Source organism: Pelodiscus sinensis, chromosome 16 (genome assembly GCF_052426305.1).
Source record: "Pelodiscus sinensis isolate ZL-2025 chromosome 16, ASM5242630v1, whole genome shotgun sequence".
NCBI lineage: Eukaryota > Metazoa > Chordata > Testudines > Trionychidae > Pelodiscus > Pelodiscus sinensis.
This window is the reverse complement of record NC_143067.1, coordinates 20,792,522-21,036,314: the sequence shown is the minus strand read 5'-3', so window position 1 is coordinate 21,036,314 and position 243,793 is coordinate 20,792,522. Positions and strand designations below refer to the sequence as shown.

General features: G+C 43.7%; 3 protein-coding genes and 1 long non-coding RNA gene across 10 annotated transcripts; 2 read left to right on the top strand and 2 right to left on the bottom strand.

Moving 5' to 3' along the window:
- Window positions 1-273: 273 nt before the first annotated feature.
- On the bottom strand, window positions 274-115,846 carry SH3RF2 (SH3 domain containing ring finger 2). Of its 3 annotated transcripts, none has more exons than XM_014576271.4 (11): window positions 115,661-115,846; window positions 113,922-114,431; window positions 73,212-73,481; window positions 69,909-70,004; window positions 64,688-65,014; window positions 33,941-34,035; window positions 31,439-31,609; window positions 23,042-23,274; window positions 19,199-19,566; window positions 18,014-18,319; window positions 274-2,146 (listed from the first exon to the last, which is right to left on the bottom strand). In XM_014576271.4, exons 2-10 carry the CDS (start codon window positions 114,300-114,302, stop codon window positions 18,017-18,019), a joined length of 2,244 nt encoding a protein of 747 aa, XP_014431757.2. In that variant the 5' UTR covers window positions 114,303-114,431; window positions 115,661-115,846; the 3' UTR covers window positions 274-2,146; window positions 18,014-18,016. The 3 variants fall into 3 exon arrangements, with proteins under 3 accessions (XP_014431757.2, XP_075756418.1, XP_006128616.2); XM_075900303.2 differs by lacking the exon at window positions 115,661-115,846 and adding an exon at window positions 115,121-115,260; XM_006128554.5 differs by lacking the exon at window positions 115,661-115,846 and adding an exon at window positions 115,053-115,248.
- Window positions 115,847-143,305: 27,459 nt separating this feature from the next.
- On the top strand, window positions 143,306-152,216 carry GRXCR2 (glutaredoxin and cysteine rich domain containing 2). Its single transcript, XM_075900000.2, has 3 exons — window positions 143,306-143,665; window positions 149,194-149,418; window positions 152,037-152,216. Exons 1-3 carry the CDS (start codon window positions 143,306-143,308, stop codon window positions 152,214-152,216), a joined length of 765 nt encoding a protein of 254 aa, XP_075756115.2.
- Window positions 152,217-156,558: 4,342 nt separating this feature from the next.
- PRELID2 (PRELI domain containing 2) lies at window positions 156,559-234,811 on the top strand. 5 transcript variants are annotated; one of them, XR_012896336.2, is made up of 10 exons: window positions 156,608-156,793; window positions 157,262-157,403; window positions 173,037-173,094; window positions 176,030-176,103; window positions 177,723-177,883; window positions 205,539-205,644; window positions 213,256-213,321; window positions 213,859-213,993; window positions 229,115-229,165; window positions 234,297-234,811. XR_012896336.2 is itself a non-coding variant. In XM_006128552.5 (8 exons), exons 1-7 carry the CDS (start codon window positions 156,735-156,737, stop codon window positions 213,310-213,312), a joined length of 597 nt encoding a protein of 198 aa, XP_006128614.1. In that variant the 5' UTR covers window positions 156,608-156,734; the 3' UTR covers window positions 213,313-213,321; window positions 213,859-217,676. The 5 variants fall into 5 exon arrangements, 4 of the variants coding, with proteins under 4 accessions (XP_006128615.1, XP_006128614.1, XP_014431756.1 ...); XM_006128552.5 differs by lacking the exons at window positions 229,115-229,165; window positions 234,297-234,811 and having other exon boundaries at window positions 157,322-157,403; window positions 213,859-217,676; XM_014576270.4 differs by lacking the exons at window positions 229,115-229,165; window positions 234,297-234,811 and having other exon boundaries at window positions 213,859-217,676.
- Window positions 168,546-205,092, bottom strand: LOC149523511 (uncharacterized). The gene is made up of 4 exons (XR_016346955.1): window positions 204,961-205,092; window positions 201,337-201,415; window positions 196,528-196,564; window positions 168,546-168,662 (listed from the first exon to the last, which is right to left on the bottom strand). It is a non-coding gene; the product is annotated as an uncharacterized LOC149523511 (long non-coding RNA).
- Window positions 234,812-243,793: the final 8,982 nt, after the last annotated feature.

The following is a 243,793-nucleotide window of genomic DNA, read 5'->3' as shown; positions in this document are numbered from 1 at the left end:
CAGTTTGGCTAGAGGCAAAGAATAGAGATGGATATACTTCTAAGCAGGTGCCAAAATGGCATTGGGCTGAGGGAGACAGTCATAGTGCTCCTAACTAGAGTCCCAAACTGAAACCACAGTTCCTAAGTAGCTTGGAAAAAGATGGCCAAACTTGGAGTACCTTTGCGAAGTCCCCTGAAAAAGGAATTCACTTGTACAAAAGTAATTCCCCTGTACAAAGTAATTCCTTTCATGAAGGCAACTGGAAAGACTAGACATAGAATTCAGTTCAAATAAAGGAAAATAAACATTGTTTTATTGTTTCATGCAAAAACAGATTTCATGGCAACACAGTCTTCTATAGAATGGAATCATATACATATTTGGAATTGAAAATGTGACCAATATCTATACTCTCCATCTGCTGACCTCCACTATGTTAGGGAACGGTTACACACCAGGGGTAAAGTTGGAATAAGATATGCAACTTGAACTATGTCAATTGCGTAGCTCAAGTCGAAATAGCTTAACTTGGCTTTTGGCGCAATCTACACAGCAGGAAGTCGAAGTTCCTTCAAGTTTCCTTACTCCTCATGAAATGAGGGTTACCACGAGTTGGAGTAAGGAGTCCTCCAACTCAACATTATTTCGAAATAAAGATTTGTAATGTAGACGCGCACTATGTTATTTCAGAATATCAGTTATTCCGAAATAATGCTGCTGTGTAGACAGACCCTAAATGAGCCATTTTTTTTTTGCAGTGTACTCATTCTGAAACCCAGTCTGTCAATTACATTTCCAGTGTATAAGATGCAGTAGTCCATTCAATACAAAGTAACTCTTTATTGGTCTACAAACAACAAACCTAAACATTAGAATTATAAACTTAAACAAGTAAATTTGTAGTAACTTAGAGCATTCCAAAACCATAGCCTTTCAACTGATGTCATCTAAGTGGTTAATACAAAACAAAAGATGAAAATACATTTTGTTTGTCAACTTTTCACTTCCTCTTGAGGAAAGTGAGATAAATCAAAAAAACGTTTAAAAATGAACACATCACTGAACTTATACAACAGTTATTTTTAAAGAACAGACCAAAATCATACATTCTGTCCACCTCCCTAAAGCCCTCCCACCCCATCACAAAATGAGAGAAGAAAATATATTCTACTATTTCTATTAAAAAAAACAAAAACAAAATTGTTTCTATTCTATTCCTTTAGAACAATATGGCTGCAACATTGCATTGTAATGGCAATTCTGTTCAATACAGGAACAACTGAGTGAAATTCTCTGACCTTTGGTAATAGGAGGTCAGATGAGATGATATAATGGTTCCTTTCACTTTCAAATATATGATTTTTTTTTGGTTGAAACTTGGTCTAGATAGACCTATTTTTCCATGTTTATATTTTTAACAAGTTTTACCATTTTATGGTTATCAGGAGCCACACCAAACAGTGGTTTCTGCTGTCAGTAAAATTTAAAAGCTAGCCAGACAAAAACCCAGTCTCATCTTCAAAGTGAAATTCAGAGTAAATGACGTGGGTAGGTTTTCACTGAAGCTTACGGCTAAACTCTTGTTTGCTTATCTGAGCATGATCAGGACTAAGCATGGACCACTTTGGGAGTTCTGAAATGTTACTTTTTTAAAGAGCTGAGATATTGATACAAAACAAATATCTTAAAAAGCCAATGCGTATGAAGAAAAACCCACTTTGCATGGATTTTATTACATTTAAATATTTATGTACACAAATTGTAAGGACTCTATTTACTAAATAGATACATATTATAAATATACAGACAAAATCACTTATTTATGGGCCAAATCCTGCATTACTGCTTTCCTGCATTAGGCACACGTTAAGGAGAAAGATGGGAGCATAAAACCACGATCATGTTCCCAAAATTCTGGGCACTGAGCAGCCCATTGGCTTCTGTAATTTACAACGGCTTTCCATGTGGGAACTGCTGTAGATGGTTTCATCACTGAGAATTGCTGGAGGGCAGTATGCTGTGGACACATCCCTTGCACCTTCACACATGGGAGCTATGTGGAGAGGAAGTGTATCCTTGTAGTATCAGAACACCTTCCTTATATTGGGGGTATTTCCAGGGCAGGAGTGGTTGTTTCAGTAGTTTGCAGTCCCTTTGTGCCATCCTGTAAGAGTAAAGGGGCCACAGTGAATCCAAGAAGCTGGCTTGGTATCTATAGCACAACAATGACACATTTGCCTGTAGTAACATCGCATGTAGTAGTAGTAACATAGGCATGTGGTGTTAATTTGGCCTCCTCATACTCACTCTGCTTCACATCCTTCAACTCTATATATTTGTTGGGTTTTGCATCTAAAAATACTTACTTCAAAGCTAACAAACTAAAAAGATCATAAACTACAGAGCCCCATGTTGAAGTAACTACTCAAAGCAAGGAAAATTCAGAGGTAAGATTGAAAAACATAGGCCGACATGAGTCTTATTTTGCATTATGCTTCTTTCTACTAGTTATTTATCATATGGCAATGTAACCTAAGGGCTATCTCAGAGATGTAGTGAGGGTGTTATGCGCCCAGGGGCAAAAGCAAAATTTGAACCCCTCTCTGCCCCCCCCCCGCTGCCATGCAACAGGGCCCCAGATCTGGCGCACGGCTGAGCCCAACCCTGGGAGGAGTGGGGGAGCTTGTAACGCATCTTCTCCTGCCCTCTCCAGTTTGGGGCAGTCACTATCACGCTGTTGAAAATGGAGGAGGGTGGGGCTTGGCACGTAGAGGTGGGGAAGAGGCTTCAGCAGGCAGTGGTGCATGGAAGAGGAGCAGGCAAGCTGAGGGATGATAGGGGGAGCAGAGGGGCAATTACTCCCCCACACCTCCTTTGCTACGTCAGTGCATGCAAGAGATTAATTTGCCTGTTAAAATAACACTCAGAAAAACTTTTAAATAAAACTAACACACAACACAAGAATCACCCTCGCTTTCCTGAAGGCACTTGAAGCAATGAGTAGACTAAGGCTGAGGTTCTACTGCAAGCGTGGCTTTCTGTCTGCCACAAGGACTTTTTCCTTCAGGCTGCCATGAGATTCTATCCTTAAATAAAGGAGAGAGGTCTCTCTGAGCTGCTCTTCCAATTTTCACACAAGTCATTCAACTGAAGCCATAGATATCAAGATTCAAGGCCAGTCTTGCCTTTGGCAGACTGCCTCGCCAGGTATTCACAATCAGAACGTCTAAACACGTATACGACTTTTAGTTGAGAAAGCCATGTATATCCCTGTCTCTGCTAGGACTGGGAGATGTGGATGACCTATAGAAAACACCAGCATTTTCTTTGGAAAATCCGCAACAAAATGTGGGGGGATCTAACACCTCAGTAATGCCAACTCCTTTAGAATTGAGGCCATGATTATCCAGCACCAGAGGTACGTCTAGACTACATGGCTCCGTCGACGGAGCCATGTAGGTTTGTTGTTTTGGCAAAGGCAACTGAAGCCGCGATTTAAATGATCGCGGCTTCATTTACATTTACATGGCTGCCGCGCTAAGCTGACAAACAACTGATCAGCTGTTTGTCGGCTCTCGCACTAGTCTGGACGTTCCCCCTGTCGACATCAAAGCCCTTTGTTGGCAGCCCCGGTAAACCTCATTCCATGAGGAATAACGGGGCTGCCGACAAAGGGCTTTGATGTCGGCAGGGGAGCGTCCAGACTTGCGCGCGAGCTGACAAACAGCTGATTAGCTGTTTGTCGGCTCAGCGCGGCAGCCATGTAAATGTAAATGAAGCCGCGATCATTTAAATCGCGGCTTCATTTGCCTTTGCCTATGTGTCTAATCTACATGCCTCTGCCGACAGAGGCATGTAGTCTAGACACAGCCCAGCTGAGGTAGAGCAGGCACTGTGTGCACATGTCTGATATATTTTTACCAAACCTGCTACCTGCCCAAGTCGTCAAAGGAGAAAGGAAACAGGGAGGCCAAAAGGAATGGTTTAGAGCAGTGTTTCTCAACCTTTTTTGAAAATAAAGTATCCCTTAAAAAAAAAAAAGTACTGCTTTTTAAAAAAAATAAGTACCCCCAGCACCTACAGTTTTCAGACACACCATTTTTTTTCTACCATTGCAATATATTTGTTTAAATTTCATTGTATCCCCGTCACTCCTTACAAGGTACATTGCCCATGGAGGTCAATGGGGCTTGGCTATTTTGTATGTAAAGGTACTAAAAAATGTATATGTCAATACCATGATGGCAATGCCTCTATTGTGTAATAATACCAAATACTGATTGCCAAATGAGACCACTTCCCAACCTGCTTACAAAGGGCCTGATACAATTTAAATTTTAAGCTAGGATTGAGCCCAAAACAATCTGTTGATATGACACAAAAAGACCCAGATAACATTTAGTCATCCTTCAAACATATAAGGGACCAATCAGTAAAAGCTCCACTGCCTGGTAGAGGTGATTTTTGAAGAAAATTGGAGAAATTTTGAATTTACTTTTTCTGACAGCAGCGCTTTCTTTCACTGAATGTGGGGTCGTCAGCACAGGTTTCACTTTGTGTCAGAATAACTCAGAAATGCATCGTCACAGCTAACTCCATTAAGGTCAAAGCAACGTGGCACCCCAAAGATAGAAGAACAAATCCCTCAAAACTGGAAGTTAAAACATCTCACCTCTTCACAGAGCTCACAAAGGGTCTTGTTCACCCAGAGACACGAATCATGACAACTCGCTCTGGAGAGAGACCATACATCCTGCCTCTCTGTGGATGCACCAAGTGTTTTCACGTGGCATCTTACCATGCTGTTTAAATCGATTGCTTGGATGAGGAAGACTCATAAAGAGTCTGTCCATCATCCACACTAGAGCAACATGGTAATTTCACTGCCGTGGCAACAGACCTGATCTCTCTATGGGCTCTTGTGGAGGAGCAGGGAACCTGCAGCAATCTCTCGGGGAGAGAGGCCAGGGGTGCCTCTACAGCAGTGCTATGTAGCACTTTAAAGACTAACAAGATGGTTTATTAGATTATGAGCTTTTGTGGGCCAGACCCACTTCCTCAGATCAAATAGTGGAAGAAAATAGTCACAACCATATATACCAAAGGATACAATTAAAAAAATGAACACATATGAAAAGGACAAATCACATTACAGAACAGAAGGGGGATGTAAGGGGGGGGGGGAAGGAAGGTGAATGCCAGTGAGTTAATGATATTAGAGGTGGGGAAGGGGAAATGTCTGTGAGTTAATAGTATTAGAGGTGATAATTGGGGAAGCTATCTTTGTAATGGGTAAGATAGTTGGAGTCTTTGTTAATTCCCCTGCGGAGAGTGTCGAATTTTAGCATGAATGCCAGTTCAGAGGATTCCCTTTCAAGTGCAGATTTGAATGTCTTCTGAAGTAGGATGCAGGTTAGCAGGTCATTCAGACAGTGTCCTTTCTGGTTGAAATGACAAGCAACTGTTTTTTCTTTGTGATCCTGTCTAATGTCTGTTTTGTGGGCATTGATTCTTTGGCGAAGTGTCTGAGACGTTTGTCCAATGTACATAGCAGACGGACACTTTCGGCACATGATAGCATAGATTATATTTCTGGAGGTGCAGGAATATGTATTCTTGATCTTATAACTCACTTGGTTAGGCCCAATAATGGTGTCAGCAGAGTGAATATGTGGACAAAGCTGGCAGCGGGGTTTGTTGCAAGGGAAAGTACCAGGGTTGGTATTAGTGTGGTATGTCCTGTGGTTGTTGGTAAGAATCATCTTGAGGTTAGGTGGTTGTCTATAGGAGACTATGGGTCTGTCTCCCAGAGCTTCTTGGAGTTTAGTGTCCTATTCCAGTATAGGCTGTAATCTATTGATAATGTGTTGGACAGGTATAAGTTGGGAGCTGTAGGTGATGACAAGTGGTGTTCTATTGTTGGTTTTCTTGGGTCTGTCTTGTAGTAGATGGTTTCTAAAGATAGCTTCCCCAATTATCACCTCTAATACTATTAACTCACAGACATTTCCCCTTCCCCACCTCTAATATCATTAACTCACTGGCATTCACCTTCCTTCCCCCCCCCCCACATCCCTCTTCTGTTCTGTAATGTAATTTGTCCTTTTCATGTGTGTTCATTTTTTTAAAATTGTATCCTTTGGTATATATGGTTGTGACTATTTTCTTCCATTATTTGATCTGAGGAAGTGGGTCTGGCCCACGAAAGCTCATCATCTAATAAACCATCTTGTTAGTCTTTAAAGTGCTACATAGTCCTGTATTTTGTTTCAGCTACACCAGACTAACACGGCTACATCTCTATCACTATTCTCCAGCAGTGGTTCTCAAACTTTTTGGCTCGTGGACCATGTGTCTCAATGTAAACCTTTCCGTGAACCACCAGTTGCTAATGGAAACCCACCTTTAATTACACAATTATGCCCAAGCCATTTTGCTAGTCCTGGAACTAGGGAGAATGATTTAATTTCAATTATTAATCAGATTAAACATTTTAACGTTCTCATGTTAATTTATCAAATTTCATTTTAAATAAAGTAAAATATTAATTTATGTCCAATACAAAAGATTTTAATGTTTTCTTTACTTATGGCAGGGGTAGGCAACCTTTTTTGGGTCAGGGGCCACTGACCCACAGAAAAATCAGATAGGGACCGCACAAGTAACTCCTAAAACCCCAACCCTCACTCAGGTGGTCCACAACGGAGACATCTCACTCCTCTGGAATTCCAGTCCCAAGGGCAAGGGGAAGGGTCAGGGAGGACTGAGGTTCAGGACTTCCAATAGGCTAGATTTGCTTTTCTGAAGAATTTTATGGACCACCCTAGGTTCTAAAGTGGGGACAAAAATAAGGGGTTCAGGATGTGTGAAAGGGCTGCCAATGAATGGGATAGGGATTGGGTGCAGGATCTGGGAGGGAGGTGGGGGGCAAAAGGGGAGAGGTTGCGAGGGCTGGGTGGGATATAGGGTGCAGGAGCAGGCTGGGTATAGGGTGTCTGGCCAGGCGCAGGGAGCAGGAGCAGATTGGGGGTAGGGTGTCTGGCTAAGAGGGAGGATGCAAGGAGGGGACTTGGGTAGGAGTTGGACCTCTCTGGTCTGGCACCCTCTGGATCTGACTGGTCTCAGATGAGGGATTTTTTGGACTAACAAAGGTAATTTCAGGGCTGCTGGTGCCGCCCTCCCCACTAGGCTTCTTTGCACATCCATCCCCTGCAACCTAGCTGAGCTGCCCCTCCCCCCGCGACTCCCCCAAACCATCCCCCACAATCCAATGGAGTGCAGCACCAATTCCCTGCACCCCCTTGCAGCACAGCTGAGCCCTGTATCCCTGCACCTCCCCCCAAGCCCTGCAAATCTGCTGAGCCCAGTACTGATTTCCTGTCCCTCTGTTGAGTCCAGCCCCGGGCTCCTGGCACCTCCCCTCTCCCACAGCCCAGCTGAGCTCCGCACTCTGCACCTCCCCCCCCCCAGCCCAGGTGAGCTCCCTGCCTGGCCCCTACCCCCTGGACGGGAAAGGAAACAGCAGCATGCAGCAGCTGTTTCTGGGACATTTTCAGTGTTTATGGGGGCACCGGGAAATGAGATTAAAGTTTGCAAATATCCTGGATTTTATGGGGCATATAGTCAGCATAGGCTGTGCACTTCACTCCCTCTGCAGGCTGGTGCCCCCCTAGCATGGCACCTGGGGGCAACTGCCCCTCCCTAGCCCCCCTTTGCTATGCCTCTGGGCTATCTATCCTCCCAGATTTTAAGCCTTTAACCAGGATTTTGTGGATTTAGGTCAGACTTGTTAGTGTTTTAGCATTTTTTTTGGTTAGTTTATGAAAAATTTAAATGGGATCAGGGCAGGACATGAATCACTGGGAAGCAAGTGACCTATTTAAATACCTTGTGACTAAAAATACAGAGTGGATTTGATGTCTAAATGCATTAAAGCAAATTGGTCTTCCTAATGCTAGCTTCAGAAAAAGACCTTGATAATGCAAGGTGAGATATTTGGAGCCAGAGAAGAAGGGTGCGTTACTTGTCATTTGGTCATGATATGTAAATGGACTAGTATGCCCATAAGCTTCAGAGGGGTAGCCGACTTAGTCTGTAACTGGAAAAACTTAAAAAACAATGAATAGTCTAGCAGCACCATGTTAGCCGCTATCACAGCTGTGTATAAATCATGCTAAATGATGAGGAATGTTTGTGAACTTTGTTGCTTGTTCACTTGTTTGTGAACTTTGATGCAAACAGAAGATTCTTCTAGGCTTTTCTCTGAGGACTCTTGGAGATAGATATCCAACAAATGTTTCTTAATGTCCCCCTATATTTACAACACAGCTCTACCTACTACAGAAATTAGTCACTAGTCACAATCTAATTCTTCTTAACATCTGACAGTATTTCTTCCATACATTGTTTTCCTAAATGCTAGCCTGTCTCTCCAGAATCAAGTCGCCTGGGTTGTGTCTGAGGGTGCATCTACACTGCAGCGTTATTCCAGAAAAACGGTCGTTATTCTGAAAAACAATACTTGCATCCACACTGCCATTGAGTTCTTTGAACAGAAAGTTGAAAGAACCGAGGGATTTTTCCGATGGCGGTAAACCTCATTCTACGAGGAAGAAGCCCTTTTTCCGAAAAAGCTTTTCCGGAAAAAGGCATGCGTGGATGCAGAAGAGGGAGTTCTTTTGAAACAAGAGGCCTCCAGGAAAAACACTGGTGCCCTGGTGGCCACTCATGCAGACTAATCACAACTTAAATGCGAGATCAATGTGGACACCATCTTTCGAAAAAGCACATTGCTTTTTCGTTGCGCTTTTGCTGTGTGGACGCTTTCTTTCAAAATAAGCTTTTCCGAAAGATCTCTTCTGGAAAAGCTCCTTTCAAAAGAAGCTTGCAGTCTAGACGTAGCCAGAAAGGAGGAACCAAGCATGAGAGGGCGAGACCAGGGTTTGGTATTGTATACATTATTCTCAGCTTTAACTAGTTAATCACAAGATTTGTGATTAGCCTATGTCGACATTGCACAGTTATTTCAGAATAAACTATTCCAGAATAGTTATTCTGAATAGTTATTCTGAAATAGCTTATTTCGAAATAACATGGCTACGCTGCAGGGAAGCCTCAAAATTAATCTGAGGCAGGCTTCCCTAATGTAGTCATGCTATCTCGATTTAGAGCCCCAGGAGGAATAACTTAGGTTATGTCTAGACTACAAAGAGAAGTCGGAAAAACCACAATTTGTGTATCTTTTTCCACTTTTCTTTCAAAAGAGGCTTTCCCAAAATTTTGAGCCATCCCTTCTTCCTCGTACAGTAAGGTTTACAGGGATGGCAAAAGAACACATCCGCTTTTCCAAAAATTTTTTTGGAAAAACAGATGCGCTCCTTGGATGCGGCATTGCTTTTCCAGGATACGGTATCCCAGAAAAGTGCTGCAGTCAAGATGTGGCCTTAGAATGGCCTAATCTGAACTAGCTACTCCGTGCCACGTGTAGCCGCGCGGCACGGGGTTCGAACTGCCGGCATTTAAAAATGGCGCCGTCCGGCTTCATGCAAATGAAGGCCAGGAAATTCAAATCCCGGGCTTCATTTGCAAGTGCGGTATGCCTACATTACCCTCCTAGTTCGAATTAGGAGGGTAGTGTAGACATACCCAATGTGACTGGTCATCCTCCTGGAGTGTAATTCATTTATAATCTCAACCCATCCATTTTATCAAGTGATTAAAACTCTCCATTAGGTATCCCCATCATGGGACAGATACTATCCTTCTGCAGCCCCCTCCCATCACAAGTGCAACTGTCAAGCTCATACTAGAAGGGCCATGACAGCAACAGAGTCAAGGAAGGGGTTGCATCTAAACTAGCCTTGCAAAATTCTATTTGGGGCAGGTCATGTTTTTGATCAGAAGGCATGTGCAGGAATTTAAATGTTGCTGGTTTTGGAGGGGCATATTTTGTACTTCTGCCACAGTCCTGGGGTTGGAGGAGATGTCAGCTCCTGCCACTGCCCTGGGGCCAGAAGAGGAAGAGGGTCTGTGCCTTTGCTTGCCGTCCTTTGTGTATGCCCCTCTTTTTGATTATTTTCATGATCACTGTTATTGTCCTTGTGGTGACAGGGGAGAGAGCAGAATTTGGGGCTTGGGTTGGTAAATTCTCCTACCAGAATTAGAAGGCTGATTGCACTCAGCCTCACCAGAGAGGCAACAACTATCTCCTGGCTCAGGGCACAGTTGTACTTTTCAAGAGAAACTTGTGCAAGCTATTGTTTAAAATGTTCTGGTCCTCGCCTTTGCTCCCACTTCTCTTTTCTTTTCTCATCAGGAAACATGACTGCAGTTCAAACTCAAGGGGTTAGGTTACGTATTGAAGGACTTCTAGGGCCTTGAGCTGCTAGGCAGGCAATTAGAACAGGGCTGATGAACGATCTGATCTGAATTCTAATTCACTAACTAATCATATAAAATGAGCTGATACAGAGAGCGGAAGAGAAGCCCCATTCACAAACTTGAGAGAGGTTCATTAATGGTCCCCCTATTCCCATTGCACTACTTTATGCACTATCCCAAGGCTCCTTTCCAGACACTTCAGATAATCAAAACACTGTTGGTGGTAGGAGGATCTGTGTGATCAGCCTGCTCTTTTACGTTCAACTTGGTAGATAGCAATATATTTTCATTATCCAAACCCATGATGCTGCAGTGCATCTGGAAAGATATTCTGATGTTGCTAACATTTTTTTTCTTTATACCTTGTATTTTTTTCTGCAAATCTGTGACGAAATTGGAAGGCAATGGTTTTAGCAAGGCTGTAAGTTTTGGTCTTGCTATTTTGATGTGCAAGACCCTGAGTGCTACAGAGACTTCTTGTACATCCTGTGGGGAGAGAAAGGTGACAATAAAAGGCAGAAGTGATAGGCCACAATACCCCATCCAGCAATGTTGGATGAGGGAACTGGTCTGATGTCGATCTTTGGTGTAGGGGGAAGGAAGACTTGCCCAGCTCCATATAACCCCTTCCTCCAAAACCTTCACAACAGCACATAAGAAATAACTAGCATGTCACTACCTATAAAAACCCATTTAAATCTGTACCCAGCGAATCCAAAGTATAACTCTGCTGGAACAACTCCCAGTGTGGAGACACTATTTCAGAATAAAAGTAACTTTTGTTTTGTATTGCAGACTATATTAGGGTATGTCTACACTACCCCGCTAGTTCGAACTAGCGGGGTAATGTAGGCATACCGCACTTGAAATGAAGCCCGGGATTTGAATTTCCCGGGCTTCATTTCCATAAACTGGGCGCCGCCATTTTTAAATCCCTGCTCGTTCGAACCCCGTGCCGCGCGGCTACACGTGGCACGAACTAGGTAGTTCGGACTAGGCTTCCTAGTCCGAACTACCGTTACTCCTCATTCCACCGTTACTCCTCATTTAAAAATGGCAGCGCCCAGTTTATGCAAATGAAGCCCGGGAAATTCAAATCCCGGGCTTCATTTGCAAGTGCGGTATGCCTACATTACCCTCCTAGTTCGAACTAGGAGGGTAGTGTAGACATACCCTTATTGACTTGCAGAGTTATTCCAGAACAGCTACAGCAGAGGAGCCTATTCTGCTAGGGCTATGCTGTCAATCAATTTCCCTGTGCTAACAAGTCCTGGGACAGTTTGGTTCCTGATCTTCTCCTGAGGCAGTGCAACAAGATGCTGTCCCTTGCCAAAGCCATGGCTTTGTCTTGAACCTTAGCAGGGATTTTCTTCTAGCCTGGGCTTCTGGAGTAGGAGAACCTTAGTTCCAGCCTCTTTACCCTTTGATGTTCCAAAAGGCCAAGGTATGCAGCAAAGACCCAACTGTGAAGGCCTAGGTGGCTAAGGATTTATAATATATTTTGCAACATGTTCACAATAACATTCTATACAGAGGTGGGTATTAAGCAGGAAGGTGGGTGTATTTTGTAGCTGGAAGGGGTTGGACAAAGACAACAGAACCAGTCTTTAGAGCTGTCATTTTAAAATACATCCACCCCCACTTTGATCTCCTCACATCAGTATCTCTCTCTATATCTTGGGTATATTTAGGATACCTATCACCATGGCATCAAAGCACTGAAACACCATGTGCAAATCTCTGCCTGAGATATTTCCTGGCCCAAAATAACTACATGCTATTTTACCAAAGTGCCAATTTCTCTGTCAGTATTTTCTTTCTCTGTCACTGCTCAAGACTCAAAGCACGTGTGCGTATGTAAGCAAAATGCTCTCTCCTTTATGATAGTCTGATTTTGCTAGTACTGTCACAATGCAATGGGAACAAGGTCCAATTTCACAAGTGTTTTGATAACGTTAAATATGCGGCCCTTGTTTGAGTGAAAATGCATCATTCTCTACTCAGTATCATATAATGGATAGTTGTATGGCTTTGCAAACTCATGTGTCCACAAGTGATACAAAACCTCATTCATCTCACTGTATCTTATGAGCCATCAATATGTGGAGAGAGGTTTTTTTCCCCCATAAAAGGGAAGCTCCTGAACTGATTCTAATACAGTCTGGATCTGACTAGTGTAAATATGGTTTTGAGGAAGGACTTTAGTTGTAATGGTTTGATTTTGAGAGGTATTGAACAACTGGTATCCATGGGAGCTGCTGATGCTCCACATCTCTGAAAATCAAGCCACCACAAAATTGATTCTACCAATTTTCATGCCTTTGCATGGAGGGCAGGACTTAGGAAAGGAAGAAAGGAATTTAGCTTTACCTTAAGGCTGTGTCCAGACTCAGGGTTTTTTTCGAAAAAAGTAGCCTTTTTTCGAAAAAACTTCACCTGCGTCTAGACTGCAACCACGTTCTTTCGAAATTAAATTGAAAGAACGCGGCTTTTTTTCGATGGCGGTAAACCTCATTTCACGAGGAAGAACGCCTTTTTTCAAAAGTGTTCTTTCGAAAAAAGGCGTTCTTGAATGCCAACAGGGCTTTTTAGAAAGAGAGCATCCAGACTCACTCGCTGCTTTCTTTCGAAAAAGCAGCTTGCTTTTTCAAACGTTCCGCTTGCAGTCTAGACACTCTTTTTCAAAAGAGGCTTGCAGTCTAGACATAGTCCAAGTGCACAGATTTCTAGCTGGGCACCTAACTTCTTGTATCCCCAGAATGAATGGTTTTCTACTATTAATACTTAATCATTCCCATAACCTTTCTGCCTGAATGGAGTCTCTTGGGAAAAAATCTGCCCCAGCTACAGATTAACCTTACAAGGTGACTTTACCTCAACATATGTCTCTGTCTGAAGACACTAGTGAATTAGTGTATTGCTTGCTTTCTGTTCTTCTTCCTTAAATCTCTCTTTGCATGCAGATTGCTCTAAACTACCAGTTGAGTTTCCAACATGACTAATGACTAATGGACTCTCCTTAGTTTTTTGAGGTTGTAAAGTTACAACAATGTAGCCTTCTAAGCCAGGGGTTAATTGCCAGTAATAAGAGAGGATCTTTATTGACGCTGCCTTAGGCTTCCCAATCCATCACATCAGGCTCTGCTGTTGATGAATGTGAGGTGTCAGGAATCATGCTTGAGGCAAAATTGGAATTGACAGTCTCAAGCCTGACTGAGGTTTTTTAGCTGAAATGCCATGAAAGGTATCAGCCATCAGTAATATTCCATATAGAATCATACAGTTCATCTAGTGCATAAGTGTGTATGAGCAACATACATTGATCCCCCTAACCTGAAGTAAATTCTTTCTAGCAGCCACACATCAAACCTCAGACACACTCACCGAGGAACCTACCCTTGCAGTGAACCCCGTAGCCAACTCTGTCCAAACATCTATACAAGTGACACCATCACAGGACCTAACCACATAAGCCACCACATCCGAGGCTCATACAACTGCACGTCCTCTAATGTGATATATGCCAGCCGGTGCCTGCAATGCCCCTCTGTATATTGGCCAAACTGGACAGTCTCTACAACAAAAGATTAATGGACAGAAATCGGATATTTGAAATGGTCACACACATAAACCTGTAGGGGAAGATTTTAACCTACCTGGGCTCTCATTAATGGACTTAAAAGTAGCCGTTCTTCTACAAAATAATTTCACAAGTCAACTACAGAGAGAGAGTGAGGAATTGACTTTCATATGCAAATTTGACACGTCTCACTTGGTTTGAATAAAGACTTGAACTAGTTAACATATTATAACACCAGCTTTCCTCACATTCAACACCTTCTTGACATAGAAAGCTAAGTATGGGACATTTCCAGCTCACTCAATTATCCTCAGCACCAAGACTACAATTGACAGGTATTTTTACCTTTCCTCTCTCTTTTCTTATTCTGAGGTCTCCCCTTTTTTCCACTCAAGATCATCTCACCTGAAGAAGTGGGTTTTGCCCACGAAAACTCATGATACTATACATAGATTTTTGTTAGTCTCTAAGGTGCCACAGTACTACATATTTTTTTTAAAGTTGTTTTTATTGATCCTAGTAGTTCCTGATGTAACAAGCTTTTTAGTCTAAATGGAGTGTCTCCTTGTTGAGTGCCATAGGAGCCTAATCTCTCCATCTTTGTAGAACATAGCTCTCTCTTTCTCTCTCTCTCTCTTTTTTTTACTTCCTCTGATGGACTTGAGAAAATGTTGAGTGAAATTCGTGCGTTGGAGGACAACTGAAATGGCTCACTGGCAAGGAAGCAGGAATTTAACTTCTCATTTAGAAAGAATAGCTGCCTTTGTATATTGTGAAAATCTTATCTTCTCAGGCTGGTGTACCCCTCAGCATTTGCATGTCCAGCCCTTGCAGCCTGGAAGGAGGAAGTTTTTTGCTGCTTAATGGAAGTGAGCAGTTAGGGGGGGTGTGACTTTAAGGTAAATGCTTTAGATCACTGCTGTCAGGCCCACAGGCCACGTACAGTTCAGAGCAACTACACTTTGGGCTCTACAAATGGCCTAGTTAAGACTATCACACTAGGCTTGGTTCTAATGTGTTCATATGAATGGGCTTTTTCCAGAGGCAAAAGTCCCCCATAGCCTCCTCTCTGTTTTGAAATCAAGGTTCCACTTTCTACTATATTTCCACACCTGCAGCATTTTCCAGTAACTCTCTTTGCATAATTAATTCTCCTGGGTAGCTTTGACAACTCAGCACTCTCCCCTCTCCACTCGCACCATAGCTGTTTTAGATGAGTCTTGTGAAGAATCAGCTGCTGAAATCTGTTAGTCCATCATCAGATTTCAGAGTGGCCACAGAAAGCCACCTAGGTTTTCATCAGTATGCTGCAAATCATAAATTGCGGTCAAACATGAGCAGGCAAATCTGCCCACTTTTAGGTATGAACTACTAAAACATAGGATCTTGACCCATGTCTGTTAAACATTTCTGTATCCTGATGCATTTGGTGAAATCTAGTCCTTTTTAGTGCAGATTTTTTTTTACAAGGGGTTATTAATCTTTAGCCCAGTGTCTCTAAAATGTTCCTTAGTCATCAGAGTGACAGTTTTTAGCAAACCAAACAGCTTGATTTTCCGCTCATTTGCACCTTGTGTTGTCCTTAATGTGTGTGCAAATTGAGGGTACATTGCAATTGCTCATTAGGTAGTGCATGTCAGCTAATAGGGCTTAGTATAAGACCTTGTGTGGGTGGGATAGGGGAGCCAGATTGTCTTGCCATGGTGTTTCTTACTCAATTTTTTGAAGCATCTGGTGCAGTCCTAGACAGTATAAAGGACTAGGTGCACCCTAGTTTTCAGCTGGCAACCCCTCTGTCCCTAAGGGTGTCTGTTGCCCTAAAATTCTGCAGACCAATATTTGTATTTAGTATTATTGATTTTAAGTGTTTAGTTTTAGGCAAATTCTATCTTCTTTGTTTTTGTTTGTATAATCCCAAACTTTTATCTCCGAGGGGTTATATCTGTTTTCATCTAAAGCTAGGAATCCTGATTATCGGGCTATAAAAGGGCTGAGGCTCTCAGACACTTCTGGCCACCAGGAGTCTCTAGTTCCACCAGGTGCACTGGGCTGGGGCAGAGGGTACAGATTAAGCAACATGGAATGAGAAAGATTGGGTAGAGTTTAGGGATGTCACCATCACTCTTAACAGGTGATGCTTATCAGTTCTGGTTAACTGGTGGGGGCTGGAGTGGCTCTGCGCCCATTACAGGTAGGGGCCTGCTACAGCCCCAAGGGGCCCATCATGGATAGAAGGAACTCTGGCCCCCAGAGCAGCCCCTGTCCACAACAAGCCCAGGTGTGTCACTAGTGGAAGGGGGAAATACTCCTGTCTGACTGCAGTGGGTGGGTTGGGGGCTGCTCCAGCCCCCCAGACATCCCCATTAATCAATTAAACATCACCTTTAACTGGTTAACCTATTAAATGGGATTTTACATCCTTAGTAGGGGTAGATGCACACCATTCCTGTTGTGGTTCTGTGGCAGGCAAAAAGATCTTGCCCCATCTGGCTAGTTGGAATCACTTGTGTAACTCTGTGTCCTATAATCTATTCTGTAACAGCTGAGGGAGATTTTCAAATAGTTTAAGGCACTAGGTGGCTGTGCTTTTGGAGTGGGAGGGTCTGAGTTTTGCCACTGGTAAGTTTTGAGCAGTTGTGGCACAGGGATAACTGTGGAGTTCTAGTATTTTAATTTCTGTATGCAAAACTGAAAATAAGATGCTATGGTCAAACAGTTGGCTCCAAGAGACTGTGCCAGTGACCGAGAAAGCTTACAGTGACCTATAGAGCTTTGACTGGTTTTGTGCAATCAGCTGAGAATGTTACTTTTTGGTAGTAACATTTGATAGTGTTTTAAATATTGGTCTTTGAATCAGTGCAGCAGTTGTTGTTGGATCTAATGCTCCAGCTGGAAAGGGAATGGATGGCCTTTGTGCTGGCACTAGAAACAAAAGTACACACAAGTATGGAAACCAGCTGTGTCCATTTGCTAAACAACAGTCACAGAGGAAGGATAGACACACCTTCCAGTTCAGCTTTTCATTTCTGTGGCCGCATAGCTAGGCGTGAGAGTGAAAGATCAGCTGAAGGTACATAGGGGATAGGGAGAGAGGAGGAAGAGTATATGTCATGGAGATGTGCAATGCTCCATCATATTTAGAGAAATATTTCATGAACTTTAACATGGACCCAGATTTTTAAAACACAATATTTAAAAAAGGGAAATAGCACTGTTATAGCTGAATCACAGGCATCTAGGTCCTGTGCTGCCTGTACTGTCCGCAAATCAGAAAAAAAACCAAGTAACCAGTAGAAGCAAGATCCAAATGACATGAGTGCAAGGACTCCATGACTGTCATAAATAGCTGCAGCTCAATAGTGATCCAGGGCAGGTTATCTCCCCAGAAAAATATTACTTTTCCTCTTAGGCTCAAAAAACTGAAGCAAAAACTCATCAAAGGGGGACTTGAAAATTCATCCAGGAACTGCCTGAATTTGATTTATGGTTTATTTATCCTGTAGAGCTGGGAAAGGTAATGAACCAGAGTTTTGATCTCTATGGGCTTTCACAGCAGAGAGGAGACCAAAAAAGGTTTAACTATTTCTGATATACACACACGTCTTCCCTCTTCCAGAACTCTGGCTGTAAGATAGCAGAGGACACCAGAGAACACTGGTTCACAGGGTCCACAAACCCATTCCATGCTGGTTTGTGGTGCTTGCATTTACTCATGGTGGCAGTGTGGGCTGTTGGCATTTGATGTGTAGCCATATCCTACAGATATGGCTTGTAGGATGTGGGTCACTGAAAATGAGATGCTACCATAAAATTAGAGGCAGGTGCTGACCCCATCTCAATTTCTCAAAGACCCCCCCCCCCAAGTTACTGGCAGGCCAGCTGCAGATATCATGAGTGTCTGAAGGAGGCCTTGCTCCCCATGGAACTGGGATGTGCTAAGTTCCTGACTGTATCTCTAGCACTTGTAAAGAGAAGCGGGGAGGGGATTAACAGGTTGGTGAGAGGCATGTAAGGAGCTTGTTTTACCACAGAGGAGAAAACCCCATTTGGAAAGGAATTAAATGGAAAAACCTTTCAGTTCTCGGAAAAGCTGCTATAGTTCTTTTTGGTAGGGAAGGTCAGTTGCCCGGCCTGGGCAGAAAGGTCCAGCGATGATGTCTTTGGGTGCAGGGTCCTCCTTAAGTGCATCGGGCTGGAGCTGATTCGGTGTGAATAGAGAGCTAGCACGTCGGGGCCCAGGGCATTTGCTTCTAACTGGGTCATCTCTGGGGCGACTCCCTGCTCAGTCTTGCCGCCTGGATGGTTTGGCGAAGACTGTGAGCTGTGCCGCTTGGACGGAGGCGGGCTGTAGTTCTGGAATCTCACTGTTTTCACTTGCTGAAATGAGACCAGAGTCAAGAGTTACTTCCGCAGAACAGGGCTGGCCCGACTATATTGGTGGACTAAGTGGTCACCTAAGGTATCAGGCTTTAAATGGGGGCCAAATTAGACAGACATTACTTTTTTTCTCTATTTAAGAAAATATGAATGTTGCATTTCTTATAAACAAAAGCACCAAATATTGTACTTGTGAAACTTTGTCAGAAGCTGAGTTATATTATTTATTTCACATTGCAGAGCATAGCTGTGAATGTAAAGACAGTTAAAATGTGTCATTTTGTGAGACTTGAGTGTCTTTTACTGTTACTGTGCAGGAGCCTCCTGGGAAAGTTGTCATCAGGATGGTTTCATTCCTTGAGTAGAGCCATTTCTGCTTATTAGAGAAGTAATTACATGCAAGCAAAGGGAGCCAGCCAGGAGTTTCAGAAATCCTGGCAGGACAAGCCTGAGTTCTAATAGCCAGATTCAAAGCTCCTTACTCATTTCTCATTCAGACCCTCACAGGCTCTTGCCTGGGTTAAGATCTAGGTAAGGATGTGAGGATTTGGCCATAAGGGAGCAGGGGCTTTTGCAGACAAGACTGCACAGTATCTGCGCCTTCTGAATGGTTTCATTCTAACAATAAACTTGGGGTCGGGTTGGGTTGTGGGAGAGGAGGCAAAATCCTGAGAACTTTACTCAGGCATAAATCCCAGCCAATCCCATTGGGAATCCTGGCTGAGTATGAACTCCCTGAAGTAAGGCCCTCTTGAGACCTGAACCATGGTGAATAGTGAGCGGAAGCCTAAGGTCAGTCCAAGCAGGATTTTCCAGACTTTCCAGAGTTGGAGGGTAAAAGTGCACCACACACCTTGCAGTGACTCATCCTAACTCTACCTTTTCAGTGCTGTTCCGGGAGGTATCTGGTTTCACTAGGATGGAGGGAGGAGCTGATGGAGGTGGCTTTGGAGCTGGTTCACTTTTTGCTGGGATTTCTTTGGCATCCAGGATCACCGAGCTACATCTAGAAGGAGGTCTGCTTTCAGCTCCCCTGGGCACAAGCAGCAATGAAGCATCATGGGAGGCACTTGACCTGGCTCCTGGGTCTGCTGTGCCACCTCCGGCAGGGGTGCCATGTGGCTGACAGGAGACATGCTGGTATAGCTGAAGTTGCTGGGGCCGCACTGTGAGAGATGGAGTCCGGCTGAGAGAGCCGACAACTTGAGTGAGAGCTCCAGACTGCACGGGCCTCTGGAGTGATCCATCTGGGGGAGGAAGATCATTTTAAACTCAATAGGAGATGAAGGTTAAAAGAAAATAAATAAATAGACACCAAAGGACAAATATGAAAATGTAAAAAGAAGAATCAGAAAAGAGAAACTCTTGTGGTCCATCCCTTCCACCATCTCATGTAGGCTGCTGAGACCATCCTCTGTCCAAGGCTGGGTTGGACTGAATTCCTTCAGCTCTGCAGTGGCCTCTGCATGTTTGGGGCCTACTATAAATAACAACCGACAAGCAGATATGACTCCTTCTGCTCCCTGCAATTCTACAGTGGCGCCCTAAGCAGACTTTGCAAGTAATGGATCAGGCCTTTTATCTGAGAATCTCAGAGCTTAATGACTTCATTTCCCAGGACTCCTTTGTATTTATACAGCACCTAACACAATGGAGCCTCAGTCTGATTGGGATTGCAGCATGCTGGGGCAAGACAAATATTTAAGTACTATGGTACATCTACACAGCACCCTAAACTCAAAATAAGAGATGCAATTTGCACTACATAAATTGCGTTTCTTATTTTGAATCTATTTTGAATAGCTTATTTTGAAATTTGATACACAGTGCCAAATTTCAAAATAACGTGCTATTTTGAGACATCTCTTAACTCTTGTGGAATGAGGGTTACTGGGATGCCAAAATAGCATGCCCATTATTTCTAAATAACAGGCAGCTTGTGTAGACCTGGGGTAGCCATTTCGGGATACCTCTGTTATCCTGAAATAGCCATGCAGTGTAGACGTACCCATAGAGAAACACCATCGTCATCCATTTTCCAAATGTAAAGAAAAGAGGCACAGAGACAATGTGACTTGCACTAGGCAATGCAATGAGTCTGTGATGGAGTTGGGAATCCCCTGCTCTCATCATTGAGCTATACTTCCCTCGTCTTTGTCAGTTCATGTTGGCAGAACTCAATCCATGGAATTTAAAAATAAAAAAAGTCCCTAATTGTTCTGCCTGGCAATGACTAGGACAGGCTTGACTTTCCTTGATCTGCCTGTATGCCTCAGGATCCTTAAAGACTATTTGAGGCTTTGAGCCATGTTAACACATCAAAACCACACTGAATTTCCATGTCAGATCCTTGCATGAACAGGTGAGGCAATGACACATTTCATGCTGATTTGCCACAAAGTTCTACTGCCCCTCCCCCTGACAAATTGAAACAGGTGGGTAGAACCATAAGGCTCTGATCCTACCTGGTGCTAAGTTATTTCAGCAACATGGTGTGCATTCTTAACTCTCGCTGACTTTACAGATGTGGGCTCTTTTAAAAAAAAAAAAAAATTATTTTATTTTTGCTAGTCAACTACTGATCCTAAGCATGAGCCCTATAACTGAGCCCTCACTAGCTGGCCTCTCTGCTGTGTGACATCTGTTGTTTGCACATTGCAGCCTATTCTGTTTGAAATTTTACTTTCTAGGTCACACGTGCTTTATTCCTTTTGCAATTTCCCTCCTGCTTGAAAGATTGATTTTAAACAACCACTGTGGGAGAATGAGTCCATTAAGGTAAAACAACTTGTAAGAGAAATCCAATTTTGAAACTAAAAAGGTTGATTGTGTTGTTTGCAAATGAACCTCACCCCCTGCCAGTGACTCTAAATAGCGGTTCAAGCTGAAACTATTGAAAAATACATGACTCAGTTGCTCAAATGTAGCTAGAGATTTATTCCAGGGCAGTCAGTGCTGTCTGAAAGAAACCTTGCCAACTTAGTGGAAAGAATGTGGCATGCTGAGCTCTGCATAAGCCCCTAGAAAAGGTCTTTTTATGTGGTGAACCAGGGTATAACAGGAGGAGGGAGAAACGATGGTCTTGAGATTAAAGCCGGACTAAGAACAGGAATTTGATTACCAGCTCTGCTATCAACTTCCCCTATGATGTTATTCACCCTCTGCGTATTTCCCCATCTTTAAAATTAGTGAAATAATACTTTCTCATCTCATGCAGGCTTCCATGAGACCTGGTTTGGTGGTATTAGAGGTGAGCTATTAGTTATACCAATAAATAAACCTTACACTTATACAGCATTTTCATCTTGAAGAAATGTTAATATATCCACTGGCTTGAAATGGAGCCACCTCTGGAGCAGAAGGCTATAATCAACCAATAGATACTTATATAACCAATCTAATATATATATTGACCAATATATAGGTGATAAGGGAAGATTAGGGCAAGGGCATGGGTCAAACAGATACACAGACAAAGAAAGTGACATTTAACCCTATTTGCACCCAAAAATCTGGTAGCGAGATGTGCAAGTGCTGTCAAATATATCCATGTGATTAAGCTTTTTCACAGAATTTCACCTGAAGTTCTAATCAGTTACCAAATCAGAGGCCATGTTGAAGCTCTTAGAAATATCAAAGCTTTAAATTTTCAAGGAGCCAAATTGATTCTTCAGTAACTCTCATTACTCCAGCCCTAGGGCCTCTGTATTTAAGAGCACCTGCAAACATCACCTCCTCCCACTTTAAGCAGCAATGGAGATCAGTTAATTAATAAGGCGGGTCAAGGAGTGGGAAATGACAGTGCTGTTCTAGTCAGTATATGTTAACCAGGCCATTACATCATCTCTCCTGACAGACCTCCCCCTGCCTTCCGCATTCCATCCACCTGCAGGTTTTATACAAGACTAAGCTCTGGCCTACACCTACAAGTTAGGTGAACAGAGCTATGGCCCTCAGGCATTTGAAATATCCATCCCCTGGACTGTCAGAGCTCTGCTGATCCAACCCTGGGCGGAGATGCGGCCAGGTGACAGGAAAGTGCTTCCATTGACCTAGCTACTGTCACTCAGGGAGGCAGAATTCCTACAGCAAGGGGAAAAACTCCTTCCATCACTGCAGGCTGTGTCTATACTACAGGCTGACAACAGCATAGCTACAGCATCATAACTATGCTGCTGTAGTGCCTAGTATGTAGACCAGTGTTTCTCAATGTGGTCTATGAAACCACTTGAGAAACCTGCTCACTGGCTGCTCCGGTGTGTTTGTTTACTGGCTCTGCAGCCACGGAGCCTCATAGCTCCTATTGGCTCCAGTTCGGCATTTGCAGGCAAAGGGAAATGATGTGGGCTGAGCTGTCACTTCCCACAGCTCCCCTTGGCTGCAAACGGTGAACTGGAGCCAATGGGAGAAGTAAGGCCCCATGGCTGTGGAGCCAGTAAATAAACACACCAGAGCAACCAGTCTGCAGGTTTCTCAAAGTGGTTTCACAGACCACTTTGAGAAACACGGGTGTAGACATTGTCCCCATAGGCTTCCATCCCAGCTGGATGAAGTCTATAAAGCTGCCAGCTCTAGGAGCTGTAGCATATTATTTGTTACCAATATTACCTCATTCCTGAGTTGGAGTGTCTCAATTAAAGGCTCCGAGTACCATTTGCCCATGTGGGAATACACACACTGGCCCATCTCCTCCCTGCTAGGCACCCTCTTGCCAGAACTTACTCTTCCTTGTACTGCCACGTCCTCGTCTCAGTGATGTTTGTCCTGAGATGGCTGGCACAGTTAAGTTTCTCAGTGGTGAGGACAGCGCTGTGGGCATGAAGGCCGACTTCAAAGGCCTGCTTTGCCTTGGGCCACTCTCTGAGATGCTCCCCTGGGAAGAGAGTGAGGCAGTGGATAATGTCCATGTGGCATACAGGGAAGGCATTCTGGATTCAGAGAAACTGGATGACTTCCTGCTTGTACAGATGAAAAAAGGGATGGAGAATGCCAGGGAGGAGAGAGAGAGAGAGAGAGAGAGTTCATTAAATATAGCTACAGAGAGGCACAATTCAAATCCAAATCTTCAGTCCTGCAGACAGAATGAAGTTTTTTTTATTTGTTTGGGTTTTGTTTTTAGTTTATAAAGGAAAGGAACATTTGCAAAATTGTAGTCAGATCAGAATGTTTAGTTGTGATCTTTCTCCCCTCCCCCCTACCCACCCCCCATTAAAATGTAGCACGTTGGGAAAAAAAATGGTTATAGATTCCATATAGTTACACTTCCTAGTTCTGTTAGAGCAAGCATTCTCAGCCCTCTTGCTCCCATCAGCACATGCCCACTTTGTGCCTGGGCCTTCTCAGACACAACCTAGAACCCTTTGCAACAGTTCCCATGGTTGCTAAAAGGAAAGGGAGCTTTTAGGTGCCAGTGTTCCACCATAATGCCAGCTGGGGACATGCCAGCGATTGTGGGGTGCTGCAGCATTTTCCCCACTTACTAATGTGTTAGGCAGCACAGAAACCATCAACATCTTGCAGATGCTGTCAGGTGGCTCATGTAAATACTCATCATTAGGTCTGACTCAGCCCATGAAATTGGGGAAGTAAAGCTTTTGTGTTGTACTTAGCTTACCAGGCTCTGAAACTAGCTTGGTGAATTAACCTCTCGCGGTATTCTGGTCTGACTTGCACTTCTCCAAAGGGAAAAGGGACCATTTTCATTTCAGAGGTGTTGTAAAGATTCCATGCAGCAAAAACATGCTGGTTTTGTTCAGTGGCCCATTGTCCTGCACTGAATGAGCTGGTTGAGTGAGTCCACCCGGCTCACGGACATCACACCTTTGGCTCTCCGTACAGCTATCACTGGAAATTACTTAGCAAGCGCAATGGACCTTAATGAAAGGCTGCGGTAGCTTTTACACTGCTTGCCCTTCTGACCCCAGTTACTGAGGTGCTGTTGGAGCCCCATTGGGAGGAGCTGTCATGTCCCATTATTTCTCTCCTTGTCTGCTTTCCTTGGAGAGGGCATGTTGGCTTTTCCTCCTAAATCTGTTAAACTGCCATAAAGGCCTTTGATCTCTCACATCAGTGTGATGCTTAAATAACCCTTCCAAATGCTCTTAATTCAGTGTGAAAGTCGGCCCAGGGTGAAGGCTGCTAACTCCTCAGTGAGAGGAAAGTACAGCTCCTTCTGACTCATCTATGTCCCTTCCCACAGCTTGCTCGGGTGGCGGAAGAATGATTTATGGTTTAATAATGGTGTGGCGATTCGTCAGAATAACCATGTCTGGTTTTTATGATGAACTGTCCAAAGGAGGATACAGAATTGGCGCTTATGGCTGAGGTGAGTTGAGGGGAGCCAGGCTTTGTATTGGATTGTTTGTTTGCTCTGTTTGTCAGAAGGTGGGGCCATGGTGCTTGCGGAGAAATGAGCCAGAGAGACAAAGAATAATCACTGGCTACCTTTAAATCAGGCAGGATGTTTGGAGGGATAATGCTGGGATCAAAGCAGCGGCAGCATCTTCAGTGTGAATTGAGCAATTTAATATGGTGAAGTAAAAGCAAGAAACAAAAAGGGAGCCTGAGTGTATCTGTCAATGTCAGAGATCACGGGGAGGTAATTAGACCACCCTCAGGGGGACACAATCCGAGTTCCCTGGTAAGTGTTCACATAGTCCCGACTGAGGAGCAATTCCATAGGGGAACAGTTGATGGCTCCTTTGTCCAAAATGCAAGCACCCCTTCTCGTCCAGGGGCACTGGTTCAGGAGCAGGTCACAGGGCAGTGAGCCCCCTGCAAACCCTTCCTACTCCAACCTCAAGTTGGAAATGTGTCTGAGGCTTTCCAGGACTTTGAGTCTCTGAGGCAGACTAGCTGCACAAGATGTCATGGGCATAGATTAGCCCAGAACTCAGCTTCTGCTATTGCTAAAGCACAGGCTTCTTGGGCAGGAGGAGAAGCTTCTGTTACTGGCTTCTCTGCCCCAACACTGAAGGCAACAAGGGAACACACACCTAGAGTTGATCTGATCTTCCTACAGCAGTGGTCAGTGGTGAGGTATGTGGTGCCTGGCAGGTTTCTGAGATCGGGCACGGTAGCCTCTTGAAACTGGGAAGTTGGGCAGCCTCGCTCGGATTAAGTCCCCAGACCTGATTTTCCCTGTCAAGTGTGCAGAGTTTTTGAACTAGGCATGATGGGCATGTCTACACAGCAGGGCTAAAGCCGAAATAATCTACGCAACTTGAGCTACATCAATTGTGTCGCTTCAGTCGAAATAGCTTACTTTGGCTTTTGGCACTGTCAACACAGCAAGAAGTCTGAGAGAAGGCGCTCTTCCTCCGACTTCCCTTACTCCTCGTACAATGAGGCTACATCCACACTGCAGGCTTCTTGCGCAAAAGGTCTTGCGCAGGAGTGCATCCACACTGCCATGAGCTTTTGTGCAAGAGATGTGCTTTGGAGCAAGAGCATCCATGGCAGTGTGGACGCTCTCTTGCACAAGAAAGCTCTGGTGGCCATTTTAGCCATAGGGGTTTCTTGCGCAAGAAACCTCTGTTGCCCATCCACACTGTCTTCTTGTGCAAGAGCTCTTGCGCAAGAGGGCTCATTTCTCATGGGGAGAGGAATAACTCTTGCGCAAGAAGCCCTCTGTTCCGATGCTTTACTGGAAATTTACTTGAGCAAAAATGCACGTGCAGTGTAGATGCTCCGCAAGTTTTTGTGCAAGAACATGCGCAAAAAGCCTGTAGTTTAGACGTAGCCTGAGTGTTACAGGGGTCAGAATAAGAAGCCCTCCAGCTTGATATTATTTTGACTTTATGTTGAAATAACTGCTTGTAGTGTAGACGTGAACTATGTTATTTTGGAATAATGTCAGTTATTCCAAAATAATGCTGTAGTGTAGACGAACCCAAAGGGTTTAAGCAGCTGGGAAGGACATGTGAACCTTCTAGGCCTGGCTGCCATATCTGAAAAGCAGGGGCAACAGTTGGGGAAACTCTAGTGGATAGAGGGTCTCATCCCCCCATTGCTCTGCACCAATTATGGTTATTTACATCAGTGTAAAATGCTCCTAGATCAGGATAGGAGAGTTTTACTTTGCTTTGTAGTTGGGTAAGTGACTGTGCACAGTGTAGGTCAATGGAGAATCAAGTCCTGTGTTACACTGCTCAGGGGTGGAGGTAGGGTACAGGAAGTTGTATGGTGTTCAGGAATGAGTATGGGGGGAAAGGGTGGGGGCTAGCTCTGGGAAGCTGCAGGTTGGGTGATGGAAGAGAAATGCTTCCAGTGTAGCTGCTGTACCCATGCTACTCCTGGTTTTAATGGGGGCAGAGCCATTCAGAACCTGCATCTTGAAGGGGATGGCACTTACCTTAGGCAGCCCTAGCCCCATGCCACTCCCAAAAGAGAGTTGGGGTTCAGGATGACAAACAAGGGAGAGAGAGGCGGATGGAGTCAGTAGCGTGGGCCTTGGGGCAGGAAGCAGGGTAGAACCTGGGTCGCCCTTACATTTAAAAGGTGATCTTGAGTGTAAAAAGGTTGGAGACCACTATGCTAGAGCAACCCCATTTGGGGGGAATTAGCACACTGTTAATAAGCTCCAGCCTGCAGTCCAGGCCAGGCAGCAACTGGGTAGTAGCAAGTCTATCAGCCTGGAACCCTCTATTAGCTGAGGGCCATACATAGTTAATAGCTCTGTCTTGCAGTCAGACAGAGCAGTCGGAGCCTGTCTGTCTGAGGCCCCCAATCAGAGCAGGGCACCAATCAGTTAAGGGGTTCTGGCCTAAAGGTAGGCAGAGCAACACAGCAGTCTAAGGGAGATTAGTTCTCTGGTAGGAGAGTCAGCAGGCAGGCACCAGATCAGTGCAAGCCTCCTGGCCTAATGGCGAGGAAGCTGGCAGCCCTGAAAGTGGTGGGGTGTGTGTTAGAGGGATGCAGGTCCACCCTCTCCACTGTGTCCCAGCCCTGGGCCCTAACAGTGACAGAGTGGTCCACCACTGGGTCAGCAGGGACACCTGGCCACAACACGCTGATAGGTTTGCAGTCAGAAACACAGCCGAACCCTGTTCAGCTTCCCTGGGCTCCTTCCTACACTCACAGTCTCGGGGTACTTGGGTTATGGGGTTGTCATTTGTCTTGCTGGGGTAAATGGCTAGTGGCAGTCCCAACAGCTCTGCAGGGTTGCTGGTGTCTGGCAGCTCTGGTAGTTGCTCCAAGTCTCTGGCACTGTAATGGCTTTGATCAGCTTCAAGCTCCAGCAGTGGAGAGAGACATCCTGCTTCTCTGGCAGCTCTCCTCTAACAGAGCTGGCAAGGCTGCCTTTTATAATTCTGGTTCTTGTCCTTCCCCTCTGCGTCCAGCGGGCTGGCTGCCAGTATCCTGGTTCTGCTCACCGGGGGCAGTGACATTTCTCTCTCCATCCATCAGGGAGGGAGACTACACCCCCTCATGATGGGCATCTATCAGCATAGTACCAAGCACTTTGTAATCCTTCCTATATTTATCATCACAACACCTCTCTGGGAGCAAGGAAGTGCTTATTTACTTGTGTTTTAAGGCTGCGGGTACATGCTTCAGTACTTTCTCCAGTCCAATTTTGAATAATCAAAACCAATAGACTCCCTGCTAACCATCCTGCCCATCTCTGATGCTCAAGGTGCATTTTCACATGCATTATTTCATGTTTCTATTCCTTAGGTCAGTCCAAACACTTCCGCTCCCACCTTCACTCCCTTAACGCACTTGGAGTGACAGGGCTGTTGCATTTGTGAAAAGGGATGTGCCACTTTGATGTGATCACATATGAGAGGAAAGTTGGTAGGTTTGGAAATAATCCTCACAGTTCCTCAGCTCGTCATCTCTGCATATAGTTCTACTTTACCCCATCACTGCCTTGCTTGTAAGAGAGAAAAGAAGCTGAAGCAACCCACAATGAATGTTTCAGCAATGGAATCTCCACTTAAGAAAAAAGCCATGATGTTCCTAAAAGATGTTGCCTAGGTACTCATTTGTCCTTGTTTCAGGAGCAACCTAGCTATCTGTGAAAACAGTTTAATCACCTTTTTACTTTGTGTGTTTTGATTGTCTGCTTATCCTGAAGCACTACAGAGGGACTAAGAATGCATATGTGCGGTCTCCCGCAATCTTCCAATGATTACTTTCTCTTGGTTGCTAATGCATATTTATATAACTAGGTCAACACCTTTCAGTGTTTGGTGCAAACTGCTGCTCTGAAGACAATATTTGATTTCAGTAGGGTCTTGAAACAAATATAAAGGGGATTCTTTATCGAGGCCATTGGGTACAGAGAGACACTTGTGGTTCCTGATGGCTCTTCAGTGCCCAAAGTAATCAAGCATGCTGCCTCATGCTACTAACTGGGGTTTCCTTATATCCTGGCATAGACTAAGCAATATTGAAAAGGGTTTCTGAAAACACTACACTGTTGAAATTTCAGATTCAAAAGAGATGAATGAAGGATGTCACCATACTGCTCATCTGTCCATCTCATTTTGATCATACAGCAACTCCTCTGAGAGCACTGATCCATCCTATGAGATTTCATAGGGTATGTTTACACTACAAAGTTAATTCAAAATACAGCTGCTCCCCTAGTTGTGAACAGTCGAGTTATGACCGTTCGCACTTACGACCAAAGCTCCCATGGAGCAGTCGTAAAGGCAGTCCCTGAGTTACGACTGCAACCCGCGCTTATGAACACGGTCGCGTGTAACTCAATGGGGTTTGAGTTACAAACAGATCGAGTTACGGCCAAGTGTTTGGTCCATAACTCATTTGTAACTCGGGGAGAGGCTGTAACAACAATTATTTTGAATTACCTTTAATAGCGTCTACACAGGCAAACTGCTATTTTGAAATTAATTCGAAATAGTGGAGCCCTTATTTCAAATTTGGTAAACCTCATTCTACGAGGAGTAATGCCAAATTCGAAATAGCTATACTTAATTCGAAATAGGGGGCCTCCAGCCCTTCCCAGGGAGCCCTGGTGGCCACTCTGGGCACAACCAAGAAAGCTTACTCTCCTCTCCCCCAGCCCCGGAGACATTAAAGGGGTAGGCCCTGGCAACAGTGCCTGTGCCAGCTCCAAGCCTGCCAGCCCAGAGCTAGCAGTGGCCACAAAACATGAGCCAGCAAGCCACTGGCAGCCAGCCCTCCACTGTTCCCCAGGAGCAGTCTGCCAGCTCGCAGGAGCCTGACAGGGGCTGGAGAAGGCGGTCGCCTTCCTGGTCCAGGATGGAGATCATGGACCTTATTCAGGTTTGAGGGGGATGCTCCCAACGTCCATGATCTCCACACTAGACGCAGGAATGCAACCATCTTTGGCAGGATAGCTGCCAGCCTGACCACCAAAGGCCACATGCAAACCCAGGAGCAGGTTAGCATGAAAGTCAAGTTGGTCTGGCGAGACCCCCAACCCTGAGCCCTGAGCTTCCTCTCCCCCTTCTTCCCCTTGCTTCTCCCTTCCAGCTCCCTCCTCCCAGGTTTCCCCCTCCCCTCTTCCACCCTCTCTCTTCCCCTCTCCCACCTCCTTTCCCCAGTCTCACCAGAGGTTCATCCCCCCCGCCCCAGTTTTGTTCAATAAACCCAGTTTCTATTTTTGAACATACGTGTCTTTTATTTGACATCAGGAAGGGGGACTAGTGAGAGGTTAGTGGAAGGACATGAGGGAGGAATGGGGTCCGAGCCCCTGGTGGGGAGAACCGGGGAGGCTCTCCCTCAGTGTCTCCTGGATCCTGACAGCCCCCTGATGGACCCTCTGGATAGCAGCCTGCAGCAAGTGCAGCTGGGCTGATGGCAACAACCCCCTCGAGATGCACTGGCATGCCCAGGGGCAGCTCTGGCTCCATGTGGCCGAGTGCTGTGGTGTCCCAAGTGCAGGCACTCAGACACTCCAAGATAGGACTGCTTTTCTGTCCTTCATCGAGGTAGACAAGCAAGAGGGGAACCCTGAGAACTGTCTGTCCAGGGTGGGGGTAGGGTCCCTTTAAGCATGGAGCTCAGTTAGACTCTGGCAGCAGCCCCACACACTAAGTCCTAACCTGATGCCTTGCTGGCACTGGTTCCGGTCAGCCTTAACTTTGGTTCAGGGTTCACTCAGTGTGGACATGCTATTTCGAAATAGCAAAATGTGGCAGTCGGTACATAATCTTCAAAGGGAGGTAAAAGCACATACAACACGTGTGGCCAATGGCACAGTACAGAAGGGGATAATGTGAAATGAGATCCTGTTGTTCCAGAGCGGTGGCAGCAGGACATCACTCCATTCATGCACAGTATTGACAGCTTCAATCAGTATTCATAGGAACATCTCACTGCCCTGGAGCCAAGCAATGAGATTCTTGCATTATATCCTCACTATGATGAGCAGGGATCTAGGGGTCATAGTGGGCCACAAACTACAAATGAGTCAACAATGTGACATGATTGCAAAAAAAGCAAACATCATTCTGGGATGCATTAACAGGAGTGTTATGAGGAAGGCATGAGAAGTAATTTTTTCACTCTACTCTGCACTGATTAGGCATCAGCTGGAGTATTATATCCAGTTCTGGGTACCACATTTCAGGAAAGAGGTAGAAAAATTGAAGAAGGTCCAGAGAAGAATAACAAAAATGATTAAAGGCCTAGAAAGCATGAGCTATGAGGGAAGACCAAAATAATTGGTTTGTTTAGTTTGGAAAAGAGAAGACTGGGAGAAGACATGATAACAACTTTCAGAAATCTACAAAAATTAGATTTCCTTAATCTCTGATGATTAAGGAAAAGTTATTCTCCTTAATCTTTGATGATAGGACAAGAAGCAATAGGCTTTAAATGCAATTTGGAAAATTTGGTTTGGATATTAGGAAAAACTTCCTAACTCTCAGGATATTTAAGCGCTGTAATAAATTGGCTATGGAGGCTATGGAATTTCCATCGCTGGAGATACTTAAGAGCAGGTTAGACAGACATCTGTCAGGAATGATCTAGATGATGCTTGGTTCTGCGATGAGGGCAGGGGATTGGACTTGATGACTTCTTAAGGTCCCTTCCAATTTTAGTATTCTATGATTCTATGTCAGATTGCCCAACATATCACCCTCTATAAATATGCTATTTCACGAAAGGAAATCAGACCTGAAAAGGGGGACGACATAGTTGTTGGGGAAGATCCCAACTCTTCCAGTGACCAATGACATCCCCCTGAGCCAGCCTTCTTGGTACTTCCCCAAAACACGAACACCTTCTCCCTTCTGCAAATCCAGCTCCTCCGGCCCATGAGCAGTGTAGGAGTGTAGAGCAACGCACCTGGTGGAACACAGGAAGTTAGAGAAGTGTAAACATGCGCTGTGGAAAGATAGCCACCCAGCATGCTGTAAGGAGAGCAGATTACACAATGATCCTGTTTCTAATCATTCTGGGAGCTGATGCTGTTGGTTCTATGTGAGCAGAAGTTATTGCCTGAAGCGTCTTCATATGGCACTCACATCGTATATCTGGTTGCTGTCATGAATGTGGAGATGCTTTTCAGGGAGGAAACTGCTTATATCTTAAAGCCAGGGAGGATATGAATAAAAGAAAAGCTACCAGGAATGAGAATGAACCAGCTTTTTTTGACCCAGAACTGTCAGTCCCAGATAAAGGGGCCCAGCAAGTATTGAGGTGGGAGAATGCTGTTTTTGTTCTCAGTGATTACTCCGCTGAAACAACCCTTTAGGGACTGAGTTATGCCTCTGCCAAGGCAGAGCAGCTCTAGAGTGCAGGTAAAGTGCACCATCCAAAAGGCTGTGTCATCTCTGAAAGGCACAATGGGATCAGTACATGGTCAGCCACAGGATTTATTTACCTGGGAGCATGTGGTGCTAAACAGAGTGGGGTTATAATCCCACCTGGACACATGCAAAGAGGCTGTGCGTGCCATAGAATCACTGGACAGAGATCCCCATTTGCTTTGTTTCCCCCGACATTTGCTGTCAAGTTGTGGCTGTTTCCTTTACAAGTGTTTGGGGGCTCCCTGCACTGTCCCTTTTGTGCTTAGCAAACCTGCTCAGAGGGCTGTGTTTAAAAGAGAACAGACACAGGTTCCAATTGTGTAATGATACTGCTTGTTCTCAGCAAGGGGCCTCACGAGATAGAATGGCAAAAAGTAAGGCAAACAAAACATCAAAAATCTGCTCCACCTCTTTTCAATTTTACCCTTTTTCTAGGGCCTCCAGCTTTTTATTTGTCTCCAAGGAGACACATTTTATCTAACTGCACTGGGGTTTTTTTCTCCCAAGTGGGATGTGGACCGTTTTCAAATATCAGTCTGAGTAGCAGATGCTACAACAACTATCATCCCCTCAAAACAAAGTATTCTTAAAAAAAGGAGACTGACAAGGACTTTTTGCTAGTTTTTAAAAGCAATTGTTCTCTGTTGTTCATAACAACCCTTTGTAAGTTTGAAATTGAAATGTCTTTCCTTAATACAAGGAAAAATTCTTTTATACATGTGCAAATGGGGCTAAATTCAGGCCTGCTCTAACTCCCCAGTGGTTTATTTTTTAAATTGCAGCACTGCTCTTAAGCAGTAACTTGCACTTAGGCTAGTTTGTTACTATAGGATGTAAGCAATGAACTGTCCAAATTAGGGACCCAATCATGTTCATACTTAAGGATGACTCTAATTCTTCAAATTATTCCACATGTGCTTAATTTCAACCCCTTGAATACTCCAATTTCAGGTCATTAGAATTACTCGTAGATCTAAAGTAAGACATGTAAATCTTTCATGGATCAGAGCCTGCATATATTACTTCATGCATACATACAATTGGCAAATTTATGCATGAGAATAGTGCAAGATCATGCACCTTATTAAAATATGCTTATTTTTGCACGGTCTGGGTCTAGTTTTCAATATAGAATGCCCCATGAGCAGTAGATTGTGTTCAGTCTGATTTGTTCTTTCAGGGTTGATTATCATGAGAGCTAGGCAGCTGATTCTTGTTCAGTTGACAGACAAACAAAACACTGCAATATATTTATTTGCAAATGCTAACTCTACTTGTATTATTCTTTGAATGGTTTGTTTTAAAAATGAATTAACTTTTATATAGTTTCTTAATAATTAAAATTATTCATTAAATGTAAAGAGAATTTCAGTTTATTTTAAAAAATGGGGTTTAAAATGTAGAAATACATCAGTAATTCAATGGGCACTGGAAAGAGAGAAACAGCAGAAAGGTACAAAAAGACTGCATGTTAAGGTTGTAGTAACTGAAATATGATGAGCATAGTAATGTAAAGTGAACAAAAGCACTCAGAATCTCTGAAAAACCCTTGAGTCCTGACAATTCTATGTCTGTTCGTTTTCTTAAGAGTCAGGCTGTGAGTTCAAGAGTTTGACTAGGACTCAGTGATCTGGTGGATAGAAAGCATAAGAAGAACTAGGAGTACAAAGAATACAAGTTTTGAATCCAGTTTTAGCTACTCGTTGGTGTGTGACCAAGGAAAACTCTTAGTGTCCATTCTGCCTTGGCTCAGGCTGGCTAAACCCTCAGAATCCCACTGAAAATTAGACACCATATATCTGATATGGGCTTCCACAGGTCAAGCTTCCCACCACAAAGGAGACAAAGTGTCAATGTTTATACGTACATATTAGCTGATATGTGCTGTTGAAGATGGGGAAGGGTGACGATGGCAGTTGAGTGCCCCAGGGATCCTGGTGCAGTATAATATGAAGCGCTGACCTACAATGAAAAATGGAAACAAAGTAAGTAGAATAAAACGATCTTGAGACTAGGCTCTGTCAGCTGTTGGAATGGAACCCCACTCTGTGGGGAGTATAAAATGTTCCCACAAACACTTGCCATCAAAGCAAGTCAACAAACGTGTTCTGTTGCTTTATTACCCCCATGGCCTTGAATACCACTGAATGGTTTCTGTAGGGCTAAGGTCGGATGAATTCCAGCCCAGTTCAGTAGAGATTGTTACCATCTTTGCAGTGGATTGTTATTTCAGTTCATTTCTTAGTGGACAGGTTAGCTACATTCCACCCCTTGGTGTACACCACAATACATGCCCACTGACAACCTTGCTCATTTACACTGGTGTCAGTAAGAGGATAATAATCCCCTCATACTTTAAAATGGAGGAGTAGGGTTTTGCCTAGTTTTGGAATTCAATACAGCATCACTTTTTATTCAATTTTGAGTGGAGCTAGTTTGCCCTTACCACTACTGCTGTATGGCACAGAAAAATGCCCAGGTAGATACTTTCCTATTTCTGGCAAGATGCTAAGCTATGGGCTTATTAGCAGGGCTACTCTTGTGTTTGTAGAGATTTTCAGAACACCACTTAAACAGGATAAATGTCATCTAACAGCCATGACTTTCAAATGTTATGTCTGAGCATCAAATCTCCTAAAATCTATATCACTGCTGATCACATAACTATGAGAATCGCTTGAGTGAGGCAGAGTTCACTCTTCTTTCTTCTTTTATTTTTCCCCTCTTTCTTTCTTGATTATTCCTGTATTTGGGCAAGTCTTTGATTCACTTACTGGGACTGATTCTCTACTCCAGGCATGAAACCCATAAGGGAAGAGGAGCTGCTAGGGTTTGGCAAAATGTAATTTAAAATCACAAGTATGATAAGAAGGAGAATGTGACATCTGTCAAATGACTGGTACTGTGCAATTATAGTTTAATTTGCTAAATATCAGCCAAGGGCTTGGTGCTGTATATTACACCAATAAGAAGACAGTCATTGCATCAGGAAATTTGCAGCAATAATAATTCATCATTATTACGTATTAATTGTTATCTGAAATTTATAGGGTGCATATCATTCCAAGGGATCAAAATGCATTTCATGCATATACAAAGCTCCATTGACAGGCAGACACTTCTGAGGTGCAAAATGATAACCATGTGGCAAACTAATGCTGTAGAATAGATTGCGAAGTGGAGACTTTCAGAGCTCATAATTCTACAAATGATGCCAATATTTTTGAGGGACACCTCTTTCCAGCTATCTTCCCATGTATCCGTCATTCTAACACCCATTTTACAGTATAGCACGAAAGACATAGCAGCACAGAGTAACTCCCTGAGTACATACCCAGTGGGCTTGTACTGCCTCTTCAGTGCTACCGGTACCTGACCTAGCTATATTAAAGCTAGCACATGTATGTCTATGCAGACTGCAGTTACAGCCTTGATTACAGTGCTGATGTCCTCTCAGTGCAGAGCTAGGCAAGATGTGGCCCTGGAGCTGGATCTGGCCCACCTAACACTTTGATCTGGCCGCTTTCTATTTATTTCCTGCTCCTGGTGCTACCAAATTTCTAGGCGGTGGCTCAGGCAGTAAGATCCTATTTAAATGGCTCACAGCTTCTGTTTGTGGCACTACCCTGGCAGGGGCTGGAGCCATGAGCCCTTTAAATAGCTGCAGCAACCCCAGGCAGCTGCCTGGTAACCTGTTAGCTGTGGGGCTGGGAACTGCAAGCCCTTTGCTGTGTTTTTAATTCACAGCCTCAGGCTCCCTTCTGGGGGAGGCTAGTTCCCAGTTCTGCCTCTTCTGTCCCAGCTGCATCCCTTCATGGGAGGAGATGGCCTGTGACCACATACCATAAATTCATGGCTCCCCTGTGAAAATTATTGCCCACCTCTGCCTTAGTGACTTGCCTACAGACATTCAGAAAGCCTGCACCAGAGCAGGGTTTCTCTGATCCAGATCTAGAACCTTAAACCCTGGACCATCCTTCATCTCCAAACTTAGCCCTGTGTTTTATCAATAAATGGGCCACTGTCTCTTCCCCACAATTCTCCTTGAAGGAAAAAGTCATGGATGAAAGGAATACAAGCCCATTAGTCAGATGGGTTAACCTTTAAAAGCAATTTATGATCTGTTTTCCTCTTTTTTGCAGCTTCTCTGATGTGTCTCTTTGGTGAGCAGAGATGTATTTTTCTTAGCACAAGTCCTGAGTAGTGTTAGGCTCCCTACAGTTTATGGCATTGAAAATATCTCTGGTTCTTCCCTCTGTTTCTATGTACCTTACCTGTCAACATGAGAAATCCTGAGATTGTCATATGCTAAGGAGTGCCGTGGGATTCAACAAGCGTGCTAGAGAGAAGGTCATTAAACTATCGCAGTACTTAGCAGCCCACAGTTTTTCTTGGTGTAAAGCATTTTGTAATCGACATGGGTTAAGGCAGGCATATTCCCACACATCTATTATCTGTAATTCTTGAACTTTCCTCCCTCACACCACCACACAGCAACTAAAAAATGACACACTCTTCCCAGCTATGAATCCCTCAATAGCCGGCTATTAAAGATTATTCAGTAAACAACATAGTAATCCTGTCCTGTCATACATTGCATGGGAGGGTTTTGGATGGTAGAAAATGGGTTTATTAACTGAATAGTTACTATAGCGCGGGGGTGTGGAACCTAAGGCTTGGGGGTCAGATGCGGTCCCTGGGCTTGCCTGGATTCAGCCCCTGAGGCTTGGGACTCCCCCAGCATTGAAGAGCCCACACTGGGACTCCAGCTCCCCATCATCCCATGAGGCTGGAACACCCAAAATCTACAAGCCTGGGCCCGCCTAGGCTCTGGTATGTGAGGGGAGTGTGGGGAGCGTCTTTCTCCTTCTCAGTGAGGGGCCACGTCAGTGAGGGGTTTTTTTCTCTCTCTTTTTTGCAGTCCCTGACTGATTTTTCTCTGGGTCAGCGGTTCCTGACCCAAAAAGGTTCCTCCACAGCTGCTGCCCTGGCTTCTAGACAGCTAGAGATTCCAATCCCGGATATGTTTTATGGGGGCCATATCAAATTCTATGAAATGTTGGCTCCTGTTCATGCTTTGTCCCCAGTCCACTGACTAGACCTGAGTAGGACTTACTATTAGTCTGCTAACTAGGGAAGCCTTGGCCTGGGCATCTCCCCTCCTGGAAACTTCTAGACCAGTGGTGGGCAACCTGCGACCCATGGCCGAATGCAGCCCGTCGGGGTTCTGTGTGTGGCCTAAGAGAAATGTTGTTTACTGTTGCCCATGCGCAGGGTTGCCAGATTCCACTGGTTTCCATCTACATAGGTTTTTTTTCCTACTGATATTACTATAGTGAAATGCATGTAAAGGAAAGGCATGTGAAGTGAGGTGCGTACTGATTGCTACGGGAACTGTGCATTCCCTCTGCATCCAAAGCGCTGCTACAATTCAACGGGCACACCCTGCAAATTCTAGGTACTCAAGCACAGTTAGCAAAATGACCCTATCTCGTGAGATTGTCTTGGTTACAACAATCTTGCAGCCCATTGAAATGAAGGAGGGCCACTCATGTAGCCCACTCACTAGCCTCGCTTGACCATCGCTGTTCTAGACCCGAGGCAGAGCAGTTTAAAACCTGAGCTACAGAAATTGTTTTTGATGATCCAAATTGCATTTGATCTGATGAGAATCTGCTTCTGGAAATATGTCAGGGATATATGTTGGTCATCAACCTTGCTGCACAGTTCTGGTGCCTGGCAACAAATGCTAAAGATGATGAAGTGTTACACCACTACCATCTCCAACAGCCCTAAGCTGGCAAACCAAGGATGAACTGACTCAAGTGGGGCTGCTGCCCATCCTGGATGCCCTGGCCAAGTTGATTGGTCAAGGTACTGATGGCCATCTGACTAAGCATTGTCTGGAGATAGGGTTGAGGTCCCAGTCCCCTTTCACATTCTCAGTACAGAAGCTCAGGCAGATCAGCTGGGGTTGGCCTTGCTGCTGAGAGAGGCTGAGAGAGGCTGTCTTCATGCTTTGGTCTTATGCCTATATTGTGGGGAATTTGGAAATTATAGCTGGAGATGCTCTGCTAGGAATCCAGCTGTGTCTTGAATAGAAAGACTCCAGGTCTCAACTTTAATAAGAGGTCTGTTATACCCTGTGTTCCCCCCCTCACTCCAGGAACTTGCATCTCAGCTATGGAGAGACACCACGCTAGCACCCTCCAACTCCCTCTCTGGTTACAACACCCTACTATTCCAAACTGAGTAGATTTGTGGACTTCAGGGGCCTCCAACAATTTCATGGTCTGAGACTTAGCTCAGGTTCACAGCGTTCCAACTCTGTGCAAGAGCAACTTTGACTTGGTGGAATCCAATGACATATACCTTCTCTCCTCTGCAGGGTCACTCATCAAATAGCACCCTTGGTGGTTACTGTACTCCATTATCACCAGGAGGTTTTACAGTTTGATCTAATCCATGAACCTCATTCCCCTGTCATCCTCAGCATTCCCTGGCTCATCACTCATGATCCATTCATGGGGGCCAAGCACAGTATGCTTCACATCAAGACTCTACTGTGAACTTTGCTTCCCCAAATCATGTTCTAGATAAGAAGCTGCTATGATCTTTGCCACCTACTTGACAAGTCAGGGACCAAAGAAGGAACACTGAAAATGACTGCTGCCATCTCTGCAACTCCTTAATAGCTTCAGGAATCCTGATGACACATCAGGATTACTGTGATGTTTTTTGAAAAAGAGGGCAAATACATTGCCACTCCATTATGACTGTCCAATTGACCTGCAATCCAGTGCTGATGTCCCCTTTGGCCTTATATATTCCCTCACAGAACTTGAACTCCTAATGCACTGGGAGCACTGCTGCAAGAAACTGGAGAAGGAGCTCCAGTAGGGGCACCAGTCTTCTCTGTAGTGAAGAAGGACAACTCCTTATGCCATTGTGTTGATGCTCAAGCTCTGAACAAAGTGTCAGTCTGAAGCTTCTGCCCCTCCCCACTCACTGACAAACTCTTAGAGAGGCTTCACTTGACCAAGACTGGTACTAAGATGGACCTTATTGGGTCCTACAACCTGACCCAAATCTAGGAAGGCAATGAAATGGATATTGGCACTTGATATGGATATTTTGACTATTTAGTTATGCCCTTTGCATCACATAACGTTCTGGTAGTGTTTGAGCATTTCATCAATGAAATCTTCAGGGACACATTGGATTGGTTTGTGATTATTTGATGATATTCTTGGGGTTTTTTTCCTGAAAACCAGGCACTTCATGAATAATTTGTGCCAGTTCTCAACTGACTCCATCCAAACCATCTTTATGCCAAATTGGAGAAATGAGTTTGACAAAGATCAAATTGAGTTCCTTGGATAAATCATTTCTCCCAAAAGGTTAACAGAAGGTATCTGCCATTTCTGGGTAAAATGCCCCCCAAAACACAAGAGGTTTTCAGTGATTTCTAGGATTTTCCAATGTTTATTTTTATAGGTATTTTACCAAAAGATTTCTCTCATCTACTTGCCTTGATAACGGTGCTTCTTCAAATGGGAGTCCACTTCACCTTGTCACCAGAGGCAAAGTTCATATCTCATCATCCAAAAAATATTTTACCTCAGCTTCCATTCTCATGCACCTAGATCCAGTCAAACCTTTATTGTATGCTGAGGCAGATGCTTTGGACTTTCCCATCTGAGCTGTTATGTCACAACATACTTGATCTCCTAACCAACTCCGTTCCGATACCTTTTATTCACAAAAACCAGCACTGAGAGGAATTATGATAGTTGGGACAAAAAGTTATTTGTAATAAAGACAGATTTTGAAATGTAGAGAGACCTGGAAAGAGCTTGGCTCCTGGTTCAGGGCCTTACTGACCACAAGAATCTGAAATAGCTTCAAACTGCCTGTAATCATAAAGTGACCAGAAGATTTGTTGGTTTCTTTGCCAGATTAGATTTTTTGTCATCATCTATCATCCTGGATCACAGACTGGGAAGGCAGATGCTCTGACCATTGAGGGCAAATACACTGAGTCTGGCACAGCCGCCATGGCTACCATATTACACCTGTAAAATTTTTATTCAAGAGATAGCAAATAGGGACTGTGTGTTTCTCATCTCATATGTCAGATTCTATATGCTCTTAATATCTGCCTGGCTCAGGGTTTCATTTGAAGGATGGTCTGCTTTATTATGGAAGATGTCTTTATATCTCAGAGGGCTAGTCCAGACTTGAGTTATTAAAGATCTGCCATGATATGCCAATTGCTGGCCATTTCAGCTACTTCAAAACCTGAGACCTTGTGCTAGGGAATGTCTGGTGACCAAGATTAAGATTTGATGGTAAGAGGTTCATTAATTCCTATGATGTGTACTCTCAGAGCAAGTGCCCATGTGCCAAACCACTCGGCCTTCTTCATACTTTACCTACCCCATATCGACCCTGGTCCTTGATATCCTTGGACTTCATCATTTAGCGACCCTGCTCCTAGGGTTATGCCATCATCCTTGTCAATCTTCTGAGCAAGATGGCATGCTCTATTACTGTTTGCTTGCTTCCAACAGCCCAGGAAACCACCTGCCGTTTTCTAGATCATGTTTCCCAGCTCCATGTGCTGCCAACTGGAGTAGGGTCAAATCAAGGCTCACAAATCACTTTCCAGTTTTAGCATAAACTCTTAGGAAGGGAAATTGGCCTATCAGCTGCAGACCAATGAGCAGACAGAATAAGGGCACCAGATCTTTGAGCAATGCTTCTGTTATTTTCTCAGTTATCATCAAGGTGACGGGGTTGGCCTCTTGCCAAAGGCTGAGTTGGCATACAATGATTCTGCTCATGCAGCCACCAGACATAGCTCATTCTATGCAAATGGTGGTTTCCCACCCTCAGCTTCATTCAGCTGCTCATCCACTTCCTGAGTCACTGACGCAGCATCTAGTTGTCTACCTTCACCTTAATGAATATCTTGAAGCCTCCAAAGAGGCATACATTGGGCTGACTGAACCCAAATTCATCTGTAGGAATAAAGTCTGGCTGTCCTCCAAACACCTAAAACCTAGCTGTTCCTCAGCTAAATGGGACTACTAGTACCCAGGCTCATTTAAGATCATGAAACAAATTAACTCTATAGCATATAGGCTCCAACCACTAGGCAAGACCACCCATGATCTGGTAATTGACAAGTAAGACATTTACATATAAAGAGGAGCTTAACAATTATTACTCTAAGCCACAGCTATTCAAGATGCAGTAACTTATATATGTGATCTGGTTAACAGAACTCTTTGTCTTTGAGGGTATGTCTACACTACCCCGCTAGTTCGAACTAGCGGGGTAATGTAGGCATACCGCACTTGCAAATGAAGCCCGGGATTTGAATTTCCCGGGCTTCATTTGCATAAGCGGGGCGCCGCCATTTTTAAAACCCCGCTCGTTCGAACCCCGTGCAGTGTGGCTACATGGGGCACGAACTAGGTAGTTCGAACTAGACTTCCTAGTTCAAACTACCGTTACTCCTCGTGGAATGAGGAGTAACGGTAGTTCGAACTAGGAAGCCTAGTTCGAACTACCTAGTTCATGCCCCGTGTAGCCGCGCTGCATGGGATTCGAACGAGCGGGGTTTTAAAAATGGCGGCGCCCCGCTTATGCAAATGAAGCCCGGGAAATTCAAATCCCGGGCTTCATTTGCAAGTGCGGTATGCCTACATTACCCTCCTAGTTCGAACTAGGAGGGTAGTGTAGACATACCCTCAGGTAGTAATAAATACTTACTAATTCACCATCAGGCTATTTTCAGTTATAGAAATGTAGCCAAGTGTAGCCAGACACGAACCCCATCTTGTTTCTCTCCCCCAACCCCCGCCAGAGAGCAAGAGAAAGGCAGTCAGCCTTTGATGCCCTGGGAACGCAGGTGTGCTGCCTGTCCCTGACTCTACCATAAACAGAAACCAGACAGTAAATGGGCTAGCTGATGACCCGGGGCCTCCCGTCGTTCTGATGGCTAGTACCAGTAATTGACACGCCTGCACTGTCCCAGAAGAGGAATCTTCGCCCATCATATACCAGAGGTGCCCATTGTCTGCATTTTCCCAGGTGTGAATTATGCTTTGCACCCTTTGTGGGAAACTTGGTGTTCAAAGCCATTTTTCCTAATTGGCCACTTGAGACCAGGAAGAAGCCTATGTGACCCAAGGGGTATAAAGAGGGTTTAGTAGCCCACCCCATTTGAGCTCCAATCATCTACACCTGCTGGCAGGTATTGATTGTCTCCTGAGGTCTGTGGGATGCCCAACCTCACCCTACTTCTTCCCGAGGGATTGAGAGAAAGATGCTGGCCATGCCAAGTCTGGACACAGGGGTGAGAAGAAGGAGTTACTCACCTTGTGCAGTAACGGTTGTTCTTCGAGATGTGTCCCCATGGGTGCTCCACTCTAGGTGCTGGTGCGGCCTCGCGTCTGCGACCGGAGACTTTTTCTAGCTGTTTCTGCCGCGGCGCGCAGGCGCCGTGGCGCCCTCTAGTGTCGTTGGGACTGAAGGGCGCCTGCGCGCGCGCGGCTCCTCCTTTCCTTCTCTACCCGCCAGAGTATCAGGCTCCAAGCAGGGGAAGGAGGGAGGGTAGTGGAGCACCCACGGGGACACATCTCGAAGAACAACTGTTTCTGCACAAGGTGAGTAACTCCTTCTTCTCCTTCGAGTGGTCCCCGTGGGTGCTCCACTCTAAGTGACTACACAGCAGTTGTTGGCTCGCGGAGGTGGGTTTAGAGCCGTGTGGTAGTAACTGTGGATAGCACCGCTTGTCCAACCGCCATAGAAGATGCTATCGAGGTGGAGAGAGCATAGTTTTGAGCAAACGAGTGGTCAGATGACCAGGTAGCTGCGTTGCAAATGTCCTGCAATGGAACATTACGAAGAAAAGCGGTCGTGGAAGCTACCGCTCTAGTGGAATGAGCTGTGATAAGTCCAGGTAAGTCTTTGTTATGTAAGGTATAAGAGGTTTTAATACAGGATGTAATCCATTTAGAGATTCTCTGAGATGAGACTGCTTGTCCCTTAGATGTTTCAGCATATGAGATGAAAAGTCTAGGCGAGGCTCGCCAGGGTCTCGTGCGATCTATGTAAAATGCCAATGCTCGTCGGACGTCAAGAGTGTGCCACACGGTCTGGATCGGTTCCGTGTGCGGTTTCGGAAAGAAGGCAGGTAAGTGTATGGGTTCATTCACATGGAAGGGAGAGGGTACTTTAGGTAGGAACTTAGGGTGGGGTTGGAGTACCACCCTGTCCTGTAAAAATACGGTGTATGGAGGGTCAGCCATTAAGGCTGCAAGCTCAACCACCCTCCTATTGGAGGTAATGGCGACGAGAAAAGCCACTTTCATGGACAGATGAGACAAAGAGCAGGTCGCTAGTGGTTCAAACGGGGGTTTTGTGAGGCTCTTAAGGACATGGTTCAGGTCCGAAATGGGGACTGGTGGCCGAACCAGAGGGAAGGTGTTCTGCAGGCCTCTGAAGAAACGCTTGGTCAGTGGGTCAGCGAGAAAAGAAGTGCCTCGTAGAGAACGGTGAAAAGCCGCTATGGCCGCAGCATAGACCTTGATAGTACTGAGTGCTAGGCCGGAGTGTTTTAGAGAGAGTAAGTAGTCCAATAAGGTATGTATAGGAGCAAGATGTGGTGGGCTTGCATGGGTTTGAGCGTACCATTGGGGGAAACGCGTCCACTTGTACCAGTAGGTTTTCCTGGTGGAGCGTCTCCGACTATTAATTAGTATGTGTCTCACTTGTTCTGAACAGGCCATTTCGGCATCTTGGAGCCATGAAGGAACCAGACGTGGAGCTTCAGCTTGGGGATGTCCGGGTGAAGGGTCCGACCATGGTTTAGTGAGAGGAGGTCGCGATGTGGAGGGAAGGGTTACGGGTCTGTTACCATCATCTTGAGGAGGTAAGGATACCATGTTCATCTGGGCCAAGCAGGTGCCACCAGAATCACCCGTGCCTGGCTCGATCTGATCTTGTCCAGGACTCTGTGTAGGAGTGGGAGAGGGGGAAAGGCGTAGAGGAGGGAGGCGTCCCATGCGATGGAAAAGGTGTTTCCAAGGGAACTTCTGCCCAGGGCTCCCCTGGAGCAGTAGAGGTGGTACTTTCCATTGTTCTCTGTGGTGAAGAGGTCGACTTCCGGTTGGCCCCAGTGAAGGAAGATCGGAGTGAGGGCGTGTCTGTCGATCTCCCACTCGTGCTGGTCCATGAACATGCGACTTAGGGCATCTGCTGTGACGTTGAGTATTCCGGGAAGATATACAGCGGAAGGGGTGACCCCATGTGAGAGGCACCAGGTCCAGAATTTGGCGGCTTCCGAGCATAGGGAAGGGGAACGGGCGCTACCCTGATGGTTGATGTAGTACATGCTGGTGGTATTGTCCGTCATAATGGTGATGGTCTTGTGGGCTATATGGTGAATGAAGTATTGGCATGCATATCTGACTGCCCGTAACTCGAGGAGGTTGATGTGGAGTGTTTGCTCCACAAATGACCATTTGTCTTGGGCTGTGATGCTTCCCAAATGGGCTCCCCATCCCATGAGTGAGGCATCGGTTATAAGCGTGAGAGTGGAAGTTGGATGTTGAAAGGGGACGCCGTGTAGCATGTTTTGAGGAATTGTCCACCAGAGCATGGAATTTATAATGCGTGGTGGGATAGTGACGTACTTGGAGATTTGGTCCCTGAAGGGTCTGTACACCGTAGCGAGCCAGGACTGAAGAGGTCTCATGTGGAGTCTGGCCAAACTGACGACATAAGTCGTGGAGGCCATGTGTCCGAGGATTTTGAGGCAGTGGCGGACAGTGACAGTAGGTACCGCTTGTGTTGCTCGGACAAGGTCACGTATTATCGCAAACCTGTGTTCGGGAAGAGTGGCCCTTGTTGCAATTGTATCGAGGAGGGCGCCTATGAACTCCAGTCTTTGTGTTGGGCGTAAAGTGGATTGTGCGTCATTTACGTGAAACCCGAGACTGAGTAAAAGGGCTACTGTGGTATCTGTCATGGCCTTCGTTTTGTTGAAAGACGCAGCTTTTATGAGGCAATCATCCAGGTATGGGAATATTATGATGCCTTGGCGTCGAAGAAAGGCCATTACTACCGATAGGGTTTTGGAAAATACCCTGGGGGCCGTAGAGAGGCCAAACGGGAGCACCCTGTATTGGTAGTGTTGGGTACCCACTGTAAATCGGAGGAAGCGTCTGTAAGCAGGATGAATTGTAATATGGAAATATGCGTCCTGAAGGTCAAGAGCCGAAAGCCAATCGTGTTGGTCGAGTGCAGGAATGATAGTTGAGAGGGTAACCATCTTGAAACGGTGGTATGCAATGTATTTGTTGAGGCGCCTGAGGTCTAAGATGGGGCGCCAACCTCATGTCTTCTTCTGGGTCAGGAAGTACGTTGAGTAGAATCCCCAGCCTCAGAATTGTGTTGGTACGTGTTCTACTGCGCCCAGTTGAATGAGGTGTGAAACCTCCTGCAGGAGTTCGTGAGAGGGGTCCCTGAAAAGGGATGGGGTAAGAGGGTGGTTGGACGGGGTAGAGGTAAAGAGGATGACGTAGCCCGATTGGACTAGGTTCAAAACCCACTTGTCCGAGGTAATGAGGGACCATTGGTGGAAAAACGCTCGGAGGGGGTGGTGGAACTGAAGGATAGCAGTTGGGAGGGTCGGTGGATTGGCTTCCTGGCTCTCGACCAGGCCTTCAAATCTGCTGCTTGCCAGCTGGGGGATGTGGTGTGGCATGTTGTTGTTGTTGGCGTTGTGGTCTACAACGCTGGGATCTCTGTTTGCGGAAATCATATTTGGGTTGTTGGCGGAACGGTTCTCTCGGTCGTTGGTAAGGCTGGTATCTGGTCCTTCTAAATGGAGGAGTATACATTCCTAGGGTCCTAAGGGTTGTACGGGAGTCCTTCATAGAATGCAACACCTCATCGGTCTTGGTTGCAAATAGGTTGGTCCGATCGAAGGGTAAATCCTCAACCTTTTGTTGGAGGTCCCTAGGTACGCCGGAGGCTTGTAGCCATGACATTCGGCGGAGCACTATCGCCGAGGCCGTGATTCGAGCCGCGGTGTCTGCCACGTCCATAGCGGACTGCAAAGCTGTGCGGGAAATGGTGAGGCCTTCCTGCATAATACTAAGCAGGGTTGGCCGTTTATGCTCTGGAAGATGTAGGAGGAGGTCCTGGAGCTTTGAGTAATTGGCATTATCATAGTCTGCGAGCATAGCAGTGTAATTGGCCTCCCTAAGGAGCAATGTGGACGAAGAATAAACCTTTCGGCCCATAATGTCCACCTTTTTGTGGTCCCTGTCTTGTGGGGTTGTTCTTAGGTTAGGTTGTTTACCCTTGTGACGTACAGAATCCACTACTAGGGAGTTAGGGGGTGGGTGGGTGAAAAGAAAGTCCATCTCCTTTGGAGCGATGAAGTATTTGCGGTCTGCTCTCTTATTTGTTGGAGGGATGGATGCTGGGGTCTGCCAAATATTGTCAGCTGGGTCCATAATGGCCTCATCCATAGGGATGGCAATTCTGGAAGCAGTTGGAGGTTGAAGCGTGCAAAGGAGTCGATATTGTTTGACCTGCACCTCTTGAAGATCTTTTTCCTGCGCTACGGCAACTCTTTTAAACAACTCTTGAAACTTTTTTGTATCGTCTCCCGACGGCGGGGCATCGGTGGTGACCGCTTCGTCTGGGGAGGAGGAGGAATTGTGTAGCGGAGATCTGGTCTCGCCCTCAGAAAGGGAGTCATGGCCGCCTGAAGGAGCTGGAGAATTCGGCTCTGTGGCTGATGTGGTGGCAGGAGGAGAGGCCGGAGGTGGCCTGGAAGCGGTAGAAGAGGGTCGATGGTGAGACCTCTTTGGATGTGAGTTCCACGGTTGCCATTGGGTGGCATATGGCGGGGGTGGATAGGCATACTGGTGTGGATACCACGGATGCGGAGGGGGAGGGTATGCATATTGAACCGCAGGCATTTGCCAGGATGGAGGTCTGTGAGCCGGGCTAGAATGTTGCGACGAGAACCTGCTTCTGGGTTCGGTGCCGATGTCACTAGCTGAACGAGAAGCGGCCGAGGAATGGTGCGATCTCGCTGAGTGGATAGAGGAACCCGGGGACGGCGGTGCCGAAGAGGTGTGGCTCCGCACCAGGGATTGGTACTGGCTTCGGCTTTGGGACGGTGCCGAGCGGTGTGGTCTCGGTGGAGATGAAGGTGCCGACGTGCATCCCGGCACCGAAGTGCTAGGAGGTGGATTATCGGTGCGGGCCTTTTTCGGTGCCGAGCCCGGTGCCGTTTGGTGGTGCTTCGGTGCCAAGCGCTCTCTAGGCGGCGCCATCGGTGCCGAGGACGGCTTAGGTGCCATAGCGGTCGGTGCCGCTGATTTTTGTTTTGGCTCAGAATGAGCTCTCTTGTGCGGTGCCTGCGTCTTAGATCGCGGCGCACCAGAGGTTCCCGGCGTGTCCTCAGTGCTCACCCGCGATGCTGAGGGTGCCGAGGATATAGCTGGAGCTGGAGAGAGTGCGGTTTTTGACACCTCAGAGGAAGAGTGGGTAGGGGTTGGTCTTTTTCCATATCCTTAGTCGGCTGAGGCGGAGATGAGTCCTCTGAGGAGGGACGGAGCGACTTCTCATACAAGAGAGTCGTCAGTCTATTGGCTCTGTCATGGCGCTCCCTCGCTGTCAATTTAGAGCAATGCAGGCACTTTTGCGTCTGGTGTGCCTCCCCAAGACACTTAATACAGGCACAATGTCCGTCAGACGCCGGCATGGCATCCCGACATGTCTCGCAACGTTTGAAGCCCGGCGAGCCGGGCATGAAGGGTTGGGGAACAAGCGGCAAGCCGCAACGAGAGAATTTTTTTTTTTTTTTAAGAACTAGTTGGGGGGGGGAGGGGTTCGAAAACTTGGTTGATGAGGTAACTAGGGGGTAAAACAAAGAATTTAACTGTTTTTTTCCCACAGGAATAAGGCAAAGAGAGGGCTCCGTCTACTGCCGAGGACGGTAGAGAAGGAACTGAGGAGCCGCGTGCGTGCAGGCGCCCTTCAGTCCCAACGACACTAGAAGGCGCCACGGCGCCTGCGTGCCGCGGCAGAAACAGCTATAAAAAGTCTCCGGTCACCGGCACGAGGACGCACCAGCACCTAGAGTGGAGCACCCACAGGGACCACTCGAAGGAGAATATATACCTGCTATGTGTCTATTTTGCATGCATTTAATAAGAGCTCAGAGAACCAAAAGGGTTTCATGGTACCTATAAGTGACTTATTAGTGTAATTTCTGTCCTGTCCTTTGTAGTGGTGTTATCTGTAACACAGCAGTAGCATTTAACAACTAAGTTTACCCTGTAACAATAAAATAGTAACTGTTTAAGCTTTAACCTGACTCCTTCAGTTGCTGTAACAGAACCAAGCACAATTTAAAAGAACTTCAGCCGGTCATAAGGGACTCACTGCCCTGACTGTCGGCTGACACCAAGCTCATCACCTAATAAACCATCTTGTTAGTCTTTAAAGTGCTACATAGTCCTGTTTTTTGTTTTGGCTATTTTCAGTCATTCATAAGCCAAACTTCTTTCTTGTATTTAGCTTTTATTTCCTTCTTATTTTTGTGCACATCTCTACCTTTTCCAAGTACTGTAGCATTTTGTATGTAATTTTTAGCCGTCTCTCACTTGAATAGTAATGGTATGCACAAAACTCCTTTTCCCATAAAGGGGAAAGATGCACCTTTGTGAAGGAAAGGGCTTTTGGGGCAAATTGTATTCTCTCATTGGCATAAGACGTACAAGTACATCTGGAGCTGCCTGCCAATAAAACAGAATTTTGCCTGCTGTTTATAACAGCGTTGGGGGGGGGAGGGGGAGGGGGAAGGGTGTTAAACATATTGACTCTTTAAGAGTGCTCTGTTTAATAGGAGGAAGCAGGAAATGTGGTTGAAACGGTGGAGTCTGGAAATTATTGCTGACCTGTTCATTTCAATCTTGAGGCTTGCTTGAACCCCAAGGTGTTTCAGCCTGGTTACATGTGCTTGCATGAGCTACAGGAGGCTGTATGTATGCTGTAAGCAGGTACCCCATATCCAGCTGTCTGTGTGTGGTTCCTGTGTCAGGATATCAGGGCTGAGGAGATGGAATTTTACAACAGAGTTGATTAATTTTAATTTTCACAAAAGGGACAGGCTGTGGATGGGAGTCATCAAACCAAAAGGCTATATTGCTAATTTTTCTTATCGTGTTTGTCTCAGCTCCAGTGCATTTGGCTAAACCAGACTGTACTTTATTAGCTACTTGCAGATAACTGATGTCATTTGCTTGCCCGGAGAGAAAAACTTTCACTGCATAACACAGCTGATTTATCTGGACCAGTGATGAGGGATGGGAGCAGTCAGGTTAGGGCTTCTCATAAATATACCTCTAATAGGAAGTGAAATTAAGGGAAAGGATTGTACAGATCTATTAAGGATACTTCCACTATCACCTCTTAACAGATACCTAAAAGGCTCTGGGCTTAGTCAGCTACTTAACTGCAGCCATACCTTTGTACATAGGCAAAGAGGATCAGCTCTACCAATCAAGGAAAACCTACACCTACAAATTCAAGCCTGTTGCACTTGTGTGCTGAAGGGTCTCAGAATACAGTTAATGGGGTCAGAGGCTTTCCCTTCTAAGTAGCCAGTTTGATATCATATCAGTTAAGGTTGATAGTGATTTAAAGGTGTTGCCATCTAATACTTATGCGATTAAATGAGTTGGTGGTCTTAGTCTAGCCCTTAATGGAATTGACATAAGAGTTGACTCTAGAGCTGGTTGGGAAATATTCTCTCCTCCCCCCTTGACAAATTTTGACTTTTTTTGGCAAATTTTTTTTAAATCAATTTAGAAATGTTGCAGAGCCTCATGGGAGTTTCCAATTCCATTTTGCTGCAGTGCCTCCTGCACCCATTCTCCTCTGTTACAGTGAGCTCCATTGCCAAATAGCAGTCACTCACCATATAGCAGAGTTTTTCTTGCTGGGAATAGTGCATCATGGGAGGCCTTGGCACTGATGCATCATGGGAGATGTAGTATAGATAGAGAGCCCAGCCCATAGAGAAGAATGGATACATTGGGCAACCAAACTACAATTCTCATCAGGCACCACAATGGTATATCTTAATTGAAATATTTTGTTTTGCTGGCAGAGGTGAAAACTAGATTTTGAGCATTTGATTTTTTTTGATGAAAGAATCTGTATTTTCCTCAGAAAGCAGACACTTTTGGTGAAAAATTTTGTTTAGATGCAAACCCAATTTTCTGTGAGGAAGAAAAACTATTTCAGATTTTTTTTGGACTGGCTGTGGTTGCTAGCTTCAGCAGAGAGACAAAGGATTAAATGGGACAAGGAGAATGAAATCTCTCTCCTTCAAAGGTAGTCCCTTTGTACCTCTATAACACCTTGCTTTGGAGGCTTTCTAAGTGCTTTAAAGCTGCAAAGAGATTAATGAAGTCTCACATCACCCTGAGAGGCAAGGAGATTTTGTTATCTCTCTTGTGCAGATGGGGAGGTCCATTGCACAGAGTGGTGGAGGAGAAGCTAGTATTGTTCTACCTGCATTGGACCTGCTCTGTGCATTTGGGGAGCTGCTCTCTCTTGGGCTGTCAATCCACTGCCTTTCATAGGGAATTCATTTCAGAAAGAATAATACAGAAGGTTGGACTGTGGAGCCTGGGTACACGAAGGCCTCTATTATTTAAGTCATCTGTGCTAGGGATGTAAAATCCCAGTTAACTGATTACGTGTGGGCCCTTCAGCTGTGCAGGGGCTGCTACTGCTGGCACTCCCAGCACCCCTGGCTTTGTGGGGTCTGCTGCTGCCAGCACTCCCAGGCCCCTCTCATGCGGGGCTGGAGTAGCCCTCCACCCAGGGCATGGGCTGCTTTCCCAGTCCCCAGTAAGCATCATCCAGCAAATGTGATGCTTACTGATGAACTAGTTAACTGGTCTCCCATTCACATGCCTAATCTGTACATCTTGTGATTTCTAGAAGATGTTGTCCAGGCTGTTTTTGTGATCCTGTCCTTGTGTGTAACAGCAGTACAGCAAAGCAGCAAACTAAAAAGGTGATTTCACATCTTTTCTCACTCTCCTAATTTCTTCCTATAAAGTTAAGCTTTGTTTTATTTCTTGCCCTCTTTATATTTGCAACACGGCATGCCCCAGAGACAGCGCTCTTGTGCTCTTTGTGGCTGGCATTCAAGCTGGCACAGAATAAGCAGTTTCCTGGCACTTCTTCAAAGTCAGGACACAAGTATTGGAGGGAGGTGATAGGCACCTTCATGAAATAATTTTAATTATAGCTTCCTTTTGCAGCTTTATAAGTTGGTCATAAACATGTAAAACTTGGGATGAAACTAATACCGGTATCAGTTCATCCAAAATAAGAACCACTTGCCAACTGAAATCCAGAAGCCATATTGCGCCATTGATGTGCCCTAGCTTTTCCCAGGAGGGGTAGTGAAAAATTGCTTCTGCGGTTCTGCTAACATGGAGAAGTTAAGTCAGCAGAGAGCATTTGAGCATTTAAGAAATTTGCCAGGCCCTCTGGGCTCATGCTTCTCCTGAGAAGAGGGCCACAGGATCTTTAGTGATGGGAATGATCCAAACTTTCATTTCCCATCTCATCTCAAAGCCAACAGTTCCAGCAATAGTGCCCCTTAGTAACACGCCCAGGGCATTTTTTGAGTTCTGACTTAAGAGAAAGCACTGCTCATTGACTTACCAACTCCATTCCCTGCACTAGTGCATTAGGCTTAATTTTCAGTTCCTCTGATCTGAGAGAGAGGAAGTGTAGGTGAGCTTTAAGTCCTCTTTTCTCTTCTTGTTTTCTGAGGGCCCTGGGGTACTGCCCTGCCCAGCCTCTGGTATAAGAGTCCAGCCATCTCTATTGACCTTCTGTTTTATGACAATTGTTGAGGTTTGGGCATTTGTTTTAGTTCTACATTGGAACGAAAGGAAACTGCTTTGAACGTTTTTTGCAAAACAGAATTGTGTCAAAACATCCATGTTTGGACTGGAAAGATCTGGGTTGTAGCTTTTTTTTTCTCTCCAAACTCCATCTTGGACCTGAGGAACCATCCCGTAGAAACATGTCTAAATTAATATGGTTCCACAAAATATTTTGGTTTTGACAAAATGGCATCTTTTGAGGAAAAATTTAATCAAAAAAAGTTTCCAACTAGCTCTAGGTAGAGAACAGTCTCAGGGCTGTGGCAATCATTTGTGTGCTGCTATCCACGAATGTCCTTTGCTCTCTTGGAAGCAGGGAATAACGGGGTCCTCTGCTGGCCTTCAGCCCACCTTGTCTCTCCAGCTCTTCCTGCCATCCGTCTGCAACAAGCTGTCTACACTGAGCACTGATGTAAAGCCCTTGCATCAGCTGCACGCTGGAAGTCTTCTTAGCAGACTATACTGCCAATTTCCAGCATACACTGAGGCCAGTTTAACGGAAGCTGAAATCTTACATGTTTCCATAACCATTGATATAAAACGTGATGCTAGTTACCACGATTCTTAAGCTTCCTGACTAGTGGTAAAGGGTAGAGGCAGTTTCTAGCTGAGTGCTCCCTGACCTTACTACCAGCAGACTTGCAAAGATGGGCTTGTCTGGAAATGAGCATAGTCACTTAAGAAGAGAGCTCTGGAGTTTCTTGTATCTTTTTGTGGAATTGGAGGGGAAGGACTGAGATCAGGGACTGAGCCATGGCTTGGATTTCACAACATGCTGTGATGCTCGCTGCATGCCTGGGCCCGAGTCTTTCAGAATGGGCCGTGTCTCCGAGAGGGTGAGTGGCTTGGCAAGAGTAAAAGGAAGGGAGAGTGTTGCGTGTGCCAACAATTACAAGCAATGGGAGGGGAGCTGATATGAGTGACAACCTCTCCCAGTTCATTTTCTTGTATGGGCAGAAATGAGTCTGACTGATCTTCCACAGTAAAGGTGCCAAGGAGTCACGTAGAGCAGATTTTGGGTGACTGTAAAGATATTCTGTGGGGATTTCCTAACCTGAGTTATTTTGCTGGTACGTACTGTGTTGTGTCATCTCCTCAAGCCCCCACCTCTGCTTTCAAGACATACATTTTTACTTAAGAGTGGTTGGTATTAGGGCTTGATTCTCTTCTCACAATTCCAACATCATCAAATCTCAGGGAGACACTAAAGCAGGAATGGAAACAGACTGGTTGCTGGAGGATTTTCCTCTTATGCCTTTAATTTGGAGTAGGATTCTCTTCCACCTCCATAATCCATCTGTTTTTTAAGACAGGGAGCAAAGAGTGGTATCTTTTCATGAACAAGACGGCTGACAGCTACCTTCAGGACCATGCTGAGGTTCTAACTGCCTCTGAGTAATAAGTCTAGTGGCCTTTTGATTTAAGCCAAATTTAGCATAAATTCTAGGGGATGGTGCCCTTGAGGGAGAAAAAGATATAATAGGTTATTATTTTCTGATAACTGATTCCTTTTCCTCCTCTACTCTGCCCCATGACAGCGATTGAGACCTTTTCCTCTGTGATCCCCATCTTTGCTAACCCCAGTGCCTGGGAGCTTGGCCAGCGTCTAGCCTTTTTGTCTGAGTTTCAAGACAAACTCACACTTGACTCTTGCCTGAGACAATGTATGAATCTAGGTCATTGCCTCAACGGCCATCATTCGCCAGAGATCATACTCAGGACAATTTGTTCCAGCCCAGGACTGAACAGCTGCCCAGAGAAGAACTGTGAGGAAAGGGCTTAGGGATGCTGACAGGGGCAGTTTCTTTCACTGAAGGGAGAGACGCTGCCTGTTTTGAGGTGTGGTTCCCCATGGCACTGAATGCTCCTGATCTCTTTGTATTTTAATGGACGCCTCAGACACCTGAGCGCAGACTTTCCCTTCCTTCCAGCAAGGGAGTATGTCTGCCATGACGCATCTCTAATGCAGGTGACTAGCCAGTGTGCTTGGGGAATCAGGCTTTCCCCCATTGCCTTTCATATGGTGAATTTTTGCTTCATCTAACTAAACCCATCCATCCTTCCTTCTAGCAGAGAGCCTGTTCCATAAGAATGACCATTCTGGGTCAGACCAAAGGTCCATCCCGCCCAGAATTCCGATTTCCAAGAGCGGCCTATGCCAGCTGCCCCAAGAGGGAATGGACAGAACAGTCCAAGTGACCCATCCAGACCCCCATTCCCAGAATGTTCCCTGCACTCATTGTAGGAGGACAGCTAGAAACTCCTAGTGGGATGAAAGAGGGGGAGGTAATGCTGTTCTATCTATACTACATGTGCAGTCTGTCCTCCTTTTCGGAGCTCCGCTTCCATCCAGGCTCTAACTCATCAGATCACGTTAGCCTCTTTTGGTGCTGTATGCCATGCAGACCTCACCGTCTATTAAAGCCTTTCCTGCCACAAAGCCAGACAACAAACTGACCTTAATGTCAGCATTCTTGCAAATCCCTCTGAGGCTCTTTATTGCTTGCAACAGGCTATCAAGTGACTTTTTCACAGCATATCTAACCCTATCCATGACTCAGCATAATTGGGTGCAGAGACTTGGCAGCGAATTTAACAAGATGGAAATTTATAACTGGGAAGCACACGGCTGTTTCAAGATGACACTTGAGATTAAGCCAAACTGCAAGAGGAAGAAATCTAAGCTATGCACTTACTCTTTTTTCTAGCCCCTGTAAATTCATAAGTTCCAGTAACTTACAGTACAATAGACAGAGCTGATCAAATAATTGATAGGTGAAAAATCTGTGAACAAAAAATCCATTTGTTTTGAACTAAAACTATTTTTGTGTCCCCCTCCCCCATAGGAAAAATTGATATCTGGATGTCAAACATTTGGGGAGAATGAAAGTGACATTTTGAAATGAAACTATGTGTTTCTAAATCAAATGTCAGCAGGGTTAGTTTAGAAAAAGTCAAAACGAGCCATTTTGCCTTTTTGGAAATTGCTTTTCTCACATTTTTTTCGGCCACAATGATTTGCTGAATTGAACAGATTTATGAATAGTTTTAGTCACCCCCAAACTGCATTTCTTGGCAAATTTACTATTTGCCCCCCAAATCTCACCCGTCTGTGACACTGGCTGTCTCAAGGCACTTGACAAATTTGTTCCTTGGGCTCCCTTACAGTGAGTGATCCCAGACCAAAGGTGATGAGAAAAGATGCATAATTTACAAGGATTTTTTTTTTGGGGGGGGGGAGTGTTGAGCTGTAGGTTAGGTCAGTTTAAAGTCACCTTTGACTTTGTTAGACCGAAAGAAGGCTTGTTATAATCTGAAGCAAGCTCATCTTCTCACCCACCACACACTGTCCATGGATTTCTATAGCATCTTTCGTCTAAAGACCTCAAGGTACCTTACAAATCTGAACCAACCCTCAAGCACCCATGCAAGGCAGAACAACATTATTATCCTTATTTTCTAGGGGTATGTCTAGACTACATGGCTCCGTCGACAGAGCCATGTAGATGAGTGTACTAGACATAGCAAAATGAAGCAGCGATTTAAATAATCACCGCTTCATTTACATCAAAATGGCCACCGCGCTGTGATGATCAGCTGATTGTCGGCACAGTGCGGTAGTCTAGACGCTCCACGGTTGACAAGGGAAGCCTTTGTCGACCGCTCCGGTATGCCTTGTGAAAGAAAGAATTGATGAAAGGAACTAACTTGCTTGCAAAGAAGTCTTCTGAAACTGCAAATGAAAGTCTTGACAGATGGATCCTGGCTTGCAGTCAAGCAGAACAAGCCAATGTAACCTTCCAGTTTTCTGCAGGCAACCATCCAAGGCAGAGGTATCACCAGCCTCTAAGACTGCTTTGGGGAAACTGACAGGCTCCCTACTAAGTTAAGAAAGCAAATAACCTAACCTCAGCTCAGGAATGCTTCAAGTCAAGCACTTCCTTAACGCTACCATTTCAGAGAGTTATCCAAGCCTCTCTAAAGTTTAGGGGAGCAAGAGGATTCTCAGCAAGAGTTTGGGTCCGCTCCTAGTGAATACATTTCAGGGCATAGCACCTCTACTGCTACCTGAAAGTTACAGCACAGGGATGGATCTGAACAGCCTCAGATTTGTGCAAAGTTTATATCCAGTCTTGGATTCTGATTTCAGTGTTGGGGGCTTATTATTTATCATATTTTGACATGCTGAAATCCCAAATGAAAAATTTCAGCTGGTTCCTTATGGCCAACTAGGCAAAGTCTCCTGGACCACTAGTGCCTGGGGCTGCCAATACAGAATGGATGAAGGATTCTAAAGAAGTCTATTAGACTTTTCAGTAGGATACAACCCAAGAACATTACAGGAAAGTGGGGCCTGTTTTAATTTAGCTGGACTTAACTTTAGAAGAAGTATCTAGGCTTTCTGTTTGCTGGAGCCCAGCAATTGACATGGCTCCAGTGTTTCTGTTTACTTTGTGAACATTTGCTTGAGGTACTTATGGTTTTATTTCACAGTAACATGCTCAGAGATGACATTGCGACATACAAACTGTTGGTGGTTTTTTGTTGTTATTCTAACTATTAGAATTCAGCTAATTATAATTAAAGTGGATCTTGTAGTTTGGTAAAATGCCAGAGCTAATGGGAGTAAACGTGCACCTTTTGTTATGGGCAGGTTATCATCATATGTGTTACACCAAAGCTGCAGTCAAGACCTGACAATGTCACTTATCTTGAATAGTGCCCTGGAATACAGGGTATTGACAGGGAACATTGCATCAGGCAGTATTCCAGTGCTGGCCTAGTCTCTCCACATTCACGCTTGGGGTCATTCATTGGTCATATTTTCACCAGTCTTTGCTACCCCAGCTCAATTTAGAGTATCTAGTGTTTTCTTTCAAGGTCAGTGTCTAGCAAAAATTGTTCTACAGGAATAGGTTGTCCATGATCACTGACATTTCTAACCATCTGGTTACACTATAGCCTTCCACAGTGATATTCTGGGGCATGGAATTTTCAGAAGCAAAGCTCCTTGTGGACTTCAGCCTCTTGGTCAGTGGAATGTGTCCATGAAGTTGATGTGTTGGATCATGCACCCTTTCTCCTTTTTATTGAAGTCATTCTGCCTCTGATGTTTATGCAATCCCTGAAAGGTAATATAGGCACAGTATGGGGGTCCATTCCACATTTCTGTTATGATCCTACAGGAATCACTGAGTTCAATCAATTTTGTGTATCTGGTTTGCTCGTGACCAGAATGGGGCACTGTACCCTGCAGTGGAATAACACAAGGCGAGTTGCTCATGGTGCTTTAGGGCCAGCTTCCCATTTTGCAGAGGTGCTGGAACAATTTGTTCTAGAGGGGGGTCAGAGAGCCATTGAACCAAACTGTAAACCCAGTATATGATGGAAATCACCTTAAGTCAGGGGGTGCTGCAGAACCCCCCCATTCCGTTAGTTTCAGCACCTATGCCATTTTTTGTTGGCTAGTTTATTAAATGCACAGTTTCTGGAGTTCAGTTTCTTTTTCAGCTTCGTGAAGAGCTCTTACAATGTTAAATACTTACTGAGTCAGGGGAAACAGAGAGGAAAGTTTAAAGTACCATTCTACTGCAAACATGTTTACACTGATGATGTAAACACTGGCTCCTTCTAAACCAACCAATCTGCTTCCTCCATGTATTCAGAGAATTACCAGCTGACTCTAGTGATGGAAATATGCCACATTTGAAGTCAGGAAGAAATTTTCCACCAGCTCAGACTGAGAGAGGCCCTGGGGATTTTTGTCTTGTTCTGTAGCATGGGGTGCAGGTCATTTGGGGTAGGTATACACAGCAGCATTACTTTGGAATAACTTCAGTTATTCCAAAATAACATAGTGCACATTTACACTACAAGACTTTATTTCGAAATAATGTTGAGCCTGAGGACTTCTTACTCCAATTCATGGTAACTCTCATTTCATGAGTGGTAAGGGAAGTCAAAGGAAGTGTGTTTTTCCTTTGACATCCTGTTGTGTAGACCGCGCCAAAAGTCGAATTATGCTATTTCGACTTAACCTACGCAATTGACATAGCTGAAGTTGCTTAGCTTAATTCGACTTTAACCCTGCTGTGTAGACATATCCTCAGTGATTAAACTAAATCCTCTGTAACTTGAAGTTTTAAAATCATGATTTGATGACCTTGGTAATTCAGCCACAAGTTAGGGGTCTATTACAGGAGTGGGTGGTGAAGTTCTGTGGCCTGTAATGTGCCAGAGGTCAGACTAGATGGTTCCTTCTGGCCTTAAAAAGCTATGAGTCTGTTCTATAAAACTTTCAATTTCTATTATAGGCAGGTGGCTTTTATACTATAAAAGTCTCCAGACATTAAAGTCCTTGCTGAGAAGCTCTTTCTTGAACAAGATGACTTTCCTTTTTTTGCAACTATTGAGTGAAGTTAATGCCAGAGATCAGTCAGAAATGAAACAGTGGATCCAGCACTCTGGGTACGTCTAGGCTGGCATCCAGGGAACGCGTTTACTCTTCTGCTTTTTTTTGCGGAAGAGCAAATGTGAGGAATAAGGTCTCCACCGAAGTAGGAGGCTTTTCCGCAAATGGCGGAAAAGCCTCTTCTGGAAATACAATCAGAAAAAGCTACACAAATTGTGGAGTGCAATTTGCATAGCTTTTTCCAATAAAAGAGTGTAATCTAGATCTAGCTTCTAAAACCAACACCATCAACTGGAAGTTTAGATGTGAGTGTAGATGCAGATACAAACTTTGCATCTCAAGCCTGTTCTAAGTAGCAAATGTCACAGCCCCAAACTCTGACAGGAGATAAAGAAACAAAAACAAACAAACAAACAAACAAAATAAAAACAACAAACCACATAGAATCATATACTAGAACTGGAAGGGACCTTGAGAGATCATCAAGTCCAGTCTCCTGCTCTCACAGAAGGACCAAACTCTAGATCATCCTTGATAGATGTCTGTCTAAAATGCTCTTAAATATCTCCAGTGATGGAGATTCTACAACCTTCCTAGGCAATTTATTCCAGCGTTTCACCACCCTGACAGTTGGGAAGTTTTTCTTAATGTCCAACCTAAACCTACATTGCTGCAGTTTAAGCCCATTGCTTCTTGTCCTATCCTCAGAGGCCAAGGAGAACAATTTTCCCCACTCTTCTCTGTGACATCCTTTTAGATACTTGAAAACTGCCAGCATGTCCCATCTCAGTCTTCTCTTTTCTAAACTAAACAAGCCCAATTCTTTCAGTCTTCCCTCATTGCTCATATTTTCAAAGCCTTTAATTATTTTTGTTGCTCTTCTCTGGATCTTCTACAATTTCTCCACATGCTTTCTTGAAATGTGGTTCCCACAACTGGACACAATACTGTAATTGAGGCTTAATCAGTGAAGAGTAGAGCAGAAGAATGACTTCTCATGTCTTGCTCATAACACTCCTGTGAATGCATCCCAGAATCATGTTTGCTTTTTTTTGCAACAGTGTCACACTGTTGACTCAGATTTAGCTTGTGATTCACTATGACTCCTAGATCCCTTTTTGCAGTACTCCTTCCCATTTTGTTTGTGTGAAATGGAATGTTCCTTCCTAAGTGGAGTACTTTGCATTTATTCTTATTAAACTTCAGCCTATTTCTCCAGTTTGTCCACATCATGTTAAGTTATGACGCTATCCTCCAAAGCACTTGAAACCCTTCCTAGCTTGGAATCATTTGTAAACTTAATAAGAACATGAGAACATAAGAACGCCCATACTGGGTCAGACCAAAGGTCCATCCAGCCCAGTACCCTGTCTGCCGACAGTTGCCAATGCCAGGTGCCCCAGAGAGAATGAATCGAACTGGTAATTATCAAGCGATCTCTCTCCTGCCATCCATCTCCACCCTCTGACAAACAGAGGCTAGGGACACCATTCCTACCCATACTGGCTAATAGCCATTTATGGACTTAACCTCCATGAATTTATCTAGTTCTCTTTTATGATAATAAGTGTACTCTTTATGTCATCATCTAAACCGTTGATGAAGATATTGAACAGAACCAGTCCCAAAACAGATCCTGAGGAACCTACTTGTTATGCCCTTCTAGCATGACTGTGAACCATTAATAACTATTCTCTGAGAATGGTTATCCAGCCAGTTATACACCCACCTTATAGTAGCCCCAGCTAAGTTGTATTTGCCTAACTTATTGATAAGAAGGTCATGTGAGATTGTTTCAAATGCCTTACTAAAATCTAGGTATACCAAGTCCACCACTTCTCCCTTATCCACAAGACTTGTTATCCTATCAAAGAAAGATATCAGATTGGTTTGACATGATTTGTTCTTTACAAATGCATGCTGGCTGTTCCCTATCACCTTATTATCTTCCAGATGTTTGCAGATGAATTCCTTAATTACTTGCTCCATTATTTTCCCTGGCACAGAAGTTAAACTGACTGGTCTGTAGTTTCATGGGTTATTCTTATTTCCCTTTTTATAGATTGGTACTCTATTTGCCCTTTTCCAGTTTCTGGAATTTCTCCTGATCTCCATGATTTTTCAAAGATGCTAGCTAAAGGCTCAGATAGCTCCTCTATCAGCTCCTTGAGTATTCTAGGATGCATTTCATCAGGCTGTAGGGAGCTGCAGACATCTAGCTTTTCTAAGTAATTTTTAACTTGTTCTTTTTTAATTTTAACACCTAAACCTACCTCATTTCCACTAGCATTCACTATGTTAGGCATCCCACCATCATCAAACTTCTCGGTGAAGATCGAAACAAAGACGTCATTAAGCACCTCTGCTATTTCAAAGTACCCTGTTATTGTCCCTTTTCACTGAGCAGTGGTCTTGCACTGTCCTTGGTCTTCCTCTTGTTTCTAATATATTTAGCATGTCTGGGGTTACCAGGTAGCTTCAGAAAAAATACTGGACACACTTGATTGGGGGGGATGCGGGGGAGGTGCGAGGACTGGAATCAGGGTTGTCGGGGGGGTGTGTGTCAGGGGCAGCGGGGCTGGCTGGGGAGATCGGGAGGAGGAGAACCGGCTGGCAGGAAGCAGGGCTGGCCAGGAGGGGTCGGGGGGAGTGAGGCTGGCTGGAGGGGGGATTGGGAGGGGAGAGAATCGACCCGGCTGGGAACAGAACTGACCTGGGCACATGCAGATCCCAGGGCGCTGCCTGTCCCGCGCACAGTCCTGGTGAAGCACGAGCGAGTCCAGCTACTGCTCAACCACGTGCTTGCACAGCGCTCAGGAGCACGGACAGAGCTTCTCCTCCTCCCCAAGGCGTCACTCTTATGTCAGACGCAACCAGAGGCTCCCAGTGGTGATCGTGCCCCGCCTCTGAGCCACTCCCCCCGCCCCCACCAGGCTTCCATCAGGCGCCCAGCTGGAAAACCAGATAATACTGGACATTGCACATGTCTGGTATTTTCTGAATTTTTTTACCGGACAGAGGGCCCAAAAACCGGACTGTCCGGTTGAATACCAGACACCTGGCAACTCTAAGCATGTCTTCTTGTTACCCTTTATGTCTCTAGCTAGACTAAGCTCGTTTTGTGCCTTTGCCTTTCTAATCTTGCTCCTGCATATGGGTGGTGTTTCCTAATATTCATCCTTTTTAATTTGACCTAGTTTCCACTTTTTACCTGACTCCTTTTTGATTTTTCGATCATGCAAGATCTCCTAGTTAAACCAAGGCGGTCTTTTGCCATACTTTCTATCTTTCCTACGCAACAGAATAGTTTGCTTTCGGGCCCCTAATAATGTTCCTTTGAAAAACTGCCGATTCTCTTCAGTTGTTTTTCATCTTAGTTTTGCTTCCCATGGGACCTTACCTACCAGCTCTCTGAGTTTTCTAAAATCTGCCTTCCTGAAATCCACATAACCTCCCTCTCAACCTCCCCTTTCCAAAACAAACACCAACCAAACCAACCTACTGGGTATAGAGCCTGACTTAGAAAAAAACAACAACAATTCAGAGCCATTATAAGGCAAAAGGCAGCATACATGCTCTGTGGCTCATGCTATTGACAGTAGTCCACAGTGAGACATTTTTCAGTGAAATGTCATTGGTTTTATAAACTGTGATACAATTTCAATTGAATTATGATCCTCTTGTAGAGCTTTACTTTCTCTCATAGTAAAACAGTATTTAGCATCCAAGATGCTCTGTGAGGTACAGAAAACCTGCTGATTTTTCTTGCATAACCTCTGCACTACCAAGAGCAGGCTTATTGGGAGCTACCTTGAGTAGAATTGTAGACATATAACATGTTAGATTTGGAAGGGACCTTGAGAGACCATCAAGTCCAGTCCCCTGGCCTCACGGCAGGAACAAACACTATCTAGATCATTCCTGATGGATGTCTCACCAACCTGTTCTTAAATATCTCCAGTGATGGAGATTCCACAGCCTCCCTAAGCAATTTATTCTAGTGTTTAACTGCCCTGACAGTTGGGAAGTTTTTCTTAATGTCCAACCTAAACCTACTTTGCTGAAATTTAAGCCCATTGCTTCTTGTCCTATCATCGAGGCCAAGGAGAACAATTTTTCTGCCTGCTCCTTGAATGCCCCTTAGATACTTGAAAACTGCTAGCATGTCCCCACTCAGTCTTCTCTTTTTTCTAGAATAAACAAGCCCAATTCTTTCAGTCTTCCCTCATAACTCATATTTTCAAAGCCTTTAATAATTTTTGTTGCTCTTCTCTGGACCTTCTACAATTTCTCCACATGCTTTCTTGAAATGTGGTGCCCACAACTGGACACAGTACTCCAACTGATCAGAGCAGAGTAGAGCGGAAGAATGACTTCTCCTGTCTTGCTCATAACACTCCTGTGAATGCATCCCAGAATCATGTTTGCTTGTTTTTGCAACAGTCACACTGTTGACTGATATTTAGCTTGTGATTCACTATGACCCCTAGATCCCTTTTTGCAGGACTCCTTCCTAGACAGTCACTTCCCATTCCGTTTGTGTGAAACAGAATGTTCCTTCCTACGTGGAGTACTTTGCATTTATTCTTATTAAACTTCATCCTATTTACCTCAGACTATTTCTCTAGTTTTCTAGAGTATGAAACATGCCATATAAATCTTAGAAACCCCCTTTTCTTTTCAGATAATCAGTAAACAAGCAGGGTAGTGACTTCTGATCAGAGAGTGGGGACCAAGGGACCTTTCACCTCCTTAAAAAGGAGAGGTCTTATTTTGTAAAGTGTATTTTAATAATACCATTGTACCATTACAGTCCAAAATTCAGTCTGCCTTGGGACAATCTTGGAAGGAGACAAAGACTGCAAGGGTAAATTCTTCTTTTGGAAGTAAAGTGATGTAAACAGTAGAGGATATGGCTGAAGGGCAAAGATCAAAGGAAAAAGGGTTCTGGTCTGGATGATTAGATTTCTTCGCTAGATGGCTTCATAACTATCATTGAATAGAGGAGTGTACGTGTGTGAAGCAGGTGGCATTACATGAAATCAAGAGACAAGACAAGCCTCGCTAAGTTGTATTTAGTTGATAGACGAAGCTCATCTTTCAGAGGGCATCACGTTTATTGCTAGTAAAGTCTGAGTTCATTGCTTTGCCACCTCTCTGAACTCCCTGGAAGGTGCTTTTTACAGAACTTACATGTGGCCTGATCTCCTGCTTACTGAGGTCAGTCAAAACTCCCTTTGTTGCAGTATTCGACCCTCAGTAATGATAGATTTCCATGAAGAATGCCAGCTTACAATTCAGAGTTTCCTGCTAGTTTTTAGCTGCTAAGTTACAGGATTTCATGCTTTCTCCAGCTTGTATTCTACAAGAGGGTATATAGGACCTGTCTGGACATCAAGTCAGTGTGGTAAGCCAGGATTTACAGCCTAGCCTGTCCGTGGTGCACTGACTGGCTATCTGGAGCCTGCCACTACATTAAAAGCTCCATTGTGCATTTTCATGTACTCCTGTTTCAAACTCCAGACTCAAACAGGAGTGCATCAAAGGGGAGTTAGTCAAAGCCCACTGCAGAACCATTCGTGTGCAGTATCAGTGTCCAGTGAGTGCACTCTTAGTGATCCTGTTTTACTGTGCTGTGCACTAACCTACCATGCAGACAAGTCTTTAGATGGTGTATTTAAGGAGGATATTTATTTAAAAAATGCCCTGCCCCCCTGGTGCATTGTGGTAAAATTTAAGTTGGGAAATCTTCATTCTTCTTTAGTTAAATTCCCCTACACCTTCAACTAGATATAATAAATCTAAATTAGAGCCAGTTTTCTGAGGTGTTTAGGGCTCTCGGCTTCCATTGATTACAGGGGGAAATGAGATTGCTAGATATCTTATACGTCTGGGTGCTTATTGTGAACTGTGCTCCTTCCTAGAGATGGTTGCATTTCCATGGTGGGAAAAGAGATGTTCTTATGTAGATTGTGGATCATTATGGCAGGAAGTTTAAACCATTGCAGATATAAATCTCTAAAAGCCTTAAAGTGCTATCTAATGCTAATTTGAATTTTGGCTTTTCAAGTTGCTGTCTGCACAGAGGAAAAAAGATTTCCCCCTAGTATTTACTTTTCTGCCTATTGTTTTCTGAGCAAACAATGCATGTGCCCTACAATCACCAACATGGATGGTTTTTATTTACCTGGACAGGGGTGCCATAGGGGAATTCCAATTTCTCACTGCTCTGGGTTGCCACAGTCGGATTACTGGAGCTGATGAGTACTGGTGAGCTGATTTCCAATGTCTGCCTCCCTGTGGGTGAATGGACCATCCTGTTGAGTGTATTCAAGGCAGTTGTGATGGAGAATGGTCTCAGGCTCTTCCTCCTAGGTTCCGACCCCTTTCGGAAGGTTGGTGACTCTGTGCTTTTCACTTTGAGAGAGGCTGTCCGTAAAGGTGATGAATATTTAAATGGGGGGGATTGGTGGCTTTTCTTTGTCTGCAGGAGTTGTCGTGCAGTCATGTTTGGCTGTGACAGAAAGAAGAGTTGTTTAATGGCACCATCTCAGAAGCTAAGCTTTTCATAGACACTAAACCCAGTGAGCATAGACCGACATTTTATACCTCAACCTAACAAGGAGCAGAGCTGAGGGCAGGTCTGCACTAGGGGGCAATGTTGACCTTAGGCCGAGTTGCTGTGGGGTATCGACAGGAGAAACTCTCCTATCAACTTCCCTCATGCTTCTCATTCTGGTGGAGTACTATGGAAAAAGATTGGTGGTTGATCCAGTGGGTCTTCAGTAGACTCTCTAAATCAACTCCTGGGAGATCAAGTTTTTGCAACACCAATCTTCTGGTAAGTGCAGACCTACCCTGAGTTGGGATGTCAGATTACATTATGGTTAATCTTTGCAATTGAGTGGCTCACCTTTGTTATATTTTCAGTGACAAATCCCAGAAGCATAATTTCTAACACAAAACTGACCACCAAGTTAAAATGGATTGAGGGACTGGGGACAGTATATGATTAAGCCTGGATGTCTGGTTCTCTCTCCAGATTGAGTGTCACAGAAAGTTCAGACTTCCTTTTCTGTCAAAACCTGAATCTCACAAAGATGAACATGGAAAGATAAGTGCATCTCAGCTGGCTTCTTTCACTCAGCTCCAGAAGCAAAGGGTATGTTTACACTAGTTCCCTACTTCAATCTAGGGAGGCTAATGAGGGCAACCGAAATTGCAAATGAAGTGCGGGATTTAAATATCCCACACTTCATTAGCATGTTCCTGGCCAGTTGCCATTTTAGAAATTGACTAGCCCGAAGTAACTGCCTGCGTCTACACACGGCAGTGAAACGGGATTCTGAATTAAAGCCCTAAATCAAATAACCTGTTATTCCTCCCGAAATGAAGTCAATTTCTAAAATGGCGACCGGACAGGAACATGCTAATGATATTTAAATCCCGCACTTCATTTGCAATTTTAGTCACACTCATTAGCCTTCCTAGATCGAACTAGGGGGCTAGTGTAGACATACCCATAGTGTGATAAATGGAATACCAAATTACAAGGGACAAATGGACATGTCTTTCTTATTTGCTTTGTGTTGGCAAGATCGTCATTTCACAACAGGGAGTCAAGTCTCTCCAACAGACATTAAGGCATTCGATTGGAGAAGTCCTCACTGAAGGTAGCTTAATGAGAGTGTTGTCCCCATTCAATTAGATGAGTTTAGAACACAATATTCATAGCTTGATCTTACTCCCAATGCAAGAAGTGGGATTTTAGCATTAATTTTAATAGGAGCAGAGCAATGTTTCCTCTATTTTTTTCCCGCCCAGGTGCGGAATGAATTTTATTATAAGCTCTAATAGGGAGGTGGTGTGGCACATTGTATTGGTGCACATAACTAAATTCATGTGGTGAGGGTGGACCAAAGGGGTTTGCAGTATGGGAGAGGAATAGGGGATGGGGAAGATGTTTGGGGTATGGGCTCTGGGGTGTGAGCTGTGGGAGTGGGATCAAGAGTGAGGGGGCACAGGGCTGGGGCAGAGATGGTGAGGGCTCTGGCTGGGGGAGTGAGCACTGAGGCTTGGAATGAGGAGTTTGGGGTGCAGGGAGGTGCTCTGGGGCCATGTCAGGGACAGAGGATTCCCCCCCAGCAATACCTGGGCTGGGGCAGAGAGAGGCACCTCTTCCTACTGCAGCATCTCTAGGGCTGGATAGGTGCTCTGGCCCCTGCAGGTCAAAGGCTGGATTAAGGTCATGGGAGGGGCACTGAGGTAAATCCAGGTCAGGGGCTGTGTTTTGCTCAGGGGAGTGGCACCTGAGCTATGGCAGATCCAGACTGCCTCAGCTGCTGCTGGGTTCAGGATGAGATAGGAGCACCTTGGTTGTGGCAAGTGGGGGCTGCAGCAGAAGCTGGGACTGGGTGCTCCAGTTGTAGCAGTTCTGGGCTGGGGCCAGGTTTGGGCCATCTCTCCCTCAGCAGTGGCTGGTTGGAGGCCAAGCTACTTGGAGCTGGAGCAAGGCTGCTTCTCCTTTGGTCATGGCTAGATTCCCTTTCCATCTGTGTGGCACTAAATAGGCAGCTGTATGGCTATGCAGCTTGCAGGGATCTTAGGGAGTCTGCCCCTCAGTTTGCATAGAGACTAAGGGCATGTCAAGAAATACAGCACTGCAGTGGCGCAGCTGCATCAGTGAAGACTATGTGCTGGAAAGAGCTCTCCTGTCGGCAAAATCAAATCACCTGCAGAAGCTCTCCTGCCGACAGCCCTGTCCACACTAGTGCTTAAGTCAGAGTAACTTATGTCACTCGGTTTGTTAGCACCCTTAGCAACCTAAGCTCTGCTGCCATAAATTGCAGTGTAGAAATAGCGTCTGTTTCAACAGGATTTCTTCAGAACTGCTAAGCACATCAATATTAATAGCAAAAGGCATGTGGTGGCAATTTCCTTACCACAATGGCTGCCAGAGAAATTAATCATGATTTACTGCTGACATTAAAGAATTGCAAAACTTTGAGATTCTCGCCCACTCATCTGAAGCTGTACGCCTAGAACTGAGGATGAAAAAATAATCAATCTAGCATGGAATAAGTAATTGCCCCTACAGTATCATTATTTAAGAGCATAGGTTGTTTTTATATTCCCTCCTCCTCAATCCCAAAGACAATATTAAAGCGAGATTTAAAATAGGTTGTGTGAATATGTATATACATAGACTCATCTTCAAGTACTTACAGAAATAAGTCATAGATTATATTGTTATTTCTGTAAGTAATTAGAAATGAGTCTAAAACTGAAACTATTTATCTGAATTCCACTCACACTAGGTGATTGGTTAAAGTGGAATACAAATCTTATCATTGTCTGTAAAGCCAAAATCAAAAGAAATCTTGTATATCCCAAACTATCCCATATTTACCCTTCTCATAATTAATTTGTAGTTCCCCAGTGGCCATGATTAATTTTTTCCAGCTAATGCTAGATGAAGTAGTTACTTGAGTTAAAATTATTTTATGAAATGAAGACACATTTTACAAGATCTATTAGAACATCAAGTAATATTTTTACTAGTTTCTCTCTATAAAGAATTTGTGGAATAAGTAACAAATGTCTCTGTAATTAATTTAATATTATCTCCATTTGTATCTTGGTAGTTTGATTTGTGTGTGCATTTTACAATTTATAGCCCACGCTAAACTTAGGGATACCATTAATTACCAATTCAGTATTAAACAAAAAATGTTGTGGGTAGGGAAGGACTAAATGGCCAAGGACATTTATAATGCAATACACAACCCTCTCCAAATCTCTGCTTTGAAGTTAGGGCAGTTTGGTAATCACTTAAGGCTGTTACTACCTGATAAATGTGTTGTGCTTTATAGAAAATCGGTTGATCTCAAGATAGTTCCTAGTGGAAATGTATTATTAATAGAGATGATCAAAAAGGGCAAGTCTGTATTTTGTAGGGTTGTCAAGTGATAAAAAAAATTAATTGCAATTAATAGCATGATTAATTGCATTGTTAAACAATAACAGACTATCATTTATTTAAATAGTTTTGGATGTTTTCTACATTTTCAAATATATTGATTTCAATTACAACATAAAATACAAAGTGTACTGTGCTCACTTTATTTTTATCACAAATATTTGCACTGCAAAAAGAAATTGAAAAACAATATTTTTCAGTTCACCTAATACACATACTGTAGTGCAATCTCTTTATCATGAGAGTTAAACTTACAAATGTAGAATCAATATACAAAAAATTACGGCATTCAAAAATAAAACAATGTAGAACTTGTGAAGTACACTTAGTCCTTTTGTTTTTTTCAGTTAATCACTTTCAGGTGACACTGTAAACAAAAAGTGAGCATTATCTCCTGTATATTGTACACAGACTTGTTGTCTGAGTGGATAAAAAATAGGAGTGAGAGGACTTGTAGGCACTAAAGTTTTACATTGTTTTGTTTTTGAGTGCAGTTATGTAACAAAAAAAAATCTACACTTTCATGATATAGAGATTGCAGTTGTATGAGGTGAATTGAAAAATATTTCTTTTATCCTTTTTACAGTGCAAATATTTGTAATAAAAATATAAAGAGAGCATTGTACACCTATTGTGTGCTGTAATAGAAATCACTATATTTGAAAATGTAGAAAAACATTACAAATTTTAATAAATTTCAATTGGTATTTTATTGTTTAACAGTGTGATTAAAATTTTTAGTTGTGATTAATTTTTTTTAGTTAAATGCATGAGTTAACTGTGACTAATTGACAGCCCTACTATTTTGTCAATTTTTTTCCACGATATTTTTGGGAATTTTTGCTTAACAGTTTATTTAAAACAAAATTTTGAAAAACATTTGAAAAATGTCATTTTGGTGGGGAAAAACAACCCTCTTTCATTTTTCCCACTACAAATGATTAGGAGAATCAGAACTTGGATGAATAATTTTGAGAATTTTCACTTTTAAAATATTTTGATCAAAAAAATGAAAAATGTCATTATCTAATGAAAAGGGGTTTCCACCCCCAGCAAAACAGAGTTTCAATATAAATTTTTCAACTAATTGTAATTATTAACATTACAAACCCCATCATAACCCATGACAATACCACCCTTATTCATAGTGTCAGCAAAATGCCAAGGACTGAATAGGCCAAGAAGTCTGAATTACCCCTTCATTGAGAGCTTTGGTCCTTCCCAACCACACTGACAGTGTTTGAGGATATTTCCTTGGCTGCCACTTCCCATTCTTTACTAGCACACTCATTTAAATGAGATGTGACACAAACCAGAGAATTCCTTCTAGCATCACGGGCCACACAAGGAGCTTTGTTGAGCATGGTTGGAGTCAGCTGGTTACTATGGTAATGGACTGAATAAGTTTTCTTGAATGTGTTGCACTTACCTCCACAAACAAGATGGGGAAGATCCCTATTTTATCACCTAACTTGCCTTCTGCCCAGTTCTCATCAACTCTGCTAATCACTGTGATGATATCGCCCTGAAATGCAGAAGTATATTGTTACCAACCTTTCAGTGTGGGATAGGCAGATAGTAGGTGTGAAGATGGATTTGACCTGTCACTGATTCAAGGCAAAATCATTAGGCAGCCTCAGTGGTATGTCCATTGTAGAGAACACAGGTCTTCAGCAAAGGTCTTTGGCACGTGCTTAGCCTTCAATACATGTTTAAGTCTATCTCCATGCTTCGTGTGCATTTATGCTTTGCTAAATAAGGACAATGAAAAAAAGCTTGAAAACCAAGCGAGATTTTTAAAAGGTTTCCTTCATGTGGAAATTCTTTTTTAATTAACTTGCACAAATAAAATGACATTTCATATTTGTACCAAATACAAACCATTAGAAGTTTCCAGGCCACTGGCAGTCTATTGCCAAGAAACTCATATAAGCCAATATTTTAAGGGTTGAAATACCCTAATATTACTGGCCCAGCAGTACTTCAAATACTCTGGAGCAAAACTCATTTTATATTAACTGGTGGCTAAAACCCTTTGGAAAGATCTATTTTCTGTGCAACCCAGAAATGGAATATTATACTTTTAAAATATATTTGTATTTGATTTATTTTAAATACCTGCAGGGAGAAAAAGTCCAAAAAAGCATGAGACCAAACTGACATTTTTCTTTTCTTTGAATTAATTTGAGAAGTCATAGAGTAACATTTGATTCTCGCATTCCAATTGAGAGCGGAATCGTCTTGATTGAATTCCCCTCTGGCCTACATCACTATGCAAAGTGGGTAGATGAGGGTTCCATTACAGTTTGGTAGAACTTTGCCTTCCTTTTGTGCAGGTATAAATGAGTTCACAAAGATGAAGGAGGGAAGAATCAAGCCCTCTTTCTGGGTGTTTCTGTTCATACTAATACAGTGCACTTTGATAGCACTTGTCATCTGGACTGTGACTCTTAAATCATTGCAGTTAAACATCCAGGGCCAGATTGTGGTTCACCCTGCATCACCCATAAAGGTCTCATCACAACTGCAGTGCCTAAGTTCTGCAGACTACCAGCACTCATTGGGGTGCAAATAACCTCAATAGAGGACAAAAGTAGTAGAGAGGAGGTTATGTGGGGTGGGCTGAGCTCAGAATCCCTCTGCTGTGGTTGGGTGCATAAAGGAAGCTTCATAGACCCTTCCCAGCATGAGGGGTGATATTAAAGCAGTTGGTCTCCTTCAGGGAGAACATACCATTGTGAGCTGTTTCACTAGTGCTGCAAGGCACAAAGCTGGGAGCGTGTTATCCCCTCCCCGAAGAAGCATCTGCCTGTTTTATATGTGGGATAACTCTCCGTGTGCTAACAGAGCTGTAGGCGTGGAAATGAGCGCTGTCTCCAAAAAGCAAATAAATAGAATGAGTAAGCAGTGAAACAAAGGCAAATAAAACAAAAAAGAAAACAAAACCAGACGGCATGAAAGAGAGGAAAGTTTAAAAAAATTGTTGGCTCCCCATTTCCCTTGTGTTATTGTTAGCAATATTAGAAACCACACTCTAAAGTGACAATGCAAAGAGAGCAGCAGCAGCAGATGCTTCAGTGAGAACTTGCAGTGTTTCTCTTCTGGTTCTGCCTCATCCCCTTTTGAGATAATGGCTGGTTTGGGGATATTTGAACTTTCTTTTTCTCAGCCTTCCATTCCCCCAGCCCTAATCCATCAAGCCTGCTAACTTTGTGCTTATGCCCCTCTAGAATACTTCTTGTTTCTGTCACTGACTTGCAGCAGCATGAGGGGCTGAACTGTCAAGTGAAAGGAAAAATAGGTGACGTCTCCGTTAGGATATCGGAGCCTGTAGGCATTGGCTTCTTTGCTAGATTTAATGTGTCACCTAATTTTGACTTATTAGGGAGTGTTGACATTGTTGTGAAGAGAGTTACCTTGAAAAATATCTCCTCTAAAAAGAATAAACGCAAGTCCTGTAATTTCAGTAGAATCCCAAGACAGATGGCAAATGTGTGTAGAATCATGCAGGTATCGCTTCACTAATGTAAAGTCCAAAAGGAATGGTTGAAAATGCATAGATGACCTCTGTCCCCCGACTATTAAGCCATTCTCTGTATATTTTACAACTAAGCCTCATTCAAGGCAAACTCACCCAGAGTTTAGAGTACTGCTGCTAATCAATCAGCAGCTAATTGACTAAAGGAGACCTGTCAGAAGTTAAGACAAGAGACTGAATATCAGGCTTCTGGGTTCTGTTTCCACCTCAGTCAAATTTTCACTCATTTTCTGAATATCAAGTGTGTGTCCCAGGGCAGAGCTGTCTTTACCCATACACAGAATATGCAGCTGCATAGGGCACCTGAAAATGTGGGGAACCCACCTCTTTCTATCCCTTCTGTGGCATTGCTTTCTCCAGAGAGGAGCTGGTTAATTTAAAAGTGGAAAAGCCTTCCAGACCTATTAGCAGAACACTGAATCTGTGAAAGAACCATTCAAGTGGTAACGAAGACATTTAACAAGCATTTGCCAACCCCAGGCATGCACTATCCATTTCTGAATTTACTGGATTTACTTCATTCACCTAAAGACGTGGGTTGGGGCCACAAAAGCTCATGATCCCATTTACATGTTTTGTTAGTCTTTAAGGTGCTACTAGACTATTGGTTGTTTTTTAAGTTTTTCTAGTTACAGACTAACATGGCTGCCCCTCTATAACTTTTGAATTTACTATATGTGTTAGTCTACAGGATCTTAGTTTAAAATTTGCTTTAAAACTATTTTATTAGCTGAAGATTATAAATTCACATCTCTAAAAAATCATCATCCCTCCCTTTCTTCCCCCTCCCCGTGCTTCCTGGGCTGCTGTTGGGCATACGGGCATCAGGTTAATAGTACTGTGCAGGGCTCCATAAGTCCTAAGGATGGCCCTGTCCTTGGGGAAGTCCTTTAGGTGGGACTTTCAATCATTGACTTAAATATTTGGTAAGAGATGGGTTTACACTGAGCACTTCTGAAAGCCCCAACCTTTCTACCTTGCTTTATCCATGTGTAAAATGGTGATGATACTTACACTGACTTATTGAACTGATGTGCTGAAAAGTTTAATTCTTGTTTGCCTGGAACTTTGAGATCTTTAGTGAAAGGTGCTATAGACCTGCAAGGTTCTGTGATGCTGACAACAGGACCCATGGTTGAGAAACCACCCAGTTGTTAAAATACCTGCCCCTGAGAGATGGGCAGGCAACCTTACCTTATGAAATGTCAGACAGTCCTTATTTTCATTTTTATCTCTCTCTCTCAGATCAAAGTTGTAAAGTGCTCTGCACAGGGGCGGTGGCAGTGGAAGTTGTTTGATAACCTGCACCGAGCTGCTTGGGAAAACCCCACTGACACCATTCATTTCTCCGAGGTACCATTTTTCATCCAGCTGTCGAAGCAAGACGATGATATCGCCTTTATTGAACCTCAGTTCACCAGGGTTTTGTCCTCTGTAGCTGAACAGGGCTCTGGCCCGAGGAACCTGCAAAGTAAGAGACAAGCATTCACTTTTACTCATGACCTGCTGACACAAAGTTGTGGTCATCGTTATGTTCACTAACATGACTCCTCCCATTTCCATCCTTCACTGATGTCATTTTCTGGAAAAGACAAGGGAAAACTACTGACTTACTTCAGTACAGCTAGCACAGCAGGTTCACTGTTTAGGAATCTGATCTAATGAGCAATTGCTTTTTCTGTCCTCCCTGTGGGGCTTAATTGTCTCCTGCGAGTGTGCGACTCTCTCACAATGTTTTCATAGTAGAAACCCCACATCATTTGGCTTTTTTTTAGTTAGATTTTTTAAATTCAGCATCCTATGCTCTATGATTTTACTGTCGGTTTTAGATTATATTTAGAGCCCTGCAAATCTGTGGATATCTGCTTTATACCCATGGGTGTCTGCATTTGCAGATATTGATGCAAATATCTGTGGCTCATTTTTGCAGCTATGGATGCAAATGTTGTGTCTAAAACCCTGCAAATTTGTGGATATCCACTTTATATCTGTGGGTATCTGCACCTGCGAATTTGGATATCCGCAGATCATTTGTACAGAGATGGATGCAGTTACCAATTGTGCATCTGTGCAGGGCTCTAAATATATTTCATCTGCTCAGCATTTCAGGAGGGTGTGCTTTATATTATTATTGTTTCTTAACTGTTCAATCTGAGTAGGTGGGAGAAACTTACTGAAATCAGAAGAGATGAGAGAACCTTCTCACATTGCAGGGGACAACAGCCTCCTAAGTACAACCACAGAGTTCACTCAAAACAACCATCTTACTGACCTGAATCATATTTTATCTACTCCAAAAATCCAATTTAATACACAGTACAATGGATTTTTTGGATGGTAGAACCATACTCGGAGTCATCTCGGGCCTCACTGCCCTGAGCCTGAGAGCTACTGTTTGAAAGCAGCCTTGCAGATTTTTTCCTAGAAGAAGACAAGTATAGATAAGCCAAAGGCTGCTTCTTGCTATGTAGCTGTTCTAGATGTGCAGCTCATGGTTCAGCAAACAGCGGGAACAAATCTGCATCAGCTCAGAAAATGAGGTGGAGGGTTTGGTTTCCTTATGCTTGTGTTTGTGTTCTGGGCTGGTGGAAATATCTTGAGTGAGCAGCTTTATTAGATAGTGTACAGGGCTTCCCTGCTATTATACATCCATTCTACACTAAAGTCATTGACGTTTGGAAGAACTGATGCGGTCCTCCCATTCCCCTCTCTTAAGTTGCACAAAAAACTCAATAACAAAAACAACAAAAAACCAAACCAATTTGCGCAAATGGAAGTCAGCTGCAGGAAAAAAAATCCCTGCTTTAAGTTGTTTTGCTATAAGTCCAAGTTTTTTGGAATGTATCTTGGGCTTATATCAACGATGGCCTTTACTGTTCTACCACACTCTACATAACACTGGTGAACTTTGGCTTTTGCTTACGTTTACTGCTGTTTGTACCATATGCTTCTGGTTGTAGTGCACAACTAACTAAAAAGTTGGAAGTGCAATAAGTGTTAAGGCTTGTATTCAAACCACAAAGTACCCCGGTGTGGAGAGCCAGCTGACTTAACTAGTGTATAGTCTCTCTAAATAGAGGTCAATTTCAGTCCATGTGCCTTAGTGTTGTAAAAAGTTGCAATATCTATGACAAAGTGCACTGCCAATAGACCTCTGCAGTCTCTAAGCACAGAGGGAAGAGTGTCTTTAGAAGGAACAGCTTTACTGAATGTCTTGGCTCAATAAACATTTATTTAATAACGCTATTTTAATACGCATCTTGGTGCTATTTAACACAGGAATTGTCATGCTGCATGGTCTAGTGGTCATTCCAGTCTTGTATCTAATTTGCAATGGTGGCTGAAATCAGAATGCTTTATAGGTATGTGGGGAAAAAAAACCTATTCTAGACTATTTTGCAATAGCATGCCTATGAGAGAAGCTTCTTTCGAACCTGAGATGGTTAGTAGTTGGTATGCTGTGGTTTTATGAAGGAGGGTTGATATATCTGATAAAGTTTATCCTACCTAGTATAACTGCAGATGTTATTTTTATTATTTTTATAAATTATTAATCCTTTTGTGAATCCTACAGCACTGTTTTCCTCAGTAATATCTTGCATCAGTGGGTTCCACAGGCGATGCATCTTATAAAATATGTTTTCTTTAATACATTTTTATTTGCAATTATGCAGTTCCTAACGGAATATTCTCCGATACCTTCACAGCAATTGTTGTGCCTCTTTCATTAATGGCAGTTCTAGTCTCTGAACTTATGAGAGGGCTGTAGGGGCATCCCAGTTCCCCAAGGGTGAAGACTGAAAAAGTGTATCTCAAAAATATCCCACAGCTGTGGGTCATAGAAACAACATACCATGCTGGCTCAGAGCACTGCAGCCAAGGTCTAAAGTCCAGAGAAAAAAAATCAGAGCTGGATGGGAAACAATTTTCTTTTCCCTGCAAACATTTCGGAGATTTTGAAAGTTGTTCCTACTCCTCACCAGAGGGAAACTGAGATATTTTGAAGATTTTCATTGGGGGCTGAGGAGTAGGTATCTTAGAAGAGCCAATAGCTCAAGAGTTCAGGTGTCCACCTAAGACACATAAGAGCCTGGTTCAAATCCATGCTCTGTCTCATTCAGTGGAGAGACTGGAACGTCACTCTCCCGCATTTCAAGGGTGTTGGTTATTCTAAGGTGGGTCTCTCTCCTTTTGGAGCTGTTTTACTTTGTATAAATAGTTAAATAGTCATGGGGCAGGAAAGAGACTCTATAGCCTAATGTTTAGGGCACTCACTTGGGATGTGGGAAATGCCGGGACTTGAAAAGAGATTCCCCACTCTTACTTGCAAGGACCCCATTCTATCATCCATTCCACAGACAGAAAGAAATCTGAGCTGCTTAGTGTCTGATCAATTGGAATGTTGGAATTGCCAAACAGGATCAGACTAGCCGCCCACTGAGTTTGGCTCCCTGTCTCCACTAGTGGTCAGCACCAAGGGCTACAGAGAAAGGTGCAAAGCCCCCAGGGGAATTTCCACCTTGGGGATACGTATTACAAAATCTAGTTTGTTTCCAGACATGCAGTCATACCAGCACTGGGAAAAATCTGTGCAAGCAGGTTCCACCTCTTATACTCTTCTGCCCCTACCCTCACAGTGGATGGGCACAGCTACCATTCTTACAGGCCCCAGACATAGGAAATGTCACCTTCTAGGGTTTCCATTGTGGGGCGAGAGGAGCCTCAAAGTGGGCATTGAGAAGACATGGTTCATTCCTACTCCTTTGTGTTGATGGCAGAACTAAGAGCAAAAGAAAGGTGCATTGTTGTTCCCTCTCCTTAAAGGAGGTTTTCACAGGTACCTTCCTTCCCCCCTGTTCTATTGTGGCTTCACGATCTCTAGTCCCCACAATTATTCAAAACTGCTAAGCCTATCAGGCACAATAAAGCTCCAGATGTTCAGGATTCCCTTAAAAATGACTGAGTTGTGTAGTTTCCTCCCACATGCTGTAGAACAAAGCTTCTGAGGGCCACATTCCAGAACCATCCTCCCATCCTCTTGGCTCTAGTGTCCAGATCAGAATTAAATGAAACTGCTAATACTAAAGATCACATCCGGAAATGCCTCTTCATCTCTTTTATCTTGTGTCTGCAGCCCTAGATTAACTCTCCCCATTTGTCAGATTTTGCAACTTGATGTAGGGGGAGAAATTGCACATTCAGTGTAAAACAGCTGGTAAATGTGGTTACTTCATTAGAGGTACTTTTTGGAGCTTAATTTGGTTTATTAAAATGGCATTCACTACTGTTAAATGTATTGATATCAGCTGTTCAAAAGCAATCTGCTGCCATGGCTGAGCAGCTAGTTCCATAGAGACTGAATAATTCTCATTGGTATCTAGAAATGGACTTTCTAGGTGAGGAGTACAGCATGTTAACGGGGCAGTGGGGAGACCGGGAGTGGGGAATTTCCATTACTACTGCTCAGGCTGTGCCCGTACTTATGGATAAATTGTGGATTTTAGTCCCTAGGGTAACGTGTGCAGGGCTGTCCTTAGGATTTATGGGGCTCTAGGCAGTACTATTAAACTGGTTCTCCTATGCCCGATGGAGGAGTACAATGATTTTTTAGAGATGTGATTTTATAATCTTCAGCAATACACTTAGGGTACGTCTACACTACAGCGCTAATTCGAACTAACTTAGTTCGAATTAGTTAATTCGAACTAAGCTAATTCGAACTAACGCGTCTAGAACTTAAAACTAGTTCGAATTAGCGTTTTGCTAATTCGAACTAGCATGTCCACATTAAGTGGACCCTGAACCGGGCTTAAGGATGGCTGGAAGCAGTGCCGGCAGGGCATCAGAAGAGGACTTAGAGCGTGGAGATGCTGTCTCAGGCTAGCCGAGGGCTGCGCTTAAAGGGTCCCGACCCCCACCCCGGACAAACAGTTCTCAGGGGTGCCCCACTTGCAAACCAGTCCTGGCTTGGAGTGCCCGGAGTACCCACACTGGGCACATCACACCACTTGGCCATCAGCCCGGCTGCACTTGCCGCAGGCTGCCATCTGGGGAGAAGGGGCAATTGGGGGGCTGCAGGAGAGCTTCCACCCCCAGAAGCCCGCAGAGCCAGCCCAGTCCTCCCCATCGGGGGCTCGTACCCCATTCCTCCCTCACCTCCTTCCACTTACCCCTCCCTAGCCCCTCTTCCTGATGTACAAAATAAAGGACAATTGTGGTCAAAAATGGAATCTGTCTTTATTCCAGCCTGGTCCCGGGAAGAGGGGGGGGGAGGGCTGGGGGGGCATCGGGTGGCTGGCTTGATCCGTGCCAGGTGCAGGGTCTGCTGGCATGGGTGCTGGCAGGCTTGCACCTGGCACGGGCACTGTAGCCAGCCCATGCCCCTTTAAGGGGTCCAGGGCCAGGAGGGAGGCAGTAGAGTTTCCCTGGTGTTGGCCAGAGTGGCCACCAGGGAAACCTGGGGAGGGCTAGCCTCCCACTAGTTCGAATTAAGGGTCTACACAGCCCTTAATTCGAACTAGTAAGTTCGAACTAGGCTTAATCCTCGTGGAATGAGGATTACCTAGTTCGAACTAAGCGCTCCGTTAGTTCGAATTAAGTTCTAACTAACGGAGTGCTAGTGTAGCGCCTATGAAAGTTAGTTCGAACTAACGTCCGTTAGTTTGAACTAACTTTGTAGTGTAGACATACCCTTATAAAATACTTTTAAAACAAATTTTAAACTCAGGTCCTCTCTCCTAACACAGTAAATTCAGAAACTGACAGTGTATGCCTGGTGTTGGCAAATACCTGTTAAATGGCTTCATTACCATGAATGGCTCTTTCACAGGTTCAGTGGTCTTCTAATAGGTCTGGCAGGCTTATTCACTTTTAAGTTAACTAGATTCTCTCCAGAGAAACCAGAGCCACAGAACAGGGACAGAAAGAGGTGAGTGGATGGACATTAACAGGGCTCAACAAACTATGTAATGTACTCGCCAACGATGAGTAGATTACAACCTGGAAGAGCCGGGTTCAGGCGATCTGCACATACGCAGAATGATCTGCGCATGCACAAATTGCTGGACAGCGTGGCTGGCGAGCGGGGCTCGCCACAGTTCAGTGAGCCCAGGACATTAAGACCCAGTGATGCCCCAAATTTTCAGGTGCCCTACACAACTGCATATGGATGAGGATGGCTGTGAGTGTGTCCTAGTAGCTAGGGAACTGCACGAAGAGTGGAAGGACTGGGGTATAATTCCTGACTCTGCCATTGGTTGGCTGGGTGACCTTGGGCAAGTCACTGTCCCTCTGTGTGCCTCAATTTCCCCATTGTAAAATGAGCATAATGACACTGACCTCACTTTGAGATCTATGGATGAAAAGTGCCAGACAAGAGCTAAATATTAGGTCAACTTAGCTTCATGAGCTCTAAATTAAATCAAACTAAACTAAACTCTGCTAGTGTGAATGTAAAAAAAATTGAAGTCCCTGGTTCCTGCTCCCAGATCTTCTCTTGCTTCTAATGCAATACCCAAGGGCTGTGACTAGACTGGCCAGTGTTTCCAGAAAATCAGCCACTTTTTCGGAAAAACTTGCCAGCTGTCTACACTGGCCGCTTGAATTTCCGCAAAAGCACTGACGATCTCATGTAAGTTTGTCAGTGTTCTTGCGGAAATACCATGCTGCTCCCGTTCGGGCAAAAGTCCCTTTTGCGCAAAACTTTTGTGCAAAAGGGCCAGTGTAGACAGCCCAGATTTGTTTTCCGCAAAAAAGCCCCGATCGCGAAAATGGCAATCGGGACTTTTTTGTGAAAAAAGCGCATCTAGATTGACACGGACACTTCTCTGCAAAAAGTGCTTTTGCGGAAAAGAGTCCGTGCCAATCTAGATGCTCTTTTCTGAAAATGCTTTTAACAGAAAACTTTTCCATTAAAAGCATTTCCGGAAAATCATGCCAGTCTAGACGTAGCCAAGATGATTAAATCATCATCATCACCACCACCTTGCTGGAGAGGCAGCACAGGCCTAAATGTCCAGAATTCTGGAGTCTTAGTACATGCTGTGTAACCTTGAGTGCTTCACTTAACATCTGTGTTTAGTTTCCCAATCTGTAATTCAGGAATCTGTGCGTGTGCGTGTGCGTTGCTGTGGAAAGCGCATAGTGTTATTCTCCTTTAAAAGAGGCTATCGCCCCCAAGTCAGGGCTAACTTTTTTTTAAAACAATATTTTTACCTGACAATTGTTCCCTTTTAGATTCTGCTGAAGTGCTCAGTGATTCACAAAATTGCTCTCCCTCCCCCAGCATGGTCTGTCAAAACTGAAGGCTGCAAAAGCTCTTTCCCTCTTGAGAGTTGAGTCTAACAGCTAGTGCTTCCAAAGGGCCAGCTGGGTTCTCTCAGTTCCAAAAGCTGGGATCCTAATTCAGCCAAGTACACAAGCATGGCCTTAAGTCAATGCCCTTTATACTTCGTATCTCCCTTGGTCCTCCTGCCGAGAAGCTTGTATGACTTGGTTGAACTCCATGTTCAATTATCTCCTTGCAAATCTACTACAGTCCATAAGACTCTTTTTGGCACCATCCAGTCAGGGCCATCTTAACTGATACACAAAATACACAGCTGTGTGGGGCACCGTGAAATTTGGGGCATCAAATTGCCCCAAATGTTGTGGTACCCTGGAGAGCTGCATGCTGCATTTCAGTACCGTGGCCAGTCCCATTTCCCACCTGCTACACCCAGTTGCCACTCTCCGGGTTGCAGTGATTGGTACAAGTCTATGGGCTGGAGAAGCAGCCGGCAGCTGTGCTCCCCTGCCCAAACGACACAGCAGAGAGGGAGGACAAGGTCCAGCTCACTCTGGCTGAGCTGCCTTTCCCAAGGCTGCATGTTCCCTCCTTGCCCCTGTTCTGGTGTCCTTGGCTATGTCTGCACTACAGTGATCTATTGGGAAAGGGTCTACACTGGGCCAAATTTTGGAAAAGCCTCCTCTTTCAGAAGAGCCCTTCTTCCTCATGGGAGGGGGAAGACAGGGCTTCCAAAACAGCGAGTCTGCTCTTCCACAAAAAAAGCGGAAGAGCAGATGCAGTTCCTGGATGCGACGGAGTTTTTCTGGGATACGTGTCCCAGAAAACCCCTGTAGTGTAGACATAGCCCCAGATAAGTGGCCCTTTTGCCTCCTTTCCTTCCACAGGAGGAGTGGGGGAGTGTGGGCCCACTGCAGAGCACTCTACAGCAGAGCAGCACCCCAGGGGCCTGGCTGGCTGTGAGAAGTTTGCCAGAGCCAGACCTTTGCTGAGGGCATGGGCTGCAGACTCAGCCTGCCAGGCATTGGCCTAAGTAGAGAGAGGGAGCTCTGTGCTGCTAGCTCCTCTGGATCTGCCTCAGGGATGCAGTTGCTTAGGGTGGGCAGGGAGCAGGGGGCTGCATGGCCAGCCCTGCTCCTCCTGAGTCCTCTGGTCTGTAGGCTCATGCCGCTCGCCTCAGAAGAGCCTCTTTGCTACTTTCTGCAGCTCTGGGTCTGCCCCCCCCCAACTTCTGCCCTCTCAGGGCCCTGTGTGGGGATGCAGGCTGTAGGAGCCCAAGCTGTGTAGGTCACCACAACTGGCAGGTACAGCCCTGCATTCCATGGTTCTGCCTGGAATCCCAGACCCTGGAATCCCAGACTCATCTGCCCAACCCTGGCTAATCCTGGATCCAAGCACTGCGATTTTAGCCCATCTGTAAGGGGAACTGAGCACTACATTTCTCTGTTAATCTAAAGCTAATCAGTGCAAACATGCTGTGGAAAGCCTGGCTGCCTTGCCAACAGGCTTCACTGTATTACAGCAGATGAGCCCAGTACAATCAGCTGTGGTGCTCCAAGTGTGCGATGGCTGCAGCCGCAGGTGTCCCCAATACTTCCGGCCTTTGCTAGAGCTGGCCTGAAACAGAGAGGCACCAGAAACTTCTGTGCTGCCCATGACTGTGTTCCAGGAACATGCAGCCTTGACACCATTTTTCTTTAGTCATTCGCAGGAGGAAATGTATTTGGCATCCATTAAAGAAGGCTCAGTGAGGGCCTGGATCATTAGTGCGGTTTAAACCTCAGGAACTTCATCAAGGCTGCCACCACTTGAGCTGAAACAGTGGTCCCCAAACTGAGAGGCATGGGGGCCAGAGGGCAAAAGGAAGGAGGGCTGGGATTGAGGCCAGCCCACAGGAGGAATGGGAGAGGAAGCATCACCCAGCCCAGCCTGGCCCCAGCTGCAGCTCCACCAGATCTAGCTCTTCCCTCATCCTCAGTTCAGTCCCCAGTTTTGCCTTCAGCACAAACTCTTCTGCTGAGACAACTGTGTGATAATGGGTGGGGAGGCATGGACAAATTCCATTACTGGTAAGGGAGGGACACAACCAGAGTTTGGGCACCACTGAGCAAAAGGGAGGAATTCATTACCTGGCAGCAGTTAACTTTTATGTTCTACACGGACCAGGCATTAGTTCCCAAACTTTTACCTGCGTGACCCCATTTTAAGACTTATTAATTCCCGTGACCACAGACAGCTACAAAACAACTTGCACTTGTGACCTGGCCTGTCTGATGCCCTCAAGGTCACACTGTATAGAGAGTTCCATTTTGTTCTTTAAAATGGCAACCTCCATGCAACATGACTTTGCACCAGTGGTGCATGCAAGGCCACACCACCGGAAGATGCCATTTTGTAAAGTAGTTCAGACATATTCATCACCCCATGTGTCGATGACGGGGGTCACAATCCATAGTTGGGGAATCACTTAGAAAAAGACAAGAGGCACATTTTTTTCCTATGTGTTACACACATGTCCAGCTCTTCAGAGTTGGCACCTTGTCCTATTGACCACAGAGCACTTAGCACATCATCTGCGCTTTTTTGGGAAAAAATGCTCACAACAAACCTCTGCAGAAGGCACTAGAGATACCTAAAGGCTTCATGTTGAAATTTCAAGCTCACGCACTCCAGCCTGGAGTAATTTTTAAAAAGTAAACATGGAAATGCTGCCAGGAAGGTCTTCACTGAAATGAAGTCTGTGCGAGGGCAGCAATGACATGCAGTGCTTGGTTTCAGCGCCTAACTTAAGCACAACATTTGCTTTGATTTCAATCTATTTTAATAATTTAATCCACTTAAGGAAGAGGGACACTTGTTAACTGAAGACTTAACTTTCAAGGTATATTAAAGTGTTCAGAGCCCAAAATGACTCTCAGTCTCTCTTTAGTTATACATGGCTGGATGTATGTAACCTGGAGATCCTATCAGTTCACTTTTTGTGTCAAGATTTGAATGTAAAGGATCTAAAATATCTGAAAAAATAGATTTGTGCAGTGCTCCCATGAGGTTCACTTATTTTATACATGTCATGGTGCTTATCAAAGAGAATACATTTTAATCTGATTGCAGAGGCAGTCAGATGAAGTCAGGATGTATCTACTAATGCAGCTTTAAATGTTAACAATCAGAAAAAAGGATCAAAACTGTCAGCTAGTTTATTCACTGAGGAATGTCATTAGATTTTTCATTGGCACCTCTGTTTAGATACCTTCAAGGTGATGTTTGTATTGATAGCAGCTTATTCCCTTCACACTCTGGAACCCAACTCTTGGTTAGTGTTAGCAGGTGCAATTCCCACTGATCAGCGTCAGTGGTGCTGTATTGAAGAAAGCTCTAGTAACACTTTATGACTGTGGTCCTCTAAGAACCCAAGATGTGGGTCCAACTCATTAATCGACAAGTTAAATCCAAGAAATAGGCCCCTAGAAACACTCAAGATAGTGTAACAGGCTGGCAATGTGTGTGTGAGAGAACCCAGCTCTGTTAGAAGCTGTTGATCCTGCCAGAAAATGGTTAAGCAGGCTCTGCTGACTTGCTGAGTCAGGTGACTCATCACCCCACCCTAGATATGTGGGAGGCAGGAGTGACTCTCTTAGGAGAGAAGATCTAGGGAGTGGGCTGAGCAATCTGGAGGGAGGCACTCCCGGAGCAGCTAAACCTGGGGAGGCTTTTTATATTACCTCATTGTTAATCTTTGCTAACAAAGCCAACCCCCAGGAAGTGGATGAGTTTAGAATTGTCTTACTGTATGCATTGTGATTGTAGATTGGGTTGGGAATGGCACCTGCTCAGTTAGATTTAGAGACTTTCCAGTTGGTGGGGGGAGGAGGGAGAAGATGAGGGGTGTAGCTCAACTATTTGAGTTGCTCACAGTCTAGTTTCTAAAACTAATGCATGTAAAATCCTTCTGAGGCCTCCCATGGGGGAATGAACTGCTTGGCTGTTCACTACCATCAGGCCCGGCCCTAGGGCAAGGCAAGCAAGGCCTTAGGCCCTGTGCTGCTGAATATTCACCATCCACCAACTGGGCCTGAGCCCCCGCTTCCAGTGTCCTGCCTTGGGACCTGCAAACCCTTTGGCCAGGCCTGACTACTATAGCTCTTAATCCATCTCTAGGTATTGTTTCCTACACTAGCTGCTGCTTTTACTTGTGGTCAGTATGCTCTCCCTAACCTTGTCAGTATCACTGCAGCCTCTCTAGCACTCACTCTGTCTGCCCATATATATCAGAATCACACTAGATTCTGCTCATATATATCAGTTTCTATAGAGCTCTTAGTGTAAAAGAATATATATGGGATTGCCCTCCCTGTAACCCAAGCTCATGATGTTCAACTCCTCTTTGTCTTTTCCCAGCCTCACAACTCAGCTCCTGTTAGAGCTTGCTACTTCTCTCTTTGCAGAGTCTCTAAAACACAGTCACCCTTCTCTGTCCAAATAGTTAAACTTTGGCATGTACATCAATGAGTTCTTTTCTCTCTGTCTCCCTAGCCTTCCTAGCTCCCCAGTCTATCCAAAACATTACATGAAAGATCTTTTTGTACTGATGTTCTGATCATGTCTCTCTTCATTGAATTCCTTCTTTAGTTTACTCTCCAGATTAAGATGTTTTTTTCACCTTCACTTTCACTGTCTACAAGTTTGCTTCCACTTTTGTTGCAGACCTACTTTCGTCCTATGCCCCCTCAAACCCAGCCTCTCCCTCCATTCTTCATTCCTTAATGTTCCTTTTTTACCCTTCTGCCACACAAAATTCAGTGCCTTTCCACCACATCACATTTTTCATTATGGCTGGACCAGCCTCCCTTTTATTGTATTGCCTTGTAGCATCCCTGATTCAAGATCCGTTTAGAACTTTTCTTTTGCTTACACTTCCATAAAGCTTTTCTCCAGCTCTCTTGCTCCTGAATGTGATACTAGCTATAAAAACCTTGGGGGCAGAGACTTGCTGTTTCTCATGTTCTGTGGCACACGTATGGCACTATTGACCAAATTAAATGATTGTTGAAGTTAGTTGCAAAACTCTTATAGACTTCTATGGTAAAATAATAATAAACACTGTTACTCAATTGCTTATTAGTTCAGTATCTATAGTACATTCAGCCTTGTCTTTCCACAGCTGGATTTTTCACCTATTCATGGGTTTATGGTTAATAGTGCATCAGGAGACTTGCAGATGAAATGCAATTGCCCTCCATTCAATAAGGTAGTGAAGAATATCTGCATTTTACAGGACCTGGTACTGATCCTGACCACCATGGGTGCAACACGAATGGGAAATAGCTTCCTTCCCTTCCAACTGGCCAGGAATTGAGGATGATAATAATGACCTGTTTCATGTGCAGATTTCAAGGTGAGCCTTGGCTAAGTCACCTCCAGTCTTTATAACTCAGGGTATGTCTACACTTGCAGCCTATTTCGGAATAAGGCTGCAAAGGTAGGCATTTGGAATTGCAAATCAAGCTCAAGATTTAAATATCCCGCGCTTGATTTGCATCTTCCCAGCTGGGCGCCATTTTTTGAAATGTACAAGCCTGGAATAACTGCGCGTGTCTACACACGGCAGTGAAATGGGCGTTCTAAATAAAGCCCTATTTCGAACTACCTGTTATTCCTCCTGCAATGAAGTTTAACAGGTAGTTCAAAATAGGGCTTTATTTCAAACTCCCGTTTCACTGCCGCGTGTAGACGCGGACAGTTATTCCGGGTTTGTAAATTTCAGAAATGGTGCCCGTCCGGGAAGATGCAAATCAAGCGTGGGATATTTAAATCCCAGGCTTGATTTGCAATTCCGAATGCCTACATTTGCAGCCCTATTCTGAAATAGGCTGCAAGTGTAGACATACCCTCACTGAACATAGGGCTAAATGTGAAAGGGCTATGGAAACTCAACCACATGTAGAATACAGCAGCTTCCATCGTTGGCCAGGGGTACCATTTCAGATTTTGGTAGCAGGGTTGCTCCTGTGCATGCCATGATGTGGGGGAGAGAGTGACAACATGGGGAGGCTGACTGAGGACAGCAGCTTCAGCAGTGTTACTGAGCATGCTCAGTACAAGCAAAGCACCAAATGGGGTGGGGTGGGGGGACCAATTCCTTCTACCTCTCCTGTTCCCTCCCCACATCATCTCTATCCAACTAAGGTGCTGGAAAACTCTGTTTTTTTGACAGACAACTTAGCAGTTACCAGGAGCCCTGTATCTAATTCCTATATGAAAGAAAGAAAATTAAATAAATATTAGACCAACTCAGCTCTAACACTAATGTATTCTGACATCTTGTGGCAAGTCACTTAAGGGACACTAGTTAGCCTTAAAATGTTAATGTATATTCTTACTTTGTTACTAAATCTGGGGCGGGGGGAGAGGAAGGGGAAAAGAGAGAGAGAGAGACCCTGTCAGGACTCCTGGGCTCTCTCTCAGCTCTGGAAGGGAAGTGGGGTCTATTGGGTTACAGCAGGGGGAAGATACATTTCAGCTCTATATAAGAAAATCAGAATGGCCATACTGAGTGACACCAAAGTTTCTTCTAGCCCAGTATCCTGTCTTCTGACAGTGGCCAATGCCAGGTGCATCAGGAGGAATAAACAGAAGAGACAATCATCACGATCCATCCCCTGTCACCCATTCCCAGCTTCTGGCAAACAGAAGCTAGGGACACCATCCCTTCCCATTCTGGTTAGTAGCCATTGATGGACCTGACCTCCTTGAATTTAATTAGTTCTTACTGGAACCCTGTTATAGTTTGGGCCTTTCTGACATCTTTTGGCAAAGAGTTCCACAATTTATTTTGTTTGTTTTCCATCTGCTGCCTATAAGGGTATGTCTAGACTACATGGCTCCGTCAACAGAGCCATGTAAACTAGTTTACCCGGCATAGTCAATGAAGCAGGGATTTAAATAATCCCCGCTTCATTAAAATAAACATGGCCACCATGCTGCGCTGATGATCAGCTGATCCGGCACAGCGCAGCAGTCTAGACGCGGATCCGTCGGCTGGGGAAGCCTTTGCTGACAGATCCACATCTAGACTGCCGCATTGTGCCGGATCAGCTGATCATTGGCACAGCGCGGCGGCCATGTTTATTGTCTTTGACTATGCCGAATAAACTATTTTACATGGCTCCGTCAATGGAGCAATGTAGTCTAGACATACCCTTAATGTAATTGGGTCAGCTTCTTGTGTTATGTTAGTGAAGGAATAAATAACATTTCCTTATTCTATATTCTCACACCTTTCATGATTGTTTAGACATCTAATATCCCCCCATACTTTAGTCATTTCTTGTCTAAGCTGAAAAGTCCCAGTCTTGTTCATCTCTCCTAATATGGAAGCTGTTCCTTACCCCTAATTTTTTCGGTTGCCCTTTTTGTACTTTTTCCAAATCCAATTTATCTTTTTTTTAGATGGGGTGATGAGGTCGTCATGCAGTATTCAAGATGTGGGCCTACAATGATTTTATAATATGGTATTTTGTCTTATCTATTCTTTTCCTAATGATTCCCAATATTCAGTTAGCTTTTTATTTTTTAAACTGCCACTGCACATTGAGCAGATGTTTTCAAGGGACTAGCCACAATGATTCCAAGATCTTTCTTGAGTGTTTCCCATCATTTTTGTATCTATAGTTAGGATTATATTTTCCCATGTGCATTACTTTGCACTTCTCAGCAGTGAATTCCATCTACCCTTGTGTTGCCCAATCACCCAGTTTTGTGAGATCTCTTTGTAACTCTTTGCAGTCAGCTTTGGATTAGTCCCTGTTCACCCCTTTTTCAAGAACATTTATAAGGAATTTAACAGCAGTGGTCCAAATGCAGATCCCTGTGTAGCACAACACTTTCCGCCCCCATCCTTTAAGTGGACTATCTGGCAATGTTTTCATGATGATCCTTAAATTACCTGAATAACCAGCCTTTTGTTGTTCTTAGCCACCCTGCCCCTCCCTCTTTTTGTAACAAACTCCCTGCCCCAAAGGCAAAGCTACAAGCAACCCCAACTCTTACATTTAAGAACTGCCTCTAGAGTCAGGGCATGGGCTTTAAGCAGAACTCAAGCTCTCCTCAAATAGAGCCCCGTCCCTGGCTGGACAAAACCTTGAGAGCACATACCAAAGTTCTGCATCTTCCACTGGTTCCACTTCAGGACATAGATCAAGATCTAATCTGAGTCTTTAAGGATCTCTGTAGGGTGGGGGTACAGCAACATCAGAGACTGTGAAGTCATGGCCCACTAGGACAGTTCTGGATCTGTGGGACAATGTAGCACTTTGGGTGACTTTATAGAGCCAGTGATTGGATGTTCTTTGATGAGGGTCCCTCACTATAGGGCAGCCCCACTGAAGGAGGAAAACCTGAACCTGATGGGTTACAGAGAGCACAGCAAGGCTCGCCATTTTGCAAAAGCCTCCATGCAATATCTAAAACCAAAGAACAGTGTCCAGTCACACACTGACAGAAAACAAAGCCTATAGAAACAGGGAGAGGAGAAGAGCAGAGACCTGTATGAGCAAGTTAATTCTATGCTAACTCTCATCACTGCACATGGTTCTAACAATGCAATTCTGGCAGCTCTGGACATACTGAAGATTCAGTTCCTTGCTTGGATTGTAATCAGAGGGCTGTTTCATTGAGGTGCTGATGTTGGTGCTTGGACTGGATCCCATGCTCTGGGGTTCTCCCATCTTTGAGGGAGAACCAAACACGGGCTCCAGTCTGAGCCTGACTGTCTAAACAGCCACATGAGTCCAGTCAGCTGGCATGGGCCAGCCATGGGCTCGTTTGTAATTGCAATGTAGACACATTGACAGCCTGTGCTTGGTTTCTGTCTGCTCTTAGGCCAGGTCTACGCAGGCAGAGAAAGTCAATGCAAGATATGTAATTCCAGCTACATGAATTGTGTAGCTGGTGGTGATGTAGAATCATAGAATCACAGAGCTGGAAGAGCCCCCAGGAGGTCATCAAGTCCAGCCCCTGGCCCAAGGCAGGACCAATCCCAACTAAATCAACCCAGCCAGGACTTTGTCAAGCTGAGACTTAAAAACCTCTAGGTATGGAGAATCCACCACCTCCCTAGGTAACCCATTCCAGTGCTTCACCACCCTCCTAGTGAAATAGTCCAACTTAGACCTCATCTTGCATTGATTTTCTGGGGCAGCCTCACAGCAGGAGGTTGATGGGAGAAATGCTGCAAGGATTACCGGCACCGACGGGGGCACCCTCAGCATTCGATTTAGCGGGTCTTTACTAGAGCATCAGTTCTCCAGTAAGTGGAGACGTGACCTTAGGATCGTATCAGCAGCATCTGAAGAGAAATTTGTTTAGCCTTTTTTGAAGCAGGTTAAGTATAGTTGCAGAAACCAAGTCTCCTGTGTGTCACAATGGGTAACTCCAAATCTCTATCGGGAGGCACTGCTGCCTTGTTTGGACATGCTGAGAACTGCTATTCATTTTCACTATGTCAGTAAGTGGCAGAAAATTTAACCCATATAAATTTTTGGAAATGGTGATACATTTGAAAAATTCCCTACATTCAATATTCCTCTCTCTGCCCCTCCCCCCACATACACACAAAGGATATTGAGCTTTGATACGAAACATGCAGGAACACGCTGCGGGAACACCCTTTTTAATGCTGCGTGTACCTTTCTCATTTATCTAGACGTCTGTCTTCGAGTCAGTATTTTAAAATAAAAAAGGACAAAACATGAGCATGCCTGGAAACATGGGTAGATCTGGTTACTACAGGGACAAATCCTGAGATCTTCACTCAGGAGTATTTATTCCAGTGGGAATTTTTTGAATAATCAGTTCAGGATTAGCTAATTGAGATCAAAGGCAAGACTCCAGTTGATGGAAGTGGATAGATCTGGACCCTTACTAAAAAGCTGAGTTTGTGGAAGGATATGACAATTTCATCTCCATATTATTGTAGTGCCACAGGTGTGCCTGGTGCTTCATACTCATACTGAGCTCTCTCAGGGGGCATCTACACTGCACCCTAAACTCAAAATAAAATATGTAATTTGTATATCGATTTTATTTTGAAATAGGCTATTTTGAAATTTGGCATGTCTACATGGTGCCAAATTTCAAAATAAAGCACTATTTTGAGCCATCCCTTGGAACGAGGTTTACAGGGATGGTGAAATAGCATGTCCGTTATTTTGAAAAATATTTTGGTTTTCTGACAAAGCCCTGTAGTGTAGACGTACCCTCAGGGTTTTGCTAGGATTCATCGCCAGGACAGAATAAGGATGAAGAAATACAGAGAGAAGTTTTTTCAAGATGCCTACACAGTATTGTGTCAATAACAGCAATTCTTTCAAAGTGACTAAATCTTTCACATTTTCCTTCTTGAATGCTTCCAGTCATGACTTGAGGGAGGAGGAGAGGGTTGTGAGGAAGAAGCGGGTAATTAAGTATGAATGTTAAAAGTTTGGGTCACATTTTCAGGGTGCCACACAGGAGCATGAATACCAGGTCTTGCAAGCCTTGCACATTCTTTTTGGGTTGTGCAATCATGGTTTGTGTTTGTATACCCAAGACTTCAGTGCATGTGTATGCATGTTTGTGTGTGTGTTTTCCCAAGTATAATTCAAAACATTTTTTAAATCTACAGCAACCCTGTTGTAGACATTATTGAAGAGAGAATTCCTCCTTTCTTCCCCAAAATAAGCTAGCTAGAGGTTTCCTCCACCACCACCACTCTCTAGGGTTGTTTTTCAGTCTCTTAACTTTGCCTTATGTCCACTCACCTTTTCTATTTTTCTTTCTCTCTGTTAAGCTCCCTCTTCCTGTTTTGCCCAAGTGGAATGTGACCCTTATATTGTACTCATGTTTGAGTGGAAATGTCAAGATCTCAGTGATGGGAGGGCAGAAATGATGGCCAATGAGCTTATTCACCCCTTGTAGTGAGCTAGCCCAGTTATCTGGGGCTAGTAGGCGGTCTTTAAGATAGTCAGTGTCTGGTCCTGATCTATACCCTTATTTTGAGACTTCAGGAGATGGAAATAATGTAGCACTACAAAAATAAAGGTTGAAATTTAAAAGCTCTGTGATTTATCACCACAATAAAATCTCTGGGCAAAATTCTGCTCTCACTTGTACTCAGTGCAACTTGATTGATTCCAGGAGAATTGTACAGGGTGTCAATGGCATCAGAATGTGGCCCTCTGTGCTTTCTGGAATACTGGAGCAGTTGAGAGGAAAGTGGGAGAAATGTTTTTTCTGGCTGAGTTTTGGTTGCTTTTTTTTGTTTTGTGTGGCTCTGGCAATTTTTCAAAACATCCAAATTTCCCACCATAGAAAACGGAGAGGCAAATTAAAATACATATGGAAATGGTTCAAAGTATCTCCTCATAGCTGGGAGAAATATACACTATAATTATGTTAAATGAGCTAGTTATAACTTCCTCATTATTGACTCTGGATTATTATAAGATTGCATGCTCTTATTATTGGAATTAAAAGAAAGGAGGGGGGAAGGAACATTAAAAATGCCAAGAAATAAAGACAAATAACTAATGAAGAACAATGAGACTGAAGAAGACAGATTTCTGGATAAACCAAGTCGCAGGCAATTCCATCAAACACCATTCAAGCAGCATGATCCAACTTGTGGTGCACTTCCAGGTAGATGAACAAAGTAATCAAACTGGCGTGGATACATCAACATGAACACATGGTTGCATTAAATATCACTGCAGCCCACTTCAGAAAGCATTTCCCCTTAATCCCACTTTCAAGGATGTATGTTGCAAATCATTTGGATGGAATCAAGTTAAGGAAGTTGTGGATTTCCCCTTTTTCCCCAACAACTGTATTCCCAGTTGTTGGGAAACAGGGCGACAGCTTTTAAGTAATCATAAAGAAATGAGCTGCACGTTCCTTCTCTCCATCACATTTTCCTTTATTACTGAAGAGTGTTTGCTATCTGCAGGGCCTCTAATCAGTTGCTGATCTTACATGCTTGGACAGGAGACATTCTAGAATGACACACAGTTTTGCAAGAAGTAGTTTAAATACTTGCTGCCCTTCCCTCTGAGTCAATACTGAATCCATCTCACATTGGGGCATGGAGGACCACTGTGGCCCTGAGCTTAATGCCTTTGGGTTGATCTAACTTTCTGCTTTCCTGTTTCCTCCATGGGCCATGACAGAAACGGAATTGCCAGAGAGGGGTGCGCTCCAGCCAAACCCCTTCCCACGCCGCTTTCTTTGGAAATGGGATCAGTGTTGCTAGCAGAGAACTATGCCATAGAAACAAGCTGTGGACCAACGGGGGAGACGCTCTGCATGGGAAACATTCCCCAGAGGCCATTTGATGTCCCTTTACATCACTTTCTTGCTCTGGCAATGTTAATGGGATTCGGTGTGTCAGGGTATCACTTTCTATGTATACATTGTGTTGGAGGAGAGATGGGACAAAGAGGCCTATTGGTACCTTCCCCTGTTTTTTTTAAAAAATACCTCCCATTTGGTGTGTTTTGGTCCATTCTAAAGGGGAGAAATGCTATTCAGTAAGGCTGTGTCTAGACTGTCCAGTTTTTCCGGAAAATCAGCTGCTTTTCCGGAAAAACTTGCCAGCTGTCTACACTGGCCACTTGAATTTCTGCAAAAGCACTGACTTCCTACTGTAAGAAATCAGTGCTTCTTGCGGAAATACTATTCTGCTCCCATTCAGGCAAAAGTCCCTTTTGTGCAAAGCTTTTGCGCAAAAGGGACAGTGTAGACAGCTCAGATTTGTTTTCCGCAAAAAAGCCCCGATTGCAAAAATGGCGATTGGGGCTTTTTTACGGAAAAGCACGTCTAGATTGGCACGGACACCAATCTAGATGCTCTTTTCCAAAAACTTTTCCGTTAATAGCATTTCCAGAAAATCATTCCAATCTAGACACAGCCTAAGTGTGACCCTCAGAGGATGCCTTATGGTACATTCCAGTGTGCAAGTGAGCTTGATTGAAGTAGGAAGTTCACTACAATACTCGCTTCAGTTTGGTGGCAGAATGTTATTAGAGGCCTCGGAGTCCCCCTCTGGAACATTACTGCACTAATTGCTAGACCCACATTCATAGTGTGGAGGAGGATTTTGGCAGACTCAAACATGACTTGGTTCAGGTACATTTGAATTTTCACTCAAGTGACTTTCCCAGTTGCAGTGTTGATAATTGTACATGGGAAATGTCCCGGAATCTCTCTTGTCTGCACCTGTTCGCTCAAATATAGAAGTCCATTCAAATCACGTACTTTCCTCCCAGACTGGCATAGTTTCTCTGGACTAAATAACAAGAGCCTGATTCTTATCTTAGTTTCATGGGTGTAACTTCACTGCCAGAAATTGAGTTATCCCCGAGTCTCTCTAGCACCATGGTCACCAACCAGTAGATCGCGATCTACCGGTAGATCTCAGGGGCTCCAAGAGTAGCTCTTGAGCCCTCTCTGAACTGTGCACCTGCGCAGTACATTTACATTAGATTTCCTCATGTAATGTAGGCGGGGCTTCAAGGAAGGGACGGGGCAGTAGATCTTAGCCTGTTCTGAAACTTAAAAAGTGATCTTGGGTGTAAAAAGGTTGGAGACCACTGGTCTAGCACAATGGAGAGCAGACTCAGGTCTTAAGTATCTCTAAAAATGCTGGCTTCTAACAGGGAGACTCTCAATAGCACTCTGAAAACTGTTCTGTGTACTGGGTGCTGGAAAATCAGGCTGCACTCAGTGTCAGCTAGAAAGACACGGATGACCAGAAATAGAACTGGAACATTGTAAATGAACCGTGAAAAATAACACTAGGCCTAAATGTGCCACCCAAAAGAAGAAGAAGCAGAGATGCTGCGGAGAAGAGGCTTGGCCATTCTTTATTGAACAGACTGGAGCGACAACATAATCGGCTGCACAGATCCAAGCTGTGCTTGCAGCCCTATTCTGCTTCAAGTACCTGATTATTTGGATAGGAGCATGAAGGGATTGAAGGCAATGGCACACAAATGCAGTGCCTGACCTGTTGGTAGACGTTATGGATCTCACTACACTTGGCTCTGGAGCAGTGATTCATTTCTAGGAATGAGGTATTCACTGCTAGGAAAAAGAAACCCAGATCTGGAGATCTTCTGCATTGACTTTTTGTCCACTGGAGGCTTTTGATTTAGGCTGTACTTGTAAATGTCTGTTTAATTCTCTTTGGTGCCATTGCCCCTTGGTGCCATCCTGCACTGCTCTGACATCCGTTATACATGGGCCAAAATCTATAATCTGTATGTTCAGTGTTCAGAAGTGTTTGGATCCAGAGTCTCTGTTCAGATCTATTCCTAATGGAAGTATGTGAAATAGAAGCCCCTCTTGTCTCCTCCAGACTGGCTCTGTGCCTTATGCTCCATCACGTGTCTGAGCAAAGTTTAGTCAAATGTTCAAACCATACTGAGATTTTTGAAAGAACAACATTCCCTGCAAAGCCACAGAGGAATGAAGACAGGATCAGTGTCAACATGTGAAAAGGGGAAGCTGCAACTCTCCCAAACCAGTTGCTTCTCCTTATCATAAAAGCAAATTCTTAGGCCACATCTATGCTAATAGGAAGATTGACGCTGCTCTGAATTAAATGTAGTAGTGACCACAGGTCACTGACATCTGAGGGGTTTTGAGTGGTCTATGTGAAATGAATGGGTCGTCCCTAATAGGCAGGAGGCTCCATCAGTAGACCACCACCACACTTTACAATCTCGAGCCAGGTTGTCCCCCAAAGGTAAGTCAACCCAGTTATGTAACTGCTGGGTGTGAAAAATCCACAATGCGTGTGACAAAGTTAAGCTGGCTCAGCTCCTAGTGTAGATAGCACAGCTCAATAGAAGAATTCTTCTGCAAGCTAGTTACCCCATCTCAGGGAGGTGGATTAACTATGGCAGTGGGAGAACCCCTCTCCTTGCTGTAATAAGTGGCTACACTGAAGCGTTATAGCCGCAATGCTGCCGCTGTACCTCTGTGGCACTTGAAGTGTAGACACAGCCTTGGTTTCCTCCTGCCAACCTTTACTCGTGTAAGCAGTCCTGAGTCACATTAGGAGTCCTATTGACAGCAATTCACAGGAGTTCAAGGTTTTCAGAACCAGGTCTCTTGTTTGCAGTCTCACAAGAGAGCCAATGAGTGGTTCAACTCGGTGAGCTATAGACTCATCTCTAGGAGTGGTATCTGTCGATTACATTTGTGGCACCTGGGCGGGATGGGGTGTGGCAATCTGGGCTCACGCTGTGCATCTTGTATCCATTTCTGCTGGCTAAACAGTTTTCAGTTTTGTCAATCCATCGGCTCGCACCTGTATTAAGTTCCCCTTTAAAACCAAAGGCAAGGGATAACCAGAATAGCTGTGAATAGGATGATCTATTGGACCTTTCTCTTCGGAACGCATCTCATTTTAGCATTATTCCCTTTCCTTTCAGCCTCCATGTCACACATAATCATAGAATCATAGAACACTATAACTGGAAGGGACCTCAAGAGGTCAAGTTCAGTCCCCCGCCCTCATGGCAGGACCAGTACCATCTAGACCATCCCTGATAGATGGCTATCTAACCTGCTCTTAAATATCTCCAGAGATGGAGATTTCACAACCTCCCTAGGCAATTTATTCCAGTGTTTAACCACCCTGACAGTTAAGAAGTTTTTCTTAATGTCCAACCTAAACCTCTCAGCTACGTCTACATTGGCATCCTGGAAAAGGATAGTAGGAATAAGAAATCCTCCGGAAAAGGGCTTATTTTCTGGAGAATCGCGTCTAGACTGGCGCTTTTCTCCAGCTTATCCCCAAGCCGGGAAAAAGCGGCAGCCATGTAAATGCAAATGCCGCAGGGGATATTTAAATCCCCCGTGGATTTGCAATTCCAACTCGTCACATTAGCATCCCTTTTCCGGAAAGGGATGCCAATGTAGACGTAGCCCTCTTGTTGTCGATTAAGCCTATTGCTTCTTGTCCTATCCTCAGAGGCCAAGAAGAACAATTTTTCTCCCTCCACCTTGTGACACCCTTTTAGATACTTGAAAAAGGTATCAGCATGAAGGCTTCTCAATTCCTAATCAGTACACACACTCCCATTCTTTGAGACCAAGGGAGTTTATTATCTCTCACCAGACCTAGTTAATTTTTTTACAGATTCATGAGGCTGACATTGAAGTTTCAGGACTGGCACTATTAGAGGCTTATTATAGATAACTTGCTGGTTTGAGCTGTCTCTCTCCTGGCCTTTGTGTTAAATTCTCTCTCTATTGCACTTCTTTGATGCAAACATTTATTTAGGTCAATGCTACACTCCTGATTTTTGCCAGCATAGCTACATTAGTCAGGGACGTGAAGTGTTGCTATCCCTGACTGATGGTTCTAGTAGTGTAGACAAAAATACACAGGTACCGGCAAAACTGCATTTTTACAGGGACAGCTTGTTCTTTTTGTGGGAGTTTTTTTCCTCACTATTGTTATGGACTTGTTGATGGTCATGCGCATCTTTTTATTTTTCTTACATGGGAGAAGCAAAAGCATGGCACAGACATGGAATGGATTATACATGATCCAGATCATACATAGTCCTTGTACTACATGTATACGGATTCTGGTTATGTGAAGACAGATTATTCTGTTATGCAAATGAAATATCAGATAGAAAGATACATGTGGAATGAGCGCGAAAATTGGAAGCTTGAGCTCTGAAACAAATACCTAATTTAACAATGCTCATTTACAATGATTTTGCTTCCACTAGTCATTATTTTGATATATATTATGGTAGTGCCTAGAGGCCTCAACCAAGATCACAGCCTCATTGTATTAGATGGTGTTGCTGGCACTTGCAGGCATATATCACATTAGAGGATGTGCAGTTGTATGAGCCCTTGATATTGTGGTTAATGTGGTTAGTGTCATTTGTGATAGTGTCTCTCGTATAGATATATGGACAGAGTTGGCAGTGGGGTTTGTGGCAGGGGTAGGTTCCTTGGCAAATGTATCTGAGGTGTGATGTGTGGCTGCTGGAAAGAATGAATCAAACTGGATAATCTGTATGACAAAGGATGAATGGACACAAATCGGACGTCAGAAATGGTAACACATTTAAATTTGTAGGGGAACTTTCTAACCTGCCTCAATCATGGGTTTAAAAGTAGCCATTCTTCTACAAAGGAATTTCATCAGCCAATATAAGGGAAAGGGAGAAGGAGAGGGAGGGGAATTGGTATTCATCTACAAATATGACACTGTTTCCCTGGGGCTTGAACAAAGATAGTGACTGGATGTTGCATTATAAAGCCAGTCTCCCCTGCCTTTAACAATCTTGCATTTTTACATCTAAAGCTATGAAAGAGACACTTTCAGCCCACTTAATTAGCCTAATTAGCAGTGGTCCTACAATTTACAGGTACTTTTTTTTGATGTTGTACATATCTTGGTTTCTGTTATTTCCACTCCAGCTCGTCTGATGAAGTGGGTTTTGCCCATGAAAGCTCATGATACTATATATGTTTGTTAATCTCTAAAGTGTCACAAGACTACTCCTTATTTTTAAAGTTACAGACTAACACAACTACCCCTCTGAGACTTAGTAGCAGATAGTTGCTGTCTTAAAGAAGTTACAATCTGAAAAGAAATGAGACAAAAGATGGGGAAAAGGAAGTTTTGTTTTCTCTCTTTTTATAGATGGGGAGCTGAGTCAGTAACTGATTTGCTGATGGTCATACAGGAAGCCTCTAGCAGACCCGGGAACTTGAATTCAGGTCTTGTGCATCCTCATATAGCGCACACAGAAATGGAAGGCACGTTTTTATTGCTATATTCACTTCCATCCTTCTGAAAAGCCAAGCAATAGAAACCTGCCCTCCATTTCAATAATTAACCTAAATCTCCATTGCTAGCCTCTTTTAACAGTATGTCCTGGAAGTGACAGCATTTTGAAGATGGGAGAAGTGAGTTGTACATCTAGAGAGTTTGTATGATCACATCACAAATTTTCCACAGCTCTTTGGATCCAACAGGTTGAAAAGAACCATTTGAAGGTAAGTTCATTACCATCACAATTCCATTTTTCTTCTTTTTAACAGATCGAACATGAGCCTTGTCACATAGAACAAACCCCTCAAACTTGTCATTTCAATCTCTTCATATAATTATATCCTGTAAATTCAGACAGCTGAGCAGTTTTTGTATTATTTTACCCTCAGGAGAAATGCTAGCATTTTCTCAGCAGCCTGTTTTTACATCGGGGAGACTAAAACCATGTCCTGTGGAAGTACTTTACTCACATTCACCAAATATGCCTTATTGTCTCCTTGCTCATTTTAGACATGAGGTTAACGTTGCTTTGTGGCTACAGTTTAATGATTGAACCATGTTTAGTCCTGGTGAGAGTGGATGCAACTCATGTGGAAGTAGGTGATGTAAGTGATATAGATTTATAACTCTGGTCTGATTTTCTCCTTAGGTGTAAACTGGCTAGAAACCAGGTATAAGGCGGTGTATATACCTGAAGAAAGGTATATAAAAGCATATAATAAGAAGTAAAGTGCATATCAATAATGCTCACTGGGCTAATTTTTAGTCTGTTACATCTGTGCAACTCCAAGGCAGCCAAAAGTGCTTCACCAATGTAGATAAGAGCAGTTCCCTAATTTGCACTTGATACACAACCACACCTGCATTATTTGTAAATTTGGTGTTTTGCTGTTGTGACTATTCATGGCGGAGGGGTGGTGCGTGAAAGAGAAAAATGAATAGAGATAATACTATACCCCTTTTATTATAAAGGATCTCAAAGCATTTTACATCCAGAAATTACATGACTCACTACTGAAATGCACCCATCCTGGGGATGGAACACATGAACTAGTTAACAGTGCCCAGTGATACTACACAATAGTTCAGGATGATGCCATTACTATATCAGGTATTACTGCATCTAAACATTTTAGGGTAGGCAGAATTAAAGTAAAAACAAAGTTATAATTCAGTATTACACTGGAATCTGGCTTCATTTGATGGTTGCAAATTCTTTTGTGCATATAATATTCTATAAGGGGTAGGAAAAGGTGAAGATGGATTAGGGACCAGTCTGAAGAAGTCATCCTACCTTCTTTCCTGGGGAGGTGGAGGAAGGACACTGTGGGAAGGATTTGTCAGCAGTATATACAATCTTGGTCTTGCAGCTTATGGGAGGCACAGTATATTTTCTGCTGGTGGTAGTTTCAAGAAGCCAGTGTGAGCTGAGTCTCTGCATTAAACCTTTGTATAGCTGTTCCATTCATGGTTATTGCTATTGGATTTTTCCCCATCACTGTGTCAGCAATCTGATGATTTTTAAATGATCTGTCATTAATTTTAAATGGCATCAGAAACAAAATGTGCCAGCCTTCAACATGCTCAGGCCAGGTCTATACTAGGGGGCAAAGTCAAACTAAGGTATAATACTCCAGGGTACATGAATAGCATAGCCGGAGTCGAGGTACCTTAGTTCGACTCACTGTGGCATCCCAGATGTGGGGGGTCAATGGGAAAAACTCTTTTATCAACTTCTCTTACTCCTTGTGACTCAGTGGCATACCGGAGTCAACAGGAGCATGATCAGTGGTTGATTTAGCACCTCCTTACTAGACCCGCTAAATCGACTCCCGGGAGATTGATCTCCTCAGCATCAATCTCTCGGTAAGTGAAGACAAGGCCTCAATCACGATTCTTTGTACTTTAGAATCACAGTTTAATCCTCCCTCAGGATTACTATAAATAGCAATGGAAGGTTTTGTATTTTGCTTCTGTTCCTCTGATGTAAAAATATTATTGCTTGTCCCTGTAGCCATCAGTATCCTTAAATTACTAGAGTAGGGCAAATTTGGCCATCAAACCTATTGTCTAGGGCAGGAAAATGTTAGAGGCAGCAGAGCGAGTACTTGAGTGGGTGACTGTGAGCAGGCCCACTGATGGGATGGGGGCAAAGTGGGCAATTCCCCCAGACCCTGGTGATTTTAAAGAGCAAGGGGGGCAATTACCCTGGCTTTGCGCACTCTGGCTGGCTCTGAGTGCTGGTGTTAGGGCGGGACAGGGATGGCGCTGGTGGCTGTCCTAGCCCTTCCCCTTCTGCCTGAGGTCCCACCCCTTCCATTGCCCAGGGTCCCAGCAATTCTGTTGGCTCCCCTGACTGTGGGTTTGTATGGGGTGCACATTTGCTAGTTTACTTCCAGCAGCAGAAGTCACTAGTGAAGGCTGTATGCTAATGCTCCACTAGCAGAAAAACTGGTTACCTGTGTAATCATAAGAATTACAGATGGGAAAGACTTATTGGGTCCTTTTGTCCAGGTCTTTGCCCATGGAAGGTATGAAACCTCATGGCATGAGCTACTCAGAACCTCCACAGAGCAAAAATGTGGCCAAGATGCAAACACTCCAGAGTCTTTGTTTGGAGAGGTAAAGTGGAAAGGGAAATTATCTGAAAGGTATCTGTTCTCTATTGTGAGAATCATTGTACAGAGCCACTCTGTTCATAGGCAGTGCAGTATGTGATTTATTTCTGCAAGTTAATTCAGAGCAGAGTATTGTGAATGATGGCATGTCCTTCTAACCATAAGCCAGGAACTCCAAAAGGGCAGCCATTTTGATGTGAGTGACTTAGGTTTACCAGACCTTACCCCAACAAAAACAGGAAGACCATGATGCGCACTCTTTATATTGGGGTAGTCAATAAGCAGACCACGGACCTAATCTGACTGCCACGTGCTTTTGAACAAAGCCCCAAATCTTTTTTACTTACTTATCATCATTGTTTTTCCAATTCTTTTCTGTGAAGTCTGGATCTCAACTATACCTTAACCAAGAAGTTTGGTCCTTGACAAAAAGTAGTTGACGGCTCCTGTTCTACATGGTCTTTTGGCTGCACGCAGTCTTGACCAGGCCCTCAGTATGTACTGGGACAACCTGGGTGGGAATTTTCATCACAGAATAGGTGCCTAAAGTCTTTGAGTCTAGAGGAGCAGCCTGCATAATCCAGATGACATGTTCATGCCTGATATGGAATCTGAACAAGGGAAGAAAGATGATACTGCTCCTAGACAGGTGGGGCTGCCAAAAAGATGGATAATGTGACAGGGCATTTGCCCTGCACTGACCCTTTAAGGGCAAAACCACCAGCCCTGAGTGAGGGCTGAGAGTGAGGCAGCTGTGCTAATGAGGCCCAGCTGGGGGCTATATAAAAGACTCCTGAAGGGCGAGAGGGAACAAACTGCTGCTTTGGACAGAGAGTAGTAGGGATCTGACTACCAGGGAAGCAGGAAGCCTCTTGAAGATAGAGCAGTGCTGGGGAAGGCAGGCAGGGCTGGGGAGGCTTTGGCCAACCAAGCTCACAGGATGCAGGGCCTGAGGCAAGGCCTAAAGCTACTGGGGCTGCAAAGGGCAGCCATGGTAGGCAAGGGCATCATGTCCACGCCCCTTTGCCACTACTGAGTGGCCACCACAGACTGCAGTTTGCCCAAGGCAGGGGCTAGATGAAGACTGACAGTGGGACACTGAGGCAAGGTGGGTACAGGGGACTTGAGTGTTCCCTGGGAGAAGAACTGGGGGCCCCGGGAAGGGGAGGACCCTGGAGTGCACAGTGGAGTAAACAACCCCCTCCCAGGAGGTGGGGGGGAGCTCAGGGACTGGAGTGGGCACCGCTGGAGGGCAGTGTCCTGAAGAGGATGCCAAGGACACAGAAACACAGGGAGGCAGCCAGTGAGCTAATTCTGAGTGCAACCAGCTGGTGGTGCCAGGGTGATGAGTCTGCTCCGTGACAATAGCCATTGCATGTGGGATGTCAAGCAGCGAATGGAGCCAGCTGGCAAATCACAGTGTCATTCTCAACTCTCTTAGAGGTGAAGAAACCATTCCTATCACTCTGGACCCCGATGATAGTGAGAATGCAGCCTGACACCACTTCCCAGATCGCCTTCAGAAGCCCTTCTCGTTATACTAGATCCCTGCTGTGCCAGTCCGATGTTGGGGAGGGATAGTATGGAGCTATCTCATTCTGCTGCCCTAAGTAGAAGACAGTGTCAATGCTACTCAAAGTGCCTGCTAAGGGAGCATCTTTTGGTGTGAATGCATCATAAATAATAACAACCAAACAAAAGCCAACATTCAACTGCATATGCTACAGTTTTCTTAGCGGAGAGGGGAACTGAAGGAGACCCAGAGAAGAGTTTAAAATTGAAGCAATGAATCAATGTCCTTCCCGTCAAGAACTAACCTCAGACCTCTTGGATCATTTTTTTAGAATAACCCAAGACTCAAGACAAAGCTGACCCATGAATCTGCCTTTTTTCCCCTTTCCTCCAGCCATGAAAATTACAAAATCAATCCATTTGACTTGAACTCTGCGGTTACAAACCCAACAAACCACCAGAGTGGAATATTTGATAGGCGAATAAAGGAGTATAAGACTTTCAGCATCACTGCCTCCCAACTTCAGTATTTCATAGAGCAACATTGCATGCTACTGAAAGCCTGGGTTATTCTATTCTATTCCTGACTTGCCATCTGAGTCTGACTCATTGCCTTGGCAACAAATTAAAACGCTATTACGTGATTTTCTTTCAGGACCTAATTTTCTAAAAGCAGGGAAACCAGCTTCTGAGATTTAGGGCAGGTCATTTTGCTGCTGCTTAGAGCATGGCACCACCCTAATCCAGCCTCTTTTCTTTCTTATTCCTAATTAATTTATAGCAAATCCATGCATGCTCTGTGTTGCTCTCTCATGCATGCCCTGCTCAGCTGTGTTCATGCTATGGGATGGTAAATAGCTGAGAGTCTGCATGGAGCCCGACTTGGCTTGTCTAGTAATTTTTGCTCTCCTGCCAATTGCTTGAGCAAGTGCAGAGTGATTGCAATGGAACAGGGATAAATATCACTGCAGTTACTGAAATATGGGTTCGGGTGTGGGACTTTTTCTCCCTGTCATTTTTTGGTTTACTCTCTACATTAGTAATGTGGTATCTTGCTCATCTGCACCCCGCATAGCTGTATTTCAGTCTTCTAACCAGGTAAATGATTAGTAGGTTCCTAGATCTTCAAGACCAGAAGGGATCATTTAGTCTGACACCCTGCATAACACAGGCCAGAGAATTTCATTCACTTACCCCTGTACTGAGCCAATTAATCTCTACTCACCTTTTTATGTGAATTTATGTGTGTCATTCTTTCTCCTCCTCCAATATAAAATTTTCTTAAGTTCTTACATGACTGCCCTTTTTACTGAGTTCCTAATGCTGCAAAATTCAGAGCTGAAATCCTCCTCTCTGAGGGGCTATGTCTAGACAGGCATGATTTTCCGGAAATGCTTTTAACGGAAAAGCTTTCCGTTAAAAGCATATTCGGAAAAGAGCGTCTAGATTGGCACGGAAGCTTTTCCGCAAAAGCACTTTTTGTGGAAAAGCGTCTGTGGCCAATCTAGATGCGCTTTTGCACAAAAAAGCCCCAATCGCCATTTTCGCCATTTCGATCGGGGCTTTTTTGCGCAAAACAAATCTCAGCTGTCTACACTGGCCCTTTTGCGCAAAAGTTTTGCGCAAAAGGGACTTTTGCCCAAATGGGAGCAGCATAGTATTTCCGCAAAAAGCACTGATTTCTTACAGTAGGAAGTCAGTGCTTTTGCAGAAATTCAAGTGGCCAGTGTAGACAGCTGGCAAGTTTTTCCGGAAAAGCAGCTGATTTTCCAGAAAAACTGGCCAGTCTAGATACAGCCAGGGTGTGTATAGCTATAGTTTTGGTGTTTGCTCACCTCTGATAAAATGACTGAAAGTGTGATATCTGGTAACTACATTTGATGCTGGTAACTACATTTTTCAAAGGCTGGCATGTCTACACTACAGCGCTAATTCGAACTAAGTTAGTTCGAATTAATTAATTCGAACTAAGCTAATTCGAACTAACGCATCCAGACTAAAAAACTAGTTCGAATTAGCGTTTTGCTAATTCGAATTAGCATGTCCACACAGAGTGGACCCTGAACCGGGGTTAAGGATGGCCGGAAGCAGTGTCGGCAGGGCATCAGATGAGGACTTAGAGCGTGGAGCTGCTGTCTCAGGCTAGCTGAGGGCTGTGCTTAAAGGGACCCGACCCCCACCCTAGACAGACAGTTCTCAGGGGTGCCCCACTTGCAAAGCAGTCCTGGCTTGGATTGCCCGGAGTACCCACACTGGGCACATCACAGCACTCGGCCATCAGACCGGCTGCACTTGCCGCAGGCTGCCATCTGGGGAGAGGGGGCAATTGGGGTGCTGCAGGAGAGCTTCCACCCCCAGAAGCCTGCAGAGCCAGACCAGTCCTCCCCATCGGGGGCTCGTACCCCATGCCTCTCTCACCTCCTTCCACTTACCCCTCCCTAGCCCCCCTTCCTGATGTACAAAGTAAAGGACAATTGTGTTAAAAAATAGAATCTCTCTTTATTGAACAAAACTCAGGGGCTACGTCTACATTGGCCCCTTTTCCGGAAGGGGCATGGTAATTTTTGAAATCGCAATAGGGAAATGCGTGGGGGATTTAAATATCCCCCGCGGCATTTAAATAAAAATGTCCGCCGCTTTTTTCCGGCTTTTAGAAAAGCCGGAAAAGAGCGTCTACACTGGCCCCGATCCTCCGGAAAAAGCGCCCTTTTCCGGAGGATCTTATTCCTACTTCCGGAAAAGGGGCCAATGTAGACGTAGCCAGGGAGACTGGGAAAAGGAGGTGGGAGAGGGGAAGAGAGAGGGTGGGAGAGGGGAGGGCGACTACAATGATGAGGGGTTTGGAACAGGTCCCATATGAAGAGAGGCTAAAGAGACTGGGACTTCTCAGCTTAGAAAAGAGGAGATGGAGGGGGGATATGATAGAGGTCTGTAAAAGCACGAGTGGGGTGGAGAGGGTGCATACAGAAAAGTTCTTCATTAGTTCCCATAATAGAAGGACTAGAGGACACCAAAGGAAAGGAATGGATAGCAGGCTTCAACTAATAACAGAAAGTTGTTCTTCACAAAGCAAATAGTTAACCTGTGGAACTCCTTGCTGCAGGAGGCTGTGAAGGCTAGAACTAGAACAGAGTTTAAAGAGAAGTGAGATCAATTCATAGAGGTTAGGTCCATGGAGTGGTATTAGCCAGGGGGTAGGAGTGGTGTCCCTGCCTGAAGTTTGTGGAAGGCTGGAGAGGGATGGCACGAGACAAATGGCTTGGTCACTGTCTTCGGTCCATCCCCTCCAGGGTCCCTAGGGTTGGCCGCTGTCGGCAGACAAGCTATTGGGCTAGATGGACCTTTGGTCTGACCCAGTATGGCCATTGTAAGCTCAGGGCTCAGGGTCGGGGGTCTCAGTGGACCACCTTGATTTTCATGCAAACCTGCTCCTGGGTGGCCAGGCTGGCAGCTCTCCTGCCCTAGACGGCCGCTTTCCTGTGCCTAGTGCGGAGGTTGTGGACGAGGTCTACGATCTCCGCACTGGACCAGGCGGGTGCCCACCTCTTGCAGTCCTGGGCAAGCTCCCGGGAGCCGCCAGCCTGGTCCCGGGAAGAGGGAGAGGGCTGGGGGGCATCGGGTGGGTGGCTCGATCTGTGCCAGGGGCAGGGTCTGCTGGCTGGGTGCTGACAGGCTTGCACCTGGCACGGGCACCGTAGCCAGCCCGTGCCCCTTTAAGGGGTCCAGGGCCTGGAGGGGGGCAGACGAGTTTCCCTGGTGTTGGCCAGAGTGGCCACCAGGGAAAGCTGGGGAGGGCTAGCCTCCCACTAGTTCAAATTAAGGGGCTACACACCCCTTAATTCGAACTAGTAAGTTCGAACTAGGCTTAGTCCTCGTGGAATGAGGTTTACCTAGTTCGAACTAAGCGCTCCGCTAGTTCGAATTAAGTTCGAACTAGCGGAGCGCTAGTGTAGCGCCTATCAAAGTTAATTCGAACTAACGTCCGTTAGTTCGAATTAATTTTGTAGTGTAGACATACCCATAGCTACCTTAATATGTAGCACCCAGTGCTGCCTTCTGAAAGCCTGCTGTATCTTAAGGGTTATCCTCTTTTGCTGTTCATATTGTGTGGCTCCCTGCATTTCAGTGAATTGCTTTCTAATTACAATAGGTACAGGCAGCAATTACTGCACTCAGACCAGCTGCAGGGAGAAGGGGGAGGAGTGCAAGCAATGCTGTGATGCACAGAAAGTGTACAGTGCCAACTGCAGTATTTGTTCTGGCACTGGAGAAATCATTAGCAAACCACAACTAGGATACCAGTGGTGCCAATTCAGATATATTTTGGGAGGGGGAGTAAATTCTGGTTTCTTCCCCACCCCCAGTAGAGACCCCAAGTCTCCCTCAACTGGGAAATCTCCCATTTCTTACCCACACTCTGCAGGATCTGGGGCTACCAGGGCTAAAGTTCCTGAAGGACTCCCCTATGCTCTGCCATTCAGAAATAGATGCCCCATAGGCCAGGTGGCAATTCCACAAACTGACATTTGGCCCAGCTGCCCCTCCATCCGTAGGGTCAGATTAAATATCAGTGGTGCTGAAATCAGCCCCCCTCTAGTAGCAACTGGTGCAGAACCTTGTCGTCAAGGTGGCCAACCGTACCCCTCCCCCCAGCTCAGGAGCCTATGGGACTTTAAGGAAGTTCAAAAGCCTTGTGTGGCAAGGACATTGGCTCCCTGACCTCCCAGCTGATGACACCGTTGGCTATTTTGTGCTGTTCTGGTCACCATAAGCCAAAACCTGACCTGGGGTGATATATAGGAAAGGGGCACAGCATAGGACAGCACTGGGAATGGTGGGAATGGAAGTGGAACTGACTTCATCGCTAGCTGGTACACAATGGGACATGGTATGGCAGCCACCATGGCATGAACAGCCCACCCCCCACATGTGAGTAGCATGTACACCACTGCCGGCAGCAGCTGCTAGCCTCGGAGAGAGTGCTTCTTCATTTTAAAAACCAGCACTGTGTGCCTCACCCTGAGTCAGTGTGTGTTGATAGGCAAGCTCTTGTTCCTAATACATGCTCAGCACCAGTCCACTCCTTTCTCCTCCAAGCACAACCTGACTCTAATCAGTCAGGATTTTGCCTCATATTGTTAGGTCATTACTGAGTCTGGAAAGGAGCAGAATGCCAGGTGAAGAAAGCTTTGAGTAGCAAAATGGGTCAATAACTTGCTTCCTGCTGTACTTCTCTCCTATTTCTGGAATCTTAGGTGCAAATGCAAAGAATGTTTGACATGCAGTTTCAAAAGAGCTGGCAAAGTAAATCCTGTCAATTCAAAAAGGAGCTGGAGATGATTTCAGAAGAGAAGAGAATAGCAAGGCATAGTCACTATATATAGGACCCAGTGTGAAGGTGGCAACGTTGGAGTACGCTGTATTTTTATCTCAATAGAGGAGGTATCTGTCTATCTCCCAGAAAATGCTGTAGGGGGATGTTATCCTCCTGTACATGCACTGAGACAAGAACATACGCCTTAGGCAGATGAGTATTTTCTATGTTTCTAAGGGCAGACTTTCATGCTCTCTGGATATTTTTGTCTGGCTCAGTTTTTTCCCCGTATTTTCCTTGTTCTATAATGTTCAAATAGCAGTTTAGTGGCGTGATTCACTAACAAAGTATCTGTTTCTGGGATAAAGTTTGGTCCTGCTACACTTTCGAGGACTATGGAAGCATTCTGCATAGTGCTACAGACAGAAACTTTTCACTCTTCACACGATGGTCAAAAATGTTTTACTTTGTATCCACACTATAGCTTTCTCTCTTAGCTGAAAAGTTTAAGATACTTGCTTCACAACCACAGGTATCTGCATCCATGGATGTGGATTCAGATACATGTGGCTCATTTCTGCAGATATGGATGCGGATGCAAATTTTGTGTCTAAAACCCATTATATCCTTCGGTATCCAGATGAGAATATCTTGGATCATTTTTCGTGGATGTGGATACAAATTATATCTGTGCAGGGCTTTAACTATGACTATTGTCTCCACTAAAATCCTCACAAAAATGAGATGCTAATTTCACCGAGCTTGATCCAAAGCTCATTCATGATTCAAGATTATTCTTTGTCACAAACTTTAATAGCTTGTTTTTCACAAATCTTAAACTGAGAAGAGTCACCAATTTGAATCATTGTTACAGTTCATTTGAATGCAAACAGTGAGCTAGAAATCAATATGTTTCGAGATTTATCTGCATTTTCTCTGAGGTTCTCTCTACTCTTCATTAAACCGTGGTGGGCTTTTTTTTTTTAATCAAGTTATTTTAAGAACATTATGAAAACTGCTGGAGAGGGTCGGGAATGAGGGAAATCATCTCAGAAGTTCAAACTTGTTCTGCAACTGAAAATACTCAAGAAACCAGGCTGCTGTCTTTCCAGATTCCTTCATCCGAGCTATATAATAATAATAATAATGCTAGGGACATCTAAGACTTGATCCAAAGCCCATGGAATGACTTCCAATGACTTCAATGGGCACAGAAAAAGGCTCCTTCAGTGCCTTCTCACCCAAGGTCTTAAAGTGCATTTAAAATCTCAAATAATTTTGTCTTCACAATGTACTTCTGAGCTAGGTAAGTATCATCATTCTATAGTTTGGAGAACAAAGGCAGCTCAATCCCATTTCCACCGGAGTTAATGGGGGATTTGCCCAAGATCCCACAGGGAGTCTGGGGGACAAGATGGCCTCCAGATTGCTACTTCTATGCTGTTACCAGAAGACACTCTGTCTTCCCAATCTGTCTTAACCAGAAAACCATTTCCCCCTGTCCAGCTATGTTTACTACATGGGCAATATCATTTTTATAGAGGCCTTGAATTATTATAATTTATCTTGGTGATCAGAGGACATAAACTCATGTATTTGTCTTGAATTTTTCAATTCTAATCACATCCGTGATTGTTACCATTTTAGAGTCAGCAACATCTTGTCAGTAAGGGCTAGTTCAGTTAGGGGACTTTCTGTGTGTTATGTGTGTACATGGCCTGGTTCATCACTGCGGTATATATCACAGTGCTATATAAATGCAAGGCTTCTTCCAGGAGGGTCAGCAGCGTTAGTTTGTGTCCCATCCCTAAGCTCCTTTCCCTGAAGCTAGCCTCTGGGATTTTCAGGATCTCTACCAAGCATTTATAAATCTCAACTACCCACCCAGAGAAATAAAAAAGCAAATTGAAAGAGCCAGACGAATACCTAGAAACCATCTACTTCAAGACAGACCCAAGAAAACCAACAATAGAACACCACTTGTCATCACCTACAACCCCCAACTTAAACCTGTCCAACACATTATCAATAAACTACAGCCTATATTGGAACAGGATACCATACTCAAAGAGGCTCTGGGAGACAGACCCATAGTCTCCTATAGACAACCACCTAACCTCAAGATGATTCTTACCAACCACCACAGGACATACCACACTAATACCAACCCTGGTACCTTCCCTTGCAACAAACCCCGTTGCCAGCTTTGTCCACATATTCATTCTGCTGATACCATTATTGGACCTAACCAAGTGAGTTATAAGATCAAGAACACATATTCCTGCGCATCCAGAAATATAATCTATGCTATCATGTGCCGAAAGTGTCCGTCTGCTATGTACATTGGACAAACATCTCAGACACTTCGCCAAAGGATTAATGCCCACAAAACAGATATCAGACAAGATCACAAAGAGAAAACAGTTTCTTGCCACTTTAACCAGAAAGGACACTCTCTAAATGACTTAGCCACCTGCATTCTGCTACAAAGACCTTTTACATCTGCACTTGAAAGGGAATCCTCTGAACTGTCATTCATGTTAAAATTCGACACTTGCCAACAAGGACTTAACAAGACTTTGAACTTTCTCACCCATTACCAAGACAGTTTCCCCAATTATCACCTGTAATACCATTAACTCACAAACATCCCACTCTCCCTACCTTTAATATCAGCAATTCACAGACATTTACCTTCCTTCCTCCCCCTTCCCACCCCCCCGCATCCCCCTTCTGTTCTGCAATGTGATTTGTCCTCTTCATATTTGTTCATTTTTTTTAATTGTATCCTTTGGTATATATGGTTGTGACTACTTTCTTCCACTATTTGATCTGAGGAAGTGGGTCTGGCCCACGAAAGCTCATCATCTAATAAACCATCTTGTTAGTCTTTAAAGTGCTACATTGTCCTGCATTTTGCTTCTATATAAATGGAGCTACCAAAACGTGTAGCATTCTGCAGCATTTCTGAGGATCTCAAAGTGCTTTATAATATTAATTAAGCTTTTCAGCACTCTTATAGTATATGTTGTTATGCCCATTTCCAGATGGTTAGACTAAGGCATGGAGATGTTAAGGGGCTTCCTCAGTAGTACTCAATGAGGCAATGCCAGAGCAACATACAGAACATCACAGTCCTGTTGTCTTGGACTTTTCTCTAGCCAGCAGGGAAGTAGTCTAATCAGCTATTCTAATTCCAAGGATAATTTTATTTTAACTGGTTTTGGTAGCAGCAAATAGCTGAATGACACTAATGAACAATATCAGTAAAAGGTTTTTACTTGTCCTGAGAGCTAAGTAATATCTAAAGCACCCAGAGAGAAAAGAAGAAGATGATCATAAAAGGAATTAAGTTTTTGAATGGGGGCTGGAAGTAAACAGGATAAATTATTAAACTTTCTATCTCAAGGTGCAAATTCAGCCCCTAGTGACAGTAACTGAAAATGACTGCTATTTGATAAGGCTACATCTACACTGCAGCACTATTTTGGGATACAGAGGTATCCCGAAATAGCTACTCTGTGTCTTTTGAGCATGCCCGTTATTTCAAAATATAATGGGCACACTATTCCGACGTCCTGTAAATCTCATTAGAGGAGTGCCGGATATTTCAGAATAGCGATTTATTTCAAAATAAGTGCTATGTAGACAGCACCAAATTTCAAAATTCACTCAAAATAAGCTACACAATTTGCCTAGCTCAAATTGTGTAGCTTATTTTGAGCTCTGGGTGCAGTGTAGATGCACCCTAAATGACTAGCAGCCTCTCTGAAATACATCAGTGATTAATTCCAGCTCCTAGAGGGGATCTATTTTCTATTGGCCATGCCACCAATTGTCATTTCATTGACTGCTTTAATACAGCCAGCAATTAAGGGTTACATGGTGATGGAGGCTGAAATGCCCATGTGATGGTCTTTGGGGTGAAGAACAAAGATGGGGGTATTGTCAAAGAAAATTTATACTTCTATTATCTGATATATTTGTTCTGGGGCTACAGAACTTCACTTCATAGGACAGACTAATTTGTCACTTGCACTACGTTCATTCATAGAGTAATTTAAAGAATGAAGCAATGAAATAAATAGCAGGAGATTGATTTTCTATTGTATTATGCCTTCCAAGCCTTCCACTCTATCAATATTGCAGTTCAGGCCATTTGGGACTCTGCTTGGTGTATTATGGTTAGGACTGGATTTGAGCTACAGCCAGAATTTTCCTGGTCTGGGTGAAATATATTTTGCGGCAGAACAGGTAGGTGTGCAGGAGAACGAGGTGACTGATTTCCTTCATGATGACTGGCTCTGGTTTCTTATCTGGCCGGTGACCTAACAGAATGAAAAATGAGACTACTGGCAGTGATAAGGGCAGTGTGCTCACTTAATAACCCTACTAGGATTACAATAATATCCACCAATAGGCTACCATGTCTGCTAGTGCTCTCCAGTGGGATTTGCAGTTTATCAAATGTCTTCCCTTTCTGCAAATAGTCTGGTTAAGAGCAGCCCTCACCTTTTACGCTTTACGGTCACAGGGAAATGACAAGTAACCAAACCATTGTAAAATTTAATTTGCTACAGCCTCCATTTCCATGCATGATAAATGTAATAATATAATGATAGAGGCAAGTTTTCTAATTCCCTCCTCTGTATGTATGTACATATCTATTACTTATTTATTGTATGAATTTAGGGATGATGAAAGGTTACCACTTGACAATCTAGAACCACTAGACCATAGACTAGATCAAGAACACACAGTGGAAATGCAAGCTTACCCATACTATCCCTTTTATTTATGTCAACCCTGACCTTAAAGAAACATAAAAAACAACAAATGGTCTGGTAGCACTTTATAGACTAACAAAACATAAAGATGGTATCATGAGCTTTTGTGGGCACAGCCCAGTTCTTCAGATGACCTGAGTTTTGAGTTTAGAATGTGCAGACCCAAAATAAATAGGAGACAATGAAGAGGAGGAAAGAAACAGACTTCTACAACTGAGGGAAATTCAGACTCTTGGTTAAGGCTGGATTGGGATGCCATTTAGATTACAGTGCCACATTAATCCATGGGACATCAGATTAAAGACACAACATATTTCTCATACACCACCCAACAGCTGCCAGAGAACAGGAATTCTGGATCACTACCAAGCTGTGCTGGATTTGAACTATGGACAGGTAATAACAGCCATCCGTTCCCTTAAACAACACTGGTCTTTGGTGGCCACATCAGAAGGAGTTCCAGGGCATAAACTTTTGGGGCAGCAATGCCACATTTTCACACACTCAAATGGAAAAATCTGGGCTGCATTTCCAAAGATCATTTTAAAGTGCCACACATGAAAGAAGAGTTTCTAACTCCACAGAGGTTGTGAGATTCAATGGGCTGCATCTACCAAATTATACTTTTTTTAGGGTACAGTTTGGTATACTGTATCCAGTTCTAATTGTATACAGAAATATGCTTGTACTTAAATGTTACACAAACACTATGCACATGCAAGTATGTGGTTATTCAGTGTATATGTACTTGTAAATTCATGTCTCTGACAATCATTCTACTCAAATACCCTCTAACTTCACAACCCTTTGTTTTTGAGTATTATGAAAAGGATTTAGATGAGAATTATATGAAAACTGTTCAAGAATTGAAGAGATGACAGATTAGGGACAGGAACCCAGTGCAGGTAAAATAAAATCTGTTGTCAAACTTTTACCCCAAATTCAGACAGAACCAAATTTATTTAAAAGGTCAAATAACATGAGTTGAATATATAAGATAAAAAATATCAGAAGATAACATGGAGAAAGCCACTTAGGGTTTCTAAAATTAGGCTGGTAAAATCACTGAAGGCGGATGTGGGCAGGGGGCAGAAGACCAGTCTAGTCAATAGATAAAAAGAAAAGACATTTCAACTTTTATCTTTCTTGATTCTGCATTTCCTGAGTTAATTTCAGATGGGAGATATATTTACCAAAATATCCATCTGCAAGTCAGAGCAGAAAATATTTCTGGCCCAACTGAAACAAGCAAGCACCAGAAAACTCATGATAAAAATTGTTTTATTGAAATTTTTGCAACCTGATTTTGAGAAAGACAGTTATTTTTTATAAGCTTGAGATTTAATGTTACTGCAGAGATCAGCTCAAATAGCCAAATATCACAAGGAGACAGCAGGCAGATTTGTAATCCAGTGAACTAGTTGCTTCTATACTAAGTATTTCTGCAGTGCTACTAACAGGAATGTTTTCATGGCTTTTGACACATAATAATGTAACTTTTTCTACCTATGAAGATATTAAGAAACATGGACTCTCCTTACCCCTTCCGTATGGATCCTGGGATTTGGTGCCAGCCTGTACTGATTAAGTTGTAAACCTCTTGGATCTCCCCTGTCTCTCCTGATGGAGGCAGGAGAGGTCAGGACCCGAGATCTTTGGATGGAGCCAAACCTTGTAACATTTTGTCCATATCTGACACTGTCCAGTAAGCGAATTAGAAGCAAGTTGGACGGTAACTCTTCAATGCTGCAGAAGACTAGAGTTCTGCACTCTGGGCACCTCAGCTCATTCTGGGATTTCAGTATCCCCTGTAAACAAGGTTTGCAGAAGGTGTGCTGGCATGGTAGCACCTTGGCCGTGACATCTAGCTTTTCAAAGCACACAGGACATTCCAACAGGTCAAGCAAAGCAAAATCATCCATCTTTAGTGAAGAACTCCAGTCTCACGTGAAGCCAGAAAAGTCCACATGATACATTCACCAGGGCATTGGGTAGCAGTTACTTCAGTACCTTCAAAAATGACACTGAAATCTTGAACTCAGAAAACCATCCTGCACCAAGGAAAAGAGAGGAGGAGGAAATAAAGGAGCAGAACTTGACTGCTACAGTATGAAACCTATCCCACCTACATTGCAAAGCAATGCCTCACGAGCCAATTTGCAAATGTATACTTTGCTCTCGCATCCAAGTTTGAAGTGAGTCATTTGTGATTCAGTACTAGTAAGAAGAATTGTATTCAAGCTCAAGTCTGCTACAGGAGAGACCAAGCTTATGTTCCTATGGGTAGATAAATAACCGTAGCTCGATTGAGTCGACCATATTAATTCTTCATGACTGTGACCCAAAGCAGGGTGACTCAATCAAACGGGAACATTTGTTCTCACATATACTGTAGGAAAACTTTGCCTTAATGCTTTGCAGTCTATTTTAATGTTAATTAGGAATAGTATAACAATACTTAACCATCTCAGGAGAGGAGATCCTCTGATAAATATCCCATAGAGTCGAGAGTAAATATATTAAATCTTAACACAGCAGTTTAGTTACACACAATCCCACATACACCCACGCTGTTTCATTTTTAACATCTTTCCTCATTAGCTTTCTTTCTACTAGTTTTGGCAGCAATTCTGTTAAAAAAAGTCATCCATATACAAACATAATTCTTGTACCTTGATGAGAGACTTCAGTTAAGGAGTTATATGACTCTAGTTAAGGAGCTCTGCAATTTCATCCTCACCTAGTCTTGTTGCTTCAGTTATCCAAAACAGCCTGAGATGAAGTCATTATTCCTCCCACAATGTAAAGTCACTCAACCTGTTTAGCAAATTTTACAATTGTATGTTGTTTTACACTGGAATATGTATACATTCTGGATACAAGTTATAGCTTGTACAGTTTCTTAACATACAGTAAAGTGTGTGTGTGTGTGTGTGTGGGTGTGGGTGTGTGTGTGTGTGTGTGTGTGTGTGTGTGTGTGTGTGAGAGAGAGAGAGAGAGAGAGAGAGAGAGAGAGATACCTAAAAAGATTCTATTTACCAGGAATAATTTCCCCTCTGATGTTGAAACAAAATGTTGTTAACCCTGGCTTGTGCAATTTTAAATAAAAAGATTTTGTAGGATATTTTGCCTAGTAATCTGATCAGTTTATACCAGAACATTTCCCCATGGAGGAGGGAGAGTTATAAACAGCATAACTTTATTTGTTCAGCTTGTGTTTGAAGATATCTGCCCCAAAAGGAAATTAGAGCAGGCTGCTAATTCTTCAAGTACCACTAACCTTGTATTTGTGCCCTTTCCAAGGCAAAATCAGCTCTGCACAGCTTCTCCCTCCTCAAAATGCAGCCCTGTTGAAAACTTCAACATAACAACTATGTATGTTATTCATTGACAGATCAGCTTACATGTCCAGCTCTGTTAACTCTCTCACTGACTGACTGCTATTCAAAAGCAAGATTCAGAAAGACACTCCTGCTCCGTGGTTCTGGTTAGAAGCCAGATCCTCATTCGGTGTTCTGATCTCAGTGGAATTTATTCTGGACTTGCACTGCAGAAATGAGATCAGAATTTGGCTCTTCCTCTTTCTTGCCTATGCAACTGAGCTCGTTTCTGTGAAAAGGCACGGATCTTTGCTCTAAAGTCTCATTTTGCTATAAAACATGTTAATCAAAACAAAGCAAAGAAAAAAGATAGACGCAGTCTCAGAAATAGGCAGCAGTCAAACTTAGCATTATAAGAGCTGAGGTTTGCATACTGGCACAGTTCAATGGTCCAGAGACTAATTCCCCGTTTCTAGCACTGGCAGCAGACCTTCCAATGGTACCTCTTTCTGTTATATTTTATCAGATATGGGAATCCACTTTCTGGTCTGCTCTGGTGATCAGCCTGGATGCTATTAGATATTTGTGGGTCTGTCTGTGAGTCTGTTCAAGAACTCCTTCTGAATGGTAAGAGCTAGGACCACCACATTTGGTATGCAGCTTCCTCTTCTCTTAAACATAAAGCAGGGCCAGGGAGGGCTGGGTTGTACCAGGAGAACCAAAAGCACCAAGAAAGGAACTGTTTTCTATAAAATGGAAAGGTTCAGAGGGATGCAATACTGAGAGTGACCACTGGGGGCAGCGAGTCTGCAGGGGAGAGTTATCCTGCAGAGTGTCCACTGGTGACAGCCCTACCACCAGGGAACTGGCCAACAGGGCTGGGATTCCACCAACTTGCCTGCCAGCACACCAGGTAAGTAGCCCCCCTGCCCCAAAACTTCTATCCCCCCCCAGCCCTTGGCTGCAGCACTGGGGGGGGGGGGGGAGAAAAGGCCCCTGGTGGTTGGAGGGATGGGTAGCTGGGGGGAGAGGGGAAAACTGGGGAGCAAGAAAAGGCCCCAGCGGCCGTAGTAGTTGGAGGGGGGAGGGGAGAGAAAAGGCCAGTGCTGAATGGGACCTCTGTCCTGAGCCCCTTCTCACCCCCCAACGCTCACTATCGCAGCCTTCCCTGCTCTCATCCTCCTGCATCGCCTGCCCACAGTCCCAAGGCCCTGCCCTGACTCCTGTGCCCCGCCGCCAGCCAGCTCCCTGTCCTGAAGGAGCCAGGCAATGCCAGAAAAGTTTTCTAGTATCTTATAATTTACATACAATGGGCTAAAGTCACAAAGGGACCTAGACGACTTAGTCTAACATTTAGGTACCACTGGCATTCACAACCCCCTGCTCATCTGTGGCCTAACCCAGGAGGCCTAATTGCACCTAAATTTTCAGGCTAAAAGTTCCTAGATGCTTATATTTCTGCCTTTGGACCTTGGCCCTGATGCCTCATTCCTTACACCCAGATGCATAAGCCTCATTTGGTTGCACAAAGCAGGGCGAGCTAGGAATGGCATTGGTGGGGCTCAATTCTGTATGCAGGGTCACAGGTCATTTGCCAGATTGCATGCTATTGAAAATCCCTTGGAAGAGGTGGTACCTCACTATATAATTTTAGCCCAGTGGCTAAGACATTCACATAGGATGTGAGAGACCCATGTTCAAATACTTTCTCCCCTTTAAGCAGAGAAGAGAAAGGAACCTGACTTAGGCCAGGTCTATACTAGGTGAGAAGTCCACCTAAGACAGGCAACTCCAGCTACATGAATAGCATCTGGAGTTGACACATCTTAGGTTGAATTTCCACAATGTCTCCACTGCAGGAGGTCAACAGGAGAAACTCTCCCCTCAACTTCCCTTATTCCTCACAACCCTGTGGAGTACTAAGTCAATGGGGTTGCCATCAGCGATTCATTTAGTGGGTCCTTACTATACCCGCTAAATCAAATCCTGGGAGATTGACTTTCGCAGCGTTGATCTTGGGGTAAATGCAGACAAGCCCTTAAAGACCTAACTCACTGAAAGGAGGAGGCTTTGGACATGCCTCTTACCAGGACATCTCTCATTGGCTAGCTTAGGCAGCTCCTAATTTGGTATGCTGTCTTTTGCAAATCCCATTGTTAGGCACCAGTGTTCCCTCTAAACTGCGGGGCAGCACAGCTTCACAGCTGATTAATCAGCCCTACCCAGTAAGTCTGCTCCATGCACAGAGCCCTGAGTCTCTGACTGGGTGATTAATCAACTGGGAAGCTGTGCTGCCGCGCAGCTTAGAGGGAACACTGTTAGGTACCTCTTTCTTCTCATTCATTGTATAGGGAGCCTGGTGCCAGCCTCATGATCTTGAATCCAATTATTTTTCTAGACATCTGAAAGGTGTGAGGCTCTGCGTTGCAATGCTGAAGTCTCTTTGGCTATGTCTAGACTGCAAGCCTCTTTCGAAAGAGGCTTTTTCGAAAGTATCTTTCAAAAAAGCCTCTTTTGAAAAAGCGCATCTAGACTACAGTACGCGGATCGGAAAATCGATCCGCTTTTTCGAAAAAGAGCGTCCTGACTGCTGGACGCTCTTTCGAAATTAAAAGCCACCCAGAACCGCTTCTGCCAGGGCATGGGGGCAGCATTTCCTTCCGGGTGCTGCTGCCTGCCTGCCCTTTGCAGAGACGCGTGGTTAAAGGGACGCCCCTGAACACCCGTTGCTCTGCTTCTGCAGCTGTCTTTGCTGTCCCTCTAGGAGGTAAGCAAGGCATTGCAGTGCTGGTTTGGAGTGCTCAGCTTCCTGGGACACCCCAGCAGGTTTTTTGTGTGGAGGTTTTTCTGTTTTAGACCCATTTTTTTTGGCATGGAGCCAGAGCTGCCCCTGGGCAGGCGATGGCCCCACGCCATCATACTGCAAGTGTTGCTGCATCTACATGACACAGTCATGAGGCTACTTCCCCATCTGGACCCAGACCAGAGGTACGAAGGGATCGTCCGTCAAGCAGCCGCACTGCCCTTGCCTCCAAACTTCTTTGTGGACAGGCGTTTTTGGAGGCTTGACACAAGCTCTGACTGGTGGGACCGGCTTGTTATGCAGCTCTGGGATGACCAAGAGTGGCTACGCAACTTCCGGATGCAAAAGACCACTTTCCAGGAGCTGTGTACCTGGCTCGCCCCTGTTCTGCAACGGCAAGACACCCACCTGCGGCCCGCTATCCCCGTGGAAAAGAGGGTCGCCATTGCCCTCTGGAAGCTGGCAACCCCTGACAGCTACCGCTCCGTGGGACACCAATTTGGAGTGGGCAGGTCTACTGTTGGATACATCTGATGGAGGTAAGTCATTGTCTGGGGACAGTCACAGTTTGGGGTGGGGGGAAGGGAGACTGTCAGGAAGGGCAAAGTGGAGTGTGAGTGGGAGGGAGCTCCTCCACTCACCCTGAATTGTTGGGGGGGAGATCTGAGGAGGGGATTCCCGGGGTGTTTGAGAGGGAAGGTGGGTGGTGGGTTCTCCTCCTAAGAGATAAGGCACCCCTTCTAACATTTTGTTGTCTGTCTCATTCTGCAGGTGGTGAGGGCCATCAATTCAGAGCTGCTCATCGTCTGTCTACCAGATCTGGACAGCGTCATGGCCGGCTTTGCTGCCCTTGGCTTCCCGAATTGTGGAGGAGCGCTCGATGGGACACACATTCCAATTCGTGCACCGCCCCATCAAGCAGCCCAATTCATTAACAGAAAGGGCTACTTTTCTATGGTCCTCCAGGCCCTGGTCGATTATTGTGGCCAGTTTTCTGACATTTGTGTTGGGTGGTCAGGGTGGGCACATGATGCCCGCATCTTCAGGAACTCGTACCTCTACCGGAGGCTTCAGGCAGGAACATTTTTCCCGCATCACAACTTTGCGGTTGGGGATGTGCACATGCCGGTGTGCATAGTGGCTGATGCCGCCTACCCCCTGATGCTGTGGCTGATGAAGCCCTACACCGGCCACCTGGATGCGAGCAAGGAGCAGTTTAATGCTCACCTTAACCGGGCTCGCAACCAGGTGGAATGTGCGTTCGGACGTTTAAAAGGCAGATTCCGGTGCTTGCTCACACGCCTAGACATGGGGGAGAGCAACATCCCTGAGGTGGTGGCCGCGTGTTGCATTCTCCATAACCTGGTGGAGAGGAAAGGGGAGGCCTTCCTACCAGGGTGGGGTACAGGTGCTGATGGTCAGGAGAGGCACTTTGCCCAGCCCCGGACAGCTGCCATCCACCAGGCTCACCGGTCTGCTGTTTGCATACGGGAGGCCCTACAGGAGCAATTCTCAATTGGAGGCCACTGACTCTACTGAGGGGCTTCTGCCTGGGGACTGGGCCCTGGCCCAAAAGAAGCTTCCCTCCACAACCCATCTCCTGACCCTATTTGGAGAAATAATAAACACCAGGGTTTGTCTCAAAATAATAAGTTCTGTTTTATTTTTTTAAATATCACTCACTGGAAAATAGTATAACTGTTGCAAACATAAAAAAGCTTTTGTTCATTTTTTATGTAGAAAATATACTTTCATGCCAAACTATGTACAATAAACATTTTGTTGAACACTTTCCTTGTCATTTAACTGGGATGATGGGGGTGCTTGAAACCTGGAGGGGGGAAGGGGATCAGGTTGCACGGTGCTTGTCTGATCTCAGTCTCCTGCTTGGGCCTCGTGTTCGGGGTCCACCATGGCCACGGGATCGGGTGGTGCACCTGTCGGTTGGCTGGATAACAGCGGGTAGGCGCTCTTGGGACGGGGAGGCCTGGGGGAGAGGAGGGCCAGGGGGAGAGAGGGGCTAGGGAACTGGGGGGGCTGGGGGAGAGGGAGGTCCAAGGGGGGAAAGGGATGCTGCTGTGGAAGGGTGGTTTGGTGGGGCGGGGTCATGGGGTTCTGGAGGAGCAGGACTAGGCACAGGAGCAGGCAAGCCGTAGACCTCTCTGAGAGTGGCACTCAGGGACGTGCGCTGCTGGACCAGCTCCTCCATCAGCCGGTCATGCCACCAATCCTCTGCCTCCGCCCTCTCTCGCAGGATGGTGTTGAGCTCCTGCACGGCCTCCACATGCTGCCTCAGGATGTCCGCATACACACGCCTGTGTCTGCGGCTCCCATGTCCCCGAGATGGAGATGGAGGTGGGGCTGGGGTGCTGCAGCCCTCTTCCACGGCTGGTCTGGCTGTGGAGGAAAAGAGGAAGACACAACCAGTCCTAAAAAACTGGACTATGTAGCACTTAAAATACTAACAGGATGGTTTATTAGGGGATGAGCTTTCGTGGGCCAGACCCACTTCCTCAGATCAGAGTAACACGGCTACATTTCTATCACAATCAGTCATGTGTGCAACAGCTGTCCAAAAGGGCATGCCCTCTCCTTGAGACAAGGGAATCAAACATTCTGAAGGTAACACCGTGTGTGACCTGGGCATCAGCCTGAGCATGACAGGTTTCCCTTGTGCATCACCCACTGTGCACCCACCTACCTCCCCCTCCCCCGGGTGTTACACAACCTCACTGCACTCACCTGCTGCTTCATCTCCGGCGTCAGATGACACCTGGGAGGCCTCTGGGGTCTGTGTGACTGGCTCCAGGGTGAGGGTTGCCGTATCCTCACTGTCCTCCTCTGGCACCATGTCCCCGTCTCCTGACTGCTCTGGGTCCTGCTCTGGCGCGTCCACCACAGGGTCCGCCAAGCCTGACTGCACGAGATGCCGTGGTGTGCGTGCTTCACCACCACCACCCAGGATCTGGTCCAGCTCACTATAGTAAGGGCAGGAGTGGAGGGTTGCCCTAGAATGGGAGCTATCCTCCCTGGCCTTCACATACCCTTGGCGCAGCTCCTTAACTTTGGAGCGCACCTGGTCCTGGGTGCGGGGGTAGTGTCCTTTCTGGGCCAGGAACTATGCCATGCGGCCATAAATGTCCGCATTTCACTGCCGGCTTTTTAGGGCTTGTAAGGCCTCCTCCTCTCCCCAGAGCTCAAGAAGGGTCTTGAGCTCTGGCCCAGACCATGACGGTGCCCGGCATTTGGAGCCCCTGGTTGGGTCCCCAGAAGGCTCTCTAGAAGGGCCAGGAGGGTCTTGGGGCTGGGACATGCTGCACTTCACCAGCCGTGTGCTCTGGCTGCTTTGCTGCCACAAGTGGCTGTGAGGGTGCCTGTCCCTTTAAGAAATGGCTGCAGACAGGAACCAGAGACATGCAAGCCATGCCCCAGATTGTCCACCAGGGCTTCTTCCTGGAGGCCATTATTTTCGAAAAAATGGCCTCCCCACGTCCACACTCACTTATTTTTGACAGATCTCCGTCGAAAAAGGCGTTCTTCCTCGTGCAATGAGGTTTACCGCCGTCGAAAGAAAAGCCGCGTTCTTTCAATTTAATTTCGAAAGAACGCGGCTGCAGTCTAGACGCAGGTGAAGTTTTTTCGAAAAAACCCCTGAGTCTGGACACAGCCTGTGTGACTCTGGCACAGTCAGTGTAATTGCAGAGGGCATTCTTCTTCAGATTAATGGCTATTTACCACCATTCTATCATAAGTCAGTGAGTTCAACACACAGTTTATTGCTTTGATTTAAAAAAAAGCTTATTTATATGACTCTTAATGTTTAAAATTCATAGAGTAAGAGAAAAAGGTAATATTGTGACAATGTGTTCATTTTAAAGGGAATAAAGCATTAAGGATACAATTTCCACATCTTTAAGCCATTGTAGGATAGTTTAAAAACAAAACAGGACATGGATCTATGAACATACTGGTAACATTTTTTTAAGGTTCCCAAATGCATTTTTAATTTAGATTGGGTATTACAGTTGTGGTACATTAAACAGTAATCAATTATTAAAATATTTTTGAGACGTTATCCCAGTGTGATAGACATTAGATTTTATGTGACTAAGTTATTTAGCTCAGCAAATACATTTTACGCTTCAATTAGAGCTCCTTCACTGTAAAATAATGGCCTGTCCCCTGTTGCTGCTATAGATGTGGAAATCCTATTGGAGTCACTGGGAGTAAAAAAGTGGTTAGTAGGGTATGTTTTAGTTATTTCTTGTTGAAGCTTGATTTTATAACTAAAATTGCACAGATTGTTATTTGGAGGGAAAATATGTATTTTTAGGCTCAGATTTACCTGTGCTCTCTTATATGATCTTTATTTGTATTACCACAATCCCAACTAAGACTGGATGAAGAAAATTGGACAGGACAAAGAATCAAGCCAGAAAGTTTTGGAACTAGGGTAGCAAGCTCTGTGCTGGGTATCTCCACAAGTGGGTTGAATGAGAATGAGTCTTCTCTTCACCTCATCCCAAATGCAGTGACTTCAGAGGCGTTCCATGGGAACTTCTGCAGTTTACAGTTACCTTTTCTTGTAACGTTTGGGTTTGGAGTCGTTAGTGACCTTCTTCCATGAGCCAACGGGCCTGTTCTTGCTCCCAGGGAAGTCAATGGGAATATTATCATTAGTAAGAGCAGGACTGGGGCCAAGATGCTGAGGGATCATTTTGCAGATTTACTGCTCTGTACGGTTCTATCCTTGCAAAGTGCTGAGCACCTTTCTCCATCTGTAAATCTCTCTATTTTGATTCAAACAATTGGACTGAAGGTTTCTGAAGTTTTAAAACTAACATAAAAGTAGGGTCTGATCCTATAAGGTGTTGAATACCCACAATTCCTACTTTTTTATGTAGGAGGCAAAGTAGCATGACATCTCACAGGACTGGACACTTTAATATAGCAAGTGTTCTATGTAGTCTACTCAATCGTCTCTTTTAAACTTTTTGGCTTGGAAGACTGTGTAAAGATTGCATTTACATGGGAATGACAGGTTGAACCTCTTAATCTGGCACCCTCAGGACTTGACTGGTTCCAAATCAGAGAATTTTCTGGACCACGGGAGGTCAATATTGTCTAGCAGCATTACCAGCACTTCCACTGGTTGCTGAGCTCTAGAAGACATTTAGTGGTAAATTAGTGTTAAATAAGAGCACAGAACACTGAAAGATAGGACTTATGGCTGTAAGCAAACTTTATGGGACCATGGGAAACTAGACCACAGTCACAAAAAGTGGACATCCAGGTAACTAAAATAATTCCGGATGATGGACCAGAGAGTTCTGAACTACAGAGGTTCAACCTCTATATATTTAGCAAAATGCAGGACAATGTAGCACTTTAAAGACTAACAAGATGGTTTATTAGATGATGAGCTTTCGTGGGCCAGACCCACTTCCTCAGATCAAATAGTGGAAGAAAATAGTCACAACCATATATACCAAAGGATACAATTAAAAAAAAATGAACACATATGAAAAGGACAAATCACATTTCAGAACAGGAGGGGGATGCGGGGGGGAGGGGGGGGAGGAAGGAAGGTAAGTGTCTGTGAATTTAGGCTTTAGGCATGTCATGTAATATCCCTGTGGCTCAGTTCTCAAAATGAGAGATCATTTTTTCTCTTCCCTTTGTCTATTTTGTATATTCACAGAAGCAGGGACTTTATCTTGCTTGAGATTCTTACAAAGGGCTTGTCAATTGCTTAATAGTGCCCTGCTCTCAACTGGAGTCTGTGGGTGCTACCATAACATTATTATTAATAATACTTTGCATTTTATATAATGCTTTTAATCTTCAAAGCTGTTTCTCAAGAGTACTTAATGTTGGTAACATTCCTATGAGATAAGTAAATATTATCCCCATTTTATATCTGGGTGGAAGATATGGATACATTAAGTCTGAGCAAATCAGTGTAAATCTGGGATTAGAACACAAGATTTGACTGGCTTCCAGCACCAAACTAGACCATACTACCTGCTCATTGATTTAGCGATGTTCCTCTCAAAATTATATGTCAGAGCTATAAATCTGTCAACCCTTCCCTCTCTTTTTAAAATTTCCATTTGATAGTTATTCTGTAATTAACAATGCTCCTGGTCTAGCAATGTACTTAGCTCTTGTGGGGCACTGAGTGCCTGTAGCATCCTGTATCAGCTGGAAGAAATGACTGTAGTTATCTCAAAGTCTGGTCTAGTCACTTAGTACCCAGCTGCTCTCTCTGACTGTTTTTCAATTCCTGTGTTGCAATGGGTGCCTTGTACTGCATGAAAAAATATATTCCTAAAGTCAAAGCAAACTTTGTTCTTCTTTAAACTTAATTTTCTCTATTATAAAACTTTTATTTTTGGGAAACTGCATATAGAGCAGGAATTACCGTTCTGCTTCAGTGTAGCTAGAGCTTCAGTAGACAGATTTGCTGTAGCCACAAGTCTTAGCACATAAACTTAACCACAAATCTTAGACATAACCTTTTGTCTTTTCCCCTCTGCCTCTAGTACACTCCTCAGCTGGCTTTCTCAGAAACTAGATCAACTAAACAACAAGCTTCAAAACACACATGTTTTGTCCCCTCTGTGTCTCCAGATGCATCATCGTCAATGAAAGGTTCTGCCCTCCCAGGGAGGAGAGTTAAAAGTCAATTACTGAGGACCGAATGAACATGCTCAGCTTCGTAGTAACTTGTCTTGCCACTCCCCCAAGGAGAAAGAGCTGTTGTTGTCAGTAAGCAGGACAGAGCGTGAAATGAATGGTGCCATTTCTGAGAGCATGGTGTGATTGCAGTGCTGGGTTTCTCCTGGCTGACTTGCAAGGCTTAATGAGCTCAGTCATTGCAGTAGGTGTCACCTTTGTTTTCTCTAGGCTGTCAGCACCATTGGGATGTCAATGCCTCTGTCTACCCTACTGGGGTGTTGTAAAGATAAACTACCACAAGATCCCAAAATGTCCTGAGCCAATCTTATGTGAAGTCTTTCCTTGAAGATCTCAGAAAGATTTCTGCACATCTTGTGAGCGTGTTCCATAACATAGTAACAAGTACACTCATTCACAGCCAAGGAGCTCCATCTTCCCAGTATCCCACTGCTAATGGTGGCAAGCACCAGATGCCTCACAGGAAGGGGCAAAAAACCCATCCTGCATTAAATCGACGTGGGGCAATCTTAAGGATTAGGATGAAATTTAGAATGAGAGTTTGTGCATAAACCCTGAGGCATAAGGCTTATTTCTTCCAAAATTCATCAGCATTTATTATTGTAACTCTGGATATTCTTGTTATCCATATAAATATCCAGGCCTTTTTTGCATCTCCCTGAGTTTTAGGCTTCAATGACATCTTGTGGCAATGAATTCCACAGTTTATCCACAGGGGAGTATACATATTCTTCTATGGAATTTGAATTTGCCACCATTTCATTGATCATTCCAATGTTCTTATGTTATGAGACACAGTTTTACATAATAATACTTGTATGTAGTGTTGTCGTAATCATACTGATGGCTGAAATTAAACCTTTTATGGACCAACTTGTCTCTCTCACCAACAGAAGTTGATCTAATAAAAGATCATGATACTCGGCACTTAAAATATACAGATTACAAAGTGCTGATTAGAACAATGGATATCATCACCTCCATTTTACAGATTTGGAAAATAGGCTGTGTGCCTTTTCAAGGTCATGTAGACAGTTAGCAGCAAAGTCAGGAATAAAACCTAGATCAACTGACCTCTTTGTTCAGCTTTACCTCATTAACAGTTTTACATATAGAGTATATTCATTACTATACATTAAAACCAAAAATTTCATCCAATCTTCATATGCTTGGGTAAGCAGAATTAAAAGAACATGGAGAACTCATATACAATCTGAAATTCCATTCAGTGTACTCACATAGATATGCTGTCAATGGAACACTGGGAGTTTATTAGTGAAAATCCTGTTATTGTAAAACAATAGCACACACAAGTAACATGGTTTTTTTTTTTTTAAGATTTGTACCAAATCAAATCAGATTTTCTGAGGACCACATCTCACTGAGTTGTACAGATTCAGAGACTAATATCTCTGGGCATGTCTACACTAGCTCATTAGTTCGAGCTAGGTAGGGTAATTAGGGCAAGCGGAGTTGCAAATGAAGCTGGGGATTTAAATATCCCGGGTTCATTTGCATGTTCCCCGGGCACCGCCATTTTTAAATCCCCCTTAGTCCGAACTTCGTGCCTGCAGCTACACGCGGCCCAGAGTAGGTAGTTTGAATTAAAGATCCTAATTCAAACTACCATTACTCCTTGTGGAATGAGGAGTAACGGTAGTTCGAATTAGGATCTTTAATTTGATCTACTTACTCCATGCCGTGTGTAGCCGTGGGCACGGAGTTCGGACTAAGGGAGATTTAAAAATGGTGGCGCCTGGGGAACATGCAAATGAACCCGGGATATTTAAATCTCCAGCTTCATTTGCAACTCCGCTTGCCCTAATTACCCTACCTAGCTCAAACTAACGAGTTGGTGTAGACATACCCTCTGTGTCTATTTGACCCTTCATTTCAACTTTCTATTAAAGTTACAGAAATATAAGAATTTCTACTTTTCTTATTTTTAAGAAACAGTTTTTTAAAAAACCTGTTCTGCCATTCCTTCCCTGCCCACTCTTTGTCCTCAATATTGCCTGTGCCATTTTTTACTCAAACTGTCCCAAAAAATTAGCTCTGCAGCTGAGCATAAATGTGGAGGATTTCAGCCCCTAATGGAAATGTCTGAGAAAGAGAAGGAATGGAAATGCTTGAGCATTAACTTAGAGGAGTCTTTCTGACAGTGCTTGCCAATGGTTTGAATAAGTTAAAGTGAGCCTCTGACAATACTATCCTGTCCTTCTAGGGCAGTGACTTGCCACAGTTACAACCCTCAGACCCTCCCAAGCACAAGGACTGCTTCTTATTTGTGCCCTCTGGGCTGTGGCCAACCCAAAGTACTGTATTGGCAATACAGAACTTGCTTGATGATTAGGGGAGCATATGTTGCACTCCCTGCATAAACATGAGCTCCAAAATATCTCTGCATAGCCCTCAAAAGAGGGCTGTAACCAAGGGAGCTCTGTATGGGTGTAATACATATTTAAAGTGTATGTGTCAGAAAAAGGTGTGTGTATGTGTGGGGGGAGAGAGCTGGCAGAGGGCATGTGCATGACAGTGTTTCACTTGGGAATATATAAAAAGCCTGCAGTTATGTTGTGTATTGTAAATGGATGCCACACTCCCCCTCCTCTGGGGAAATCATAGAACTCAGACTCTTTTTTTAGCTTGTGGAGGGCAGGGAGTGGGGGGGTGCCACTTCCAAGCTGCTGCAAATTATAGATCTAACAACTTGTCCTCCTACCCACTCACAAACAGCACACAGACCTGCTATTGTTGTTGTCTCTGAAGGCTGGCAGGCAACCGAAGATCTTACTTGTGTCTCCAAAGTTCAAAACTAATACCTTGGCCAGGAAGCCTGTTGGTGGGATGTCTATATAGGGCATGTCTACACTGGAGAGTTATTTCGAAATAACCCCCCCTTATTCTGAAATAACAAGGTGAGTGTCCATACTACCAAGCCTGTTATTTTTAAATAAGGGCTTGTTATTTCAATATTTTAACTCCTGCTTCTGAGGAGGAATAAGCTTATTTTGAAATAGTTATTTCAGGAGTTATTTCAAAATAATTCCCTACTGTAGATACAGCCTACGTTAGTAGCTCTTGGAAGCTGTCATTGGGGTGAGCTCACTCTTTGCTTCAGTTAGGACAATGCGTCCCTTTGGTCTGAAATGTCCAGCTCAACCACTGGGCATACAACAGACCACAAAGCATGCATGTCTAGTCCATGCATTACATTTGCTATAACAACATGGTAGGACAACATGAAACCACAGTAATGGACACAATAAAGGAACGAGGACAGAAGAGAACAGAAACTGCCAAATCCCACCAAATCTTCCAGATCAGAAACCAATATGTCATTGTTTATTGAATATTGTAATTCTCACAGCCAAACACAAAATGGTCTGCCTGGTTGATTGGGGAGGCTTCATTCCACAGTGAGAGCAATTGAAGAAACATTACAAAATATTAGCAAACATTTGGGCTTTACTTCTTCACCCCTTCGTATAGTGTGATCCTTTCTTCTTGTAATGTTCTGTTCCTGTGAATGTTCATAGAAATAAAATGTTGTCAAAGGTTTTTTGAAGCCCATATCAGGTAAAGCACAAACATATGTGTAACTTCACTCATGATAGTTCCAGTGAAGTCAAAATAGGACTAATTCCTGGAGACTCCAGGACAAACCTAGAGGATTGGCAAACTTCAGGCAGACTTAAATGGCACAGGGAATCTTAGTTAAGCTTCTCACAGTAGTGCATTTCATGCATTGCCTTTCTGTTGTAAAACTAAACACGAAGTCTTGAGACCACTCTGTGGGGACAAGGGTGCAGTGACTTGGGTCTCTACTGGTGACTTCTTCAGAATAACATATAGTTGGAGAAATCAGAATTCGTCCATGTTCTTTAATATAAGAAGTTGCAAGTGTTTAATGTAGCTTGGCAAGTGTGTATTCACTCTAGATTTAATAAAAGCGGTTATGCTATATGTTAAGTAGGCCTGACCAGGAGTTGGATTTTTCATCTTGTGGGAAATTCTAGGATTTCCAATTTTTTTATGATCCAAAACTTACCCAAAACATGACAAAATTTCCTGTGAACAAAATTCCAACTCACCATAATTTTGTTTTAAATGTTTCATTTTAATTAAAATCCAATTAGTGGAAATTTTGATTTTTAAAAAAAAACTGTAATATTTTTAATTAAAAAGTAGCTTGGGAACAAAACCAATCTAAAGGTTTTTATTCTATAAATATCAAAATGCTTGACTTTTTTTCAAAATTGATGATTTTTTAAATTAAAATAGAACCTTTTCAAAAAGTGTCAATTTTAATGAAAATGACATTTTTCAATGAGAAAGAGGTTTCAGAAAAAAACCTGACCAGACTTAACATTAAGCATATATCAGTTGACATTCTCTCTTCCTCTTTCTCTCTCCTGTATTCTTACTCATAATAATGAAATAATTATCTTTTTAATCTATTCAATGGGCATTTGGAATGTAATGTATACCATATGGAGGTCAGTTCAGAAAAGATTGGAATAGGTTGGCATCTGTCCACAAGGGAGTGAATTATTTTAAAATGAAATATAAATAAATACTCCCTTGAGAGAGCATGTTGTGAAATTGTTTAAGTGGAATGAAAGTAGGTTATTGTGCAGCCAACCTGGGCAGAGATTATCTTGATTTTCTTCTGGGTATTTAAAGTAGCATGTCTACACTGCAAAAAATTCATAGCCAGTAGATTCCTATTGTTTCAGAATTGTCATATGATACAAAGATTGGCTTTTTGGGACTTTGCAACATCAGCAGTGGGGAACTCAAAAGCAAATAAAAAGATGACCAATGAATTTTATTTTAAAATGTTTTTAAAGCCAATCTCTTGATTTATTTTTTTTAGGAGCATGACCCTTGTTTTTGAACACTTGGGATGGGTGTTGCTGAATCTCCATTGTCAATTGTAGAAGGCCTATGTCACTCATTTGAGCAGGTCTCATTCCATTCAGTAGAGGGCAGCATGCACACCTTCACCCACCTGGCTCTGTGTGATGGAGCTTCAATATACTGAAACTGCAGCAGTTGCTGTTCCTCACTCTGGGAGGTGGGACAGACTTGACACTTGCCAGCAGGGAGGGTTAGAAGTGGGGACTGGGGTGCAAGAAGCTGGTGTTCCTGGATGGCAAAATGGGGCTTTCCTGAGGGCTGAGGCTTCTGGAAGGGGGATGTAGGTGTAGGACTAATAGGCCAGGGGATAGGCTGGTAGTGTGGAAACCTGTGTTGTGAGCTTTTCTCAGATACCATCTTCATAACTGAAGCACCTGTGTTGGCCCTGGGGTGGGCTTGTACTAATTGTACTAATAATACCCAAAGTTTGGGATTGGAATAGAGGTGAGAGGATTTGTTAGTTTTACTTCTTGTCAGCCTCCAACTTCCCCGTTCTGTTAAGGCCCCATCTCTTTCTCTATATTCTGCCTCCTCTCGCTTTTTTTTTAACCTTTGTGCACTGAAGAATCACAAAGTATCCATCTAGATTTGCTTAACAAAGCCTTAACCTACACAGACTTAACCTTTGTTAGGAAAAGAACGTTTCCACAAAGCAACAGACAGGCGCAGCTGCCTGCTCACCTTCCGCAAGTTCCCCTCAGTAATTCTCTGGGCATGTCTGACCACAGACTTCAATTACCGGATTAAACATATATGCAAAGGAGAGCATTATTTGCAACAATATATCACCTTTTATGGTTGTCACAACAGTTCTTATATTCAGGGCCCAGGCTTCTGTAAAAAGGGAAGATTTGCCATGGAAGGAAGCATGTTTTTAAAGCTAACTGGAAGACTACAGCTCCTGAACACATGGTGGAAAGACTATAAATTGGAGGCTTTGTAATGTGGTAAAGCCCCCTAACTCAACATAGAGGTACAGTTTATAGCACAATGCCAGTTAAACTGATACAAATGCATCATTGTTCTGCTGCATTAAGGTCTGTTCCTAAATGTTTCTTTTAACTTGTTACTTTGTTATGGAAAGTAACAGAGTCTGAGTTCAATTTTCCAACAGTTTAATTCTCACAATTTGTGTCAGTCATTAGAAGGGAGTCCTGGAGAATTGGACACAAATTATCCAATGTCAGTCTAATAAAGAAAGAAGGAATAGAGAGCCACACACAGAGAGATGTTCACATGATTAAAAAACTTATAGTATTTGACAAGATTATAACATGCTTTTCCTAACTGGCATAGACAGGCTACATTTTCTGGGGATCATGTTATAATCATGCCATAAACCCATGTTTAGGGACTAGCCTCTATTATGCCTTGGTCCTTAAAAAAATATCTGCCCCTACCCCCCCCCCCCCCCCGCTGGTAAGGGAAAACTGCCCTAGAACCTTGCTAACAGATTTTATTTTGCTAGCACAGTTTACTCACAGTAGAACATGTCACCAAGAACATGAAAGATTGGAGTATCTGATTGTGAATGAGGGTCTCAGACTGATGCCTGGTTTTGTGGCTGCAGTAACAAGCCAACACAACTGATGTCACTAAACTCTGAATTTCTCTGCCCGATCCCCCTGCCCTTCTGTACCCCAAACTCCTCATCTCCAGCCCTACCCAAAGCTCACACCCCTGATCAAGTCCTTACACCCCTGTACCCTCCCACACCCCAACCAACTAATTCCCAGCCCCACCCGGGAGCCTGCATGATAGTCAAAAGATATAATTATGTGGGGTCACTGGCATGAACATTTTTTTTTCAACTGGGTCATGAGAAAGAAAGTTTGAAAATCACTGGGCTAGAATAAGTCTGTGTCTAGACTACACCTCTCTGTTGACAGAGAGATGTAGATTAGGCACGTCAAAATTGCTAATGAAGCGAGGATTTAAATATCTCGTGCTTCATTAGCATAAATATGGCAACTGCTTTTTTTCAAAATGGAGCTTTTTTGAAAAAAAATGGCAGTCTAGACGCGGATCTTTCGAAAATACAGCCCTTTTATGAAAGATCCTGTAAACCTCATTTTAGGAGGGACAAAGGATCTTTCGAAAAAGGGTTGTATTTTTGAAAGATCCACATCTAGACTGCCGTTTTTTTCTGAAAAAAAGCGGTGTCCATGTTTATGCTAATGAAGTGAGATATTTAAATCCCCGCTTCATTAGCAATTTCAATGTGCCTAATCTACATCTCTCTGTCAACAGAGAGGTGTAGTCTAGACCAGAGCTGGCCCAAGCTGTTTGTGCACCCCAGGCCCCAGGAGCACGGCACCACCCCTGGGTGCCCGGCACATGCGCGGTCCCACTCTGGGCACCCGGCACATGCACAGCTCCACCCCCAGGGCACCAACGCATGCACAGCCCCACCCCCACCCGGTCTGGTAGCCTCGGGCGGTGCCCCATTGTGCAGTAGCCTGGTCAGCCCATAGCTTGGGCCGGCTCTGGTCTAGACGTACCCTAGCTATATATATCCAGCTGGATTAAAGCTAGTGGGGTATGCCTCTCTGGGCTGCAATGACACCTCTCATAGCAACGTAGACATACCCGTCAGTGTCCAACTCCCTGACTGAGGGCTGTGCAAAAACTGAATTGTGAGAGCAAAATTAAAATTAAAATTAAGCTTGACAGGCACACAAAGGGAAGGCAGGTTTTTGTAGCATTGCAGAAAGAGAAAGAGAGAGGCAGAAACACTGTTTGGCTGCTCTAATTAGCTGCCCCCTTCTATTGGAATCAGGGGTTCAGGAGAGAGAGAGAAAAAGCAGAGTTACACAGGCAGGAGAAGAGCCATCATGCTGGAGGGCCAATCAAAGCCCAGGAGTATTCATTCAGTTCATACAGACAGCGGTTTGCAAACTTAGTTTGGTTTTCACAGATGTCCGTTCTCATGCTGAGGGAAAGAAAGGTCTCTTTATAAGGCATTATATTTTTTATCTTTAAAATAAGTCTTGTTAGCCACCTGGCAGGATTCTCCATATGCTAGTATGCTGAACTCGGTAGCTGTTTACCTGTCCTTTCCCTTGCTCCTCCTTGTGTACACTAAAGGAATTTACATGCTCTTAGAAACACCCCAAATAGGACACAACATGTCCTCATCTCTCTGACTGTTTAACTAGCTCTGATGTAGTTTCTGAGTTATGTCGCTTGTCACTTTGAAGTAATTTTCACCAATTTCTATTTCTTGTGGCTGTCTCCGAGGGTATGTCTACACTACCCCGCTAGTTCGCACTTGCGGGGTAATGTATGCATACCGAACGTGCAAATGAAGCCCGGGATTTGAATTTCCCAGGCTTCATTTGCATAAGCCGGCCGGCACCATTTTTAAATGCCGGCTTGTTCGAACCCCGTGCCGCGCGGCTACACGCGGCACGGGCTAGCTAGTTCGAACTAGCAAGCCATTCCGAACTATCTGTACTCCTCGTTCCACGTGGAACGAGGCGTACAGATAGTTCGGAATGGCTTGCTAGTTCGAACTATCTAGCCCGTGCCGCGTGTAGCCGGGCGGCACGGGGTTCGAACAAGCCGGCATTTAAAAATGGCGCCGGCCGGCTTATGCAAATGAAGCCCGGGAAATTCAAATCCCGGGCTTCATTTGCACGTTCGGTATGCATACATTACCCCGCTAGTGCGAACTAGCGTGGTAGTGTAGACATACCCCGATAGTGTCTTGCAGTTCCTATATTGTATGTGCATAACCAAAGTGATGAGCAAGCAAAGATAAGGGGTTAATTTCTGGGTCAGATTCTGTATCTGATTACACCTCTGGCCTTAAATGAGAAAAATGGGAACAGAATGTGGCCCTCTTTCTATGAGACATGAAGAAAATACTAAGGGTTAGGGTGTTTAAGTAAATCAAAGAAAAAGGACCGGCAGCTAGTGATAGTTGTTTAGGGTTTTTTTCCACTGACATTGTGACTCATTAGCTAGGGAGTGAGCATTTCTTAGAAAACGGAATGTATCTTATTAGTAGCTATCGCTATAAAGTAGTAAGAAGTTTTCATAAACACTTGGGAGGAAAAGAGGAGACTAATCATAAAGTGGAAGGGACCTTGAGAAGTCATGTAGTACAGTTCCCTGCACTCACGACAAGACTACGTATCACCTAGATCAGAGGTAGGCAAAATACAGCCCTCAGACTGGATCTGGCCCACCAAACATTTTCCCTTCGCCTGCCATGACACTCTGGACCAGGGCTGGAGGAAAACGTCCTACTGTCCAGTAGGTCACTCATGCAGGCTGCCTGCTTATCACAGCTCCAGCAATGCTCCTGGCAAACGTGTCTCTGTACAATTCTTGTGGTTAAGAACAGTAGATCTCCATGCACTGTTCCTTGTCTGAACACCATTCTCACAGATCCAGTTGGCTGGAAACTGGCCAATGGGAGCTGTGGAGGGGTGATACTTGTGGGCATGAGCTGCATGTGAAGACCCACTGCCTCAACTCTCCCCGAAGTGCACACAGACAATCTTGCCAGAAGCAGCCAGCTGCTTTGAGTGGTGTGGGGACACCATGGCTTACAGGCAGCCTGCTTGCCTCAGTACCCCACCACACTGCCAGGAACCACCTATCCTGGTCCTGCACCTCACATCCCCTTCCGTACCCCAAACCCCTGCCCTAGGGCAGATTCTCCTCCTGGACCCAAACTCCTTCCCAGACCCTGCACCCCTGCTATACCCCTGCCCCAGGTTAGAACTCCCTCTGAGACCCTGCACTCTCTCCTGCACCTCAATCCCTACCTGAAGCACTCTCCTGCACCCAAACTCCACCCCAGACTCCTCACTGCCTCCATTAATATAATAGAAAAATTTAGCCCATGATCACTTATCACAATTCTTGGGTGGCCCCTAGCAATTTTGTTTGCCCACCCCTGATCTAGACCATCACTGACGGGTGTTTGTCTAACCTGTCCTTAAAAATCTCCAATGATGGAGACTCCAAAACCTTCCTAGGCAATTTATTACGGTGGTTAACCACCCTGACAGAAAGTTTTTCCTAATGTTCAACTTAAATCTCCCATATTTCAATTTAAACCCAGAACTGAACGAAATACTTCATTTGAGACCTAATCAGCACAGTAGAGTGGAAGGATTTCTTGTGTCCTGTTTACAGCACTTCTGCTAATATTTCCCAGAATGATTGCTTTTTTTGCAACAGTGCTACACAGTGTCATATTTAACTTGTAGAATAGTGATAGAGATGTAGCCGTGTTAGTCTGGTGTAGCTGAAACAAAATACAGGACTATGTAGCACTTTAAAGACTAACAAGATGGTTTATTAGATGATGAGCTTTCATGGGCCAGACCCACTTCCTCAGATCAAATAATGGAAGAAAATAGTCACAACCATATATACCAAAGGATACAATTAAAAAAAATGAACACACATGAAAAGGACAAATCACATTACAGAACAGAAGGGATATGTGGGGGGGGGGGGGAAGGAAGGTGAATGCCAGTGAGTTAATGATATTAGAGGTGGGGAAGGGGAAATGTCTGTGAGTTAATAGTATTAGAGGTGATAATTGGGGAAGCTATCTTTGTAATGTGTAAGATAGCTGGGGTCTTTGTTAAGTCCCGTGCGGAGAGTGTCGAATTTTAGCATGAATGCCAGTTCAGAGGATTCCCTTTCAAGTGCAGATTTGAATGTCTTCTGAAGTAGGATGCAGGTTAGCAGGTCATTGAGACTGTGTCCTTTCTGGTTGAAATGACAAGCAACTGTTTTAACTTGTGGTCCACTATCACCCTCAGATCCTTTTGCCTGGTATGCCATACTTTCAAAAATCTGAGCAGAAGACACAGATTTAGGAAGCTTTTGTTTGGATATGAGGTGAGCAATGTATATTTTTCTTTGGATGGCCCATGTGAATATCAGCATTACATACAATTGCTATTAGGGCTTTACTTGAGTAGAAAATCTACCTGCGTGCAATTATTGGGGTTTTACTTTTGTGACACTTTGATCATGCAAAAGAAAAGGGCTGTGAGTCCTTTTTGAAGTGCCATTTTCTGCCCATTTTTTCTTGGTTCTCATGTAATTGCTGTTGTTTTGGACCTTTTGCAAGTTAGTCTTGTGAAATTTCACATAACTTTCTGCTTCAGAGTGGGAAACATAGGGACAATGTGTACTGAAGAGTGGTCAGTTTTCTGACTGCAAAAGAGGCAGAGCACCTGCAGCTCCCATTGACTTTGTGGATGCTTAGCACCTCCAAAATCACTCTGCCTACTAGGAATGTTAAAAATTTGATTAATCAACAAATTGAATAGTCGATAGAATTTCCATTGACTATTTGATTAGTTGATAAGGGTGCTTTCACTTTGAAATGTAGGAGGCGCCCGCCCAGCTCTTGCTACATTTCAGGGGATTCTGGGAGGGTGTATGTGTGTGGGGGGGATAGAGCTGTGGGGCATGGGCATGAGGGGGAAGGGTGGTGTTTACCTAGCACTGTGCCTCCTGCTGCTCCCAGGCACTACCCCCTGCTGCTCCCATTGGCTGTGATTCCAGCCAATGAGAGCAGTGGGAAAAACCTCCAGGTGAGCAGTTTCTTGAGCTGCCGTTCCACCAGCCAGGGGAAGGTGGAGCAGCAGTGCATGGAACTACTTCCTTCTCTTGCAAGCCAGATCTGGCCCATGAGGCTTCCCTCTCGCCCCCCAGTAGGAAGCTGGCACTGGCACTGGTGCTCCAACCTTGTGTGTGTGTGTGGGGGGGAGGGTGGAGGGGAAGTGCTGGAGTTCTAGTGAAGGCTTCCTGTTGCGTAGTGGGGGGCATGAGTCCCAAGCAAACAGCCCATCTGCAAGACAAGCGGACCACACTTTGAGAACTGCTGGTCTACATATACTGCAAATCACACATTTGATTCAAACATGGACATACCCAATGACACTGTAAATTGTCTAGAACAAAGGGATGAAGATCTTGGCTGCTACTTTAACAGATAATAAAGAGTAATAATAATTTTTGAATAAATGATTTACTTATGTATAGTTCTGGCTCCTGATGTGTGACTATTTCACGGTCCCATGACACTCTGTAGTAGAGTAAAGCTTGCAGTAATGTTCTTAGCCTAACTGTCCTTTACTTGCACATTGTTGCATTGTACTTTGCACTGTTTTGCTGCCACCCTACTAGTGCAGAAGTGGCTGCATTTCACTGATACTATATTATGTGAGGAGCATATTTGGATGACAGGTATTTTCTGTGTTGAAAAAATTGTTTTCCTGGGGCTACAGCTAAGTGTGCCATGGTGGACATTCCGTAAAGTTGTCTAAAGAAGCAAAGTTTATCTGTCATCTTGCCTCTTTAATCTTGCACTGGGCAAATGTTTTAAAATGAAGACCTAGTCCACACAAAGCCATTGTATTCATGTAGGAAAACCCCAAACCTAACATTACAATTTAGATTCAGCAATCTTACTGCACTGGGAGTATATCCCAGTTGTGATACATTGTGTGAAAATTGTGCAGATTGTTTCACTTACCTAGTATGACAGGACCTCATTCATGGGGCATGTGACAGAGTTCAGGCTCAATCTGAGATTGCTAGTTTCAGCTAGTTTCAGAAAGCCACATTTCTTCTGGTTCATTTTATTTAGCTAAAAAAGGTCTGTACTTTGCCAATTGGACTCATTTTCTTCAATGTGCAGAGTAACACTACTCAGCATGAGTAAGATGTAGTAAAGTCTGGCCCATTGAGTCAGTGGCAAACCTCCCATTGACTAATGGAAGCGGGACTGGAGCCAGAGTGAATGTTTCACTTTATCAACTATTGCTTGATAAATGCAGAAGGATATTTGTGGTGTTAACCTGAAATGGGAAAATATTTTTACAAGGTTTTCCCTGATGCCATATAGAGAAGTAATGTGCTTCATCACTGCATGTAGAAAATGAGTCTCCTTGGCCTAGCATTTTGGCACATGTGCTGGATTTCTGGTTGGAGTCGGAGCCTGTCCATAATAATGGAATCCCCCCATCCTTGGCAACAAAAATGGTTATGAGTTTGAAACGGGTCCCATATGAAGAGAGATTAAAAAGACTTGGACTTTTCAGCTTAGAAAAGAGGAGACTAATGGGGGTATGATAGAGGTCTATAAAATCATGACTGGTGTGGAAAAAGTAAATAAGGAAAAGTTATTTACTTATTCCCATAATATAAGAACTAGGGGTCACCAAATGAAATTAATAGGTAGCAGGTTTAAAACAAACAAAAGGAAGTTTTTCTTCATGCAGTGCACAGTCAACCTGTGGAACTCCTTGCTAGAGGATGTTGTGAAGAGTAGGACTTTAAGAGCGTTCAAAAAAGAGCTAGATAAATTCATGGAGATTAGGTCCATCAATGGCTATTATCCAGGATGGGTAGAAATGGTGTCCTTAGCCTCTGTTTGTCTGGAAATGGATGAAAGGAGAGGGATCACATGATGATTACCTGTTGTGTTCACTCCCTCTTGGGCATCTGGCTTTGGCCACTGTTGGCAGACAGGATACTGGGCTAGATGGACCTTTGGTCTGACCAAGTATAACTGTTCTTATGTTCTAGAAGATAGCTCCCGTACATCTGCTGGACTTGTTCCTTCCTTTGTCAGGTGAGCATTGGGAATTCTGAGATGAGTCATTCCCTAAGTACATGCTCTGGTATTATGAGAGAGTATAAAATTCCTGTAATCAGCACAACATCTCAAGCAAAATGAGCTTTAATGGGTAAAGTGAAATTGTCTTCCCAACAGAGTGAAACAAGTCACCTTTTCTCTTTCTGATCCACTAGGTGTCAGAACAATCACATTATCAAATCGGATAGTCCTCAGGCTCAACAGCCATTGTGGCTTGAATAGTAAGATCAGTGTAAGGAAGTGATATATGCCAGAGATGTCTTTAAAAAGGAAGTAACTTTTCCTCTTGAATTCTCTTCATCCTTGTGGGATCAGAAATGCTGGGGAATTTTCTTTTCACATGTTAAGAATTCAGAAAGAAATATAGATTAGATGCTTTAAAATTTAGTGACTGCTGAGAAAAATTGGTCAGTATCCACCAGGCATAGTGGCAAAGGTGGGAGGTGAAGAAGTCCTGGCATTTGGGGACAATGCTATCTGGGCTAGAGATGGGCAAAAAACAGAGCCATTTATCCAACCCTTCTTCCTTCAAACTTGAGATTTTAGGTAAAATGGGACCTAGATCCAAATAAACCACCATGTATTTGATTGTGCAAAACTAAAAGCATCCCATATTTTACTTATCTCTATTCTGACACCACTAGCTGGAAGCCAATTATCCTGGAGATAAAATGGAATAACATACCATTATTCCAGTGCAAGGATAGATGAATCTACGTAAGTTTCTTAAATACACAGAGCAAATGCCACAAAAAGTTGGCAAAAGGAAACTGCACCCAGTTTGTTCAGCAAAGTATCCAAAGTCCAAGCAGAGCAATAATAATAAATGTTTATAATGTTTGAACAATGACGTATATTTGAAATCTAAGTGTATGATATTAAAATAAGTATAGTGGGTAGTGTTTTCAAAGGTTTTCAAGGAAAATTTTCAGAAGAAGCTAAGTAACTTACAGACTAAAATCTCATTCAAAGTCACTTGTGAGCATTTGGAAATATTATCCACTGCTGGTGAGGGTGTTTGCCACTGTATGTCTCAATTATACTCTGATGGGGTGGATTTCACCTCTTAGAGTAAGCACCTTTCCCCATCTTAGGATAGATTGCACCCTGCTGCAGAAGAACCCAGAGTGGAAGTTGAGTAGAGGAATCACTCTTTGTCTTAGGGTGCAGCTATACTGCACTGTAACTTGAAATAAGATAGGCAATTTGAGCTACGCAAATTGCCTATCTTTTTTTGATGCTATTTCAAAATAGCTTATTTCATCATTTGATGCTGTCTACACCGCATCACATTTTGAAATAACCCGCTATTCCAAAACGTCCCTTACTCTTCGTAGAATGAGGTTTACAGGGACGTTGGAACAGCAAGCTCGAAATAATGGGCTTGCTGTGAAGACACGGGATAGCTATTTCCCAAAATAGTGTTACAGTGTTGATGTAGCCTTACATCTCCTCTTTCAATGATAATTTAAATGATAATTTAAATTTAATGATAATTTAAAATCTCTGTGGCTAAAACTGAGAGCCTTCTATTTCTTCCCAAAAGCATTTCCTCCATTTTCTGCCACAGTTAATACCCCTTCCAGCCTATTTTTAGCCCAGGTATGGGCAATAAGCAGCCCAAAGGCCAGACATGATTCACCAGGGTTAGCCCCTGGTGGGCAACCAGATGCTTTATTTACCTGCACATCCAAAGTGATGAACCCTGGTGAACCACATCCAACCCATGGGCCGCTTATTGCCCACTCCTGCATCTGCCTCTTAACCATTCATTGATTCCTTCCTTTCCTTCTCCCTGCACATCAAGGTTGTGCCCAAACATTAAATTTTCCCCCTCATTTCAGAGATTCAACCTTTTCTCTTCAGCCTAAGAGCTAAAATTCTCATGTATGCATTGATATGGCATCTTCTACCTCCGTTACTCTAAGCTTTTCCTTTCTGGCCTCCTGCTAGCCTCCTTCCCTTCAATCTATGAAGAATATGACTGCTAAAATTAGCTCCCCAAGCACTTCCTGATCTGAACACTCTTATTCCCTCCTTCCCTACTGTGGCAAGTTAAACATTCTTGTTCTTGCTTTCATGCTCCTAGCTAGCTTTGCTGCTTCCTATATATGTGGCCTAGTCTCTTATCACATTACTTTTTATGCCTTCTGCTGGGCCAGTGATGCCAGCCTACATGCCCTAGTTGTCTCATCTCCCATAACCATCCTTAGATCTTTCTTCACAATTTCCCCTGTGCATAGGATAAAATGCCCAGTGTAACAGGGCTGTTTTCCTCATTGCGTTTTTTGGGAACACTTGTATTGATAGAGAGGATGAGGTTCTCCGTTCCTAAAATAATAGGACCAAAGTGTTTGTGTGGTGTATTTAGCTACACAATAAAGACGACTGTGTCATAAATTGGACAGAAACTACATAGTCATTTAAAGGTAATCAGCAGCCATTTTATGTTCAAGTGCAGATTGTTACAGAAGGGACAATTGCAGTGCAGTCAGATACACGTTCTTTACATTTGTTTCCTGATCGCTTAATCTAAAATATAAGACTAAAGTCTCTTTGTAAAGTAAGATTCAAATGAAATTAATGTACCCCCCTGAAGATATTAATATAAGTTGATCTTTGCATATAAAGAAATGGAACAATACTGAGGCAGTTTAAACAGAATGTATTTTAAACATAGGTGGTAATATCTAATTTGAAATAAAAATATATTAGCTTAGAAGTAGCATTATTACAAAGCACATTTATTCTGGGCAGATAGTTTGGATTTTTAATTTTTGTGGAATGAGGAGTAACGGTAGTTCGAACTAGGAAGCCTAGTTCGAACTACCTAGTTCATGCCACGTGTAGCCGTGCAGCACGGGGTTCGAACCAGCCGGGATTTAAAAATGGCGGCGCCTGGCTTATGCAAATGAAGCCCGGGAAATTCAAATCCCGGGCTTCATTTGCAAGTGCGGTATGCCTACATTACCCCGCTAGTTCGAACTAGCGGGGTAGTGTAGACATACCCAGAGTTATCTACCCAGTGTTTCATAAAGTAGTCATTTAAATAAATATAACGAATGTATTGAGAATATGTTGCTTTAAAAAGCTCTATTTTTCAGCCATAAGAAGATAGTACGGGAAGGTTGCAGATAGAAAACTTAGTTGAAGCACCACTCAAGGAAATAACATTTAATTATGAAGGCAGTTTACTGTAATATCAGGGATTCTAAGCAAAAAGGCAGAGATTACAGCTATTGCTCCATATACTTGGTGTAAGTAGATTTTTATAGGATCTTTAAATGCCAGATGACAGTTGCTCTCCTGATGTATTATGCTACTTAGTGTGCATCTTCCTGGACATGAAAGAAAAGTCCAAAATGCACAGCTGGGAATGGAAACAGTAAAACTAATACCCACTTTACCAGAGCAGCAAAGTGCATATAGTATCACTAAGATATAGGCAGAGATCTCTGACAATGCCTAAGCAGTGGAAGGCAAGAAAGAGACTTGAGAAGCTGCTAGCTGCAATTATGGATAAGGGGCACAGTACGTGTCAGGAAATTAAAGGTGCTTCAGTTGGAGACTAAATTAGGATGCCTACCAGACACTGTAGATATTTGCTACAGTTACCAGTGCCTTGCAGTGGGAGCTTCCATGGGGAAAAATAACTGCATCAGAGCAGTAGCAATAGCTGTTTTTCTGCAGTGAAGACCTACAGGAGCTTAGGAGTTGGGCCTGATCCTCCAGTGCCTTGTGTAGTGTAAAATAAGTGCACCAAGTCAGACCCATTGTACAGGAATGAATGACCACACAAAATGCAGGGTAGTGGACAGTCGGGCCTCCTGGGTGTCTTGTGGTGAGGGAGGTATATGAAATTCTACTGTTTCTGGAGATTGCATTTAAAAAATAGATTAGTAAAACCAGCATGGTTAAAAGGCCCAACAAGCCAATCAGAATTACAAAAAGGGATTTAAAGCTAAAGAAAGAGATGATCTTAATTAGATTTCCTCCAAACTGAAGAGAAATGCATTTAGATTAAAATGAAATAGAGCTTTTCATACCCATGGCTTCAGAGCAGGAATGGGAAGGAGAACTATTTACATAAGTGATTTGAGTAGATGCATTGTTTTTTCTGAGAACATACCCTCTTAACTTTCGTCCTTCTCTGAAAAACACTAAAAGCTGCTGGTGTGGCATGTTGGGAATGATTCTAGTGACAATATTCAGAAAGGGTTCCTGTGGCTGTAAGGACTGAGTGTGGGGTGTCCCAGTTTAATTTCATCCTTCCCATGTTAACGCCTGTTTGCCTTTGTAAACCAGCCTATTTATCATTCAAAGGAGCTCAGTGAAACTTACCTTATATTTCACCCCCACAATTACATTCCATTTCATGAGCATCCATCAATATTTAATACAGTGGTGTCAGCTTGACTGTAACACAAGAGGGCCTAATAGGAGCCCTGAATTATACATTGTGTGATAGGGAGAAAATAAAGAGACTTTTCTTGTAACCCCAAAGATCTCCTTGCTGAGTTGATTTCTGGGAGCTGCTGCATGAAATCCATATCAATGGATGAGATTCAGAAGAAATTAAGTCAGAGGTATGAGGCAAGACCCCGCAAAGTGAGGTTCAAAATCTCTTCGGCATACAGTGGCCGGGTTTTAAAGCAGGTCTATGAAGATGGCCAGGAACTGGCACCTCCAGAGGAAGAATCCACTCACCGGTTTCTCCACCACACCTTTGAGTCAGGGGACCATTTCTACAGGGCTGGAGAGACACCAGCATCCAGGTTTTATTCAACAGCCAAACTGACTGCCCAAAGGATCAGTATATTCAAAGAGGGTAGCAAGTACAATCTAACAAGCAACACTCCACTTTTCAGTGACTACCAAGCAAGTGATGATCATCACAGGGTAAGTAATATCCATGTCAGGTTTTTATACTGGCTGCAAATGCAAAGTGGCTTTAAATCGAGTCCACTTTTAGGCTATGGTGTCTGGCTCTTCGCCTGAAGTGTCTCAAATCAAAATGAAATTAATTAATAAAGTCATGCTGTCCAAAGCTTTCACAAATTTGCATTGATCTTTGCACGTTTGGTTTAGCACACAGAAATTATATGTACCAGTTATTCTATTCTATTTCATTCCATATACAGTATAGGTTCCCCACAGCAGCATGTGCACAACTTGCAGTAGTGCTTAAAGAGAAGTCGCTAGTATCTGTTATCTGTGTTATGTGTGATTCCTTTGTCTGTCCTCCTCTTTCAAGAGGGGAAATTCCATGGGTAATACAGTGTTTTGGTATGGTAATATATACATATTCACATGGTAGTGTGTGTTTTATTTATCCAAATATAATTAGGTTCACATTGTAGGTGCAAATGGCAGATGCCATTGATCTAAATTGAAACCCTTTTTAAAAAATGTGGCCCAGTGTATTGAAATAAGTAGAAAATGATTGATAGATTTTTTGGAAGTTTAACAGCTGTGTGGCACATCCTTATTGCATACCCTGTGTTGTATCTTTGCATCAGACCCTACATGTAGTCTGGTATTTTCCAAAGAACTGAAGAGAGTTAGACCTCCACAGCTTATAGAAATTCAAAACTCCCTTAGGGTACTTTAAAAATCCGAGGCTTGCACCAGCTATTTAATTAACATCATTTTGTAGAGTTTAAGGTCAGACTAGCTTCTAGTCTGTCCTCCTGTAAATCACTAGCCATTAGCAACCCAAATGCTCCTACATTAGGCCCAAAGACTTGAGTTAGATTAAAACATTTCAGTCCTAAGGAAACTAAATGGTTGTGTGCCACACAGAGAGAATGGGAGAGACCAAAGTGCCCACGTCAGGGCCTGAGGGCTCTGCAATGTCAGGGTATGTCTACACTTGCCCCCTAGTTTGAACTAGGGAGGCAAATGAAGCATACTGAAGTTGCTAATGAAGCACAGGATTTAAATATTGTGCAATGAGGAGTAACAGTTAATTCGAGGGAAGGGTTTTGGATCAGACTACCATGTCTACACACGGCGAATTAATTTGGGCTACCAGCATTTTAAAATAGCGACCGGCCGCAAATATGCTAATGGAACGTGGGATATTTAAATCCCGTGCTTCATTAGCAACTTCGGTATGCTTCATTTGCCTCCCTAGTTCGAACTAGGGGGCAAGTGTAGATGTACCCTCAGGGAATTGGTTAGATGAGATATGCCCAGATGATCACAGCAGGCAAACAATGTCCCATGCTGCAGAGGAAGACAAAACAAACAAACAAACAAACAAACAAAACAAACAAAAAAAAAACAAGCAAAAAACAAACCCATAAAAAAACCTGTTTATGGATCGCAGGCCATTTAATCAAGGGGAAAATACTTTCCTTAGATGAGAAAGATACCCCAACCAAGGATCTAGAACAGCAATGGACAATAACTGGCCCACGGGCTGGACATGATTTACTAGGGTTAGCCTCTAGCCAGCTGCTGGTGCTTTATTTACTTGCACCTTTGCAGGTACAGTTGGTTTAAGCTTCTGTTCACCATGGATCACCATTCTCGACAAATGGGAGCTGTGGGAAGTGGTGTCCTGGTCCATGCTGCTTCTCACAGCTCCCATTGGCTGGGAACAGCAATCTGCAGCCAATAGGAGTTTCAAGAAGCAGTACCTGTGGAGGCACAGATAAATAAAGTGTGGTGGTCCATCAGGGGCTAACTCTGATGAGCCACATCTGGCTTATTGCCCACCCCGATCTAGAATATCGATACACTGTACAACCACGAAGCACTGGTTTACAGCATTTGTTTCCCATCTCCAACTGTGGCCAATCTCTCATACTCCATAAGAAGCCCAAAACAACCAAACTCCAAACTATATCTGGCCAATGTACATCGAGTGAAAATACCAGGCAGAATGAAGCAATTAATACAGATGCACATGACCCTTTAAATTATCTATCTATCTATCTATGATATGCAGGGATTATGTTAAACTTCTCCCTTTGATTAATTATTTATGTACCTAACTTTCATTACCATTGTCAATCTTATGTAAATATTGTCAGATTCTGATAAGCCTAATCATAATACATAAGGAATCATGCTGTAGTTATACATGTATTATCATAGCTATGTTAAACTAATAAGCATGCTAGGACTGGGTACAGTATTTGATGTTACAAGTAGAGGCCTAAAATTTAAAGTGAATATTTTCTGGGGAGAAAAAAGAATAACCAGAAAAGATGAATGGGACTAGATAACTTGGTGTCTTGCCCATGATACAGAGCCTTTCACTGGTAGGTCACTGATTCAAGTCCAGCTCAGGCTGATAATAACCAGCTGTTACCCAACACTTGTCAGATGGCAGTATCTGGTGGGATTTAACAGTGTGCACTCCTTACTAAAAACTCAGCTGACATCATCGCAAACCCAGTGTAACTAGCATCTAGAAGGACTCAGTGTCCTGAGACAGAGATACCTTGTCACCCCTTTGGGGTAGTCTAGGTACTCTGATAGTGGCTGTAGGGGGAAACTTGTGTTGTGGCCTGTGCTGTTCTGTGACTTTAGATAAATGGGGAATGTCTGACTTCAGAGCTGCCAATCTATTGAACAAGGATTAGAGAACCAATGGGAACAATGTTCTAAGGATATTGAAAGTTGTAAAATGGCTCCCTGGGCACCAGCAGGAATACTCCAGAGAAAAGCCTGTTAACACTCATTGCTAACTAAAGCCTTGAGATGAACACTGTGTTACACCAGAGTGCTTGAAGTATAAAACCACTGGCCTAGTGCATGATTTCCAAATCACCATGAATATTTGAGCAATGGATAGGGTATTGAGAGACTTGGGTACTACCCATTGCAACCGCTATCCTGGTCTGTGTCTTTAGGCAAGTCACCTAGCCTCAGTTTCCCCATCTGTAAGTGGTGGTAGTATTAGTAATCACCCTATCCAAAATGCAGCTGGTATTCTATCAACAACCATTCAATATATAGTTACCATGCTTGCATCCTAAATATGCAGCTTTTAAAATTGCTCAACAAAAGGTAAGGACTTAAGCTAATCTGAAAACGTTTGCTTCTATTGGAAGGGGAGAAGATGGGCCAGGCCATCCAGTGGTGTAAATCCATTGGCCAATTTGCATCAGCTGAAGACTTGGGATAGTATCTCTTAACAATGTGTCATTTCTTATTGCTTCATGTTAAGACACAAATACCTATGTAGAGTGATATGTCAATACAATAAGTAAAATACCAAGATGTGGATTGGAAACTACTGCATGATGCTTGTAGAGGGAGAAGAGGAACTGGGCCAAGTGAGCAAACTTACTGCTTTTGTAGAAGTGCTTGACAGCCCCCAGGCGAGCTTTAAAATCAGTAAAAAGGAATATAAATTCAAGGCACACAGGAACATTTATTTACTCCCTTTCTTTATTGTCAGGTAGAGAATACAACAGACTCTAGATTTAGATGGTTTTGTTTTTCTTCCATCCAAGAATTTCAAAACACTTTACAAACTTTTAATAAATGAAGCTCCTCCTTCCCCAAAGAAGGTAAGTATGTTTATGCTCATTCACAAATAGGAGAAATGAGGAATAGGAAGGCTGATACACAATTTCCAAAGGTGTTGCACACCCACTGGCTCCAATGAAAGCATCAATTTTGACTTCAGTGGGAGCTGCAGGTACTCAGCAGATCTGAGAATGAGGCCTATGGTGACTTAGCTTTAGACACATGAATTTGGAGTAGCGTTTGGAATGGAACCCAGAGCTCTTTGCTCCTAGACTTGTGCTTTAACCACCACACCTTGCCCCTTTTCTAGCACCTTTTGCTATGAAAGGTCAATAATGCACTCAGTCATCAAATGTTTAGGCAAACTTGAGAGCCATTATTCAAACTAATAGCTCATGCAAAATGCAGGACAATGTAGCACTTTAAAGACTAACAAGATGGTTTATTAGATGATGAGCTTTCGTGGGCCAGACCCACTTCCTCAGATCAAATAGTGGAAGAAAGTAGTCACAACCATATATACCAAAGGATACAATTAAAAAAATGAACAAATATGAAAAGGACAAATCACATTGCAGAACAGAAGGGGGATGCGGGGGGGGGGGGGGGAGGAGGGGGAGGAAGGAAGGTAAGTGTCTGTGAATTGCTGATATTAAAGGTAGGGAGAGTGGGATGTTTGTGAGTTAATGGTATTCAGGTGATAATTGGGGAAACTGTCTTGGTAATGGGTGAGATAGTTCAAATTCTTGTTAAGTCCTTGTTGGCAAGTGTCGAATTTTAACATGAATGACAGTTCAGAATACCATTAACTCACAAACATCCCACTCTCCCTACCTTTAATATCAGCAATTCACAGACACTTACCTTCCTTCCTCCCTCTCCCCCCTCCCCCCGCATCCCCCTTCTGTTCTGCAATGTGATTTGTCCTTTTCATATTTGTTCATTTTTTTAATTGTATCCTTTGGTATATATGGTTGTGACTACTTTCTTCCACTATTTGATCTGAGGAAGTGGGTCTGGCCCACGAAAGCTCATCATCTAATAAACCATCTTGTTAGTCTTTAAAGTGCTACATTGTCCTGCATTTTGCTTCAACTACCCCAGACTAACACGGCTACATTTCTATCACTATTCTAATAGCTCATGCACAGCCTTGGGTGTTGGAATTTACATTTAAGAGAGGGAGTATTGGCCAGGACTTGTGTTATTCCTGGTTAAGTTGCTAAGACATTTGCCTTTGTTTGGATGACTGCCCCAAACTCTTGTCTACTCATCTGTATCTTTTAAAGCTGCACAACAGTTAAGAAATGTCAAATCTTCTGGACTCTCCTGAGCTCATTCAGCACTCCCATTTCTGGGCAGAATCAGACAGTGAAGATGTGCTTGGAAAAATCCTGGGGAGATAAATTATTGCAAGCTTCTCAACTGCAAAAAGGCACAGGTCATTTTCTAATGCAGCAATGATTTTCCTCCCTAGTTCTCCCCTGCTGATCCCAAATCAGGGCATTTTTACTTCACTTGGGGCAGAAATGAACAGATGGACTCCAGAATTCTGTCTTGCTCGAAGATGCAATTCATTCATGAGGCTTATAGGGCCTTATCCAAGGTCCACTGAAATCAGTGAAAGACTCCCATTGACTTCTATGGGCTTTGAATCAGACCCAACAGGACCAGATTTTCAAAGGAGTTTAGGACTAGATTTTGAGGTGCCCAGCATCCAGATTTGGGTCACAGTTTTTAACAGAGCTCAGCACCCAATGTGCACTCGGTATGTGGAACTCCTTTTAAAATCTGCAGAGCAAGTTTATTGGGTGAACTGGAGTGAGCATTATGGGCTTTTCCCTCTGGAAATCACCAAGGCAGCAGAATTTGCTGTTGCCTCAGCCGTGTACAGTGTGATGATATTGTACAGCTGAGGCACTAATGTATCTCTTTTACAGCCCTCCCCCATCTTAGACTTTGGCAAGATTGTGATCTTCACTAGTAACTTGAAAATCATCCGTGCGCCAATGGACAAGAAAGAACTGATGAAAAAAATCATCCAGAACGAGGGCGCTGACGACTGTCCCTTCATGTATCAAGATGGGAATGAAGGCGATGGTCATCAAATCAATGGACATGTGGAAGATGCAGAAAACCAACTTTCTCACAACCAGTCCGTGCAGGTAAGGTGGGCTGTGATGCTTCCTCCCCATTCCTGCTGTGTCCTCAGGGCTTTGCGAATTCCCACATCAGCCCCACTTCAAAGCTCACCCATTTGTAGGGGAGCTGACAGCCTCACTGGGGCCTGGGCAAGATGGAATGGGTTTGAAGGGGTGAGACCTGTGGCAGAAGGGGTGGGGCTGGCTGCAGGCAGCCTGCAGCACTGCCCAGACTGAGGCATGCCCCGTCTCCCCAACCCTTAGAGCTGCCTGGGGCACACGGTGCAGTGCTTTGGCAGAAATTTAAATGGCCCAAGGCTTCATCCGCTGCTGCTGCTGCAGTAGCAACATCTGGGAGAGCCAGGCCTCTTTGATTTGCTAGGCCTGGGGCAGTTGCTCCCTTTGTCCCCCCTTCAGCGGGCCTGCCCATCAGCAAGGTCACTAGTTACTTCACCTGAAAGCTGGAATCATTAGCATCAATGTTGTTCCTAGATCAACTGTAGGAGATCACTATATATGCAGCAGGGCATCCCTGACACCCAGAGGATGGGTACTGTAAGTCTGAAGTGCTACTTTGTCCTGAATCTTCTCCCCAGTGAAGTCAGTTGGCCTTCCATTGACTTTTATGGATGCTAGATCAGATCCTTTGTCCCAGTCTCCCAATAGAATAAGAGACCAGGCCTTAGAGTGGATCCTTTCCCCTGAGAAAGCAGAGCACTATGACTACATGACTAAGTCAGCACTGAGGTTGTAATGGAGGTCCTCTAATATCAGCAGAAATATTTCAGATTCAGGTTTTGCATTTTTTTTGCACAGGCCATTCTTTCCTGGCCAAGATTCTGATTAGTCTGACCTCAGTGGGCTCCCAGAATGCAGTGCCGCTGTGCAGTGGCATCCCTGAGACTTACAACTTTTGCAAATCAATAACTGACCTTTTATGCTTGGTGTAGTTTTACATACAGAAATTCTCCAAACACAAAATCTGTTTGTGGCTCAGATGCATTGGCGTACAGGGGAAACCGAATGCTCTGCCTTCTCTGGAAACTTTTAAGGCTTAGGTTTTCCAAAGTGACTCGTGGTTTCAGGTGCCTTAGTTTTTGGATGCTGAAGGTGAGGCATCTAAAAGTGGCTTGATTTTCAGAGGGTGGATGCTCACATTCAGGGTGTCCTTAAGATGTCTCAAAATCATTACCCAAAAGTGCAGACACCGTTCCCCCAGTTAGTAGCACATACAGTAATGCGGAACGTGTTTTGGATACAAACAGATAAGGGGAGACAAATTTTCAGATGTGGCCGTCTAGTTTAGGTATTACCCTCCAAAGCTCTGAATGGGTTTGGGACCTAGTTACTCAGGAGGCTACATCTTTCCCTACATGATACTCTCATAGGGTATGTCTACACTACCCCGCTAGTTCGAACTAGTGGGGTAATGTAGGCATACCGCAATTGCAAATGAAGCCCGGGATTTGAATTTCCCGGGCTTCATTTGCATAAGTGGGGCACCGCCATTTTTAAATCCCCGCTCGTTCGAACCCCGTGCCGCGCGGCTACACGCGGCACGAACTAGGTAGTTCGAACTAGGCTTCCTAGTTCGAACTACCATTACTCCTCGTGGACCCCCTGCATATACGACAGTCCTGCTCCAGCCGACACCACCACCGGCACAGCCCCCAGCTAGCTCTGCTAGCAGCTCGCGCCGAGTCTCCTCCACCCGGCACAGCCCACCGGCCAGCTCTACGAGCAGCTCATGCCACGCCACCTCCATCCAGCACAGCCCCCAATATGCTGGGGACTACAACTCCCAGGAGGCAAAGTGGGCCAGGAAGGGAACCCTCATTTTATCATTGTGCCTATGGGAAATAAGGGTTCAACTTACAATAGTTCGACTTACGATGGTTCTCCAGCAGCCAATTATGTCATAAGTGCGGGGGTTGCCTGTACACCTTAACTTAGGCCCACAAATTCCACCATTTGGGCTGTAATGCTGAGCACAGTAGAGGTCCATGAAAGATGCAAATACCTAAACTTGACATCCTTTTTGCAATGATGCATTTTCCCAGTGAAGGTACTTAATGATTTCTGGGCTCTGCAGAAGCAGGGAATTTTGAGAGGGATTTGAAAGCGAGTGCCTGGCACATGAGGCTGTTGCAGGTGCATGGGACAACATATGGTAGGATGGTGTGTGGGAGAAGGGGGAGAGAAAGAGGAAGGAGATGAAAGAACAGATGAGGCAAGATTCACTGGTGAAGAGAGAGAGGGGAGAGTGGTGATGAGAAATGCCAGCAGAAGCAGATGGAGAGCTATGCCGAGCCTTAAGGGAGAAGGAAAGAAGCTTGAACTTCCTTGCATTCCGCACAACCCATAATTATTATTGATGATAACATCACACTACGCTAGGCATGTCCCACAAACATGAAAGATGCAGTTCTTGCCTTGGAGAGCTGCCTGTAGTCAGAAGACAAGAATGCTAGGCGACGCAAGCAGGAGGGAGAGCAATGTATCAAAGCCTTGAGCTGTTGTACCTATCTGAGCATTTTCCTCTAGATTGGGCTCTTCTGGTGACAGTTCTCTCCTACTTTGTGTGTTACTAATTAGATGTCTGGTGTTAAATAAAGGATATTTGTTTCATTCTTTTGTTTCAGGAAGGAGACACTGAGCACAGTTGCTCTCAGTGTAAAGGATCAGGTTCGGCCCCCTGCTCTTTGTGTCATGGAAGCAAGTTTTCAATGTTGGCTAACAGATTTAAAGAGTCCTACAGGGCACTCCGATGTCCTGCTTGCAATGAAAATGGCCTACAACCTTGCCAGATGTGTGCCCGATAATCATATCTATCATCCCTCTGCTTCCTATGTGTACCCAGATCAATGTTTCAATGAAATTTTAGTATGTTATCTAGTCTTCACGTAGGAAAGCAATCAGTGTACAATAGTAGATTATTAAAAAGTGGCAAGAGTGCATTGTGCACACCCATAAATCTATATGTAAACATCCTCTGTTGATCCACCCCCCATCGTTTGTTTATGCATGTCCCTGTTGCGTCTTCTCATTAAATTAGGTTTCAATCCTGCAAACATACATTGTACTTAACTTGGTACATGAGTAATCCACTGAAGTAAAAAAGACTACGCCTATTTATAAATTAAGCACATGCTTAACTATATAGGACGGGGATTTCATGTTTACTTATTGCATGGTATTGTGGGGCTGCAATGTTTTTCTGGACCCGATAAGTCAGAGGTGGACAACCTACAACTCAAGGGCCACATACCGCCCATCAGGGTTCTCTCTGTGGCTCATGGGACGTATTGTTTACTATTGCCCATGAGCAGGATTGCCAGATTCTGCTGGTTTCTGTCTGCAGATTTTTTTCCTAATGGTATTATTAAAGCGACATGCACGTAAAGTGAGGACATGTGAAGTCTGGTGCATGCTCTTTGCACACAACGTTGACTGTAAGAGCCATGTGTTCCCTCTGCATCCAATCAAAATGCTGCTACCGTTTAATCATCTCACCCTGAAAACGCTAGTTACACAAGCACAGTTAGCACAACTACCCTATCTTGGGAGACCGTCTTGGTTAGGACAGTTAGGACAGTCTTGCAGCCCACTGAGCTGAATAAGGGCCACTCATGTGGCCCATTCACTAGCCTAGGTTGCTTATAGGTGCTCTAGGTGCTCCTGTAACAAAACAATAATACTAATAAATGGCAGAAGTAGCGCTGCTTTAAGCATGTTAGTAACTTGTCAACTTAAAAATGTATAAAAACAATACTGCATGTTGGCAAAGCTTCCTTTTAGATTTAACTTGGTGGATATTTTGAAATGATACTTTATGGTGCAATTCACTCTACCCTGCAGTGGATTTCCTGCAGATTTCAAATATAGTGTTATGATACACAGCAGTTCTTCCATTGCATGATTTAAATAGCAGACTAGAGCCTTTCTGCAGGTCTGAAACCTGATTGAGAAATTACCACAGGGAAATTAAAAATAGAAAAACTGGGGAGTTTTATAGTCTGATCCTGAGAAGTGCTGACCCACAGCTCCCATTGATGTTAATGGGAATTGCCAGTGTTCAGCATTACTCCAGATCAGGCTATTGGTGAACGGGGCTCCTGTTGCTTGGTATTAATCCCATGTTGTAATCTGCAAAATATAAACTCTAATTAGTTTAGTTGAAGCAGTGATGTTAAATAGTTAGCAGGCTACCAATGGCAGCACAGGACACAAGAGCTTCATAAAAAGTGGAGGCAAACAGGGGGAAAGTTTTTTGTTTTCTAAAAGCTTATTACACTTGATATTCTTGAGTAATGTTAATGAAGGTTTAACTTGCATATTACCTCTGAGACTTTGAATTAAGAGGCTTCTTATATCCTCAACATGCTGAGGTTGTAAGCCTAGACAGAGTAATTTATGGTTGAGTTTCTACGCTGGCATGTGTATATTATAAGGTTTCTCTGAGACAGTAGGATTATTAGAAATAATGCTATCCTAGTCCTCAGATCTTCTGATGCTTGTAACTGATATCAAAACCATGCTTTTCAAAAAGTGCATAGTAATATCTCAGATCATTTAGTTTCCTTAACTTGTATTTGAAAGGATGGGGTCCTGATTTGTGCATGAACTACAGAATATATTCCAACATCTGTAATTCTCATTGAGCAGACTTCTGGCCTCAAATTTTGTTGGGTTTACATTTCAAAATGCCTTTCTTGAATTTTGTTGGTTTTATTCACAGTTTCACTAGTGTAAACTAAATAAAATGTGAATTATTTTGCCTTGTAATTGAATACTTATAAAATTAGCTGAAAATGTAAATTTATAAAGTAAATATTTATTATTCTTTCTCATTGGCCAGATTCCTTCTCCAACACTATTATCTGTGCTCCTTGCCAGCTTCTCTTTGTCTCTGCCTCTCTTTGTCAGCTGTCTCCATTTACTGGCATCTTATTTTAACATTTCCATTGTTTGAAACACTGGACCTAATGCTGAGATCTATTCTTTCCTAGTTACTTCAATAAGAACATTGCCTAAATAAAAAGTATGGACTTCAGGATCTATGTCTGTGTGCATTTGTGAGCCAGGTATATGAATGACACATAATATTAAGTACTCTGTTGTACAATTATTTGGGGCTATATAATTTTTTTACCTTTCATATTGATTCAGCTGTTTTGGTTATATATTGCCATGGGTGTCTGAATACATGCACTCTTAATTTACTGAGTAAACACTGGATAATGGTCATCTGACGAAGTCGGTTTTACGCACGAAAGCTCATGATTCCATATATTTTTGTTAGTTTCTAAGGGCATGTCTACACAGTAGGGCAAAAGTCGAATTAGGCTAAGCAACTTTAGCTATATCAAATGCGTAGCTGAAGTTGTAATAGTTTAATTTGAATTTTGGTGCTGTCTACACAGCAGGAAGTTGAAGGAAGAACACTCTTCCTTTGACTTCCCTTACTCCTTGTACATTGCAGGTTACAGGAGTCAGCGTAAGAAGTCCTCCAGCTCCCCATTATTTTGAAATAATGGCTTGCTGTGTAGACGCACTTTGTTATTCCGAAATAACGCTGACGTTATTTCAAAATAATGCTGCTGTGTAGACATACCTTAAGATGGACTACTCACTGAATAATGTGCTTGCTTTTTCTTAGAATGCCACATTTATTAGACATGGTGGGATTATTTAGGTATTTATATTTCCATTGGGTATGGAAGTCCCGTTAGGATACTTGTCCCATTGTATTAGGAACCATATACAGCACCTGTCCTGTCTGGACTGGCTGTTTGGAGATATGGATTCAGATCTTAAATTTCACTGTGATTGTAGCAGTCTTTTCACCTCTCTGAGCTTCTAATTCCCCTCACTCCTTGTGTCCATCTTGTCTACTCTTCTCTCTCATTAGGTACAATGCCTAGCACTTGCTCTGAGAAGGGGGTGGGATAGGAAGGAACTGTCTGTTCATTCAGGGTTTGTACAGTGCCTCGCACAGTGGGACCATGATCCATGACTATGATTCCTAGATGATACAGCAATGCCAAAAATAATAATGATTCATAATAATGGTGCCCTGATTTTGGCAGGAAGCTGTAGACACTATTGTACTACACATAAGAATGACAATGAAGAGAACAAGCCACATAGGAGGGTGGGGTCAGCCCGTGAGGTAATCAAATGTGAAATCTTTATATATGATTTACATTTGCACTATCTTTGTGTAATTATTATAAATGGTTACAATAAGTGCCAGCTGTGTCCCTCTCCTCATGTCCCCATCTAGCCAATATTGCCTTTTGGATTTCTTATGGATGTTGTGCAAGAGATGAGTCCTGGGCAGAAATTTGAAGGCACTGACCTTAAGGTTTACTTTTATGTTTCATGCACAAGGAGAGGCATTAAGGAAGGAGCAGAGATATTTGCATAAGTTGAAAATCAGGTGAATGTGGATGACCCCATAGGCACATTGGAAGAGACTGGGGCTTGTGATAAGCAATTAGAGAGGGGTAGAACTATGATGACCCTGGACAGTAAAGAAAAGAATCTTAAACTTGAAGCAGTGAAACAAGGAAAGCCAGCCAGGGCATTCAAAGAGAGAGAGAGAGAGAGAGAGAGGGAGATGTGGTTATAGTGACAGCCAAGGAAGTGGGTCTGGCCCATGGAAGCTCATCACCTAATAAACCATCTTGTTAGTCTTTAAAGTGCTACATAGTCCTGTATTTTGTTTCAGCAAGACTAGACTAGACTAGACTAAGAGGGCTACATTTCTATTACTAGCCAAGGAAGGTGACTGCAGCAGTTGTGTTCTGTATGTACCACTGGGGGAAGCGGATGTCTGTCTTACAGAGGCTGAAAAGCAAAGGTACATAACAACAAAGACGAGAGATATTAAAGGCCCAGACAAGAATTTTGGCTGCTGGCCCCGCAAGTAGCGGACACATAAAACATGACACGGCAGGAGAAGCAGCAACATTTTGGACCCAGCCGCAGTGAGCAGAACTGAACATGCCCCGCAGCTGCCACCTCTCCGGCTCAGGCCGTGGGACATTCACAAGTGCAGCCTCCCGGGATCTAGTGGCACGGCAGGAATGGGGCAGCGGCCAGTTGCAACCCTGGAGCGAGGGCACCTCTGCCGGGGAGGGGTGGGTGGAAAGGGGGACGGAATGTGACCTGCTGTGCACGCTCCCTGGTGGTCCCCGCCCCCCCACGGAAACTCGAGGAAAGGGGCGTGGTCTGCAGGCAAGCGGGCGGAGCCGGGCCCAAGCACGCTGAGCTATACATGGCTTAGAGCCCGGCCTGCAAGTTGGGGAAGTTTGCCGGCATGGGGGTCACGGTGGATGTGCAGCAGGTTTACAGATACCCCTTCGAGCAGGTGGTGGCCAGCTACCTCCGCAAGGTAACGGGGGCTCGAACTCCCAGCTCAGCGCCCCCCCCCCTTCGCTTCCCAAGCGGCTTAGCCTGAGCTCAGCCCGCGCTCTGAGCCGGTCGGTGCTTCCTTGCAGCGCCGCCACGTTCCCCCCTCCCGCTGCTGCTGCCTCCATTTTGGGGCCCGGTGAGGGGAGCCCGCGAGGGCAGCTGCGGTCAGTGTCATTCGGGAGCCGCTGCGCGTTGGAAGCGGTTGTTCATGCCCCGGGGAGCTGCCTCATTGCTGCGGCGCCCCCTGTTACGCAGAGCTGGGGTGTCTGTAAAGGATGCGGCCTGGGACCCCTCGTTCATCTGCGGGGCGTTCGTGTCGAGACCCCGGCCAGGCGCTCTTATGACTGGGGTGCGCGCGGAGTGTGTGTGTCTGTTTTTCTTCCTTAGTAGCTGCTGAATTTTCACTCTGAAGTGTCTCTGACTTTTTGCCGATTTGACAATGCCTCAGAATTTCCCAAGCTCCTTTCCAGCGCAAATCTTTCTGTTTGCTCTTCTACTCCTCTCGGAGGTGCCTACTGCAAATCCTGTCTCCGGCTTCAGTTAAAGTTCAGTCCACATGCAGGCTGGGAATGTCTCTGTTCCTTGAAAAAGTGAGTTTGCAATAAATGGTAGTCAGTGGTTACCAGGGCATGGATACGGGCCTCTTAAAACTTATATAACCAAACGAGCAGCCAGTGCTGCAAGGGTTTCCCGTGTACCTTTCGGATCACAATAATAAACAGCACGCAGGCTCTTGAATACCCTATCTTCCCTAACTGAGTAGTGTTAGAAGGCAATTAGCAGTGCAAGCTTCTTCCCTCTCCTGCTTTTAAGATGAATCTTTTTTTTTTTTAAAGGAACACTCACTGTCAATGTGCTTCACTTTAAAAAATGAAGAGTTTTTAAATTTTTGATGCTACTACCTCAGCTCTGGAGCTCCTCTATCAATTATTGTAGTTATATGGTCTTAAACATTTAAGAGACAGGAAGATATTATCTCCTGTGCTGCTATGTGAAAGATCCATCCTGTAGGTAGGAAATGCCTTGACTATATAGGGCAGAGATGAGGAACCTAAGGTGTGGGGGCCAGATGTGACCCCCCCCCCCCCCAGCTTGTCTGGATCTGGCCTCCCAGAGGCTTATGGCTTTACCCACACCCTCCCAAACCCAGCATCAGGGCATTTTAGCCCTGCTCCTTCAACCTACTTCCTGGGTAGATCCCTCACTCCCAGTCTGTTCCCCCACACACCTTTCTTGCCCAGATGCACATCTCCACTCTGCCTCTGCATTTTACCATCTTCCCAGATCTACCAACACACTCCAAACCCACACCCCAAGCCTGCTTCCATTCAGTCCCCTCCCACTCACTGAACCCCTCACTTTTGGCTACATCCCAGAACCTAGGGGGACCCACAAAATCTAGCTTGCCCCCCCCCCAGGCACTGGTGTGCAAGGGGAACATGAGGAGTGTCTTTCTGTTTCTCAGTCAGGGGCCACATCAGTGAGGGTGTGTGTGTGTGGGTTTTTTTCCCTCTTCTCACCTGTGTGCAGCCCCTGAATACTATGACTGAAAGATACCAGGAAAATCAATTTTGGTTGTCATTGCCATATACTAATAGATAAAAATATTCAGACAAAAGTGACTTGTAAACTGCCATTGGTCCTTCAACTATTTTCCATGCAGTGTCTTTGTTTGACTCAATGTTCTAGTGTTTTTTGTCCTATGCAGCCTTGTAAATGGAGGGAAGTGGAGACCAGAAGAAACTGTTAATTGTGAGAACTCCTGTAATCAGTAACGGTCTCGATATAATTGTTTCTCAGTTGGATGAAAGCATACTTTTATGCAGACCTTTACTATTGACTTGGCTGTCATTTTGGAGGCCGTACTCTCTCTACAACATTGCCTTACCTTTCACTTTCAGAAGTTGTTTTCTTGAAATCTTACCCACGCATCTAATCTACACTGGATGCTTTAAGGCAGGGGTGTCCAAACTTTTTTCAAAGAGGGCCAGATTTGATGAAGTGAACATGCGTGAGGGCCGACCATTTTGCCTGACATTCTTTGAACCATTAAAATTAAATGCAAATTAACTATTTTATGCAAAGTTTATTGCAAACAGCATACTTTTCATTTCGTCACATGGATGACAAATCTAAACAGGTGTTAAATCACTCTGCCTTTCATATCTGAAGGCCAGATGGGAAAAAAAAATCCAAGAAGCTGAAATATGTCAGGAACATTGTAAAGTACATTACATATTATTGGTAATAAAGGTTGTCTGTCAACTTTTAAGTTCAAAAAATATGAACAGGAACATAACACCAAGTATACATGTTGTGTCCAAATATATTTATAACTGATTTAGACCAATTGACATTAACTGAGATTTTACAATGTATTCATCTCAATACATATGGATTAGTTGGGGGCTATAAAAGATAGATATTGCCAAATTACCTGTGGGGCCGTATTAAACCGGAACACGGGCCGCAATTGGCCCGCGGGCCGGACTTTGGACATGCCTGCTTTAAGGTATAGCAGGTTGGTCCCTGATAAGTAATCAAGTAGGCACATAAGGAAAAGCCTGGGGGGTGGGAAAAATCAAGTCACTTAACCCTCCTCCCCCACATTCAGGGGTATAACTAAGCCAACTTGTGAGACTTAAATCACACAGAAAAGGGGGAGAGTTCATGTAAACATCTGTAAACCCAGCTCCTACATTGACTTTATAACACAGGCTGCATCTCAATGGGTATCATGTTGCTCTGAGGCAGAATGAAGGCAGAGGAACTCTGAACACTTGATTCCATTGCAAGATTGGGCCCTTATATGGATATGCTCAGGGGACATGATTGAATTGTTTAGGCCTAGACTTTGGATTTTCTTAAGACCAAAGGTCAGTAGAAATGGTTCAGGAATAAATAATAGTGACATCATATTTCTTTTGAATATAGATATACTCCTAGAGAACCTGCAAATCTAGTGTTGCAGTTAGTCTTTTCCATCAGATGTGAACCTGATGGCATAATCATTTTGGAAAGAGAAAGCAAACACTAAATATTACTATGGGAAATAGACTTGTACAAGTGAAACTTTAACTGAAAGTGGAGCAGAAATAAAAGTAAATGTCTACTGCTGGCACTGGGCTTGACCACATTGCATCCTAGCAAATTTCTATTCTTTGCATTGCACTCCTATACACACAAACTTAGCCTGGTCCAGTATGGCCATAGGCCTATCTAACTTAGGGGTGGGTAGTAAATTTTGGTTGGGGAGGGGGGCATGCCAAGATTTTGGTAAGTCATAAAGGGCCACACTTTTCTATGGAGGGGTGCAGGGGCTGAGACAGAGTTTGGGTGCGGAAGGAAGCTTCAGGTAGGGGATTGAGAAGCAGGAGAGGGTATAGGATCTGAGGGAGTTCAGGTGAAGGAGGGGGTGGTGATCTGGTGCATGGTCAGGGATGGAAATGGGTGCCGGAGAGGATTCTCGCCTGTGGGGAGGGGTGTTGGAGGTGGTGCATGGTCTGGACATGAGGAGAATGGGAGGGGGGTGCTCTCTTGGGAGCAGGTCTGGCCAATGGGAGCAGTGGGGAAAGCCTCCAGACGGTGTGTCCCTGCTCTGCTGTCCCTCCCTCTTCTGCCCCAGCTGGGGGAGTGGCAGCACATGGAGCCACTTGTTCTGATGGCAAGGCTTGGGGCTTTCTTCCTCCCCTCCCTCCCAAGCAGGAAACCAGCATTGGCATTCCAACCTGGGATGGCGGGGGGGGGGGGGGGAGGGAGGAGGGCAATGTGCAGTTGGAGCTCCAGGATGGACTCCCTGCTGTGGGGGTAGGGGGACTGTGCTTGAGTCATGGCCTGCTTAACAAAGTGGCAATGGACCACAGTTTGAGAATCACTGGCTTGAAGGGAGCCACCAGTCATATTGAGCGGTCTCAGGCTGCAGCAGGTGGAGAGCCTGTCTGAGTTGGAGCCAAGTCAGTATCCTGTCTTGATAGTGGCCAATGCCAGTAGAGGGCATGAACAGAATAAGTAATTAAGTGATCCATTTCCAGCTTCTGGTAAACTGGCTAGGACAAGTTCCTGACTGTGTCTAAGCTCTTATTTTGCCACTTGTCTTCCTTTGAATAAAATAATTTGGAGCTGAATTGTAATCTCTTGTAATATGCTGACCCTGGCTCCAGAGCAGTGCCCACACTTTTTCTGCAACATATACTTTATACATAAATGTGACCGTAACAGTAGAGCAACAGCTGTATAACACAGGGCATCTCCATGATGTCAGTCACGAATAATACTTTTTTTTTTTTTTTTTAAAGCACATCTTCTAGTGACAGGTGTAGAGTAGAGAACATCCTGCAAATTGCTTTCCAAAAATGTAAACTCTTGCTAAAGCCACACATGGGCTCATATTGTTTTGGCCAAATTCAGACCAAAATGTAACTTGCACATCCCTTGGGATTCATCAGAACAGAGCAGCTGCAGACTCAAGAAAAACATGGCCCCTCAGGAGAAATAAAACAAACATGTGTGTACATGTGTTTAAAGCAAAATCTCAGTAATAGCTCCTGTGGTCTAGGACAGTGGTTTGCAAACTTTTTTCTTTTCCTCATGACCCAGTTGAAGAAATGTATGTTGGGTTACAGGCATCAAAATTGGACTAGTGTGGGCTCCAGGATGGGACTGAGAATGAGAACTTGGGGGAATACAAGGGCTGGCTTTGGAGGTTGGAGGGTCAAAGGCAGTGTTCCCTCTAAGCTGCATGGCAGCAGCCCCACCCAGTCAGAGGCTCAGGGCTCCCTTTGTGTAGCTGATTGAGTGGGTGGGGCTGATTAGTCACCCATGAAGCTATGCTGCCATGCAGCTTAGAGGGAACATTGGTCAAGGCTGAGACAGGAGGGGCTTATCTGCCTCACATGGCGCTGCAGGCCATACTGCACCCCAGAAGCAGCAGGTTCCTAGCCTGTGGGAGTGTGGAGTTAGTGCTGGGAATAGCGTGCAGAGTCTTCTCCACCTAGGAGCCCATCCTGTTGCTGATCGCTTCTGGGTCAGAGCACAATCTGTGGTGCCAGAAGTGTCTCCCTTTTTTGAAAGATCCTGAACTAAAAAAAAAGAGGTTTACAGGACCTTTCGAAACTTTTTTGAAAACTGTCTAGACAGCGATTTCAGTTTCAAAATACCCATTTTAGAAAGAACAGGCGGGCACCATTATGCGAATGAAGTGTGGGAAATTCAAATCCCGGCTTCATTTGCAATTTCAATCTGTCTAATTTACATCCCTCTTTCGAAAGTCTAGTCATGCCCTTATTGACTATGTGACTAAGAGCCTATAAAAAAGGTTGTTTTTGTTGTTGTTGTGGCTCAGTACTAAATTGCACTAATTCACTGCAAAGGAAACATACTGTACTCTGAAAGCCAAAAGTTGCTTGTATGGGAATGCTAAAATTTTCAATATTCCACAATCTATTTCTCAAACATTCATAGCAGAATGTTGAACAGCAAATTCAGACAGAAATGCCTATCTCTAACTCTCTTGACACACAACTATGTAGGGAGAACACACATTGCCCTCTGCAAAGTTAGAAAAAAAAATTGTCCTAGTTCCCAAAGTCTTGATCTTTAAGGCTGGCAAGTTCAAATGGACCTGTTTAATAACTCTGTATTTTAGGATGATGCACAGCATTTAACTAATCAGAATAGGATGTGCTTCAAAATTAAGGATGTAAAAGGTTAACCAGTAAGCTTCACCCATTAAAGGTGAGGCTTTACAGGCCCGGTTAGCTGGTAGGCACTGGAGCAGTTAGGGATGTGACTAGTTACGGGCTCAGCGGTAACTGGGTAACCAGTGGGATGGGCCTGGTCTGGCTGGAGCAGTCCCATGGGGGAGAAGATGCTCCGGCCCAGCTGGAGCAACCCTAGCCCCTGTTTAAGTGGTTATACATAATGTTCAATCATTTAATTGATGAAATGGGTTTTTAAATCCCTATTTGGAATATATACAAAGGGTAGAAAAGAGGGGGACAGCCCAGAGGGTCACTTTTAGGTCAAACAACAAGGAAGAAGTCTAGTGCACTTCAAAGACTGACTTTTATTAGGGTATTGGAGCATAAGCTTTCATGAGATGCAACTCACTTCCTCAGATGGTGAAGAAAAAGGAAGGGAGACAGACGAGTGCGACAACAGTGCTAATTAAATAAGGCTGAATGTGGCTTCTTTCCAAAGGCATGTCCACGGAAGGAAATTATTTTGAAATAGTGTGTCCGCCCTACAGGGAAGCCTCAAATTTTCATCTGGGGCAGGCTCCCTTAAGGTGGATGTGCTATCTTGACTTAGAGCTCCAGGAAGCACTGGGAAGTAGTTTATTTCAAAATAGCAGCGGTGGGGCATCTACGCTACCACAATTTTGAAATAACTTGCTTTCCATGAGGAATAATGCTTATTTTGACATAGTTATTTCAAAATAACCAGCCCCTTACTTCAAAATAATGGGCTTGGTAGTGTGGATGCTCTGCTTATTTCGAAATAACTCCCTAGTGTAGGCCGGGGCCAATAGTGATGAGACCGTGTGAGTACCTGAATAAGCAATTACCTATTGTAATGTGAGAACCACTCAATGTGTCTATTTAAACTTATTAGGGCATAAGCTTTTGAGAGAGAAATCTGTTAGTCTTTAAAGTGCCACCGGACTTGGGATGTGAATGGGTAACTGGTTAGAGGGTAACTGGTTACCCGGTTATAATTACTGGGTAATGACTAACTGGTTCCCTGGGAGCAGCTCTGCTGGGCCCTTCGCCAGCTGGCCCTGCACAACTGTGGCTGGGAACCCGGTGGGCTGGGGACCACTCCAGCCCAGCTGGAGCAGCCCTTTGCTTGGAATCTCACTTAGTCAGTTGATTAACCTTAGGCTGACCGAATGTCAATTGATTAATTGATCAGGATTTTACATCCCTACAACGGACTTCTTGTTTTTGGTGAAACAGACTAACACTGCTACTCCCTAAAATTTGTTCACCTATTGGGGTCAGAAGAGAGGCATAGCATTATTTCCTGTTAAGTTTGTGAGGTACAGAAGCATTGCAAATAGAAATAATATTCTGTAATGACGTCTACATTACTTCAGAGAGAAGACCATTGGAAGTAAAGAGTGAGCCTAATTATGGCAGTCAAAGGCATGGAGCAGAAGGTTAAAATAATCCTCTTTTAAATATGACAGTGCAGGGCATTACTTACTTTAATTAGGAACTTGACCCAGTGAAAGAAATAACTATAAGCTTAGCTACCATCGTAAATCCCATAGTACAAGTAGACTGTTTGCTCTCTTTCCTCTAACCCCCCCTTTTTATCCTTTGCAGACTTTTACCATTCTGTTTTTGTGTTGCCTTTAACAGAGATTGTAGAAGTGCAACTAATCTTAATTTACAAAACTATTACAGCTGGGATTTGTCAAAGGGGCTTCGATTCCTAAGGAATTGAATTCCCCTTGACTCCTTGAATGTAGGGAGCCTCCTTCCCATTAGCCCTTGTGAAAACCACAGTGTGCGTTACTGGATTCCAAACATTCATGACCTATAGTGAAGTGTTTCTCAACCTTTTTTATAAAGTACCCTTTTAGGAGGTACTTATAATTTTTTAGAGCCAGGCACCCCCAGGCCTCCTGCTCTAACCAAATGCCCTTCCCCAGAGCCAGGTGCCCTAGCCCCCCTGCTTTAACCCAATGCCCTGCCCCGCCCCTCCCCTCCCCCACAGCCAGGCACCAGTCGAATGGTAACCCTACCTTTGAAGAGCCTGTTGCCGCTGCCCAGCCTGAAGGGAGCAAGTGGCCCTCCAGCATCCGACTTGCCACGTGGGGATGCCACTCCAGCTCGGTACCCCCCCTAGAGTGGCATCCAGGGCAACAGTCCCCTCCTTTCACTACACCACTGATGCGGGGGGTGTCCTTTGGAGCAAAGCTTATTGTGCCACTTCACCGCCTTTTAGCTCCTCTCCACAACGCCATGAAGAATGGGCGATGGGGATGTGTTTTACTGAGCTGCTGGCAGGGGTGGGGATAACGTGCATCTCCAGGTCCAGCCGCCCTTCCTGGGGAGGCTGCTGGAGAGGGAATGAACTAGGAGAGGCAGCCATGGAAGTGATTTATTTTTTTTTATTTCTCTCCCTGCCCAAACCCGCCCCTCCCCCCCCCCCCCAACTTGGAACTGCCCTGGGTCTCACTGAAGCCCACCGCCAACAGCAAACTTTTCCCGTCAGCCGCTGGGGCGCCTGTGCAGAGCAGCTGTCAACATCCGGATTGCGGTTCTGAGCATTCAATTTGACAGGCATGTGCTGCTGCCCTCTCCCTGATCCCCTTTGCAAGGGAAAATCCCAGACACTTTTTGCCAAATTTCACTTGTATTGAAGTACACCCCAGACTTCTCTCATACCCCAAAGGGTATGTGTACCACTGGTTGAGAAACACTGCTATAGTGCATGTATAGACACTGGAATGTGGTATCTTGGGTTAGTCATACAAAGGACCATTAACCTGCCCAAAGTAACTTTGTTGGTTATTTCTCTCTAATATCGTGTACCTCAATGTAAGGCTGTAGGTCTACATGACCAAAAACCGCCCTGGTTCGCAAAAGCAAAAGTCAAGCTTGCTGCTTCTAAAAACCTACCCAATTTGCAGGATTGGATCATGATCATCAGGTGGAATCATTTCTCTTTGATCACTGTATCTTAGAATAAATGACTACGTGTCCTTGCTGCAGACACTTATATATTGTCCTTGCATGGCACATAATATTTTTCTTGTGCAAGGTAATCCCAAAACCCTGGGTCCAAGCTTTGGAATTGGAGTAACACCTAGAAGCATATGGTATGAAGTGGCAGCTCCATTTATGCTTTTGGGCAGTAATATGCACAGTGCACTGCTTCCTGCCAATGGAGAAGTGAAACTATGTACAAATCTGACCATGCTTGCACCTTTCTGATGGGTGCTCTGTGGATAGTTGCTGGGGAGGCATCCATGATGTGCATGGACTCTGCTACATGGCTATCCAAAGTACAGGTTGGACCCGAGTCCCCAATGGAGGGATTTTGCTGGATGAGGGAAGGTTATTTCTGGCCCCTCTCCCATCACCGGTCTCCCAGCCCCACTTCACTCCTACCTGGCCTCCTGGCTAGCCCACCCCTGCCACCAGTCCTGCTGCCCTGCCTTGGCAGCCTGTGGTCCTGCTGCTGGGTCTCCTGGCCACGCTGCAGCAGTCTGCTGTCCAGCTGGAACCTGCTGCTGATCCTGCTGTTGGCTGAGCCAGACTCCTGCAGCAGGGTTTTTGTCCACTGCCCTCCCCCCCTTTGCAACCATCCTGGCTGGGTTCCTGGCCCCAACAGGGCTCTAGCCTCTGGCCCACCATGGATATTGCATGGTCCTGCCGGACCATGGATATTGCCGGTCCAGAGAGTCCCAGGTTAGAGAGGTTCAACCTATAGTGCCAAATGGTCTGTTTTGGATTGTAAGCAATATGGTCATACAACTAACAATTTCCATTGCCATATGGGGCAGCTGCTGAGTTGGCATCTGTGCCCACCTAAGCAAACATTTAGTTCAAGTGTGATGAACAGGGTGTTTAAAATAAACACATCCATATGTAACCAGGTCTATATTGTTAATGATGATCACAGATTAGTTGCTGTGCCAGAGTTTGCTAGACTTTTTTTTTTAAATGATACATTTATTTTTATATATTTGCAAAAACATTTGTGAAGGCTGAGCTGTTTTGGCAACGTCAGTGTTTCATTTCTGTGGGATAAAAAAAAGAGAATCAGTCAGAATATTTTATTTATTTATTTTATTTTTATTTTTGCCAGCCTTTGATGTTGCCATTTTTTTTTATTTGAGCTCTATTTATTTGAACTAGTGTATAAGATGAACTCTTCCTTGCTTTGAAATACTTTTGAAATCAATGTAACCTGCATGGATTTCTCTCTGCACTTACTCCTAGAAGTCTCCTTTCCCAATAAATTACTCCCAGTAAGTAGCAGTGTGATTAGAATATATCCCTTTAACTTATTTTTATGTGCTTTATTCCGTTTACTTTGTTGTTTAGGATCTTTATTTCAATTGCTTTAGAGGAACAGCAAAGCATGTGTGACTTCTTCTGTTTGTTTCTAAATCCATGGTGGACAACCTTTGGGCCATGGGTACCCCGCTGGGATTCTGTGTAGCCAGCAAGACATTTTGTTTACTGTTGCCCATGTGCGGAGTCACCAGTATCTGCTGGTTTCCATCCATATAGTAGAACAAAAATAAAATTGGTATTACTAAAGTGAAACACAGATAAAGCAAGGACACGTGAAGTAAGGAGCGTGCTGATAATGCACAGCATTGACTATGTGCTCCCTCCACATCCAGTCAACATGTTGCTACAGTTCAGTTGACACACCCTACAGATTCTAGGTATGCAAATGCAGTTAAGAAAGCTACCCTATTCAGGGAGAGCATCTTGGCTATGACAATCTTGTAGCCCGCTGAGATGGAGGACCATTCCTGGTCCATTTACTAACCTAGGCTGCCCATCGCTGTTCTAAATGGAAGTCCTATTTGAAAAGAGTGCACATGATTAGTTCTTCTTGTGATTTTGTTTTAAGGCATTGGATTTTGCAGAAGACATCACATAAGTAGTGAGTTATGCAATCATTATGCATTGTTGGCATTCAATAAAATGAGAAATCAATTTTTTTCAATAAAAAAACAGGATAATCACCAGTACAACTAATCATTGGAGATTTTTAAGAGCAGGTTAGACAAACACCTCTTAGGGATGGTCTAGATAATGTGTAGTCCTGCAAGGTATGCAGGGGACTGAACTACATGACCTGTTGAAGTTCCTTCCATTCCTGCAATTGTCCTATTTACTGAAAATAATAAATGAATTTTTAGTTCAAACGTAAAGCCAACATGACATATAATAGTTATCTGGTCCAGAGTGTCTAGTAAGGCCATGGATGTTGCTGGATGAGACCCCTGGCAGGGAGCAGTTGGCCATGGAACCCTGGTGGCCTGCAGGGGCTGGCTTCCCCTGGTCTGGCAAACTCCCTGTCCCGAGGATGCTGGACCAAGGAGTTTCAACCTATAATACTATCTTGTGTATGGCTAAGTTCTACAAACTGGACTCTTAGCTCCTCATGGAGCCCCACTGACACTCAAGAAATAATTAAGTTTGTCTGAAACTGCCTTCTCCATTCCCGGTGTGCATTTGACAGTTTGTGCAAACTCCATTTTACTGTTTCTCTTATCAATTGGGTAGTTTCTCTCCTTATTTCTTTGGGTCTTTCACATAGCAATAGAGATTTAGGCAGTATTTTAAAACAGGAAAACTTGTCTGTGAAACCTTTCAAATTGATAGGGGAACACGAGGGCAATTGTGAAACTACTTTACTTTAAACTCCCTTTGATTTGAAGTCTCATCTTTTTTAATCGGCCACCTTAATGAATTGTTCCTGCATGGAAAAGAAATAATTGATAAGTGTTACTAAAATAGAACAGGGGTCTCTTCCCTCTAGGTCTTGCTCCAGTCACTTGATATTGCTGCATCCATTTACTATCTCTTACTATCATCCATTTACTATCTCTCTCTTTGCTAAGATTTAATTAGATCATTTAAAAATCATCAGCTTCATGTATTGAGAACTACTATAAATGGTGGGGTGAAACAGCAGCAGCCTTGCTACATTTCTTCCTCACCTCATGCTGTCATGAAACTGAGTAGTGATACATACCAATCATCCTGCCTCTGCCAATGTTTTTGTTGCCCGAAATTCACTTCTGTGTCTTCTGCACACTCCCATTCAGGCCTCAATAAAAGTACTGTGGAGTGGGCTGTTTTAGTGTCTTCCTAGAATTGACCACAAGATGGCATCAAATCACTTCATGGGGTTGGTAGAGATAAAGGAAACAGTCATGCTTTATAAGTAAAAAATTTGTGTTGAAATCAAACTTGCAATTGAAGTTGCTGTGCTGCATATGCTACCACAAGAAAAACCAGGCGCTACAAGTCAAGTCATTCAATGGTCCATATGCAGTGCCACTTCTCATCTGTTGCCCTTTCCTCACCACTACTAAATGTTCTCCAAATCCAACTGTTTAGATTTGTTCATCAACCCCTGGTTGTCTGTACTGAGCATGCTCCACATGGGAGATGCAGAGAGGGTGCCGAACTTTCTATAGAATTACTCTTGGCTGCTGCAGGTCATTGGGGTACCAGGCATGGAAAATGGAAGTGAAGAGACTTTCTGCAGTGTGCTCAATGCCTTGCCTGCTAGGTCCAAGCAGTGAGGAGGAAGCAGACATAGTAGAATGTAGAGGACTGAGAAATGCAAGGATGGCAGGGAAGGAGAGGAGTGGGGTTTGGAGGAAGGGAAGCAGGAAAGGAGCTGGTAGGGTTGCTAGGTGTCTGGTTTTGACCAGACAGCCTGGTATTTGAGCTTTCTGTCCAGGAAACAAATTGAGAAAATACCAGACATATAAACGTGTGGTATTTTCTAATTAAGTTTTATTGTTATCATGAGTATCAGTATGTAGTTGGGTACTGCGTGAGCATGTCGACCAGCCAGGCAGTATGCAGCTATGCAGTAGAGAGGAGGGGGGCAGAGCCGGGGTAGGATGGAATCCCTGAGCTTGGACTTGCCCGTGCGCCTCGCTGGGACCGTGCGCAGGACGGGCAGCACCCCGGACTCTGCATGAGCCCGGGTCAGCCCCGCTGGCCAGTTTCCCCCTGATTTTCTGCCCCCTCCTCCCCCCCGGCCAGCCCTGCTCCTTCTGACCCCCTCCCGGCCAGCTCTTCCTCCCTGCCGGCCGGTTCCTTCCCTGCTCCCCTCCTGTCCGGTGTCCCTGTGTCCGGTAATTTTTTTAAGGTAATCTGGTGACCTTAGGAGCTGGTGGTGGATGGGAGTAGAGGAGGTAGGAGGTGTATAGGCACAAAAGGGGAGGGGGAAAGAGCTAGGGGTCAGGACTTAGGAGGAAAGAAATAATAATGTGCCTAAAAGTGGTATAATGGATACGCAGAAGGGGGTTCAATTAAGGTTGTACCTATAATGTTAATACTGGCACTTCTTAATTTAGCAACTATGACTTTCTTTTTTGGCAGCCTTAATATTCCTTTTAATATTTGGGTTTGTTTGGTGGGTTAGAAGCTAAACTATCACTAGAGAGAGCAAGCTGTAGCCGGTCTGTTATTTTGTGGTATTTAGCAATAGCCTGCAACCAGGAGATACTGTTGGGTTTTTTTTTTTAACTGTTGCAGTGACAATGCACAGGCCCCACTTGGTCACTGATGTGCAGGAAAGTTGACTCCAGCACAGTGTTTTCTTTCCATTGCACTCACGCTCAGTGGCAGGAGTGCTCAGGTTAATTAGTTTCTGAGGAGGGCTAGAACCGCCACACCTGCTGTGGTGGGGACCAGTACCTTGGGGCTAGGTAGCTGCCCCACCAAGCCATTTACTGGGCTGAGGAAGTACTCAAATTGATGGTTTTTGTTCTCTACTGCTCTTGAACTTGTAGATCCTGAGGAAATAAAAGCCTTGGAGGAAGAATGTGGTTGGCTTAGAAGTCTATTTTGTTGTGATTGCTATGCTCACTGAACCATTCCATCTGCTTATAGGCTTTTAACACTATTTCTTATAGTCTGCTGTGTAGGAAATTGAGTCTGTTTCTGTTTTAAATACTTGGGTAATAGTCTGCTATTTAGTGAAAGATTTATGTAAATGGCTTTTTGTTTCACACAATTGGGCCTTACACTCTGTAAGTTACGTTGATAATGTAATTATACAACTACTTGTTCCATTTCAAAGCAGCATGTTCCAAAGAACCCTCTGATGTAACTACAAAATAGGAATCTACAGACTTGCACTTCCTTTTTCAGCTCTTACTTTTATTCCCAGCAGCAAAAATAAATGTAGTGGGTACTGTAGGCTAGAGCCAGTTATCCTCTTCTGGAATGTTTTTTACACTTTTTTCCCTCCAGAATTCCTGGTTACAGCATCCTAATTTAAAGTACCACCTGTTAATGGTAATCACTGCATTACCTGACTTCCATTAATCTTAAAATATAACTTCCCCCTCCTCTCACTCTTCATATTTTGTTTAATGCTAACCTTTATCTGATGTTCAATATCTTCTCAATACTAATATGGAATTTGAACTAGCTCAGTTACTTTTGAGCTGTGTTGCATTGCAGTGATTTATCTTTGTTTTGGATTTCAACATCAATTCTTGTGAATGTTGCTTGCTTTTAGCAATAGGTAATATAGTTCTTTTCACCTTCTTAAGCACTCTGCGAAGAGGGAGTCAAAAATGGCTTACTCATCCCTCACCTCTGTTTCTTGACATAAAACATTCCTTATTAGGTACTAGTATGTCATACAGAGTTCATGTATTTCAGACATTTGACACAATTTCTGCATAATTCTTGCACATACTCTTGGCGAGTCAGAGTTAGAATCTCATTTCTTTAACTCTGAAATGCCTTTGCTACTTTAACTAAAGGAGATTTTCCTTAGCTGCCTTAGGCAGTAGTGGTAGTTCTAGCCTCTCCAAGTCACCACCAGGGCAGAGGAAGTCCACTCCCACCAGTACATTACAATATGAAGTGACATCTTTCTCTTTAGAAGAAGACCTCTTGAAGATGTTGCAGGACAGTAAAACCCTTCCTATTTTGTGTTCCAGATGCCATTGGAAACCAGGTTTCCTGCACCTTGCTGTATAATCTTGGGTTTTGCACTGTATTGTAAACATGCGCAGCAACATCTGTAGGTACTGCAGGAAATATAAGGTCCAAATTATCACTGATGTGGATCCTAAGGGATGCATTTGACTTGAAGTTATAGCACTCTGCAAGCTATGGTCAACTAGAACTAAGGATGTTAAATAACAGTTCAGTAGCTAATCGATGGAAATTCCGACTAGTCAATGGGGGGGGGGGGTTTGCCACTGTGGCTCTGCATTTTAAATATCGTAAGAGTTGCCAGGCTCTTACTACATTTAAAGTGCAGAGCCACAGTGGGGTTAGCTCCCGGGGCCAGTGCGAGTCGGCTCTGGGACTGCTATTGGCTCTGCCTCCCCTGCCCCCATGGAGACGGTACTGGCTCCTGCTAAGGATGTTAAAGACTAGTTGACTATCTGATAAGCAAATGCTTATCAGATAGTCAGTCAACTAGTTGGATTTCCTCCCTCCTTTTTCCCCTTCCCCTCTCCCCCCACTGCTTCTATGAGATAGAGGGGGTACTTCAAAGCTGCAGTGCTGCACAGCTGATTCCCGCATCAGCTGTACGGCGTTGCTCCTTTGAAACACCGGATTGGCATTTCAAAGCAGCAGTGCCGTGCAGAGCCTGGGTTCAGCGTGGCATTTCCGCAGTCCCTAGCTAAGAACCATGTGATACTAGTCAATCTTACTGTTTCTGCTTTCAGGGTATTCTCTGTTGGCTCAGGCTTTAAAATCTCTGTTTTTAATAGAAGTGTTCCATAGTGAGAGTGAAGGGGGTGGAGTGAGTGTGTGTGTGTGTGTGTGTGTGTGCTTTTTTGTTCTTGTGGGTTTTCTTTTTTGGAAGGCAAAGCAAACCTCTACTAGGGATGTTAACTAGCAATTCATTTACTAGTTGGGTAGTCAATAGAATTTCCATCGACTACTCGACTAGTTGATAAGCACTTCTGTGTTCAGCCGTTGAAATGTACAAGAGCACCACTGGGGGCTCTTGAGCATTTCAGAGTTGGAACTCCGCGTGGAGCCCAGGGCCAACGGGAAGTCCTGTTGACTCTGGGCTCCACACAGGCACTTCCTCTTTGAAATGCACATAAGCCTCCTCTGGGGACTCTTCTAAATTTCAAAGCTGGCATGCCACATGGAGCCCAGGACTCCCCAGCTGACCCTGGGCTTCGTGCAGCGCTACCGCTTTTAAGTACTCCCCACTTCTCCCCCCCCCCCCCGCTGTCTCTATCTGAGAGGCAGCAAGTGGGGAGAGCAACTAGTCAACTGTCCTGTCCTTTACATCCTGAACCTCTACACCAAATTAAATGTACATTTAAAAATATTTTAAATTCCTCCCCTCAGCAAACATTGAGCTAATCTAAATGGACCCTGCATGCTCTTGACACACTTTTGCTCTTTCTTTATCCATTGAGACCATGAAAATGCTTAGTGTTTTCACAAGTATTATAATTTTCTCTTACCTAAGTGACAACTATAGTGATATTTACACTGCATATTTTTACCTAGTATCCCAGTCCCATGGAGAAACATGTCACGGCTATAAAAACCATGGAGGAGAAAACAGGTAAGCTACAAACTGTTCTGTTAAAATACAGTGCTACTTAAATCCAACCTAACAATGACAACATGAATATTGTGTTTCAGTAATACTGTGGATATAGATCCAGGATCCCACTGTCCTGGAGGCTGTATAAACACAGAACAAAACATAGCTAAACTCTTTGGGACAGAGGCTAACGCGGCATGTTAGAAGCATGACTTGTCTATTCTCCTTCTGCTACTTGCTTTCAGTATATAGGTCCATTCCATTTCTGTAATGACTCCTGTCTGCTCCTCTCAGGACCAGTGAATTTCTTCAAATCAGCTTTAAGTGACCCAAATCAACAAGCATTTGCTTACTTCATTTTCACGCTCTATGTATGAAAGGGAAGTATGGTTATTCCATTTTATAGATGGGGAACCAGAATAACACAAGTTCAGTGAAACTGCCCAATCTCCTAAAAAACAGCACTGATAATGAGAAATTGAATCCAGATTCTACCACAGTTGTTTTAACCACTAAAACTTCTAAAATAGTGGGAAAAATCTAAATTCTGTACAGTTACCAAACATTTATGACACTGCCTAGAAAAGGGATGCTTGCTCAGTAGCAGAATATTGGTAAGACAGATGCCTTTGCTACTATTAATGGGTAGATAGTGGGGTTTTTAAAGGTTTGTAATGTAAAAAAGATTTACTGAGAGGCAATCTGGAAAATTGCTAGTTAAGCACATTGGCTGGTATGTAATGTACGTACACTTGGGAAACTTTATTTTAAATAACGGGGGAATAAGTATCCATGCAAAAAACAGCTTTTCTGCTTATCCGATAGTCAGTCAACTAGTTGATTTTTTTTCCCTTCCCCCTTGCTGCCTCTATCAGATACAGGGGGTACTTCAAAGCGGGGGGAGGAAGAGGAGGGGGAGGAAGGGTTACTTCCAAGTGGCAGCCATCTATGTTTCTGCTCTTGGAAATGTTCAAATTCTATTTTTGGGGGGGGGGGGCGCAGGGGTGAGACGAACTTCTGTACTTTCTTATGGCCCACTCATCCAAGTGTTCTGTCTAATGTTGGTAGAGACCTTTGTCTCCCAGATCAGTGTGGTGACCAATATTCTCTCTATTTTCCAGCAATGTGTGGAATAATTTTTTTGTGCACCAAGGCATATGTGAATGTGCATCACCAGTACACACTTGTGTTACCAGCCATGTGCACTCTGCTGATCAGCTGGGCCCCATTTGAATCTCTCCTGGGTGGCCAAGTGCTCAGCTTACAGGGAAAGTTGGTGATGATTTGCCAGGGAAGAAATCCAAAGGAAGTGTATTCACTTTTTTTTTATGCCATTCTCAGTCAAATGGAAATCCCATAGAGTTCAACTCCAGCCTCACACTGGTGGACCAGTAGTGAGTCTGGTACCTGAGATGTGAAATCCATTTCCTGCTTAGCCACACGTCTCTTATGGGCAAATTGCTTAGTCTCTCTGTGCCTGAATTGCCAATCTGTAAAATATCCATGTCCGTACCTAAGATGTACATAGTGGGTCTTAATTCCAGTATTCTGCTTTGTCAGTATGAATATGGTATCCCCTTGCATAGAAAGAACAGAACCCTGACACTGATACCAGCCAAAGTGTATCTGAGGGCAAAATTATACCTTAGGCACTAAGCAGTCTTTTTCTTGGGGAATACTGGTTTATGTACCATGTAAGCACTTCATATTTAATATTTACCCAATGTACCATCAAAGCCCTTTCACAAGACACCAATTGTACCAGATATTTTTTTTGAGAAAACATTCTTTTGTCACTGAGAGCTCTCTTTAACTGGGCCATCTGCCAGTTGGCTTCTCCTTTTGTAGCATACTGAGGATGTGGTTCATTAAATATTAAAATGCAAAGAGATCCTGAAAGCCAGTCACGTTTTTGGTGATGCTAAATAACTATAATTTGATTTTTTTTAAATGGATAGCTTTGTCCTTATCACTAGGTCCAATTCAATATAAAAATGAGTAGTTGTGCAACAGCTTGCTGTAGACTTCAAATGCAATGAGGGAGGAGAGTATTCTGTGTGCCTGTGGCATGTACTTGAGAATACTGAATGAATGAATGGAGCAAATAGGAAAGTGAAGTTTTGGTCTGGGCATGGACTGACTGCTAAACGCTTCATATAGACTAAGGGCAGGGCTAAACTCAATATAAGCTATGCAACTTGAGCTATGCTAATTGCGTAGATTAAGTCGAAATAGCTTATTTTGACTTTTGGTGTGGTCTACACAGCAATTATTTCGAGAGCGCTCTCTTCCTCCAACTTCCGTTACTCCTCGAACAGTTAGGGTTACGGGAGTCAAAGTAAGCAGTCTTCCAGCTCAGCGTTATTTTGACATTATGTTGAAATAACTGCTTGCGTGTAGATGTCAGTTATTCCAAAGTAACGCTGCTGTGTAGACATAGCCTAAGATACTTGTACTCTGCTCACTCGCAGATAGTCAACAAAATAGCAACACTGAAAATGAACTACTTTACTATGTTCGAAATCCAGCTCTGACTTCAATACTGTCATGCCTGCTTACATGCAGGCTTGAGTTTGGCCATGCATGCAAGGGTTACAAGTATTAGTATAAATGCCAATTTAATGTTTGTAAAATACCATATGTTCTCTGACTGGTAGGGGGTGCTAGAGTGTAGCAATGGCCATGGATACCCTCCTCAGTAGACTGAGCCCAGATTGTTAGCATCTTTCTTGTTTACCACTTAGTCTGACAAAGGAGCAGGAATATTGTGATGGCTTTAAATAATATTAACAAATAAAAAGACAGTGTAATGCATTGCTAGTATGCCAGCCTTCCTGCCTGCAGTTTCATTCTTTTGCTAACTTCTCTAGATACTTCATTTTTATTAACAAAAGGCAACATTTGCCATGCTAGTTCTTTAGTATGTCTTATTTACTTATATTTTTATGATCAGATTTATCCACAGGGATTATTTACAGAAGGAGAATTGCAACATGCCAGAACATAATTCCAGAAATCTTAAGAAAGGTAATTACATGAAATCCAGGTTTAGTTTGGCTTTGGATTATGTTGATTTTTTTTTAAAGTGATAGTTAATAAAAACAAATACCCAACAATAATCCTAATACAAGCTTCTGATGCAATTTGCATGAAAAGACCAGATTTATATAAGTGATAGAGAGGCAGCAGTGTGGAGGGAGAGGGGCAGGGGTGGCTGCCACAGAGCAGTCTCTGAACATGGACTGCCTCCTCCCCCACCCATGCAGCTTGGACCCCCCACGGACAGGAGCTGCTGACACACTGTGCTGCTGTGTCTGATACAAATATTGAATAGTCGTGCAATCAATATTTTGTATAGTTACATGACTATTCAGTTACTAGTGATATCCGATAGTGATTATCCCCATCTGGTGAATGGGAGAATAGATATAGCAAATACTATATAGGTGAGCTCAGGAATCTTTTATTATGTTAGAGTGTTGAGAGAACTCTGTTAAATTTACATGTAGCATGTTGTAGTGGTGTCAGTCCCAGGATATTTGAGAGATGAGGTGTGTGTGAGGCAATATCGTTTATTGGACCAACTACTTCTGTTCTGAGACGTACCTGCAATCTACTGACAGATCTTCCTATGTAGATAGGAGCTGGTCCAATGAAAGATATTGCCTCGCATCACCTTTCAGCTCATGAAATCTATAAAAAAAAGTACAAGATTTTAATAAAATGAAAACTAGTTAGTACACTGTGCACAGAAAATACATATTTCTTTACACTAGCTGTGCACTGATTATATATCCTTCATATATTGCCTCTTGTATAGTAAAAACAATCTGTCAGTACAACTACATTACATCTGTAGTGGTTTTTTTTAAATTTTATGTTTGAAAAGTAAATTTCCATGTACTGAACAGAATGTGAAATGATCCAGGGGTGCGATTCTGATCTTCATTTTGTCCGTTGTGTGCTGCCACTGGGTGGATGGGGGAAGGTGAGGCAAGTGCACAGAGTAAATTAATTCTAAAAGCAATAGGCCTGGCTGAAGAGGAAGTCTTCTGGTGCAGGAATGGAGATGATCCCCTGAAACTCCATGGTAAAGAGCATGACTGGCAGGAAGGGTCTGTTGTGGGTGGAGATATCTCCTAGCTTTGTGGGGATTCTGGGCAGTGTTGGTGCCCAAAAGTGACTAGGAACAGACTGCTGTAACTTAAGTAGCTTCTCAAAGATAAGTTACTAGGCTGCTCTGACCCCTAAAGTAACAGGAGGAAGCAGAGGTAGGAGGTTTGTGTTGCACATCTTCGTTTTAGCTGATTGTGCTTTGTATACACCAGTTTGCAAATGGGCCCTATTAGAATCTATCATTTTAAATAGGCTATAACCCATTAGAAATGAAACATGAGGTTGCGAGATCATTCATTTAGCAGTCAAGGAAATCTAGCTGGGGACTGAGCAATTTTCATAAATCTTGAAACATTTGCATGGCCTTGCCAATATCTGTTAAGGTCAGTGTGTATCATGGACTGTCTGCAGCTGATGTGCCTTCATTCTCAACTATTAATCCTCAATTTTAGTATTTATTTTTATCCTAACTATATGAAAATGGTCTCAAAATACTGAATTTTGAAAGTAACAATCCTTATTCTTGACAGGTTAGTGTTTTAAAAGTGTCTGACATCTACTTAGAGGAAGAATCTTGGCTTAATATGCAAGAAAGAAATATGGTTATGAAGTCTCATTGCCTTACCTGGACACAATATGCATCTCTAAGTGAAGAATCTGTCTTCAGGGAAAGCTTGGAAAATCCAAATTGGTAAGGATTCGTGTCTGCATGTGAATACTGTGTTTGTGTAGAGTTTGTCTGTCTGTCCAAGAACTTCTCCTACATGGATAAGAGCTCAGGTATACAGCTTCCTCTTGTCATAATGTTAAAATAAGGTCAGGGTTTGGTTGTGCCAGGAAAATGGGATGTGTCTAGAATGGGACTGCTTCCCATAAAATCATACAGAAAAGAGACCGAATAACCAAGCAGTTGAAAGTGGCTGGCTGGGGGGGTATACCTTCTCCCCTCCCTGACTGGGACTGCTCCAGTCCTGATTCTTCCCCTCCTTGGGGAAGGGTGTGTGTGCTTGGGGGGGGAGGGGGAAGGCAGGGCTGAAGCTTCTCTCCGCACCCCCTCCCCCATCTAGATTTGTATGAGTACATTGCTGGCTGATCCTTTTTGTTAGAGCACTCTCCCCTCACAGTCTGTCTGCTGCATTCCTCATTCTGCCTGAAGAGCATGAGGCGGGGGAGATTGATCTTGTTTCCTGATAGTGACAGGAAGGGGAAGGACAAGCAGTCTTGGTACAAATCTTGGGGGTGGGGGGGGGGGGGCACAGCTCTGCTCCCCTCATAGGCCCCTCCTTGCACCCTTGACTCTTACACCCTCGTGTCCCTAGCCCTCTGCCAATACATCGTCGTTTTGGTACAGTCCATGTTACTGTTGGAAATCCAGTTCCTTACAAATGTGAGAAGACTGAATTTTTAGGTGTATGTGAGGGGAACCCATGAAAAAATCTTTCTGAGAGAAGAAAAACTGCTTGTGAGTTGGTAAGTATCAGGGTGACCAGGTGTCTGGTTTTGGACTGGAACACCTGGTCATATAGGTATCCTGCTGGCTCCAGTCAGCACTGCTGACGGGGTGGTTGGTTGTTCAGTTAGAGGTGCTGCATAGCAGGTCTGGTAGGGTCCTTGCTAGCCACTGAGCTCTGCCGTGTGACTTCCAGGTCAAACAGGCAGCATGTTCACCTCCTGTGGTGCTCTGCCCCCCACGCACAGGCACAGCTCCTATTGGCTGATTCGAGACCGGGAAGGAGCTAGTGCTACTCAGGAGCACTCAGTAGATGGCTGTTGAGGAGTCTCATGGCACATGCTTCTCTGCTGCCCTGTACTTTCTTTTCACACACAACTTGTGTGGCTGGGCTTGATCTGTGGTGTGTGCCTACTGCAAACCATGGTCTGTCTCCCCATTACCAGCCCATCTCCGTGTGCTGGGAATGGGGCTGCATGCCTATCCCATCATTGCATCCCACCCTGCCTTCCATACTTACTCATCCCAGTCCTGTACCCCTTACAAAACACTCCTACTCATACTCTCCACCTGTCAGATTTGCCACCCCAATACGGCCCTATTCACTGCCATACACTGCTGCGCTCCTATTACGTCTAGACACTGCACATCCTCATGCACCAGCAGCCATCTGCCTCCCTCATCCATCCCACATACCCCTCCTCTCGTCTTCACTGCTTCTCTCACTTCCACCCTGCCTTCATCCTTGGCCTCTTTCCTTCCCCATTCTACAGCATTTTGCTACAGGGCTATACTAAAACTTGCAAGTATCATATTTTTATTTATTGTATATTCTTGGCTTTTATCAAACTTTGCGTGTAAACTGCCCACCTTTTCTTCATTTCATGTAAGGTCCTGCCAACATGACCTGGAGACTGACAAAAACCTCCTGCTGACTGCATTGCTGGGGGAGGGGGCAGCAGTCTTCTAAATCACTTCATTACTGATGATTTGGAAATGATTCTCTGAAGCTTTGTAATTGTTTCATCTGCTTTGCTCTTTAAACTCTGAAACTCATTGTAATCTTTTTAAAACCTTGCAACTTTGTAATTCTTAGCAACTTTGCTTTATAAATTCAGAAAATTACTTTACTTTAAGCTTGGTGACTTTTGAGCCTTGCAACTTTGTAACTCTCAACCACTTTGCTTGTAACTTTTTTCTAAACTGCATTCTCCCCTGAGATCTGAGTGTGAGTGGAGACTATTGTGCAGTGTTTCTTAAACTGTGTTCAAAACAGAGTTCAAAATGGCTGTCCTTAAAGGGGCAAGCACCCCCTCTTTAAATAACTTTTCCCCTGACCCATTTTCCTCCCAGCCTTTTTTTTTTTTCATCAACAAAAAATCCTTGGCGTTCCTCATTTTAAATAAATAAATAAATTATTGTTTGGTGTTCCTTGGTCTTAAAAAGTTTAAGAAACACTGCTATTGTGTGTTTGGGAATAGAAACTGCAAGGCTGAGCACCTGTAGCCAAGTGAGTCATCAGACCAACTAAGGAGACACTGCTGCTCTGCTGGATTAAGGGAAATCTGGGCATGCTCCCTGGTGACGAATCTGGATGAGTCACAGGTGTTGTGCACTCTCCTTTTATTGCCTCTGTACATGGCAGAATTCCCTTCTTTCAGGGAAGCTCCTCTTTCTGCAGCCAGAAATTCTTTCTTTTCTGACCAGCTCCCCAACCATGATCAACAGACAGACCCTCCAGGTGCAAGATGTCTTGGCACCTTCTGTAACCCATCTGCCTGTGTGAGTGTGAGATGGTTCCTCTTTAGTTTCAATCTTTAGTGGCAGCTCTATCCTCTTTAGTTTAACCATACAGTATAGTGCATATAGTGGAGTGTTAATTCCTCAATCAGTAAATCCATGCTAATGTAACCATGGGTGGTCTCCAGTGGGAATTTTTGGGGTAACATCTAATGTCATCATTCATTCCATAAGTACCTCACTATCCTCTGAAATGCTATATTATGTCTCACTTTTGTGAAGCAAGTCATCCTTTCCACTATCCTTTTTTAGCCTTGTCAGAATTTTTGCTCTCCTTTGTCCAGTAGTGAAATCATACAGAAAGACAGGGGTAGAGCATAACTCTAGTCCTCTGTATTCCAAAGTCTTAGATGGCTATTTGTGTTCCTCTTGTACATTTTATGTTGAACCCCCTTTTCTCTACTTTCCACCTTTGCCAATAAATACTAAACTCTAAAAATTAATCTTCTAGATTTGATGCCTATCTAATAGGTGGGAGTCAAATCTATAATTCCACTTGGAAGTGGAGGTTCATATGAGAACTTCAATGCATGTAACTTTCTCTTTATAATAAATACATTTACTTTATATTTTTAAAGGCCATCTAAATCTTCCTACCTGTTCTCCTAAAATAAACACCCATATATAATCCTGAAACAAACCAGTTCATCCATGGTAGAAGCTGAAGGAATAGATTACAGTTTCAGATATCCCAGGAATTGGTATTGGATTCATAAAAATATGAAATTCCTTTTGTCTTGTCCTCTTTACTTCTTGTCCAGTCTTCTAGGACAGAAATGGTAACTCAACATCTCTAATATTGAAATACAAAAGAGGAAAACAGCAGTGGACTATGAAATGGTTATGAATCACTTGATTCAGCCACAGATGTGTGATCAAGTCACCAATGATTGTTAGAATTATCAGGTGATTAAAAATGAATCATGATTGTAGTGTTACACAGTAGAATACAAATTGAAATTTATTAAATATTTTTGAATGTTTTCTACACTTTCAAATATACTGATTTCAGTTACAGCATCAAATACAAAGTGTGTGACCATGAGTTCTGTATTGTATTCTTGAATGTAGAATTGGGTACAGAAAAACCCTGCATTAAAAAATAAAACAAGATAAAACTTTAGAGCTTACAGGTTCACTCAGTTCTACTTTAGCCAATTGCTTATCTCTTAGACCAGGGCAACTCAACACGTGGCCTGTTTGATTGTGGCCCGCAGTGTGATATGGGTTTACGGTGCGGTTTTGGGTTGTGTGTTAGTAGTTAAATTCCTGGAATGTTGTGAAGCCAAAACCAAAAAAGTAGTCAATATAATGGTCTTCTGTTGATATGAGTTTTAGAAATTAAATTTCTAGACTGCTATTGCTCATAAAAGTGCTGTCATATAGATGGAAATCGGGTAAATATTGCATTTTATTAATATCAGTAGAACTGACTTAAATAGGACCTGCGTGTTGTGTACTCTTGTCTTAATTTTTGTATTAATGACTGTCAGTGTGAAAGAAGCAATTTGCATATATATTTGCATGTACAGGCAGTCCCCGGGTTACATGGATCCGACTTACATCAGATCCCTACTTACAAACGGGGTGAGGCAACCCCGCACTAGCTGCTTCCCCCCAGCAGACCAGGGAGACGTGAAGCTAGCGCCCCCCCCCCCCCCCCAGCAGACCAGGGAGACGCAGAGCGGCTTTTCTCAGCAGACACTTCAGCTTGAGAATAAAGGACTGAGGGAAGTGAGGTGTGGGAGAATAAAACTGAGCTCTGGAGAAATGTTTGGCTAGAGTTTCCCCTACAATATGTACCAGTTCCGACTTACATACAAATTCAACTTAAGAACAAACCTACAGTCCCTATCTTGTACGTAACCCGGGGACTGCCTGTATATGCAGCCACATTTAAATTGTGGCCCTCGGCATGTGCTGTGAGTATCATTGTGGCCTCCAGGGTTTCCAAAGTTGAGTAGCCCTGACTTAGACAAACAAATTTGCGGGAGATAATGCTGCCTGCTTCTTGTTTACAATATCACTTGACAGAACAAGCATTCATAGCACTGTTATAGTTGGCATCGCAAGATATTTACACGGTAGATGCACTAAGAGTCACCTGCCCGTTCATGCTTCATCCACCATTCCAGATGACCAGTGTTTCATGGAAGCTGTGGGGCAGCATGTCTTCCTAAGTGATTGATCAGCCCTGCCCAGTCAGAGGCTCAGGGCTCCCTGCCTGGAGCTGACTGACAGGGCAGGGTTGATTAATCACCTGTGAAGCTGAGCTGCAGCAGCTTAGAGGGAACACAGCAGAGAACAGTTTATGCTGATGAAAGGTTCTGCTTGATATCTATCCAAAGTGTGTGGTCTGATGCATGTTCATTTTAATCATCTGTCAGATGCCATCAGTAGAAGGGTGACTTTTTGGTGGCTCCGATTCTGTGGTCTCCTCACTGGAGAGTTGCTCTTCTAAGATTTCTGAAATACACGCTTCACACCTCATAACTCTCAGATTTTGTATGACAGATGCATTCTTTAAACTTTGGGTTGAGTACTGTATCTTTAGAAACACCACATTGACTCTTTCTTTGCATTTTGTCAAATTTGCTGTGTGTTCTTAAACCAAATACTTGCAATGCTGGGTCATCATGAAAGACTATTGTAACATGAAATATGTTAGAATGCAGGTAAAATGGCAAGAGACATACTATTCTCCCCAAGGAGTTTAGTCACAAATTTTGATTAACATTTTTAATTAGTGTCCTCGACATGCAAGCATGTTGTCTGGTAGGTGGCTGAAGCATGAAGGGCGTAACTCTTCAGTGCGTCTGGCACAAACACTTTACAATGCCTGCTATAGAAGTGCCATGCAAATACCTTCTTGCTGTTGGGTGACTTTAATAAGCAAATATTATGATCCATAAGTGAAGCAAGTTAGCTTACATTTAGTGATTAGCTGAACAAGTAATAGGACTGAGTGGACTTGGGGACATCTTGTTTGAGGGCAACTATGTAACAAACCATATTTGTAAGTTGCACATTCATGATAGAGATTGCACTACAGATTACATTTTTATGGTACAAATATTTGTGGAATGTGAGTACTGTGCACTTTGTATTCCCTGTAGCTGAAATTAGTACATTTGGACATGTAGTAAAAATCCCCAAATACTTAATTTCAGTAGGTATTGTCTAATAGTGCAATTAATTGTGATTAATATATTAAACATGTGAAAGAATAAATTGGGAGTTGACCATATTGTCAGGCTACTGTCCAGAGGAGACATTTTAATTAACATTAGATAGTATTATGAGCTTTCATGGGCACAACCCACTTCTTCAGATAACGGAGTCATTCATCTGAAGAAATGGGTTGTGCCCACAAAAGCTCATGATACTATCTACATTTATTGATAGTCTCTAAGGTGGTGCAGGACCATTTGTAGGTTTTTTTTCTTTTCTCCAGTTCTAGACTAACATGACTACCCCTTTGAGACAGAAATCCCTGCACTTTTTCTTTAAGTCTCTTGTCTGCATAAGTCCATTCAGGTGCATTTTTTCCATCATTCAAAGAATGAACAGATCAGAGCTCAGCATTCTGTAAAATAATATGAGACTGTGAAAGGTTGATGAAAAGTTGAGCACATTTTTGGAGGTGATGTATTTTAAATCTCTTAAGAGACCTGCCACTGGAAATAAGTAGGAAAGCAACATGGTGAAAAGTGGTCCTGTTTTTGTAACAAATTATGCATTATGACCTAAAGTGGGAGAGAGTCTGAGAATGAAAATCCACAGAAAGCTCTCGTACTAGTACTTTTTTCCCCAAATACAGAAAATTTTTGAAACTCTCTTTAATGCCTTAAAGTTTAAAGAAGATTGGAATTCCATACCTCAGTCAGTCATCTTCTGCCTATTGAGGCTGGATTGTTTATGTAATCTGCTTTAAAATAGCAAAGACCCTCTTGTATTAAAATAGACAGCAGCCCAAAATGTTGGTGTCCTGCTAACATTCAGTAAATGCTATGTTACTGTATATTTGGGAGTGTAAAGGGTCCACGTGAGCAAGAGGCCATGCTGACTTCCTCTACTGCCCTATCAAAGGACAATTGCAGGGTTGCAGTCTGTAAACAATTTGCCCAGCATGTCTCGGGCCCACAAACAGGACGAGCAACAGTTTATAACTGCCATGCCCTCCATCAGGCAGTTTAACCAGTTAGGGACTCAAGCCTCTCAGTAGGCTGAGAGGCAGTTTATAAGGCCCAGTCTTCAGTTCAGGCAGAGCTGCGGTTTAACAGTTAAGGTCCCAGCCTGGGGCGCAGCCTGGTCAAGCAGTTTATAAGGTTCAGCCCTGGGTCAGGGTGGGGTGGACAGTCAAAAGGGTGGGGTGGACAGTCAAAAGTTTAACAAGAGCAGTTCAATAATAGTTTAAAGCTCTGGCCGGTTCCCAGCTGGGCAGGGGTCGGGTCTCCTCGCTGGCGAAGAGCTGACCAGTGCAGGGGTTTTGCCCCCACAGGGGAGAGCCTGCCACAGGGGAGGGGTGTTGGGGGGACACAGGCCCACCCACTCCACTACATCCGAAACCCAGGGTCCTGACAGTGGTAGCACAGCAGCAATCCTGCCCAAGCTGCAGCATCCTGCCCAACTGACCTCCATCTCCTCAGCTGCCCTGAGGTTGGCTCTCCCTGGGTCACTTCCTAATTCCTGCTGAGGGCCTACCTGGCTTGGGCACTGCTCCTCAGGATCAGCTGGGGAAGGAGGTGCTAGCAGCATATCCATAGGTTCCAGGTCCGGCTCAAGTAGGGGCCCAGGAGGACCGGTTCAGTCATCAGGACCCGGCAAGAGTAACAAAGGTCTCGGCAAATCATCAGGCCGTGGCAGCAGTTTCAGTGGCCCGAACCAGTTGTCGGGGGCCAGCAGGAGTCCTGGAGGCCCAATCCAGTCCTCCCGCTGAGCGCATGTGGTTGGGCCCTTCTCCGTGGGAGCTGGGGCCGAACATCTGGTCTGTTCGGCAGCCAGGCTGTAACTGAGCCTTGAGCTCTTATACTCCTGATCCTGCCTTCCTGCTTCCTGTGATGGGGCTGGGTGAGCCTGGACCTGCCCACCAAGGGGTCTTAGAGGGCCCTTCCTCTTCCAGGTCAGAGGGAGGCCATGTTGCTTGCCTAGACTAATTACAGGGAGGAAGAATTTAATTAAAAAAAGAATAATTAGAATTAAGAAAATATTACTAGATGCCAAAACAGCCATAGCTGAGGAAGGCCATATCAGTTAAAAATATATTGACCTGGCTTAGAGGGAATGTGAAGGTATATATAAACATTTTATAAACAAATGGAACACAGGCTAAATTGATAGTAATTAATATTGCATTGGAAGTTATGAATTGTAGAAAATAGATAAGGGAAGCAAAAGGGCATTAGGAGTAATCTATAGCCAGCATCGTGCAGGACAAAAAGCCCCATAGTGTAGACATAGCCTTAATCAGAAAAAGGTACTCAAATTGCGCTCCACAATTTGCATAGTTTTTCTGATAGATTTTCGGAAGAGTCTTTCCCAAAATTTGGCCCGTCCACATTGGGTCAAATTTTGGGAAAAAAAATCCTCTTTCGGAAGAGTCCTTTTTCCTCATCGTAGGAGGAAGACAGGGCTTCTGAAAGAGTATGTCTTCTCTTCTTCTGCTCTTTTCTTTTCAAGAAGATCAGATGTGTTCCCTGGATGCGGCAGAGTTTTTTCCAGGATACAAAACCCACATTGTCTAGACATAGCCTAAGGAGTTTAAATATATTAGGAACAAAATGCCACTTGACAATGATATTGGGCCATTACTAGATGGAAGTGGCAGAATTATCTGCAATAATGAAGAAAAGTCAGATGTTTAATATTTTCTGTATTTGTGGAAAAATAGATGAGAGAACTTCAGATTATAACACTTTCCATTTCAGTAGTATCAAAGGAGGATGTTAAACAGTGGCTACTAAATTTAGACTTTTTTTTAATTGGTCTAAATAATTCGTGTTCAAGAGTTTTAAAAGTACTGGCTAAGGAGCTCACTGGACCATTAATGTTGGTGTTTTTTTCAATAAGTCTTAGAACACCTGGTGACATTTCAGGAGACTAGAAAAAAAATAATATTTTTCCAATATTTTTAAAAGGTTAAACAAGATGAACCAGGTAATTAACTGCTGGTCAATCTGATATTGATCCCAAACAGTGGCTGATACAGGACTTGACTTACTAAAAAATTAAAGAAGAGTAACAATTTATACCATGCAACATTGGCTTTTGGAAAACAAACCATATCAAACTACCTTGATTTCTTTTTGATGAAATTACAAGTTTGGTTGCTAAAGGTAACAGTGCTGATGCAGTGTACTTCTAGTAATTGTAAACAGGAAACCATCATTGAGGTGAGGGTGTTTCTAGAATGGATCTGCTGAGATCCATTCTTGGTCCTATGCTATTTACACTTTTTTTTTCAGTGACCTGGAAGAAAATGCACAAACTGGGGGGAATCTTAAATAATGAAGAGGGCAGGTGACTACTACAGAGAAATCTGAATTGCTTGGTAAATGGGATGCAAGTAAATAATGTGTGTGTTTAATGCTACTAAATGTATGTATCTAGGAACAAAAAGTGCTTAACAAGAAAGGTCATGCTAACAAGATTGAGTACTTTAACCTGGGAAGCAGTGACTCTGAAATAATTGGTAGGGATTTAAAATCCAGTTTAATTAGTTAACTGCTTAACTGGTAAAATGGGGAGGCAGAGAGGGGAAGAGGAAGGAGGAGTCACTAGCCCAGCTCCACGCAGGGCTGCTGGCCACCTGTTACCTAGTAAGCATTACCCATTATCCACCACAACCTAGGGATGCTAATTGTCCAAGTATGAACTTCTAGTGTTATATTTTAGCCAAAAGGGCTAATGCAATATTGGGACGCATAAACGGGAATCTTGAGTGGGAGTACAGAGATAGAGGTTATTTAATTTGATACTGGTGTAACCATTGTTAGAATACTGTTTCTGGTGCTCACAATTCAAGAAGGATGCTGGAAATTGGAGAGGGTTCGGAGAAGATTCACAAACCTGATGAAAACCTGCTTTGCGGTGATAGACTTGAGTTCAATCTATTTAGCTTAATAAACAGCAGGATAAGCGGTTCACAGCCTAGAAGTACCAACATGGGGAACAAATATTTGAACAAAGTCTAGTGGAGAAAGGTGTAAAACAGATGAACAGCTAGAAATTGAAGCTTGACAAACTCGGTCTGGAAATAAGGTGTAAATTTATACCCTTGAGAATAATTTAAGTATTGGAATAAGTTACCGAGGGCCATGATGAATTCTCCATCAGTGGTAACTTTTAGACCATGATTGGATTTGTTTTTCTGCTGTAGGAATTATTTTGGGGGAAGGTCCTGTGCTATGCAGGAAGTCAGACTAGAACAGGGTGGGGAACCTTTTTTTTTTTTTGGGTTGGAGATCAGTGACCCACCGAAAAATCAGTCTGGGACCACATACAAGTGTGAAACAACAAAAAAAGCCTTAGGTTCCTCATCCCTGGACTAGAAGATCAGCATGGTCACTTCTGCCTTGAGAGACAGCACAGCCAGGAAACAAATACAGGCTATTAATCCTTGTGCTTCTGGTGACAACTTGGTAAGCAGCTGGATTCAGTGAGAAATTTCTCCAATATTAACTGTATTTGGAGGCACTTAATGTATGCTACTGTCAGAGAGTGGATGGGGGGATGGTCTACTGGTTTGTTACAACGTGGGGGTTGTTCATATGTTTCTAAAACAAAGTGGTGTAAGGCTTTGAAATGTTTTGTATTCTGTCTAATCAAGGGCACCTCTTGTCTTGTACACTTTGCAAGGTTCAGACTTCACAACTTTCATTTTTCTTTTGCCCCTCAGTCTCTGCCCACCCTGAATTTTAAAAGATTTTGCCATCAGTTTTTGACAGACTGTTTCAAAAGTGTCCTTGTTACAGAAATGTGGCAGCTTGTGTTTGAAATTACAGCTTTCAGAAGTGCTGCACTGAACTGCTAGATCTTAGTCACTCCCCTAGTTTTATGTTCCATAGAGGGAATTTATCCAGAAATATTGGAAATTCAAGACCACACAAACACTCTGACCTCCTGTCTCTGCTTTGAAAAGTTCTGCCAGTTTCCAGAAGGCAGAAGGATTTTTGAAAGAGTAGCTGGGAATGGAACCCCCTGATCCAATCTTTTCAGAAAGCCAAATAACAGAGTATCCAGATCTTCTTCTCAGCTGAATCTTCCTGGGATTATTTGACCCAGAAAGGGCTGGAGAACCACTTTTGTTCCATTAAGATGTGAATACTTGCAACTCTTGCACTCTTTAAGCCCCTTCATTTTCAGTTTAAACAGATTTTTACTGAAATTTCTGTGTAACAAAGTGGTGGTCATTTTTTCTACCTTTTTCGTATCCCTCAAATTTTATAGATATATAATCTTGTTTCATTAGGAAATATGCGGAACATGGCATAAGATGCATTATCGGGCTCAAAGGGTAGAAGGGTAATAGTGGTCAATGGCTCAGCTCTCCATTCTTAGTGGAGATTCATGTGTTGAGCTGTTTGTTTGAAGGACCATGTGCTATGGCTGGCAGTTGGAAGCTGTGAGCTTCTTTAATGAGGATTTGAAATTTTTAACCCTCTTTTCATTGGTCAAGCCTTAGCTATGGGGGCAGGGCTATAAGTAAAGCCAGGGCTTTATAAAGCCTATTAATGCAACCTTGGGCAGCTAACAGAGTTTTGTGAGGGAGTTTGGAGGGGGGCAAGGTACACTTGACATTCTTTGAAACTTTTAAACTAAACTAAAACCAAAATTCCCTGACTTAAATACAAACCCTATCGATAACCTAATTAGCTGTAGGAGAGAATGCAGGCAGAAGCCCAGCAGCAGAGTGGGAGCTAGCCTGTTTATTGCGCCCGCTGTTGCATGTATAATTACCTGCCCTATGGACAAGTGGTGTATGTGTGCATTCATTGCAAGGAGCTCCTGGCCCTCAGAGACCGCATACTAGAATAACTAGACAAATTGGAGGAATGGGCCAAAAGAAATCTGAGGTTTGACAAGTGCAGAGTCCTGCACTTAGGACAGAAGAATCCCAAGCACCGTTACAGGCTGAGGATGGACTGGCTAATCAGCAGTTAAGCAGAAAAAAACCTGGGGATTATGATGGATGAGAAGCTGGATGTGAGTCAACAGTGTGCCCTTGTAGCCAAGAAGGCTAACGGCATCTTAGGTAGCATTAGTAGGATCATTGCCAGCAGATTTAGGGAAGTGATAATTCCCCTTTATTCGGCACTGATGAGGCCGTGTTTGGAGTGTTGTCTAATTCTGCCCCCCTTTCTCCATTACAGAATGGATGTGGATGTACTGGAGAAAGTCCAGCGGAGGGCAACAAACAGGGGGCTGGAGCACATGACTTAGGAGGAGAGGCTGAGGAATTTGGGCTTTCTTAGTCTACAGAAGAGATGTGTGAGGGGGGGATTTGATTGCAGCCTTCAACTACCTGAGGATTCCAAAGAGGCTGGAGAGAAGCTGTTCTTAGTTGTGACAGATGACAAAGGAGCGATGGTCTCAAATTGCAGTGGGGGAGGTCTAGGTTAGATATTAGGAAAAACTATTTCACTAGGAGGGCAGAGAAGCACTGGTAAGGATTAACTATGGAAGTGATAGAATCTCCATTCTTAGAGGTTTTTTAGTCCTGGCTTGACAAAGCCCTGGCTGGGATGATGATGTTGGGATTAGTCCTGCTTTTGGTTGGACTCAGTGACCTCCTGAAGTCTCTTCCAGCCCTGTGATTATGATGATCCATTACTCTGTGTATATGCAAAGCTGCCTTTTGAAGTTTGGTTATGTATTAGTTAAGTATGTGATAGCCATTTACACAAATACACTAACTGATAAGCCTGGGCTCATTGGTTAACCTTCACGGTTACACACAGCCACCCTCTCCCTGCTGCTGTTGCCTCTGTATGAGAGGCAGCTGGAGGTGGGAGGGGAGACAGGCAGGAGCCAGTACATGTGGGGAGCCGGCTTTTAAGCAGGATCCTCATGGGCACTGGCTCCCGTCTGCCTGCCCTGCACTGTTGTCTCTGCAGTGGTGACAGCAGCATGGGGGGTGGTAGGGAGGCAAACTTCCACATGTAAACATGTAACTGCTGAAAATTAAACGTTTACCTAAATAAGTGCTTTAACATCCCTACTTTTAGTTTAGAAGATACAATGAGCAAGTGGACATGCATGCAAGCTGTGAAGTGTGTGTGTGTGTGTGTGTGTGTGTGTGTGTGTGTGTGTGTGTGTGCGCGCGCGCATATGAACGTACTGATAAATCTCATGCTCACCACGTCCACATTTCAATCTGCTAGCAGGTAACGGTTTAAAGATTTGACACATTAAAATGAAAATCTGTATCTGAACATTTCAGAACACCAAGAAGTAGTCAAAAGATTACAGGAGAAAAAGATGAGTGTATGTGCTTGACGTGGTGAGGACCACTTAAATGTAAATATTTTTAGGTTAATAGTTGTAAGTAGGCAACTTTTTATTTAAATAAACAATTTTGCTTAGGGATTTCCATCCACCAAATTAAACCTCAATATTTACTCAGGAAAGTTCAGCTTTTTTTGCACTGATTTCCACCTGGTTTTATTGTGGTAATAAGCACTGATACATTGGAGGGAAAAATTAATACAATAAACTGAAAATGACCGGCCCTAAATACACCAAGTGAACTCACTACTCTAGGTAAAGTGTTTGAACGTTATCTTCGTTATTTTAGTTTATACAACAGAGAGAAACTTATAATTTTTGTGCAATTTTTATCTTTACACTTGAATGATTTCGATTTGTGTCAAATGAGGCTGCTAACTTTAAGGCATCAAATTTAATATTACGCATGTGCCTTTCATCTCAAAATCTTTACAAAACTTGCATACAACAGTACAGCTGTTGCTACAAGATGTAACTGGCCTGTGCAGCACAGCAACAGAGGGAAGGGAAGTCTTGCCTCATGTTTTGCGTATGCTTAACAAAGGGTTCCTTGAGCTCTTCAATCTATGCAGGGCTTTGTTTTATTAAGGGCTCCTCTAGAATATACTACACTAGCAGATGTACCCATTGTTGCTTGGATCTTCAAGTAAAGCAATGGTTTGTGTGGAAAATAAAAGGAAAATGTATATGCTTTAGTTAAATTATTTGTATTTTTCAAAAAATGAAAGAAAAAAGGTTAGTACAGGCAGTCCCCAGGTTACGTACAAGATAGGGACTGTAGGTTTGTTCTTAAGTTGAATCTGTATGTAAGTCGGAACTGGCGTCCAGATTCAGCCGCTGCTGAAACTGATCAGTTTCAACAGCGGCTGAATCTGGATGCCAGTTCTGACTTACATACAGATTCAGCTTAAGAACCCCAGGCATCCCCAAGTCAGCTGTTGCTGAAACTGATCAGCGGCTGATTCCAGGATCAGCAAGCCCGGGGCAGGGGCTTCCTGTAGTCATCCACTGGTCAGTTTCAGCAGTGGCTGACTTGGGGATGCCTGGGGCAGAGCAGCTGGGGTGCTGCTGGGTTGGTCCAGTAGCGCCCAGAGCGGCGCTACAGGACCAACCAGCAGCACCCCAGCTGCTGTACCACAGGCGTCTGGAGGAAAGACGCGGAGCACGGGTGCAGCGGTACAGCCCAGATGCGCTGTGGCTGTCCTGCTGCCCTCGGGCTCTGCAGCTTTGCTTCCTCTCCCTGGTCTGCTGGAGACCAGGGAGACGGGCCCCGTTCGTAACTGCGGATCCGACATAAGTCGGATCCGCGTAACTCGGGGACTGCCTGTATTAAAAAAGGAAAGTGATTCAAACAATGGAGCTTGTTGGTAGACCATATTTGCAGTCTGTTGCTATAATAAAATGGGAAGGGGGTGCAGGAGTGAGGGCTGAGGGTTAGGGGCTTATGGCAGTGATGGAGGGTGCTGGAGTGAGGGCTTCGGAGGTGGGGGGGGGCTTGAGGGCACAAGATTGTATGGGGGAGACTCAGAAGGGGGTTGGGATACAGGGTTCAGGGCAGGGGGGAGAGCTTACAGGGGCCACCTGAGGCAGTAAGGGTGGTCCTACTTTGGTAGTGGCTCCTCCTGGCATCGGCCCCCCTGCATCCTCAGGCTCTCTGGGGGGAGAGGGAAGGCAGGCTCCAGTGGCTTCTCCCAGTCTCCAGGGCAACCTCCCCCCATGGCCTGCAGCCTGTCTGGGGCTGGGCCAAGGTTTGTGGTCCTGGCCTCTCTTATGTTGGTGTCTTTTTTGGAGGGGGCTGAGGAGCTTAATGTAGGGTGGTGGTGCTGGGAGCAGGGAGGCTGCTTATCTAGTCTGGTGGCAGGCAAGATAGCAGAGTCCCAGCTCTATTAGCCACTCCGTGATGCAGCGGTTCCCAGTGGTTTCTTTTCAGTATAGTTGCCCCACGCTTGCTGCCCCCCAGTGGCCACTCTCAGTATTGTCCCTCCTCTGTGCCCTTCCCTTCCGTACTATGGAAAACAGTCCTCGTTCCCAGCTCTTTCTGTTTTCTAGGCACATCCAAACCCTGACCTTGTTTAAAGTTGGGTCAAGAAGAAGCTGCATACTAAACTTGGTGGTCCTGGCTCTTACTGCTTAGGACAGGGGTGAGCAATAATTTTTGCTGAGGGCCACTTAAATTTTTTTTGAAGTGGTCCTGGGCCATGCCGGAAGAGGCGGGGCCTAAACAGGAAGGGGTGGGACTGCCCATCCCCAGCTCATGATTGATTTGGGGAAGAGGGAGACCCTTTGCCCCCCCCTTAGCACTAGGCACCCATGCCTGAAAGAGGCTTGGCACGCTCCTCCATCCCCAGGCTGATCAGGGCCACCTGAGGCAGTAAGGGTGGTCCTACTTTGGTAGTGGCTGCCAGGAGCAGACTTCAAGGGTCCACCAAGCAGACCAGCATTGGACTTGCTGGGGCCCAGGGCAGAAAGCCAGTTCCACTGCCTAGGGCTTAAGCCTAGTGCTCCAAGCCCCATCACCTGGGGATGAAGGCCAAGTCTGAGCAATTTAGCTTCCGGGGGAGGGGGTCGGTCCTGTGGCATTGAGGCCTAGCCAGTTGCCCTGCCTGCTACCCCCTTGAGTGTGTCATAGTTACTACTTCAGCCATGACTAGAGAATAGTTTATTCCAGTGGTCACCAACCGGTCGATCACAGTGTCCCTAGGAGTCGATCACTGTGGCCAGCTGGCCGGGTGACTGCCCAGCTTGAGTATGGCACAGCTTTGGTGGGCTGAACACCATGGCCAGCTGGGTTGCAGCAAAGAGGGCCGGCTGCCCCTCTTTGTTAACTTGCTGGCTGGGAGAGGTGGGGAAGAGGCGTGCATGCGTGCACGTGTGTCTCCCTGGCTCTTGTCTACTGCTCTGGGAGGGGGCAGGGCTTGGTGGCCATTCCATGTAGTACACTGGGGACTGGGCTATGCTGTGCCTTTCTCTGTAGGTTGTGTGTGGGGTAGGGGAGCCATTCCCCAGCCCTCTGCTGCGCCTGACCTGGCTGGAGCCAGCCCTGGGCAGCCTGGAGCTCTGCGTGCCCCAGTCCCAGTCCCTGCCCCATAGCTGCTGCCTGGTGGCAAAAGGCTTAGCTGGGCAGGAAAGAGACTCTGCCCCACCTCACCCCAGCACTACTCCGAGGAGGCTGCAAGTCCCAGTGCTGCTGCCTTGCCAGTGAATGTGCTTGGGGGCAAGAGGGGGAGCAAAGGAGGATGCGGGAGGCATGGTGGAAGGGGGAAGGGGTTTCACTGAGGGACATGGGGCAATACAGGAGATCAGGCTGGAGGGGATCATGGGGCTAAGGGGAGCTAGTCTAGAGCAGAGGGAAGATGTGGTGGGGAGGGAAAGCTGCACTTTCCTTTATTCCCCATTTCTTTGCCTCCCTTCCCAACTAGTAGGGTTGCCAGGTGTCCGGTTTTGAACTGGACATTCCAGTATTTGAGCTTTCTGTTCAGGAAACAAATGGAGAAAATATAAATGTCCAGTATTTTCCAAATAAGATGTAATGTAGATTGTGATGTAATGTCAACTGTGTCCGGTATTTTTGTTGAAACCATCTGGCAACCCTACCAACTAGCTATTTGGCTGCATTCTCACCCTCTCACCTTTTCTGTATTACATTCCCAGCTCCCTCCGGCCCCCAAACTCCTTCTCATGCCCCCCCCCCACTCTCTCCTGCTGTCAAACTCCCTTCCAGAACCTGCCCTTCTCACCCTGTCCTGCACCCCACCTCCCACTCAGATCCTGTATCCCTATCTCACTTAATGGCAGCCCTTTCCTGCACATTGACCCCCTCATTTTTGTTCCCAGCCAAAAAGTTGTGGGGGGTCCACAAAATCCATTAACTCTGAAACCCCAGAAAAGTAAATCTGGCCTATGGAAAGCCCTGAACCACAGTCCTCTCTGTCCTGTTCCCTCACCCCGTGGAGGCTGGAGTGTCAAAAGAGTGAGGTGTCAGTTGGTGATACAGTTGAGGACCATATCAGTGGGGTTTGGGGATTTTGGCTGAAGGTCTTTTTCTTTTTTTTCTTCTCACTTGCTTCTCCTCAATTTTTTTTCTGTGGGTCAGTGGCCCCCAAACCAAAAGTTTCCCCACTCCTGCTATAAATAAAGAAAACATTGAAACCTTTTGTGTTGGACATAATGTTTTACTTAGTTTGTCAAACTTCATTTTAAATAAACATAAGAATGTTAAAACGCTTAATCTGTTTTATAATTCAAATTAAACCGTCCTCCCTAGCTGCAGTCCTTGCAAGATGGCTTGGGTGTAATTATATAACTAACGGTGAGTTTCCATTAGCAATGGGTAGTCTGCAGAAAGGTTTGGAATGGGGGGGAGGGAGTGGCTCAAGAAAGTGGTGGGATCTTGGGGAAAGGATGGGGTAGATCCTGGTTTGCCATGACATCTAAAGTGATCTTGGGTATAAAAAGGTTGGAGACCACTAGTCTATTCCCATTTCCTCATTCATTGTGGAGAGTAGATCTGGATAGAAACAAATCTACCAGCCTGAGTCTGAACCTGCTGTCCCAGACTCTGCTTATGGTGATGTACAAACTCCCTGCACAGGCTCACTGAGTCCTTCCCCACTTTAGCCCTGTGAAAAGGACAGTGGTGGCAAATGGCTATAGCTGCAGTGGAAAGGGTAGGATTTTGCCCATAATGTAATAACTTATGTCTCCCTGCACTCTTTTCTGTCCAGTATTTTTTTTAAACAATTAAGTAGTCTAGGATATTCAGAGGATCTTGACAGGTATGATGCATTTTGGCAAGACTTATAAAGTTGTCAGTGAGCCAGATTTTCTCCTGATATTACATCATTGATCTCAGCGGTATTATACCAGCAGAGAACTTATCCCAGAGGCTTTGGGTACATCTAAGAGATCCTGTCCTTCTATGATTTCTTGAAAAGTTGTCAAGTTGCAAGAGCCTCAGTGCTATAGCTTCCCTGCCTCCCATACCTATACCCAGGTTTGCATCTATCCTTCCTCACTGTTTCACGAAAAAATTCAGCATTTCTGACAGATTTGAGGAAATTCTTCTGTGATGAGCAAAGAAGCAGAAAATGTCTCCTTGAAATAAAATATGGGGAAAGAAAAGATGCCTGGCAGATGCTGGCTTTTAAACTAGTGATATGGACTTATGTAAGCGATTAGTCGACTATCGGGGAGTTGAGTCACTAGTTGTTCTTCTTCGAGTAGTGTCCCTGTGGGTGCTCCACTGTAGGTGAAGGGTTGCCCTGAGCCGCAGATCAGAACTTTGTATAGCAGTTTCCCTTGCATGCCCAGGAGGTGTCTTGAGCCCTTCCCGCCTCCTGAGGAGCGTGACTCAACCCCCTCCCTTTCAGTTCCTCTTTAACCGCCCTTGTCAGCGGACGGAGCAGCCAGGAGCTCCCTGTCAGACTATCTGACTACTTTCCCCTTAATTATTTAGGCATAGTTAGCTTCCCCTGTTTTATCCAAGTTACTCTTTCCTTGTTTTTTTATAAAAAAAAACACACCTTGAAATAGGAAAAATAGACTTAATTAAATCCCCCCTTCAGGGGGCTTAAACTTACCTCAGACTGGGACTCTGGTGAACCGGCTTTCTCCCGCCTGTCAAAACAAGAAACACATAAAGACTTAAAAAAGCAAAACCACAAACTATAACAATATAGAAGATAAATATAATAATTTCAAGAGGGAGAGAGCTCCTCAGGTTTTAAAAAGTGCGGTCAAGGCTGGGACCCAATGCCGGCTTCAGATGGCCACTCGGACTGCATACGGTGTTTGGGGGAGACCCACTCTCCCCACAACTGTACCCACTGCAATTCCCTGACTGGGAGAGCCAGAAAAGACCGTGAGCTCCGCCTCAGGATGATTTTATTTGAAAAAGCTCTACAGCCTGCGGGAGAACAATCTGCACTGCGGCAAGAGCCTCTGCCGCCTTCCAAAAATGCCACGAGACCGAGAGCCACTCCATCCCGCTCTCTTCCAGCCTCTTCCTCTCCCAAACACAGAGGAGAGGCACACCAGGCTGGGAAGTCCCCTGCCACTACAGCTTTGGGGCGATCCTCCCACTCCGCGCTGGCATCGGGGCGCTCAACAGCTGAGCGGCCCCGGGAGCGCTCTAAGCAGCCGGCACAGCATGAAAAGCCGGCGCCGCTTCAAAGTGCGGCACTGCTTCCAGCCCTGGTGCCGCTTCAAGCCTCTGCAGCACCGAAAGCTACACCACGGCTTAAAGCTGCAGTGCCTCTTAAAGTCACGGCACCGCAGCAAAAGGATGGGCAGCCTCCGAAGCCACTGGCACCAGCTGATGCTCCGTTGGTCTTCCCACAGCCAGACAAGCAGCCAGATGAGGCTGCTAGGGATCAGCCCCAACAAGAGACTGATCCATACAGCAGGCATCATTATCTGTGCCTGCCCTCTACTTCTTACTCTCCTGAGGGGTCTCCATCAAGACAATCCCCTCCCAGGTCGATATCACCGTTGTCTCTTCACAACGCTCCCCTTCCTGATGATGACCACCACACGGTCTATTCCTTGCGACATCCGTTACCTGGGAAGGCTCGCTCCCACCATTATAGGGCTCCGCCACAACATGGCCCATGGCACCCATACTGGCCTGACCCACCTCCACCTTATCCACCGCAATGGGGACCGTGGGAACACTGGGAGCCATATGGACACCACTCCCCACCTTGTTCCACTGCATCCCGGAGAAGTTTGCCTCGGCCACAACCCCTACCTCCAGCAAGTTTTTCGGAGGACAAGGTGGAACAAATCTCCGACAATGACTCAGATACTCAGTCAGTAAACGTCACACACTCTGATGCCCTTGATGCACAACCAGAGGACACCATAGTACCATCAGATACTGGAACGATTGATGATCTAAAACAATTCCAGGAACTATTCAAGAGAGTAGCGACAAGCCAGAATGTCTCCCTGCAAGAGGTGCAGAAGAAACAATGCCAATTGTTAAAGAATCTACATCCGACACTACAGGGCAAGATTGCCCTACCCATAGATGAGGCAGTCATGGAGACCTCAGAAGATCTGTGGAAGACGCCTGCATCCATCCAACCAACTAACAGGAAAATTGACAGAAAGTACTTTGTCCCCTCAAAAGACAACGACTTTCTCTTCACTCACCCACAACCTAACTCATTATTCGTGGACTCAGCACAACAACGAGCGAAGTTTCCACAGTATAGGACGGGTAATGCAGACAAGGACCACAAAAAGTTGGACTCCTTTTGGCAAGAAAGTATATTCCTCTTCAACCCTACAACTCAGAATATCAAATTACTCTGCTCTCTTAGCAAATCACAACTTTGACAACTACTCAAAACTGGGAGAACTAATGGCGCATCTCCCCGACTCCAAAAGACCCATCTTAAAATCAATAGTTCATGAGGGCCATATGATTGCCCGCACCGCTCTCCAAACGGCAATGGATGTAGCTGACACTGCAGCTCGAGTTACAGCTACAGCAGTGGTGATGTGTAGAACTTCTTGGCTCCAGTCGTCTGGAGTTCCCCGTGAACTCCAGCCCAAAGTGGAGGACTTGCCATTTGACAAACAAAAGCTATTTGCAGCCACTACAGATGAAATGCTCCACAACAGCAAAAATTCTAAGTCCACACTTCGCACGCTAGGTATGTGAACGCCACCCTATAAATGCAGGCGATACACCCCATATAATTCATATAATCGATATCGGTATGGACAATACAATCTACCACAGAGGCCTTATGAAGACAACAGACCAAGACAGCGAGGTCCCAGAAGGCGACCCAACCAAGCCCACCCGCTGGCTAACCAACCATCTAAGCAGCAAATTTGAACATTTGGTCGAGGGTCTGCAAGACCTCCCATTCGATCTAGCACCTCAACATGGCCATCTATTCAACCACCATTTGCGTGCCTTCCTCCCACAGTGGGAATCCATAACATCGGACCACTGGTCCTAGAGATAATTCGAGTGGGCTATACCATCCCTTTTATTTCTATCCCCCCTACCCTTCGCCCTACCCCGTCCCTTTTCAGGGACCACTCTCACGAAATCCTTCTAAAACAAGAAGTCAATCGGCTCCTTGTCATTAGGGCTATAGAAAGGGTACCCCGAGAGTTCCATGGGAGAGGGTTTTACTCAAACTATTTCCTGACCGAGAAAATAACAGGGGGTTGGAGACCTATATTGGATCTCTGCAAACTGAACAAATTTCTCAAGAGACAACGTTTCAAGATGGTCACTCTTTCCGCAATCATTCCTGCGCTAGATCGAGGGGACTGGTTTGCAGCCCTCGACCTCCAAGATGCCTATTTGCATGTAACCATCCACCCCTCCCACAGACGCTACCTACGCTTCACGTTGGAACTAGACCATTTCCAGTACAAGGTTCTTCCCTTCGGTCTCTCATCAGCTCCGAGGGTATTTTCGAAGGTACTGGCGGTCGTAACTGCGTATCTCAGACAGCAGAACGTCATCATATTTCCCTATCTAGATGACTGCCTTCTAAAGGGATCCTCATACGCCGAAACCGCCTCTATGATACATATGACCATGGCCCTCCTCAGTCGTCTAGGCCTTCTAGTCAACCAAGACAAATCAATTCTGCACCCGGTTCAAGATATAGAGTTCATTGGCGCACGCCTGGACTCAGTTACAGCCCGGGCATACCTACCTCAGCAACGCTTTGCAACCATGCAAGAAATTTATAAACGGGATGCTCACAGTTCCTACCACCACAGTACTTACATGCCTCCGACTAATGGGACACATCGCTTCCATCACTTATGTAGTCCACCATGCTCGTCTGCACTTTCAATGTTTTCAGCTCTGGATTGCAACCGTTTATATCCCATCACGACACCCTTGAAACAAAACGGTTACTATCCCACCAGACGTGCTCGCATCCTTACGATGGTGTACAGTGCCAAACAATCTTCTGGCGGGGGTTCCGTTCCAACAAATTGAACCCACTATCCAAATCACCACAGATGCTTCCCTGCTCGGCTGGGGGGCACATATGGACGGTCACGAAGTTCAAGGCAGATGGTCCCCAAACGAGACACTCTTATAACAATGTCCTCAAATTGAGGGCAGTAAGGAATGCCTGTGCACACTTTGCATCCGACATCGCCAATCACACAGTCCGCATCCTAACAAACAACATCTGCATGATGTTCTACATAAACAGACAGGGTGGAGCCCGCTCCCGCTCTTTATGCGCGGAGGCTATTCGCCTGTGGAACGCGTGCATCCGCAACCAAGTCACCCTTATAGCATCCTACCTGCCCAGAGTGAACAATACCAAAGCGGACTCCCTCAGCCGAAACTTCACTGCAGACCACGAATGGAAGTTACATACGGAGGTGACAAACTCAATTTTCCACCAGTGGGGATGGCCATTGATAGACCTCTTTGCTTCTACCCAGAACACCAAATGTCCCCAATTCTGTTCATGTGCGGGACTTGCAAACACTCTCTGGGGGATGCCTTCCTAATCAAATGGACAGCCCCCCTACACTACGCCTTTCCTCCCATACTGCTCATCCCAAGAGTTCTGTGCAAGATCCTGAGAGACAAAGCCCTAGTCATCCTGATTGCACCATCATGGTCTCGCCAAACCTGGTACCCATACCTTCACAGGCTAGTGGTCCAGCCTCTCCACCCACTACCATACCGGATAGACCTACTATCTCAGGAGGATGGCAGGATACTGCATCCACAACTTAATATCCTGCATCTTCACACATGGCTTCTCTCTGGTTCTCAGAGGTAGAAGAGCGCCGCTTCCAGCGAGTAAAAGACGTCCTCCTCCATAGCAGGAGACAGTTTACTCGGAAAACTTACCAACAGAAATGGACATGTTTCTGTCACTGGTGTTAGCGAGCCAAAGTGGAGCCCCGTGCCTCACCACTAACTACCATCCTAGACTACATTCTGGACCTTAAAGCATCAGGACTGTCAATCTCCACTCTAAGAGTACACCTCTCTGCAATAGCAGCATTTCATACCTCAGTAGACAGCTTCTCCATTTTTAACCATCCTATACGAAGAGATCCCTCAAGGGACTCCAGAATGTGTACCCACCACATAAGGCCCCACCCCCTTTGTGGGACCTAAATCTTGTTTTGAACTGCCTCACCAGACCTCCCTTTGAGCCACTGGCAACAGTACCACTTCCTTTCCTTTTTATGAAAGTCTGTTTCTTCTTAGCCATCACCTCCGTCAGGAGGGTGAGCGAACTCGGAGCATTAATGTCAGAACCTCCTTACACAGTTTTCACAAAGGATAGGGTCATACTTAGACCCCACCCCATGTTTTTGCCAAAGGTCTGTACAGAATTCCATCTCAACGAACCGATCATATTACCTACCTTTTTCCCAAAACCGCATTCTTCGCAGACAGACGCCAGCCTGCAAACTCTCGACATCCGGAGGGCTCTGGCCTTCTTCCTAGAAAGAACAAAACCATTTCATAAATATGAAAGACTTTTTATCTCCATTGCTGAATGATCCAAAGGGACACCAATATCATCGCAACGACTCTCAAAGTGGATATCAACATGTATAATCAAATGCCACTCTCTGGGCAATAGACCGCTACAACGCCCACCACGAGCCATTCTACTCGAGCCACGGCTGCTTCTACAGCCTTTCTGGGCAATGTCCCCTTAAGAGACATTTACCGGGCAGCAACATGGTCTTCAGACCATACATTTGCTAAACATTACGCTATCCTTTCACAGCTCAAGAGTGATTCAGCGGTTGCCACAGCAGTACTCTCTACCACTGCTAAACAATGACTCTGGCTCCCTCCAGCCTTACATTGAATACTGCTTTGTAGTCACCTACAGTGGAGCACCCACGGGGACACTACTCGAAGAAGAAAAGGGAGTTACTCACTTCGTGCAGTAACGAGTGTTCTTCGAGAGGTGTGTCCCCATGGGTGCTCCACGACCCTCCCTACCTCCTCTCTGCTCGGAGTCAAAATTCTCGGGCAGAGGCGAGGAACTGAAAGGGAGGGGGTTGAGTCACGCTCCTCAGGAGGCGGGAAGGGCTCGAGACGCCTCCTGGTCATGCGTGGCTCAACAGGGGAAACTGCTATACAAAGCTCTGATCTGCGGGCTCAGGGCAACCCTTCACCTACAGTGGAGCACCCACGGGGACACACATCTCGAAGAACACTCGTTACTGCACGAGGTGAGTAACTCCCTTCTTCCCCACCCTCACCACCTCTGTATCAGGCAGAGGCACGGGAGGGAGCAGACTTAAAAGCCAGTTCCTCCTCCCTCCCCCAGCACCGTCTCTGGGGGCGGGTGGTGGTGGAGGCAAAGGAGCAGTGGGGGAAATGGTGCAAGTGGGGCTCTTACTTCATTTAAAAGGCAGACAAGGAGGGACTCAAGCAGTCCCCACTCATGCCAGGTCCTGACTACTGCACCCCGCTCCCCTTCCCTCCACCCCCAGACTGGAGAGATGGTACTGGGCAGGAAGCTGGCTTTTAAGCCGGCTCCCTCCCGCTCCTCTGACTGATATAAGGGTGGCAAGGGCAGGGAAGCAACTAACTGAGTAGTGACTAAACTCCCCAATAAGGCGGCTCTTACTATGTTTAAAAGGCACAGGTACAGTGGGGATAGCGAGCACTCCCCTCGCCTTGACTAATCGAGTAGCCAATGGAAATTCCATCAAGTACTCAATTAGCTGTTTAATTGAAACATCCCTAATATGGACACTTCATAAATTTTCACTAAGAAGCTTCCTCACCAGAGGACCTCACACTTGATATAGCTTCCAATTTTAGTTTTGAAAGCCCAAGCAAGCTGTGAGAACATTCTTTGACACAGTCTGAATAAGAATATTGCTAGGCTTTTTGTACTAAAGACACTTTAATTAAACTCCCATCACAAAAACAATTAGGACAAATTTGCAGTACTTAACTAGTCAATAATTTAGTAGCTGGATCTCATTAATAGACTTCTCCCTGTGACTGTGTTGTTGTAATGATGTGGCATTGCCAGCTGTGTGCTACAAGAATCAATCTGTGATCAATATTTTCCATGAGCTTTTTTTTATCATCTCCTGGAGCAGAAAAAGAAATATAAATAAATCAGGACTGGGCCTGACCATGGTTTTCATAGTGACTTTATCTGTTGTGGTTACACTCCTGTTTCTGGGAACACTTTGCCAGGTGCTGGAACAGTTCATATAGTGGGGGGATACGGAGAGCAATTGAACTAAGCTGTAAACCCTGTATGTAATGGAAACCATTTCAAGCCAGGGCGTGTGGCCACATCCCCAAAACCCCTAGTTTTAGCATCTGTGCCTTCAACAGCATCATTCTTTGACCCCATTACATTGTTATATTAAGTTGCACCAATCTGAAGGACAAAACAAATATGCTTGGTTCAGCTCCATTTACAGATGAGGAACTTTGAGGCCCAGAAAAATTGAACAAGGTCACAATTGGTCCCCTAGTTGGCACCCTCAGCCAGGTCATAGAGACTGAACTACCCTTAGACATTTAGAAACTTCCAGGTTATGATTGTTGCTTGTCGGTATGCAGTGTGGCTATTAAGCTTGCTTTACTGCTGCTGGTTTGTGGATACAAAGGGTTGTTAGTATTCAAGACTGTCAGTATGACACTTGCCTCCCAAAGAAAGGTGGAGTCATCTTTCATTGCTTTGGGCCTCACCCACCACTTCTGCTACATCTTTCACTACCGTTAATTTTACAACTAGGGTTGCCAGATGGTTTAACAAAAAATACCAAACACCCTTCCCCTCAAAAAACAAAACAAAACAAAAACAGGAAAAAATTGTTGGGAGGGGGGAGGAAAAAGGGGAGACCAAAGTTGTTAAGCAAAAAAAAAAAAAAAAAAAGGGAGAGGGGGAGTTAAGCAAAAGTTGTACCACTCCCTCCAGTTTGGGGTCATACACTAACCCCCAATACACCCACCCCTCCCCCTAAGCCAGGCTCCCCAGTCCCTCTGTTATACTTAAACGAAGCACACGAGATCTTTTATAAGGAAAAAGACAGTACGCCGCATTTATTGAGGTACAACAGTTGCATTTGCTTTTCAATCACTCTCACACTCAAACACCATGCATACACAGTCCTTCCAGACAATGTCAGTTACCAGTCCAGAGTCTGTATCATTCTAGTGGACAGCTAGATGGAACATAGAGAGGGAGCAGGGCCTTTGTCGGTCGATCGATCTGATACTCCTCTGGAGTTGGTGGCAAGACGAACCCAAAGTTCCATAGCAAAGCACCCTGCTTTTATAATCCTTTTCTCTGTTGAAGTCTATGGATTGCACTGTCAGCCCGTGACCAGTTACTGTTATCTTGTTGATGTCCCAAAACATCTCCATGAGGCTCATCCTGTCCTGGATTGTTAATCAGTTGTTTTTAGGGATGCCTTTACCTTTAGAGTTGTCAATCTGCCAATCTGATCAATTCTTGACCGTGGGTACGCACCAATGGTTTTTCTGATGCCGATATGTTTCTTTGCAGTCTGTCTTTTACAGTTTGTCTTCACCCCGCATTCTCCCCCTTCTCTCTTGACCATCTGGCTCTAACAATGACCTTCACACCATATCTCATTCATATAAACAGTTTTTCACAGAGTTATAATCAGTGAAGTTTTATATTAAACAAAAAGCAAACAGCATTGTAAATTGCCTTACTAAATTTTGTAATTAAAACAATTCACACTGAAGGCTCAGGCTTTCAACACTCCGCTATTTTTATTAACATAAACACAATATGAGATCCTGTCTCTTTACTTACTAATCTTAATATATATATTATTATCTTACTAAAAGGCTTAATTTAAATGTAATATGTTACCTTACATTGCTACATTCTTAAACATAAAAATACAAATATAAAAAGGATAAAACTTTCAAACTTAACACCCCCATCCCAATGCACTCACCCCTCCCCCAAAGCCAGGAATCCCCAGCGCCAGAAGAAAGGGATGGCTAGATAAGTTAATCTTACTTTTAAAGTTGCTGCTCCTGCTGCCTGGCCTGGCTGCCTCAGCTCACAGTATGTAGAGGGAGGAATCACATGACCACCTCCCGGGTCTCTGCTAGTCACGTGGGCCAGGGCAGCATGCATTCCAATCCAAACCCAGCCTAGCCCGGTGCTCCCCTAGCATGGCGCCCGGAAAGTGCCCCCTCCTGTTCCCCTTTGCTACGACTCTGCCGTGCTCCTCACTCCCTCACCCCTACCAGATGCGGCAGGGGAAAATTGTCCCCTCTGGGCTTCCATCCGAGAGAAACAGGAAATACCGGACATTTCACGTGTCGGGTATTTTCTGTTTTTTTTTTTTTTAACTGGACGGAGCCAGCAAATACTGGACTGTCTGGGTGAATACCAGACACCTGTCAACCCTTTTTACAACAATAACATTGTTTTGAGGTATAATAATGTAAAGTTCTTTTTCTCCCCAATTCACTTGTCTGAATCTAAGCAGAGAATTTTGATTTTTTTTAATTCCTATTTTCTAAAGTATACTTCATAATATTACTGTCTGTGCATTTAGAGAATTACAATGTTATATTCCTGTTTTATAGGACAGAGTTCGTCCAGAAAGGGAGGATTTCGGTTACAGGAGCAGGGTTGCTCAACTGTGTTTTGGAAGCTTTTGCTCAAACCTTTCTAAATCAAGGAGTCAAGAAGGTAGGCTTAATTTATTTGTTTCTAAAATTACAATTGAAATCTGTCAATTCTGCGCAGCCCAAATAATCCAGTTTGGGTTTTAAAACCATGAAGCGTTTAAACTTGGCTTCTTCACTCATCAGATTAAAAAAAAAAAACCACGAGCATTTTATTTTACTGTAAATAATAGAACAAGAAATGGAATAGAGTTTGAATATGTAATAGTATGTCTCCAAACATATTTTAAAAAGCTATATGGAGCACTGCTAGATCCTTTTTTTCTGCTAACATTTTTATTAGTTAATATATTGTAGTAATAATAATAGCTTGTATTTTATAGCACTTTGGCATCCAATCATCTTACAGTACTTAACAAACATGCATGTATTTCTGGCTGCACTTTTCCCCCCAGTAATGTTGGATGCTTCAGGCAGGTTGATGTATTTTACAATAGCAACAGTCAATCTTCTTGTAATGGTATGGATCAATAATCCTGTCTTTTTGGTAAGAATTATGAATAGAAATAAAAATCGCTCTGGTATCCAGAAGTGTTTCCCAAAGGAATTAATATTCCAACATTGTTGTTTTGAGGGAAGCATGTCATATTGATAATAATACTAACAAAATCTCAGGCAAATTATTCACCCTGAAATTGATAGAACTTCTGCATTTGGTGGGAGGGGGGGACAGAGGGTAGTTGAGGAGCAGGAAATATTGGTCTTCAGCTTGTTCCATATACAATTTTTCATCAGCTAGAAAGGAAAGGGATTGCTTAATTAAGCCTTTTTACTGAAAAATACACATCCTGAGTGTTTTGACAAGTATCTTGCTTTTATGATGTATATAAGTGTGGGTTAGTGACCAGTGGTGCTGCATTTTCATACTAGGCTATAAATCTTACATAGCACAACAAATGTAACTGTCCTAAATATACCATTATTTACAGTTTTTCCCTACCAGGAGTAATTTGACTCTTGAAATCTACCTGAGGGACATGCATTGTCAAATGTGTATTGAGTTCACTTCCTAATTAAGGAATAGAAACAAATGATAGACTTTCAGGATGTAGGATTTTTAGAAGTGCTTTTGCATGCTAGCTGGTTCCTCTATTCTCAGAGACTTGAGTTTTGTGTGTTCTTGGCATTATGCCGAGTTTGTTCGAGATGGGTGTTGAACTCTGCAAAAGGTTTGTTGTGTCTCCACTCCAGTTTGTTCCTTTTCATAGGAAGGACATCCACATGCTGTCGAGTGCATGCAGTACAGTGACTCAGAGGTGGCTTTTCTGCTGTTTCCAGTTAATGTCCTCCTTATGTCTCCAATATGTACAGGCAGTCTCCGAGTTACGCGGATCCGACTTATGTCGGATCCGCAATTACGAACGGGGCCCGTCTCCCTGGTCTCCAGCAGACCAGGGAGAGGAAGCAAAGCGGCGGAGCACGCGGGCAACGGACAGCCCAGACACGTCTGGGCTGTCCGCTGCCCTCGGGCTCCGCGGCTTTGCTCTGCTTTGCTCCCCCTCTCCCTGGTCTGCAGACCAGGGGGACGGGGAGCAAAGCCGCGGAACATGCGGGCAGCGGACAGCCCAGACGCGTCTGGGCTGTCCGCTGCCCGCGTGTTCTGCGGCTTTGCTCCCTGTCCCCCTGGTCTGCAGACCAGGGAGAGGGGGAGCAAAGCCGCGGAGCCTGAGGGCAGCAGGACAGTCACGGCGCGTCTGGGCTGTCCCGCTGCCCCCGTGCTCCGCGTCTTTGCTCCTGACGCCTGTGGTACAGCAGCTGGGGCGCTGCCGGTTGGTCCCGTAGCACCGCTCTGGCCACTACTGGACCAACCCGGCAGCACCCCAGCTGCTCTGCCCCAGGCGTCCTGATTCAGCCACTGCTGGTCAGTTTCAGCAGTGGCTGAATCAGGACGCCTGGGGCAGAGCAGCTTGGGTACTGCTGGGTTGGTCCAGTAGCGCCGAGGAGCGGCGGCGCTACTGGACCAACCCAGCAGCACCCCAGCTGCTCTGTCCCAGGCGTCCCCAAGTCAGCCGCTGCTGAAACTGACCAGTGGCTGACTACAGGAAGCCCCTGCCCTGGGCTTGCTGATCCTGGAATCAGACGCTGATCAGTTTCAGCAGCAGCTGAATCTGGACTCCAGTTCTGACTTGCATACAGATTCAACTTAAGAACAAACCTACAGTCCCTATCTTGTACGTAACCCGGGGACTGCCTGTACTTGAACAATCTGCTCCTGAATGTGAAGGGGCTGGGATGAGAATGAGCACCTCCAAATTGGAGGTCAGAATCCTCTCTCAGAAGAATATGGACCGTTTCCTGCAGGAGAGGGAGGGGACAGCAGCTGCTCTTAAAGGAAGAGTTTAAGTATCTGGAGTGATGGTAAATGGGAGCGTGAGACTGACCAGCAGGTCAGTGCAGCTGTGGCAGTGATGTGACTGCTGTACCCATCTGGGGTGGTGAAGTGGGAGCTGGGACAAAGCTCTTGGTTACAGGTCAATCTACGTCTCCATCCTCACCTATGGTCATGCACTTTGGGTGATGACCTGAAAGGACAAGATTGTGTTCGCAGGTGGTGGAAAAGAGGTTTCTTTGCATGATGGCTGGGTTTGCTACCTGAGACAGGGTGAGGAGCTCAGCTGTTTTGGAGAGCCTTGAGGTAGGGCTGCTGGGTAGAGAGGAGCCTATTGAGGTGGTTCAGGTACCTGATAAAAAAATAGAGGCTGATTTTGAAAATATGGCTCCAGGTCAAAGTTCTTCTCCTAAGCCGTGCAGCTGCCTGATAAGGGCTCAGGGCTGCCAGCCACAGTAACTACACAATGCTGCCCTGGAATAGTTTTGAGAATTTTGGCTGTGGCTGCAGATCTGTGATAAAAGTTCAAATTAAACAAAAATGACTTGCATGTTTATGTACCTTTTTGCTTCTGTGCTCTTTTTGACAATTCAGTCTCTCCTAGATAACATTTGTCTGGGAATCATCTAAGGCTACGTTTACACTGCAGACTTCTTGCGCAAGAACTTTTTGCCAAAGAGTTCTTGCGCACAAAGTTCTTGCGCAAGAGCGCATCCACGCTGCCACGTGCTTTTACACAAGAGTATCCATGGCAGTGTGGACGCTCTCTTGCCCAAGAAAGCTCTGATGGCCATTTTAGCCGTGGGGGTTTCTTGTGCAAGAAACCCCTGTTACCCGTCCACACGTGCCTTTTTGCGCAAGAGCTCTGCGCAAAAAGGCTTATTCCTCATAGAAAGATAAATAATTCTTGCACAAAAAGCCCTGTGTTCTTACAATTTACTGTGCTTTTTCTTACGCAAGGACACGCTTGTAGTGTGGATGCTCCACAAGTTTTTGTGCAAAAACTCTGCAGTGTATAGCCTCAGTGTTAGATTTCTTTAAAGCTTTTGGATGGGACTTTCTATTACAGAGAACTTGGAATGAGGCAGTTCCAATTATACTCTGCTAAAATATGCTCACTTTCAGTGACAGAGATATAATCTTTTAAAGCAACATCAACTTAATAAATGACTACTCTTGGATTCTAAAGGTCCCCATAGCTTTGGGTTTACTGTATTCCCAAAGCCAGCACTGGACAGAGATTAATTCATATATTCATATATCTATTGTTCAGAATTGTCTCTAGTAATGGAATTAATGCTAAAGACAGAAACTTGAGATCATTAATAAGGTCATTTTATCTTTAGTGAATTGCTTTTTTTTCTGCATTAGAGAAGAAATTGTGAAATAATTCATTAAAACCTAATGAATCTTCTTGAGGTGCAGATTTGTATCTGCACTAAACTTGCATCATATAGCCTAAAATATACAAACTTCTTCATTACACCTGGTGGTTTTTAGTACTTGCAATAAATAGAGCTATAATACTGTCAGGATTTTGAAGAATCGATAGAGAACATCTCCCTCCATACTCTCCCCATCCCCTGCCACTTGTCCATTTTAAAATCCTACATTTTTAGTGATTTTAAAATGAGAGAGGTTATTACAATGGGGGGTGGGGTGGAAAGTGGAATTGAGGGACTGGAGAAGAAAGCTTTTAGATGGAACAGGATAAAATGTTGCCTTAATATTTATAGTTATGAATTGCCTACAATCAGGTGTCTGTTTTCCCACACAATCAGTATTCAATATCTCTGAAATTCCTATCGTAATAGAATATAAGGCACTTCTCTATTTATGGAGCACTAGAGAAGGTGATTTGATTTTTTCCCCAGTATATTTCATTATGGAGATATGATCTCAATAACTGTTAAACTGTACTTTAAAAAAAAATTGAATGACTGTGAAAGCTGTGACTCTCACCTCTAGAATTTCTTCTGTGATTTAACTCAAATGCTGACCAAAAATGTATCCTGTGATGGGAAATAAGGTGTGAAATGTTAGAATTATTCCTTTTGTTTTGTAGAAGTTAGGAGTTGGTGCTCAAAAAAGCCTTAAACTGGAAAGTAAACTTTAAGTACAGAGAGATGCTGGAGCTCGTTTTCTGTTGCTCTAACACTCCTTTGATACTCTGACAGTGTAAAGGGGCTCCAAACCAGTTGGAAGTGTATAAAGGTTTCCCTTGCTGGCATAGAACTGACTAGATGGCATAGGTTGTCTACTGAGGAGAGCGCAAGTCATTTGAGTTACACTCCTGCTATTTTCAGCTTTCCATGGGTAACCAGAGTGCAAGTTACAGCAGTGTTAATACTGGGGGTGTGTTTTGTCATAAATGTCCGCTATTATGCTAAACCTATGAAAATAGCATCTAATATAGAGGAGAGTATTGCAAGAAGTGACCAGTTAATCAAAAACATCCAGGTTACAGGTCTTTGTACTGGAAGTGGGGATGGATTTTACATTTAGACTTGGATATTTTCCATCAGAATCATGCTTTCTATTTAAGAGAAAATACTCCAACACTCCACTTAATCTCATATTTTATTTAATATGTATACAGTTCAGTAGCTGCATGTGGTACATTACAGGCATGAACTCTGTCCAAGGTAGCTTGGAATTTATAACCTGGGTGAAAATTAAGCTTCCCTGGCATGGCTGTTTGTTTCTATATTTGCCATTCATCAGACTTTCCTGATTTATTTTGTCAGCTGTCCTCTGTTTGTTTTTGTACCTTCTTTGATATCTGATGTCCTGTGTGAGATTTCTGCAATGTTCTATTTAAACTCAAGTGAACATATCACCCCAAAAGTGTTATGTCTGAGTTTTGGAAGTATGCAACTCAGTAAGATCTTGATTCTTTTTCAAACTAAAACAGTAGGATCTAGATATTTTCAAAAAGAGAGAGATTCTTGCAGTTAAAAAAAAAATCTTTACCTTCGGAAAAAATAAAGCTATTCTACAGCTTGTCAATCAAAAAAGCTTTTAAGCTGTATCTCTAAAGGTGGACAGCTTAATGGGTAAGCAATGTTTGTTCTGCATTTCAAGTGCATCATTGCACTGTAAGTAGCGTAAATTTAGCCCCTTTAAGCTTGATCTCCTGGGGCTGAGATTTAAGTGTTTGAACTTTAGTTGAAAGGAATATATTGATTAGTCTTTGATTTAGTCATTCTCTACTGAAAAGTTACTCAGTAATGACTTGTACCTGCCCTTTAGTATTTTTATTCATTTTATAGATTCTCTCCCCACCCCTCAACAATTCTGCTTAAAAGACTGCAATTGTATAAGGAGGAGAAGAGAAAAAAACAGCTGTCACACTGTGAACATAATTGATTCAATAAATAACATTTTTCAATTCCCAAGGCAAACCTCTGAGTCTTCACTTATGTCAATTAGTGCGCTATTCTGTAAATGGTGGCATGCTTAATTTAGACTGATAGGCTAAGCTAGCCAGTTCTCGTTTCCTATGTAAAGAAGAATCATGGAAGACAAGCTACTATATACATCTCTGAAATGTCAGACTTTTGTTTGTGTAAAGAACTGTTCTTAAACTTTTTATTAAAACTCATATTGCTGTAGATTACTTCCCAGTGACTTGAGCTAAGCAAGCATTTTCTCCACGTGGGCTACTTCTACACTGTAGGCTTCTTGTGCAAGAATTTTTGTGCAAAATTTTCTTGTGCAAGGGCACATCCACACCTCAAAATGCATTGCAAAAGCAGCGTGCTTTTGCACAAGAGAGCATCCACACTGCATGGACGCTCTTGCACAAGAAAGCTCTGATGTCTGTTCACAGAATGGCCATCAGAGCACCTGTGCTTTTTCCCATAGGGGTTTCTTGCACAAGAAACCCCTGCAGAGCATCCACACTTGCCTTTTTGCGCAAGAACTCTTGCACAAAAAGGACTTATGCCTCGTAAAAGGAGGTTTACCTACGCTGGAAAAAGCCCTCTGTCCTGCCGTTTTACTGCCTATTTGCTTGCGCAAAAGCACATTTGAGGTGTGGATGCTTCGCAGGTTTTTGTGCAAAAATGACTGGTTTTGTGCAAAAACCTTGCAGTGTAAACATAGCCTTGTTGAACAGGCTACACAGGGTGAAATCTTGGCCTCATTGAAGACCATGGCAAAACTTCCAGGCTATGTCTAGACTTCCCTCAAAATTTGCATATCCTCTTTCGAAAATAGCACATAGTTTAGACATACCCATTGATTTCAGAGGGGCCAGGATCTGAACATGAAGTAAGCTACAAACATGGACTGGCTGGACGTGCTCCATTAGGATGTACTCCATCTTTAGCACTCTTCCTCCTCAGCACTGCAACAGCCTGAGTTAGTTAGCAAACAGGTGCACTGTTAGCTTTTTATTCCTGTGCCTGGGAGGACATGGATATTGGGGTAGGACTGGTTAGTGGTGATGTGAGGAGTATATAGGGAGACTAACATAGTGTTCTTGTCCCTGACTTGTTTGACTTGAGCTGGTTTTTCTTTGCTTACTTAGCATCTTTCTAAAATATTCAGGGGCTTCCAGAGCATTGGATTAATATAGCTGAGTAAAAATTTGAATTAATCAGTAGAACAGGTTAAGAAGGTATGTTGCTTAAGACTTTTTCTGTCCTGAGTGTTTACCCCCCATTTTAGCAGACAATGAGAACACAATCTGTCTTGCTCTGGTGTAGCCCTTTAGTGCAGACAAGGCAAATGTTGCTTGTAATGCTGGTGCTTCCCCCAGTTTCCAACAGTGTTTATCTGATGCTCCTTTTTAAAAAATAACGCCCAAGTGTCATGCAGCATGTTTCATCCATAGAGCTCAAAGTCCTTTATAATGGAGGTAATTTCCTCATTTTACTGATGGAGAAACTGAGGCAGAAGGAAGTGGAATGCCATGTGAAAGTTCACCCAGCTATCCAGTGGAAGAGCTGAGAATAGAACTCAGATGTGCTGAGTCCTAATCCAATTGCCAGGCCACCGTGCTTCCAATTAGAATAGAATGCTGTGAGCACAGTATAATATAAATCCTTCTCCATCTCATCTCCCCATTGCCCCATATTCACACACCAAGCTATATACTGCTGCAGACAAAATTACAATGGAGTTATTGCCATTTTATAATAGGGCAGTAAAGTGTGGGTTTTGTTTCTCCAGTTTTGACCATCATTCAGTTATTTGGATTATTTGAACAAGTAATCTGCTTGCATGTAATAGTGTCTGTTTTAATACTTACAGGTTGTAATTTGTCTGTAATCTTTACAGGGTATTAGAATAATGGAGATGCTGCTGCAGGAACAGTGTGGGTGTCCATTTTCCTGAGGAGGAACAGTAAGTGTGTCATCGATTTAAAGATTCATAATTCAATATCTATACATTCACACATACAAAATGTGTAATGAAACATAGATTTTTTTTTGGTAATTTTATTTATATACATTTCTTAACTAATATACGCTACATGTTTCTATATACAGACTTTAGATAATTTCTCATCCATTTTGAATAGTAGCCAGCACTTACTTCTACTGATTTCAGGAAAAAATAATGAACTGCTGCTTTGTGAGACTTGATAATACAGCAGCGTCCTTAATATCATGTTGATTAAGACTTCTTTTGTGTGCTGTCTTTTTTTCTCCCCTAATTTATTTATCACTAGACCATGAAAGTGATAGTCAGACTTAATAAAACAAGATGTTAGCTTTGTCTAAAGATCATTATTGCTGGCAGAAAAGTAATCTCTTCAAAGATTGTCCATAAAGGCAAGATTTGGCCGACTCTTAAAGTAGCTTCAGAATGAGAACAAATGGCTATTGATTAGCTCCTAATAAATGTTCTTCTAAAAACTGTTCTCTATGCTTTTTACAGGAAGAGCATCATCTTCATTGCCTTCACAGTTTCCAGGGAAGTTATCCAAATTTTATTGGTACCATTTTATTGAGGAAATGGTATTCAATATGCGTAGTTTGGAGAAAAGATGACAATAGACTACAAATCATTCGGGTAAGATTAAGGAAGGATATGCTGTTGAAAGGGGACTCTTATCCCAAGAGGTCCTGGAGAAGCAGATGTAAATGTGGAAATAATGTCTTCATATGGATTTCTGATGTAATTTCCAGAGCCTAAGCATTCACCAAAAAAACCAACATCAGCAAAAAAACATAAATAGCCCTTTTTGCTCTGAAAACATCTATCATGTCAACTCATGCACAGTTGTCTTGAGCCTTTCCAAGAAAGGTATGGATGCCTCCTATTAATTTTAATAGTTTATCTTGAAGCTTAGTTGTTAGGGACAGTGATTCTATTCACAGAATGCAGAAGCATCAGTGGAAATTTATGCCTTTACAATTCAATGCAATTCTGTCGACTCAGTATCTCTCTGCAGGTATTTGGTATTTCCAATGTGTCTGCAAAAGTGAAAACAAACAAACAAAACATTAAAATTTCCTTTGAAAAGAATTCCCTTCCTTCTGAATGAGAACTAATGCTAAGCTTCCCAGCTGAGCCTGTAGAAACAAGGAAACTGTAGTTTGGAGAGATGTGACTATATCCATTTGGAGTCATCACCCCTCTGAGGAGAAACCTAATGACGGCAATTTTAAGTATCAACTTTGCTAATTATTTCACTGCTGAGACTTTAGCAGAAACGTATAACAAATATGCCTGTTCCAGTTTGGTTGGCTTCATTTGAAAGGTTGTCCCACAGATTAAAAAGTTACAAGTTTTAAAGTGAAAATATTTGATTGTTCCCTAAATGTTTTCTTTTTTTTTGTACTATTAGAGAAGTTTAAGGGATTAGAAGGTTTCTTAGTAAAATTCTTAAAGGAAATGAGAGCTTACCTGGATGAGGAATTAAGTTTGAAAGAGCAATTTTATTTAAAATCCCTTTATTAAAAATACGAGTAATTTGGATACTCTTGCTTTTCTCACTCCACAAAGAGTGCCACTGAAGTCAATGGGTGTCAGGTGGCACTGAGTGCTTACAGTTGAGCAAGACTACCATTGTTTTTACTACTGAGGCATTGGAGAGGAGACATTTCTGCAAATCCACACTACTGTGTACCATGAGAGGGTTTTTAATATCCATATGGAACAGGTTGGGCATCTGCTTTTAAAACCTTATTGGAACAGCTTGGGGAGGGGGAGGTAGACCTAGTACACATTTTTAATGACAAGATCAACTAGTAATAGAATCATTTGATTAAGGAGCTATTGTTCTCTTGCTATTAGTGATGCTTAATAGTCAGTTAAATAAAGTTCTTATAGCAACCGTGCAGGAGGAAAATTTTGTTTAGTGCAAGGAAAATTGGAGTAGGTAATTTTAAGTCCTTTTTAATCCTATAAGATCTAGTTTTATGATCAAAATGGTTAAAGAAACATGAAATAAAATCACATTTATTATCTACAACTGGCATATCAAGGCATGTTTAACCAACTTTTTGGTCATCTGTAAAATGAAATCAAATTTTGGATGCTTTTTTAGTCACAAAGTTCAAGGCACCTCAGAATATAATTGAATGTTCTAGAGTCTGATAACAGATTCAGTAACCTTCTGTAACTTGTGATTGAGCCGAAAAGAAATGTCCTAACCAGGGGTTGCTCCTGTATTTAAAAGTTTTATGAATGATTCCTGGTGGCATATTGTATCATATTATCTAAGTGATATAGAGCTCCAACCCAACAGAGTGTGCAAGAACTTTAGTCCTACTGGAGATATTGGAGTTACTTGCCTCTAATTAAGTGCCTAGAGTTATAGACCTGCTTTCCTGGATCTTAATCTTTATGAAGTAAAGACAAATACAGTATATTTTGAATAGGTCTTTAAAAAAACCTTAAAAATTAAAACCTACACTTCTGAAAAACTAGGCCTTATGTAATTAGTAAATTCAGTATTTTGGTAGATCAGAAATCTGTTCATTATGTTAAAGGTATTACATGGAGCACACTTCTGAGGAAAGGGTAGACCTAAAAAGACAAGCATTTGTAAGTGAGAAAGTGGGTTGATGTAACAGTGATGTTTTCTATACCTCTGCAAACTGATTGTTCTGTTTGATTTCAATTTTTCCAATGGTGTATTTTGAGTTTTTGCATTGTATGAATTCCTCAGCGAGACTGTTCATTTTAATTAGGGCATATTTTGGCTTTGTCCTTAAGTAATTTTGTAGTTTGTGAATGAATAATTCAGATACAGCTGACAAAAAAAAAGGAAAAAAAAAGACTTAAATGATGATTCAGAGTGGATGACTTAGGCGAAAGAGACAGTGTAGTTAAAGACATTTTATGTATCCTGTTATGATCAATGACAGTGATGCATCTGATGAGTTAATCTGTGGGGATGACAGCTCTGCTTTTTCCCCTGCCAACACTGTTTATCCTCTAACATTCGTTTAGAAGTACAGCATTAAATATTTTCTGGAGAGTCAAATAGGGAAGAGTATATAAGATCTGGTAGAAAATCCTTCTTTAACAACCCAAATGACTAGTTGAGGAAAAAAATACCCAAATAATAAGTATGTTTAATTTAATATGTCCCAGTATGAAATTTTTTTCTAAGTGTATTGAGTGACTGATTAATGTTTGAGAATATTTTCTCAAATATATTAGTGGTGAGTGGTAGATAAATACATAGATTCATTTGTAAAACTGTAGACCAAATTTGTCAAAGTTCTGCTGTGTCCTTAGTAGGACCCTAAATGACTGGGTTAGTTGTTTTTTTTTTTTTTCAAGGAGCTTAATTTTATGCATTGCAAGGTCTGACTAAAGTCCCCTTCAATGGAAAAAATATATATTTGCTTCTATGTGCTTTGGATCGGGCCCACAGTTTTAACAATCTTGGCCATAAGGGTCCCTAAAGTCATGTTCCCTTGTGCTTGAAATTTCCCACTCCTGTATGGTGTTGCATTTGCCAGCCAGTGATACCTTTAAAAAACATTTTTTCTTGTTTTGCTTGTTTTTCTCTGGAACTTTGTCATTCTTTATTTAGTCTGTGCTTCCAGGGAATTTAGAAATTCTCTCTCAGCATTGTGTGTTGCAGTTTTTATTACTGGTTGGTTTTTAAAATACTTTTGTTTTGTTGTATATTGCTCTAATGTACTAGAGGGTAGAGTTTCATATATAGTTAAAACAAATTTTGTTAAGGAACAAAATAAACTCACAAAACTAATAACAACCACCCTAAATAAAATGTTGGCTCTAAGTTCTCAGCAATGAAAGAGTCAGTGTAGGTGAGGAAGTGTAAATTGTATTTCAGAATGAAGTAGATCCTTTTGTCTTACCTATATTATGTTTGAGTTTTGTCATAGATTAACAAATTTTCACCCTAACAGTAATAGCAGACCTTTTTACTAATGTGCTCAGTACATTTCAGATAGGTAATCATTTATGGCAGCATTAACAATCCAATTTGTGTGTGTATAAAAAAATAAAGTTAAACTCTGCTGCTATTATAGCATAGGAAAAAATAATGAATGTGGAACAATGATTCAGGGACTTGATTTCAGCCAGGTGATCCATTATTAGTTTAGCCATATGGTGAGGAAAAGTGCTGTATTTTTTAAATATTTTTTGTGTATGAATATATATTACTGTAGTATACACAATGTTTTTTATATTCAAACTTTACTACACTGAATTGTTAATGTATTATGATACCATTGTACATATGCTGTGTGATTAGTTAATGGCTAGTACAACACAAGAAAATGTAAATTGTCTAACTACAACATCACCCTCTGTAAAACTTGAAAATAGTGCCCCTCATTACACTACAATTTTTATAAAACCATTATAACTCCTGTTTCCATATTATGATTTGTTCTGTTTTAGAAGTTCCACCACTGAGATAATTCACACATTCGGGGGAACTAGAACTCTTGTTTTCATTCTTCCATTCAAATAAAATGAACTTTCCATATGTGAATTTTTCCAGTCTGGATACTATAGGATTGATCCTACATGTACTTATACCTAACTTAACCTGAAGTCAAAGTTATGTATATGCATGTTTACAGGATTGAGCCATGTGCTAGTTATAGCTGGTTTAAGTCTTCATTGCTCTGTTTTAAATCAATGGACTTGTGTCAATTTATCAACTGAAAATTTGGCCCCAATGTGTCTTGTGTGGAAATCCCTGACCAATGCATGGATATTGACACAATGGACTGAATTGTCTCTACTTCTGATTTTCATTTTGTTAAATAATTGAACTTTTATAATTTTGGTCTTTTGAGTATTGAGGTGCATATTTCACAAATTCTTACTATTCAAAGTGCTGGAAGCACCAACACAAAATGCAATTTTCTAATATATTTATAGGTATTCTCTTGCCTTTTTAATTCTTTGTGTTGCTTAAAATGAAATAACATTATTTTTCATCATTTGAAATCCCTACTGCTTAAATTCACTGCTTGGAAATTTGTGACTAATGCGTTGATTCTCACTTAATAGACATATTCTTTCAATGGATTTTTTTTAAAAAGCAGAACGTATCAGCAGGAGCTCACACTGAAAAACTGATTCCATGACCTAATCCTCAAATTTTCATTTGTTATGCAGTTTGCACAAGTGCTTAAAACATTTTTGTTCTTGAGGCTAGAGTCTAAAAGTCTTGCGGTGCATCTCAAGAAGATAGACCAAATATAAAGGGTAAATAACACTTTGTACTCTCTAAGTACATTTATTGTTGTTTTTGAGTTAGTTGAAAGTCAAATCCCAAAATACTGATAGGTACACACACCAATAAATTATACACACTTATCATTGATACATGTCTTACAATATTATAGTAAATGTAAAGGTTTGTGAAAAAGTGAGTTTTTCAACCTATTGAAACGCCACTGATTTTTTTTAACTTATCCAGAAGCATTTCTACACTCCACATCACTAATGTATCTCAGCCATGTACACTATGTATACAATGACATGTAGTCCAGTGTATGTTTTGCCTGTATGACCTCTTAACCATGAAATCAATGCCGAAGATGCAGTCCAGAGTTTTTATAACTGTCAATAAATGTTTTAAATTTGTCGTCTGCTACCGTTGCTGTAGTGATGGGCTGCGTGAATGCTGTGTTCTTCGGGGTGTGGATTGCAATGTTTTGTTGTAGTTACTATATCCTTTGCCTTTTCTCTGATGAACAAAATCATTAGTCACATGGAAATCAAACTTTTGTCAACAAGTCTGAAGTCCATTAGGACTCCATAAAGTGAATTCAACAGAAGAGAGGATCTGTCAGATTAGTTCCTCAAGGAAACCACTTACAATGGAGAAGGGAGTAGGGTGGATATAGAAGGCCACATTTAGTACAGAGTAGTGTGGGGTGAATGGTAAAAAACTTCCATATTTTCACAGGTAATAAATTAAGGAGCAAGGATAACAATTTCTAAATTTCATTAAGCTTGGAGCAAAGAATAACATTATTTAAGATTTTTCGTAACCATAGCAGATTAGTTTCTTTAGTGAAGCACACTTGGAATTTAGAGTTTTAGGGAGTGTAAAAGACTCTAGTGTTACTTTTATTCTTTTTTGAGACTCTCTGAATAGCTCAGTTAATATAACCCAGGCAGACTTATTTTGGGAACAAATTGTTCTCTGTGCTATAAATTTATTTATATGGGTTGTCTGACTTATATTACCAGTCCAAGACACAGACAAATATTTTCAGATAAATCGAGAGAAGTGAAGGTGTAAATCTGTTCTCTCCTTTCAACTGCTCAGTAAATCTGCTTGTCTCACTAGTAATCATTATAGCATGACAAGTATATTTCTAAGCTCCTGGTTACAGATTGTTGTATCTAGAACAGAGAGAGGGAGGTTTTTATATATATAATATATATATATATATATAAATATATAAGAGAGAGATATCTATCTATCTAATTGGAACATCCGAACAAAGATTTAACTTACATATTGCGTGATTCTTCCACACATTAGTCCCTTCCTATTTAGGAATAAGTCTTTTCACTCTATATTCCTTAGCTGTTCTGCAAGCACGTTCATGTTTGAATAGGACAGTATCCAGAGTATACTTTCTTCAGACAAGGCCTATATTACCTTCATAAAGGAGGTGCAATAGAGGGCCTGGGGAAGAGGGTTAAGAGAGGACTAGGGGTGGGGGGGAGGAGTGGTGAGAGAGGGCCTGGGGAAGAGGGTTAAGAGAGGACTAGGGGTGGGGGGGAGGAGTGGTGAGAGAGGGTCTGGGGAAGAGGGTTAAGAGAGGACTAGGGGTGGGGGGGGAGGAGTGGTGAGAGAGGGCCTGGGGAAGAGGGTTAAGAGAGGACTGGGGGTGGGGGGGGGAACATCAGGCCGGGGCTGGATTCAATCCCCAAGGCTCAGACCCACCCCCCAGCATTGGGGAGCCCATGCTGGTACTTCAGCCCCCCCTCGCTGTCCTTCTGGGGGCTGGAACACTCTCAGTCTATTGGGCTGGGCCCCCGGAAAGCTCTGGTATGTGAGGGGAATGTGGGGAGTCTTTCTCAGCTGCAGGGGCCACAGTGAGGGTTTTTTTTCCCACTTCTCACTTGTGCCGCCCCTGACTGATTTTTCTGTGGATCAGTAGCCCCAACCCAAAAAAAGGTTCCCCCAGCCTGATTTAGAGCAATTATACTCAGACTTAGGCTCATGATCCCCAATTGGCTCTTTTTAATGCGTCTCCTGCAGGAAGTAGCATGGAGAGGGACACTGCTTCCCACGGCTTCCATTGGCCGGGAATGATAATTCACGGCCAATGGGAGTACGAGTGGCTGACCATACCTGCAGATGTGCAGCTAAATAAAGTGTCTAGCAGCCCACCAGGGGTTAACCCTGGCGAACCAGTTCCAGTCCATAAGCCGCTTACTGCCTACCCAGACATAACCAGTTATTCCCCATTTTGTAGTTGTACGTTTTGATTTTTTTCTTGGGTAAGTGAAGTGTTTTGTACTTGTTTTTATTGAATTTCATCGTGCTGAATTTAAACCAGTTCTCCAATTTGTCGGTCATTTAGAATTTTAATCCTGTCCCTCAGAGTGATTGCAACCGCTCCCAACTTGGTGTCATGAATAGATGGGGTGTATGAGTTGGTGGGGTGACAGGTTGGAACAAGGATGTGAGAGGACCAAATCAACTGTTTTAAATTAGATTATATTAAATGTATTTTTTCAACATGTCAACAGCATGATGGTTTACCTTTGGGAAGCCCCTTCCTCATCAAAGGAACCCAAATACTTGGTAGGTTATCAGAGCCAGAAGTGATCAGACCATTTTTTTGAATTTCAAGATTTCAAACTTAAAACAAAATTGGGAAAATGTTTGAATGCTTTCATAAACTTTTCACTCAACTATCGTCAGTGAAAATGAGCTCACTGCACAACAGAAGCTGCTCTGTTCCAGGAATTCTGTGCACATTTTCTGTAAGGGCTTACATGAATGTGAGAGTGATTTCTTTTAGCTCTTCTCGAAGGCTTACCTAAACTGCCAAAACAACTTTTCAAACACTGAACTACAGAGGAAGGAGTAATACTGGAATGTGCTCATTCTTAAAATGAGCCTCCAAATTATATTTATTTTGAGGAAGTACTGTGGAGCGCACCACTTATGCATGTTGCTCAGTATGGCCATGTTTACACCACAGAGAAGATTGAAGCTGTCAGAGTCGAACTTCTGGGGTTTGAATTAGCTAGTCTAGTGAAGACGTGCTAATTCAAACTGAGAGGTGCTCCCGTCAATGCTGGTAGTCCTGCTCCTATGAAGAGTAAGGAAATCAAAAGGAGAGTGTGCTCCCATTGACCTCCCGCTGTGTGGATGGTGCCAAAATTCAATTTAAGATACTTTGACTCCAGCTACATAATTAACATAGCTGGAGTTGTGTGTCTTAATTTGAATGTATGTCTAGTGTAGACCTAGCCTAAAGCTCCAGTTGAGGAAAGAACTTAGGTATATGCATCACTCCCACTGAAGTCAGTAGGTGTCAAAGATGGGTAAAATTTTCAGAAGTTTCATTTTCAGAAGTGACTTAGGCACTTACCTACTTACTGACCTACATAAGGAGACCTAGGCTCCTTATGCTTCAACTGATTTTTGAAAATGAGACTTAGGATTCCAAGTCACTTAGGCGCATTTTTTAAAAGAGCTGTCACACATAAAATTAAGCATGTGCTGTAAAAGTTTTGCTGATGAGAGCTAGGCAGGTGGGCCTGAGACCCCAAAGTCTTTCTCTAAATGGCAGGAATGGCAAAGAAAGACAAAATTATCTATATTTATCGTGCTTTCTTAAGAAGCTCAATACACAGCTGTGTGTTTCAAGATAGACTATAAAAATGTGAGAAGTGCTGTGTACTTGGTCTCAAAGGAGTAAAAATAACAACAATATAGAAAGTTTATACTTCATTCTTTTAATTATTAAGGTGTTGCTGTTTTATTATAGATTTAAGCATTTCCATTAAAATACCCTTTCCTTTGTCTAATATCTGACCCTTTATCTCTTGTAGATGAAGAATTGTAGGCCAGTTGCCAGAGAGAATGCATTTTTATTTGTTTACAAAAAGTGTTTCTATAAATAGTCCTCAGCCGGTTTACTTTGAGATTAGTTTTATCTTCTTTGCTGACCTTCATTCCTGACACTGTGCATAAACCTCAATATATTTATTTTTTTAAAAAAATCCCAAGTGGAACCAACTGAATATAAATAACACGAAGCACATCTCGGGATCTTTTGACTGTTCTTCTATTCCCTTTCTCCCTGCTGTAGGTAACCTACTCTAATTTTGGCCTGAGATAAAAATTTTCACGAGAGATCTACATAAGAACATAAGAATGTCTGTACTGGGTCAGACCAAAGGTCCATCTAGCCCAGTAGCCTGTCTGCCGACAGTGGCCAGCGCCAGGTGCCCCAGAGGTGGTGGACCGAAGACAATGATCAAGCCATTTGTCTCGTGCCAATTGTCTCCAGCCTCTGACAAACAGAGGTCAGGGACACCATTCCTACCCCCTGGCTAACAGCCTTTTATGGACCTAACCTCCATGAATTTATCTAGCTTCTCTTTAAACTCTTAGTTTTAGCCTTCACAGCCTCCTCTGTCAAGGAGTTCCACATGTTGACTATGCACTATGTGAAGAAGAACTTTCTTTGATTAGTTTTAAATCTGCTACCCATTAATTTCATTTGGTGTCCTCTAGTCCTTATATTATGGGAACTAATGAATAACTTTTCTTTATTCACCCTCTCCACACCACTCATGATTTTATATACCTCTATCATATCCCCCCTAAGTCTCCTCTTTTCCAACCTGAAAAGTCCCAGTCGCTTTAGCCTCTCCTCATAGGGGACCTTTTCCAAACCCCTGATCATTTTAGTTGCCCTTTTCTGAACCCTTTCCAAGGTCAAAATATCTTTTTTGAGGTGAGGAGACCACATCTGTACATAGTATTCAAGATGTAGTTTTATACAGAGGTAGTAAGATATTCTGTGTCTTATTTTCTATCCCTTTCTTCATAATTCCTAACATTTTATTTGCCTTTTTGACTGCCGCAGCACGCTGCGTGGACGATTTCAGAGATCTTTCTTGATTTGTCGTAGCCAAATTAGCCCCCATCATATTATATGTATAGTTGGGGTTATTTTTTCCAGCGTGCATTACTTTACACATATCCACATTAAACTTCATTTGCCATTTTATTGCCCCATCACTCAGTTTTGTGAGACCTTTTTGAAGTTCTTCACAGTCTGCTTCTGTCTTGACTATCTTAAACAGTTTAGTATCATCCACAAACTTTACTACCTCACTGCTTACCCCTTTCTCTAGATCTTTTTTTAATAGGATTGGTCCTAGGACTGACCCTTGGGGGACACCATAAGTTATCCCTCTCCATTCTGAAAATTTACCACTTATTCCTACCCTTTGTTTCCTGTCTTTGAACCAGTTCTCAATCCATGAAAGGACCTTCCCTCTTATCCCATGACAATGTAATTTACACAAGAGCCTTTGGTGAGGGACCTTGTCAAAGGCTTTCTGAAAATCTAAGTATACTATATCTACTGGATCCCCCTTGTCCACATGTTTGTTAACCCCTTCAAAGATCTCTAATAGATTAGTAAAACATGATTTCCCTTTACAGAAACCATGTTGACTTTTGCCCAACAAATTATGTCCTTCTATGTGCCTGACAATTTTATTCTTAACTATTGTTTCGACTAATTTTCCCGGTACCGATGTTAGACTTACGGGTCTGTAATTGCTGGGATCACGTCTAGAGCCCTTTTTAAATATTGGTGTCACGTTAGCTATCTTCCAGTCAGTAGGTACGGAAGCCGATTTAAGGGATAGATTACAAACCACAGTTAACAGTTCTGCAATTTCCCATTTGAGTTCTTTTAGAACCCTTGGGTGAATGCCATCCAGTCCCCGTGACTTGTTAACATTAAGTTTTTCTATTTGTTCCAAAACCTCCTCTAATGATACTTTAATCCAGGACAGTTCCTCAGATTCATCTCCCACAAAGGATCTAGGCTCCTAAGCACTTATTTCAATTTTTAAAATGGGACTTAGGCTCATCAACTACTTCAGTGATTCTGAAAATATTACCCCTCATATATAGTCAATCATTCTTGTGTATGAATTAGAACCTAATTTTAACAATAGTTGACGTGCTGCTGACTATGACTGAGCTGAGCAAAGGCAAGGACAAGCCTGGTTCAGCATTGTGTCAGCTAGCTGTGATTAAATCCTTGTAAAGATAAAGGGGATCCTGCTACTTATTTAGTTGCAAGGTGGTAGGCATGTGTATGTTAGTGTATACATAGTTCTATAATTTCCATCACCATATCATCTCAGCATCATGGAGGGAGACCAAGTAGTTCTGAATCTGGAGTTTGCCTCTTAAATAGGTGGAGAGCCCAAAGGGCGGGGGGGGGGGGGGGGGGGGACTTTTAGGGTTAAGATTTTCCATGTTTACAGTTGCCTTGTGTTTTGCATTGTATGTTACATTTGTCAGCTGTCCTCTTCCTTTGTCCACTGGGGCAAATGACTCAAAGTTTGTATTTACATGTAAATCTGCACAGATCACTTAAATATCACCCACTGATTTTTTCAGCTAGTTTAAGTAAATCTTCTTGAACAATGTTAGGACACTAGTTACCCAGAGGAATTCTCTCTCCTCATCAAGACTGAACTAACTCTTCATTTCAGCACTGGCTGGTAAGCAAACTGTCATCCCTGTGAATGTCTTGTCTCCTTTTGAAGAGCATGGTCAGCCATTTGTGATGGAATATTTTTGACCATGCTGCCTTAATGAAAGCAGTGGGCAGTAACATCTCTGTGTGTCTTAAACATTTCTGTTGGTAAAAGATATTTCACTTTCTGAAACAAAAAAGTATTATTGGTTGTGCTCGGGTGTAGCCAAACAAATCTCCATTGTGAAGTGTAATTTAAGAATATTATATGGGGAATCTTTAGAGAGACTGTGAATTTTAAAAATAAAAAGGGAAATATCTGATTTGAAAACATTAATTAGTTGCTGGATGTGTCAGTGATCTGTTTCAGACAAATTCAGTGGGAGTACATCTTTGCAGGCCCCTTCCACTAGAGCTGAACAGGAAATGGTTCCTGCCTGTTCTAGAAATATTCAGTTTAATTTTTTCCCCCATTTTTTCCCCCTGTCAATAGAATTGATACATTATACCAGCCATGGAGATGTGCCTCTTAGAGCTATGCAGGTGATTTAAAGCCACCTTTGTTCCCTTCCACTCCCGTATTTTAGGTTACATCTTTGGGGTGGTGCTGTACTGAAACTGGCCTTATAAATTTGGCTACAAGGGTGGGATGCTACTGGTTTGTAAAATACATATCTGAAATGCAAAGGACCCAATTTTTGTTTTAAATCCATCTGATCTTACTTGCATGAGTAAATCTTATTCATGCTTTCGTTCCACTGAATTCACTCCTACTGCTTGTGTGGATACTTTGCTGCACTGAGTTTCCCACTATAACCATGGAGGTACAGTCCCACACCTAACCCTGTCAATTAACGGCCATGGAAAAGTAGCTCATAGACTCATAGACTTTAAGGTCAGAAGGGACCATTATGATCATCTAGTCTGACCCTCTGCACAGTGCAGGCCACAGAATCTCACCCACGCCTCCCAGAATAATCCTCTCACTTAGATATTGAAGCCTTCAAATACTTTGAAGACCCCAAGATACAGAGAATCATCTAGCTGTGATCTGTACCCCATCCTACAGAGGAAGGCGAAAAACCTCCAGGGCCTCTGCCAATCTACCCTGGAGGAAAATTCCTTCCCGACCCCAAATATGGCGATCAGCTAAACCCTGAGCATGTGGGCAAGACTCATCAAAGCTCCTTCAATTACTGAGGATCTGTACTAGAAAATAATAGAATGTGTGTGGAAAAATTATCTAGGAACACTTGTTTTTACATCCCAAAATGGAAGTTACAGCAGCCAGAGCAAATAATCCAGTGTCAGTGTCACTGGGAATTTTTTCTCTCTTGAGAATGTTATTTGTTTATGTGACTGAAATACGCTTTGTGAAAGGCTCATCTATTCCTTTGGTATGTGTAGAAGCTCGGCAGTATCTAAAAGCTTGATATCTTGTTTCCCTACTTTGCTTCAGTTGTGAAATGGATGAAAGTTGATTTACTTATGAAGGCCTCTTAGGCTAGGTCTACACTACAGCTTTTTTTTTTCCTGCGAAAGTTACGCAAAATGTGCTGTTCATTTTGCGTACCTTTTTTTTTTTTTTTTTTTTTTTTTTTTTTTTTTTGGAAGAGGCTTTTGGAAGATCCGTTCTTCCTCATGGAATGAGGAAGACAGGGCTTCCGAAAAAGGGTGTTTGTGCTTCCGCATAAAAAAAGCGGAAGAGCAAATGCGTACCCTGGACACAGCAGAGTTTTTCTGGTATCCTGGAAAACCCCCGCAGTGTAGACGTATCCTTAGTGTCATACAAAACCTCATGGTAAAATAGAGAGGGTGGAGCCATTCTTCAATCAGTCAATAGGCACTGATATGTGTGTTACATACACTTTTTGCTTTCAACATCCGTAGTGTTCATTCATTTACTTCAGGCAATACATGTGGTCAGGAAAACTAAACTTCCTGGGTTCTGAACCCTGCTGTCCCTCTAAGCTAGGCTCAGTACAGTGCCAGAGGATGGCAGACACTGTACTGAGTGCTAGGTTTGCTCTAACTGGATTTTCTCTGCTGTAAGTTAAAGAGTTGCTCTAATTTAAGACAATTGCTATAGTCTTCGGAAGGCTAGTAAACCAGTCAGAGATTAGTGAAGTGCAGTAGTGCTCAGGTCATGACCTCTTCTCTTGCTTGACCCACTTCATAGGTGAGTACTGCAAAAGGAGGTGGCATAAGGATATCTGTTCCTGTCCTATGCTGTTTTCAGGATTCTCAACACACTAGGCAAATCCAGATCTGTCCCTTTAAACCAGTTTTAAATCTGTTTTGTGAGCTGATCTTTGATGTGAAGTATTAACATTAGTACATAATGAGGGGCGGTTAGCCCATATTATCTGCCTTCTATACTGATACAGCAGTGAATTCAGATTTCTAGGTAAATCACAGCAATGTCCAAGAATACACGGGGGCAAAGTATGTTGTGTTACACTGGGGTAAATCCCGAGCAATCCCACTCTGTTCTGCAGAGTTACTCGTTAATTACTTAGATATAATAACACAGAATTTGGATTTGTAATATAGGTTGAACCTCTCTAATCCAGCACTCTCGGGACTTGACTCATTCTGAACGGAGAATTTTCCAGACCATGGGAGGTCAATATTGTCTAGCAGCATTAATAACACTTCCACTGCTTACTCTCCTCTTAGAAGACATTTAGGGATAAATTAGAGGTAAATAACAGCACAGAACACTGAGAGCCTGTAATGAGACCATAATGAGCCTGTAATGAGACCATAGAAAACTTGTCCACACCCATGGAAAAGTGGGCATCCAACTAACTAAAATCATTCCAGATAACGGATGTTTCTAGACCAGAGAGTTCTGAACTAGAGAGGTTCAACCTGTATTGTCAATTTCCAGACAGTCTTGTTTTGTGCAGCCGCCACTCTTTTCTCCTGATGGTAGCATCTGAAAGCTCAAAAGTCCATGTAGAGCTCCATCCAGACTGCTAGTTCACTATGATATAGTGAGTGCTGTTTTCACTCCTCACTTTCTGGAAGTCCATAATTACTCTAAGTTGGAGACCATACAAAATATAATTTTTGGCTCCCTATCTGCAGTGCTGGGAGGTAACGGAGACATCCACTTCTCCCACCACTGCTGTACATGGTACTGAGTCTGAACCTCATGCTGAAGTGATCTTTCACTGTAGAAAACTGCTTGTGGAGAATGGACTAGGATAGAAAACAATTGGGGGGTGTTTGGGGTGGGGAGAATGTATGCAGTGTTCCTTGTAAGCTGTGCGCTTGGGAAGCCACCCAAGAGAGATTCAGGTGCTGCCAGTTGATTAGCAGAATGCCCACAACCAGCAACGTGTGTTTTCTACTGGTGGTGGTGCACATCCACACATCCCTCAGTGCACATTACAAAATTGATTCTGTACATGGATATAAAAAATTAGAAGGAACATTGGAGGGTGGAGAGAAGTGGGAGATTAGAGAGCAGTGTTGCAATAAAGGAGAAAAAAAGGGATGGGGAGAAATTGAAAAAGGAGGAGTGGGAAAATACTAAAGCTTGCAAAAAGAGAGTGGAGAACAGAAGGTGGCTTGGAGCAAGAGAAATGTTGAAAAGCATAAACATTACAGAAAATTAACTTGAGACAAACAGACAGGAAAAAACATGCATCAAATGTAGAAGGATAGCTGGAGTGTAGGAGGAATACAGGACAAAGAAAGAAGCACCATGGAGACAGAATAAGAAATCAATTTCAGAGCACGTTTGCTTGACAACAATAATAAAAAGTGCTGTCCGAGTGCTCAGTGTTGTTATTGCTTTTATTATTCAGGCAATGTTTTGAATATCTGATTTAATGGTAGTAGTGGTGTTTACAGTAAAACAGATGTGGAAGTTTGGACTCCCCAGTCTCAGTGCTCATTTTCATTCTGACAAGCTGACAGCCCTGAACTATAGAAAATTAATTAAATCTACAATTGCTTTGCAGCAATCTAAATGATGGCCAGAGTTTAAAGCTGTGTGTATTCCCAGCACTCAGGTGTGTATTTTTTGTTTATTTCTTGTTTTACATATTTCACTACTTGTTTTGTTTTACTAATGATGCAAAGATGTAATGATTAGTGCACCACAGTATTTTAATATTAACTAGTTACCTTATTTTGAGTTCTAATGGGGTCTTGGGGAAAACTGGATATATCCAGTTACCTTTAGGGTCTTGAAGAACTCTTCCTCCCAGGAGAAAGCATATGAAAGGAAAAACCCATATCCTGTTTTTTAGCTTCACAGAGCTAAGTAGCTTTAACATCAAATTAAAATAACTACCATAGCCTCTTTTCCTCCCTCACCCACTCTCCTCCAGCTCTCACTCCCCACATGCTGATGGCAGATGGAGGTTTGCACTGATCCCTGTGTTAGGTAGGATCCTGAACTTTTGCCACTTATTAACTTAGCCCAAGCTCTGGGTTGCAGCTAAGACCATATTCTCTGCTATGGCCATGATATACTATTATTTTTCTGCTTGGTTTAGCCTTAGCGCCAGCATAAGCTGCATCAGCCTGGCTCTAATTCACAGCTGTGTCAGTTGCCCTAGAGCAGGGCTACTCAACTTTGTAAGTCCTGGGGGCCACAATGATACAGCACGTGCTGAGGGCCGTAACTTAAGTGTGGTTGCATATACGTGCAAATAGCTTCTTTCACACTGACATACATGAATACAAAGCACTTCCCACAATGCCTTAGTGCCCATAGAACCTCCTTCTTGGGGGCTAGAAATGCTGACACCCTATACCTGTTTGTTCCAGCCAGCCCATCCACTTGCATCTTTCAATGCTCACCCCTCCTGGGAGATGCTTTGCCATTGTGGAGCATGTTTCCAGTAGAGGCCATCTTCAAAGATCCCACCCACGGGCCACGTGTTGAGCCCTGCATAAACTCAAACTGCACTGTGGGCCAGTAGTAGCCTGCCCTAGAGGGTGAGTCAGGTGCCAGTGGAGCATCAATGGAGTGCACCAGTGCTGTTATGGCGATGTCTTTTTTCTCTCGCACCACTTGCTATTTTATTATTTCTAATACAGTAACACCCAGTGCCTCCCCTCAGTTGGGCCCTTACTGTGCTAGACGCTGTACAAATTGGGAGGGGGTGAGTGGGCTGATCCCAACAGTTTAGTCTCAGTGAGAAAGACCGGAAAAAGATAGGAACAGGCATGCAGAGGTGACCTGACTCACCCAAGAGCATGCAGCTGGTTAGTAGCGGAGCTGGAAATAGACCTGACTCCCTGTCCTATCCACTGAGCCCCACACTTCCTGGCCTCTGCATTCAAATAATGGCACGGCCAGGGCGGGCACATGGGGTGGTGGAGCTGCATGTGTAGCACCTTCCTGCCAGTGTTGCCCAAGGCCCAGCAGGGCAAGACCCCAGGGAGCAGGTGGGGGCCGTGTGATCTGTGTGCAGGTGTCACGAGGGAGCCTAGTTATGTGCGCAACAGCCAGAAATTCTGGACATGGGGCAGCCGATTCCCCCTCTCCCATAGTAATGCCAAGTGCTCTGGGTGGAGGCAGGGCCAGACAACCCCCCCGGCCTCTTGCTCGTTGGCTGCCTTCTGCTCAAGGCAGACAGCTCTTGTCCTCACCCCATATAACAGTGGGATGTCAAAGCGTGGAACCACCCCTCCTGAAATGCAGAGCCCAGAGTGGTCACTACCCAAGTGCTGGCTCCGGTTGTAGCCAAATGGGACCCGAGTTTGGTCATCTTGCAGACGAAAAGACAAACTCTGTGTAGGTTGACAGCTTCTCTCTCTCCAAAAGAAGTCGGTCCAATGAAGAATGGGGAAAAGGGGGAAATTGTCCAGGGATCAGTGATTCTAAAGGGTCCAGGTCTCCTGTATGACACCATTGCAGCAGCAGCAGTGGCGGCAGTTGAACCCTGAGACCCTTTAAATCGCTGTGGGAGTGCCATGCTGCATGCTCCAGAGCCCTGTGTTGTGCACTCCAGGCCGCTCAGAGGGCCAGCATGAAGTCGGGGGGGGGGGGGGGGGGAAGGGAGGGGGAAGAAGGGTGCCGTCCAGGTGATGTTAGGGGTTGGCTCCTTGGCTCCACCCTCTCTGCCTGAGGCCACCCCCCTTTTACAAGTGCAGAGCTGCCCCCGCTCCATTACCCAGAGGCCTGGCAATCCTATCAGCCCGTCTGAAATTACCTCACATGCTTTATCTCTCATATCCATTCTCTGGCGATGACTCGTTCTCAGACAACACACCTGTAGTATTCCCATTACCAAGAATTTCCAGCTTGGAAGCAGGGATATCCTCTCGCTTTGCCAAGGAGTTGGCCTTGTAATAAGCTAAATACAAAATCAATTGCCACACAGCCTATTCTTCTGTGCCTACATTCTTTACTATTCTGTCTCAGAAGAAAATCATGCTGTCTTTAATATAATAACTATCTTGGCCTTGCCTCAGCATTTATTATATTGTAGGAAAATTAATCATTTTGTAATGTGCATTCTGCTGTCCATTAGCTGTTAATTAGATGTTGGCTAGCTGAGTTTCTTAGTAATGGTTGAATGAGTTTTTTCTCTTCTTTATAAAATAAGGTACTTTTCTGAACACAAAGACATTCCAAATGTCTGCCAAGTTTAACAATTAAAGTGCTTACTTTCCTCAATGTTTTAAACAACCTGGTGACTAGTGGTTAAAACCCACTACTATTACAGAGAGACACATCTTGAAATCCTTACTTAGCCAACCCCTACTAGAGTCAGGAATTGAATACTGTACTCTCATAGGTTAGATTACACTGGCTCCTGAGACCTTGGAAGTGTTTTAATTACAAGAAGTAATTAAGACTCTTTTATGGTGACTGATGTAGTAGAATAGGCAAAGGGTGCTGTCATGACCATGAGGGATGGCCAGCAGCCTGGGACTAAGGGGTTAACCAGGTATCTGCTCAGCCAATAGAAATGCAGGTAGGAATTTCAAACTGGGACAAAGGAATTTTTAGTTTTTTCCTCCTTTGTCTCGGGCAGTTTCTCTCCAGATACTTATGTCTCTCTCTCCAAGAAAAGACTCTTCACTATGTGTAAGTAGGGTAAAGTTTAGATAAATCTAAATGGTTTACCCTATGGTTTGGGAATGGGCACCTGATGTTTGTACATTTGAAAATGTTTTTTTCTCTCCTTTGTAACTAAGTTTTGGCCCATGGTGGAATTCCCCATGAGTTTATTAATTGATGACTTTTCCATGTAGTCATTATGCTTGTAACAGGAGTATTATGGTAATAATAAAAGTTCTTTCTCTTTCTTTTTTATTAACTTGGTATTGGTTAATTTTTTGTGTCCTGGTTTTACTTTAGGGCTGAGATTTCTCAAGTGATTTCTTCCCTGGTTTTCTTATCCTTACGTGGGTGGTGGTAGCAGATTTTTATCCCCAAAATCTAGTTTTTTAAGATTTTAGGGGGACGTTTTATACCAAAGCCTGGAAATATAAGGTTTTGGGGTACTTTTGTGGGCCCCCACTTCTGCATTCATCATGCCAGAGTAGGGATTAGGCCTTGACAGGTGCCAAAACTGAGCAACTAAAATATTAGATAAGAAAAGGGTGCACTTAATGTAAAATTTCAGCCATTCACTGTGCTCCTTTCAGTCTGAGGTGTAGTTTTTGGCACATGCTCTTGGATCAGGATTGTAGTCACTGTAAATATTGGAGTTCCCAATAGAAGCAGAAAAGCAGACTGGTTGACTAAGAATGCAGCAATCCTTTGAATGACGCATATGGAAATATGTAGTATTATAAGGAAAACATGAGCCTGGGAGCTATGACTTATACCTTGCATATTGAATGCCTGCAAAGATTAGGTACCTGTCCCTCTAGCATATTCTATGATTTAGTAAACTAATGTAAAGATCCATTGTCATGGGCACACTATACGACTAATGATACTGTACCAGGGCACCATATTATAAAATGGCAATGCTCTGACCATCTTATAACATTGTCAGATGTTGTCAAAGAGAATGGGACAAAACTGTGTTAAAAGCACATTAAGAAATTAGTAGTATTTTGTAGGGGTGTGTGTGTCAGATTCTGGTCCCAGTTATGGTGATGTAAATGTGAAGTAAATCAATAATAAGTAAACGTACCTGGTAAAGATTTTTAAAAATGGCCACCTAAAATTAGGCTCCCAAATCTTTATTTAAACTCATAAATAAATGGCTTGATTTTTTAAAAGCGCTGATCTTTCAGTGGCTCCCAGTGACATAAGACCATTAATTTAGGTACTTTAATATATATTTAAGAAACACACTTTAGGTACCCATTTAAAAAAATAAGACAATTTCTCACAATATCTTTGACAATCTTTATTGAGGCAGAGGGGTAGCCATGTTAGTCTTAACTTTAAAAACAAGTAGTCCCGTGGCACCTTAGTCTCTCTATTGAATTAAGTTTAAGTATTTTAGGTGTTCGTTTGTTTAAAAATACAAATGTGTACATATTATTGTGTGGAATGTTTCTAGGAGGGAGATGTGACCAATGTAAACCCTGGGAAGTGTTACGAGCTTCAAAGGATTTTTTTGGAACAATGTGAACAACTAATGCTAAATTAGTTTCCCAGGAAATTTCTAGAGGGAGATGTATACAAATGTAACCCCTCTGGTCATGCATAACTCAGTCTTTTGAAGATTAACCCTTAAGGGGGGGAGCCTTTGTGAGTTGACCATCTATTAGATGAGGGCAGATCAAAGACCAAGACTTTATAAAGGAGTGACTCTCACATTCAGGGATATTCGTCTGAGCTGAGGTTGGTATAAAGAGACATGTTTTTTTGCCCAAGAAAAGTGACAGTTGAGGAGCTGAGAACCTAAAAATAGGCGCAGTTGCTGGACCACAAAAGGGGAATGCAGGTGCAGTTGCCCTGAACTGACACATCATCTACCTTTACACCAAGATAACTGAGATCAGTATCTAGCTCCAGAGTTATAACATAGTTTTGTCTACAACTAATGGGAGAAGACACTAGTACGTGATGGGTTAATGTGATCATATCCGTGGAGAAGAAGGGGAATTAACCCTTTGGGACCATAGATGCTTTAAACATGCATTACATTTAGCATTAACGTGAGAAACATGAAGTCCAGATTGAAATAGTGGATTGCCACTGTTCATTGTATCCTTCAGAAAACTTCTTTACAAGCAGAGGTGGTGGCAGCGGCATCGGCGCAAGGCCTTGTCTACACTTACCAGGAGATCAATGCTGTGGAGATTAATCACCCAGGGGTCGATTTAGACTAAATTGACTGCTCATTGTGCCCCTGTGGACTCTGGTACACCACCAGATTGCGAGGAGTAAGGGTTGTCAACAGGAGAGTTTCTCCCATTGACCTCCCACAATGCTGCGGTAAGTTGAATCAAGAGAGGTTGACTATGGTATGCATATAGCTGGAGGTGCATACCTTAGTTTGACTTTGTCCCGTAGGCTGTGTCCAGACTGGCCAGTTTTTCTGGAAAATCAGCAGCTTTTCCGGAAAAACTTGCCAGCTGTCTACACTGGCCGCTTGAATTTCCGCAAAAGCACTGACTTCCTACTGTAAGAAATCAGTGCTTCTTGCGGAAATACTATTCTGCTCCCGTTCAGGCAAAAGTCCCTTTTGCGCAAAGCTTTTGCGCAAAAGGGCCAGTGTAGACAGCTGAGATTTGTTTTGCGCAAAAAAGCCCCGATTGCGAAAATAGCGATCGGGGCTTTTTTGCGGAAAAGCGCGTCTAGATTGGCACGGATGCTTTTCCGCAAAAAGTGCTTTTGCGGAAAAGTGTCCATGCCAATCTAGACACTCTGCTCCGAAAACGCTTTTAACGGAAAACTTTTCCGTTAAAAGCATTTCCGGAAAATCATGCCAATCTAGACGCAGCCCTAGTGTATATCTGGCCTAATTGATGCAACTTTTTCTACAAAAAGTTCTCTTGTATTTTAGATGATGGAAAGTTTAATCACAGTTCAATCTTGGGGAAAATAACTAAATTTGTCCTTACTTTAGAAGGTGACAATTAAAAAGCAGACCCTGTAAAAGATGAACCCAGAAACACATTATGCCATGTTGTTTTAGAAAAAAGTCACATTGTTTGTTAACTTCTCAACAGAAAATTATTTAAAATGCTGCTGGCATTTGAGGGGACATCACTAATCTCAGGTAACTAATACTGTCTTTGTAGTGAAGAGGCTGTACATTTTCACCGATTTTATTGCCAGATACTAAGCATTTGAAATAAAGTGTTTCAAATGTCAGAAAATGTCTCTTTGTTGTGTACGTCAAGTACCAAATATTTTATTCTTTAAAGGAACACACTTTCTGTCTGCAGGTCCCCACACTGTGTAGATCATTAATGCTTTTGATTTTTTTCTTTTAGTGAGTATGACAAATAAGTATGTCTAGAAACTTTTAAGATGGCATTGTAGCTATATAAATGGAAGATGTTTGGCAGGCATAGTGACACTGGCCAAAATGTTCAACCTTTGTATTTAAAAGTAGGCACTTTTATCTATATTGATGCCTAAATAAACCGGGAGTAAAATTTTCAAAAGCAACTGAGGGACAGACATTCAAAGTATTTAGCCACCTAAAAATAATGGAAAAAGTAGCATTTCCCATTGAAATAATGTTTAAAAGTCCTCTGGGGTACCTTCCTGTATCTTTAGGTACCTAACTATCTTTAAAATCTCTCTCTCAATCCCATTTTCAAAAGTGATTTAGGAGACAAAGCGTATTGACTTTGTCACTCATAGGTTCACAGGTGTCTAAATAACTGGAAAATGGGACTTAGCTGTGTTTTGAAAATGTTATGCCTGTTCAGATTTGCAGAAGTGCTGAATATTTGTATCTTGTTAATGGGCTCAGCTTCTCTTCTGCCTCTCCCATCCTTCCAGAAAGCTAGAGCATACTATTTCAGCACTTAGTGCATATTACAGTCCATCCTTCAATTCACCATCAATTACTGAATATATCCTACCATTACTGGTATGATATGAAGTTCTACAAAGATCCAAGTTAATTTTGCAATTACATGTATTAAATATGCAAAGAATTAAAATTCTGATGTGCCCATATTTCAACTGATTTTTATCAGATTGTATTAAACCTAAGAGGATGCATCTGACTCCTGAACATGTGTGTTTCCCTTGCGTGTGTGTAAGGTGTGTGTGTAAGGTGACATTCTGAATTATATCAGAATTTACAGGAGAAACCACAGGTAACTAAAACACAGACGTATATGACTTTGCAAATAAAAATCCATCATCAAAATTAACTAGAGGAAAAGGAATTTTTTAGCTTCCTTCATAGATGCTTCCTTCAGGTCTACACTGAACCCGGTAGATTGGCTTAAAGTAAAGCAACTCCAACTACATAGAATATGTATCTGGAATTGGCTTACCTTAAGCCAAACCTGGTGCCATCCCCACTCACATCGGCTTCCCTTACACCTTGTGACTGTGAGGAGTATAGGTACTAGCTAGAGCTGCCCACAACATTCGATTATGGGTCTATACTAGACCTGCTAAATTGAATGCCAGAACATCCATCTCCCACACGGAGAATGAAAGTATGCCCTCAGTAGGGGCTCTTACATATCCATTTGAGTTTGGCAAGAGAAAGCATAGCACAGGTGCAGTTGTTTTTTCATAGCTGATGTTGTGGTACCAAAAAGGATTTAATTTGCTTTTGCAGCTTGACTAAGTGATAGTCATGCAGAAGTAAATCATGGTTCCATTAAATGCACAGCTGGTAAGGCTGGATTTAATTCCTTTAGAATTCCGTATGTGGAATTTGTCCAACACCACTTTCAATGCACTAGATCACCCTTATTTCTTTAGGATTTCTTTTTAGATCTTGTACTTTGACAAGGCCATTTTTACAATCTAGCTTTAAGAATTTCTGGCATCCAAGGTCTGGAAAAACTCCACTATATTATTAACACCTTCAGTTCTCTTAGGTAAGATTTCAATTTCTTCCTTTCTGGGAGCATCATGGTTGGCTCTAATGATCAGTTTGCTGCTTCAGGTCAGAGAGAAACACATTTGCACTGTTCTCTGACACATTTCAGCCTTCTCAATATGAAGATTCTTTCCTTGTACTTTTAAAAAGATAAGTCTCCATCCTAGCGTAAGTTTCTCAAATTTTCCATCAGGCAATTTTGACAGCTGCTGTCCAAACCCCTCTCATGGATCTGACAAAAGCAACTGAGTCATTTGGATAGCTATTTAAAAGGCAAAGATTGTATCAATGTCACTGAGACCTCAGTGGTTCAGGAGCCAAATTAGTGCTCAGCACTATCAGAAAGATCCACAGCAGCATGACTTCATTGTTTCATTTACAAGTTGTATATATAAAATTCTCACAGCAAAATGACAGAGCAAGTATTATTATTTTATCACCCACAACTGGTTAATAGCATTGTAAAATATCCTGATTGATTAATATAAATCATACGGAGTTTAACATCACACTTCAAAGAGCCACAAGAGAGACATTACAGTTGTCTGTGGCCTGGGGAGCCAACAGACTCACTGAGCCCCTGGGAAGGTGAGAGAGGGGGCAGCTCTGTGCCCCTGGAAGGGGGGAGGGGAGACTCAGGTGGAAGAGGCACAGCTGGGAGCAGCCAGTCCTCAGTGCCACCAGTACTGTGCCATCCCCATAGTCCTTAGCACCTTCTGGAGAGCACTGCACTGAGCTCTAGTGGCAGTTTAAAGGGCCCAGGGCCCCAGCTGCTGCCACAACCCCGGGAGAGTTGCCCCTTTTGTTCGGCCCCACTCTCTGCATAGGTGGGCCTGCTTGTAGCTCACAAGCCCCAGTCTTCTATCACTGCATGATATGACACATGGAACTGCCTTTTCAAATGCACCATTTTTGCTCAGTGGATATTTTTTTCTGATTACTTTCTTTTACCTTGGCACGCTGGGTTTCTTCAAGCTGTTGCTTTGTGTCTTTCCCTGTTGGGCCCCTTGTTTTTTAAGCCTCTCCCTGTCTTCTGCCTAAGAGCATTGTACCTGACTCTCTGAACATTGGTCTTCTACGAGGCAATACACACAAAACAGTTAGTGCTAGGATTTTGTCTGCTTTGTTGATCCCACTTTTAAGTTCCTTGCCATTTAATGCTCTGCCTTGATTGATTCACTCTCATTAGCATCTTTGTATTATTTGCAAAAGTAAATGACAAGGCTTTATTTTCTTATGCCACTTTCTGTTTGCAAAAAGCATTCTGCAAAGTTGGTAATGGAAAAGCTTTTAACCTTCCAAGGCAGTGGGTGATCTTTGTCCATTTGTGTTAGGATAGTGACATATTGAGTAACCTACTAATGCCACAAGCGGAATTAAAGTCCCGTGGCTATATCTGTAGTTCACCCTCCTTCCCTCCCCCCAGCAAAGATTTTTGGTCCTCCTATTAGTTTGGCAAAGCAGTGAGGCTACAATTTTGTCTTTGTCTTTTTTTTGCTAAAAAATTAAAGAGAATGCAAAGGATAAATCTGTTTCAACATTCCGAAATGCAGTGATGCTTAATGTGCTTCAATTTTGTTTCCTGGCTTCATTGATGGATTTCAAGGGAGCCCAGGCATTCTGACAAGCTGGTACTTGCACTACATATTTATCAGAGGGAAAACACAGAACAATTCCCAGGAACACAGGTGTAAAACAAATGTCATTTTAGGGCATTGGGAGAGTGAATTGATCTGTAACCAGAGTACCTTTTGGCACAGACCTCTTATTCTGTTGATCATGACAAAATTTTCACTGTGTGATTCATTCTTCTGTTAAGCAGAATAAAGGCCATTCCTTCTTCATTTATTTCTTCTTCAAGTCCGGCTCCTGTGGTTGAACTAGTTCATACTTTTTGGAAAAAAAATCTGATCTTGATTTAAAAAAATCCAGTGGTTCAGACTCACCACAATTCTTGGCAATTTGCTTTAATAATTACCCTCACTGTTAAGATTTTTTTCCCCTAATTTCCTGTGTGACTTTATCTAGCTTCACCTTTTAATCATTGGATCTTGTTATACCTTTGTCTGCTAGATTGAGCTCTGTATTAGCAAATTTCTGTTCCCCAGGCAGGTAATTATAGACTGTGATCAAGTCTATAACCTTAACCTTTAATCTTCTCTTTGTTAAGTTAAATACATTGAGTTCCTTGAGTCTTTCACAATATGGACTTTTTCTGATCCGTATGGCTCTCCTCTGAATTAGAAAATTCTCTACCAGTTCTAACAAAACTGTTGTGTTGGAAAATCTGCTGAACATTAAAAGTATTGTGGAATTCTCTTGAGTCTGATAAAACTGTTGCTGAATTTCAGGTGGTGTTCTTACAGAATCCTCGCTGCCATGTTTTCTGCCTGGTTTCCTGTGTGCTGCTGCGATGCCCAGGCTTCTCAGGTCTGTGGTTCTGGCACAGACCCACCATAGACTTTAATATAAATGTATATCTGGAAGGGACCTTAAAAGGTCATCTAGTTCATTCATCCACCCTGAGGTAGGGTGAAGTGTACCCAGACCAATGTTCCCTGTAACTTTTTCCGTCCACGAGTAGAATACTTTTTACATGCACCAAGGCATGTGTAGATGTGCAATACCAATAGAAACACATGCTGCTGGCTGTCAGCAGCTGTGGGTGCTCTGCTAATCAGCTGGGCAGCATTTGAATCTCTTCTGGGTGGCCACCTCAGTACTCAGACTACAGGGAACATCCCTGATACATTTGTCTGACCTGTACAGGTTGAAACTCTCTAGTCCAGCATCCTTCAGACCTGACTAGTGCCGAACCAGAGAACTTGCTGTACCACAAGAGGTCAATATTGTCTAGCAGCATTACCAACACTTCCACTGCTTATTGAGCCCTTAGAAGGTATTTAGGAGTAAATTAGAGCTAAATAACAGCACAGAACACTGAGAGCCAGGACTGGTTTCTGTAAACAAACTTAATGGGACTGCAGGAAACTTGATCACACCCATGATAAATTGACATCCGGAAATTAAAAACATGCCAAACCACAGATGTTGCTGGACCAGAGAGTGCTATACTATAGGGCTACGTCTAGATTGCATCCCTTTTTCGGAAAAGGGATGCAAATTAGACGTATCGCAATTGCTAATGAAGCGGGGATTTAAATTTCCCCCGCTTCATTAGCATAAAAATGGCTGCCGCTTTTTTTGGCACGGAGCTTTGCTGGAAAAAAGCGCCAGTCTAGACGCAGATCTTTCGGAAAATAAAGACTTTTCTGAAAGATCCCTTATCCCTCTTAAAATAAGAGATAACGGACCTTTCGGAAAAGTCTTTATTTTCCGAAAGATCCGCGTCTAGACTGGTGATTTTTTCCGGCAAAGCTCCATGCCAAAAAAGCGGCAGCCATTTTTATGCTAATGAAGCGGGGAAAATTTAAATCCCCGCTTCATTAGCAATTGGGATACGTCTAATTTGCATCCCTTTTCTGAAAAAGGGATGCAATCTAGACGTAGCCTAGTAGTTTAACCTGTACTGTAAAACTTCCAATGGATGGGATTCCAAACCCCCCCAGGTAGCCTATTCCAGTGCTTAATTATCTGTGCTACTGCTGGCTGAAAGTGAATTTCACTGAATAGAAGCAGTGAAATGATCAGGAATCATGTCTATTTCCTTCAGCAGTTGCTGGGTCCCAGGGAATGTACTTCATTTTGGAAACTCCATTAGGGATGTCAACAAGTAGGACGATTAATCGATAAGTCTAGACTTATCAGTTAATCTTGTTGATTACTTGCATTCCCCCCGATTGCCTCTGTATCAGAGGCAGCAAGGTGGGGGGAAGCAGGAGCCAGTGCTAGGGGGAGCTGGCTTAAAAGCCGGTTCCCCCCAGCACTGATTCTGTGGTGCCACCTCCCCCCCACCCCACACTGCTGCCTCTATCAGAGACAGCAGGGGGAGTAGGGGATTCTGCCATGTCTGCCTCTGTCTATGGCGGATCTGAGCTCCCCGTGGACAGAGGCTGCTACGTATCCCACGGAGAAGCCTTTTTTCATGGTGAGCCTAGGCCTGTCACAGACAGAGGCTGGTCCCTTGCAGTAGCCCCTGTCCACAGGGGGTCTGAATTCCCCGGCGGACAGGGGCTGCTGCCACCCACGCTGCTGCCTCTGTCTCTGAATCTGTTGTTGTTTTATCTGACTAGCCTATATGCCTCAGTTTACTTGTCTGAATCTATTCTTTCTTTCTACACAGAATTAAATCAAAGGAGGCTATTTGGGAAAACAAGCAAGAAATGGAGAAATGGCAATCCAGATACCTCTAGAGACAATACCATGGAACTTAAGAGAACTATGTGGGGACTGTTAATTGGAAATGCCCAATTGCTTAGTTCCAACCAAGCTGTAAGGTCCATTTTTTTTTCTAGGTCCAAGTGTAGTAATAAAGGGATGCAAACTGTGAAGAAAAATATGCAAAAATGGGAGGCAGGAAGCAGCTGCTGGAGGTGAGACTCGATCAGAGGCACTGAGAGACTATAGCTGCATAGCCTGCGTCTCAGGCTACATCTACACAGACAGCTGTTTTTGTGCAAAAACTCACAGAGCATCCACACTACAAGCGTATTTTTGCGCAAAAAAAGTACAATAGATCATCAGAAGACAGGGCTTTTTGCGCAAGAGTTATTCCTCTTTCTATGAGGAATAAGCTTTTTTTCCGCAAGTGCTCTTGCGCAAAAAGGCGTGTTTGGACAGACAACAACCCAATATGCAAGAAACCCATATCGGAAAAAGCACAGGTGCTCTGCTGGCCATTCTGTGAATGGCCATCAGAGCTCTCTTGCGCAAGCGTGTCCGTAGCAGTGTGGACGCTCTCTTGTGCAAAAACTTTTTTCAGAAGATCTCTTCCACAAAAAGCTCTTGCGCAAGAAGCCTGTAGTGTAGACATAGCATCAGAGCCCACATGAAGGGGGCCCAGAGTCAGAGGAACTTTCCCAAACCTTGCAAAGAATTAATACAACCTTGGCAAGAACCAGACATGTAGGCTTTTTGTAGTTTTATCCCTTTCCTCTGCTTGTTATGTACCTTTGCGGGAATTAACAACACATTTGCTTTGATAAAGCAGTTTGGGAATTTTCCAAAGCAATGGGTTTTAAGTGGAAAATGCTGATTTGTGCAGAAAATGAAATGTTTGAAAACATATTTGTTTTGATAAACTTCCATTAAAGCATTGGCAGGGTTTCAGAGGGCCCGGGGACATTGCCTTCCTATGTCTGTGGCTCTGGGGCATCTCCTGCAAGTGGACAGTCCCGGGGCAAGACTCTCAGGGCTTCCAACCTCCCTCCCACAGGGAGTCTACTTGCACTGGGACTTTTAAGGCTTCCAGGTTCACTGCCAGGGGGCTGGAGCATGCTTCAGCTGGAGCTTAAAAGGGACAAACAGCTCTGATGGAGGCTGACAGAGGAGGGAGAAAGACCTGTCCTGGTATCTTCTGAAGAAACACACTGCAGAAAATCCTGCCTGCTGAGCCCCGAGGGGCTGAAGATGCAGTTGTTCTCCTTTTCTTTACTTGCTTGAGTCAAGCTGTAAGGGTTTGGCTGGGAGGTGGATGGTTGAAAATGGCCCAGGAAGGCAGCCATAAGGGACTCCTGGATGCTGGATTCTGGTGGAGTGGGAGGGCCCAGGCTCCCCTATCAGCTGTCCTTACTTCCTTCTGTATAGTTTGAAACTGCCATGGCTGGGACTGGGAATCTGCAGGAGCAAATAGATTGACTAAAGTTCCTCCCAGTTGTGAGGGCATGGGAACCCAGTACCTTCCTTGGGGCTGTTACCCCAAAGGGGAACAAGGCTAACTGGTGACCTGACCAGAGGGTTAAATCACCACGCACCAAGAGGCTGATCACCATGGTGCACGTTCATTACTATTGAGAGATGATGGAGGAGGAGCAGGTAGAGAACTAGTGTCCTAACCACTAGGCAACACCAACAGTGAGCACTACTCATTATAGGTCCTTGTATTTATGTGATTTGGAAACATGAGACTGAAATTCAGAGGAACAAACCATGAGTGGTTGAACCATAAAGTGTCACCTGAGCACTTGAGAGGGTCAAGTGCATCTTTACCTGCAACCAATACTTTTTTTGTGATAGTACTGCCCAGCACCTCCAAACGCAGGTACCTCTGTACACAAATGTCCGACAGTCGGCTGGACCTCATGTCTTAAAGGGGCCGCATCTCTTAAAAGGGGAAATGCCGGCCCCACCCCGGCTTTTTTTTTTTAATCAACAATTTTTCCCCTGGAGTACCGGCACCTTTTATTTTATTTTTTACAAAAAAAAAAAAAAGCACTGCCTACAACCATGACAAACCCCTTGTGTTCTGTATAGTCACTGCCTCCCAGGATAGAATCCCCATCTTATCAGTATGACCAGAATTTTTTTAGATCGAAATGTATGACCTTACATCTGCCTGTGCTGAATACATGAAAACAATGTCTTACCAAGCAGCTCATATTGCTTTGAGTCAATGACTTGCCCTCTTATTATTTACCATTTCCCCAATCTTTGTTTCATCTGAAAACTTTATTAGTAATGATTCTGTTTTCTTCCAGGTGATTAATAAAAATATGAAATAGGTATAGGTCAAGAATTGATCTTTAGAATTATAGAATCATAGGGATGGAAGAGATCTCAGGAGGTCATCAA

Excerpts from the sequence above, each read along its gene's own strand:
- SH3RF2 (XM_014576271.4), bottom strand. The coding sequence starts at position 114,302 with ATGGATGATTTTGCTTTGCTTGACCTGTTGGAATGTCCTGTGTGCTTT. Across the intron at positions 73,482-113,921 it reads CCAGGATCCATACGGAAGGG|GTTCCTCGGGCCAGAGCCCT; the intron begins GTAAGGAGAGTC and ends CTTACTTTGCAG. Across the intron at positions 23,275-31,438 it reads TATGTCGTCCCCCTTTTCAG|GAAGTCATCCAGTTTCTCTG; the intron begins GTCTGATTTCCT and ends CTGTACAAGCAG.
- GRXCR2 (XM_075900000.2), top strand. The coding sequence starts at position 143,306 with ATGAAATCCATATCAATGGATGAGATTCAGAAGAAATTAAGTCAGAGG. Across the intron at positions 143,666-149,193 it reads CAAGTGATGATCATCACAGG|CCCTCCCCCATCTTAGACTT; the intron begins GTAAGTAATATC and ends TCTCTTTTACAG. Across the intron at positions 149,419-152,036 it reads CTCACAACCAGTCCGTGCAG|GAAGGAGACACTGAGCACAG; the intron begins GTAAGGTGGGCT and ends CTTTTGTTTCAG.
- PRELID2 (XM_014576270.4), top strand. The coding sequence starts at position 156,735 with ATGTGCAGCAGGTTTACAGATACCCCTTCGAGCAGGTGGTGGCCAGCT. Across the intron at positions 173,095-176,029 it reads AACCATGGAGGAGAAAACAG|ATTTATCCACAGGGATTATT; the intron begins GTAAGCTACAAA and ends TTTTATGATCAG. Across the intron at positions 176,104-177,722 it reads TTCCAGAAATCTTAAGAAAG|GTTAGTGTTTTAAAAGTGTC; the intron begins GTAATTACATGA and ends TATTCTTGACAG.